At 37.8% G+C, this 259,763-nt stretch overlaps 10 protein-coding genes and 1 non-coding gene across 25 annotated transcripts; 8 read left to right on the top strand and 3 right to left on the bottom strand.

The window, feature by feature from the left end:
- Positions 1-13,509: 13,509 nt before the first annotated feature.
- On the top strand, positions 13,510-17,010 carry LOC122824954 (cytochrome P450 1A1). Its single transcript, XM_044105918.1, has 7 exons — positions 13,510-13,605; positions 13,897-14,767; positions 14,857-14,983; positions 15,075-15,164; positions 15,373-15,496; positions 15,628-15,714; positions 15,874-17,010. Exons 2-7 carry the CDS (start codon positions 13,928-13,930, stop codon positions 16,169-16,171), a joined length of 1,566 nt encoding a protein of 521 aa, XP_043961853.1. The 5' UTR covers positions 13,510-13,605; positions 13,897-13,927; the 3' UTR covers positions 16,172-17,010.
- A 3,015-nt stretch (positions 17,011-20,025) lies between these two features.
- Positions 20,026-20,099, bottom strand: trnam-cau. Its single transcript has one exon. It is a non-coding gene; the product is annotated as a tRNA-Met (tRNA).
- An 18,711-nt stretch (positions 20,100-38,810) lies between these two features.
- Positions 38,811-81,385, top strand: LOC122842115 (tyrosine-protein kinase CSK). 2 transcript variants are annotated; one of them, XM_044135697.1, is made up of 13 exons: positions 38,811-39,064; positions 63,049-63,132; positions 64,269-64,385; positions 66,449-66,561; positions 71,243-71,462; positions 74,451-74,544; positions 75,030-75,095; positions 75,483-75,582; positions 75,739-75,829; positions 76,068-76,141; positions 76,711-76,906; positions 78,085-78,171; positions 80,020-81,385. In XM_044135697.1, the coding sequence occupies exons 2-13, from the start codon at positions 63,118-63,120 to the stop codon at positions 80,200-80,202; spliced, it is 1,356 nt and encodes a 451-aa protein (XP_043991632.1). In that variant the 5' UTR covers positions 38,811-39,064; positions 63,049-63,117; the 3' UTR covers positions 80,203-81,385. The 2 variants fall into 2 exon arrangements, with proteins under 2 accessions (XP_043991632.1, XP_043991641.1); XM_044135706.1 differs by lacking the exon at positions 38,811-39,064 and adding an exon at positions 41,420-41,522.
- Positions 81,386-109,629: 28,244 nt separating this feature from the next.
- cplx3b (complexin 3b) lies at positions 109,630-116,667 on the top strand. Its single transcript, XM_044139857.1, has 3 exons — positions 109,630-110,387; positions 114,127-114,214; positions 114,307-116,667. The coding sequence occupies exons 1-3, from the start codon at positions 110,230-110,232 to the stop codon at positions 114,529-114,531; spliced, it is 471 nt and encodes a 156-aa protein (XP_043995792.1). The 5' UTR covers positions 109,630-110,229; the 3' UTR covers positions 114,532-116,667.
- Positions 116,668-119,495: 2,828 nt separating this feature from the next.
- si:ch1073-459b3.2 (growth arrest-specific protein 1) lies at positions 119,496-122,205 on the top strand. Its single transcript, XM_044096467.1, has one exon. It carries the CDS (start codon positions 119,983-119,985, stop codon positions 120,724-120,726), a length of 744 nt encoding a protein of 247 aa, XP_043952402.1. The 5' UTR covers positions 119,496-119,982; the 3' UTR covers positions 120,727-122,205.
- A 3,397-nt stretch (positions 122,206-125,602) lies between these two features.
- ulk3 (unc-51 like kinase 3) lies at positions 125,603-142,904 on the bottom strand. Of its 2 annotated transcripts, none has more exons than XM_044135565.1 (17): positions 142,804-142,904; positions 142,120-142,225; positions 141,797-141,937; positions 140,996-141,116; positions 140,792-140,887; positions 140,433-140,576; positions 138,314-138,396; positions 137,374-137,529; positions 137,142-137,247; positions 136,978-137,018; positions 135,169-135,271; positions 133,806-133,870; positions 133,180-133,258; positions 131,564-131,604; positions 128,928-128,975; positions 128,721-128,784; positions 125,603-126,607 (listed from the first exon to the last, which is right to left on the bottom strand). In XM_044135565.1, the coding sequence occupies exons 1-17, from the start codon at positions 142,824-142,826 to the stop codon at positions 126,591-126,593; spliced, it is 1,434 nt and encodes a 477-aa protein (XP_043991500.1). In that variant the 5' UTR covers positions 142,827-142,904; the 3' UTR covers positions 125,603-126,590. The 2 variants fall into 2 exon arrangements, with proteins under 2 accessions (XP_043991500.1, XP_043991508.1); XM_044135573.1 differs by having other exon boundaries at positions 125,627-126,607; positions 142,120-142,261; positions 142,804-142,892.
- A 987-nt stretch (positions 142,905-143,891) lies between these two features.
- tars3 (threonyl-tRNA synthetase 3) lies at positions 143,892-158,383 on the top strand. 2 transcript variants are annotated; one of them, XM_044135554.1, is made up of 19 exons: positions 143,892-144,231; positions 145,210-145,296; positions 145,709-145,896; positions 145,974-146,097; positions 147,022-147,146; positions 147,377-147,494; positions 147,646-147,710; positions 147,803-147,881; positions 148,059-148,205; positions 150,415-150,513; positions 152,154-152,320; positions 152,417-152,579; positions 153,997-154,134; positions 154,490-154,567; positions 154,654-154,754; positions 155,760-155,864; positions 156,169-156,241; positions 156,347-156,461; positions 157,553-158,383. In XM_044135554.1, exons 1-19 carry the CDS (start codon positions 143,911-143,913, stop codon positions 157,699-157,701), a joined length of 2,442 nt encoding a protein of 813 aa, XP_043991489.1. In that variant the 5' UTR covers positions 143,892-143,910; the 3' UTR covers positions 157,702-158,383. The 2 variants fall into 2 exon arrangements, with proteins under 2 accessions (XP_043991489.1, XP_043991480.1); XM_044135545.1 differs by having other exon boundaries at positions 143,898-144,231; positions 145,207-145,296.
- Positions 158,384-159,071: 688 nt separating this feature from the next.
- tm2d3 (TM2 domain containing 3) lies at positions 159,072-164,766 on the top strand. The gene is made up of 6 exons (XM_044135532.1): positions 159,072-159,295; positions 159,603-159,704; positions 161,349-161,509; positions 161,597-161,771; positions 163,318-163,393; positions 163,510-164,766. The coding sequence occupies exons 1-6, from the start codon at positions 159,190-159,192 to the stop codon at positions 163,673-163,675; spliced, it is 786 nt and encodes a 261-aa protein (XP_043991467.1). The 5' UTR covers positions 159,072-159,189; the 3' UTR covers positions 163,676-164,766.
- Positions 164,767-170,921: 6,155 nt separating this feature from the next.
- larp6a (La ribonucleoprotein 6, translational regulator a) lies at positions 170,922-177,733 on the bottom strand. Its single transcript, XM_044133708.1, has 3 exons — positions 176,817-177,733; positions 173,493-173,691; positions 170,922-172,847 (listed from the first exon to the last, which is right to left on the bottom strand). The coding sequence occupies exons 1-3, from the start codon at positions 177,575-177,577 to the stop codon at positions 171,750-171,752; spliced, it is 2,058 nt and encodes a 685-aa protein (XP_043989643.1). The 5' UTR covers positions 177,578-177,733; the 3' UTR covers positions 170,922-171,749.
- An 8,341-nt stretch (positions 177,734-186,074) lies between these two features.
- LOC122819547 (leucine-rich repeat-containing protein 49) lies at positions 186,075-218,796 on the top strand. 6 transcript variants are annotated; one of them, XM_044096361.1, is made up of 20 exons: positions 186,084-186,130; positions 186,223-186,347; positions 186,487-186,552; positions 186,905-186,974; positions 187,624-187,803; positions 187,964-188,054; positions 189,036-189,239; positions 190,132-190,198; positions 193,514-193,657; positions 199,225-199,286; positions 201,146-201,293; positions 203,398-203,481; positions 205,640-205,815; positions 207,138-207,233; positions 211,127-211,361; positions 212,193-212,378; positions 213,526-213,635; positions 215,436-215,589; positions 218,015-218,105; positions 218,478-218,787. In XM_044096361.1, exons 1-20 carry the CDS (start codon positions 186,091-186,093, stop codon positions 218,522-218,524), a joined length of 2,376 nt encoding a protein of 791 aa, XP_043952296.1. In that variant the 5' UTR covers positions 186,084-186,090; the 3' UTR covers positions 218,525-218,787. The 6 variants fall into 6 exon arrangements, with proteins under 6 accessions (XP_043952288.1, XP_043952296.1, XP_043952281.1 ...); XM_044096353.1 differs by having other exon boundaries at positions 186,075-186,130; positions 186,219-186,347; positions 218,015-218,787; XM_044096346.1 differs by having other exon boundaries at positions 218,015-218,796.
- Positions 218,797-221,748: 2,952 nt separating this feature from the next.
- adamtsl7 (ADAMTS-like 7) lies at positions 221,749-259,511 on the top strand. 7 transcript variants are annotated; one of them, XM_044096228.1, is made up of 19 exons: positions 221,749-221,958; positions 222,519-222,566; positions 222,715-222,781; positions 226,223-226,417; positions 226,451-226,542; positions 227,923-228,343; positions 229,368-229,470; positions 230,561-230,697; positions 250,437-250,641; positions 253,182-253,357; positions 253,515-253,611; positions 253,933-254,127; positions 254,258-254,387; positions 254,965-255,169; positions 255,421-255,594; positions 257,122-257,295; positions 257,405-257,584; positions 257,921-258,065; positions 258,279-259,511. In XM_044096228.1, the coding sequence occupies exons 2-19, from the start codon at positions 222,538-222,540 to the stop codon at positions 258,419-258,421; spliced, it is 2,868 nt and encodes a 955-aa protein (XP_043952163.1). In that variant the 5' UTR covers positions 221,749-221,958; positions 222,519-222,537; the 3' UTR covers positions 258,422-259,511. The 7 variants fall into 7 exon arrangements, with proteins under 7 accessions (XP_043952163.1, XP_043952153.1, XP_043952144.1 ...); XM_044096218.1 differs by having other exon boundaries at positions 226,223-226,542; positions 253,936-254,127; XM_044096209.1 differs by having other exon boundaries at positions 226,223-226,542.
- The last annotated feature ends 252 nt before the right edge of the window (positions 259,512-259,763 follow it).

Raw genomic sequence — 259,763 nt, 5'->3', positions numbered from 1 at the left:
TTTAGGCCATCACATCATTCACTTTTTAGTGTGATGTGAATCCCACTAATAATTCACTATTGCCTGTCATTTGTTTTATTCTTTTCTGTTGTTGTTACGCGGTTGCACTATACTTTACAAAGGCTGGATTTTCCTAACAATGTTCTTCACAGATTTTAAGTTTAATCAGAAGAAAAAGGAATTTTGACCAAAAGGTTTCCATCTAAACTGTGTAACTCTGGCTTCTTTTAACTCTATTATAACCATTGAAATGGTACATCAGTTACTTTTCACCCTTTAAATTACTACTTTATAGTTAAAAACCTATAGTAATACAGAGTTACTGCTAAATTTTGAAAGATAAAGCTGCTTCGGTCAGTAGCAGCAACTTATAGGACATTTTTAGAAAAAAAAATCATTTTGAAACATAAAATTTGAATGAATTCAATCCTTGCATACAATTTTCACTTAAATAAAATCCTGATTCTGTTTCATCACATTAGATGACACATTTTTCAATCATGAAAATTAAATACATTTCTGTTCTGTTACTTATCCTGTTCTCCATTTCCTGTCAATAAATAAATTTAAAAAGTCTAACAGGAAAAAACCCTCCGTATAACCTCAACAGTTTTTAGGGTGGGAACCTGAGTGTGCAGTTAATATTCTTTTAAGCAGCATTGTTATAGCTGCATTGTAGCAACAATGTCAGCAAGGCTGCCACTGGGCCTCTGACCACCAGCAGGACAGGCAGGTGAGGTGTCTCGGACCAGCTGTGACAGTCCGGGGTTTGAACAGGCAACCCATTAGTTTTGCAAGACAACACTTGAACTCCTGAGCCGCTGTCTCCCTGAAAGCAGCAGGTATTATTTTTACTGTTTTATGACTTTAACAGTGTTGTTAATGTTTTTTTTTTTTACTGCAACGTGTGCGGCTTGATCTTTGTATGGGTTCTTTCCTCCCCGCCAGGTCGTTATTGTAAATAAGAATTTTTTTGTACTAACTCACCTGGTTATGGAAAGGTTAAATAAAATAAAATAAGATAAACAAACAGCTTTTTCGTGTGACATTTCTATTATTTTGAAACAACCTGTTGGGTCCAGGATGAACTGTTCTACAAAGAAATAGCTCAATCTGAGAGGCAGGTGCAGTTTTACGACAATTACATTTTTAATTTGGGGACAACTGCAATGCTGATTCCTCATAAATCACATCTGCGATTGATTGAAATCCTTCCTCGCCTGATGGGCTCAGTAATAGGCTGTTGGCAGATCTATTTGTAACATCATTTGATGTGGCACTGCAGGGCAGACTGGATAAAAGACTTTCTTGTCACTACATGTCGCTTGACAACGCTAACATTTCCTTGGAAAAAACCTGTGTACTTTCTGATCCTCTTTCTAACTTTATATGGAAAAGCTGCAGATTGTGGATGGCAATGTTTCAGCAAGCATACAGACAATTTGGAAAAGAAAATCAGGAAAAATGAGTTTTGCCGTTCTGTTCACAAGATGCACATGTATCAGAAATACGTGAATGACAACAAGCGTTGGCCTGAAGGGATCAAAATTTACTTAAGCCATGTTACACCCATTGGCAACAAACAACTCGACTGTTTCCTGTGTCATTTTCACACACTCAGTTATGTCTGCTGCATGCACGCATCTATAACCCTGCAGATACCAGCAGCAACAAAAACACAATAGCGTTCTTGCATGCAGCCATTGTGATTTATGCACAGGCCAGGTGTGGCAGCTCCTTCGGTAGTTTCTGTCGTGTCTCTTGAGCTGTGCTGTATCACGATCACCATCTGTAATCTGCTGGTGTGAGAGTACACCAAGCCATTGGATTACTGCCCTCATTTATCACACATGCCAAGGCGGCTCACAGCAGCCGGTGATGTTAACACACTCTTTCTACCTGAGTCAACCTGAATTGCGTAACAGAAATGCTTTCTGCTTGTTTCCCACTAATGTTTTATCCTTGGAGCATAAATTGCACATATTACAGTTGCGGGAGTATACAATTTTAAACATTAACATGGACTGAGATGTGTTGAGACTCTATGCTTCTATTTTTATCCACACGCTGAGACACAGGAAAATCAAATGTTGAGAGTTCTTAACAATACACGCAAATAACATATTCCCCCCAGTGCAAAAGAAAGGGGCAGTGGTGGTAGTTTACACCTCTGTCCTGCAGCTAAGTCAGCACTATCAGCAGCTGTGTCATCATTCTGCCTCTGTTCTCCCACTGCGTGTAATAAATCCAGTGTGTCTGAGTACCTGGCATGCACAAATGATTAACTAGTGGCAGAGAGAACTGATTAAGGAGATAAAGCTTGGCACACAAAAGCCTCAGTGGTACGCGTGTACCTGTAGAACCAGAGCTTCCTCACGCAAGGGTTTTTTTCTTCATCTCTTCTTAGCATTCCATTGGATTCTCTCCGCTTTTCATCTGAACACAAGGTGTATAAATCAGTAATGCTTGTGATTTCCCATGCTCCCTCATTTGGTGTGTCTTCAAAATTAAATCACAGAGAGGAAGAGCAACTCTTTGCAGCTGTTCAGAGACACACAATCAAGTTTATGAAAGAAGCCGAAGTCTTTAAAAAGATCTGTGGAGCATTCAAAACAGCCACAACTGGTGCAAAGTAGTATAAACCTTCTTGATCAAGTGTGCAAAACAAGTGTGTGCAAGTGTTATCTCAACAAAGTATTCTGGGCAAAGGATACGACTGCTCACTTTTCTATACTGCTATACAGGCAGAATAATTATGAGATGTGACAACTGACTCCTTCTCGTTAAATGCATCACTTTGCATTTTATTGTGACAATCTAAAAAAGAAAGAGCACAATGTACGACACGTGTAAGCTGTTAGTGCATTTCAAAAGTACTCACTTTGACTTTTTCACATTTTGTCACGGAACAGACTTCAAACCATTTTATTGGATTTTTATGAGAGGGATAAGCAAAAGTAAAAAAAAAAATTGATAAGTGGAAGTAAAAAGATTCAATGTTTTATAAGATAAAAAGTTAAATTACATTCTGAATTTGTTTTTAATCCCCTGCTCACCCTGTTTGTCCATGCTTTGGAAAATCACTTCTCCTTGTGTTTTTATGTTGCATGTCCATTTCAGTGAACAACCATTTCCAATTCTACTCAATCGCAATGTATTCTCTAGACTTTGACTAGTCCATTCTAAGACATGCATATTATTTTATTCTAAACCATTCAATTGTAGCTGGCTGTTGTTTAAGTTTCTTCCTTTATTGGTCTTAATTTTGATCCCATCAACTATGACCATCCTTTCTCTCCCAGCTGAAAAGAAAAACTTTTAGTGTGTTATTATATGATGTATTGAAGAGAACAGAACACTACCTGCATTTATAGATAAATGTATTTGACCCGTATTTACAAATTAAGTGATTTCTCAAGTCATTTGGTTGGGCTGGATTATAAAAATATTATTATTATGTATGTGAGGTACTCCATTATTTTATTAAATTATTTATTTAATTATTTATTTATTTATTGTTTGGTTGTTGTTTTTTTTTTGCTATTTCTCTCTCTCTTTTTTTCCATCCATCCAAAACAAGGAAATATATTTACCACAATGGTGGACAATAACTTTGTTTTATAAGCAAGGTTGACCGTCACCTCTGTCCGTTCTCAACTTCCTTACCCCATTCTATGTCCGAATAAACACAGTCTGCACGCAATGCGCAATCATTAACTCGGAGATCGTCTATTTAAGGAAATGCTCACAACGTGCCGTTTTTGTAATCACAAAAACAAAAAAATGTTGTCGTAAATACGGGGGCCTTACTTTACAATATTAGGAAACACTTAGGTTATTTGTTGCTAAAATATGCTTTTGTTTATTTTCAGTTTTACTTTGGATATTACGTTGCATCTTGTAGAACTGCAGAACGCATTTCAAGCCATTGTTTTATGGAGTCCACAGAAATATAGGCAGCGTGAGCCCGCTCTCATTAACAGCAGAACAGCACTTTCTCTGTCTCGCTCTCATTCTAAGCCCGTTGATAGGCTGACTTGCTTGACATAGTTCATCTTGCATGAAGAGTCGAGTAGGATGATGTACGTGCATGTGTGCATAGGGGATGAAAATGTTAATATACTGTATGTCATGCACGACTATTGTTGCGTGCCATTCCATTTGCTGTTTCCCCACAGGAACTAAGGTGATCTGTAATATTTGTATTCCATAGAGAAGTGGCTGAACAAGAAGGATAATAAAAAAAAAAACATATTGAATAGTTTTGTGAATATGTTAAAATAAAATAAATAAATAAATAGATGAATGTATAGAAGGTCATAATAAGATGAAAGACGCTTGTTAGAAACTAAAATAGTAACAAATTTTCCACCAGTTGTAAGATTCTAAAACTTCCTACTCCAATAGCATTTTTATAAAATTTTACCCAAATTGCAAATCATCCTGGTGTGAATGTCATCATATCCATTACTAAAATAATTGGCACATTGCTGATAAGTAAATGTTTAATTTACTATTTGTGTAAGCAAAAAAAAAAAAAGCCATTGTGTATAAAGGTTGACAAATGTTCCAGTGTTTTTCTATACTTCTGATGTTTTGCATTTTGAAGTAGTCACATGGCACTGAGTTGTACATTGGTGAAGTTATAATTACTATTGCCTTGCAGCAAGAAGCCAAGGCCTTTCTTCATGGATGAATTTCCATTAGCAGAATTTCCTCTTGGAGGAAATTGTTGCTATTGCTCTCTCTTTTTTATCTTTCTCAGTGTGGGTCATGACACTACTTAGACACACTGTCTTGTGATTATCTTTTTTGTCTTCTCTGATCGCTCCTTCCTTTGCCTTCCCTTTAATGTTCAGTTCTGACACCTCCGTGCTCCACTGTAGAGGGAAAGGTGACAGAAAGATAAATGACCAAGATATTTCTGCACGCAACCATTGTTTCTGCTGCAGAGCACGAACGTGCTGGCTTGCAAGGTTAGAGGAGAGTAGCAAGGAAATCATTGGCTCAGTTACTAATCTGGTATTCACACTTCATAGGGGAAGGAAGGAGATCTAGTAAGCACCTCACAAAACACACGCTCACCTCAACACATACACACCAGCATGGAAACACACGAAGACTTTTGCGTTCATGGCATGCGAGTGTTAGTGCTGCATTGGTTGCGTGCGAAGGCAATATCAGTGTGGGCTGTTCAGCTGATTTTTATGACAAAGCGGCAAACTCACTTTGACCTGTTGTCTACTGATTACATCCTTTTGTTTTTACCCGAAATAATAGCTTAACCCCTTCTTCTACTACAAAGCCCTGTTGCTCCAATCACTGACCATTAGACAAAGTCTTATTTCTTCCTAAATATCTCAAGATCACTTAAAAGAAGCAAGAACATTAATATCTTTATGAACCTAACCATATTGCTTTTGATTGTTAGAGCTCTTAACATTACAAATCATAGCCATGAATTCAAACAATATTGATCTGCAAATCTCATACATCCACATTTGATGCACATTGGAACATTGTATACATATTCAGTGAGTAAACTAAGGCATGCTTCATCTTTATGAAATAAGAGATAATTTTGTATCAAATGGCAGTTTCTGAAAACTGATTACAGATTAAGGTCTCAGTAACATATATAAGCTAAGAGCCTTTATGACTTAGCCTAGCATTTCTCAACGGAGGCGGTACCGCAGGGGGCGCTGGCGGAATTTTTTTACAAAAGGAGGGCGCAGGGATACCTTTGGGGGGCGTTTGCTCCAAGGTAAACTTTACACCTTATATGCACAACAATACAAGTTTAGACTTTGAGCAACTTGCTAAAACTGTATTGTGTAACATTAAAACATGCATGGCTGCAAATATATGGATGGCAGCTCTTCTTCTCTTCAGTGTTTGTATCTTCTTGGCACAGCTCCGTTCTCCTGGTATCTTCACCGCATCAGTTCAGTGTTACACCGGCTGATGACGTTGATAAGATTCACTTGTCCGCTTTTCAAATATTTTATGTTTTACTGAGGATTTTTGTACATATGTTTTAACAGTGCATTAGTCGTGTCAAAGCAGAGACTTACAATAAACAGGGTTTTCTTGTCCGTCTGGATGCTGCCTGCTTCCATGGAAGGACAACAGAATGTCGCTCTTATAGACATGATTATTAAAATCACGATACCTTCGATGTGTATCCCTCAGAAAAAATGACTAAGTTAAATAATGAAATCCCTCCATTGATGATTCCACGATAGAGAGCGTTCATTTTAGTTATTGGTGCTGTAAGTCATCCGGTATGAAACGGTAGTACCACAGCACTTCTGAATTTTAATTATCAGAATACCGGAATTTTTCCGTTGTTTTAAAAGGTTTACGTCAGGCCCCATCGATACTCTTCCCGACCTCCCCGTACAGTAGAGGGTTAAAAAAGAAGAAAAGAAAAAACGACGCGCACGTTGCGCAAAACTCTGAAACGAGAACCGAGACGTAGAACGGAGCGACAAACTATGAACACATCATAAAAATGTGGACAGGGACATGTATTCACAGTCTTTAAACATCATAGAAGCAAAGAGACCAGTTACTGGAGTTTTGAATGGGAAATATTGTCATTTTTGTCTGATTCCAGTTGACTTCTTCTGAGTCTTCATCATCAGGCATTTTTCATGATACATCAAATTCTTCTCAGTTGGAGAGAGAGCTAGACTGGAGGCAGGTCAGTTTAGCACCCAAACTTATTCATTTGGAAGTTGTGCCATTTTAAGGGATACAGTATTTGGTTTATTGCCACATTATTGGGATAGGTGCAAATCTTTAAGTTTGACCTGGAAAGGTCAGACCAACATTTCAGCCAGTATTGCTTTCTGTATAAAACTTAGATGGTGTTATTGGTAACGAGCACAATATTTTAGCTAAGCAAAGTTAGATATTATTGGGGCAGCTCTGTTGCGGTCATATTACTTTAATTATTCAATCAGTAATTTGTGCTGACTGTCTGGTCTAATTTGGGATTTTATTTGTGGAGACAGCATTAAAAATTAGACAACATGAAAGGCGGACAGCTCTGTAAGGTGAAATGGAAAGTATTGTAAAAGCCAAGAATTAGAACCCCAAATCAGAACTTTGAGTCACCTGTTATATTAACATCAACTATCAAAGTGGTTGTTGTTGAATGGACCTTTTTTGGGGGAATTTGTTCAGAATGAGTGTTTAAGTTTTTTTATTATTATTACTTTGTTTTTCCATGTTGCTTTGTGGACTAGCGAAAACAACCAACTGAACTTTTAAGCTCCTCACTACTTGGGTGCACCAAGCAGTGATGGAAATGTGCTGTGAGTTTATATTAGGTAATGGCAACATTCATATGAGGTGTCATGACCTGCAGCACAAAATAATCCTATTAGCATTTGCTCAATGGGGCACACGCAAGCTGTGGAGGCTGTTCGGCGTTGTACAATGGGCGCAGGTATTGGTCTCATTTACAGAAGAATAGCCACAATGTTGTATCTCAGTTAAAGTGAGGCTCCGCTTTTGAGAAATATTTTTGATATAATCAGTGATACAGAGAAAGTATGAACCATATTTCAAAACTTTGGTTTCTATATTATAACGTGCAAAACACATCTGTCATGGAAAGTAACACGGGAAGTTAAAATCACCTCAGATTACCTGCTGTCAAGGACAACATCCTGCTCCCATAAACATAAGAATTTCAATCCTGGACTGCGGTTAAAAAAATGGAAAGCAAATTCATGATGATGTGTATGATTATTTTTTGTGGCCATCTCAAACCACTAAAGTTTCAGAACTTTGAGGCTGTAGGATGCACTTACTTTGATGCTTAAACCTTAAAATCAGTCACAAATAAAAGGAAACACCTCTTCACAAGGCTTGTATGCACCAGAATAGATTCAGGCAGGGAGAATGGGATCCATACCTGCACGCAATGTGTGTGCGTGACAACATTTGCATGAGAAGACTAAAAACCTTCTCAGTCATTACACCCACTTTTATGTCCACAAACTCTTTGAGACATACATGACTGGAGGCAAAACCATTTTTTTCTTAATTTTTCTGCACAGTTCCCATAAAATAGACACAGAGAATCCAACATTTAAAATCTCTTGGGATTGGTGTCTGCTCCATTTTACCTGACGCACTAATGTTCACACACAAACACACCTGCGGATCTGCACAGTAGCACAGATAACGTTTTGCTGCTGCCTTTAATCTCTTTAATCTTTTAAAGAATTTATGAACTACTTCAATCCCTCCAGTAGCAACTGATCTTCCACATTCTTCATTACTTATTCCAGTCACCAATTGAAACCTTCCAGTTCCATTCTGGGAAATGCATTTTTACCTTCAATGAAACGGCTCTCATTTATATTATAAATGAAACAGAAGGGTACAATGCAAGTGGATCTTATCTTAATTTATTTTTGTAGTTCAATTCCAATTTGAAGCTTTACATTTCACACAGAGTAAGTTTTCTTGTACCTTTCTATTGATTTGAATGATTACTCAAACAAAAACCCAAATCAGTTTTGTCAGATAAGAATGTAATGTAAAAATCACATAAATTTAATTTTATCACTAAAATGTAAACTAAAATTGATATCCATGTACCGTACAGTCTATCTCCCTCCTCAGTATGTGGTCAGGGCTCATTTTGCATCTATGACTGCATCAGCATAGCATGGTATGGAGGAAACAAGCACCGCTTTAAAAGGGACTTTCAGCTCACGTGCATTGTTGGGTCTGACCTTGGTGTTTCTCGTCTTCCTCTTGACAAAAACCTACAGCATCTCATTAAAGCTTGTCACCAGTGGGACTTGTTAAATGTTCTAATATTGCTAGGAAGATACTGTTTTTCTACCACATTTTTTTCCGTTCAAACTTTCATTGCTATGGTTGGAAACACAACTCTTTGAACAGCTGGCTTCTTCAGCAAATAATCACTATGTCAACTCATAAATCTTTTCATTATCCTTTAAGCAATCATCAAAATGAACAAAAATATTACACTCAATCACAATTATTTTTTTTTGTACTTATTGGGACAATCATAAAGAAGCATGAGCCATTAAGTGTCATCCTTAAAGAAGCTGACTGTTCAGGGTGAAACACCCAGGTAGTGGTTCAGTAGAAAGAAAAAAAAGCTGTAATAAAAAAAATAAAAGATTGCCAGAACGGTATAGAGCTGGATCCAAATGCAGAAAAGAGGCAGAAAACTTGAGCTGTTTACTTAACTAAATAAAGAAAAGAAATCAATACAATGGAAAAACACACAAGGACATAAAACCATGCTAGAGGTAACAGAAAGATCTGACTCAGAACTGACTAACATGAAAGATATTTCAGTTGGGGCCTTAATTGCTGGATATTGAGCAGGTGGTTGATTAGAAACAATGCAGCTGTGAGAGAAGGGATGTAGTTGAAACTGAGCTATTGAATTAGCTGATACACAATACTGAGAAACAAAGAAGGAGAAATCCGAAATGTAAACACACCAGACACACAACCCAAAATAAGAAATTATCAAGATTCAAAGCAAAGGCGACACAAAAACACAGTAGAAATATGGTAAATAGATAACCATCAATCTATCAAAATAATTAAAAATAAATACTTGAAACAATGCACTTTTTGTGTAATGATTTTTTTTTTTATTTTGTAAGTGGAATGATGTAATTCTTCATTTGAAAATGCCATACTCATCCAAACCAATTATTATGCTTTTAAGCATTTCAGTACAAGTGCATCTGAATAAATTAAAATAACTGTGAGAAGTTAACGTATTTCAGTTATTTTATATAGATAATGCACATATTCATTACAGCTACAGCTTATAGCTAATGACAGCCTGACATTCACTTTGAAAGAAAACTATATTACTATAATTTAATAATATATATATATATATATATATATATATATATATATATATATATATATATATATATATATATATATATATATATATATATATATATATATATATATATATAATGTGTGTGTGTAATGTCTTACAGAACCACAGGGAAGATTGCTGACTTGACAGCTGCCCAGCAGACAGTCTATAATACCCTTTATTAGGAGGATAAGCCATAAATGATCAATGATCATTCATTTTTCTAAAAAATCACTAATTATTCTGTGTACTATGTGAAATTCATTTGTACTGAATTAGTGATTTTTTTAAATTTCTTTTTCATTTTTGGTATAAAATTAAAAAGTATGTATATTTTTTATGATTTTATGAGGATGCGCTTGAATGCAAAATATGTTAACATGTCATTTAAACTTTATCAGTCCAATTTGATTGACACTATATTTATTTATTTATTTCAAATGAACCTTTTGTGCATTCTATTTTTGTGATGCAGTAAATGTATTGCTATTTTTTTACAGTTTTCTAAAATGTCGTTTTCATTACCTCTTTTGCTGTTTTCCATAAAGCAATGCACTTTTAACTATATAAGGTATGATTGGCATGGTAAAAGTAAAAATGCCTCTTTCCAAAAATTCATATAATTTTGGAAAGAAGTGATGTTAATTATTTTACATTGTTAAATGATCTGTTTTGAAGGTGGAAATCAAATATGTAATTTTATTTATTTACTTATTTAATCTTGTGCTATTCATATGTAAATAAAATGATGTAATAAAATAAAATTAAGCATATTTTTTTCATTGCATCTTTTTAATTTTAAATAATAATTATTAAGAATTATGATTTTATTAGTTGCACTCCTTACCAGCGGGCTCAACTCTTGGAGCTTGTAAAAGACCGGGAGGGTTGACGAGGTCATCTTGTTCAGAGTTTTCGTGATTCGTTTTGCCCTATAGCGACCTCAGCGTGTTGCATGACTGCAAACAGTGAAGCCTGGGTGGCAGATTGCATGACTCCAAAGCTACAAGATCCTCTCATTTACAGCGCGCGCGCGAATACACGTGCACCTTCGTGCGGGCAATGAGTGGGGGGCGTAAAAAAAAAAGAAAAAAAAAAGATTTGAGCTTTTTTTTCTCTTTGTTCTACGAGTTTAAAACCTTTGTGTCTTTTCCAGGGGCTACAGCCTTCGCGTGACTTAACCAAGCAGATTTAGGATTGTCCAGAAGACGGAGACCCTCCCCTCTGGACGGCAGCTCCGCTTCTCACGCAACCTGCTGCACCAGAGGCGTAGCGCCGGAGCGCACGGAGAAAGAAACCCTGCAGATTCAGCACATGCAGCCCCCCAGGGGATCGGGACAGCGCTGTTCAGCGCGGACCGAAGGGAATTGGCGAACAAATTAAGTTATGACTTTGGGACTTTATTCAAGAGAAAAGTCAAATTTTCCTTGAGAGCTGTGTCCAAGGCCGGTGGATCTTGGTGCACAAACTGTCTATTAAGGGGGAAAAAAAGGTCACAATATTATTATTAAGAATATGAATGGAAGTAAAAGAGATAAACGAGATATAACGCCCTCCGTCGGCAAAAACCTATTTTAGCAGTCTTTTAAAATAACCAAAATAAATATTCCCATCTGATTGCTTGTTTTTATTTGAATAAACATTGTTTTGACAGCATTTCACTATTATGGGTGCTCAGATTTTTAACATTCAATAGCACACGCACAGAATAACTGTCAAAGTCACGAATACAACATTGCTGCATTGTTTGTTTGTATTATATATTTTCTCACTATATATCACCTAAAAGATTACCTATATCAGTAAATAATTTCAGAAAAAATTAAATGAACACTCATATATCCATTACATACAAGGTGAAACATTCTAAATGTTTAGTTGTGAATGTGATTTACAGTTAATGATGACCAGCAAATTATTTACTTAGGAAAAAAAATAACAAAAATAAAAGATTTTAAAGTAGAAATAACAGCCAACGGACATGTACATTATACTTAGTCTGAACTTGGTCTGTGTCTCTCTTCTCTCTTGATTTTTACATGAAAGTATTTCTAGTAGATTTTTTTCTTCCAATAAACTTTCCATCATAATGCTTTGATACAGCATTGTGTGAACATCTTCTAGCAATAATATTTTGTGGTTAATTCTCCCGGTAGTAGGTGTAGGTGGATCTTCAGACAAAAAGTTAGATATCTGGTCCATAACCATATATGGCTTTACATGCTCATTACGTCTACATAAAAACAATATTTAATACTCATCCAAACCATTTATTGTCGTAAGAAACTTTTTTCCCTGAGAAACAAAGTTCTAACTTTTTGCTTGAACTATATGCTTTATAATGACTTTGTTTTAGCTATTTGAGACAAGATTTCTAAATTGTTCAATGTTCTATTTTATGAAGATGCATGAGCTCTGTCAGAACATGTAAACAAAAACAACTGCAGATATCTGCAATCTTTTCCTTCCTTCTTGTCCAGCATTAATCCAACAGATTAGAAAACAACGTGGGCATGGCATGAGCGAAGGGGACAAAAATGTTTAAATTCACAAAAACAAAAGTGTAGCTGAGAACCAGCTTAGTGCTCTTAATAATGTGTTATTGTTGCTGTTTTTTGTTTGTTTATTTATGAATTTTTTTTCCTTTAACATAGTGGATTTTTGTTTCAAAGTTGTAACGGTGCATTAGTTAAGCCACTCATTACGCAGCACTTTATTTAAGTGTATGAACTCGTCTGGCCTTTTGCTCCGGCAGCAGCGCCGCCTGTTCCTCCTCCCTCCCTCTAACTCTGCCCAGCATCCTCCTCGAAGGGGAGGGGAAGGTTTGATCTCTGCGCTCTCACGCAACTGGTCAATCTTTAACTCCTGCGGAGTGCATACAAGTACAAGCACGCAATGGCATCTGTTTTTATCAGCACTGTGTAACCATGCCTGGAAAAGGCTGGCATGGTCAGCAGTCTTGTTCTTACTTCCAAATATGGAAGGTAAGATGGCTGAATCTTTGTTTGGCATCACAATCACAAGCAAATAACCCATCTCAATTGCTTCCAATTAAGTCCGCTTCTTGCGAGAAATCCTTACAGTATCAAGAAGCTCCTTCACCAGGCATGAACTCTTCTGCGGTTATCCTGACAGACCGCACTCGCAGAAGGTCTCTGCATCAGCAAATATCCTACCTGCACAGACCAAGCCGAAGTGCATTCAAGTGTATTAATCGTACCCCATGTCCTGCATTAGAAAACTGTTGCACTGAAAATACATAGCAGATACTGCAAAGTTTGAAACACCTGCAAAACAAGTGCATGATGACAGTGATTTGAACTGTCTTATCTCAGATCACACACTGATTTACAGCCAGTTCTGTGTCTCATACGCAGCTAAACTTGAAGAAAGCAGTGGAGCATTTGCAATACACACGAATTGTGAAATGTAAGAACCACACACAGACACGCCCACCAACTTTTTTATGTTCCAAACTTCATTCATGGCAGAGAATTAGAAAGGAGAGCCGCAGAAATTTGGAGGAGGGGAGATGATGTCACCCACAGCAGCCAATCAGATTGTGCAGTGCTCTATAAATTATAAGTCCACTCTCGGTTTTGAAGACATCAGCAACGTAAAGGACACCTTTGCAAAACATTTTTGTGTTGTTGGATACACATCTCTGGAATTAGAGTTTTCTTTTTGTCATTCAACAGAAGGTAAGGTGACTACCTGCATAAGTAATTTTTAAGATAGGAACAAGACTTAGATGATTCTATGATGCTTGACTTTATTTTAAATTAGTAATACTGACATACTAGATGTCCAAGACATCTACTACCACTGTGCATAGTCTACAGGTGTGTACAGATCACCACTGTGCAGCAGAGTCAAACACATGGCACGGTTCTCACTAACTTGAGATCTTGCTGTGCAATCATTATGTTGCACAATACTGTTTTCTTCTCTCTGTCAACACTGATCTAATACCCCTCCTATTTAATTCACAGGTTGAGCAGAGAACCTAGAAACGTTGTCATCATGGCTTCAATGATACTGCCATTCATCGAAGCACTCTCAGTGTCTGAGGGTTTGATAGCCTTGGTGACAGTGTGTCTCGTATACCTGACCCTTAAGCAGTTCCGCAGAGAGATCCCAAAGGGGCTTCGTCAACTCCCCGGCCCAAACGCATTTCCTATCATAGGAAATTTGCTAGAGCTGGGCAGCAAGCCTTATCTAAGTCTTACTGAAATGAGCAAGCGCTTTGGAGATGTGTTCCAGATTCAAATCGGCATGCGTCCAGTTGTCATTCTGAGTGGTTATGAAACAGTTAAACAGGCTCTCACCAAACAGGGGGATGACTTTGCCGGCAGGCCAGACCTGTACAGCTTCCGCTTCATCAATGATGGAAAGAGTCTGGCCTTCAGCACAGACCAAGCTGGCATTTGGCGGGCTCGCAGAAAGCTGGCTTACAGTGCACTGCGTTCTTTTTCCTCCCTGGATGGAAAGCTCCCAGAATATTCCTGCGTGCTGGAGGAGCACATCTGCAAAGAGTCAGAACATCTGATCAAAGAACTCCAAAATGTCATGAGAGCTGAAGGCAAATTTGACCCTTTCCGCTACATAGTTGTTTCTGTTGCCAATGTCATCTGTGGCATGTGCTTTGGCCGTCGCTATGACCATCATGACCAGGAGCTGCTCAGCTTAGTAAACCTCGCTGAAGATTTTGTCCAGGTGGCAGGCAGTGGAAACCCTGCAGACTTCATCCCTGCTATGCAGTATCTTCCCAACAAATCAATGAAGAAGTTTGTCAACCTCAACAACCGCTTCAACAACTTTGTTCAAAAGATCGTCACTGAACACTACACCACCTTTGACAAGGTACTTTACTGCATAAGTGACAAAATATAAATATTTTTACTTTCAAGACATAGTTTACTTAATTAAATGGCCAAATCATTTATTTCTAGGACAATATACGGGACATCACAGACTCCTTAATAGATCACTGTGAGGACCGGAAGCTGGATGAGAACTCCAACATCCAGATGTCAGATGAGAAAATTGTTGGCATTGTCAATGATCTTTTTGGAGCTGGTAGGTTTTAATACAATCTGAGTGGTTGGATTGTATGAAAACATTATTTTACACAGCATGGTCTTCCTCACTAATGTATTTGTTCCCCTAGGTTTTGACACCATCTCTACTGGTCTGTCGTGGGCAGTGATGTACCTTGTGTCATATCCAGAAGTTGAGGAGAGGCTTTTTCAGGAAATCAGTAAGTTAGAGCTTTTTTCTTAAATCATTCTTTTTTGCCAGTTTTGTCTTGCCAGACAATATTCCTTACAAAAAATAATCAAATTGGTCTATACAATTTTGCTCCTGACTCACGAAATAGAATGTGATTTTTTTGTTGCTAAGAAAATAACTCATGCAGTTTCCATCTTAACCTGGATTAATATTTTACCAACTCTTCTCATTTTTAGAGGAGCAGATTGGTCTGGATCGTACTCCTACTCTCGCTGATAGAAACAACTTGCCTTTACTGGAATCTTTCATCCTGGAGCTCTTCCGTCATTCCTCATACCTACCTTTCACAATCCCACACTGGTAAGATGAGCTTTTTTTCTACTTATTGTTTCGAGAGTTAGCTGTTAGCTGGCAGAGTATATAATGAAGGCAAAAAAAAAAAAAATCATCAATATAGGATTCTCAATGAGCTTGACCTTTGCCTTTTTCAGCTCTACAAAAGATACATCTCTGAATGGCTACTTCATTCCCAAAGACACTTGTGTCTTTATCAATCAGTGGCAGATAAACCATGACCCGTAAGTTTCTTCATAGGTTTTAATATTCAATTTTGAACTCTCAGAGTTTTTACTGCACTAAAACAGTTGTGAAACCTTACGAGACAAAGAAAACCACAATCCAAATAAATCAGGATTCATTAGGATCAAGCCTAAATTTCTTTTGATGTTGCCTTTCAGAGGGCTCTGGAAAGACCCCTCTTCATTCATCCCAGACCGCTTCCTCAATGATGATGGCACAGAGGTCAACAAGCTAGAGGGAGAGAAGGTGCTCATTTTTGGCTTGGGAAGGCGGCGGTGCATTGGCGAGGTTATCGCACGAAATGAAGTCTTCCTCTTCTTAGCAATTATCATCCAGAAGCTGCACTTTTACAAGTTACCTGGAGAGCCTGTGGACATGACCCCAGAATACGGCCTCACAATGAAACACAAACGCTGCTACCTGGGAGTTTCAATGAGAGCTAAGGATGACCAGTGAAGCTATGCATTATTCAGAATGTAAGACTCTGAAGGTGTCACATCTCACAGAATGTGAGAAGGTGTCCCACATTCTGTGATACTATAGACTGTGATACTATAGATTTAGAGTTACATTAAGTGTGAATGAAAGAAGTATTTTCTAAGAATCGAGGGCACTGGATGACCTTTATCTATAGAGCTAATGGCATTGAAGCGGGTAAGGGAAATTGTATGATGCAGACTGTTAGAGATATCTACATTTGGGTTTATCACTTTGTAGTTTGAGGCTCTGCAAAGCAATATTTCTGCCCATTGTCTCTGCTTATAAATGAAGAACAAGAAGATGCATATTGCTGTGTTGTCCTGTAATCTAAAAGAATTCCATGCAGAGGTGATTAAGGATACAATAGTAATTGTTAGTCTTTTGGATGGAGAGTAAATTTTAGGCATTACTATGAAGGGGACTGCAATCTACAGTCCGCTGTTCCAGAAGTCGCTGTAGCAAACAGATATTACAGTATGATATCATTCCATTCAAGTTTGTAAGCTAATTATTTTCATTTCACTATACTGTAAATGCCAACCCTAAAGCTATATTTGTATCCCTAAATGTGATTTTGTGTGTGTGTGTGTGTCTATATTTTTATATGTCATTTTTATAATTCAATCATTCGTTTATGCTTGAGGTGAACTACTTGTCTGTGCCAAAAAATTATTAATTGAGGCAGTTCAAATGATTCTGGAAAAATATCCTAATGCTGTACAATTTTATATGTCTTATATATACCATGTATTGTGTAGAAAAATAAAGGTTGGAATTATTTTATCAAGAGAAATAAAATAAAATGCTGTATATAATGCAGTTGTCTGACTCATTTTAGCAGACGTTCACGGGAACCATTATGATCTAATAACTGATGTACTAAAGATATGATTTCTCATGTGTTTTAAATCCATTCACCTTCCATCGGGAAGCGGGGAGAAAATCACAACAAACCCACGTGGTTGGAACAGGAAGTAGCGTAGACCCTCAACATTGCGTCAACTTCATGAGCCTTTTTTTCAAAGTTTAGCTTCACGCTAGTGACGTATTTGAAGGTATAAATCTTTATATTGGCAACTAATAATACAGAGGCTCATCATTAAAACATGTCAGTTATTTATTTACAACAATCAACGAAAGTAATGGTAGTTAACTTCTATAATTAATAAAGCCGTTAACCTGCGAGCTAGCAGCCTCTTTGCTAATCCTTCCGCGTCCTCATCGTACGTCATCTTGGCTGCCATGTTGTGAGTGGCACCTTGTGTTACAATCCATGCTACAAGCTGTGTAATATATATTCCTTTTAAATGTCTTTTTAGTTGAACCACTTTTAGTGTGCAATTAATTTTATGGTAGAGACAGAAACATTAGGGTGTAAATGAATAAATAAATAAAATATGTCATTTCATTACATAATTTACATTTGATCCATGTATTTAACAATGCCTTGAATAGCATTGTAAGCTTTTGAACAATTATTTTAAAACATTTGATTATTTAAGAAAATAGGCATACCTGTGTGTGTATTTTAAGGCAACTCATCAAACACACTGTTTCTTAATATGCCATAATGACAAAATAAGATATTGGAAAAGGAATTGTCAATCTCCACAATTATTTTTACATTTAAGCAACGCTTAAGCCACTACACTGTTTAGGATGGAAATTGGTTTTGTGTCCAAGAGATGTATGTTTACTGCAAAATGTGCATATTAACCCAGAACAAAAGCAACAAAACCAGTAAGAGATGATTAGTGATTTGCATCAAGTCATTGGAGTGTTCTGTAGAGGAAGGAAGGAGAACTGGTGCACTTCACCAAATTCATGGCAATATTGGGAAAACACTTCTGAAAATATTAAGCAAACATCTTAAGGCATCGTCAAGAAGTTATAGTCCTGATCTCATAAAAGTCTCAGAAGGAGTTGTGACTTCAGGACACTTCTTCACACCAGACTCAGTTGCAGCTGTTCGTTTAGGTGGACAGAACCAAAATAATAGCAAGGTGTTGTGTGAGGGTATGATACCCATAACATTTGACTACAAGTCATATAGTTACAATTAAATATTCCAAAATTATTTTCAAATTTTTTTTTTCCAACAGGCCCTGTAATATTATTTATTAATTATTAATATTACAAGTAGCTATTGGTTAAAGTAATGACAACCTGCTACATACTGCAGATCCTTCTTTGTAGAACATAATTATAATGTCTGACATAAAATAGAAAATGTATTAAATATTTAAAACATTCTGCAAAGTTTCTTTTTCAACCTACAAAGATGATGAAGATACTAAGTGTACAAGCCCCATATTAGCACTAATGTGTGTGGCTTTGTTGTCTTTCTAATGCTGCTTTCTACCAGAAGTTGGATTTTGAAGTTCCAAGTCAGAAATACAACAGTGAGGCCTGAAGGTGGAAATATGTGTGTTAAAGGCAAAGGTTGCAGCTCCAGGTTCATTTTCTAGTATGGCTGCCTTGGAAAAACAGCAAGCTCTCAAAAGCCTGCATTCCATCCCCAAAATGCTATGTTTTTGTGGCATAGAAAAATGACACCATGATAAATTATTCTCACATATTTTCTACCTTTAATCTAGCAAATATCCTTTACAATTCCACAAAAAAACAAGGAAATCTGTTAGGGGAAAATATATAACAACTACAAAAACTTATAAATGACCATAAGTTCAGTATTTTTCTAAATTTGTCAACATCCCACATTTTGACATGGTTACTTGACCACTTTAATTGAGAAAAGCCTTCCAAATCTATGAGACTGTGAGGATGTCTCTTAGTTCCTACAGAGCTTCTGCTGGACATAGTTCTGGACTCAGGGTACGCCATTCCATAGCTGTAGTTTTCATCTGTGGAAGCTATTACTTTATTTTGAGTTGGAAATTGTTCATATTTTCATACAACTTGACAAAAACCTCAGTTCCATCTAAATTCATCTAGATCAATTTAAACATTGCAATCCACCATCAGGCAAAGCATATGCTTATTAAATCAAGGCAAAAGCTATATTTTCTTCTTGTTAAATTACATGGGTGAGTACTGCTACTTAGTGTGCATTGGAATGATGCAGAGAACATGAAACAAACGTGAGTAAATGGAATGTTGGAGTGTCACAATAACACATCATTGTTGTTTTAATTTCTGCAGACGATCTGAAAGTTCTTCACAGTTTTTGATTGTAATAACTGAGATTATTATTATTATTTTTAACATATAGTCAAATGTCATGTGTCCTTCTTCCTTCACTATCAGTGTACAATCTTCCATAAAAAACAATATAGGCACCCTTCTGTCAAAATTTAATTGAGGGATGATTGATTAATTGATTGATTAATTACCTTAATTTATTGCTTGTAATTTCCAGTCACATGAATCCCCCTTCCCCCAATCCGGTCACATGATGTCCCCTACCCCCAGGATGTCTGATGACCTCAGCATGTTTACATGGATTTAAGAAAACTTACATGATCTTGCATGAGCTCATATTCTATTGTTTTTCAAAATCAATGTGCATAGTGGTTAAATATACAGCCTCCTGCTATTATGAAGAGTTGATTTTATTAAGACTTTATATTTCAGTTGGCCAGTGGGGGGATTGAAACCATGACCTTGGCTTTATAAGTACCCTACTCTGACCAGCTGAGCTAACCAGCCACACATAATGATGAGTTTTCATCAATGTTAGAAAAACTTACATGATCTTGACAAAAGCAGTGAAATTCTAAAGTTTTTCAAAATCAACATGAATTATGGTTTAATTTAAAGTCTCCTGCTATTTTGAAGAGTTGACTTTATGAAACACTTTATGTTTCCATTGGCCAATGTGGGGATTGAACCCACGACCTTGGCTTTATGAGTACCACGCTCCAACCAACTGAGCTAACTAGCCACATATAATCTTGTGTCTTCGTCAATATAAGAAAAACGTACATGATCTTACTACAATGACGATTGGAAGAAATACTGTTATGTTTTTCAAAATCAACATGCTTAAAGGTGTATTTTTCAGCAAAATTTTAATTTGAAGTGTTTATTTCATTTTCCACCCTTTTTTATTTTGAAGTATTGATTTTGTTTTTCCACCTTTTTTTATTTTGAAGTGTTTTGAAGGCTATATATTAAACCATTATACACATTGATTTTGAAAAACAATAGAATATGAGCTCTTTCCTCAAATCTTCATTGTGGTAAGATCATGTAAATTTTCTTCAATCCATGGAAACTCAACCTTATGAGTTACTATGTATTTAGGAAAACTCTGTCCAGCTAAGATTAGCTCAGCTGGACAAGGTGTGGTACTAATAACCCTCAGGTAGGTGGTTCAATCCCCGTACTGGTCAATGGAAATCTAAAGTCTTTCAGACAAACAATACTTCAACATCAAAAAGGGTGGAAAACAAAATCAACACTTCAAAATAAAAAAGGTTGAAAATAAAATCAATACTTCAAAATAAAAAAAGGTGGAAAATAAAATCAATACTTGAAAATAAAAAAGGGTGGAAATTAAAATCAACACTTCAAAATAAAAATGGCTGGAAAATGAAATCAACACTTCAAATTAAAATTTTGCTGGAAAATACACCTTTAAGCATGTTGATTTTGAAAAACATAACAGCATTTCTTCAAATCTTCATTGTAGTAAGATCATGTAAGTTTTTTTTATATTGACGAAGACACAAGATTACGTGTGGCTGGTTAGCTCAGTTGGTTGGAGTGTGATACTCATAAAGCCAAGGTCATGAGTTCAATCCCAACATTGGCCAATGGAAACATAAAGTGTTTCATAAAGTCAACTCTTTAAAATAACAGGAGGCTTTGAATTAAATTATAATTCATGTTGATTTTGAAAAACTTTAGAATTTCACTGCTTTTGTGAAGATGTTTTTCTAACATTGATGAAAACTCACCATTATGTGTGGCTGGTTAGCTCAGCTGGTCAGAGTAGGGTACTTATAATGCCAAGTTCATGGGTTCAATCCCACCACTGGCCAACAGAAATATAAAGTTTTCAGGAAATCCATTCTTCATAATAGCAGGAGGCTGTATATTAAACCATTATGCACATTGATTTTGAAAAACAATAGAATATGAGCTCTTTACTCAAATCTTCTTTGTGATAAGATCATGTAAGTTTTCTTAAATCCATGTAAGCATGCTGAGGTTATCAGACATCCTGGGGGGGGGGAGCTCATGTGACCGGAAATTAAAAGCAATTAATTAGGGTCATTAATCACTTTTCAATCATCCCCCGATTAAATTTTGACAGAAGGGTGCCTAGTTTTTTTCCCATTGATTTCACCCCCTAAAAGGCCATGACTTTTAGCATCTTGGAAAATGATTTATACCACATCAGTTGTTTCATTACCTGGGATTTTCTATGGGAGAAAAAGACACACGGTTTTCAAAACTTTTTTTTACAAGTGTAATCTGAAAAGTATTGCATTTGTTTTGTTAGCGCTTTGTTGAAGTTCTCTTTTCACTTTCAAAGGCCTGTTGTGGCAAATCTCTATCTGCTTTGCTTGTCAACAGACACAATTTTTGCCCATTTTTGCAAGATAGCTCAGGTTAATTCATCTTGGTTCAAGATCTCTGTGAAAATCTATTTGGTCAAAACTAACCTTTACACTTTCCAAAAGAGCAATATATTGTCTTCACCTGCAGATTTCAGTTGACTGTGCTAATGATCTTATTAGTATAGCCAATGTTTAATACTAGGGAAGAAAAAAACTTAATAAACTGACAAAATGTCATTTTATTGCTGTAAAGGAAAACCGATATCTTTGTGTAACAAAGTTTACCCTTGTGATATCAGCTTCTGCTTTAGACTAAATAAATGAGCGACAATGTAACAGGAATGCAGTTCAACAGTGGTCCTAGCCAAATCATACTGCCATTGTGTTATTGTTTATATTGAACTTTGCACTGTGATGGGTTCTTACTGGTGATCTGCAATGACACTTCATTTTAGTTATTTGTCATTTTAAGTTGCACCTTCACACCAGTTTCACAAAATGGTCAGCTACCTACTAAGTATACACAATGGTAGATTTTAGTCATAAAATATTAAACTTTTTTCAAAGAGAATTCATACCATCATCTAACATTTCTTTTTACACCACGACTGGATTTGAGTTATCGAAAAGAAAATCTAATGGCTATCCAGAGTGTTCATGTAATTGTAAAAAATAATAAGTAGGCCTATCATTGAACCATCCTGATTAAATCAGCTCAGAACAGTATTTCCTGCAGTCAACATCAACCTGCAAGAAGTTTGCCTGGACGGCTCTATGTTAAAGGTAGTTCACTTTGGCAATCCCCATCACCAAACAATAGATGAGTAATAGCAGCTAAAGCACATTGTGTGATTTTCTGCAGCACTGTTGCAAAATAAATCTTTTGTGTACTATAATTAAAACACAACATGACATAAGCTTTTTTCCTCCTTTTTCATTTAATGACAAAGCCATTTTGTGTTTGGAAGTGTATGTGTGTGTTATCACTGTGGTTCATATTGAGAAATATGAGCTTAGGACCGAACAATGACCTCCCCACCATAAGATTCCCATAGCGTGCTAAAGGCTTGTACCACAGTTCCTCTTTACAATATGTGTGTGACTAAAATCAATAAACATTCCCCCTCCTTCTCAGTGTCTGCTCCTAAAGCCTGGCTTTCATGCCTCCGTGCCCTCCTGTCCTCTCTCTCCCTATCTCCCTGCCCTCACTCACTGTTAGCTTGCACAGGAAATCAACACCCCTCCCCAACAGGAAGCCACGTTGTCCCAGTGTGCTCGGAAGGCCAAACTGATATCAATTGTGGAAGCAATGTTTACCTTTTGAGTTTTTATTTAATCTCTTTCTCTCAGGCCGGTGGCCAGGGAGCTAATGCCCAAATTGCATGGGGCCAAAGTGCTGAGTGGCTTGGGCAGGGCCGGTCCTTTCACACGCAATGCCATACTCCCAAGAAGTCCCCTTCACAAAGAAGGGAAAATAGGGTGGGCTGTTGCTTTTACAACATCAGAGATTCCAGGAATGTTTTCTAAATATCAGCCATTGATCTCTTTGAGGGAATGGAATGGGGCTTTGGAAACTGGCTGCTTTTTTGGATAATCCAAAGGCCCATTGAAGCAGAAGCAAATTTCATCAGACGGTCAAGAACTAGTGCTTTGGTTAAGCAGACTGCAAACTGTGCTTACAAAATGTGCTTACATAACCAGCATACTGGCGTGGTCTATGAAATTAAAGCAAAATCAGGGTTGGAGTTTTGACACCTATTCAGGACTGTTTGAGTTAACACAACTTTACAGATTAATTCTTTCTTTCATTCATTCTTTAAAGTTCACATTTGGATTACAGAAACATTCTTACTCTGTTAAACAAATTGCAAGCATTTAACATTGAGTTTTTATGTCAAATACATATTGGAAAAGCGTTGGAGATCATCTGATTCATGTTTTTTGTTTGCATTTTGGTTGCTGCATGGTGAAGGAATTGTTAGCACTGTTGCAACCACAGGAAGAAAGTCCTGGGTATGAATCCCAATCTGGAGTCTTTCAACATGGCATTTGAGTGTTCTCTCTGTGCATTTACCAGTTCTCTCCTGGTACTCCAGATTTCTACCCATAGTCCAAAACAATACTCGTTAGATTTATGGGTCTCATCAAATTGCTCTTGAGAGTGAATGCGAGTGAATTTATGTTTGTTCTTATTAGGCCTGTGTGTCTCTATTTTGGCCTATCAGTGTTTGGCAACCTGTCCAAAGCATTTTATAAAACATCTCAATATATAAAATATGCTTTTAAATGTTTCAAAATGTTGACATATTGTAAAAAAAAAAATAATTTATGTTAGAACATTCAAATTTTAACATTTGTTGAAATTAACTTGCAAAGCTAATTGGTGTATTGAATGAATCTATTTTTGCCTGCTCAGCCTTAGTAGGTGTGCTGTCACCTCTTTTCAGCATCTATGGGATGCAGAAAAAGGTATTGATCATTGTGCACTGTAAAATATTGTAATTAACAAAAAAAATAATTGCATTTTAGTTTCTAATCCTCTATCAATGATAAATGTCTATTCAATTTTACTCCATGTTATAAATCTATTTTTCCATTATTATATGTCATGGTCAGAATACATATAATTTAATTTTAAAGAATGTGACTAAAAAATCAAATGCTACAAATGTTGCTAAGATCTACTGGGAATATGTGAGATGAATAAAAAATTATGAAGACCATGATTTATCATGTCTTCTTTGTTGTGCCTTGTCAGAGATGGAGTTAAAGCAAGTCTATCATTTTTACTTATTTTATTTTATCTCCTCTGTGCTTGTCCAAATTTGTGGTGGGAAGGTTGTTTGAAGTAAAATCAGTGTCTGCCTACTGTACCTGTTATTCATAGCCTTTTTAACTTGGATCTCTGCCCAGTTCATTCAGATTTTGATCCAAAGCATGACAAAACACTTCCTTGTAAATAAAGACTTAGCTGGTTTGTGGTAAATAGGACGCTAGCTTCTGTCCTGTTCACACAGGTGAATTCACTGACCTACAATGGCTTTACAGAGATGTTGATCAAGTGTCACTTTATTGTTTCTTTTTATTGATCATGTTTAATCACATGCATCAAAACTTTTTATTGTGTTAAAAGTGAAAATAGGTGCATGGCTTTGTTTTTAGTATTTTTTAAGTATTTGTGCAAATGCTTCTTTTATGGTGACATAGCAACTCAGTGCTAAATGATTTGGAATGTTGTTGTGGAAAATAATTTAAAAAAAAATGTAGTTGGTTAGAAGTAAACTCAAAGTTTGCTAACAGGATTGTATTAACAGTGTACAACAACTTAGTTTCCCAGTATCTTGCGTGAGAAAGCCTAAAGTACCTGTCACACTGACAGTAGCGTGCCATGCTGCCTTTCTGTCTCATAGTTAGCGTGAGAGCTGAGATGATTGGAGTTGAAGGCCAGGTTTTTCCAGTTTTTTTCTCTCTTGGTTCATTTTGGGTTTTTGTTTTGTGCTCACATTTATGTAAACTTTATTGAGTGTCAGCTACTGCATGCTCAGTGTGCGAGCTGTAAAATGCTTTCTGTGGTAGCTGTTCACCTTTTTCTGTGAACATATGAATAGTTGGCAGTCACAATCAGTGTAAGATTTCAATCCAGAATACAAAATCTGTTGAATAATGTTGTCTTACAGTAATATTCAGTAAATTAGAGTATGAGTTTAGATGAGGTCTTTTTGTCAGATTAAAAGAGCCTTTTGAAAATAACATTTAAACACATATTAAACATACTTTTTATTAAGTCCACATTTCTATAATACATATGTTTTGTTGTGGTTTGGTGTAATTTTCTAATATTAAGTATCTTGTTTTCAAGACCTGTAAAAAAATCATCATAATTAACAAAAATAAAGGTTCCAGACATTCATCTATGTCTAATTCATCTATATAGTGTGTTTCATATCTTTAGAAAGTTTCTGAAATAAAGTGGCTTTTCAGTAATAGTCTAATTTATTCAATCAGTATATAAATATCGGGTCATTTGTAGAAAAGAGTATTGGTTTTATAATTCAACTTTATAAAATTACTTTTGTTCAGAGCTGATTGTGATGTGATCTGTGATAACAAATTAAATGTACAGAAGTGTTTTTATATTTAAAATGGAAAATAAAATAAAACGAAATGTGATGCTCTCACCCCAAAGCAGGGGTAAAATGTAGTTGAGCTATCTGCCCATGTAGAGCCTCCAGTCAGCTGCATTGAGTTTGTCTTTCTTTCAACCAATAAAAAATGATCTGTGTAAATTTTCTTCAGCCAGTTGACTGGGAAAGTACAGAAACAGGTAGGGAAGGGGCAGTGCTGTGCTCCACACATTGGAAGAAAACTTGTCACATTTGCATTCTGTGTATGACGAAAACTTTTCATACAGTTAACCGGCCCATCCTTAATTAAGACTATTAAAAACTTGTATTATGTTTGTAAAATTTGATGATATAACTTCCATGTGTTTACCAGAAGGTGTGTTGGTCTTTGGACAGACTGCTTATTTTGGATGAACACGATTTTTCCACTGTGTACTCCTGTCTGAAGCCGAAACAACACTGGTCAAGAGGACAATCTGGTTATGTAAGAACACTGTTTTGACAAGCACAGGAGGGAAGGACTCCAGCTATTGTTTAACTCTGAAATCTACACAACATTTTTGGGGGCACCTGATATAAGCTATATAAGCTCTTAATTCTTCAGAAGAAGTGTATGAAGTGTGTATATCATTTGAACATAAGCTAAGAGAAAAAGTTAAATACAGAGGTTGCTTTTGCATGTAAAGCAGAGCAATATTTATTGTTTAATAACTTAGCTTTGTAGAGGATTTGTAGTGTTGTTGACTAGGTTTTCCAACTTGTTCATCTGTTTATCAGCTCCAGAGGAGTCCTCAGCTCAAAGAAATGTCTTCAATAAATATTTGTAAGAGGCTTATTTTGTTCTCCATCCACCTGTATGTTTGGTGCTTCTCATACAGAGAGGCTTAATTGAGTTAAATGCATTGGAGAGCAAGAATGTGATCATAAGAATGAATAGTCATCCTTAATCCTACGACAGCAACGATATTAAAATGTGACATAATATGAGATGGTTCCTTGCAAAGGTATTCTTTTTTCCACATATTATTTCATTAAAACCAAAAATTTCTGAGGTTTGAATTGAGATTTCATATAATAAACCAAAAACGTAGTGCAGAATTAGCTAAAAGGTGTGGTGTGCTATTGTTTTTAGCAATTTTAACTTTGATTCCCCCAAATCAAATTCACTGCAGCCTCCTGGAGACACCTAATTTTCAATATACATTCATTTGTATGTATAGCTGTTCAGTGAAGCTCTGAGCTGACTTTTAAAAAAATTATTTTTAAAGAAATAAGATCATATAAACCAAACAACAAATCAGGGAGAGCTTTCGATAAAGTTATGAAGTCTTTTAGACTTGCAGTGAAGAATGACAAAAAAAACAGTCTATAAATTTGGAAATCTGGAAAAGACAAACCTCAGCATGTTTCATCCATCCATCCATTTTCTGTTCACCCCTGTCCCTCATGGGATCGGGAAGCATGTTTCAAGTAAATCTAATTAAATGTTGACTGTTCCTTTTCAATTTTTATTTTTGATACATAAGAAAAAAAACATAAATTTTCCTTCCACTTTACTATGTTCTACTTTGTGTATCACATAAAATCTCCATGAATATATTAAAGTCTGTGGTTGTAACATGGCAAAATGTGGAGGAAAAAAAAGTTCAAAGGGTTTGACTATCTTTGCATGACACTGAATGCATAATTAGTTTAGTCATTTTACTTTAGCTTTGAAGTTGATAGAGTGTGTTTCTGTTTCCCAGGAGAGTTGCGTCATCTTATGCAATAGACGTGTAGGTGAAAGTGTGAAGTACTATTTTACAATCTGTTGTTCTCATTATTAGATAATGAGAACAAGTAACAACTTTAGCTTTTTATTCTCTGTAGTGCAGTATTTGAAAAGCCTTTTTAAAGCATTCAGAGTGAGAAATGGTTCAAATCTCCAGTACATATCCCTGTTAAAGCATTGCATTCCTGGTTACTGTTTATCATGGACCGACTACTGATCTCCCACGTTCCTTCTTGTGTAAGCTAAAAGAAATGATGACCTGTCCCCTGTTACTCAAATTCATTCCAGGATTCAGATTCTTACATAAGTGGCTAATGTAACATACACATGTGACATAAAGGTTACAGAAACACAAACCCTAGAGTCCTAGATTTATTCCAGATATCCTTAAAGTTATCACTATAACAGAAACTATATGAGCAGGACATCCTAAACTTTGTCTGCACTCACAGCAGCACTGCAGATTTACAAATATTGAAACATCTTCACCTCTTTTCCCTCTGGAAACAAAATTGCAGAAAACAGCTGACTAAATTTTCAAGAAATCAACTGATTGGATTTATTAAAATTTAAGTAGTCTTTTCATTTCAAAGTTGCCAAAATTGCCAAAATGGGCTTTTAGGCCCATCTTGGCAATTTCCACAGAACAAAGATTTGGTTCAGCTCTGCGTTGCTGTCCACAGACGATAACTTCTACAGATAACTGTATCAGCTGACTGATAGCAGCATTCTAGGAAAGAATGCTGAACAGACCAAACACCATCTTAAATATACCTGCCACCTCAGCATTGTGACTGCGTCTGCTCAGGGACATATTAACACTTTGACCTCTTGTTCTGTGTACGTACTTTAGAAAATGTAACAGATACTGACCATACTGTAAATGGTCTTACTCTATACAGATTTAATAACCTTGTTATCACTGAGTTAGCTTGACTAGCAAACTGGCCTGATCTAAACCCCAGAGTATTGTTAAAATGAACATTCAACAAGGCAGGCAAGATAAATGTTGCTATTAGCACAACCTGGGCTTCCATTACACCTCAGTAGAACCACAAACTGGTTGCGTCTGAAAATGAAATATATTAGTTTATATGTCAGGGTGTATATAGACTTGATTAACCCTCTCTGTGTTTTATCTAGGGTTGAAAGGGGATAGGGAATTTTGGTTTCTTTCAAACAACAACCATTAAGTTTTCAGGACTGTCCACCAATTAAATCAACAGCAGCTCCTATGATTGGGATGCTAAACAGAAAACCCTCCAGAAGCCAAAGAAACTATAAATGTTGGGAACATTAACCAATTTTTTGTGGAGGTGTTTGGCAATGTAATACTTCTGTTTTGCACATGTGATAGCACAAAAACTTTAATGATCAACTTTAATGTACACAAGTTTTCAGTTTTGGTTCATTTAATAAACAAAGGAGATAATCAGTGGCTGATTTCTATCCCTGACTGACTCAATGACGCATCACTACTGAAGAAGCACCTGATGAATATTTTGCTGTTTACTCTCACTGCCTTTGAACTGAACCAGTTTGAAAACATGTGCTTAAATCTCAGTGGAACTTAGCATGTAAAGTGGCCCAAGAATTTCCCAGAACTAAAACTGTTTACAAGAAGAAGGAATGACACTTCACACTTAGATTTTTTTTTCTATAAACTTATACGATTAAGGTGCAGCAGCAGTGCTCAGTGGAAACACTTGTCTACCGCTTGACAGATAGCTGCCAAGTGGAGCTTTATTTTCTTTCCATGCAGACAGATCTGCTTCCCAGGGCTGTCATCATAATCCCCATCCTCCGCACTCTGTAATTATAGTGCCGCCGTACAGCCTTACATAAACAGCTCCTCCAAAGGAGGAACAAACTGCAATGCTCTTGACCTGCAATCTTTGCCAGTAAACAGATAAATCAACAATGCGAGAATGTAGAAAAAAAAACAGTGCCCAACTATTGGTTCCGTTGACATAACTCAGTGACACGGGGATTTGGCAAGTCTTTTTCTAACACCATTGTTTATTGTAGAAGTCTGTAAGTTTAGATCTGCTATTATCTAGTTTGACTTAAGTGAAACTGGAGCACAAATAGGCCAGACAGCAGCTTGCATTGTGATCAAGTCAAATGTATCTGGTTTCTGTGATTTTATATAAACAGTCAAAGAAAACAGCTGCTTTATGTTGAGTTGTATTTACTATGTTTTTAAATATTCAACTCTTCGAGTGAAAAAAATTCATGAAGTTTGTAATTGATAGTTGTTTTGTGCACACCATACCAATATTAAGCTTTTGTGCAGCAATAATATTACCGCAGTGATTAAAGGTAATCACATTCATTGAAACGATTTGTTTCCTCACGTTGCACCAATTTACTGACACCCAATCTCTCTCTCCAAGCTCCAAGTCTCACATGTGGCTTTAACCCAGCTGGCGTTGGTGTCTCTCTGTTCCCTCTGCTCTTCATGCTTCAGGAACTGTTTCGAGCTCAGTTTATTTTAGCGTTTCTGCTCACTCACTGTCACCTGGTTGAGATACTTGACTGTTGAGATTTGTTTCTCACAGCATCAAAAGCAGATGCGTGCATGTGTGTGAAAGGGAGGAGATGGCATGTGTTTGTGGGGGCAGTTTTTGTAGCGGCAAAGTGTTTGAAAAGCAGTTAGTGCATCTTAGTGCAACTCCTATTTCCTCTGAACTTGGCAATCAAATCAGCACTTTGCATGACATGAAGTAGCTGACATTCCCGTGTTTATCACTCACACAGGGCTCCGCATGTTCCACATTTCTGAAACACATTGTCAGACTTTGTGCAGGACCAATAAAAATAATAGCAGAGGAGCATAGATAAGCAGCGGCATTAGCTGAGGCCCAACGTCATTGTTTTATATTTTGTGCGTGATTTGTGTGTTATTTTAACCATGTTGAGTTGCATGTCGTGTAACTGCTGGCACCATCAAGGGATGAGGTGTAAATTTGTGTACACCCGTGAGGCTGCCAAATTCCCAGCAATCACCCTAGAGATATGAAGGGAGCCATAATAGAATAAACTGCCTCCCCGCAGTTTTATTTATCAAAGAGACTCTGAGCCAACACCAACTGCTCTCCCGGTTTGACTTTCATTACCCTCCTAATGTGCCACAGGCAATAGATAGATTAGCAATAATACTGGCAAGATTTACTCTCACCTCAGTTTTTATCTGAATTTACATTATGTTAAAGTATTTCAAATTTACACAACAAAGGACAACTCTGATAGTGTATTGTTGTGCTACATTTCTGACAAACAAAAAACTCTAGTGGCTTTGAGCATTAAGTCAAACTAACTCAGGGCCCTCTACTATGTGTTGTTTGGATATCCATGTTTCTATGAACAGCACCAAACAAAGCCTAAAGTTTTTCATGGGATTTAAACTTGAGTTTTTGGTTCTGGTATTAATGTGGTTGAACTCTCAAGCACTTTGGTTTTCAGGTGGCCTAATTAATGATTCTGGTTAGGTGAAGGTGAAATTTTAAAAAGTGAAATCTTTTAATTGACAAACTTTTCATTATACAACTCACTTTAATATCCATATAATCAGTTGACAGATGTCTGAATCTAATGCTTTATGACCTTACCCATTGATGTGCATACACTTTTTCTGTATGCACAAGAAAGATTTGGCCTTTTGGAATGGCCCTTATTGGAATATTGGTGCTTTCAAAAACACAGTTACTAAGTGACAAATGATGGGCAGATAGCTCTACTAATTGGCCAGATAATTTTGAGCAGAAAAACATAAAAGGATGATATTCATTTTCAATAAGGACTTGAAATTACTATTATGACAAGATCTTTTATAAGCATATAAAACAATGTGTGTGAAGTATATTTTTGTTGAAAATATACTAAAATACACGAGGAGATAATCAAGTACGTAACAGAATAACTAAATGTTTGTTTGTTCTAATACCAATAAACAAATATTATATGAAACTTTAGAAGTTTAATCTCAACGAAATAATGTGGCAGAAAAAAAAATTATTGTTAGTTTTCTGTTTTGAATGATAGATATAATATTATACATTTTTATCGCAAACCTTTGTGTAAACTGTGGTTTTTTCACTCAAGGGTCCCACAAAGTAGGAATTTTATTGTGGTCAAAGAAAGATGATCTAAAAATAAAAGGTATTTTTCAAATGTATATATAGTCTGCATGTCCATATTCTCAACTGACAATTAGCGGTGGTTTTTATAGAGTTGTTAAAAATTAAAGAGGTAAATAAATAAGGGCTTCTTTCAACTAATTTTAATGCATGCATTTTGTATTTTAGGACTTGCACTTCAAGCAATACTTGCTGCTGTAAAGCTGATAATGATCTAAACTTGGTTTCACTGTTCCTGATTCAGATTTTTTTCATCAGGTGTCACATTGACACAGCCACAACACATTTTATGTTGCAGGAAATGTTGGTTGCATGGTGCAGGAAATGATCCTTTACTGTACTTTATTTTTCTGTCAATAATGATCTTCTTTTCCTCTACAGGGTTGAGTTGCAATTCCTTTTAGGAAAATTCTCATCATTCCAGATTTATCTACTTACCTTCTATTTGTTGTTCAACTGGTACACTGGATTTGGTGGGTTCTGTCTCTCCTGTTTTGAATCAGTGTTACGGTACTAAGAATTTCTGTCTGGATGTTTTCGTAAGAAAAGCCCAAACAAAGGGATAGTTCATGCAAGTCTGTTCAGTATGTTTTCTAGATGATCACAGCTCTTGAATACAGAAGTTTGTCACTCCACTTGTGTTAGAAACTGACAAATGTTCTTTTCAAAAATTCTTTTTTTTTTTTTACATTTTATCATGTTTCAAACACAAACTTCAGTGTTTTTGTCAGCGTTATCTATAAGAGTGTCAGAAATAGTTTTGAACTGAAGAGGAAGAATTACATTGGCAACCAAGTAACCAGGAACCACAGCTCCAAAACAAAAACCGAGAACTCAAATTGGCTCAGCAGAGCGACCAGGAAGCAAACAGCAGAAGAACCAACAAGCATAAGAAGAACAGGTGAACTGAAATACACGAAGAGATAATCAAGTACGTAACAGAAAACAGCTGAGATCAATAGCAGAGAACAGGAACAACACAAGGACTAAATTAATTAAACTGACCAAAGACAAACCACCTGTTTGTCTTTGGTCCAATCAACTGTCAAATCACCATTTGACAGATGATTTTTCCATCTGTCAAATTATGACAGATGGAATGACACAAAGTAATACATTGTTGTAAAGGTTAAGGAAAATTATACATTTTGTAACTGTACATTTTATTTTTGATTAATGTAGCTCGATATGGGCCAATCCTGGAGGAAATCCTGGAAGACCTGTTAGAGCTTGCAAAAGACGAGAAAGGTGGACAGTGACCTTTAGCATACCACCAAAGATACAACAGAATTGTTTAAGTTAATGCTTATTTATGTTAGAATGGCCAAGTCAAAGTCTAGGCCTAATCTAAAAAAATCTGTTGAAAATTGCTGTTTGCAGATGCTCTCCATCAACTCAGACTGAGCCTGATTTTGCAAAAATGAATGCTAAAAAATTTCAGTCTCATCTCGTGCAAAATTGGTAGAGATTTACCTTAGAAGACCTACAGCTGTCATTAAAGACAGAGAGTTTTTGACTGTTGGCTCATTTGAGTAATAAACACAAATGTACCAGAAGTACTCCTCATGGTTGTCTACCAATTTCTATCAGTCTGTCATTAAAAAAAATCTCAATAAAATATAGTGATACATTTGTGGTTGTAATACTGCAAAAATGTGGAACTGCACTTCAGTGAGTGACTGGAAGCCATGCCTCTCTACGTTTCCTTTAAGTGTAGTCTCTTCAAATCTCTCACCACAGGATCTTTGTATACAGGTGCAGGTGTTCAGATATGTAGGATGTTTCTCATTTTTTGTCACGCCAACCCTGCTGTGTGTTATGACTGACACAACCGCTAATGTGGGGGGTCCAGCCCAGTGCAGCCCAGTCCCAGTGCAAATCACTGGGGATTGGTCAGAAATCATGTGATGGTGCGTGTGAACCCAAGGTCCACTGGGAATGGGCGTCTCACTCTGAGCACCTCATGTTTGCCATGTTTTGTAAAGACTGCCTGTCCTCCTTTTGTTGCCACAGACAGAAGTGACAAGTGGCGAAGGAAAACAGAGAATTTTGCTAGATGGGAACAAGATTTGGTCAGCCAGAAGATTTTTATTGTTTATTTTTTGTTTTGTTTTTCCTTTTTTCACAGTGGGATTGTTAGAGCCTGGTAGTTTTTGTTGAATTCAATTAAAGTATAAACAACACAAAATATTATGAAATGTCAGGTTCTCTTATTTATAGAGACAATATTTGAATCATGTATGAACAAATACTGTTTTCCAACAGCTCCTGTAAGTATCATACACAGTGCTTTTTTCACCAATCAGTATTTTCCATCCATCCATCCATGTTTGTTTGCTTTTTTAATCTGATTATTTATTTAAAGCCTGACCACTGCAGGGGTCAAAGTGTCCTTTTATAGTTATGCAATAAAATGAATCGGGAAATTTTGAAATTTGAGTCTGGAAAGGCATGGACATTTTGAATGGAAACAGTCTTTCATTGTACCATTAACAGTTCTTAATGGAATATGCATCAGTTTTGTTCGTGTTTTTAATTTTCTACATGTATTAGGGATTTAATTCTGACTCTCGATGCGATTTGTGTGATGCAACACTATTTCATAAACATCTTCATAGAGTAAAGCAGTGCAGCTCAGGTTTTTCTTTCCTTCACCTTTTCTAGAGTTTGTCTTAATTAGGATCACAGAACAGAAACTCAGTAGATCACTTAACAAACAAGTCTGTCTCAGACTTTTTATCAATTTGTCACTGTGATATGGTGCTTCTCAAATGTACATCCGGAACTACCAAGAGATCAGATTAAGTTGAACTTAACACTGCTCTGCCAGGATCAAAGGTAAGATCAAAGGGTGTGCCACTATTTCTGTCACTGTCATCAATCACCAATTGCTTCTTCATTCAATTCAACTTAAAATAAGGAAAGATGTAATAATTTGATAACATTCTCCTAATGATTCCTTGAATGTACAAGCAGTAACATGTAGCTATGAAAATATATAAAAATTGTTAGCATTGATGTTTCTGTGTTTCAAAGGAAACTTACCTGGAGTTTTTACTTTTAACTGCATAACAGAAGTAGTGCATTTTTTTAGAGAAATGAATTGTACTTTATTATTAAGTTTTACATCTTATTTCATGCACAGGATGGTAAGCAATTGAACTAGTTAAAAAAATAAACAGCTCTGTTGTTGACATTTGGAGTTTAATTTTGGAGAAGCCTGTTTAATGTTAAACTAGCATTTAGTGATTTTTAAAACTATTTGGCTTGAATAAATTCACTTCAGATTTTATGTTAAATTATTAATAATAAGCATTACAATACATTACATTTCCTGCCAACTAGGACCTTGCTGATGAAACTTTTACAAAAGTTTTTGTTAATCTTCATGTGTTTCTTTTTATTGCTTAATGTTTTCTTAAGTACTTTGTTCAGGTTAAAGCAGTTATGTTTTAACTAAGCATGTCATTATTTTTAAATGAGACACAAAGTAATTTTATTTATCAGTAACAAAAGCCAGCTAAGTATAACTTATGGTCAAAACAAATAGCTGTACTATGAGGGCATTGGGTATTAGAGAACATTAGGGACCAAACTGCATCATGAAAACCGAGGAACCCAGTCAAAATACCAAGAATACAGTTACAGGGAACTTTAAAGCAGGGTTAGATTGTAAAACATCAACATCCTGCTTTGGGGATCCGGTTTTTCAGCCAAAACAGTGAAGGCAGTCGGGATTGATGGGAGGAAGGACTAAGCAGAGCAATTCTGTTAGTGACTGAATAGTTTTCAGATCTTATTTTTTCAAATTTTTGAAAGCCTTGTTAAAATTTTCTTCATTTTAACAGTTTGTGTTGTTCAGTCATGTAAATTCCCATTTAGATGCATCACAGTTTGCAGTTGGTAACATGACAAAACATGAAAGGGTATGGATTGTTTACCTTGGCACGTACCAGGTCAAACAGATTATGTACACAGAATAGAAATAAGGAAATCCGTTATTGGTTGGGGATTTTGACTGTTCCAGTCTTGTATAACTTGTTTGTCTCTTAGCATCTTTTTCACTTTAGCAGTCTGTTCATCTCCTTTTTTGTATGAATTAACTGTGATTAACACAGATGAAGAAAAGTTCATTCTATAGTCCACGATATCAAAGAAAACATGCACAAGCGGTGTGTGTTCCCAAGACTAGGAACCAAAATCACTCAAAATGCATTGAGCATTCAACCAGAAAGTCACAAAATAACCCAAAACAACATCTAAAGCGCCATGTGCCTCTCTTGCACGTGTTGTTAAAGTTTTAACAATTCAAAAAAAGAAGCTGAACAAAAATGGCCACCACAGGAGAATGCCAAAGCCAAAACCACTGGTAAACAAAATAAATCTGGGATGGCAAACACTTTTTCACAGCACTGTATCTTGCAGCACAATGAATCCTACAGATGAAATTATTTTCTAAATAAACCCTAGAGAAGCAAAATAAATTTCAATGTTTAGATTCAGTTTCTATGCAAGTCTTGGTTGCATTAATGAAAAGATCTATGATCAGTAATTAACTCTTTGTACAGTGATTTGTCCTCTGCTGCATACTAGATAATCAAAAGAATGTTGCCATCTAGTGGACAACTCGAGAAATCTTTTAAAACTCCTAAACTTACGTCTCTAAAATATCCCAACTAAATACAACAAATCTATTTTTATGAATATGATGGAAATAGTTTTCTGCAATAATTTGCTTAAATAACTCTGAAGCATCTTTTGATTATTTATTCCATCTTGTATGTGTCTGAGAACCACCTCAACAGCCACTAGAACCCACTGCAGAGGGAGCAGGTCCTGGTCAGCTACTGACTAAGCAAACAGAAATTGGATTTCAGTGCTTAGAATTGATCCTCCATCGTAAGCAGCTTCAGGCGATGGAGTCAAAATGGAGCACATCTTTAGGTTTTTCTTAACTTTCAATTCCACCTGTAAGATATGAATGTCCCCAGTGAAGTTTTTTCAGGAACCACTATCAACTTCCACTCACCCTTCAGATGTAAATATGCCATCTCTATGCAACCAGCACAAAGATCAAGAAGGTTTTAGTTTGATTTACCCACACACCGCACTACAGAATTTCCTGCTAAATGACAAAACAAAACTTGAAATGTATTCACGTTTCTGGAAGAGAGAGTGCAGCACCTCTCATGACTGAACATTTCCCCATTTAACCACATTTTGGTAAATCCACAGTAATCTATTGCGATACTGTATTTAAAATCCTTTTTCCTGGTGTTAGTAGTAGCACAAACAAGTTACATTAGAATATCTGTAAACCTCAGGTTTTTTCCAAGTCTTGTCACAGATTTCCGAATGGATTTAGGTCTCTCCCTTTTCATTTGATTGGTGTGAATTTAGCTGTACCCATCTTCAAATAATCTCTGACACACTTCCCTGTCCATTCTAATGAAAAGCATTTTCACAGGATGATTCTTGCAAACCACCAATAGTGGGGAGGGTATCCAAGTAGCTTGGAGGTTTAGATTACTATCAAAAACTGTTTTCTGTGTAGGTCAAAAAGCCTCATATGTACAGTACTTATTAGGACATCCTGAGGTCTCAGGAAAACATCCTCTCACATTAGATCAAACAGCCTCAGATGTCAGACCACAGACAAAAAGCCATTAGACCTCTTACTAAACGGCATCAGAATAAAAAGTTGACTCACAAATGGCCTTGGATGAAAAGGTGTCAGAATAAAAGCTCTCAGAAAAAAACAGCAATAGATGAAAAGGTCTCAGAAATAAAGGCGTCAGAAAAAACAGAATAAAAGCTCTCGGGAGTCACAGAGAAGCTCCCAACAGGTGGCGCCATTGTCAGGTCGTGGGTTTCAAAATACGTCATCAACGTGCTATTTTGGCACACTGTAAGGCAAATACACGAGCATTTAAAACCACATCTACAGCAGCAACAGAGGTACAAATGGGAGAAGAACACAATTAGCAATAAATTAATGGTTAATTTACCCAGGATCGTGAGATATGAGCAATTTTAAATCCATGCAGGGCATAAAACAACAAAAAAACAAGAACTTTTGGATGGATAATTAAAGAGAAAATAACATTTTAAGTGAATAGGTTAGAAATCTGCCTATTCAAGGCTAATTTCAGTTGCCTTGAATAGGCTGATTCAAGGCAAGTGGTAAAATTGGTCCAATATCAGTTTTTCCCCCCCCCTGGATTCTCCCAGAAGCAATAATAGATATGACACTAATGGGAAAGAAAAAATAAATTTGAGACAGTTTATTCTAACTGCCTCAGATGAGGATGATTTTCTGAGATGTGAGAATGTCCTAAAATGTACATCATAGTACATGACCAAGAGCATCATGGTTTGAGGCATGAATTATGATGGGTTTCTTTAAACAATAGTTTGTATTTCTCATAACTTTTACTTAAAAGCTGAATTTCTGGAAGACATTTAATCAATAACATTTCCTACCTGAGCTGTAGCATCAATGCTTTTCCTTCAGAGAAGTGCTGTCTTGATATGCATCATGAATTTGGGGTTTTGCAATACTTTTTCCATATTTGAAAGCTGGACTAACAAGTGTTTTGTGATATTGTTTTAAAATCTGTCTGGTGTCCTTTGTCTGTGTGTTGCAGTGGATTGTGGATGTTGTTTAAGCGAGTATATATTTCTGAATAGACATCTATTGCCCCCTTTTCAGATTTTAAGTTTATGTTAACATAACAACAACAACAACAACAATACTACTACTAGTAATAATAATAATAATAATAATAATACTACTACTACTACTACTAATAATAATAATAATAATAATAATAATAATAATAATAATAATAATAATAATAATAATAATAATAATAATAATAAACATGCATCATTTTCCTTTCACTTCAAAATAACGCCCTGTTTTGAGCTGGTATGGCATTAAAAAAAAAACGTTTTAAAACCATGTAACAAGTTTGCCATCAGTTGACGCTCACCTGTTGGCCACGCGGTTGCGCTCACACACCATTCACTGTTCCGTTTCTGCTTGCATGCGCATGCGCGTATCGGTGACGGAGATGATCCCATTTCCTTCCAGCAGCAGCAGGCCTGGCAGACACACACAAACAAACACAACACACACATATGCAGTCAGAGGACAGAAAGCCGTCAAAGCAAAGCCACGTTTCGGATTGTCCGACATTAGCCCCGCGAAAACTGGATGCTCCCAAACCGCAGAAGCTTTACTGATGGGCGTTCATCGCTAACCTCCAGCCGCATCTGCTCGACACCTCAGCGGTATCTTTTGGGTGAGTTGGCCACAGCGCAGTGACTGTTTTGTCTCGGTTTGTTGCTGCAGCTGCAGCGTTTTACCAGGGGGAGGTTCAGGGCAGCTCTCCACGGAATGTGGTTTAATCTCAATGGTTTGGTGTTAAGCTTACATTTCCTAAACAGTGTGGAGAGAAATGATCCAAGACCAATCACTCCTGTGCCGAGCTAACCTTAAATCTCGCTCAGTGTTAGCGTTAGCTGCTGCTCAATGGTCAGTAACGTCACGAGATCCATTATCGGACAGTAGTTCAAATGTATGGTAGGTCTGACTAGGTTTTACATTTTCTTTGTGTCTGCTAATACGGTTAGCAATATAATAATAAGCACCCGCACACAACGCAAATAAAATTGTTTTTATGTCTCCTCTATGTGCTTATTTTAATGACCGTTATGTCATTGGCGCTTCAGTAGTTGCACCCCAAACCACTGAGTCACCCCTTTTTTTCGAGCCTCTGCCTCCATATTCGGACAAGTTAAGATTTTCAATTATTTTCCTCTCGGAACACCATTCATAGAGCTATGGGTAAAATGAATTGACATTCTGGAAAAAGGGGGAAGAACTGCTTACTGAGGTTTAGCTAGTGAGAGATTTAAAGTAAACAAATCTGTTCACATTAAACATGTAAATATTGAGATTTACTACTTTGTTTTTAGCCTGATTAACTCATGTCCGACAATATGTTTAGCAGCTTTAACTTAGAGCTAGCATCTGGTTACACCTCAACCTTTTGTGTTTGTGCTACACATATTACGCGTCTTTTCTGAATTGACAACTGCAAGCTTCAGTAGCACATAAATGAAACAATCTTGTGTTTACAGCTTGATCATTTCTGTAAAGCATGGGTGAATAGAATGCATTGCTCCGTCCATTTAAAACGTGGGACACCAAGATACTCACAAACACTTATTTTATTTATGCACTGAAAAGAAGCTGGTGGGTCCCTGCAAATTTTGCATTGTTTAGCTTTTTCAGTTCATCAAGGTAAATGTCTGATATGTACAAGCCATGACAGGACTGACAATAACAATTCATGTATGACTGCATGTGGTGTAATATTACTATACACAGGGTTAGTAATATTCCAGAGAAATTTGGTGAGGACTGTTAGGTTAATCAGGTCCTGATCTTCAGCATTGGGCTGTTCTCAGGGAACATTTCTTCTGATTAGTGTCTTATCTCAGTGTCTGCGCTTCTTATCTAACATGTTGGCGTTTTGTGGTAGGTCAGATTTGACCATATTTCCTGTTAAGATCTTGTTGCCTCTGCAAGTTTGACTAACCAGCAGTTCTGGCATTACAATCTTGAATGTCTGGTTAGATTGGCTTGTTGCTTGTAAGTGACTGACTTGGCTCAGACTTCAATTGAACTCTTGACAGAAAAACAAAACAACCAAAACAAAACTCTTCTGTTGTAAGTATACTTTTTTCATTATTATTAGTAGTAGTATGAACACAAAAAGTTAACCAAAGTCTCACATTGTTTAATTCTTTTTAGTAAAAGCAACAATTACTATAGAAGTAATTGTTGCTTTCACATAGATTATTTGTTTTAATAATGTTGGCAGTAACATTTTACATTTATTCATTTTTTTTTAAATTTATAACTTATTAACTGAAGCAAAAATATAAAATAATTTCTAAATGCCAAATTTAATTTTTTTTATTCTGTTTTTGTTGTACAGTAATAGCTTTAGTGAAGCGCTTCTCAATTCCGTTCCTCAGGTTCCCCTGCTCTGCATGTTTTGGATGTGCCTCTATTCCAGAACAGCTGATTCAAATGATTGCATAACCATGTAGTACTGCAGAAGCCTGTTAATCACCCACAGATTCTATCCAGGTGTGTGGCAGAAGGTAAACACCCTGGGCAGAGGAAGCCTCAGGACCGGAATTGAGAAACACTGCTAGTGCTAGTTTAAGTTTGTTTGTGAGATAATTTACTCGGGTAAAGCCTGCAGTCAGCTGCTATACAGATATCCTTCTTGTATTTTGCCAACTGTTGTTGAAAATTTGTAAATTAAGAGTAATGGGTGGTTCTCTCTGTTAATTTCTCTTGCATATCATCAAACAGACTATGAACTGCTGGAAATAGTAATGGACCAATTCTGGTTTTCTGGCTTACAATTATCTAGTTTTCTTTTGACTTGGTCAGTCAATTCTGTTGGATTGATTCCCATTTTAAGTTATTGTCTTTCCAAGGATTAAATTAAGAGTGCCCAAAGTCGGTCCTCGAGGGCCGGCATCCTGCATGTTTTAGTTCTCTCCCTGTTGGTAGTAAGAACCTTCTCATCATGTTGGTATTCTTCTTACGCCTCTAATGAACCATCATTTGATCCAGGTGCGTTAAACCCGGGAGACAACTAAAATACACAGGATGCCGGCCCTTGACGACCAACTTTGGACACCCCTGGACTAAATTATGCAAAAGAAAAAAAAATGGTATTCTAATTGTAACTTTTAATCCAAACAGAAAACAAAGGACTTGAATGATTACTGTTTATGCAACAAGATGGGTTCTTAAGTTTTTGTCTGACTTTAATTAACCTAAAAAGTGCTTGCAAGTGCATACATATAAGTGTCAAACCCAAATTGTGGAAGTTCTTAGTTTTGATGCTTTTAATAGAACAGAAACATCAACATTTTCAGGTTTTGACCTGCCAATATAGGCATAATTGTCTGATTCCAGTCTCTGGAATTTGAGAATGTGTTGTGAATCTCTTAATAGAAACCATGTGGATCAAATGTTTAGCAGTTTTGAACTGTACCTCCACAAAACCTTGGTAGACCTTGATACCGGTAACAGGCTCATGCCTAAATCGTGAAATGAAATGTCATCAGCTTATTCTGTGCTGGTTAAGTGGGAGCTTATAATGAGAGCTGTGAATATCTTATTAGAGAAATCTGTTACCATGATTGTTTGGAGAGGGTAGGTAGGGGCTTGGCTTGGCATTCATTATTCTCTGATGAATCTGGTGAACCAGACTGTAACATGTTAGCAACCCATATGCCAGATCTGTCAGGGATGAACTGCTAGCCGTGTGCCGGGATGTCTTGCAGTTTATTACCTTTTGTATTTTATTGTGATTCTAGTCAAAAGGCTATAGTTTGAAGAAGCTTTCAGGTTGTCGTACTTGACCCAAGAGGCTGAAGCATTCCAGATGAACCCTGTGAACACCACTTTGTCCTGCTTGTCACACATTTCTTTGCCAGTAGGTAATCCTCACTGAGTCCCCATCAGGTGAGAGTTGTCCAGTTGATGTGCGGCCAGCAGCACAAGACTGCTCTAAAAGCTTCATGTTGGCCGTCTTTTAATTAGCTCTGAATCCATTTTGAGGGAGGGGATAGGGCTTGTCTCTGTGAATAGCAGTGTTGCTGTCTCATGTTGAGCTTTGAGCCAGGCTTATGTGCTCAACAGAGAAGAAATGGCTCCTCTGTCTGCACAGGATCCATCTCATTGCTCATTTGAAAACCATCCAAAGCCCTCTGACCTCCACGTCTCCCCCACTCCCCCCAGACATGTTTCTTCATCTTTCATAATCAGCGATGGCAATAAAAGAGGACAGATTTATTTTATGCACAGTCTAACAGGATACAGGTATTTATGGGCAACATTATATTACAGAACGTATATAGTAGACCCTGCTAGTTCTGTGTCACGCTACATAGGTGCATTCAGCACCAAAGTTTAAATAAAAGGCAGCTCATGAGTCTCTCACCCAGGCGTGCAAAGTTCGGTGTCTGATAAGAAACATGCACATTATGGGTGATGCATTTTTATTATGGACCTTGTAACATGCAAAGTGGGAAAGCATGTCATGGTCCACTTGAGTTGGAAATGGAAACTGACATTAGCTCTGCACCTGTACTGGTTCCTCTTTCAGAAACAGATGCATCATATATTAAAACTGTACTCCCCTGTTTATGAGATTCTAAATATTTTCTTTATCGACAGTCTGTGAATTATGGTCTATTTTATTGGTCTCTAATCTGTTTCCCATGTAACTCTCTTCTCTTCTGTTTGTTTTGCCACATACCAACATGAGTTCAAATCAGGGACTGTGCAATTAAGATTATTTGTATATCAGTTATGGATTTTAGGGTGATGAAAATTTACATGTTAAGCACAAGTATCATTCAAAAATTAGTACTTGCGAGTTAAATTAGTTTTTTTTTTTTAATTCTCCCTATATGTTAACCTAGGGAAAAATATTCTGGCTTCACTTTATTACATGATAAGAAAATTGAAAAGGATTTTTGTTTGAAAAGAAAAATCTACCTGTTATTGCAAGTGTTGCTGAATTTGCAGAATAAATCAAATCGCAGTTATTATTAAGGACTTTTTGCCAGTATTTTTAATATTGCTACTGGCTGCTTGGATGCAATATTTGATAGCCTGTCATATTTAGATTGCGCTGCACGACTTGCACATTTGACCAGTTGGATGAACCTTTGTTATTTCGGATGCCCACAACTGCTATAGAGGATTTGCCTGTAATATTAAAGCTCACAGATATTGATGAAAACATCATGATGATGGAATAGAAACAGAGGAAAGGAGGAAATGTGAGTAAATCAAAACCAATCTCATCACATTTTTTATGTATTGTGCTTGGGCTGCTGCCAGCTTCCTTACAGCCCTGTAAAGATTACACATCTATAAATTTTATTTGTAGTTTTTGATCCCGATTTTTGTTGTTCTGACCAACCAGATAAAGTTTTCTTTCTTTAAAACTTTATCCTACTAAGTACTACAAAACATAAAGACTAGCATCTGCAGTCTGATACAATACACATATCTTGATATTCTGGCTGTCTAATTAGTTTTAGATGTGTATAAGGGGAAAAATGATAATACACAATTTACCTCTCTCCCACAAAACAGTGTGGTTCACTGATTTTACAGAAAATAAAATGATTCTGTGCAATTGTGTTTAACCATTCGCTGAAGTACACAAAGCAGATAAATTCTACTTTAAAAACCTAACTACCTTTTAATAAACAACCTTCCACAAATGGGTGTCTAACAATTGTGCACTTCTATAAAATCTGACGATTTTTACATAAGTAAAAAAATTATAAACCTCTCTGACTGCATGGGATTAACAGTTATTAGGAAACTCATAGGTTACCACACAATGTCTTCTCTTTCATGAACAACAAATCAGAAAATTAGCTTTCAATAGTTTTCTTCCAGACGTTATTGCTCAAAAATTAATCATGACTGCGAGGCAGTCCAGCTGTGCTGAGAAATTTGTTCCCAGGCTCTGAAACATGAGCAGATCAAAAAATAAAAACATTGCAAGCCTTCTTTTCAGAAATGCTTAAAGGCTTAATATTTTTAAGGTTGGCAGTGGCAACTGTCTTTAAAGTAACAAATCTGTTAAACCAGACCGAACCTGGAGCAGGTATAATGAGGTTGCAGGCAGACCTTGCGGTGCACAGCATGTTGCTCTCTCAACTAGATAATCAGGTTAGTTATTCTAGTTTGTTGTTTGCTGGTATGTACATTTTTACTGCCTCCATCATCTTTACATTGTTATTTTTGTTTGACAAGTGCCAAAAATAAAATAACTGGAGTAAAAGCATGGAACATTTTATTAAAAGGTTTGAATTTTTGTTGGACAATTTTGATCAAGGTAAAATTTACCAATTCCAATCACTGTCTAACTGAAAGGTGGATAATTAGTCAAACTTTAATGTAGTCTCAATTTGTGAGATTAAATTTGAAGTTTGTGTCAGCAAAAATATCTGCGAGCTAGCAGACTGTTAATAATTTATACATTAGTTTTCTTGAAATAGATGTCCATATGTTTTGAAGAAACATCAGTTTGATTTGATATATAATGTTTTGAGTCTAAGAAGTAACTTGACTTGTTTATTTGCCATATTGTCTGCCTCAGTAGGACAGCGTTTTACTTTTTGAAGATGTAACCAGTCCTTGCCTCACTAAATGTTATACCTACACATGACGTGTTATAGATTTGTTATAACCGCAACCAGTATTGCTACTTTTTACACAGTGGCTTTATGAAAAAAATTTAAAGTTTGAAAGCCGAGCCGTGCTTTTCCAACCTGGGGACAGAATCTATTTGACCACTACTCCTTCTCAGGAAATTATGCTGCACAGCAGAGTAGTGTGACTAAAATCTTGCGCAGTAAAATACTTGCAAGTACACTCCCTGCTCAGTCTATCTTGTGGCTGCCTGGGGGTCTTTTTGATGGCCAGGACTACGTATCTTACCAGCTCACCCCTGAGTCTCAGTGTTTCACCCTCAAGCAGTAGATGTTTCCCACTGGTAACCTCCTGACAGAGAAAGTGATGTTAAACTTTGTAACAGTTCTAGAAACTGGCATTTTAGACAGCTTTACATCCCATTTCCCTGATCAAATCTTGCTGCTTGACTTCTGCTGACATTCTAGTAAGGGTAAAATTAGAAAGGTTAAGGGAAATGAAAAGGGGAAGAAATCACAGCATTAACATTTCATGACTGTTTTGACTCTCTTCTTTAATTTTTAATCTACAGCTATTTTTGGATTTCGTTCCTGAAGTGCTGTTACAAAAAGAAAAGTGAAAAATGTTAATGCTCCTTCTTTCAACACTGAAGATATTTGGGAGTGAGAATTTGGGAAATCACACATTTTTTTTCTACTGGTCTTAGTAGATTCTAACCACCCATGTAATAAGGAAAAACATATTATTCCTGTGTAGTTATTGTTTTGTAGGCTAATACAGAACTTACGGTCTGGTTAAATAAAGATTAAGTCCTTTTTATAAATGTTTGTGGAGAGGAAAGTAGATGTTTTTGGAGCTTGTAAGCTTGGTATTTTAAGTACTTCCCTAATTTGAACTAATAAATTTCTCTCGGTCAGTGTCTTCTGTAAATTGGATATAGAGTTGTAATATTTCAGAACTCAACCAGAAATCCTTAACATTCATTTAATGACGCTCTTCCATGTTATTCCACTAACCACAATGGCTTCAAACTAAAGATGTATCTAAAACTTTCATATGAACTTTCCATTTATCACAATATTTTAAGGTGTTTAATATGTTAATGATGCAAGTGATTTATAAAAGGTACACCAGTCATAATAGCCAATGCAATGTTATCCCTGAGCAGCACATGAATCATTTATATTTTAAACAATATTGATTTTCTGTATTTTCCTTCTCCTATGAAACCAATAGTAGAAAAATAGTAATTCCAACAATATATACTCTGAGTAATACTCGTTTGTTATTCAGAATATGAAATCATCACCATGTAGACTTTGTTTTCATGATAGTTCTAAATTTTTATGACCGTAACAGAATTTATTTACATTTATAAATTAAAATAGCATTTAGAATTTAAATAAAACTTAGCCTGATTCTCCTATTATCTAACAGAAACGACTGAAGATATCTACTCTGCTTCCTGCTCTGTTTCTTACCGACATTTTAAAAAAGTACTAAAAGACAACATTAATGTTTAACACCTGTGTTTTGTATTTGGCTGCTAGTTGACACTCTAAACGTCAGGGTTAATTATTTTCCATGTGGAGTTATGCTGATAAGAGAGACTGTACTTTGGCCAACTCAAATGTTCTCCTTGTTAAGAGGATTTCCTTATTGTTTTATGCCAGTTGTGACTTGAAGCTAACTTTTGTCTTTATCATACTCAAACTAAGAATGTATTTTACTAGACTATCACATAGGTTTCAATGGCAAAAAAGGGAATAGATAACATTTGTAAATTTGACTAGTCCAAGGACAGTGTAAGTTTACATGGTAGAAATCTGTTTACATCGAAATTTTTTTTTTTTTAATCTTTTATTGAAATTAGTATTAAAATTCTATAAAATCTTTTCCAGCACTTGTGACAAATTTATAATATTAACAATGGACTTTTTAGTTTAAACTATTTGAAGCCTAAACAGAAAATCCCCTCCCAAACAAATGTCATGTCACTGGTTTCCTTCATAAGACTATTGTCATCTTTTTCCTGTGTGTGGATGTTTGCTGTAGTGGGTTTCACTGTATGATTATTCTGTGCATCACACCAATCCTACGTCATGATCACTCATGTGCTTTATACTCATACCAGTCAGGGAAGTATAAGGAGAACAATGCAGTCAGCAGGAAGAAATCGTTTTCTCCATGTAAAAATGTGTTAAAATCAGCTGAGTTATTTTGGTAATCCTAAGGTGGAAATAAATCAGTAGTGATGGCGATGACGAGGAGACTCTGGACTTCCTCTTTATCTCTCTATTGACGTTCTGCAGTTGTTTGAAGTTATATGACAGAAGGCTGAGAACCTTAGTGAATTGAATTTTGTTTATTCTTGGTGGATTATTAAAAAGGTCCTGTGGAATTTCCTTCATTTTTTTCTATTTTCTTAAATTACAAGAAATAGTGTCATTTATTTTTTAAATAAGATTTTGCTGAAGAAGTTAAATTGGTCCTTTTATCTGGAAGCAGGTTTTGCTTGAGATTTAATGAAAATGCTAAACTCATGAATGACTTGCTGTGCTTTGTGATTTCCAAGTAATCGAGTAATCTATCGATTATTCATACGATTAATTGAGTAATCAAAAAAGAAGATAAAATAAAACATTGGTAAATCTAACATAACAGCAGTATTACTTTCGCATATCAACATCAGTCCAATTTTTCATATTTGATCTTCCCTAACAATAACTTTTCTGTAGTTTAGAAAATTAACTCGTAACAATAATGGCTGACTTTCAAAGTTAACCTGAAGAAAAGTTACACAAAAATCTGAAATTATATTCAATTCAATAATAAAAAGGCAGGCTAACAAATGCGCTTATAAAAAATGTCTATACTCCAGCTTTTGGTTTATGTATTCATCTTCAGTCAGTTTAATAGATGAACTCTCACCTTGCCCAGACATTTAAAGGTTTTGTGTTTATGATTGAATTGAACAGGAAAATTTATTTCACATCATCCCAGTCTCGTTTTGTTGAGACTCCTACTCTCTCTTATTGAGACTGGGATGATGCGAAATAAATTTTCCTGTTCGTCCGTAAAGCTACACTTACTGTAATTATCTTATGCGCAGCCACATGGTTGGTTCTCTCCAAATCAATTGATGGAAATCGGTCTAATGTGCTTTTTTTTTTCTTTTTTCTTTTTTGCATTGTTTAAAATTCATTGACAATTGGATGGAAACAGCTATTTTGTTGAATTTGTTTTGAATACATGTTGCCTTACTCTAAGAAGGTTCTAGATTTTAATCCAGGAATCTGGTCTTTCAGGACCAACTTGGCATGGTCTGCTTGAATGAGTTCTTTTCAAGTACTCCAACTTCTACTCCAATAGAGACAAGCCAATCTAGCTAAATGTGTGCATTGCTAAATGTGAACACATGATTGTGTGTTCCATGTGGTGGACTGGTGATTTCAGCTGGTTGTATTCTGTCTCTAACCCAGTGGTCACAAATGCCATCCTCGAGGGCCAGACAGTCCTGCAACTTTCAGATGTGTACCTTGTCCTACACACTTGTACTAATTGATGAAATTGCCTCACTAGCAGGCAGTCAAGCTCTACCGAGCTCTGTTAATGAGGTAATATTGGAGCCAGGTGTGCGGAGCTAGAAACATCTAAAAGTTGCAGCGTATCGGCCCTGGAGGACTGGAGTTTGAGACCTCTGTTCTAACCCAGTGAGTGCTGAATGTCCCCCCTTGTATGATGAAGGCATGTTAAAAGGCATCAAAAGGTGCTTTTTAAACCACCTTTTGATTTTGAAGGGTAAATGAAAGCGACAGCCAATGATGCAGTTTGCTTGGGTATAATTTAGGTACTTAGAATTCACTCTTCCGTGACATGCAACCCGTACACACAGACCATTTGCTATATTTGCTGATGTCATCGAAGGAAGATAAAAGCTCCTACTCTCAAGTTTCTGTAAAGCCTCTTCAGTCTCTTGGGAAAGTAGTACCGTCCCAAACATTTAAAACATGCAGACACTCCCTAGCTATTAATTCATGTTGTCATAGAGGCAGCTTGGATAAAAGTTAGCCTGTGAATGAATTTTTCTGATCTGTGCCAAATGAGAAGCTTGACTTTGCAACGCTTCAGTCAGGGTGTGCATTGTTAGTGCTGTAAGAGGGGCTTTATCTGATCTCACTGTAAAGCAATTTTCCCCAGATCCCTTCTGAATGTTTTAGAAGGGATCTAAAATATCCTTTCTAAAACATTAAGCCATCATTAATTCTGTAAGTTTAAAAAGTAATTTGTCAGAAACGGTAAATTTAAATGATTTCTTTGCTGGTCACTTAAAGGGCTTTGATGCTGTTTTTACATTTGAAGTTGGCTGCTTGGATTCAATTTTGTTCCATTCAGTGGGGTTTGTATTGTGCTATACATATTGGGCTCCAGAATAAACTTTTGCACATTTTTCACAGGTACTTTACTATCAAAACATTACATTGTTGAGTCATACTTTTGTATTTTCTTGTGCAAATTAATTGTAATGCATAAAAAACTGAGATGAAATGTTTTATAACTGTGTACCTACTTTCATCTAAATGTATGCATTAATACTATTAATTTAATTTAACAAATCCTCCACAGCATATCATCAAGCCATGTAAGAGTGTGTTGAAATATGGATTTATCCAAAAGTAGTCTTTTCATTAGTATAGTTCAGCGTTGAACTGTGCACTACCAAGCTGCATACCAAGGTTTTAAAAAGTTAGTTTCCAAAGCTACAGAAATGTGACTGATTCTACATTTTAAAGGCCTTTTTATTGAGTGTTAGAGGGAGTGGACCTTTCTGTTTTTAAATACATGTAATTAGATGATGTTATGCATTTTTGTGTTAAATTCATCCAGAAGTCCCATGTTTCTACACCATAGACAGGAAACTAGAACAGAAGTCAAAGTGTAAACATCTAGGATGATGGGGCAACATGTGGAGGCCTGCAGTGCTAGTAGAGAGGCGCACTGGCAGGGAAGGGGTCATCAACACACTCCAGTTCACTGGATCCCATGAAACTAGCATTTTTTTTTCACATATATAATCTCATACTTGATGTATAATTTTGGTGTCATCTGGGAATTTGTCTGTTTATAGTTTATCAGAATTTGTGTGAATGTTGTCACGTGTAAGACTTTGTTTCAATAACTGAGCTAGAAGTGAACAGGGCTATCATCACACATTGTGTTAGGTTTTCATTGAAGATTTCCCTGAGCTCTTCTCTCTGCAGGCTCTCTGCAGTTGGTGCCTCTGCAAACAGCAGCCCTGCATTAGCAAAATATCTTCTGTGCTACGTGCATATTTCTTTATGTGCATCCAGGGGTTTCTGACTCCTGAAACCTTGTTTCACTTGCGAAAAGAAGCTCAGAATATTACCTAGAGTTTTTGGGGTTTTTTGAGTTTAGTTTTGTTTAGTAATTCCTGGCTTGCTGTTTGGTTGTTGCAGAAGTTGTGAAGTTGATCAAAGCTTTGCTGTCGTGACTTGATGTGATGTGACCACAGTGCTTAGTTTGGAGTCTCACACACACTCACCCCAAGATCTTCAACAAAGCTAAAAATCAAAACATTGGGCTGGTTAATTCTGACAGCTTTCCTCCGAGATAATTAGGCTCCATTTTTAATGTAGACGAGGAAAGGAAAGAGTGACCTAGTTAGTTTTGTCTCTTGGGTTGTTCTATTACGGCTGAATCAGTAACGAGTGATAAGTGGTTATTCTGAAGGTGAGTTTTAATTCAGAATCTGAACACAGTTTGGTTGTGTTTATTAATCACTGAAGTAGCATTTTTATAATTTTACATGTTCTGCTGTTTTTTTTACCGTGCATACTAAGATGGAAGAAATGACAAATGTGTGTATCAGATCCTTTGTTTCAAGCAATTTAATTTTAGTTGTCTTTACACGTTAAAGGCATCATTAATTTGGGAAGTTTAAAAAGTAATTTGTCAGAAACGGTAGTAGAAATGTCTTTACTACTTTATGTGAGTGTATTAATAATATGCATGTAGCGCACAAATGCCTCCAGCATGTGAACACACGCATGTTGTTGATTCTAAGCAGGGAAAAGTGCCTGCGCCCCACAGGGTGCTCCACAGTGTGCGCTAATGCTAGTCTGTGGTTGTGAATGAATAATTTAGCATGTTGGCATTGCTGGGTGGAGCCTGGATTATTCATGGTTGGCACAGGAAGCGACAGACTGCTGTTAATATTAAGGAGCCTCAGATGCAGAGCCTCTCTACACTTCTCACTCGTCTTCCTCCTTGCTGTGTCCTTGCTTCCCTAACCTCTGTCCTCTCCATCTGTGAGCATAATTTTTTCATATCGTTTTCCATCTTGCACGGAGGGTACTCTCCATCTCTCTTGTGCATCTACCTTCTTTTTTCGGCGGCTATAGACATTGAATCTCTTTCTCAATTTGAGATTACTTACTGTGCAGGTAATCTCTATAATCCCTTTCCTGAGCCATAACAGTGATCCAGAACAATTTGCGATTCCAGTTGCTGGCCAGCCTGTAGCTTCTCCCTCCCTTGCCTCATTCTCTGCTCACTGAGTCTGATTTTATTCCATTCTGTCTGTTCTGTTGCCATTGAATGCTTCTTTTATTGAAGAGATTTGAAGCTGCAGTTGCTGCTAATGCGGCTGCCATATTGTACCAGCACCCCACTGTGACTGCCTCTAATGAGATTCTTTGTGTCACCAACATCGTGCTTTGCCTCCTCATCTCCTCCTCTGTTCTGAATGGTGGAGTTGTCATGCTTAGCTATCAAAGGGGAAGGGGAGGCGATGAAAACAGCAGCATCTGTAGCAGGCGGTGTTTTAGCTTTTTTCTCTATTATTCTTCACAAGCCCTAAAATGTTTAAGCAACTTCTGTGTATGCATCCATCTTTAAAGGACTGGTGACATGACTAGACTTAACACCAGTTTCTTTTACATATGTGGCACAGTATGGCAATATTTAAAATCTTCTCTTCATTTCAATAACAATGTCCTACTCTCTAATGCAGCTGCAAGCAGCAAGTCAGACTCTGACCCTCCTTTACTCAGCAGGACAAAATTTTCAAATTACAGCTGTTTTCCCACATAAGGCAACAGCAGATGTGTTCTTTAACAAGCTTAGTTACTAAACAAAGCAGGGGTTTTGCAGAACTTTTTGAATAAAACTTATTAGAGTTTGAACATCTGCAAAATTATGCTATACATCATGATCTAAAATGACTGGCACCTGCTCTGACCCATTTTCAGACCGCACATATGCTAAACAACTGTGAAAACCCCAAAACATCCCCTAAGAGGTTAACCAGATACCAAAACTTCAATAGATCAGGGACAGAAAGAGTAGGCTTTTCAAAACATGCCATGTTTTGTTAGTGAAAGTGCTAATAAAAATTACAATCTGACTGGAAACTAAATTAAATGATCTGTATGTATTCTATTATGTGACATTTAATGAACTGCGACAGAGACAATAAAACACCTGTGCAACCCTGAGCGTAAAGCTGATATAAACAGCGGAAGCGTCTAGAAAGGAAAGCCCAGAATAGCAGCATATCAACACATCCTATGTTTTGTTAAAAAAAGGTGTAGTTTCTAGGTTAAAAATAAGTAGTCTACTTGGAGGAACTTTGAGAAATGCATAGGAATACTGACAAAGCAGGACAGATATCAGAATTTAAACTGTTTTGCATGTCTGAATAAATTTCTTACTCACCATTCGATAATGAAGTTCATAACAATTTTCTCTGTTTATGAGCTTCATTTAAACTAAAGCTGGAATGGTTCCAAAAATGACTTCAATGAGTGTTAAAAAAAATCCTTGAGGCAATTTCTTGCTTTAATTTTTTCTTATATTTACTGTTTAAGTGCTTTATTCCCATTGACCCCCATATAATTGTGTGTTTCACAAGGGACAGTGTTTGAGGTTGCACAACATGCTTTAACATTAACTGTGATGGTGAGGCGGGAGACAGTAAGCAGAAATTTTTGGCAAAAAGACTAAAAGGTTTAGCTAGACAGAGTTTCCTTAGCATAGTGTCAACAAAAAATTAATTTATGAAAGACTTCCAATACAATTTCTTACATATTCTGTATTTCCATTCCTCAGATCTCACGGTCCTACATGTTTTAAGTGTTTCCTTGCTAACACACACTTGGCTGATTAACAAGCCTTTCATATGCTGGCATTTTGAGTAGATGAGCTAATCATTTGAATCAAATATACAGGAGCAGAAATGCTTCCTAAACATCTCTATAAATATGAAATGTAAAACTGAGAATTATATCTCAAGATGGTCTCTATATTTTTTTTCAGTTTCGCTACATCACCTGATAAACAATCTGTGTTTGTCATTTGTTTTTGACTGTGGGGGAGGAGTTTGAGTGATGTGTTCAGGAATTTTAAGTGAAACTGAGCTTCCAACAAATCTGCAGTGGAGTGGTTGCTTTGGAAATGCACACTTAAATCATTACATTGTCATTTTAAATGTTATATGTGGCACAAAGATCCATAAATTGAATGTATTCATGATATTGCTTGAATAAAGTGCAAGCATCACAATGCACATGGTAAAAACATAGTTTAGCTTAAGCTTGTTTAGTCTTTAGTCATCCACTTGTTGCATGCCTTTCTGCAATGCTGCTTCCCTTTGCGTCTCACACTTATTAATAGTTTGTCCAAATCACCCAAACACCTACACACTACTTACTATTGGCTTCTTCTACATTCTGATAGTACAATTAACTTTCTCTGCCGCTGCCCTTAACGTATCTAAGCTTTGTGTCCCTTCAGCATCTCTGCCAGATAGATTTGGACTGTCAACAAAATTAAATTAACTTTCATGAAATGTGTTGAAACCAATAAAAATTTCTTGTGGTGAACTCCTGTCTATTCACAATTCAGTCTTTGTCTATTCAGGGTCTTTTTTATATATATACGTATATAGACCAAAAGATTGGACACACCTTGTAATTGAACTCAATTACAAGGTGTGTCCAAACTTTTGGTCTGTACTGTATATATAATGTACATTAAAATATACAAAAGAAAATACAGCTTTGAAAGCTCTTACCTAGACGCAGTGCTAATTGAAACGCTGTTAGCTGGTCTTTGAAATTATTTATATTAATGGCAGAAGTGACTGCCATTAAAATTTTATAATTTCAGCTTTTTCCATGACAGACTGGCTGATGGCTTAAAAGAACAAACTAGAATCACTGCATGAAAAATGTTTAATCTTCCTGGTACCTATTAAAGTCAACTTTGGTAAAAAATTTTTTGCCAGTTCAACCAGTTGTCTATGGTAGGAAATGACCGGAAGAGAGTCATCTGGCAGATGGCTCTTTTCTGTATCAGAAATAGATGAGTAAAAAAAACAACTAGACGTTTTTGTTATTGTCTGTAGTGAAATCAGTTGTTGTTGATCTTATTTAGATTGGCTGACCAGGTCTCAAGACCTAAATCTGGTGTTTTTCAACTGATCAGGGTTGAAATCCAGTTTTTCTATCTTCAACATGACTACGGTATATAAGCTAAGTTAGATTTTTAGTTTGGATACGCTTTAAAAAAAAAAAAAGAATCATAAAATAGACATTGTTTCAGCAGACAGACCCTTCGGTTCAGTGTCTCCGTAATGTATTCAATGATGAAAACGGGTGCAGCCTGCCTCTGCCTGCATGGATATTGCGTGGATATAAATAGCCAGATCTGGATGAGTGTGTGCTGAGCCTGGAACCGCGGTACACAGAGCTTAAACAATAAGCAACCATCACTACCCTTCCTCCCCCTCTGCTTTCTCTACGCCAGAAGCCTCCCAGAACTCAAAGGGGCCCAGGGGTGAGTAAAATGGGTGGGCGGGTTCTTCTGTCTCCCTCTTCCTTTCTTTCTTCTGCTTCCTGCATCCCAGCTCTTGTAATCTGTCATCAGCAGCGAGCCCAGGCCTGTCACTTGTTTCGTCAGAGAGGCAGGCTGGAGGGTTGCTCCATGTCTGCCCACCTTTTAGCCTGCTTGTGGTGGGAGAGTTTTCACTCCTGCACTGCTTTATCAGTCATTAAAAAAATGGTATTGGACCAGTTTTGATCTGAATGTTTTTATTTTTTTGTAATTTAATATTCTGGAAACAGGTATTTTTCTACGATATTAAAACAAGCATTCAAAATATATCACTTAATACATGCTATTTGCATTACATCTACTGCTAAAAACATCACATTAAAATGCTTTTTTATCTTTATGTATTATTGTCTTGCTACGTTTCAACAAAAGGTTTAAAATATTTGCTTTATTAACTTGAATGGAATAGTATTGTCATTAGTAACTTTTCTTTATTAGTCTATCAACTTTTTTCTTTTTTAGATTAACTGAAAATAATTTTTTCTCAAAGAAGGAGGTATTTTAATATTGTTTGCATGACTAAATGTGATAAAAATTGGAACATTGATTAATTCAGACACATCTTTCCATAAGCAAATATTTACGGGAGAATATAGCTGACTGATATGGAGGTCTCTACTGCTCAACTGTAGCCCTGGATGTCATCTCTTCAGCTGCATGTATTGTATCCTCCTGTGGTTTCAGACAAAATCTTACATAGCATCCAATCCTCCTGTCCATTATCACCTTACAAGAAGACCTTCCACTTCAGCTTTGACAAGATTTAAAACCCTTTACAACCCCGACTCATTTCTCAATGAAAGCAGAGGGTTTATTAGCCATGTTCTTTAAAGTACCGCTCCAGACTGCTGTCAGGGTTTTTTTTACAACAATATAGAGAAAAACTGCTGTCGGTCATTTTGAAGGTTACATAAGTGAGGATAATTTTATAAAGACTGTCTCGACTAAAAGCATTTGATTTAAAACTTGACATTCATGGTCATTTATGTTGACTGGTTGTGGCAGCTCTACACAACAGTGGAAGAAGTAAAAGAGAAAAAAATCCTTATCCTGCAGTACATTGTTTTTCTTCTGTTTGGTAATGTGATGTTAAGAACCTGTCAAATAAATAAATAATGTTTCTATTCATCAATAGGCAACCTAACTCAACCCATGGTTGCATTTCTTTTAGTACTGGGAAAATTCTCACCCAGTTATCTTTTAATTTTACTGTAAGGGGAAAAGTGACGCAGTTCTCCTGCATTTGGACATGCACAGCTGGCTGCTCTTAAGAAGGGGTAAGCTATGCTCTGAAGTAAAATTGCCCAAACTTTCCCACTTGGGGTCTGACATGTCATTAAAAGCTATTTTAACAGCTGGCATGGTATAACAGGAATTTGTATAGTTTTGAAATGGATGTATTAAAACCATAATGTATAGAGAGATATTTTCCTCTGAATCAAAGTAGACTGTGAATTTACTACAGTACTGTTTTGATCAGATGTGTATTTTATAACACATTACAAATTTTCTTTATAGTTTTAGGCACATTAGTTGCATAGTTATTGGTTTTCCTGCATTAAGAAAACATTAACTTGGAGCTTACTCTTCTGGGTATAATGATAATATAATAATATATGAAGGAGATACTTTGTTTCTATGTAAAGAGGGAAAGTAGATAGGCTCATGTTCTCATTGTAAATGGACTGTCACACTGTGCAAAGTAAATGAGAATCATTTAAATTTCCTCATTGATGTTTTTGAAAGGTCTTTTGTGGAATCCCGGATGCATTGACAGGCAGATAATTCCTAAGCTGTCCGGAGCAATTTGGAATAGTCTGCAGCCACAGTTTGTCATCGTTCCGTACCAAGCACAGTGGGTGTACAAGGCTCAGATTTCATGGGAATTGGATGCAATTTATGGTTTAAAGCTAAACATAATCTTTGTTTGGATGACTTGGAAACCTAAGGAAAGCAATCAATATTATTACTGTTTCTTGTCAAGACATGCACTTCCTTTTTTGAGCCATGTTCAGTCACTGTGTGTGGAAAAAAATATTACATATGTCTTTGTTTATTGCTCTAAATCTCGGGTTGTGTTGGACTATATTTGAACTTAGTATAAATGTTTAAAAATATCAAAATAATTTAAATCCAGAAGGCCAAAGCTATCTTTCTGTTGCTGCAGAATTCTACAAGAGACCAAACAAAGAGGTCAGGGGAAAAATCCACTCGAACTAAAAAAAAAAAAAAAAAAAAAAAAAAAGGTGATGGTTGCTGGAAACATTTGATGTGGCAGATGGCAAACAGAGCCACAGTCATCATGGCTGAGTAAGCAATCATCTCTTAATTTATTTCACTCTCATGCCTGCCTGATACTTTTCAGCTTGAATTTGAAAGTATAGCTTTATGCTCATCGTTAACTTTGAATCTTTTGGATTTAATTGTAATAGGAAAATATGTTGTGAGTTTGTAGTATAGTTGCCATGCCTTTTATTTCTCTGCTTTGCTAATGGTGTCAGTTTTTGCTCCTAATTTTCAGTGCTGTGCTGTTATTCTACACGTATGTGCCACACTCTGGCACATCTATTTGTTTATTTTAATGTTTGAATAATTAAATATTCTTTTCTATAAGTTCTATTTAAAAGTATTTTGTTGGTACTTTCAGTTCAACAATTTAGTAGTGTTGTTTTGACTTAAAGGAGAAGCAACTGCATAAAAATGTAGTTTTAGTCCAGCTTTAAACCCCAGACATCAGAGCTATGGGATCACTAAAGCATGTGGATGTAGTGACTCCTGGGATTGGAAACTGCTCAGCTTTGAGAACACTGAGGCTAAGGATGTCCAAAGCTTGACCCTTATTCCCACAGCCTGCTTCCTGGTTGACACAAATCCCTGTGCACTATAATGCAAATCAAAAATAAAAACATGCAAACAATAGGGGTTGCACAATGCAGTCTGGTTATGGCCACATTTTTTCAAGATTTTTAATACAGTTTCTTCAATTTTGTATTTAAAATGCTAAATCTGACAGGTTCATGCAGAAGAAGATTTCTCTATATATCAACTAAAAAATATTTAGTAACCTGAAAATATTGTTGAGTTTTTATTTCTTTTAAATCTTTGGATTTTATTGCTGCAGGCAGCTTTACTGTCTAGTGCTTTACATAGAGGGAAATTTGACGCAGCCACGAGTCATTTGTTGTTGACTGTTCTGAGCTGTCCTCTGCACAAACTCTCAGCCCGGTAAACATTTTATTGTGAGTCTGTACTGAATATTTGCATACCCAACAGATCGTATTTTCATAACTTTTCACACTTTTCTCTTTGTTGCCAATACACTCTACAGTGAAAGCTTCGTGGTCTGCTTGTCTGGGACTTTACTAAAACTTTACGGCACTAAAATTTCAATGGAACCACAAGAGCTATTTTGAATTGCCTGCAGTCTAGGAATAAATTAAGATGTTTTATGTCCTGAATAAATACCATTTGTTTGTTAGGAAAGTGTTTCCTTGAATAGGGCAGCAGTTCAGATCTTGGCAGGAAATGCCAGCATTATGATGACCTTGAATGAAAAGAGTTGATGTGTCTTCCGATCCCAAATTCTTTCTCAAAGTAGATTGGTTTGGTTTTCTTGTGAGGGAAAAGTCTACTAGCGTTCTTTCAGCTAGCAACAAGTAGAGAAGTAGCATGTCATTCCATACTTGATGCAGCTGGACAAAACTCTGCTCACTTTTTTTTAGCATGTCTTTAAAAGGACTTTATATCATAAGATGGTATGATGCGATACTTTTATCACGACTCGTCCTCTCCATATTTGTGATGGTCTGACAAAGTGTAGGTGAGGATTTAAGTTTTGACTCATTTAGTGGAATAAGTCTACTATGTAAGGGATAAGTATACCCTGCATTTGCTTATTTTGACCATTGCTAGACATGACTTGTGTTTCAAAACGGAAACAAAAACTCCACATTTATGCACCTGATTCCATTGCTGTTTAATTCTTACCTGGACAAATTGTCCAAATTAACGTTAGCAAATTTAAAACAGATTTTATCCATGTCTATAATTAAAATTAATAAAATAAATGGAACACAGACACATTTCTATCATTTTTGGTGTCTAAAATAAGTACAGGTTACTACTATTAGATATGTTTACTAATTTACCTTCTTTAGCAGCTGCACAGTTTTCCATAGTTTTAATAAAATCTTGGCTGTATGTTTTTGTCTGAATGTTTACCACATTTCCATTTCCAGCTCCAGGGCTGCATTTCTTACTTCTCCCCAGAAAATTTCTGCCAGAGTTTTAACTTTCTTAAGACGTCTTCCACAACTTTATATTATCATCCAGCAAATTAAAATCCAGAAATCTTGGACAGCTAATATTTTTTTTTTAGAAACTGTGCAAACTTAATGTGCCTCAGAGGCATATTATTTTCAAGGACAGGTCATCTTTAAGTACCTGGTTCTCTTCAGTGATGCGTCAGGCAATCTCCCAAAAATCTGAATTGATTGGTTTTTGTTAAATTAAATGGGTGTTAATTTGCCTAGTACTTTTTTTTTCTTTGCTGAATTGTGGTACTTTTTTGTAATAAGCACTGTTTCAGCATTACTGGCTCAGTATTACTCGGTCATGCTTGTAAATGCATAATTCTTCTGATGGCAAACTGAATCTGAATGGAAATGAAAATAAAGGGATGCAGATAAAGCACTTTAGTTTGGGTGCTTTACCCAAACTAAAGTGAGTAAATCACTCTATTACCCAAACTAAAGTGGGTTCAGTTTACTCACTTTAGTTTACACAATGTATTGTGTAAACTAATACATACATGAATTTTGTAATACACAATTCATGTATTACACAATGAATTGTGTAATACAATTACACAATTCATTTGTAATTGTAATATAATACATTACACCATATTTCAGATGTTTTGTCATTTTTGATCAAATAAATTATTTGACTTAAACATTTAGCAAATATAATTTTTTTTTACTTTGAGAGCTGAATTTTAGTCTAATCTAAATTTTAAGTTTAAAAAAAAAAAAGCATCAACAGCAGATTGCAGAAGCATAATAAACAAAATGTTGCTGAAGATGGGGAATGTTGCATATAGAAGTCTCTCTGTTGCAAATGAATAGGGACTTTTGCTGACCAGTCGTGGAATTCAGTTGGAATGTTGCAATTATTGTTCATGCAATGCTCTTCTTTGTTGAGTGTAATGTGAGTTATTGTTTAATGCTTGCTCATTAAATTCAATTTTACCCAGGGCTATTGATTTCAATCTAGCATAAATAAGACAAGATGACATTTCACAATGACAAGTATTCTGAAACGTCTCCATGAAGCTTTCCCTGTAGACCATCTTCTAGACTGCCTTAAAATTAACATGGTACAGAGAATGACTCAATCCAAGGATTCTCCATCATAAGAATTAGTTGCTGCAGTCTGCAGACAAAAACACTATCTTTTGATTCATGTTTAAACTTTAATTCATCCAGAGAACCACAATAAAGGAACAATTACTTAAATTTTATTTTTTTCTTGCACCTGGCATATTACAGAGCGAGTGTAGAAGCAAAATTATAGGGTAGGCCCCTCAACCCCCTGGTAGAGATTTGCTTGTAAACTTATGAGTGAAAACTTTTAAGTTTTACCAATAAATAAATGTCCAAAACTTCTTCTCTGTCAAGACACGGGGAGAAAATCTGCTGGAGTTGAATTGCAATTGAATATTTAAATGGTACATTGATTATCTTTACAAACAGCTGTTTTTATTAAATTTTTTTCATGTGTTCTCTTAGTAGGTCATGTCAATTTCTTAAGTTTAATAGAAGTTTCCGATTCCTAAAATTGTCAAAAGTAAGAAATAAAATCAAACTACTGGATCAGAACTTTTGATCATATTTTATGTCCAGAAAACCTGAGTGGAAAAGTATCACCAATCTGTATAAATATCTGCAGATGGCTAAAAAGCAAACTTAATTTTTCACTGCAGATTTAAAGTCTGTGAAACAGAACAGAAAAATGTGCTTTCCTTTGTCCTTTATCCCATTTCTGGTTCAGTTGCTGTCTGAGAGTTTGTTCATGCAATGTTTCTTTGCTCTAAAATTCCCAGTGGTGGCATTGTTGGTTCACCACTATCTCTGCAGTCTTTCCAGAAAAAATAAGGTCTTCAAAACCTTTTAAATTTGATTTGTGATACAGATCTTCAGTGCAGAGGATGTAAATTTGTCCTGAAATATCCTATTATTTGTTGTAATAAAACTAGTTTCAAATACAAATGGGCTGTATCTCCTGGATCTTCTTTCCAAGGTTTTATTATTTTCTTGTAGAATTATTGTTCCATATAAAAGTGCATAAAGCGGCATGATTCTTCATTCACCAGCAGAAGATTGAGAAGTCACAAGGCCTTACTGAGAACCACTCAACTCCCTTAAGAAGAAAGATCTCAACAGTTTGATGCTAAAGCTCCTGAATAGCTCACAGGCATTCTTCACTCCTGGATCGAGATAAGAATAACATTTGCTTCTCTCTCCTCTACCAGCAAGTGTGGCTGAGAGTTGGTGTTGCAAAAGGAGAGAAGTGTGTTCCCTTTGGATTCACCGGAGCAGCCTAGCCTCAGACAAATTTGGCTCCGTCAGTTTGCATACACATCTGTTCTGGTCTGCAATTAGGCTCTTTCCTGTTTCAACATAGGATATGGTCATCCTGCGAAGCTTAGCCATTGGTGCACTCTGGTGGTTACACTCCTCTTATGAATCAAAGATTATACACAGCAACGAGAGATTTCAGAATCTCTTTTATATATTTATTTTTTTATTAGCACCTACTTATTTTGGTTTTGATATTTGATCCAGAATTTAGTTTGTAGTTTTGGATGCTCTTCTTTGTCTGCCAACCTGGCCTTGTTTAGATGAGTTGTGATTGGTTTAAATGTAGCCACAAACACTTATCCATGTTGCTGTCCAGATACAACCCAGTTCTCCCTTTATAAAGCTTTGGAAAATGTGCGTCAGCTACTTCCTCCTTGTGTTTCTCCACCCTCCTTGTTTCAACTTCCTGTTTTTGGCACAAGCTGGAAGTAAGATGCTTTGAATGGGAGTCACTGTGATTGCTGTTATCCAGTGACTGCTACAGTTATCTAGAGTGCTGCTTCTGATTTGTTGTTGTTTTGGAAAATACACAATTTTTTTTGTAAATTCAGAAAACTCACTGCTTTGGATTAGCCAAATATTTTATCTTATTTTGCAAGCATTTCAGACTGTCTCTGGGATAGTGCATCTATTCAACTAAGAGCAAAACTCCTGCCCTCAACATTACAATCAAACCATGCTCCATTTACTTTACCTCTGAAGTGGAAAACCATAACACTTGTTATGGTTGCTTACGGTCATTAACTACAGACTACAGATTCACCAAGACATTGTCTCTTGAACCGAATTGCCAGATTTTTAGCTTGATCAAACCTGGCCAATGACCGCACAGGAACTTAAAAGCAGTCAAACTAAAAATAAACAGTTGACATTTTCAAATTGCCTCTTTGCTTGACTGTTCATCTTAATATACTTCAGAATAGGGGGTATGAGCTGAAGCTCAAAGTTGATGGATAAAAGAAGGACCTTGAAATTCAATAAGACAGCAAATAAATGTGACCTATTGTGCACCAAATGGGGTTGCCATTATTTGAGCTTTTTTATATTGAATCTGCAAATCTTCACTTGTTTTGATCTGCAGTTGATACCTTTTAATTTCTAGGTGAATCAGTTATTATTTATTGGTGTGAATTGTTCCTCTGTCTTTCTGAATCTGCATCGCTGCATAATACACATCCACATGAGTTATTGTGTGATAAACTGCACTCCAAACTTGATTCCTCCCTCTGAGTAAATTGTTTTTCACAGTCTCTGAGACACATTTGCACCTGTTGTGTTCTTCTTTTTTCTTTTTTTTTGGTGGAAGGGAGGACAACAATGAGCAGAGGGAAAATAAGTGCAATTTATTTCGGTTTGTACTTGAAAGAAACTGTAGAGTTTATGATGACAAAGGTCCATATTTCTGTATAGTTTAATGTGTGTGATTCCTAATGTTGTTGGCTTTTGTGTATTACAGCTCTGATGTTACTAGCTGAACAGTGACCACTGCCTGCCCAAGGACACCTGCTGCCCAATTCCCCTCACCATGTCTGCGATCCATGTAAGGCTTTCTTTGTCTTGTTTGCTTTCAGTATCCTTGAGCTTCTGACAGGCTAATGTTGAACAAATTTTTGACTGCCATTTGCATGTCTATCATACAAGGCATCTGTACAGCACTATAAGAATTGGTCTTAAAATATGTTTCTCACCCTCTGTTAAGAATGCATTTACTAGACGTCTGCCAAAATTACTTGCAGAAATAATTTTTTTCTTTACAAATGACTGAACTAGGTTTTCTGAATTGATGTTGTAGTGAAATATGTCAACATTTCAGAGATTGAAGTCTTTCATCTTCATTTAATCATCTAGATCAAGCTGAAAAAATAAATAAAAAAAACACCCTGACTGTGATCATCAAGACTCCATCTTTAGCTGACCTAGTTCTATTAATCATTTACTAAGCAGATTGCATATTGGCCAGGTAAACTGCGGGTAGTAAAGAAATTTATTTATATTGCATTGTCGCATGCCAAAAGCTTAACGTAACAGTGCTTCTTCCATTTTCCCAATGTAATCCAACTAAAGCTGAGGAGAGAATATGAGCATATTAGTGCTGCTGGATAATATTTCTGACCAGCAGATGGCATGTTATTGTCAGTGACAAACTTCACCTTTTGGGGGAAGAAAGCCACAGACAACTACTGCTTAGTACTTTATTTTCTCATTCACAATATTACTTAAGAATGGTTTCAACTAGACCTGCCAGAAAAGAACAGGTCAGCAGTTTTAATGAATCATGCTTTAATCATGATGGGTAGTCTGCACTTACGGATTATTCAGAACTATTACATCAGCATTACAGCTTCATATAGTTTATTTAAAGCCTTCTATGCATTTATTCAGTTTGGAATCATTAAGATAAACAATTACTGTCTTATTAGGAATTGAACTTCCATTTGTACTACATTAGACATTATGCTGCTAGCACTTAGCATTCCTCAACCAAATAAGCATGTTGCGCAACATAAATAATCACCCGGCTTTAACACGGTGCGCTAAATAGTGAAACAAAATTTAACAAAGCTCTGAGTCACATAATTTGCCTTGAAGAATTTTAACAGTTCATCAAATCATTTGATGAATTGTGACAGCCCTATTACAATTTAAAGGTGTTTTTTTTGTGTGTCTTCTGTGTAGCAAGTGCCATGGTCATCTGGCACAGAGTGCGTTGCCAAGTATAACTTCAAACCTGGCACTGAACAGGACCTGCCTTTCTGTAAAGGAGATGTACTGACTATCATTGGAGTCACCAGGGTAAGAATTACTGTGCGAGACTCATTTCACAAGTTGAATTCTCAATTTAAATGGAATGACGAGCATTGATGTGTGAATAAGGGTGGTAACCACTTTGTATTTAGGGTGTGAGGCACTTGAATGCAGGAGTAAGGGCTGATCCATTCCAACAGAATAAGCTACTACTTCTAAAATTGCAGAAGACGTTCATGCACACAGTGAATTGCAGTTTGTGGTGATGTCATATGTCCAAAGGAGCAAACAGTGGACATGAGAGCATCAGAACTGGACCAAGCAATAGAAGCTGTTGGCCTGGTTTTATGAATCATGTTTTCTTTTACATCATATAGATGATCAGATGCATGTGGATTGCTTACCTGAAGAGTAGTACCAAGATGAACTAGGGGAAGAAGGGCAGCCAGCTGATGGAGTATATACCGTAATTTCCGGACTATAGAGCAGAGCGCACCTGATTATAAGCCGCACCCCCTACATTTTTTAAAGGAAACACATTTTGTACATACATAAGCCACACCGGTATATAAGCCGCATGTGCCTACATTGAAACATGAGATATTTACAAAGAAAGACGGTACACAGAAAGTGTTTTTAAAGTTTTAATAATATGCCGTAGTTTTTCTTTCTGAACAGCAGCAATATAGCAAAACAGCACTAACAGGGTTGGTTTAAATAAAACGGATAATAATATGTCGTAGCTTTTCTTTCTGAACAGCAGCAATATAGCAAAACAACACTAACAGGGCTGGCTTAAATAACATACGGTTAAAAGTCACGGAGAGCCGTCATCCTCTTCCTCCTGTGCACTGAAGCCATGGAAGTCTTCTTCCTCAGTGTCTGTTTCCTTCTTTATCGGCCAGCTCGATTGCTTTTAATTTGAAAACTGCATCATATGCATTTCTTCTTGCATTCTCCACGATGAGGGTCTGTTCAAGCTAATTTTATTCATGCACAAAGCACGATGTTACATTAGTCTTCCTCTACAGATATATTCCAGCTGTCTCACGCTTACCTTTTCTGCTCCAGCGCCCCTACTGGCCGTTAGAAAAAATTCATAAATAAGCCGCATCGTTGTATAAGCCGCAGGGTTGAAAGCGTGAGACAAAAGTCGCGGCTTATAGTCCGGAAATTACGGTAATTATTTTTGGTGGGACACATTGTGTCCTGTCATCCATGTGAATTTTGGTTTAACTCCTACTTTTTTCCAACAGGATAATGTTGTAAAGTGAACCAGAGATGGTTTCAGGAGCACAACAACAATTTTAGGTGTTGATTCATACTCCAACTTCGTTTTAGTGGATTCAGACAACATTTAATTGTATAAACCAGTTTCATAATCCCTTGAAAGGAGGTCTATCTGAAAAAATGAATACTTCCCTTGAAGGGAGTTATCTTTACTACATGTGATAGGAGCAGAAAGAGGAGATACGATATAATCAATATTTAAAGTTCTTTTTTTAGGGGGTGGGCATTTACATTTAAAACAAAGAAAGCACAACAGACAGAACAAGAACAGAACAGGACAAGAACAAAGAGAGGGAACAAAAGGCTACTATTCTGAAGAGACACTACTTGAATATACATAACCAAAAGGAAATTAGATAGCCAATAGACACTTCCTGCAAAATAAATCAATTTCTTACTACATTTTTTTTAATTAATCCAGCCAAAATTCTTGGATGTTTTTTTAACATAAGATATCTATTTTGACCATAGTGCTGTAGACTTATTCATCTCTAAATGGATTAAGAATGTTAATCTTACCTTCTGATAGATTTCATTAATACATTCTGTCCATTATTCTAGAGTGGGAGTATCAGGTAGGAGCCAAAGTCTGATGACTGCTTTTTCAGGCTGTAATTAAGATCTATCTCAATTACTCGTTATTTTATTGAGGGAGTTTAATATTAATGCAAACTAATAAAAAAGCAACTTGGCAAGATCATATTGTTGCCATGTTTTGTGGATTCTTAGTCTGCAGGTGGTTTAAATGTACTGTTCAGATGAGTGGGCCTTCAGCTTCAAAAGAGATGGAAGTTAACTCTTTTGGTGTTTGGCTCTTTTAGGATCCAAACTGGTACAAAGCAAAAAACACAGTGGGCAGAGAGGGCACCATTCCGGCCAACTACGTCCAGAAACGGGAAGGAGTGAAATCAGGAGGGAAGCTCAGTCTTATGCCGTAAGTACCAGAGTGCTAATGGAGCATGTCATGCGTTGTAAAAGCAGCTGGGCATTCTTATGCAACACTTTTAAAAACACTGCAGGGATGTGACTATGGTTGTGCATCTTGCACATTTGTGCCACATATGTGTCTGCTGCTCAACCGTTTGAATAGGTTGTTTGGCTCCCCGCAGCGAGGGGAAAACACAGTTCTGACATCAATCCATGGAAATTCCGCCTTTATGGTGTCTCATTTCATCTGTGTCACTGTCTCAGAGGCCAGAAGCGTCTGTGTGCTGCTTCAGAGTGACAGAGTGGCTCTTTTTGAGATTGTGGCAAGTCAAAAAGAGGACAACATGATGAAAGCTGAATGTAAATCAAATGACACAAGAAAGCCAAGCCTCTCTTTCCGCAGTAACAGAAAATACCTGAATGTTCTGACTTCAAAGTGAGCTTTTCATTCGTGAAGCGAGAAGAAACAAGTGCTGCAAAAAATGTTGCTTATGTAAGTATAAGTTGAAGTTAGAAGAAGTTATTCTTATACCCAACTTCTAATTGGATAAAATGTTGAAATTTTTCCATTACCTTAGAAAATGTTATTGGTAATTAGGAGTTAGTTGCCATTTTGGTTGATCTTTTGTTCATTTCAAAGAAAAGTATAATCTACACTATGTACATCTGTATTGGTGAAATCAAATCCTCGTTCATTATGGTGCCGGTGCTCGTCAGCATTGCCTCTTTAATTTACAGTGGCTGACTTTCACATCATATTGGCAGGAAGCATTTGAACTGACTTTTGACCCTCATTGTTTCTTCATGAGCTGCTGCTGAAAGCTTTAACCTCTCTCTCCGTTCCACCCCTGGTATCGTCTGTCCACACCGGTGTGAATGCTCATCCAGCATGCTGGAGTGTGTTTGTGTGTAAGGTTTATATATAGATGCATCACCAAAAATATAATTTATTTCAGTAATTCAATTCAAAAAGTGAAATGCAGATTCATGAAACATTTATAATTTAGTAGCATTTATTCTTTTCTGAATTTGAACATTACATTAGACCAGGGGTCTTCAACCAATTGCTCCGAAACCACAAGTGGCTCTTTGGACCTTCCAAAATGGCTCTTAATAATTAGGCTAAAAAAAGTGGAGAACCAACATAAAAGAAATTTAAAAATACATATAGTAGATAGTTTCTTCTTCCATGGAATAAATCCTGCATTGTATTTTCATAACAGAATGGCACAACTATTAGTAATGTATATATTTTTTCTCAATCTTACTTTGGAAACCAGATGTTTTTGTTTTTTTGTATAATTTTTCTTAAGCATCAACATCCTATATAAAAAATTTAATCAAGGCTCGTTTGATAAATGTTTTATGGTCTACTTTGTTTTAAAACCTCAAAACCACAAATTTCCTGTAGTAGATATTTAATGTCTTTTCACAAAAGGTTGTGCAACATTTTGCAGCTCTTCCATTTGTAAAGATTGCAGACCCTGGAATTTAAGCAGTAAAGAAATATTTTTAATTTGGAAATGTCAGTGTCTGAGAAGTACATCTTTGCACCGTAGCATATATGAACTCAATATTTGCATGAATTATGCATAGAGGCAAATTCTTGAATCAGATTTGCTTCACAGTACTGTCGATGCGAGGGTTATTCCTGTTGCTTATGTACCCTTTTCTATCCCACATTTTTTTCCACTCATTAATATGCTTAAATTGTTAAAGGACAGCTTCGGTACTAATACATCCTGCAGAGTCTCAGTGAGCAGTGAACAGTCTATGATTTTGTAGGCTATAATATAGCATAACATCACATTTCTGTTTTATCATTTAAGACTACACAATATTATTGTGTCTTTATTGTTACTTCAGTGTCATTCAGTGTTATGTTCATTTCACTAAGTGCTACTTGGCTTGCAGTAATAATTTTTAAATATAGTTATTAATTATCTTGGTACCATGCATTCAGGTTATCTTGGCCAGAGATGGCTGATAGCTGCTGTTTTGAATGCAGCAGAACGTGTTTTGGGAATTGTGATTTTCTGGTAAAGTCATTAAAGTTTTTTCTGTGTGTGCTTTAACAGCAGAAGAAGCCACTACTTTGATAAAACAATGTTGTTGACATGGAAAGATGTTTTTCCTCAAGTGCTTAACAGAAACTGTCTAGATCAGGTGTGTGCACTCCTGGTCTAGATCTATGTCTTTAATGACTCCAATGCTGAGAAGCATTAATACCATTAAGTTTATTTGCTTATTCATGGTAAATCATATAATCATTCCAATATTTCCCAAGTATTGGGCAAGCCTCTTATTACCTGTAAGCAACAATCATAACAATCAACAGACATAACCACTAGAAACATTGCTTTTTGTAATGAATGTACATTACATGAGTTTAACTTTTTTATACGAGTATCTGACATAGAATTGAATAAAATTCTTAACTGTAAACCTTAGATAACTTTGTGGTGTGATATTGTATTAATTTAAATTCTTTGTATATTTGTATTGTAATGGGGAGGCCAGGTCATATTTTAGTGGTTTTAATTGCTAGGATTTTGATATCACCACATTTTAGTGCTCTCTCTATGCACAAGCCGTCCTCTGATATTACTCTTAGTGACGCAGAGGGACATTTTAAATGTTGTCATGAATCACTAACAGATGTCTCAGAAATGGCCTCTCCCTCTATTCTGGGTTACATAAGGGTTCAGCTGTGGTCTTCTGTCCCCATTCTCACACTCACTTGTTGATACTCAGCAGAAGATGCCATCTTGGAGGCTCTTATTGTTTCTGTTCACTCTGCTGCCCTCTTGTGGGCGAATTCTGCTCCTCATTGTGGCATCATCCTATGATAACAACAAGGACATTAAACACTGGTGTCCTATTTCCTCCTTCCATGTTGGACCAAGCATGTTTAGGACTTCGTCCTGTTTCACCATGATGTCACGTCTGAAAACTGCAGTTGGTTTCCCGGAACAAAGCAGCACTGTGTTTCACACAGCTTGTCGTCCACTCTCAGATTAGTGGGAGTTAAAGAGCTTCTGTCCATCAGAGAAGCTGCAATCGCTGATCTAATCAACTCAACCCGCATTAAGCTGCTTTACCACGAAGATCTCCGACGTCTCATGAGCCCAAGAGCTGAGGAGGAGGAGGGTGCAACGGAGGCAAGCACCAAAGAACAGGATAAATCAATTAGAGTAGTTAATTACCACCCATTGACCAGCAAACGCTGAAAGGAAGAACCTGTTTTCATGGAATAGTTCTTCCATGAGTGGCAGAAGTCAATGAACAATTGTGCAGTGTTCTGTGTTGTCAGAGGCAAGCAAGAGCATTACTGAACTTTATTCTAAAATAAGGCATTTGATCTTAAATAGACATTTATATAAAAAGAAACTAGCACCTTTGTATTTTAGCAGAAGACTCAATTTTTTTCCTCCTCCATTTGGTAAAAGGTCAGGTCACTTCTCAGTTCCCCCTAACCTCACTCAGGAGTGGGTCTCTTGGCTTGTCAGACTCACTGCCCCGTCTAAGCCTTTTTGTATTTTCCTGTTATTGCTGCGCCTGCATGTCAGTTTCCTCTTCTGCCCCCAGACTTTATTTCTGTGTGTGTGTTTCCTGTTGTTTGGAACCAGGTACATTCTCACTGAATCTCTAAGACGAGACAGCCTCCGCCTCTGGTCTGCGTGGAAGCGCTGCTGCTGGCTTCCTTTACTGCTCCTCTCCTGTTTTTCACTTCTTCTTTCAGAAAAGATAGTAAATCACTGTGTGCGGCTGAAACTTCTCGAGTTTAGTAACATTGACATAGTTTCTCTTCTTTCTTTTTTTGTTTTGTTTTCCTCAGTACAGAAACTGTGGCCAAATGCAGTTTATAGAACTTCTTTTTTTTAGCTCTTATTTACTCTGAGGAGGCGTGTTCTTGGCTCAGCAGGCGTTTTACTGACAAAAAGAAGACCCGACTGATCTGGTGGGATAATGGTTTGTGTTGTAATTGCATCCTCCAGCAAGCACTACCTTAAGCTAAACACTGCTCTATTAAGTAGTTGCTGATATTTACCACGAAGAAAAAAAAACCCGGAAAAAATGCTTTGTCTTGTAGCATTTTTATTTCCAACCAAACAAAAAAGTAATGCGCATTTGTATCAGACTCCCATGAGTCAGTGTTGTCAGAGCGCCATGGGAAAGTCTTCTGGGGTATGCCGCTATCAAATTTTTGTATCCAGAGGATATGTTAATTCATTTTTTTGTAGGCTAGTTCAACCTCAGTCAGATTGGATACATCTGAGAATTTAATTTAATTTACGTTTAGGTTTGGACTTTGACGGGGCCATTTTAGCATGTGTGTTTGCCTCGATTGTTGCTCTGGCTTTATGTTTACGTTTGTTCACTTACAAGAAGCTCAATTCAAAGGCCTTTTGCCATTGTCTTTCTTCCAGTTTTTATGCCATTTGATGTCTTCCTTGGTCTTCAAGATGCAGTTTGTTCACCAATGTTCTCTATTGGTCCCAGAACAACTGGTTGTCTTCTCAAAGTACAAACATTTTATTTACTCTTCCGCTGACTTCTATATGACAAAATATGAACAACTTTTAGGAGTTTGACCTACGTTATAAAGTTGAAGTTATTTCAAACTCTTGCATTCCCTTTCTGTTTTCTGAGCTTTACTAACTTTTCTCTTTTCTCCATCGCTTTAGATGGTTTCATGGGAAAATCACTCGAGAGCAGGCAGAGCGTCTCCTCTACCCCCCTGAGACGGGTCTTTTCCTGGTGAGGGAAAGCACCAACTACCCTGGCGATTACACCTTGTGCGTCAGCTGCGACGGCAAGGTGGAGCACTACCGCATCATCTACCACAACGGCAAACTGACCATCGACGAGGAGGAGTACTTTGAGAATCTCATGCAGTTGGTTGAGGTGAGAGTTGAACTCAGATGGGGGTTTTTTTTCTTCTTTTTGTTTGGTTGTTTCTGTTTTAGATTTTGTTATTATGCAGGGAGTCTATTGTATTCCTCAGTTATCATTATTATAAAAAAGTGCTTTTTTAAATAAAAGTGTGAAAAATATATGTAGCTCATGTTGTGTAAGAACAGACCTGTTAGATTTCTTAAAAAAAGACCTATTATGCAAAATTCTCATTTTGCATGTTTTTGTATTTGCGTTTGATTTTCTATTGCTTCTGAAAACAGCCCAAGCACTTAAAAAAACACCCAGCTGTTTTTCTGGCAATAAGTAAATGTTTTTGGTATCTGCAAAATGAGCTATTTCAAAAACCTTCTGTTTAAGTCTCATTTGATGGCGCTATACCGTCACCTATCAAACCCAGCTAAGTGTTTTGTTGTTGATTTGCCATCCAGAAACCACTTGTTGCATTCTTGTTACCTGTGCAGGAGGTTTTACTTCTGCTTTTCAAAGATGTACAGTTGTGTAATTGTGGATTTGTTTGCATCCATTTTCTTGTGCGAGTGTAAATGGGTGTGGCTTATTTGTATTTATTTAAGGTGACAATAGGGTCTAAAACAGCTCATAATTGGCACAGCAGAGCAGACTAAAATCTCATCATCCAACAGTGAATTTGAACAGAAAATGTAATGAACATGTCTTGTATAGCTCATGTACCTGTTCTAGAAGGCTTAATAGGTTCCCGGTGAAATACCAAAGAAATGTACTGTTACTAATAATGTGTTTGAGAAAATATTGTTTTGTTCCCAATCCACAGTACAAACTTTGCCACCATATTAAGGTTTTGGTATTGATTCTTGCTGAAACATGATTGCATAACTCAAAACAAGAATTCACACTCACTATCCACCTTTCCCGTAACATCAAGACTCAAGCATACACTCTGAGCACTGTTTGATCGTCTCCCTTCCTGCCCGCTATCTGCAGCCAGGTTCAGAGGAAGGACAGAGAGGACAGAGGAAGACAGGAGGCGTGGTGGCAGGCAGAGAAAGAGAGGTCTTTCATCCTCTCAGATAAACAGGGGGAGAGAGGCTAGATTGGCGGCTATCACACTTCTAATTGGGCCTCATCTTTTTACCTTGTGGGGCAGTGGAAGTGGATGATAGGAATTTGCCAGCTGGCAGTGAGATCATCCCCATTTCTGGTGCATTCTTATAATCAGCCACCCACAATCTCTGTCTATCCTGTTCACACCCTCCACACTCGATTGTGCCCCCACTTCCTTTCTCCACCTCCCCTCTGTCAGTCTTTCCCTCTTCGAGTTCCCTGGTGGATACCTGGCATATTGCTTTTTGTCCTCCTCTCATTGTTATCCTTCTCACTCTTTCCCCTGCTGGCTCATATTCCCCGCTCTCCTTCATTTTCCTTTCTGTCAGTCTCTCCATATCTTTATCCGGTAGACTGTCTGCATTCCCCTGTAAATAGCCTTAGATAGAATTCTTCACATTCTTTGGTGTTTTTCCGTTTAGCTGTCTCTTCCTGCGCTCTGCTGTTATTGGTCACAGCATGTTTCATATGGCTTCTTCCTTCTATTTATCCCTGAACATACTGTTTGCTGACAGCTTATTGTCAGTTATGGCATCCGCAGTAATGTTATGCATGTGATCAAAGCAAAGATGGCTGCATGTGGTAGCCGCAACATAATTGCATGATGGAGAAGTATTGTCTTTTATGCACCCATTGAGTATTTTTACTTCATAATCACAGTCTTCAGTGTTAATTACACATGGGAAGATCTTGATTTAGCTGAAACAATTATGCAAATCACTTTTTTTTGTCAATTGCAACATGTTACACAAGCAGAATCAGACTATTTGGAGCATTTCAGTTGATAAACACTGTACCAAACACATAAATGACTTAGTTCAACAATAGGAAAATCCAAGGTGTAGCATAATCCTCCATGTACTGCTCTTATTTAATATTTGAGGATCCATTTGCAGGCATGAGAACTAGCTAGATCAGAGTGCATTCTTCCTGCACCTTGCTCTCCCTCTGGTGGTTGTAATGGTGACTTACACCTACGGTAATTGGAGTAACAGCCTTTTTTCAGCTCCCTCAGAACCCAACAAGTTTCAATATTTTTTATTTGTCTGGGTGATACTTTGATCTTATCGACTACTCTAATTTTCTGTTTTTGAATATTTAATTTTTGGAAAATCTGTATTTTTCATCAGTTGATTTTTTTTGGGCTTCCAGAGTTATGTTAACCTGCCCAAGAAGTACCTTCATGTTTGACATGCGTGTTTTACAGCATCTGTTTGTTTCAACTTTGAATTTAGGTCAATTCAGAGAAGGAATTATTGAAATAAAAAGTTTTTAATGATATTTTCTGTCATTGCTAATTATTTAAGGGGGAAAAAAGTGAGAGGACAAAGTAGACTAAAATTGAATTTGATATTAAAACATCAGAGATTTTATTATTAAGCCATTTCAGCCAGCCATAACAAAATATGAACCTCAGTACAACCTGATTTCATGACCCATTGACACGGTTTTGTTGTGTGGAAAATCTCATAATCACTGACCTCTCACACTAAATTTCCCCTCTGCTGCATCGCATCCATCTAGCTGGAGTGCTGACAGAATGCTGTGTATTATTGTAGCCTTGTCTTGTCACTGCTATGCTGCTTAAGCAACCTGTGTCAAACCTATTTATGGTTCAATTTCAGATATGACATCTGGATGTGAAATATACAGTGCTCAGAAGAAGTTGTGCTGTTATTAGTTGCAATAGTTTTCCTATCACAATTTTCGTGTGCGGTTGTTTGCAGATAAAACGCTTTCCTGAATTATATGAGCAAAGTGATGATTCCTTACGCACCATCAAATGTCTTAAGTCTTACTGCCTGCAGTTTGAAGCCTTCATAAAATATAAAACAGGATAGTTTTACATTGTAAATCTAAAAATGACGTCTTAATTGTGCTAAATTGTGTGCGCAGCACTACACCAAAGATGCTGACGGGCTTTGTACCAGACTGATTAAACCCAAGTTGATGGAAGGGACGGTGGCGGCGCAGGACGAGTTCTCCAGGAGTAAGTTTCCCCTACTTTTACTACACCACTCCACTGGGCTTCTGGCACCGAGGCTCACAGGGACATTTGTTTACTTGCCGTCGTATTAACCTTGTAAGCACAAAGTCACATGCAAGCGCATGGAATAAAATACCAACCTCTAAGGTTGTGCCGTCATCTACAGCCTCATAGCTTGAATCACGAGGGTGATTAATCTGTTTTGTGTCTGAATACTCATGGGCTTCACCAGTAGACAAAGTTAATCTGTACCAGTCGGCTCCTCCTCCATGTGTCTTTGCTGAACTTCATGCAGCTCTCTAAATATGGCTGATTATCGCAGCACTTATTCTAAAAGTCGACACAAAAAGAGCTCTCATCAAAGTGAAATGTATTTTATTACATCTCGTGATTAGTTTGATTGTAGGTCTCTGATTATTCCGGGAGAAAAGATGATATCGTTAATGTTGCATTACAGTTATTAAGCCCCTTCTGGCCCCTCTTGGCAGGTGGCTGGGCCTTGAACAGGAAAGAACTAAAGCTGCTTCAGATAATTGGAAAGGGGGAGTTTGGAGGTGAGCAACTGTTTTTTTTTTTTTCTTTTAATATAATTATAATTAAATTTTAAACAAAATCAAAATCATTCTGCAGATGATTGACTTTTTATTATTATTATCCCTGTAATTCCTTAGACCTTGGTTGCTTTTTTACTAATCTAAAACAAAAAAATCAGAAAATCATATTGTATGATTTTTAAGTTATTAATTTGCATATTTAACTCATTAATCTATAACTTGCATCCCTACTTTTAAAGTTTCAAGGAATTCTGGTTTGTTGGAAGCAAAAGTTCAAGAAATGAGAGGTGGATCAGGACAACCGCAATCCTGTATCAGAGCCATGATCGCAATAAACGGGGATAACTTTCCTTCATATTGAAATGAAAACATGTCTTTCATGATTAGATGTGATGGTGGGAGACTACAGAGGGACCAAGGTGGCTGTCAAGTGTATCAAAAATGATGCCACAGCACAAGCTTTCATCGCCGAAGCCTCTGTCATGACGTAAGATCAGACTTTTTATTTTCTTCTGTAATTTGAAGCAATTCTTTATATTTCTGTTTCTTAATGAGGTTTTACTTTAACATGAGCAGCTAAATGGATTTATGCATTTTCTTGCGCACCCACAGCATCATTTTCTCCATCTGTTTGTTCACAAAGGCAACTGAGGCACAACAACCTGGTGCAGCTGCTCGGTGTTATTGTGGAGGAGAGGAGCAGCCTCTACATCGTCACAGAATACATGGCCAAGGTCGGTTAGATCAGTGTGGGCGTGTTATGTAATAAAATCAAAAATATACCCAGTTGTAGAATTAGTTTGGCTTTTCTTAAGTTATTAAATATCAGTCATTTGCAGGTAAAGATTATGATTGATATCGTCATGATTATTCCAGAGACTAAATGCACTGAATGCTGCATATGTTTATTTTTATGAATTATCGTTTGATGTTTTCATAATCCAGCAGTTTACTAACATTAATATCCCACAGGGCAGCCTAGTGGACTACCTGCGCTCCAGGGGACGGACTGTTCTTGGTGGGGACTGCTTGCTAAAGTTCTCACTGTGAGTTTTCATCTTGGTTAGATTTAATTCTGGAAATATTTGTTTAGCTGTCAGGAGTTCTGCAGAATTTTATGGGAACTGCGTCAGCCGTTTGGCTGGAAGCACTCCAGAAGCGTTTGTTTACAGACAGACAGATTATTCAGATGGTTTTCTCTGAGAAATGGCTGCTGCCCTGGCAAATATAGGCTTTGACTTAATCCTTTTTTAATTAAACAGTTGTTAAGACAGTGCTGTCTTCTAACACCTGTGAAAAAAGAAATGAAATGAGCAAAAATTTTCCAATCTGAAGGTATTTGTGTATTAATCCACCGTGAGGTGTTCAGTGGCTTATTTTCAGTGAGACACATGGAACACTTGGCTTCTCTTATTAGAAATAGATTTTATTTGCATGAAATCAAACAAGAAAAGGAAGAAAATATCTACCAGACAAATATGTTGGATCTGAAAACAATAGTCTGTCTATACATTTGACTTTTCCTCTTATCAAGAGCAGATCACACATTTGCTCTAATCTTTCATGTAATAAAGTTACAGTTATGATATTGTTGTCCTTTTCTTTCTACCCACAGTGATGTGTGCGAAGCCATGGAGTACCTGGAGGCCAACAACTTTGTCCACAGAGACCTTGCAGCTCGGAACGTGCTCGTGTCTGATGACAACATTGCCAAGGTCAGCGACTTTGGTCTCACCAAGGAGGCCTCCTCCATACAGGACACTGCCAAGCTGCCCGTCAAGTGGACCGCCCCAGAAGCACTAAGAGAGAAGGTGAGCAGCTGATCTGCACTGGCAGGCTGTGGCTTTCTTTAATTTAAACTTATCAAAACATTTCACTGGGTTTATTAGTGCAGTTACGAAATATTCTCAAAGCATTTTCAGAACGGTAATACGAGGCAGATTGCACCATGGTAACCATAGAAACTAGACAATTTTATATTCCTGACTTGTTTTAGGTATTTTGTCTCCAGGTGATTCAGGTCATCTACATTGCTTAAAATAATGCAAATGGCTCTAAACTCAAGTGTTCCACTGATGTAACTGGATCAGTTCAGTTAAATTCAATTTATTTCCATTATTTCAGTTCACAACAAATGTATGTAGAAAGGTAAAATTATATAATTAAAGAAATCCCAATTCTTCGCAATCATTTTTGGCAAATTCAGGAACATACATTCAAATTAGATCCTAGTTCTAATACAGTGCATTTAAGTTTCAGTTTCTAATACCAATTGGTAAAACTTTGTCTAATCATGGCCTTATAGTGACCCCTCCAGAACGACTACTTGCTTAAACGGCACTATCTATTTTCCAATAAATAATTTCTAAGATAAGTTATTAATGACATTAAAATTTTACCAAAAATTATGGCAACAGAATGCAAAAACATGTCACCTCTTTATATAATACAGCATATAAGATAATTTTTCCTGAGATTCTTTCAGAAGGAAGCTTGATTAGATTCCTGGGTGTTAAAGGCAGCTCTTGGTTATTGAAACTTTCTGACTTACTACATTGATAATAATCTGTTATTACGTTTGTTTTGAGCTGTTATTTTATTCAAGTGCTATAACATATCTTTGCAACCCATACATATAATGATATTATAGATTATTTGCAGAGTTTCTGTAATATTCTCAAATGTTTATCTCTAGTCTTGCAGGCACCATGTGGAAATAATTTATTTTGCTTTGAAAAGTGGGCATATAATCACCTTAGATGCTCAAATCTCAACTTTACAAACAAACTTCCCAAATATGAGCTTGCACTAAACTTAGGATCCTCATATCCAGATCTTGTGCATTCTGCTTTAATGAACGCACCTCCTCAGGCAGCAACTGTATCACCCTTCAAATCGCTGCTAATTATGTCAGCAGTGTTTATGTGTCACTTTCTGAATGGCTTCATGTAAAAACATGTTAATGGGTTCGCTTGTCTTTACCCAACAGAGGTTTTCCACCAAGTCGGACGTCTGGAGTTATGGAATCCTTCTTTGGGAGATTTACTCCTTCGGCCGCGTGCCTTACCCTAGAATTGTAAGTATCCTGGCTGGTCATCTCTGGTTGTCAAATTTGAGATAAACCAGCAGATGGCAGGCTTTAGCGCTGGGACCAGTGTTGAGTCTGGTTTTATTTTTGTGCAATAGGAGAATCATTTTAGCTGGAAAAACAAATAGCAGGTTCTTACACAGGGCTCACATTGTGTTCCATTTTTAGAAAAATGTTAAATGTTTGAGTTTACATTTTCTAAAAGATAATAAACCTCAATTTCGCAACCTTTTAAAATTATAAAGGTCAACTCTCATAAATATTATATCAAGATTGGAAGAATTAAGGAAATGAAGTTTGCTAAAATGCTGCATGAAATCAGTCAATATTTGAGAAATTGTATTTACATTTATTTTAATTTCTTTAAAAAAAATCCCCTCAAAACAGCCATTTATCACAATGAATCAGAAGCCAACTTCCTTTTCATCTTGTGGAACATATAAGTATAGGTGCATCTCTGTGAATTTGAATATCATCAGACTTAATTTATTTCAGTAATTCAGTTAAAACATTTAAACTCAATTTGTTTCTTTATTTTCTTTTTGATTATACCTCAAAGAGGATGAAAACCAAAATCATAATATTACATCAAACTGATAAAAATTAATATTTAATGCAGAAATGTCAGTGTTGGTTCCAGTCTGTGTTTTATGCTCCTTTTTCAAAAATTGCTGCAGCAACGCAGAAGGCATAATGGGATTATGTGCGTTAAAGTGGCTCAGGGTGCATTAATAGTGGCCTTCAGCCTGTGTACATTAGCTTTTGTGTCCCTTAATTTCCTTTTGACAACTTTCTTTGGATTCTCTGTAGAGTTTTCATCAGACAAGTACATAGGTGACTCAAGTGATAAAGCCAAGTCATTCTTACTTTAAGCAGTTTGTAGACGTCTGTCTGGAATCTGAAATCCCTGTCTCCATAAAGCTTGTCAGCAGGAGGAAGCATGACGTGCTCTATTATTTCCTGTTAGCAAGCTGCTTCTGCTTTGCACTTACAAAAACGCAATGCACTAAAACCAGCAGATGGCCTGGTTCTCAAATCATCACTAACACACACCAATCTGTCTGTGTGTGTTGACTCTTTAAACAACCACAATGACTTGTGAATCTCCTCCAACTCCTAAATGAATTTTATTTTGCAATTTTCTAAAGATTGCCGTTATCTCTGTCTAAAATACTTTTTTCTTCCACTGAACCTTCTATTTGTATGCATGGATTTACACACAGGTACATCAGTTTTATGTTACATTTTAATGTTCAGAGAAACTGGATTTTAGGTTCAAGTTGTTAATGAACAGAAATAAACAATCAATGCAATGAATCTATGTGGGTTTTCTGATGATACTTTTGATTTAATAACATGTACATGTAATAAAACTTGTTTACACTTTCAATCTTAAAAGGAATCTATTATGAAAAATTCACATTTTGCACATTTTTGTAATTTCATTTGGTTCCTTACTGCTTCTAAAAACAGTAACAGTTTGAAAAAAAAAATCCAGCTTTTTTTGGCAGTATGTTAATGTTTTTTGGTGTCCGGAAAGCAAGCCTATTTATGAGTCACTCTGCGCCCTTGCCAAGCAACCCCAGCAAAGCTCCAGCACATTTGTTGTCCTGGTTTTACTGCTATATGTGCTGTACAATGGCTGCTGGACAAGACAAGTGTTTTGTTATCTTACCATTCAGAAACCACTTGCTGCCTCTATGTTGGTTGTGCAGGAGACTCTACTTCTGCTTTTCAAAGCATGCGATTTAAAACTGTAATCTTGGCTACAAATGGAAGAATAGTTGATTGAGGCTCTAAAGTTGCTCTGTGTGTTTGTGCGTGTGTGTTTCTCAGCCACTAAAAGACGTGGTGCCCCGGGTGGAGAAGGGGTACAAGATGGACGCCCCGGACGGCTGCACACCTGTGGTCTATGACCTGATGAAGCAGTGCTGGACCCTGGACCCCGCCATGCGGCCCTCCTTCCGCATGCTGAGGGAGAAACTGCAGCATATCAGAGCCAAGGAGCTGTACCTGTAAAAAGCAGCTGTGGAGACAGAGATTGAGGGGGGATGAGGAGCAGCCCTGAACAAGACGGATCATGGGAGGAGGAGAAGAAGAGGGACCACAGCACCTTCCTCCTGCTTGCCAAACCAAGGGACTGCTAAACCGTGTTCCCTCCCCCGACCTCAGGCTCCACCCTGCTTCCTCACTAGGACTGTTTTCCTGTTTGTGTTGTATAGCTTTGCCGAACAGCTTCCTCACACCTCTTCTTCGTCCTCCTTCACCTGCCGCTGTTCGCTTGCGCTCTGTAATCTGGTCCAAGCTGCTCTTCCTCATCCACTTGCATCATGCCTTTTTTTTTCATCTTTTTTTTCACCTCCTCTTCCTCCTGAAACGTGGCATTAACTGGAGGAGGGGCTGGCCTTTTCCTCTACGTTTGTCAGGTGCTCTCTTCTTCTCCTCCAACCTTTTTTATTTTATTTTATTTTTTAAATCATTCCCGTATCCATGTATCACCACGTGGCTCTGCATGCCAGCTCTTTCATTCCATCCTTCTAACCCCCGACCCTCTGCTGTGTTGTCAGGTGGAGGGGGGGCTTCGCTCTGTGCCAAAGTGCCTCCAGTCTACAGAGCTCCACAACCCTCCACTGCTTAATTGGACTGTTGAGGTGTCATTTTCTTATTTTTTTTTTAATTTCTTTCTCTTCAGGGAGGTCAGTAAATGTTTTTTTTGTTTTTTTTATTACAGTCTCCCGACAACTTTGCCATTTCTATCTTTTGTTTTGTTCAGTTTTTTTCTCCCCTAAGAAGAGCACATGAACAGGAAGAGGTGGTGTTCAGCGCGGGGCGGCGTCATCTTAATCCTGCTGCCAAGGCAGCCCCGAGTGGCGGCGTGGGGTGATTACAGGAAAAGACTGGGGCAGGAGAGGCACTTCACACACATGGTCGATTCATCATACGTGGGCTTGTTTTTATATCAAAAATATATTTAAAGGTTTAAAAGAAAAGAACAAGGAGAAAACTGACCGGGACGGGAAAGAGAAGGAGGACTCTGAGAAGCCAGGAAGTGATTTGGTGCTCTGGATGCTTGGTGTCCCTGAACTCTGGGGTCGGGGTGGTGCATGCTGTGTGTGAGAGGCCTTGGCTTCAGCTGTCAGTGCTTTCAATGTTCATTGTTTTATTATGCTATCATGACTATGAATAAATCATTCCATCTGAACAGTGTGGAAATGCATCATTATCGTGGTGTCCGCGCGTCTGCAAAAACGTCTTTCAACGTCTTAAATTTGTTTTAAAAAATGTACATTGACACCCTATAGTGTAACTAGCCCCCCTGTGAAAGCATTGCCCTGATAAATGTAGAAAATTACAGCAAACTGTGCGGAGCCAAGAGAGGCGGTAGGGTGGTGTTTGAGTGAGATGATTGACATTTGAGACCAAGATGATGATTTTCCACTGTCTCAGTTCTAGTTCCAACCTATAACGATGTTGCAAGCATTCTGTGCAAAAAAGTATGGAATTACTTTGATATAAGACACAGGGCTATCTTTTGTACATTTCCATCATGATACAGGTATTAAATTGAGTTCATAATGAGCTTAAAAGCTATAAATTTATAAATGATCTCTAAGATAACCACCTGATGCAAGTTCATCAAGTGTGACCTGCATTTGTTTTCAGCCTCCAAGAGAAGACACTTTGTAGAATCACATTTTGTTATTACAGCTGTAAATCTTTTGAAGTACGTCTCTGCAAGCTTTGCACTAGAGAGTCTGCAGAACAGCTCAAGCTCTGTCAGATTAGTTGGTGTCTGTGAACAATTTTCAAGCTTTGGCACAGATACTGAATTGAATTTTGGTCTGGACTATAAGTCATGCTTACACATTAAGCTTTGATGTTAACTCTTATTTTAGCTCTGGCTCTGTTTATGCTTGAAGGTTTCCATAGCTCCAGTTTCACATTCTTTACAGGCTCTATCAACTTTTTGTCCAGGTATTTTCCAGTGTTTAGCTCAATCTTCTAATAAACGCTGACCAGCTGAATAGAAAAACATTCCCTCACCATGATGGTGGCACAACTATCCCCATGGTGGCGTTATGCTCAAGATGAGCTCTGTAAGATTATTTGTCACATATCATTTTTCATTTAAATCAGAACATTAATTTTGTTTTTTAATCTAAACTAAAGGGAATGAACTACTTGTTTATGTTACCTGTGTCCCAAAAAGAGGAAATGTTGCAGTATTTTCTATCAACTGTATATACTTGATAGGATGCTTTTTTTTTATTTTAGCTTTAGATAAAAAAAAAAAACAAAAAAAAAAACATGGAGTTACATGCTGTTGTTGAGGAACAGCATTTAAATTGAGTTATATGTGTAATGTTCTTTAAACTGTTAAGAGAGTTAAAAATAAGTTATTGAAATTATTTATTTTTCAGGATTCAATTGGGTTTTAAATTTTAATTGCCTTAGTCTTAAAAAGACTCAAATTTAATTTAGTGAAATGTGCTGAAATTGTATTGTGAAACAGCAAAGTGAAAGTTCACTCAACAAATTAGTGCACATATATTAAAGTAATACACATGTGTCTCAAACACAATGTGGATAAAATGTGTAAAAGTAGAGTAACATAAAGTGGATAATGTAGCAGTTTGGTGATCTTTGTTCAGGACCATCTCAGTTTCCCTCACTATCCTGTATGATAACTCTAGATCTGCAGAAGTGTGAAAATCTTTCAGTTTGCTTGAAAAAGTTTCTCAATCAGGTGAGGTCTTCAGAGATCTGGACTTCTAGTCTCAGCTTGGATCAAAAGTAACCGTGGAGTTTTACCCCAGCATCTATTAACAACGTGAATGTAGTTTGCAGGAGTGCAGTAAATGGGCGAGGAGTGTTGTCAACACAGCCTTAAATGTGTGAAGAAGTGTCATTTGACTAAGTTGTCGTGGTTCACACAATGCTGCCTTCACTTCTCTCTGGAGATCATCATCTTAGGAAGGAGTCTACAGTCCATTAGTTTCTCTGCACTTTTTGCTTCCACTTTAAAGCTCTTCCGATCTCCGTTCCTCCTCCTTTGCTACGATAATGTTGTGTGGGTCCTAATTTTGCATAAATCCAATGAATTTTAACAGCAGTGACAGGGCGGCAACAATAGGCCCGTTACATAACAAATGCGCTTTATGCTCTTGGCTAAGGCTGCACTGCTGTCAGGACCTATCACGGTAGCTCTGATTTGTTATGCTGCCACAGCTGCATGAGATGGGCTTGTTGCAGAGGTCCACCAACACATCCACCTCAAGAGCTCAGAGACATTCACCTTCTGAGCTTGGTGAATGCCTAATGAGTTGCATGTTTGCATGCAGCTTATTAGGTGGCCTTGGGGCCATTTTTAGCCTACCAAAGGTCAACAACAAAATAGTCCCAAAGAGCAACTCTATTGGGCTTAATTTTACTCATTTCTTTTAAGGAATTATTAGTTATAATCTGTGAATCCCACCTGACACATCAGTCTGACATGAGTTGAGTTTTCTCCCACATCTAGATGCTTAAGTCTTTCCTTCACGCTTAACTAATCGTGACAGGCACTCAGCTTTTGGTTCTTAGGAGGCGCATGCAGGAGGATTGAAGTGTTAATCAGCTTTTTGATAAGTTATTATGCGGATCTGTGTGACCGTCGGCTGTCAGACTGAGCCCAATAGAAACTAATTAGCTCCTGAATTAATCTGATTACAACAACACCAGTCCGAGGAAGACGCCAGACGAGGCCTGTGCGTGCCAGTGTTACGTTCGCACCCGCCCGCCAGCCTCTCGCACACTCTCGCACATCAAACTGCAGCTGACAAATCTACATGTGTGACAGAATGAGGGTGAGCTGGACAGGTGGGCTCAGGCTGCAGGTCTACATTAGCTTCTCTGTCACATGAAGCAGGATTCCTTGAAGCTGCCAGCATGTTTTGTGTGGATTTCTAGTCATTACGAGTAGTTTAATACCAAGTTTTGGGGTTTTTTTTTTTTCATTGTGGTCACTACACCCCCCTCTCTATGCATTAAGCTTATCTCTAAACTTGGCCTTTTTTTTGTCTTTAAAAATATGTTTCTCCGGAACTGGATGTACCTTTAAAAGTGTTCTCAGGGCTTGAACTCTTCCATTTTATTTTGCATTGCAGCCACAAATCTTTGTGGATTTAATGACAGATCAACACAAAGTAGTGCATATAGTTTATTTCACAGAAATTTGGAAGTTAACCAGAGATGATGGATAGAGTTGTACATCATACTTTAAAGTAGAGCAAGGGTTGAGAGCAAACAAGACAACAACCCCAAATGCAGAGGCAAGTCCAGCCCAACATCATCTGAAAACTTGTAGAGTTACTTGAAATAGCTTTTTAGAGATGCATTTCACCTGGTTTTACTTTGCTTCTTTTGTAAAAAAAAATAAATAAATTATTGTGCTATTTTGTGTTGACCTACAGTATAATGTAAAAATCCCAATAAAATATTTAGAAGCTAGCACGATGTGGGAAAGACTTTTGTACTTCACACAAACTGTCTCCATGTCATTAAATCGTCAAAATAAAAGAAGACAATTCCCAAAATGTTGACCTCTCCCAGCAGAGACACTTGTCTGTGATGCTGCAGATTGCAGAGGAGGAAGTCTGGAATTACCCTCTCCAAGGGTTGTATTTAAACAGCTGTAGCACTGTCACTGAGAGTGGGAGTTTTTAATTTTCAGCCTGTTTCCGTGTCGCGAAGCAAGCGTTCAGATGACAGAAATAATATTGACATTATCAGGCCAACAGGCTGTCTCTAACGTCCTCCGGTTCTTTTTTAGAAATTGATGCATGGCTTCACATGCCTTTCTCTGTCCGGGCTCGCCACTTTGCTGATCAGTCTAAAAATAACACACTTCCTGCTGCGGATTGTGGACAGGAAAGCATTTGGTTTCTTCAAAAGACGAAGATCCCTTTTTGAGCGGTGGGGTTGTTTCTAGGAGCCTGGTGGCATGTAGAGTATGTCACTTATTCCACTGTGTGTTCCTGCAACATCATGAAGCCATATTTCTTTGGAGTATCAGGCTTCCAGTTATTACTATCTATTCATCAATCATCCTATACAGCATGAAGAGGGTCGGGTGGGGTAGGAGGTGATTGTCGCTTATCTTCACTGATTACCATGTCGCAGCTAACTGTGCCTGTCAAAATATCCACACTCCTTGAACATTTGTACGTGAGCTTCTGAAGGCACTTGATTGCAGTTAAACGGGGGCTGATTACAAAAGCACATCACAATCTTATGTCTTCCCATAAAATCTAGATTAAACACGTTGTTTATTGGTGACAAATTGTTGAAAAGTTAACAGGGTGTCAATATTTTTATGAGTTGTCTACATTGTAAACCTCTGCTCAGTTTGCTCTTCCTATACGATGATTCATGCACAGTAATCCAGGTTGACAGCATGATGTCCGACCTGTGAGAGGGTCATCTGGCCACTGTCCATCAGCTGGAGGACAGCTCAATGTGGCACCATGGAAATGAACAGTGTTGTATAAGCTCAAAAGTAAAAGACTACCTGCTTTTTCAAGGTAAGTCAAAGGCTTACAATGCATCTTAGGATCATTATCTCCAGATATTTTTAGTGTTTTTATTTTAATTCACAAAGCAGTTTTGCATTTTTTCTTAATAAAAATCTTAAATGTTAAGGGGTTGTCTAGTAGACTACTAAAAAAACTACAGCATGATGCTGCCACCACCACCATGTTTCACAGTGGTAATGTGCAGGGTTAGTTTTTCCAACACACAGAGTTCTAAATGTAGAACTAGATGCATGTATAAAATTCAGTTTTGACATAAATTATCAAATGATTAGACTTCATTTGCATTTTGCATGAACAAAATTGAAATTATTCACATTTGTATACAGTGAAAAGACATTTAGATGAAAGCTATGAAAGTGAATCCTTAGCCTTTAACACTTACACAAAACATTTAACTCAGATGTTCATTTGAGTGTCTCATGTGAATAACACTAAGACTTTAGTCAGTACACCAACAGGTGAATGCAGTATTATAAAAATTATTTAAACTGATGCCATCCTAAAAGTTGAATCATTCAGTGTAACACATCCACTTCAATGCTTCGTTGCCTTCATTTCCCTCCCTGTCAAATGAAGCAGGAGACCATACTGTAGAACCACACTTTATGAATACATATGATGTAAAAGGCATTGAATACAGCTGATTGTGCTACAGTCCAAAGTGTTACATATTTATTAACTAATCATAAGCTGTTGGAGTACAAAACTGAAAGTTTGTAGTTGGCATGTCAGTTGTTAACCCAACAATGATTTCTTAGCTGCATTGCCACGTCTACACCATGCTGTCTGTGCATTAGCAGCATTTTTGGTTGAATATTGTTCCTCGTTATTCTTGGTGTCCCGCTGCTTATCAAAGCTCAGGCTGTGACTCACATATTGTTTATGGGCTCAGTGCAGAACACAGATAAGACACAGGAACTGGGTCCAACAGCCAATCCAGCAGGTGAGAGCACCACAGTGATGTAATGGTGGCTTAAATTAAGACGGTGTGAGTCGCCTCTCACTCAAAACCCTCATTGATTTTCTCAGTATGAGCACTGGTCACGTCTCACAGACGGAGATGGGCTGGAGACTGAGGATAACAAACCAGTTTCTGTATCCCATGATGTAAGCAGCCCGCTTGCTGCACCCTGACTTTAAATAACCCAATAGTTGGCCCGCAGTGCTGGCTGACATGTTCATTTGACTTTGTGAAATATCAAGGTTCCCTCAGTCGCAGCAAACATGCTTTCTGCACTGCTTGTCAGCATGAATCTGCATTTTCTGCCTGACATTTCACCTCCCCCTATCCCAGGCTCCCGGCCTACTGGTAGCCAACCGAGGGGAGGGCGGTGCCAACACATATTCTGATAAGGAGATGGTGAAGGGCCCTGAGGCCCCAGAGAGGAACCTCAACTGCACAACAGCTCCAGTACCTTTCTAGCTGCAACATCCTGAACAGCCATGCCAAATCTAAAAAAAATAACAACATATTGTGCTTAAATGTTTCTACATTTTGTCACTTTTCATCCACAAACTTCAATGTACTTTACTGGACTTTAATGTGATAGATCCAAATAAACAAATACATAATTCTAAAGTGGAATGAAGATCAAATTTTTAAAAAATGTTTTAAATCTTACAAGTGTGGCACTTGTATTCAGCCCCATTTATAATACCCTAAATCAAATGCAGGGCTACCAAATGCTTTCAGAAGCCACCTAATGAGTAAACAGATTACACAACGGTGTAATTTAATCCCAGAATAAATATTGCTGTTCTGTGAAGGCCTCAAAGGTTGTTTTTTTTTTTTTTGTTTGTTTTTTTGTTAATAACACAACACAGAACACCAATGAACACACAGGGTCAAGAATAAAGACGTGAGAAAAATTAGAGCAGGGTTAGGTTGTAAACAATGTCTCTAGCTTTGAGCATCTCACAGAGTTCTGTTCCTTTTTTCTCATCTGAAAATGGAGTCAGGCACAAATGCAAATCTAACAAGACTCACCTAAGATAAAAGGCTAAGAAAGGAGAGCATTAATATCATGGTAACGTTGGAGGATCCACAGAGATCTTATTTGAATAAGATAACTAATACTTGGGTATTCTCCAATCAGACAGAAGCAATTGTTGAAAGAAAGCCTGAAGGAGAACAGTTGAGCACTGATTGGATGGGGTCAAATCTGCAATACATAACACATCACTGTAAAATGTGTAATGGCAGCATCATGCTTTGCCGATGATTTTCCTCACCACATTTAGATGTATTGAGCTACTGTCATGCGAGTTGCTATTTTTGTTAAACAATTCAACAAAGTTTTTTTTATTCAGCACAAAAATTTTGACATTTATGTAAATTTTCCAATGGATACTGCAGGCCTTTTCAAGACTTTCAGCAAACAAAATGCTGTGTCAAGTTTGTCATGCTCTCCCACTGTTAATGGTGCACACAAAGACGTAATCTGCTCAGGCAGCTTGCCGCCCTGCCCACTGTTCCTCCATTAAAACTGATAGCAAACTCCCACTTCTGACTGACAACAAATGTCGGGCTGTAACTGTGACTCACGCTCCAAGGATTCATCAAAGCTCGCATCATCTGCCAGGCACCAGGCTGTCAGGAGGGGAAAGAGTCCTTCAAGCTCAACCAACAATCTTTGCACTCCAACGTCTCCAAACGGCAGGGAGACGTCCAAGAAAGCTGTTTGAACTTCAAAGCTCGCAGATCCTGCAAGCTGACGTCTGTGAATTAGAGTCAGCTGGGTCATGTTTACAAACGCAACTGAAACGCCAGAGTGCCAACAATGTCCGTATGTAGCCATTCTATTGCTGGGCTTGATTGTATCAAGGTTAGTCACTGTTGATGATGCGGTCATTTTCAAATGATGAAATAAACAATTAGTAATATTTTTGCTGCAGGTAACAATGAGACCGGATGACATCAGCACGTTATGCAGAGGACATCACACAATTTTAGTAAAACCCTCCTCAGTATTTAAAATCAGACCATTTTGGAAAGTGTTTACACATCGGAAGCCATCTGGTTGAAAAGAAAAAAAATATTTTTTTTGTTACTTATTTATAGTGATTTGTACTATGTTGCACTTGACAGCACAAGCCAGACGGGCTTTCATGTATATAAAAACATTCTCTGATCTTATGCATTTCTTGCCATTTTTTTGCATGTTTAATGTAGATTCCTTGCTTACTATGTCATGCAAAAGTGTTCACACAGCTATTATTTTTTACATTTTGTCACATTAAAAATACAATATTTTATTGCAATTTTAGGAGTCAAACCAGCACAACGTATTGCATCATAGTCAGGTGGAAGGAAAATGAGACATTGTTTTATTTCAGGACTTAGATTCATCAGTGGCTCTAAATTTAGATGTTTCCCTTTCTCTGGTTAGGTGTTGTACTAAAGGAGGCAAACAAAAATTAATGCCTCACTTTTTAGATTTCTACAAGGTAAAAGTCCATCACCAGCGCTCCACGGCCACTGAACAGGGGATCTATTAAACTGGAAGAGTCAAACATTTTCCTGAGAGTAGTTTGTGTTGAAATTACTGCATCAATATCTGCATCGCCACTTGAACCACAGAACTCAAATCTGCTTGGTATTTTCTTGTTATTGGCAGTCGTAGGGAGCACGGGTGCTCGCTAACAGCTTGCTTTGCAGTGGCTACATGATTATACGTGTCTGCTTACATGTGAGTTGCCACGACGCATCAACTTAATTAATGTGAATGTGCTCAGAGCAGCCTGGAGTCATTCCTGCCCACGGTAGCGAGGCTGTTACATCACTCTCACGCAGAGTAGGAAAATAGGGATACACAGAGGCTACACATGGATGTGCTGTTCTCGTGTGTTATGGTTAACAGTCCCAGGTCTGCTTTGTTGATCTTGGAGAACCCTTTGTGAATGAAGCAGGAATGGCCGCTTGGCTGAGGTTGTGTGTAAGTGTGCTTTGGAGCTGCAGCTGCTCACGCCACACACTCTGACTTCTGGCTGCATTCATTAGCTCCTGTGTTTCAGCAAGGATCTGGCACACGGCACTGAGCAGCCTTTCAGCCCTCATCTGTGTCTCTCCTTCCCCTGTGCCCCTGGCCACGCTGCAGGCGTAACGTTGAGATAGTGGGCGTGTGCGCGTGTGTGTGCGTGTGGTCACCCCCACTGGGTGGCTGAGGGATGGTGGACATGGGCTCCTCCTTGAAAGTGAGGCATAGAAAAAGCAAGGCAATCTAGCTGCCAAAGGTAGCACGACACAATTTCATCACCCGCTTTTGAGTCCAGTCCAGAACATTTTCATGCACACTCATGAAGGAATGAGTAGATGTGTTTAACTTCGTGTGTTACTCGCTCTGACCTGTGTGAGGTGTATTCACATGCATTTAGGGCAAAACCTTTAAGTGTATGACTTTTCTTGTCTCTTAGGCATTTGTGAACCTTAACATTAGTTGCAGTTGGCTGCAGATCCTCATGTGTCACAACAGTTTATACTCTGTCCTCTGAGGACGCTCTCTGAGCTGCCTAAACAAAGTCTAGGAGATTTGTGAGGCAGGAAACCCTAAATGACATAACATTGGTTTTCTTTTCTGAGACTGAAAACTTTGATTCATTTTCTCCTTTTCAGTTTATCACCATATCTTTACAGCTCACACACACTGTATACATTTCACAGTCTTTGTAACTAATTCCAGTGTCATAATGTTTATCAATTTAAAAGTCAGAACTAACATATTCAGCACCTTCACTCTTAACACAAGGACACCTCAGGGATGTATACTCAGTCCCCTGCTCTTCAAGTGTCAAGATGCAGCAGCAGTCATCCACTATACCAGACACAACCATAGTGATAGCTGTCTCTCACAGACAAGGCTATCAGCTGCTACTATTGTTTTTCTGTCATCTTGCACAAGTCTGTCCACTCTCCGCTGATATTAAAAAGGCATTTTTGACCCTTCAGTTGCCGCACTAACGACCAAACCTTGTTCAAAGTCACTAAATTCCCATTTCATCAAAATTCCAATGGTAATTTTGATGAGCAGCAAGTTGTCTTCACCACATATAAAATCCAGTGCAATCAATTTACTTCAGAAGTCACCCAAAAAAAATTAATAGTCTGCCATCAGTCTATAATACAATCTTAAATGTCAGAGAATTTTAGAGAAAATTAGTAAAAGGAAACAGCATCATGAAGGCTAAGGAACACAGCAGTGGTAGAAGGGTTGTGTTATAAATAATAATAAAAACTTTAAACTCCTGACAAAGTACTGTTAAATCCATTATCCTAAAATGGAAAGAGTATGGCACAAAGGCAAACCTACTAAGTCATGGCAGTCAACCTAAACTAAGCAAAAATAGTTGCTATGGTAACTCCAGAGGAGCTGCAGGTGGTAGAACCCTTTGAAAGATGGGCTATTTGGTGTGCACTCAACAAATATGGCCTTTCTGGAAGAGTAGTGTTATGACCACTGTCTTAAGTGGCTGTGTTTTTGAGTGTGCTGATGCCTCTTCATGATTGGTGGACCCAGGTGGCAGATTGGTTACTTAGATGGAAATGAGGTGTAAGATGAATCGGCTGAGAACTGCTATCGTTCATCGTCTGTTATGGAGCGTCTCTGTAGAAGCCTTTAAAATACATGTTTTGTGTGGGAGTTTTTATCTTAGTTACTGAGGTAAGTTCTTGTCACATTGGTATATTTATTTTGAATGGATAAATTTGGTTAATATTTCAAACAGTTTTTCATGTTATTTTGGCATAAAGTCCATCCTCTTTTCACTGGATGACACCAAAAATGCTGTCAAATTTACAAACGTGGCGTTTAGATCAAAGCAGATTTCAGTTTTCATCAGCTGCCTGCTTTTTTTCAGACATAAAACCTGAAATCCAATCCAAGAAAAAACTATGCTGTCAAATTCTCTATGAAAATCATCCACTGGCAATCAGAGGTGCATTACAGCATTGCGCTTGTTCTTCAGCGTTTCTTCACTGTGCTGGGATTTGTCTCCAAAGACTCGCCTCCTGTCTAAGTCCAAGCAGAATTACTCATCAGCCCCCACACTCAGGCGTGGGTGGTCATGTTGTGAGTGACTCACGTGGCTTCTAGGAGTTTACATTTAAACTCTTCCTCAAAGAGATGAGAGCGTCCGAAATAGCGATGCAGACTTGTAAAGAAAGCATCTCTCGAGTGACCGTTACTGTTTCAAACTTCATATTCATTCACTCTTTACAAGGCAGAGTGTTCACACTCAGAGCAATAAAGCTGCACATTTAGCTTTCTCGTGAGAATTTAAATATTTTTTTTGTCAAAGGATAGATTAGCAGCATGCAAGTTAAAATATAATTTTATTATGAGTCTAGAATCCTGGATGAGAGCTAGAATCTTTTAATTCCTACCAGTTTTGTTTCTTATCTCCTTCTTTGTAGGAGGGTGATAGACTTTAAGATAATCACTGCTGACAACACACACAAGCACTGACAACACATACAAGCACTATCTTAGCATATGAATAGACAAGGTAATTAACTTGTGGAATACTGCGGCAGGTTTCTTTCTCAATATATCCATATTGTTGTATTTTACTTTGGAAAAAGGATCAGTCTGAATTCTGAAATAGTTGGAAAAAAAAGAAGGAAAGGCTGAGTAGGTAATAAAAAAAAAGACAGGGAAATTTCATCATCTCAGACTACATGTGACCTGACAGGCTGTGAAAGGATCGCTGTCAATCACATTTCTTTCAGCTGTTTTGAACGCCGAGGCCTCAAAGCAGCATGGCCTGGAATATCCCTGGTTCATCAGAACCATCTGGAGATGCCTCTGTCCCAAATGTCTTCTACTGTACAATTACAGGAGATCTTTTAAACCTGGCTGTGTTTTTGGAGAGTCACACGGGAGTTTCTTATTTGCTATTTTTCTGTCAGTTCTTTGCAGAACCACCTGCCTTTTTTTATATGTCTATTTTAAATTTAAAGATATAGAAAATTAAGCTTTACATAGATTACAGATGGAGGACATTAGTAAGTTTTCAAATCTTGCCACTGGACCATTGTAACATATAAATCAATACTTTGATCTGGATACTTCTATTGTAGCTCTGACTAGACTTCTGAATCAGTTAGTTGCACTGGATTTATTTAGGGGTGTCACACTAAAATGGGATAGGTATATAACACAAATACCTCAGTACACTTGAAAAAACACAAAACTAACTGACAAGTACATTTTCAACAAGATAAGTAAGTTTGTTTTAAGTCAATGATTCTTTAATATAAGTAAAAAAAAATACTTCAGCTTGATCCTATGCTTTTGTTGTGTAAATGATTGAGGTATTACAAATACTTTTTTAAGATGCTAATAGTAGTTTTGCTCCCTCTGATGCATCAGCCAGGTGTGAAGCCTTTGACAGTGGCAGGCCAAATGTTTAACAGGGGACAGGATACTCTCTCCTGGCGGGGGGCGGAAATCTATGCAGTCATCTGAGTCACATGGCACAGAGTCTGGGATCTCTTCTGCAAGATTCATGACGCCCAGCAATGCTAACATATTCAGGCAGCCTGTCACATAAATCCACCATCCAGCATCCGAAGCTTTGATGGCTCCGCCGTTCGGCCTCAGCTCCTCAGACGTCATCGGCTTACTTTGGGAGCCAGCCTCACCTTCACCTTCGAGCTGTGACACGTGCTAAAACGCTCTGATTGCGCTGGAGTTAATTGAATTTCCTTGAGCACAGGTCTGACATGGAGGAAGAGGGTGGAGAGGAGGAGATGTTGGCGCTCCGGCAGGGAAGAAGATGATGAGTTTGCCTTTGGGGTGAGGGCTTTATTCAGCAGAGCATATGAGCCGTTTTTCAGTTGGTTTCATCAGAGCTGGCCTCATGCAGACACATTTTTACCAATACACAGCGTCTTATGTAACTTCTACTTTTGCTGTGCTAAGTCAGGAGTAACCTGGCTCAAACTGGTAGAGATTAAGAATGGTATGTTTAGCAGAAACTAACATTTTCTAGGCTCATTTGATCAGAAAAAAAATTGTAGCTGTTGCAGGTTTGATGGTTTGGAGCATTTTAGTAACTTTATTTGCATCTTTCTTGCCTTTCGCTCTGTTTGTTTCAGTTTGGAGTACATCATCATTACCATAAAGGTACACTTATGTAGGATTGAACTATATTGTACAAGATTAACAACTCTTAGTATAGATACAGAAATCAATCAAATTTTTATGATTAGGATTAATATTTTTATTTATTCCACCAAACAACTTTAATGAGGAAGCAAGGAAATTCCTGTATATTTCACAGATGACAACTAATTTTGTATCAGTCATTCAAATGTTATTACAGTTCAGTTAAAGAATGTGAGAAATCTAGACTGGGTGTAGTAATTAATGTAATCTGACATTGTGCTTATTTCAATCATGTCATGTCCACTTGTCTACTTGTCCACCATGTCTACTTGCTTGTGATTTATTATATAAAAGAACCTCAAAAACTCAAAGATAAACCAGGATATTAAGCTAATACTATACACTTGCTACTCAAAGCTGAGAAAAAATTAATTTTGCATGTCTTGGTTCTCCTTACTCTGGATTTGAAGTTAATCAACTGACCAGAGATAAAGTTGGGAAATACTTCAGCCATATCACTTTAAATACATTCTAGCATTGTTTTCTACTTCAATCTTTAGACGAGAGAAAGAACAAAAATCAATTCCAACCAATCTCCTCCAAAGAGCTATTTTTAAAGTAATTTCATAAATATTAATTATGGACCAGTTAAAAGATTTCTGAATTTCCAAATAAAAAGAATTTTGAAAGACTTAATCATAAAATGACAGCTTACATTGGGCAGAACACTTAATTATCACAAAATGTTTTGAAAACTCAGGGACACCCTAGAATGAGTAGTACGAAATCTTTCAGGGTCTCTAAAGTTTTGACAGCATTGCTTGAATAAACACTAACTTGTTTTTCAGTTGCAGGCTGGATTTTATGGTAAAGAGCCAAAATGTGACAACAAATAAACTGGTAAGATAAAGGACATGCTTCTTTGATTTTTAGCTCATGTTATTCAGTTTTTTTCTGTAATTGCTCAAACCCAGCCGTAGGTGAAGTTTGCAGTCACTTGCATAAACCTGAGCTGTAGTCTTGCCACTTGTAATGACATTTGTTCTGATTTACGTCCTGAGCACCAAATAAGAGCATGAGTCATGAGAATGAAAGGAAACAGCTGTGTGCGTCACAAGGTGTGCAGAACACAGACGACAGAAAAAGATGCTGTTTATCAAACTGCAGTCTTGGCTGATTTTATGAGCAGTGAAAAGTAAACAGACCCTTTGCAGCAAGACACCACAAACCCCTGAGCTACCCCCCACTTTAGCAAAAGAGCCACACGGCTGTATTACAGTTGAACGTCCAAATTTGGGAAAAATGCATATCAACAATCAAAATTAAATTCCCAGGTTTTTTCAGTTTTACCTCCTTTCAGCCATAACCTCTTTGCTTATTCAAATCTAACATCAGTCAAATCATTAAAACTTTCAAATTTGATTTGCGGACACTTGGTAATATCCAGCGTAGGAGATAATTAAACAAATTATCACAAAATAATTGCTGCAAGTACACAGGGTCCTTTGAGAACAACTCTTGAGGGAAAGAAGAAGCAGATGAGGTTTACTGTGACTCTGAGCCAAAATATGAGCGTAACCTTCCAGCATAGTTTGCTCACAGTGGCAACTGTACAAGACATAAGGTTAACTGTTGATTTCTGCAATACAACTGTAAAACATACAAAAACACCTTGTTATCCTTAATATTTTTTTTTTGTTAATGCAATCAGACTGTGGAAGGTTTTGACACTCCACCCTCATATGGGATTCAAACTATTAAATTATAGTAAATTATTTAATACAATAAACACAGAAAACATGTGGAGGAAGGTGCTTTGGTCTGAAGAAAAGAAAATGTATGAAATGCTATGTGTGGCAGAAAACAAACCCACATTGAACAGCAAGGGCTGAATGTAGGTCAGATTTGATGGGAAGATGGACGGAGCTAAGTACAGGACAATGATGGAAGAAAATCTGTTAGAGGTTGCAGAAACGCTGAGACTGGGGCAGAGGTTTACCAAAACCTACAGCCAGAACTATAATGAAATGGTTTAAAACAGAGCATATTCATGTGTTAGAATAAATCAGGTAAAGTCTGCCTCTGGAATGCAAAACCAGCTGTAAACACAGAGAAAGGTGAATAACCAAAGTACTGAGTGACTCCAAGAAGCTGAGTGTAAATGCTTTGATGTGTAATGTATAACACTTAGGTTGTTTTCACCCCTGGTAGTCCAGTAGAACATGTTTAATTGGGGACTAAAACTGCAACATTTGTTACATTTTCACACTGACCTGTGTCAAATAATCCAAACCTTTTGAACAACCTGTTCATCCTCCTCGCCTGTGGAGGCGCTACATCAAGAACCACTTTAAGAAACGACACAAAAACGTCAGAAGAAGACACAAAATATAAACAAAAACGGAGTAGCATTAGATGTTAGTGTTTTTTTTATTTCTCTTTTGTCTTTGGTTATAGACAGTGATCTATTTCTCCCTTTTGCGTTAAACTCTCACATTTGTTCTTGTATTTATCTCTGGTCTGACTGGCAGTGAACCAGACTTTGTAGGCAAACGTCCTACAGTTCGATTAAAGTTGACTAAAAAGGGCAGGTGTATATGCACACTTAAACTCTTTAGTTGGATGATTTCCTGATCAGATCCTGTTAGAGTCTCCTTCAGCTTGTTTGTCAGTTTGGTGTTTTGGTTCATTTAGGGAGCAACGGCAGCAGATGGATTTGCTAGGTCTCTAATCTGTATCCATGATCTGCTGTTTTTGTGAACACTCATCCAAAAACCTGAGCAGACAGAAGAACACAGGAAGTGACAGGATGAGGACGATTAGCCCCGCCCACAACATGCCCGGACTGAACACTCACTGACTCACACTCCTCGCTCTTCACATTGGGAGCAACACGGCTTCTGAAAACCGCCGTGCGGGTTTGTGTGCACATTTGGTGTTTACAGACATGAGGCCTCGGAGGATGGCAAGGACTCGGAGGCAGCGACGTGTGAGAGCCGAGAATGGATGAGGTCATCGGGGACGGCGAGCTGGCCCGTGCAGCGGCTCCCAGAGAAGTCAACTGTGTGTTTATGAGAGAGGTACAGCGAGGGAGAGTTAGAGGATGCCCTTAGTCGCAGCATATGTGAGGGTGCTGACATTTTGCTGACATGAGAGGAGAAAAAAAAGTTCACCGTCAAAATTCGGCTCTGGAAAGACACTAAAATGTTCCCTTGTGTAAGTGAAAACAAATATCAGACATCTATTTATAGAGGACTACATCATGAGCTGCACACACAAGTCTTCACAGTTCCTTTTCCCCCATTCCAATCTGTCCCAGCCTCACAAGGCCTCATTGCTCAGATTGGTTGTGTTCGCCATGTTAGCGTCCGCTTTCCCGTGCTTCATCCGAACGAACACATCCAGAAGCTGAGGCAAACACACATGCTCAGTGACGATGTATAAGCTGCAGCTGGGTCAGTGTGGCAGACAGAAAAAGCTGGAGCGCCTGCGGGCTGCTCATCTTCACCAGAAGGATCTCAATAACACAGAAAAACGTCCACAAATTCTCTTCCACTCTCCCACACACTATGTCCATTTCTTCTTGTTCCACATTTGGAGCTCTTGATTGTGAGCCAGATGGCAGCCTCTCTGAGTTCAGACTGTGGGAGTTGGTGCTCATAGTGTAAACAGTATTTATTTTAAATATAAGAATGAGTTCAGTTCTGTGGTGACTCAAGTGCGTGTGACTCGTCGTAGTTTCAGTGCAATCTCTGCAGAGAGGAGGGTGTTGCAGACATGGGGTCATAACTTCTGTCAGGACTTTTCACTGCGCTGGTGGGGGATCAACGCTTTTACGTAATCAGGGACAAAGGGATGCATGTTGCCAGCATGGCAGTGCACAAGAGAAGGGAGATGGAGAAAGGAGATGAAAGTTTCCTCTCAGGCACAACACACCCCACCCTTTTAGCTACCATTTCTGGAGTCTCTGGATGCCAGAAGATGTTTTTCAGACACCGTCATTTGTGTCTGTGAGTTGTTTTTGGTGAGTCGGTCAGCTATTGTAAGGTTTCAGGCTGAGCTCTGGGTCACAACTAGATCAGAAGATGCACAGAATGACAGTATACATTCCAAGAAACGTTCAGTATGCAGTGTTCATTGAGAACTGCATACTACTGCCGATATGCAGAACACACTAATAAATAAAATCCCATCAAAATTAGCCCCAGTAATTAGTTCCCAGCGTAAATGCAAACAGATGGAAAGAAAATAAATCCTCTGTCAGCACAGAGCCTTAGGAAGGTGTGGTGGAGCTGCTGCTTCTTCAGTCTTTCTGTGAACAGCTGGTGTGCTTGTTCCTTTCACTCGCCATGCACCGTCACTATAGAAAGACATGGAAGGGAGAAGTAAAATGACACTTTGCAAGATCCATGGGCTGTTCAATGGGCCTATTTCTGACAGCATCCAGCTGCCGGTTGTGAGCACAGCTGCAGCTGCTCAGCACATCTCTAATGAGTGGAGCAATCACGGTGCCTTGTGAAGGTATTCACCACCAACCCCCTCTCCCTACACTGGTACTTTTTTCCCTTTTTTCTTGCCTTACAGCTGGGGGGGAAAAATACTTGCATAGTTTTTCTAGGATTCTATGAACACAGCATGTTTTATATATCGCTCTGTTAATTGAAATGGCTAAATTATGTCAAAAAGCAAAGGTAGAGAAGTTTGAATAGGGGCTGGGATCATATTCTGGATAGAAGAAGGCTGCAGTGCTGCTCCGTCTTGCACAGGCATTGTGCATCTGTGTGAAACTGTCCATCTTTTAGCCAGAGAGACACTAGCTGCATTTTCATTGCATAATTGCACAAATTGTAATTATAAAAATAAATGTGCTTCAGGGAAACACACCAATTTAAAAAAAAAAACCTTAAAAGGTTTTTATGCAAGATTTTTAGTTTTTCGGCTTCATTGGAATTAGTGTGTTTTGCAAAACCGCAATAGAAACGCATCAGATCAGTTATGTGATCAACAACTGGATGTTACTGCTGGTGGAAAAGACAACGAAGACGACAGGAAGTGGTGGAAGGATGATGGTGCAACATCCTCCTTGTTCACATGTGATTTTAATTGCGTTTCTTTTTTAAATGGAAACACCACAGTTGTGAAATTGTGATTTTTCAACATTAGCAGAATATCAACAAACTTTTGCCCACATTTGTTTAGGAAATACAACTACTGTTTAAGGGGCAGGTCTGACTTTGCAACAACTTTGAGAATGAGAAGGACATGCAAAGTCCACTTTGCTCATATGTGGCATACAATAGCTTAATTAATTTGCCACACAAAGTCTGTTAAACAAAGCATTAAGTATTTGTTTAACAGAAAGTGTTAAATCTTTTTTTTAGCTAACTGGCGTCACCAAACCTTACCTGTTTGTAAAAGAGCTTATAAGAGGGCACACATCCTAACAATGTTTTGGTTGGTTTTCCAGAGCTGCTCATGCTGAGGTCAGGAACAGAACTGGTGAACCAGTTTCTGTATGTGACTCTGGTAGGAAGGCTCGTGCACGCAGAGGCAAAGCAGACGGTGAACTCACTTTAACCACAGTCATCCCCAACGGCAGCTTGCCACACAATACTGCATCTGAACAGCTCATGCTTTATGATTTAGAACGAACACAAACATTTGCGGGCCTAGAGTGAGGTCTGTTCATTGTATTGTGTACATCAAATTAGAGTTTATAAAGTGATTTTATATTATAACATCATTTCAGTGATGCACTCTTCTTTATTTTTCCACTGCAGTTTTTTTCACTGAAGGAAGGGTTGTTTGAAGCATATCAGGGGTGGTGTGTTTGAGAGGTTGCATTTTTTAAATCTGACAGTGTGACATCTTCCACAGACCCCTTTAGGCACCTAAAAATGCTCTGGGAGAAAAGTTTATAAATATATATAGATGTAAACTTTAATTCTGTGAAAGAAAATGTTTTAACAACAACAAAAACATTTAAATACAATATTAAAGAAAATAAAATTTTGCAAATTTCTTATTATTGCCTCATGCAGTGCGGCAGCAGAGCCATGTAGACTGAGCTAAAACCCTGTTGATGAAGGATGTTAAAGGTATTTGGTGACTGATATGTTAGAACTCTGGGCAGAGTGGAAACAGTAAGAGGAAAAGAAGCTTGTAAGTTGATTGAAGAGCCAGGAACAAATGCTTGATGGTTTTCTGGTTGAAAAAACATTAAACCCATCTGTCTCTGAAATTGCAAGAATGCTTAAATGTGACCAGAGGGATCCGTGTGCTGCTGTTTCATAAAAATGGATTAGCTCTGGGGACATTACATTGTTTAGGATATGATGGTATTTTCTGCCCTTCGTGTAGATGGTAAGTACTTCCAAGATGTCTGTGTGTGTGTGGGTGGCAGTGGATGTAGTTTGCTTAGCAAGTAACGATGCTCGCTATATATAGTAAATATAGTAGTGCATTTGATGGCTGAGGAAAGATAAGATTCCAAATGAGTGGCTCTGAATGCTTGCTTTCTCAAAATCCTGTTTTATACTGAAGGCACTAACTTAAATTATCTGGAATTTTCACCGAAGAACATGAATATCAAGGTAGAGTGTATTTCAGAAGTTTACATACTGATAACCCTTGAACTACTTCACCTTTGACCAGGTTGTAATCATGAATGAACCATACAACCTTAAGCATACAGGAAAGTCGTGTAACATTGAGATGAAGAGTAGAAAATATTTGTCGTTGTCAGTATCTTAGTAATGTAGCATCAGCTGGTAAACTTCTTTCATTATCGTGTTTTTTTTGGTCGGTGACTCAGTGTTGCTTTTGTACATAAATTTGGCCAGATGTGGAATAATAAAGAATAAATTGATCCAGCATAACATTTAAAACCAGCCAGATGTTGGGCTCTTTCCTGAGCTCTTCTAGTTTTTTTCTTTACTTTGCAGAGGTTTTGATGCATTTCAGTGAGCATTTTCTGATTTTTCACATTATTGCAACAGGTCCATTCAAACTAAAGTGGGATAGAAACAGGATTTCTATTTTTTTATAACTGGAATAAATGTATTTATTTTCAAACTCAGGACATCAAATCTATTTATTTTTCTGTTCAAGAACTGTGTGGACTCAGACATTATACCTGTTAAATTTCAAGCAGAGAACGAGGGTCCGTGAATAAACCAGAATTAACTCCTGTGCTCCTGAATTGGGGAAAGAAATTCCTACACAGCTGTAGAGGAAACTCAAATCTGAGTGTTAAAGAAAGTTTGTAAGAAACTCTGAACACACCGACATGAGCTCATGTGCTGTACAAGATCAAGTCACAAATTTCAAGAGACAATTCATTATTTTTAGTAATAAAAACATCCTCACTGCCCACTGACCTTCGCCCCACCCTTCACTTTAACTCTCATTACCACCCTCCTCCTGTCTTTGCCCTTTGCCCTTTGCTTCTCAGCCTGCATTATCTCATCTTCTCATCTGTTCACCCTCACACTGCTGATTGTTTGGATCTATTCATGAAAGACATTTTTCTGGTTTTCTCATTCCACTTAAGCTCAGTCAGCACTAACCTATTGTGCTCTGATGTTCCTCTCAGGCAAGAGGTCTAAATCAGGCAAAGAGAGAGAGACGAAGCAGTGAGATGTAGCGGGGGGGGGTGGCAGGGATTTTGAAGGAGGGAAAGAAGGAGCGGCATGAACGAGGCTCAAAAGGAAGTGTTGGAGGAGGGGAGAAACGAATGAAGAGAAAGAGCGCTGAGGGAGAGATGGAAAATGAGGAAAAGATGCCTCATCAGTGAGCCATGTTAATTTGTCTTTGATATGTTATACTTTATCTCATTCTCCCTCCTCCAAGAACTTTCAAAATAAAAATATGTTTGCTTACTTAAACATTTTCTATAGCCAAGCACACAACAGTCTCAGTGACTCTCGCTCCAACTGTACAGCGTCTACATTTCCTAAAGTTTAAGCCCAGTGTATAGCTGCTTATACTAATACAAGTTCATGCTTTTGCAGGAGCAGAACATGCCAGTGATAATTTTATCCTGGGCATACATGGTGATACAAGTTGCATTTGATGTAGGCCTATTCCCTCTAAGTGGCTTTCACAGGTTGGCAGCGGTTTAGCAGAAAATAGAGCAGTCTTAATGCACAGTAGGTGGATTAAACTGTGCTGCTCAAGCTCTGAAATGTTATAGGCTCCGGAGGGAGACACAGATACGTGTGTGTGGATGTGTGTGTGTGCGCGCGTGTGTGTGTGTTTCTGGGAGATTAAAATGTGTACGGTTGAGTTATTCCAATTTCCAGGTTTAAACTAATGACAATGGGTGGTATAACATTCTTTAAAAAAATATTGCAAATAATATATATATATATATATATATATATAGTTTAATTGAAGGTGTTTCTAAGCAAAACTGGGTTTATAGAGAGCCTGGATTTTCCTTCTGAGGTTTTACCTCTTCACCATGTGACTTTTTGTTATCTGTAAACTTTCAGATAAAACTACATAATTTGATAATGTTGACCAAAGTATTTTTTTTTTTTTCTCATCTGGAGCTTTAGAGTCGGATTCAGTGGACTGAGTACAATGTACTTGATTAGCTCCATTTGGGATAGAGAGAGGGAAGTTTCTATGTCAATATTAAACATTTATTTTCCACTCAAGTGCATTTTTCTGTGGGAGTTCCTCAGGGTTCAGTATTTATACCTATTCTTTTATCTGCTCATTTTGGAGTGTATCCTGAAGAAACAATGACATGTCCATTCTATGCAGATTACTGCCTGATTTATTCTCCTCTAATGATGATTTTAATGATTTTTATGGCTCTACATTTTCTGAGCAGAACGGCAGAATGAAATAATCTTAAAATTTCAGCTTTGGCTTGTAATTGCCTAATGTTTTTTTTCTATAGTATCTCTTTGACCTCTATACCTCTTGTTTCTTTGCATAACCTTAGATCAGTTAATTTTCTGCCTTTAGCTAGTGAGATGAAATAGAGCTCTTTCATTTATGGCTCCGAAACTTTGGAACAAATTGCCTTCAAATATTAAACAACCATTTTTACTGCTGTGTTAAAATTTAATTTGAAAATTGTATTTTCCTTGTGGCCTTTGCAACATCGTGATTTGTTTTTATTAGTTTTTGTATAATTTTCTATTCTTATTTTATCTTTCATCAACATTATATATTTTTACATCTGGTTTTATTATTTGTCATGTGTTGGTTTTATGCTTTTTGCAGGTTTTATTATTGATTTAGCATATGGTCATTTATATGTGATGTCTGTATAAGTTGGACTTGGACATAGAAATGATTAGAAACCTCATGTTTTACGGCAACAAATACAGTCAGGAATTGGCAATCCCTGTTTTGAAAATCACATCTGTGAATTTGCCACTGTGTGAATCTCCTTGGGTACATTCATGTTCAGGAGCACAGATGATGGATGAGGTGAAGGTGTTGGGTGAAATCGGGGTCAGTGGTCCATGTAGGCATTTAATTAAACCAGTGTCATGTTGGAAAGGGAAATGTCTTTTCTGTAACTCCTTCTACAAAGCTCCTGGGTGTTGATTTAACACAAGTGTGGGATAAATTAATCACCTATCAGTTAAACCTGCTCACCCTAAAGAGGAAAAATATTATCTATGATCTCTGTTCAAAGACAAACCAATAAAAAAGAATGATGTTTCCAGCCTCAAATGCTCTAAGGTTTGGTGACCAGCCAGCAGCGTTTTAAAATCTTAGATCACCAACGCATCTTGTTGGAGTGATGATCTTCGGACTGACCAACAAAATGTCTGTTCCAAGAATGTAATGGTGACCGTGGATAAAAGAATCGTTGACTGTTTTGATGTCTTTCATTCTTGGTCTGAGAGTTGCTTTTGGGATCAATAATTATTTATTTTCTTCTTGACACAAGTAGAGTTTTGTATAGGAAAACCATGAAGCTGCGGCCAGTTTCTCTACAGAGAAAGTCAAACAGGATTCTTCTGTTTAATGTTATTTGTCAGTATCATACAAGCTGCAGTTTCTTTGCATTTTTCAGCTCTGAACATAACACATTTCTGTGAAAAACACAGCATTCAGAACAATCCTTAACACATTCTGTGGTGCTTTTTGTCCTTCTCATTTCCTCGTCTGAGTTTGGATTTCAAGGCAGCTGCAAAGCATTTCAAGCACTTTTTTTTTCCTTCGCACTCAATTTCACAACCTATTTCAGTTTTATAATGTCTGAACATTTGTGTTTCATCTTTCTCACTTTTGATGCGCGTACTTTTGTGCTGTGAATTCTGTCGCAGAATGTGTCTCTTGGCAGCTTGTTTTCGCACTTTCATGCTCGCCAAAATGAAATGTAATAATGATCCCAGGCTGGCTTCCTCCTTGTATTTGCCACTTTCTCCATTACATGTACATTTTCTAAGCTTTTTGCAGGCTACAGATTATTAAAATGCTTTTTTGTATCGGAATAAACCATGACTCTGCAACTGACCCCGAAATACAACCAAATAAATTTTGCTTGCTTTTGATTTCATTCAGAAAGGCAGGAAGTGACTTTATTTATTAAAATCAAAACAAGAAAATTTAAATTGCAGCACATTTTCAGCAGCTATTTTCATTTTCTAATGTTTTCTGGTGTCAGATCTGCAGGGATAGTCTGTCTTCTCAGGTTTGGGAGAGAACTTTGTTTTCAGAGAAGCATCTCTTTCCAAATCTGTGTCCCAGTTAGCCTGGATAATCCACAGATTTTGCTGTCAAGTTTCTATCTGAACTACTTTCTCTGAAAGCAGTTGGCAGAGAGTTCTGTGGATTATCCAGTGAGGCTGAGGTACGGTTTCTGGAAAGAGATGTCTCATTGCGATTTTCCTTTTTTTAATGTGATAATTTTATTTTGTCAGCACCGCAAATGATATTCCATCTGCTCGCACTGCACTTAAAAAAAAGGCAGATTTTTTTTTTTTCTCTGCTTCCTTTTTTGCTCTTACAGCCTGGGCAAATATGAATATGAATGTTCTTCATTTCCTAAACACTAAATGGCAAAAAAAAGTTTAAATAGTCCCTCCATGATCTAAATCAGGGCTATTATATTCATCTCCTGCAGATGCCCTTGATGTGAACTGTGGGGACAGTTGCCATGTTGCCATGTGGTGCGGTTTAACACCTCCTGGACAGCCTGCAGGGCATCAGACCCCGTCTGCAGGGCCAACCCGCTTTGCTCCGTATGGTGCCATGCTGCTGTGACCCCACCTGTCTGTTCCAGCTTTGGTCAACCCTCTGATGCAGGTTCAGATAAAATAGAATATTTTCTAAAAGTAGTGCAGCATTGCTTCATGGAGTAAGTAGTTCTGTCTGAGAGTGTTCAGATCAGCTCTCAATCCTAACGTGATTAGTGTGATATTTTGTCATCTCACCAGGCGGGCGCCACACACAGCTTGTCCCACAGACTGGCATCCCAGAGTTTCCTAATAGCGTCATCTCCTCCTGTGTAAATTTAAGAAGTCCCTGAATGTGCACATTGTTTGCTGCAGAGCACGCTTGTTTGACGAGTCTAATCCCTTGTCTACGGAAACAAAGGTGTAACACTCGGCTGCTGTGGATCAGCGGCTGTGAGTGATGGGGTACATAAACCCATCTCTCTCTCTCTCACTCTCTCTCTCTTTTCCTTGATTCCCACACAGCTTCCTAATCCCAGAAGATCAAGAGCATCCAGGCTGGAAGTGTGACTGGGCGGAAGCCAGCGTGACGCTTTCAGTGATGTTGACTCATGTTGTGATCGCTCCAGGCTCACAACCATGGCATGTCACGGATGTCTAACCTTTTGTTGTTGCAGCCTCGAATTTGTATTCAGATTCGTATTCAGATGCCAAAGACTTGCTACGTCATTTGAGCATTGCACATTATTACTTTTTCTGCTATTCCGTGGTAAACATTGGCTATTAGAGCACAAAAAAATGTCCACAGATGCTAAATCCAAATGAGATGTTTTCTGGCCCTGTGTGCACAAATGCATGTGCATTACGGTTGATATATTTACCAAGGCTTAGCATGGCTGTATTCATCATATATGCTCACATTTGGAGACCTGAGCCGTTCATTTTCACCGTACAGAGAGACCGAGGTCAAAGCTGAGTAGGCTGTAACATGAACTGAGCGCAGCCAGGGAGCATAAACATGAGCCTATTTTTAAATCAGGCAGCATGAGTAATGTTTTTTTTTTCTCCCCTGCATTTCACTCTGAAGGTTTCATGTCAATGTCATGCCCTCTTACTGAACAAATACAGCTGATTGGTTCCTAGTAACTCCGCTCTGAGTGAAACACTGCTAAATAACCTGTGATGGGAATTCATCTAACACCGATTTTTCGGCAGTAGCTGCCTCATTTACATTTTGGTAAGATACAGTTTGACAGATGAGCGACCACAACATTTGAAAGATCTTTGCTGATATTCAGTGATCCTGCTGAAACATTTGTCCATGAAAATAACTGTGAACGTTAAACATACGTACACTTCAGAAACGTGACGCTGATGAACTGAGATTTTTATTTATATCAATTAGTATTTAGTCATGCATGATAAATTCGATGATTACTCCAGAACAGTGTAATCAAACATAATTTACATGATTGAAAATCCACTTCGGTTTGCTGCTCATCCTGACAAAATGTTCTCCTCTACAACCACACTGCCTTGCAGAAGTATATACTCACATCCCCTGAACCTGCATTTTAGTACATTACAACAATAAACCTTAATGTATTATATTGTTATTTAATGGGATGGACAAACACAAAGTGGTGTATAATAACAATGGAGTAAAAGGTATGTATTATTTTCCAAATGATTTACAAACAAAAATCTGAAAAGTGTGGCACCCATTTGTATGTATCTCCATTTACTTTGATACACCCAAACTAAATCCAGTGTAGCCATCTGAAGTCACCTAGTTTGTTAGTAGTCCAAGTTTAATTTTATCTCGGTTTAAATGCAACCATTGACTGAAGTTGCTAACTGTGACAGGAAGTAGAAAGCAGGGTAGATTAGGAAACAGCATAAGATTTAAATAACTCGTGGAACATTGTTCAATCCATCAAGCCAGGCAATTGAACTTTGACCTATTCAAAAACACTATAGAGTAAGCCTTTGATTGAGTCATCAGGAAAAACAAAGTGGTCAGTCGGAGTGGTGCAAATTCATTATGTAGCTGTTGAACATGAACCCAATGTTTAAGACTGCAATTCAAAAATTACCCCTGCTCCACCAAAGCATATGCATCTAACCTCTATCTGATTTTAACTGGACCAAAAAAAGGTGATCCAACCAATTTGAGAGTTTGATGCATTTATTAAATGAGGAAAAATGCTTTTGTTAACCTGCTGATTACCAATCAGAGGCGATCAAGGAAAATACTCCCCATTTAGATGCATGGATTGGTGCAATACAATGCAAACTGTGAACCTATAATGTTCCTATGTAGAGAGTGCTACTGTTCACTACAGAGACTAGAGAGAATCAGAAGACAAAGGTTAAATCAGTTGAATTTGTGTGCTAGTGTTCTTTCCTAAAGCAAGCTAACACATCTCAAACACACAGAAATTAAACATTTTGACCTTCAGCTATAGCCAGGATTTGACAAACACAATGATCTTCTAATAGGCTGTTAGTGAATACACAACCTTGTAGTTTTACCATGTAACATCTTGAGTATATACAGCTAACAGAGATGTGACATTGCTTCTAAAAATAATCAAATATCTGCCCTAGTTTTACCAACAAAACACTTGCTCTCCATATTTGTACCTGTGAAAGTGAGTTTCTGAGGCACTTCACACCATCAAGCCATGTTTTGTGTGTACCGTGTTGGATTAGAGCTTCCTGCTGTGTACCTGCTAAAATACTTGTAGACCATGAAAAGTGATGGAGACCTCCTCCTGCAGCAGATCCCACAGGACTGAATATCAAAAGCGAAATTATATAACGTGATGTTAAAACATGCTGGTTAGGCAAATTCCTTCCTTTTATTCAATTTCACAGAGATTAGGTTTGATCTTACTCGTTGTGTTGTGTTTTAGACCATTCACCGGCTTCAGCTTTGAAGTTGGGATGGGGTAGGGAGAGGTTTTAGAGCAAGGCAGGTGTGGGCTAAGAGGGTCTCACTAAGCCTGTGACAAAAAGACACTGAGACGTTGCTCCGTCTCCCCACATGATCCACAGGGACTGGAAAAGTAGGCCAGGCTCGGTGTCAGGCTGCTGTGAGGATCAGGACTCTCAAGTTGTTGACTTGTGATCAAAGTTGTTTTTCACACTTTGGTTGTTGGAAACTCTTGCAGAAATGGAGATTTAAAATATAAATATCTCTCACATAAGGACAGATGCAAATACAAAAATGTAGGTCACATTTTTATTAAAAATGTTTTTTCCAGCTGAACACTATTTCATAATACTGTTTTAACAAGCTGTTCTCTCTGCCTACACCACCAAACAGAAATATGACCACAAAGCACCAGGAAAAATGGTCTGATAAGACACTGATCGTCTGAACCCATTAGACAAAACAGAACCTTAAGTGGCTCCTGCCACTGGAGACCACATTCGTTGGCTAAACACTGGACTCCATCTGCTCATGCACTGCACACATCACTTCACTTACTTCGCATCATGGAGTCATTGGTGTGCACTGTGCAAACCAATGCATCCTTCTTGAGTGATAACATTTATATACATATATATATATATATATATATATATATATATATATATATATATATATATATATATATATATATATATATATATATATATATATATATATATATATATATATATATATTTAAATCCTTTCTACATTTTGTCACATTACAGCCATAAATTTCGATAAATAAGATGGCCAAACACAAAGTTGTGGATATATGTGAATTGTTGTGAAAATGATTATGCTTTCCTTTTTTTTTTTTTTTAATAAAAAACTAAAAGCTGTCATGCATTGGTAGTCGCCCACGTTACCTTATTACCCCTAAATACAAAAAGTCATCCAACTAATAAACAGACTGTTCTGTGAAGGTCTCGAAGAAGAATTAGTTCTTAAAACAATTTCCTGACCTTTGAATGTTTTATACAGCAGTCCTTTCCAGAAACTGAAAACACGGTGACAAAACTGAAAGCCTCCAAAACTTACAGACTGGGAAATAAAAGTAACCATAAAAAGCAGCATAATGTCCCAAAAATCTCAAGGAGTTGGGAAGATCTTAAGTTAAATTTGTTAGTTCTAAACTCAAGAAATTTGTCAAACATAGAAGAGTGGCAAAAACGGCTTAAATTTTTTTTTACATCACATTTTTCTGAGCAAACTATCTCTAAAGTGAAACATGGTGCTGGCTGCATTTTGCTGCATTTCTTTAGCATACACAGAGCAGCTGGTCAGAATAGATGGAAAGATGGATGAGGCAATCCAACAAAGCCAAATGTTCGACCAAAGTTAAAATGGAATGATTTCAATATAAAATTATTCATTTTAGAATGGCCTATTTCTAAATATAATTAAAAGTTTCAGCAAAGCCTAAACATTGATCTTTGTAGATACATCAAATCTGACTGACCTGGCTTAAACCATTTTGGAAATAAAGAATTGAACATTTCTAGATGTGCAAAGCTGGTCTGGCAAAAAAGTGATTATTTCACACGGGAGAAACAAATGCCCGCCACACTTTCCAGAGAGAGTTTAATTACTAAACAAACTGGAAAAACGGACCTTTTTCTTTCCACTTCACTATCATGTGCTACTTTCATGCAATCGGGACGCTCTCATCTGTTGACAAACTGTGCGGCGGCTGGATGTCCCTGAGAAAGACGGAGGCACCGAAGCGACCCGGAGAAACTGACGCTCGTCACGTGTTGTTTTCTTCCCCGAGTCCATCGCCGCACATCCTCAGACGGCGAATCACGGCATCCTGAGCCGTGTGAGCGCGCTCCGAGTCCGGCGGTGCCTGGGATTGGGTGGAGGGAGGGAGTGGTGGCGGAGGAAGGAGTCACGGGATTGGTAGAGTTCAGCGCCAAACTTGTTGACTCATAACTGAGCTGCTCCTCTCCGTCCATCTCGACGCGGAGCTGTCCGGGGCCAGTGGTGCTGAAACTGTCAAGCTATCCGACGCCGCCTCCAGGGCTGATAGAGCATACCTCTGATTCCAGGTTCAAGCATTTACCAAAGTTACGCTCATTTTTTTTTCTTTTGTATCCCCTTTTTGTATCCCCTCAAGACGTCTGATTTGAACGCCAATTTGGAAGAAATCTCTCCACAACCCCGCCGCTCTCTCCAGGAGCGCACCGAGTCTGTAACGTCAGCCGCTCAAACCGAGGACTCTCCGGACCGCAGCCATGGCTTTCATGGTGAAACACGTGGTGGGAGGGCAGCTGAAGAACCTGACAGGCGGCCTCACGGAGGAGAAATCCGAGGGAGAGAAAACAGAAGCCGCCGCGCAGGGAATGACTCAAGAGGAATTTGAACAATATCAGCAACAGTTAGAGGAGGAAAAGTAAGCGCTGACTGAAATATGTTGTGTGGAATAACAATGAACAGGGAGTTAATTTATTGTTATTTTTCTTAACGAAATATGTTAAAATTATGGCTTATGTGATTCTATGGGTAAAAAGCGAGGAGCGCTCTGTGCGCGGCGCGCTTTTTTACGCATCAGTGCAATAATAGGAGCGCTCCTCAAACAGCTGCTCCTCTCGCCCGGAGGAGCTCTCCATCTCTATGCTCGGGCAAAATAGGAAAAAAAACTCACGCTTCCATTTATTTATTTATTTATTTATTTTTTTATTCATTTATTTATTTATTTATTTATTTATTTATTTCGCAGAATACCTTTACTGTGCCTGAGGCGAAAGATGTTCCTGATTGTTGTGCGATAGGACGCATGAAAAATCAGATGGAACCAAATTTGCATAACTCACGTTAATTAATTCAGAGGCGACTTTCGTCATTTCAGTGTGAGTCTTTGCTCTAATACGTTTTAGTATGTGTAAACTAAAGCCACTGCTGAAGTCATGAGATGTAAAAATGTAGGAATAAAATATAACAAGCAGGTCGTCAAAGTTGCCCCAGCCTTTAACTCCACAAAGCCCTGTTAGGTGATCAGTGTTTGTTCATGTTGCTGCATATTAGGACAGAGAAAATGTTCCCTTTTCCTCTGCTGATTCTGGCTTCCTATCACCATCAGCTAACACCTCCCTTCTAACACTTTCATCAAAACGGTCTTTGGGGACCATGTGCAGACATTTTAAGAGTGAGTGGGAGGTGAAGCCATTAACACAGAGCCCACTGAGCTCCACAGGAGAGATGCCTGACACTCTTCCATCGTGACGTGACCTTCGTTAGGAAAGAATTATTAGTCAGAAGGTGCTAAGCATGAACATAGATCAAGAGAGGCTCCTCCTGCTTAGATTAAAACAGAGTGAGACTTTTGAGGTGAAGTGTGGGCTACTCACACTGCTATGATGACACATTCAGGCATTTCATCACCCTGAGCCGCCAGGACACAACAGTGACACCCTGGGTCAACTGATGCCCTTGAGAGACAGAAGACACAGAAGCTGAACATTGGTGTGCGCTGCATGGCCTTTCTATGTTTGGCATGTAATTCTAAAGGGATCTCTGGATCACACGGAGAAATGAATGCTCCATCTCAACGAGTAGAGGATCTTTCCTCTGATACAATGAGTGCGAGCATGTCCCTTCTAGTGTTTCTTTGAATTTTGATGTTGCTGCTTATTTTTTCCAAGTGTTCATATTTCAGCCCTATCGATGAATTATTTTTGTCCTAAGGACGCACTCGGTTTTCTGATCTTGCACAAAATGTTCTCATTTCATTGTTCTCTCTAGATGTTTGACCTCTGGGTGTTCAAGCAAGTTTGATTCAGATTGTGTTGCCCGACTGGCTCGCAATGTCTGTGGCTCACAGCAGATTTACCAATTAACATTCTAGCAGTTGGAAGTGGAGAAAACACTTCCTGCCTGCCCCCTGCTGGGGGCAGCACAAACTGAGGAGACGAAGGCAGGATCCTATCTATGAGGCAGAAGGTTGGAGGACACTCCAACTGTCAAGGTTAAGAAGGAGGAGGACAGAGGGCTTGTTAAGAGCTTCCAAGCATTGAAAAAGAAATATGTATATTGGAGAGGCTTTTTATTTCCTACTTCTTTCTCATTTCCGGAAGTTGTCATTTTCCTTGCCTTACTCATGTGGTATTTAGTGGCTAAAATATCTCACTGCTAAATGAGAAATAAATAAATTTATCATATGGAATTAAATTTTCCCAAACACATAATTCAACATATACTGAACTTCTAAACTATTTTAGGTATACCTGATTACAAGTGTACACTTTGTTATCCACAAGTATAATATTTTAGATTATGTAAAAATCCAACACAATTTTTCCTTTTTCGGCTGGGAAGAGCTGAAACTGAACAAATACACTGTTACACATAAAATTACATCTTATAACATTTTTGTTCACCTATTTTAAAATGTTGCAAATTAGATATAACCATTGAAAATACAAGTGTAAAGGTTTTTTTATTCTACATTTACTACTCCTTTGTTTCCAAATGTGTGCCTCAAAACTCTGATTCTGGACATTTGGACCATTTTACTGTGAAGATAGAGAAGCAAACATATCACCAGAAAGAGGTCATTTTAACACATTTTAACAACATTTTATGCTCTTTTAAATCATTTCAAATTGCTGCAAAACTAGTTAGTCTACAGCTTGAATCGTGTGAGTTTGGTATTGTTGTGCACAAAAAGAGGTAGTCTTGTCAGCAGAAAATATTAACAAATGTCTAAAAACAATTAGTAATTTGTCATCTTTTAGACATATATTTATTCATTTCAACATGTGAAAAGCAATAAAATTGCATCAGTTTTCGTCTAGCCTGTATGAATGAATCTATAGACATCGGATGCTCAGTGAAGGTTGAATTCAGGCTTTTCAACCAGCAGCTATCATACCACACACACACACACACACACACACATCACAACAATGACTGAAATATATTAAGTTTAATATACATTGATGTCTACCATGTACTTTGCTACTTACAAATCATAAAATAATAAAATATCCAATGATCACCTCAGTGAATGAGAGGAGGTTGAAAACACAAAATTATTTCCTAAAGTGGTTGACGATGACATGTGGTTAGTCTGATTTTGTAACAAGATGTGTTACAAATGTGTGTGTAGTACAAGATGTGTGTAGTACATAGAAATGAGTTACAAGATGGAGGATCTGGTGGAGCACATGTTGCATGTTTGGCCATGTGCTCTCGATCTATTGGTGTTTCATCACACTGGTAGAGGATTTCGGAGGAGTGGGATTTGCAAATATCTCCAGAATTTTATTTCTGGATCATGAGAAAAATCATTCATACGAATGATGTTCCAAGATAACAATGGAGGATTAGTTGATATGAAAGGTCGTAACTTATCACAGACTGTCCAGACCAAGTTTAGCTTTAGGTTAACTTTTGGTGCATTAGCAAGTAGCTGGAGCTGAAAAGGAAAGATATTATATCCTTCCTTCAGTGTGGCAGATGAGGAAAGGGGTGAAGACATCTCCATTTTGTTAGTCCACAACAATGACACGGCTGTTCCACATTACCCTCCATGACCCAGCCTGGTAAAAACAAGCCCCTTCTCCTATATGCTTTGCTTGGTACAGAGCTGAACCTCTTGGCTATTGAGAAACGATAGCTTGCTGGAGGTCTGGACTCTGTTGAAATTTTGCATTTTACCCAGTCACTAACGTTTGGCAGTGACGTACGGACTGAATGGCTTTGTTCTCTTCCACCACTACCATTGCTGAAACTACAGACAGACTACAATTCCAAAACACAGCAAGAAATCAAAGTTATCGTTTACAACTTCTATTTCTGTTCGCTGGCTGGCCTGGCTGAAATTCTACCAGAGAAATCCAGCTCTATAGGAGAAATCCCATCGCGCAGGAAGGCAATGATCAGGCTACCCATGACTCAAACCAAGTTGGAAACTTGAAACTCATTTTTTCCATGGTCAGATTAATTGACAGAGGCTTAATATGAAGAAGATATTGCGACTGACATGTTATGTCCTTATTTTCGAGAAGTCTAATAATTATTAGGAGGCGACCTTTCTTTGCCGTGTTTGGTTCAAAGTAGAGCTTTTCTCAAGCTTTTACTCACTACAGAACATTCCAACTGAAGGCTGTAATTTTCTTCCTATCTTGCAGACAAGAACGAGAAGCTAATTTTGCCCAGAAGAAAGCAGAGAGGGCAACAGTCAGAACCCATTTTCGGGAAAAGTACAGACTACCAAAGGTAATTTAGAGAATCCATGTACTTCAGCTTCTCAGACAAACACGTGAGACTAACATTGGCATGTTTCCTCTTCCTGTGTTTCTCCACCTCAGAATGAGCTCGACGAGACACAGATCCAGCAGGCAGGGGACGATGTGGTGCTGCCCACAGAGCTGGCCAAGATGATCGCTGAGGACAACCAGGAGGAGGCGCACAAGCAGTCCATGCTGGGCCAGCTGTCCAACATCCAGAACGTGGACATCGACCAGCTGAAGGACAAAGCCCAGGCCACTCTGGAAGACCTCAAGAAGCAGACGGAAAACTGCAATCTCATGTGAAGTGGGCCTGACCTGTTCCAGAAAACAGAGTTTCACTTGTGCAGATATTTATCAGAGGCAGAGCTTCTCCAGGTGTAGACATTTTCTCATTGCTCTGGTTGAATGTCAGTTAGCAGAGTTGCATAATTATAGTTTTGTGGGGATCAAAATCAGACTGGAGCCTGTGAGATCTTTGGCTTACCTTCTAACCAGTTAAAACCATTTTGAGTCTTAATTATCCTGAATGTTGTTCATGTTTTTACAAAATAGAAAAAGTAAGAAAATGAGCCAATTTGCACTCTGATAAAACTGAAACCAGTGAGATCATTTCTGCAGGTTTGAGCAAGTGCTCCTCTTGGTAAATTTGTACAGTGCACCAGATCCTTCATTCCCTGTATCCCCGTTCCCCTTCGCTCTCTGTACCTGGCCAGTGACAAAACCATGCAGTTCTGCAGCAGAGGTCGAAGCAGTGTGGATGTGTGTGTTTTTTCCTCAGCAGAGGAATTTTATTGGCTAAGGCGTGCATCTCCAATAACGTCAGGACCGCTGGAGTCAGCTGCTTGGTTGGAACAAGAACACACATGCACAAGCTTAACACTCAGGGCCGGCCTAAGTTAGAACTGGACTCTAAACAAAATTTGATTTAGAAGACCTTCACCCACCCACCAGAGTTTCTACAACCACATTTAGTTTGCACACCAGCTCATGTTAATTATACCAACAAAATCTGACAATTTAATGGGCAACAACTGTTTAGGACAACTAAGAGGTTAATCTTCCATGACATTTGTTTTTGCTGTTGTTTCTGCAGCATATCTTGTGAGCCTTGTTGGTCAAGGCGGAAGCTCCAAGATAAATGCATCGCTTTCTGAGCGGTTAATTTATTAAATCATTTTTCTCTTTATTTTTAGTTTTACTAAAACCTACAAATAATTACTCACTTGTTTAGGTGTGAAGACTTGCAGTGATGAATGCTTTATATGAACATGTAACTGTGTGCAAAGTTAATCCGGCTTTCATACAATACCATTTCTAGCCACTATATATATACACATATATAAATTGTGTGTGGATCTGTTTATATGCTGCTTTCTGATGGCTGCTCAGATTGGTAGAAAGGAAATGCTTTCAGCCGTATGCCAAAGCCTTTGTTGATAACACTCTGACCAACGCAGAGGAAATGGCACAGATATATCAGATTGTTTGCCTCTGGTGTGTGTATAAATCCAGCTGAGTCTACATGCAGATATTTATGTTCTATGTAGAGTTCTGTGCTGTTTGGCTCCAGCAGGTTGAGTCTCACTATTTCCAACAACGCGCTGAGTCTTGTAGTGTCGTCATCCGTCCCATGATCCTCGCCTCGTCCTCCATCTCATCTGCCATCTCAGTATTCGCGTTTCGTGCTGGTGGATGTTGTGTTGTTAAGAAGTGTGATGTGCTAAACGGCGTCTTTGTGAAAGGAAAAATAGCGAATCCGTTCCTGTAGCTGGGAGTGCTTGTAACATAACAGAGCACACAGTCAGTCAGTGTGGGCTTAAAGTGGCGTCCTGCCTGTGATGTAAGGAGGGGATTCAGTGATGCATTAATGTAAAATACATTTTATTTTATGTGTCCAAATTTTTGACTTTTGTTCCAACTTCTGTATGGCAGGATTTTTGTGTTTTATGTAAAAGAAGCTTACTGTTGTGTGATTTCCCAAAATTAAACGGAAATTTTATTTTATTACGTGCCACGCTGCTATTGAATGAAGGTTGAGGCAATGCGTTTTGAGTGCAGTGCTTAATTTCTTGTGATAGAGGATATGACATTCGTAACATATAAATAACATAGGAGAAAAGTTGCAATAACTTATTTTTAAACAAAGCTACTAGAATCTGCCATTATCGATCAGAACATGGTATCAGTAGTTGGAAGCCAAGCCATAAATTACAAGCTATTTGTTTTATATAGGTGTGAAACTTGAAATTAATAACTCAATAATCCTAATACACAAGTGTAAATTCTGTGCTGTTATCCTGTGAATCTAATTTTTAATGAAAAGGCTGCAATGGCAGTCTCTTCTTGATCTTTGGCTGTTTCACTGTATGTCTGTAACTGTGAGAGTTCTTGTGTGATGTTCCTTTTTGAGTTTTAACTGCAATAAACACATTTTTATGATGCTGTGGTTCATTTCACTTTTGTCGTAACATTTATGGTAAAACTGCAGCAGCTTGAACACCAGAGGGAGACAAAAATACACAGAGGAATGCACAGTGACAGCAGGCAAGGGGGAGAATTTTATTCCCATTTAGCATTGGATGAGAAGAATTCACAACATGGTACATGTCTCCTGTGAAATAGAATTTAATATAGGTGGAATGTTAAATTCGTTTTAGTTTATGTAGCAAATTACTTTATAAAGAAATTAAGGAGTGTACAGCAAATCCAACAACATTTATTCACTTCAAATGCAAAACATCCAAATTTGATCCAAATAAAACGCAGTTCTAGACACTTGAAGTATAAAATTATTAGCAAGTTGTTGTTAAATGAAGAAAATTAACCAAAGTTTTATTCTCCATGTTTTTTATTTAAAAAAACAGAGAGAGCTACGAAGTTTTTATATATCAAATTCATGAGTCCCTGGTCATCGTGTCTTTCTACAGAAAGATAAATATTTACTGTTTACCCATCGGAGTCAAAAGTACTAGGACATAACTCTTCATTACTTGGTTTCTTTGTTCTTCAGTTACCGTTTGCTAAAGTTTTCACATCCACTTCACTTTTTCACTTTTTGCCACATTGCAACCACAAACTCCAATGTATTCTGTTGGGATTGTGTGTGATATTCATCTACAAAACTGATGCTGTTTGTTCATTAATGATTAACAATCTACTGAGGGATTTAACAGAACAGTGGTACTTAGATTAAATTAGACTTAATTATACTCTGTTTACTGATTACTTCTGAAGTGCATGTTTAAACGTGCAAATTATTTATACATGTGTTTGTTTGTCTAAAAGAAGTTATTGTAGCCTTGGGTAAATTTCATCTTGGGCATTCCAACTGTTCTGGGCAGCTCCTGCAAAAACTGGCACAAGCTACATGAGGGGGTAGACGTGGACCAACTTTACCCTCTCAAAAAAAGAAGTTAGTTACCATTTCAATAGCAGGAAAGCCTGAGCTATTGCTGGTTTTCAAGTGTGGTGTGAAAGGGAATAGCTGTAAAATATATTGATGCTGAACCCCTCCCTATTGATAGGCTGCAGTGCGTGAACAATCTTCAGCCTGGAAAGACACTGGGCCACTGCATGGCCAATCTGACACAATTAGGGTGAAACGGGCCAGAAAATAGCATTCTCCCCTATTCTCCTCTCTCAATCGGGGCTTAAAACTGAGCAGAATGACAGAGAGGGAGGGGCAGGGTGACAATTAGCGAGGAGCTGCAAGAGAAAGCACCCATTCCTGCTCTGGTGAAAGCTGGAGCAGAAAAGTTGCAGATGTGACCTTTCTGTAATGGAATGCATTTTGCAAGCTCCCCTTCTGGCTGCTGTGTTTTGCGAGAGGAAGCCAAGGGGGGAAGACCACACAAATCCGTGTTTTTGTGCAAGCAAAATTCTAACCAGTTTTCATCCAGCCTGTCTCTTCCTACAGTGCCTGGTAAAAATCTGCAGAGCCCTTGAACCTTTTCACAATTTGTAACATGCCAACCCAGAGTTGGGTTCACAAATGCATCTCAGCCTTTCCTGGATTAATTATTTGAAGAACCACAACTGCTGCTACAACAAATATAGCAGCAGTTACCGCTGCTATATTTACAGCTGTGGTGTCTGAACTGGATTCATGTCTGGACTTTGACTGGGCCATTCTAACAAAGGAGTGTACTTTGAGTGAAACCATTACAAGATTCAAGATTACGTCACTGATCCCCACAGGGAAATTATTTTGTCCAAATAACACAAAATAATAAAAAAATGTCAATAGAGTTAAGTAGAAGATAATCAAAGATAACTCTTACATGTTTGCAGTAAGGTGAACCAATGCCTCAGATGATTTTTTTTTTTTTTGGTTTTGTGTTTTTACCCTGGTGCCCTGTATTTAGCTCCATCTATCTTCCCATCCACTATGATGAGCTTTCATGTACCAGATGGAAAAAAAACATCCCTACAGCATGATGCTGCCACCACCAAGTGACCATGTACAGTGTTAATTTCGTTAATTTCCCTTACTTTCTTCATGTGCTCTCTATTCCCTTTGGCATGGCTACATACTACAAATAGTTTTTTTTTTTTATTTATTTATTTATTTATTTATTTATTTATTTATTTATTTATTTATTATATTCTCCAGAATAACCACTGGCTTCTTTGCTTCATGTCTGACCTGTCAGTCTGGGTGGACCACCATCATTTAGTAGGTTTTTTGCCGTTGATTCATATCCTTTTCTGAATTAAAAAGTGGTCCTTGAGATGTTCAAAGTTTAGAATCTCCACCTGCTCTCCGCTTGTAGTTCACAAATGTTCTCTAATAAACCACCTTCACAGAACAGCCGTGGTGATACAGTGGTTAGAAGTTGATTTAGTTCACTAATTAGGATACTTTTTAAGGCAGCTCGTTGCACTGGTTTTTTTTTTTTTTTTTTTTTTTGAATGAGGTGTAAAATGAAAGGTAAACACAAACGCCACAAACCTGACAGACTTTTTCTCTTCTTTTTTGGCGATAAATAAATAAAATTTTCTTCCTACTCCACAACTTAGCACTACTTTGTGTTGGTCTATCACATAAAATCCAAGAAAACCACACTGAAGTGTGGGTTTGAGTTTGATATGTCAGACATGTATGATTGTATGATTACTTTAGCAGTGCGCTGCAGTTTTTCGGATGTGTGGCGCTAGAAGTGGGTTTCCAATCTGCGACCAATCATTGACCAGGATGGTAAATGAAAGAAGAGAAAAGGAGGGGAGCCAGGGGGGCTGGTGGGGGGAGACTTTTTCCTTTCTTTTTTTCGACAGAGGGAGGGGTGTTGTGGAGAAATGCTCGTCGGACCGTGAAACGTTACAGCCAGAAGCAGGACAAAGACGCGCGTAGCGGGGCAGCATGATAGAACTATGTCTTCAACAACAACTCTGGGAAGCGGGGATGGATGCTAAAAGTTATATTTCTGGGTGAAACGAACCGAGGAGTTGTGAGAAACATTAGTGCTAAGAGCGGAACTTTGGATAGCTCTTAGACTGCAGACCCGAGGCTCCTGGTTTGGAAAGCGCATATTTCCAGAGATGACTGTTTCTGCGCTCTTTCTCTACTTCGCAGCCGCTCCTGGTTGCTTCTGCTATTACGAAGCCCAACAACAGGAAGCAAGACCAACACGGGTGCAGGCTTGTGGAACATTTGTACATATACCTCGATGGTAACAAAACCTCTGTCGGACCTTCGCTTGCTTGACTTGTTCCGATCCTGATGTGCACGTCACACGCCTCAAACTTCAGCCAAGCATGAGATGTCAGTGCAGCTCGCTGGCGCTTCTACTGTGGCTGCTGGTGGCTTTGGACGCCCAGCTAGTCTGCTGGCGGGCGATCCTTCAGTGCCACAACGAGCTCGAGTGTGAGCTCGCCTACAACCAATACTTGGCGGCATGCGAGGGGATCATCCGCGGGACGAGGAGCCATTGCCCGAGCCACTGCATCCAGGCGCTGATCCGGCTCAACAACACCCGCAGCGGGCCGGATCTGGAGACCTGTGACTGCGCGAAGGACCCGAACTGCCTCGGCGCGAAGCAGGCCATAGAGCCGTGCCTGCCCCGCAGACACCCCAGTGATGCAGGGGGCATCGGCTGCATGGAGGCCCGCCAGCGGTGTGAGGAGGACAGCAGCTGCCACGCCTCCCTCACGGCCTACCTGTCGTACTGCGGGCAGCTGTTCAACGGCAGGCGGTGCTCCTCCAGGTGCAACGCCACCATCCAGCAGATGCTGTTCATCCCCAACGGCATGCTGCTGAACCGCTGCGTTTGTGACGGCGTGGAGAGACCTTTCTGCGAGGTGGTCAAGGAGAACATGAGCAAGCTTTGTTCCATTGGGGACCACAGCGTTGCTTCTGACCAACCTGAAGTGGAGGAGATCTATCCCGATGAGGAGGATTATCGAAAAGTTGACAGAGAGGAGGCTTACACTGACAGCTCCTCTGCGTGCCAGAGGTTACCCAGCTTCATGATGTTTGTCTTTCTATGGATATTATTCTGAGGAGATGGATTGCCGACTGGAATGTTTGGATTTATCAATCAATGGGAGACCTTTTTCTTTGAGAGCGCAAACCCCAGGATAAAGGATATGACTGGGCCTCTCTGACATAGAGCGCAGAAGTGTTGTCAAAAATACCTTAACTATTTTCTTTTACGTGATAGGAAATGACCTGAAGCAGACTTTGCTGGGAACATTTTGAGTGCCTTTAAACAGCTCTTGTTTATTTGGTTAGCTTTCATTGTTTCTTAAAGTGTGGCTTTGTTAAGAGTTTAGGCAAACAGTGGAGCCATCCAGCCTCTGTTTGCTCTCCTCTCCATTGCAGAGGCCTTAGCATTGTTGCAGTAACCACACTTCAAATATTTGTGGGAACCCGGACAGGCGAGGGTGTGGGTCTGACTACTTAAATTAACTGAAGTGCTTCTCTAGCACTACTGCTTGTCCCCCTCCCCCATCCGAGATAGTTTTATTGAACTCTTCCTGACTTTTCCCCACCCCTCTCTTCCTCCTTCCTGCAGCCTGGATCCCCTAAAAGCTTGTAAAAGCTCCCTGACGTTATTATTGCTTTCACACTGCTAACAACACTTTGAGAAAATCAGCTGCCAAAATGGGTGAACATAAAATGTCTGCATTTTGTTCTCAGCATTTGCTGAAGTCATCAAAAAGCAGAATTTTCTTTTAACCCAATTTGTAGTTTAAAGCACAAGGAAATGTCTTCTTTTAGTGGAAAACATGACATTTAAACACAAGGGGAGTAAAATCATTATCTAAAATGCACACTTCACAATTATATTAAAAAGTTATGCAAATATAAAATTTTTAAAAATAAGCAATTGAGACATCCAGGCACTGTGGAGAGTTAAATGTGTGTTTCTGTGTCTTATTTAAGGATATCTTAATAGATTTTTTTGTCACCAGTTTCTTTTGTAAATTTCTGTAAACAGGCAAAGCCCAAATTAGCACAAGAGATTACTTGCACAAATTCACAGTGAGGTTTATTGCTTTCAAAGACGTGCCTTGAATGCTTTTACAGTGCTAGTTTTAGGCTGAGTGAATTAGCCACGCACCACATTTAAACCGAGGTGCTAATGTGACCCATTTAAATGTCTGCACCAATAGAAAATGTGATTCAAACCAGCCGGGTTTTTTTTCACTCTTATCCCATCTCTTCTTCGTCTGCCTTTTTTAAGCTGTATAGTCTTGGAGGGAAAGTTGCAGTGGTGCTGCCATCTTTGCCACTTGAAATTAAATCTTGAACTGTATTGTATGTTAAGTTATGAAACATAACTTAACATACAACATGAATATGAAGCAAAAAAAGGTTTCACCTATATCCAGTTAGGATAAACATACAAATGTAGATCAGATTCAGTGTGAAGAAACCAGACAGTTTTGCATCGTTTCTAGAAAAGTAGCAATAATATGAATTCAGAGAAAGCTTTTCCACATGGAGGTTTTATAATAAAATATGTATGACCTAAACAAGTGTCATGTTGTGTTTTGACAAAGAAATGAATCGATATATGGAGTTTTAAGAACAATATGTTTGGATTATTATTTGTTTGTCATGTATTTTGTCAAATTCCAAGGAGAATTTTTAATCTGTATGTGTGCATAGCCTGTAGTGATACCACGAACATTTGGAGCTGACTGGAACAAAAGGTAGTTCTACAAAGTTTTGACTCAGTGGGGATGAACACAACTGCACCCAACTCTTAATTTTTTCATGTATTATTTCCCTTTTCACTTCACTTGCTTAGTTTTGCAAGTCATAACTTTCTTAGTTATGACTTGCAAAACTAAGCAAGTCATAATTTATACTCTTTTGCCAGGGGTTTATCAGTATATCCTCATGCTCTGATTGACACCATGAAATACAGCAAATGACCACCAAAAATAATTTATTGTTGGTCAAACTGTCTGTCCTGTTTCAGCGTTGGACTGTCTCACTAAGCCCTGCATGTGGCTGTTTTCCCTGCTGATTCTTAAAGGATTAGGTCAGTGTAATTGAAACCTAGTGAGGAATTTTAAGTGTCTAGTCATTGCTCAGTCCACTTTTACTAGAAACAAATGGCAATTCAGGAGTCTACGTTAAGGCTTCAGTTAAAATGATACCATCAGCCCTGTAAGAAAATCTGCTAAAAGCTTTACTTGGCATTTCAGACGTCAACAATATGACCCACTTTAAAAGAGAGTTGCCATTTGGGGCTTCTTCCCAGCCTTCTAAGATATCTACAAGTCATTGACAAACTATAAAAATACCATTAGGTGTTGCTGCTTTGTGTGAGCAACACATCTGTTCTATACTTTCTGTCAGAGCGGAACAAATGTGAACAGGCAATAGCAGGTGGGAAACAATAGTGGCTAAACCCATCATTTGTTTGAAGACTGGCATATTGCCTTGTTAAAGTGTTAACACTATTTGTACTTTTTCACAGTCATGCCATCTTAAAATCAAAATCTACAATATATATGTTATTTTGATATTATGTGACAATCAAGCACTAAGTAGTGGATAATTGTGAAGTGGGAGGGAAATGTCATGAAGCTTAAAGATTTCTGACATGTCTGAAAAGTGTGGCATGCTGTCTCACCGGCTTGTTGAAAATGGCAAAATATGACTTCTTAAGGCTTTCTTTCAAAAACAGCTGCATGTATAATAACCATAAATTACACACAGATAGATATAGACTCTACCAGTACTGAATGCACAGGAACTCCGCACTTTTCAGATTTTTATTTGTAAAACAAAAAGGGAAAATGAATGCCAAAAATCCCTCCATCACAATTGCATGTTACTTTGTGTTCGTCTATTGCATAAAATCTTGATCAAACACATTTAAGTTTGAAGTTGTTCGACTAAATGTATATAAGTTGATGCTGTGAGAAGACTTTTGCATTCCACTCCATGTGAGCAAACAGGTGGTAGAGTTTTGTGTCTCCAAGCACTGAACAGATTGTCTTAATTTTGTTTTAACTGAGGGATGGCTCTGTGACAGTTAGAGTGATTTAAAGTGACTCATAGCTACAGAGCAGCATTATTAGATCCAGTTTACAGAGGCTGTCTTCAGTTCAGTCTGTCTTAATCACTGCCATGCATCCCAAGGTTCTCCAAAACAACCAGCCCACCCCCTCAAATCCCTTCTGGCCTCCCTCCAGCCAGTTCTGGGAGCAAAATCAAAACAAACATGGCCAGAGAAGCCTTGGGGACTTGAGTGTTTTTGGTGGGGTTGAGGGTTACAGAGGCAGCAGTGTGCTGGAGCCCATTTTCTAAATTATCTTTATTCAACATTCCTTTAAAACAACCCTCAACCCAACCACCCCAGCTCCGTAGACCCACACTCTTCTGTTCAATGCTCCAGAGTGAGAGCCACCCCAGGGATTTCAAGGCTCTTGTCTTGCAGAAGAACAGAATGTGTATGGAGCACAGTGAATGACCAGCCTGCTCTGTGTGGGGATCATGAGGTCCAGGTTAACCAGTCCAAACTGCAAAGACCTGTCTTTGCGCAGGACACTGATATCAGGTCCACTCAGAGAGAGGGGATTCTTGTGTGCTTGGTGCTGAAACAAAATGGAGGCCAATCAGAGCCACAGAGGTACAGGTTGTGGTTGAGGGGAAAACTGGGTTATGTTTTTTCATCTCGAGATGCTGCTCCCTGAGCTGTATCACTGGAAGAGCAATCACAAAACTTTTTTATTCTTTTTTTTTGTGGGGCAACATAAATTGGCAGCACTCCCAGAATTAAGCAACAAAGAAATCACGAGGGTCACAAAGGAAGCCAAAGTTTTCCTGGCAGCAACTTGCTCATGTCCTGATTAAAGCGAAGAAACCGAGCCAAACGGTGATGGCACCCACAGCCAATTAGAGCTACGAGCCGCATGGTTCTCCGTCCTGGATGTTTCAAATCGGAGCTGCGTGGCTCTCTCTTTTACAGCAAAAGCTTTTACAGCTGGCGCAACAGGTGGAACGTGTCTTGAGTTCTCTGGTTTTCGAGCCAGTAATTTCAAATCTGAGTTCTACACAGAAAAATTCTTCCAGAAATGACAAAGATTATTTAACAACATACAGATGGACAGAATTTAAACATTAATGAAACAAAACGGGAGAAGCTTTCAAAGAAAAAATTTCAAAATGTTTTGCGTTGATTCCTGTCAAGATATGTCAACATTGTTTGGCTTATTAAGGAACACATGAGGAGCAGCGAATACACGAGGGTTGTTGACAGTGCCAAGATCTTCTTCCTGGCTCTAATTAGTTGTTTCTGACAGCGCAGTGTATTTCTGCAGTTGACAGCATACCCATAGGAAGAAAAACTCATTTTTTTCATAGATATGTCTCATATTGTAATGTTACAACATACTAACAGTTCTGACAAATACGTAGAAAGCATTTCTTATAAAAGTTACATACTTAAAAGTTTAAAATATTATTCCTTTTTAAAACTTTAATATGTAAGAGCATAGTAGGATTAGTTCATCTTGGCGCTGATTCTAGTCATGAGAAATATACTTAAATCTGCTTGCGATTTGTTTTACATTAAAGTTATTGCAACATAAAAAAGCACAAATTCCTTCTTCAGTTTGATATACAAAAATATCAAACTGATTAGTCTATGAAGTTAAATATAATTTATTGTGGAAGTTTTTAGATTCAGCCTATGTCCATTCAAAACTGTCATATTTTAGTAATTTCTCATAACATCTTTGTTTTTCCAGGATACTCTGCTTACACCATGGAGTCCATGCTTAGCTCTATCATATGATCCCAGCAGTTTTGCTCTCAAAGATCGACCAAAATGCAGACATTTAAAAATGTTACTGTTAATATGTGATATCGACAACTGGGCAGAAAAGAAAAAAGTCAACTTTGAAGATCAGATTTTTTGTATAATATTCATCTTTATTATTATTTTGTCTTCCAATAAATACACAATAAAAACAAGTTTGGTATTAAAAAAAAAAAGTAAACCATACAGCAGTGTGGAAATTGCAGCTGTCTAAAAATCTTCCCTTTAGGAATATTTTTTTCAACTGGATCCAAGGTACAAAAGAACTCAGTATATCTGTTCAGCTTGTTAATCTTTAACAGAAGCCTTGGAGGATTTGTGAGGAGGTCAGATACAGATCCCCACCCAAACCTAAACACAACGCCAGTGCAAGTGCTTCAGGAACCACACCTCTGATGAGGATTCAGTCAGTGATGAGAGCATGATGAGCCTGTGCTTGACCCACAGTAAAGGAAATGGAGAACTTGCACAAATCTGACTAGTTAACAGTACGTTTCTAAACACCAGTGATTAAACATTACGGTTCATATTTGATTGTGTTTGCATTTTGTGCAACTCCTAAGCATGCTGAAAGGACCTGTCGATGCCGTGTGATAACTAATGCAGCAGTCTCAGTTTAACTCATTTAGCATAACAGTGTTGGTATTGTCAGACAAGCTGTCCAGAATTTCCATATCAATGGCGTGTCTGGAGGAGGGGATTGAGGCTCAGCTCGCTAACAACACACAGTAAAAGGAAGGAAACTTTCACATTCACCAATGTGCAAATCCAAAATTCAAGAGCTACTTTCAGGACTTTAGCACCCTCTGGTCTCCCTTATTAAAAATGAAACAACAACATTTAAACCGAGTCCTTTACCTGCCAATTCATTTGGTTTAGGGACCTTTAAAGCAGCAGCCAAAACACTGTCCACCTTTGGTTGGCAACTGTCGCATCCCACCCAGACAGTGAGCTCAGTTGGTTAGGATGTGGTGTACTTTGGCCCCTGCAAAGGCCTGGTGTGGTGAGGTTGCCATGTCCATCCTGAACACTGACAGACGACCTACAGGACATTCCTGGGTTTCACAGCTGCTGCTCTGCTCACTGCAAGCTGCACGCTGAGAAGGAACAGGAGACTCATGTTATTCATCAATGCCACACGCACCAAATAAAAAGGTTTCCCATCATATTTTAGGTAATTCATAAGGACAGGGTGGCAATCACATTTGTCATCATGTATTATGTGATGATGATATCATTGAAAAGTTAATTGATTTCAGTAATCCAATACAAAAAGTCATTAATTATACAAATTTGCTATGCACAGTAATGCTTTCTGAGCATTTATCTCATTTAATTTTGAGGATTATGGTTTACATTTAATGAAACCCCATAATTCAGTTTATTAGTCAGAATACTTCATTTGACCAATAATACATTATTTTTGTAAAGTGGGACGGTGGACAAATACCAGCAGATGACACGACTCCTCAGATCAGACCAGTGTGGAAACGTCACACTGGACTTCAAGCAACTCTTCACTCTTTCTCCAAAGTGAGAACTTAAATTTCAAATGAAATGCAAACTTTGGACTAGTGACCTACAGTCAGGTCTTTTTTCACTGTACCCATCCAGGTCCAGGAGTGATATTACACAAGCAGTGAGAGTTACAGCTTGTGTATCAGGTGTGGCGACTCTTGAAGGAACAGTCTAAAGCTTGGGAGATTTCCACTAACGGCTTTTGTCAGCCTGTGGCTTGTGCACCATTCTATGGCAAAATATTTTCCATCCACTCAACTTTCTAATAATATAACTTTCATTCATTACTCTATAAAGAAGTAGCTTCCATGCTGTGGCTTAACATCCTTGTGGAGAGTGTTAGTGACTGTCAGACACCCTCCACATCAGTCTGCTCCTTGATTGTGAAGGCCATGACATTTCTGTATTTTATAAATTATTATTAAATAATTAATTCTTACAAATCTTTAACTCTACGTCATAATAATAAAAATGAACAGAAATTTGGTCTTGTAATGTATGATAAGTGTATGAATAAAAATAAAGTAACTTATTTTTGATTGTTTGGAAGAAGTTATTTCCCTGCTATGAAAAACATCAATATGAATCCTCTTTATTATATAATTATTCATCCAGAATGTCTTGCTCCATAAATCAACAATTATGGCTGTTTCCAAAGGATGAATGTCTGCTGCTACTTATTTACTCATAAGGTTTGGAAACACTTGTGTAAGAGGAACGTTGTGTTTTCGCCCCTTCTGTTCCTTACTTCCCATGCGCCCTCAGTTAACAAGTCTTTGAGGGTCTTTTGGGCTTTAGAAGAGGCTATATTTGTAATAAAACAAGAACACTGCCTGCTGCTCTGCTGTCTCAGAGTTACAGTGTGATGATTCTCAGCATTTTGCTGCATTTTCTGGTGTAGTCCCAGGCCACCAGACAGGCATGGGCGTTGGTGCGACCCAATCTGGAGCAGCTGCTGTTGGATCCAGGCCAGCCGGTAAGCCCGACTGTAGTTTGGTTTCATTAAAACAACAGCGGCAGGGTAAGAAGCCACATTCTTCATAAAGCTAGAGCAGCCTGCTGACTTCTTAGTGCCCTGCCCCCTTTCCTTATTTTTTTTAAATTCATAATTCCTGAGGAATTTATTCCTGAGAACAGGATATTGTCTGGGCTTTAGGTGTCCACTAGCAATCTTGGAGTTAAGCCCGGAAAATACTCTGAATTAGGGCTTTGTCTATATATGTAACCACTGTGGAGATCCAGGTATATTAAAAGCCAAGTAATGGTACGCTGTGGTCCAGCTGCATATGAAAATATGTAACATCCAGTCGCTGAGTATTTAATAGAAATAAGAAACTGTTATTTCTCCAAGGGTTTGTGTTTTAAGGGTCAGTCTTTTTTTGCATCATGTTTCATTTTCACAAGTCGGGCTTTACAAGAGCACCAAGCTGCACAGAGCTGTCCAAAAGCAAAATCAAAGAGCCTGAACGTCCTACAGGGTGGCAAGCAACACAGCAAGATGGTGGCTCATATTTAACCAGTGGAAAAAAACGTTAATGAAAGGATATTTTATTGCAGTTTGTGGCACCGAATGCTTGCCACATTCCTCTAACAGCCCCGCTATGTTTTTACTTATCAGCGTAGCTGAAAATACTGGAGTACAACGCTGCTGGTTTAATGAAATGGTTTACTCAGCGTAACAGGGAAACTCACAGCTTCTGACAGATTCTGCAAGAGATTCCCGATCCAGAGACACATCCCTCTCAGTCTCTTCCATCTGAAAATGGAGACAAACAACAATCTACTGAAGTTAAGATCATCAACAGCATTCTATGAACCATTTTATTACCATTTAAAAAGAAGTCAAAATAAGTAATTATCCTTAGAAAATTGCTTGATAGGAAAGCCAGTATATTTTACCTTGATATGCTTCTTGAGGTATTCAGCTCGGGTCATGAGGCTTTTTATCTGACAGGAGACATAAAAGTTTCCATAAATAACATATTGCGCCCTGAAAACAAGGGTGTGTTCACTACAGTTGTTAACTTTTATAGAGAGCACAATTTTTGCTGATGTTATTTTAGTGATGGCTCCAGAGGCAGATGTAGAGAATTCATCTGATGTAATCAAATATCAAGGCAACATGTGACTCAGAGAAAGTGTAGATGGCCCAGGTTTGATTCCCATTCCTGGGTCATTTACTACATGGCCTCCCCTTCTTTGAAACTACTAATGAGTAAAGGCCACGTGTGGCAAAATAAACAAACAAACAATAAAAAAACACTTACAATAAACCCCCCAACTTACTAAAATATCCAAGCTATATCTAAATATTTGCACATATATTGTCAGAACAAAATCCCCAATGAGTTTAACATACAATGTTTTGCAAAACAATATTTTTTCAAACATTTATTACATTACATTATTGGTATGTGTGACAAAGCAATACATAGTAGTGCATTATTGTGAAATAGAAGGAAAATTATACAATGGACTATATTTGCTATATTTATTAGTCAGACTACTAAGAGGGAGTGAACATAGGTGAACACCACACATTTAAGATGATTTGTTTTCCTTCCACTTTCAAAAAAATCCCAGAGTTTGAGCAGTATCAATAATTTTGCATAAAGTAACTGACTACAATCTAACATTCTAACTCTTGCTAAGGTTTTCCACATTTTTCTTTGATATTTTTTTATAGGTCATGTTTTAAACATTTGCAACTGGTAACAGTTGTTAGCAGGTTGCTATAAATCCTCTGGTGATTCAGAAGGTTTTTGACTCTGTAACACCTGCGTGTGTCGTCAAACCTTCTTGGGTTGAGCTGCAGCAACATTTAAAGATTGAACTAACAAACTGCAGACACCTAAGAGCTCTGCAACGTTCCTTCAAGAGTCATTAGATGCAATAATCATTTTAACCGCCGCTACTCAAGATCCGGTTCCGATTCTGATATTATCCCACCACAGAACTTTAATCAAGATCCCTCTAATCAGCAAGAACAACAAATGTGGGAGACATACATGGGTAAGTGGAACATGACACTGAAAGACATAAGGACAATAATAACTATGAGGAGCCAGAATAAGAAACTCTAAAAGAAGGATTTTCTAAAATAGTTATGAACACAAACCTAGGCAGCGTGTGTCGGCTGTTTCGGGTTCTAACAAACACACATGCTTTTAATTTACCCCTCTCTTCCCGAACACCGCCTCCCGATGCTGCATTAGATTATTACAACCGCATCTGAATTTACTTAAGGCAAGCACCCATAAAACTTCAAACAGGGAGGTCCATGAGGCCCACTCAGGGCCCTGCCCTCCCTCTGGGGGTTGGTTGGTGAAATATGATGTTTTGTTGGTTCAGCTGCTAGATAAACAATGGACCAAAAGAAAACACTTACAGAGAATCAACAGCAAACCTACACAGGTAATAAAAGACTCATTTGAGGGTTTTGAGGGATTGTTTCTGTTCTAATCTAGTCTTTCTAGATTATCAAAATGCACAATCATGCAAGAATTTTCTGATATTTTCATTCGATTCTAAGAATTAAAAATTTTTCTTCATTATATATAAATTTATACAAAAATTAATTTTCTCACCAAAGAGCTCTTTTGGTGCAAAGAGCTGTTTAGCTGCTATTGCAGCTAAACAGTTTTGGAAACTCAAATTTAGCACGCTCTAGATCTGCTATAAAAGCCTGAGATGTCATATTTTTGAGTAAAATTTGGCTTGCTGATTACATGTCTGATAAAGGTCATTCATGCCTAATTACTAATTTTGGCTGGGCAGTCAAATCGAGGATGACAGTTGGTGGTTCTCTCTGCCACATGAGAATTATAGATGGTGCTGTGGTGTTGGTGACTTTAACTGCTGCAGAAATATCTCAGAGTTCAGCCATTATTTTCATAGCTTGGTTTGTCTTGGTCGTGAAATCTTATAACAAAGTAAAAACAGACAGTTTCTCATATTTTCAGTATCTGAACTTTTAGAGGACACAACCAGCTGTAGCTCGTAAAGCTGCGTTGACAAGATAAATCTGATATGACAGCTGTGTCTCCTTAACTGTCTTCAATAAACTTCAGTAGGCACATATCTATGCGTTAGATGAAAGGGAAGGACCTAACAATGAACCGTCCCTATACTTTTTCCATGTGACATAATAGTTGAATCTGTTCAATTTAAGAAACTGTCAACAACAGTGGCTCATTTTCACCGACAGACTTTACTGGCTCCATGAAATTCATTTGTGATGGCGTGTTCACTAGGGGTGAACCGATTGCAGTTTTCTGTCTGATCAGCAATCGCTAAAAAGCCTGATGCGATTTTGGATGATACCAATGTTTTTCTTTGAACAATCGTTAAATATAGCGACAAAGTCGATAAGTTGGCAACAGTGGGGTGACTATTGTTAAGCACGCACATGAAAAAGTGACCTGGTGGGTGAGTCTGTCAGTCAGCCCTCTCTCACAGCAGAGCAAATGGATGATCTGTAGATAGGTACAAATCTTGTTGGTGCTAAAAGTAGAACCATTGCTTCACCCACTCACCTCATTGTGGAGCAGCTCTCTCCTGCGACCCTGGGGCTCAGCTGGATTGAGTAGAGAGTGGGATAAAAAAGAAAAAGAGCAGAGAAATAATGAAACTAAAATAGGTGGGGAGTCTAGTATCTAATCACTTTTGTTCAAGAAGAGGCGACCTACTAGATTAGATTTCACTAGTGTTTTGACTGGAGGCTGAAGAAGTGGAAATTTTTCTAATCTAGGCCATTGTTTTCATAGTCGGTTGTGCTGGAGGGTAGAGTGGCAGAAAGAGGAGAAAAGGGAGGAGGGCTCTGTGGCAGGGAGGTGCCCTGGGGAGCTGAACAGCAAAGAGCTTTTGGGTGAACAAAGAACCAATGTTTTCTCCCAACAATCACTGTGGTGGAATCTGCTGCACAACAACACACTCTGACAGTGGAGAAACGGGAATTACTTCTCCATAGACAACCTGGAGACCTTTCTTAGCACATCTAATTTGATGTTGCTTACATAAAGAGTTTCTTCAGTTTCATCCCCACAACACATTTAAGTAATAAAGTTGTGGTAACAGGGATAATAGTTTTTGTTTGTCTCCAGGCTTCAGTAACACACACATTTGAAATATGGTGTCTGAAGTGGAAGCAGATGACAGAGCTTTCATACCACACACAGGGCACTGGCAGCCGGTCTCATCCCAGCTCAAAGCCACATCTGGATGACTCTGTCCCACCTCTTCCATTAGGCTGATCTCCCAGATGAGCTCATCAACCAGGCCTAATGGACGCCAAGCCACAGAGTGAGTTGCTGGAGTGTCTCCTGTTACTCCCATGTCTGTTACTTAAAACACTCCAAATCTTCATTACTCCTTCTTAGTGATCTAATCTCACATTTGAAGTTTCGCCTCTTTCTGTCTACATATGATTTCTGTAGTATCATATTGTTTAGCAAATTTGTAAGCTCATCTCTAACAAAGCAGTCCTTCCCTGCTCTAAAGCAGGACAATAAATCAATACGATGGAAAATTCAATATTCAATGTAGAATATATTCATTGAACTCCACTCCAGAATTGCACAGCATTCTGGGGGATATAGGAAGAGGACAGGCTTTAGTCAATCAACCTCTCACACTAAGCTAAGATGAGCGACATCAACTCACTCACTCATTCTTTGGTTACCTAGCAACAACATGTCGAGTAACTTGAACAGGAGCAGTTACAATTTCGCCCCATGCGTCATAACTATTTAAAAATAAAATGATGTGGACTGAAAACTATGGATAAAGCAGGAAATATTATGCCACTTGTTCGCCAATATGTAACAGTATAATATTCAATATTGTGATACGTTTGTCAACCCTTCCCCGATCACTAGGCTCAATCTCAGAATGCAGATGAATAATACGTTTTGGGAATGTAAAATAGTGTACATTTCTTCCTAAAATGTTCCTGAACTTAACTTTGATATCAAGTAAGTTTAGGAACTTACCTGAACTTACTTACCTGATAAAGTCTGTACTTTCTTTAAGTTAAGTTTAAGTTCAATTTTTCAATTTTAATGCAATATTAATATTGTATTAATATTGATCTTAATGCAATATCAATATTTCCTTAAATTCAGAACATTATGCAATAAATGCATTTGGTTACCTGCTAATGCCAACAGTAGCTCTCCTAAGCATTGCTGGTACATATCCAAAGCTTCAAGATCATCTGATTCATTCTCCTCCTATGAAAGCAGATTTAGATGATCAGAACTGTTGACACTGACCAAATCAAATCACAATAAACAATAAAGAAGTCCCATAAAAATCACATTACTTATTTATTCATTCTTGGTTTTCTAAAGGTTCAGTTTGTAAGCACAAGATGTTGGAAAAGTATTCACACACTATTACATATGGAAATGCATATGGGATAGAGTGAAATCATAAGGATCATATTTAAACCTTCCTACTAAAGAAACTCTCAAAAGTGTGGTGTGCATTTATATTTAGGGTCCTTCATAATTTTTTCTGTGGATTCTTTTATTTTATGTCTTCAGCAGTAAATTAAACATGCAGTATTTTATTAAAACAAAGTGGAACAGAACACATTTTTGTAGGAGTTATTGTCTGAAAAGGAACCTCGGACAGCTGTCTTAACAGTGGGTGTATTGTTTCCTAACTTTCTGGGAAAAAGTTTTTATTGGTGTAGAAAATGTTTTTAGTCTATTCCCAGAGACACCAACAAGAACATTCTTCAAAAGCCTTTCATATCACATCTCAGTGTCTAACCTTAGCAATGGCAGTAGAGGCCATCTCCAAGGCAGCTAGGAGACGTGGTTGGTCTTTAGACATTTCTATAAAAAAATAAAATACATTTCTAAATTCAGTAATAGTGCCTGTGAAGAAAAAAAAGTAGCTTACAGCTCACAGTCATTTAACTCATAAAAAGGACTGCTGAAAACACCAAGGATTCATGATTTGGATACATTTTGAACATTAAAAAAGGCAGAAAAACAGTGCATAAAGTTAAAGTCAGTAGATTATATACAGTACTAAATGTCATCAAGATAATTTTGGTGGTTTCAATAATGTATTTGAACTGTTCTCAGGTCTAATAACTGTTTCAAGGGTGGAATAAACAGAAAGGCACAACCTCAGTGGAAAAATAAACAAAAAAACTGGGTTCCAAAATTTGAATGTAGTGCAGATTTTCTCCACACTTCTGCATACAAATAAATTGCCCCATACCAAGTTCTTGAGATACCATTAAATCAATCAAGTTTATCTGTATAGTACATGTCAGTAATAAGGACGTTCAAAGTGCTTTACAACATAAAAACATAATAATAAGAAGTCATAGAAACAACATACAACCAATTATTGAAAAGGCAGTGAAATATTATATATTACAAATATTACATTTTGAGTAGTGCCATCATCAAGATCATCAATGAACGTTGAATATATTGGTCAATGTTCCATTTATTATGGTTCTAAAGCAACTTTAAACCACATTTTCTTTGCAGTTAATAAGATCCTGGCACAATTCTGGGTCCAGTCCTCTTGCCATGTATTTTAGAGCAAAAGCACTGCGGTTGTGGCCTTCTAGACACTAAACGTTAGCATACTTTGTCCATTGCAAAACCACATTTGTTGAGTGACTGGAATCATTGACTTGCTGGAATACTGTGCCTAAATTTCAAGCATCTGACCCAAACTATCACAACCAATAAAAGGATATTGGTTAGGATGTTAAAGAAAAACCCAGGAACCTCCATGGTTCAAGATGCTGGAAATATTAGTTTAATTATGCTAGTTTTAATTATGCTTAACTTTAACGCATGTTGAACTATTAGACTGATCCTGATTGTTTTGAGTAGGCCTCACTTCAGGATAGTTTTAGACTCATGGTTTAATAAATATATAACTTAATCATTAGAACATTTTCTTTAGATATAATGATCCCGATTTGATTAAAATTAGTCTAATCAGTAGTTTTTTTATATTAGAACACATTCTTAAGGGTTTAGAAGTTATGTATTCATCTGAAAATGTTTTAGTTCATTATAACCAAAGGAGGTGAAAACTAATCAGAAAATATCGAGTGTTTTAAGAACTAATTGGAAACAAAGGCAAGGGGTATGCTCTTTACCTCGGAGGACATCTCTGGATGTCTTAGCCTCCTCGAAGCTCCGCTTGTTGTCCGAAGCAAGAAGGGCTTTCAGTTCCTCAGCTCTCGACACATACTGCCTGACCTGTGGGTTGAACTCTTACAATGACTTCTTTAACCAACAAACATTTTTCCACTTACACTGCATGCCACTAAAAAGGGCAGATAGAGAAAGTATATTGTTGTTATTTGTAGTGTTCAGCAACATATCACAATTGGCTTTACCATACCCTTTTCTTTGACACAGGTGGACAAATCTCTGAAATATAAATGTTTTAAAACCTCAATAGCTGTTGTGCTCAAAAAAGGAATTTGTTTGAATGCCATCATATGTCAACATCACTCTGATGTCATTTTACCCATTCAGAAAAAGAACATAAAAGGTTTACAATAATCCTTGCTTAATTGTAACTTTAAATAGTGAGTGATGTGTAAAAACCCATGCTTGAAAAAGAGTGGAGAAAAGCCTAGTAACTGCATACTATTTTGTAAAGAGTAATATACTCTGGATATTTGTTCTCTGTCTCAGGCTAAAGAATGTGCTTTAGAAAAAGTAATAGAATCCAAGTTATTATTAGCTGTCAAATGTGATAAATCTCTTGGGCTACCCCAAGACTGCCTCTGATTGGTTGTCATGACGACTCCTCCCCTGGAATAACACACTGGCAAGAGAAAAGCTCCGTCTGGGTTCTGCAAAGTGTTTTGTTTGAACACATTTACTTTACTACATTTATCTTGTTTTGCTGCAGAAAAATATTTTTTGCCTTTCTTCCATAAATTAGAGATTTGCTGTTCATTCATTGGTAAATTAAAACCATGGTGCTTAATTCTTTCTCTAGCCATGTTTTCGTTGCTGAAACCTGAGCAATCAAAGTGACTCCAAAACTTGAGATTCATCTAACTTTGTATTTCTTTCCCCCACATTACCATTACGTATTTGAACTTAAAACTAGTCTACGAGTTTATTTCTCTAGGATATTGAGAGATCAATAAAGTATTGATAAATTTAGACTATAATCAGTTTAAGACGTTATAATGAAAGTTTGTCACAACACTACTTCCTTTTGGCACTGTTTTTTAAAGTAATATTAGAATTACTGTCTTCTGTTCTGCTTTTTTGTTTGTGCATTTGGTTTTCCCAATTAAATCATTAGTAAATATATTTTAGCTTGAGCACAATTACTTTTAAATCAGTGGTGCCCAAAGTGGGTATTGGAGGGCCGGCCTCCGGCATATTTTAGTTCTCCCTGGTTTAATGCACCTGGATCCAATGATGGCTCGTTAGAAGCCCTAAGAAGAACATTGACATGCTGAAAAGGTTGTTACTACCACCAGGGAGAGAACTAAAACATGCAGAATGCCGCCTGCGAGGACCCACTTTGGACACCCTGTTTTAAATTATTGTCAACAACAAGGGTGCCCAAAGTTGGTTCTAGAGGGTCGGCATCCTGCACGTTTTAGTTCTTTCCCTGGTGGTACAATCAACCTTTTCAGCATGTCAGTGTTCTTCTTAGGCTTTCTAATGGGCCATCATTCGATTCCAGATGCGTTAAACCAGGGAGAGAACTAAAACATGCAGGATGCCGGCCCTCGAAGACCAACTTTGGGCACCCCTTGTCTACAAGCTCACAATGATTCTTCTGATAACTTTAGTTAAATTGTTATCTTTGATCCTACATAAATCTTCTCCTTGTTAATCCTTTAGATTAACTCTGAGGTTATGTGGCTGACATAAAAATAATTGGCATAACTTATTCATGCTACATATATGAAAAGGTCCTTTACCCATACCTTCTGCCTGAGGGCATCTTTACGCTGTCGGTCTGTCTCATCTAGGGAAGAAGTGGAAATATTTCAGAATGAGCATTCCTTCTCATTTTATTGCGTTTGTGCAAAGAACATGCTGTGTAGACGATAAGCTACAGACAGGATATGAAAGTATATCTTGCCCTTACAGTAAATGGCGGGGACGAAGTGCTCGAGGGCACTGCAGTACAAAGACAGTGCTTCGGAGCGCTCCCCCTCCTGGTCCTTCTGCACGGCCTGCAGCACCAGCTCTTTCTTAAAATACCAATGAGAAAGAAACATCTGTTAATGTGAACTATTAAAACCATGCAAAATAACAATCGGCCTGTAGTGTTTGTGGTGCTAGTTTGTCCACAAGCTCATCTCTTCTCCTTCTCTTACTGCTTTCACTATGCTGTCTGGGCTTGGCATGTGCTCCATATCCAAAAAAGGGTGAGTGAAGAACTCCTCAAAGGTGATCCGGGCATCTGGATTTCGCTCGAGCAGCCTCAACAGAAGGTCTCTGCAGTCCTTGGAGACTCGGGCCCCAGGAGGGAGCTAATGCACAAAACACAACCTTATTATGTTGCGCGCCGTTCACAGGATGATCCAAGAAAACAAAGGACAGTGTTTTGTTAGCACAGAACCTTGTGTTCCACATCTCTACGTTCTGACAAAAGATGACCTTTAGAGTCAAGGTGTATCCCTGGATAACGCACAATGCTCTAATGTGATTCCACAAGTCAAAGCCTAATGCTTACTTGGGAATTCACTTGGCATGAAAGCACTTCTTCATCAAAAGTAAACACAGGCTGAACTTCCTGATGCCCAATTCAAACAGGGCTTATTTTGTATGTACCAGAAATCATAAACATAAATAACTTTTTGTTTAAAAAATATTTTGGACATCACAAATCTGAAAACATATATGATAAACATTCAGACACATTGTCTTCTAACAGAAGCAACTAGTAGTTTTGAACATCATATCTCTATGCAATTCTCTTCATTAACAAACCTGTTGTAGATGTTATCCCAAACAGGCTTTCTAAATGTAAGTGATGGAACCAGTCCTCCACAAATATAAAAACTCTGCCATCTAGTGGTATAAAGGCAGATTGACAAGAAAGAAGCTTCAAACATGACTACACTGATGCCTGTAGGGAATTTTAATTTCTCTCATTTCTAATCAGTCTGATTATGTATATCGGATTAAGAAATTAAAGGCAATTTAAAAACAATTTTACTTGTACTATTCCAGACAATGTTAAAATCCAGCACCGTTTGGAGGAACAAAACGGTGCTGCTTTGTTTACAATTAGTTTAAATTGTAAATGTTTACCTCGACTGGATGATTGCTTCGTATTTTCTCCTCCAGTTCAGCATATGACTTTGATGCAAATGGAGCTCGTCCAAACAGAGCCTCTGTGTGTATAGAAATAAATGAGAGAAATTTACAGATAGGGATAGATTCTTCATCAAATCAAACTAAATTAATGACATCAAGCTGATATTATCTGTCAGCAACTTTAAGTGTAAAATAAATAGTACTATTATAGAGTTTGAGCCTAATGCAATGCTCCTCTCATGTGTATTTTAAGCTATTTTCAGAATGAGCTGTTTTAGGATCTCCTGTCACTTTAAATCAAAATTTTCCAGACACCAAAAAGCATTAACTTATATAAACTTATTTCCAGTTTTGAGCGCATGGGCTGTTTTTACAAGCAGTAGAGAACAAAATGGAAGTACAAAAATGTGCAATATGTGAATTTTGAATAATAGTCCACTTTAAGGTCTTTGTCCTACTGGGAAGTAACCTCTGCCTCGGTCCCAACTCTTCTGCACCTCTGGTAGGTTTTCTATCACAATTTTCCGGCATAATATTAACTCCATCCATCCTCCCGTCAACTCTGACCAGTTAATGGTTTTTTTATGTTGGTTTAATAAATGAAATCTTAATAACAAACACTGAAATTTGCAGCTAGAATGTAACAAAATGTGAGAAGACTTTTGCGAGGCAATGCAAATGAGGCTTAAGACCTTTATACAGTACAGAACAACATTTTAAACCTCAATTCAAATCAATACAAACTGTATGAGTCTCCATGAAGAACAAGCAGTGCAATATTAATCAAACAGCTTGCAGCTTTTATTTTAGTGCCTCTGACTTTTTCCCCTTAAGATATGCTGCTGATTTGAGTGTGGGTGTTTGTGTACACAATTGTGTTTTTGCACATGACTGAGTGAAGTACTCCCTCTTCCACCAGAAAATATATTATATTGTTTAAAAGAAAGCGCTCCCATAAAGAGAACATTTGCTTAGTTTTATAAAAGATCTGTAAATTGTTGTAAAAGCTGGCTTTAGTTGATCCTCCTAATATTTCCTAAGGTCATTTATCGCATTAATAGGTCTATCACAATAACAAATTTTGATGGACAATAATTTGTCCCAGAAGTTATTGCGATTGTTGTTTTGAGACCATTTTCAAGTGATATACAAGTAATGGAATAATATAACAAAAATGCCTTCTGAAAGATCAATACACTTTAATGTCTGATGAACATTTAACACTGGAAATAGAAGGCATTTTAATTATACAAAATCAAAAAACAAATGTATGAAACAACAAAGAAAATGGGCAGTGAAGTCTTGTAAGCAAAATTGGTCTTCAAATTAGGAAAAAGTTGAGACCAAAGAACTTATCTGCGTATTATCCCTTTAAGGTCATCTACTGTATCACATCTTTTACATATACCTGTTTTCAGAGTGCAAATTGGTCACACTTCATTTCCTCTCTATTCTAACCAATTTCTACAGCATGTTGTATGTGTAACATTTGAAAACAGGAATATTCCCAAGCGGCGCTGACTGGCTGCTAATTGTTAATCATCCTGTGGTGCTCATTCAACTCATTGCTTCTCCAACTGGAAAATCACTGAATGCAGTAATGCAGAGGAATTAACTAAGTTCAACAGATTGACATGAAAGTGCTATTTTTTAGATACTGCATAAAAGAAATTAAATTGAGTAGTGAGTTGTGTTTGAGCTACCTGAAAAATTCTAATTTTCAAACACAATCTGGTGTCAAGAGCTCCAATCAACGGAAATAGTCCAGTTTGTGACTGCAACATTATGATTTTATTACTGTAATATTAATCCTATAAAGGGCCCTTCAACAGCCTGCCATTACATGATTAATGGTCCAATTCTGTTCTGACCTATTGAGCGCGCTCTTTCAAGCCGGCAGGTCCACTCCTGTGATTAATCTTTTCTTGTGAAAAGGCAGCCTTGTCAGGTTGTTATTAATAGCCATTAGAGGGGGCTCACACTTTATAGCTCAAGACCTGAGCAGTGTATATAAATTTATGTTAGTGACTGAAGATACTGTAAATGGATAAACTGAAGTTGTGCGTTTTTCATCTTGGAGGATTTCAAAAGAGATTTTTTAAAAAGCACTCACCATAAAGAATGACGCCAACTGACCACAGATCCACTCTAGAGTCATACTGGCGTCGGCACACCATCTCAGGAGCCATGTAGAGAGGAGAGCCTCTCAGCACACTCTTCTCATCCCACGGTGACATGTACTGGGCAAACCCAAAATCTAGACAGCAAGTCAAAATACTAAGCAATATGTTCTTTGTAAACGTTATTCCTTTTAATCCCAACAAAACATGTCGAGATTTGTCGTTTTAACCTGCATAAAGGTAAAAATGATCAAAGAATCTACATGCTTTTGCAAGGGATAGCTTCTATTAATTGTTTGTGTAGTAAATTCATAAGGGTTTGTGTTCAGTTTTTGGGTGGGAATGAGCTCACCTGCCAGTTTGAGGACCGAGCCGCTCAGTAGAATATTCTGGGGCTTCAAATCCAAGTGTGAGATATTCCGTTCATGAAGAAACTGAAGAGCGCAGGCTGTTTGTGCACAAATATGTAAACGTCACATAAAAAGACATGATCAGAAATGTTACCGGCTCTAAAAAGAAAAGTATACATGATTTGTTTAAACTTGTTATACCTTACCTATCTGCTGCAGGAAGCGCCGAGCCACACTCTCAGGTAAAATCCTGCGACTGCGAATAAACCGGGAGAGATCTCCCCCTGAACACCATTCCAGGATTAAATAAATATTCTCCACATCCCACTGAAAGAAATAAGAGACAAAAAATATTCAAGATTAGCTACAAGGTCTAAAATCTTCTGATTGCCACTTTCAGCCCTCACAACACAACGTGAGTGAGCATAAATAGTTTCTCATTTGGAAACACTCTTCTACCCCTGGATAATGAAAAAATTGATAGATAAATCCACAACCCAAAGGTGAAGAAAGGGGCCACAACATGACCTATGCATGGCTAGGATAGGTAGCGTCAATAGGGAATATACAACCAGACCATTCAGGTAATTGCAGGTGCAACTTGTGAGAGCAAACTTTGTCAGGTAATAAAATGTTTTGTTTTTACAGAATCTTTAACATTTTATGTGTTCTCCGATGTCCAAAGATGATGTTAATAATTAATCACACTATCCAAAAGTTCCTTCTGACTGTTTACCCATCTGCTATGTATAGAGTTTCAGACATAGATATGAACACAACTATCATAAGGTAAAGGTCTGACTACATCTGAACAGAAAAACCTGTGAATAAGTGATATATGGCATTCAAAAGGAATGTTAGACATTCAAACCTCACCATTTTGCTCTACAACACAAAGCTGCTTGATGAGTAACATTGTACACACTATTGTGTAAAAGTACAAAGCATACTTTCACATGCTAAAATTGGATGTGTGATTACAAAGCAATTATTCTACAAGCACATACCTGGAAGTCTTTGAGTTGGACTATATGAGGATGACGCACAGTCTTCAAGATTTCAATCTCTGTGAGAAGGTTTTCTGTTGAGGCCTTGTTGAGAGTTTTCTTCCCTACAACTTTCACTGCCACCACTTCTCGACTGTTCCCCTGTTAGATCACAATGCAGAGCTTAGATATCCCTCTTTGAAACTCGTAAAGACCATCAAGTCAAATCAAAACAGAAAACTTGTGAATCTGAAAAAAGTAATATTAATAAGAAACATTTAACTTACATACAACTTACTTACTAACATACAGAAAGGCTTCCATTTCCTCTTTCCTAAACTCACCTTTCTGTAGGCTTTGTAGACAGTAGCATATGTGCCACTGCCCAGGCGCTCTGTCAAGATGAAGTCTGCTAGTTTTGGAGGCGCAAAACTGGAGGTAGAGGCCATGCTGACAGAGCAACATCAGAGGTTCCCACAGTCACTTCTATGATGCAAAGTCAACATGTTGCTGTTAACTATTATACACACTGATCTTCAACCTTTAGTTGGAGGGTGAGATCAACAGCTTATCCACATCTCTCTGCTTTATACTGGTTAAATTGTCATACTCCCTGGGTTTATAGCTCATTTACGTCATAGAAGGCTTATCAATAAGCAGCACTGATTCATCTCTGTACACAGCGATGTATAATATACTAAGTTACTTTAACTGCTAATAGCTGTTGCTTCATGTAGCTCGAAAGTATGATACATGTATACGATTTAAAGACGAGTGTTAAAGTCTTTGAAACAAGAAAACAGCAGATGGGCTACTTATAAAACTAAATCTATTTCAGAGGTTGCTCTTGCTGTTGCTGTGCTGGCTACCCAAACTACAGCTAGCTAAGATATACTACTGACTGCATTGGAAATACTCAACACCAGTGTTTAACGTCTCCTTTTACCTTTAAATGCAAATGAAATACTCATAACGTTTCGTGGTTAATAAAAAAAAAAGTAACACGTATTGAAACAGTTTCCACAAACCTGTAGACAAATCCACCGCACATGAATGAAATGTTTACATTGCCCCTGACAGGCAGCCGAAGAGGAAGTCCGTCTCAAACTTTGTTACTGCCCCCCAGTGGAAGGTTCTGCTATTGCAGCTTAATGTCAGCATTTTTGTAAGATTTGTAGAGTAATATGATCTAACCCGTGGCTTATAGCCTCACTCAAGGTTTTCTCCTGTGTTTTTATTGGAAAATAACAAAACTGTCCCCTTGTTAAAAATAACAAAACTGTCTATCTATCTATCTATCTATCTATCTATCTATCTATCTATCTATCTATCTATCTATCTATCTATCTATCTATCTATCTATCTATCTATCTATCTATCTATCTATCTATCTATCTATCTATCTATCTATCTATCTATCTATCTATCTATCTATCTATCTGTCTGTCTGTCTGTCTGTCTATCTATCTATCTATCTATCTATCTATCTATCTATCTATCTATCTATCTATCTATCTATCTATCTATCTATCTATCTATCTATCTATCTATCTATCTATCTATTCCTATGAATTTAGATGAGAATATTTACTGATAAACTATGTGATCACATTTTTTACACAGATTGTTCAATGTAATAAAAAGGCAGTCACCAGAGATTCATTAGCCTGTTCTCTAAATGCTGTACCATTCAACTCATTGCTCTCTAGTATTCAAGGTTTAAACATTTCTGCAAAGCGCAACAAAATTCAATTCAATTATATATAAACCAAATCAATGATACAATGTCCCCACACCTAAAAGGGGCCAATTTGTAGGTATCTAACATTTTGGCTTATTTTTGCCTTGGAGCGCTCTCAGATGTTAGATGCTTTTTATTCATTTATGTAAGGATCGTGAATACTCTAAAACTACTGCAGTCGGTATTTTCTTTGAATTTGTAATATTTTGGCAAAAAATATTAATTTTTCAATTTAATTTTCACAGACTTTCTGAATAAATATTAACTATTTTTTGCTTTGTAGACAGTAGCATATGTGCCGCTGCCCAGGCACGTTATTTTAATTTTTCAAGCAAGTCTTTTATTTTTCCCGGATCCTTGCCGGATGTAAGACGTCATCAGTGGTCATTTAAAGATGTCGCACTGCTTGGTTGCACGTTTAAGCGCCCAGGAGGAGCAGATTCGGCTTCTCACCACTGAAATCTCCTCTCTCCGGGACGGACTCAACGGCGGGGCTGACCGCGCCGGGGTTGCTTCTGTAAGTCCGGAGCTCGAAAACCTGCGGGCGGAGAATGAGAAGCTCAGATACCGGTTGCTGCACCTCCGGAGGGGTCTGCAGGCTGAGCTGGAGATGGAGGAGGCGCTGGGAAGGAAACAACCAGAAGCACAGTGTGGCAAAACCCCGGAGAGGAATACCGTAAAACCACAACAAACAGACAGCCGAGCTGATAACAGGGTAATAATAATTACTGAAATGTTATAGTTGGATTAATTATTTGGAACATAGAATAAAAGATGGATCAGTTGCAGTTGCAAATGGATCAGGCCCGAGCGGGCCTGAATAGGTCACACAACCCCACGTCCACAGACAGCTGTCCCACTCAGTTACTGTGTTTGTGTAGAATGATTGCACTGTAGCGCCTAATGCTGTTGGTTCAGGCTTGTCCATCATGAACACCTACATTGTGAGTGAAACTGTTCCGGGTGAATTAAACCATACAATAATAGAGTCACGTGTTTAAAAAAAAAACAAAAATAATAATAAAATTTTTTTAAAAAGACGTGTGGTTTCTAAGCAGGGACTTTGGCTTTTTTCCCAATTCAAAAAGATGCATGTTGTGTTAATTGTTTTGTCCTAATTGCTCTGAGGTAATTGTCACGTCTCGCCAATGACCATTGGAGATAGCAAATGCCAGAGGCATTCAAAATGCCTTTCTTCAAAATTCGTAGATTTTATTTTTATTTATTTTTTATTTTTTTATTTTTATTTTTTTACAAAATTGATTTCTAACACAAACTAATGGATGAAGTTGAAAAAGTAATTTCTCTCACTTTCAAACCTGAGAAAGTATATCCACACCTTCACTTTTTTCAGACATGGCTATTGCTGCAGTGTTTACTTTAGATATTCTCCAATCTTATTGTCTCCTTTAAGTAAGGCTTAAATGAGACAACAATACTTAAATAAGTATTTAAGTTTAAATACTTAGGAAGATACTTAAGTATTTACCCACTTAAGTATTTACAAATGTAAAGGAGACTTACTTTAAATTCTTAAAGTATTACTTTAAGTGTTTAAATACTTAAAGTGTTTAAACACTTAAAGTCTCCTTTAAGTGTTTAAACAGACCTTGGTCAACTTATATTTTGTTTTAGTTATAAATAATTTTTGCTTAATTGGTTTCAAAACCAATTTTGTTCTCCTCATTAGCAGGTGCCAATCCCAGACAACAAACCCCGTGAGAAAAACAAGAAGGAGAAGAAGCAGGATAAAGGACGAGTGGATGGAGGAACGAAGGAGGTAAATCTTACTGGATCATAGTTATTTTCTAACAGCAAGTTATTTTATGTGAAATATACTTGCTAACTTATTAATTTTGCTTACTTGCGAGTGAATATTATTTGGTATTAGACATATTATCTCTTTGGCATCAATGCCTGTTGAGTTTAGAAAAAGACAAATGTGAGAATGCCATTAATAAATCATGTCCACAGTCGAGGTGGGAGACGATAACGGTACATGGTCTGTCCAATGGACAGGACCATTTACTGTAAAATCTAGGATCAACTTCTTCCCTCCAATGGAATGAAGTTGAACCATAAAGATATTAGTTTTATCTTACCAACTTGTATATATGTAATTAATTTCAGGCAGTTTTTTGACACTGATTGCAATTTTTTCTTTTTCTCGTTTGCATTTATTCCTTGTGAAGCTGAATCCATGTCCTCCGTATGTTACCGAGCGCCTCAGCCTCTACGAGGAGCTAAAGAAGGAGAGTGATGCCCTGCTGGCGAGGAAGGCTGCAGAAAGTAAACCCATTATTGTTGAGTTGACAGATGGGCAAAAGGTACCAGGGAAGTCTTGGGTTACAACACCGTATCAGATAGCCTCTGATATCAGGTAATCTTTTCTTTTATTGACAGTGACATAAATATGGATGTGTCTTTTCTGAGGGTGTTCTGTATTTGGTCTTTCAGCCAAGGCCTGGCCGACAGTGCCGTGATCTCTCGTGTTAACGGAGAGCTCTGGGATCTGGACAGACCTCTTGAGCAGGATTGCTCTCTTGAGATCTTGCGCTTTGATAATGAAGATGCTCAAGCTGTGAGTGCAAAAAAAAAAACTTGCGGTGAATCAGTTAAATCTACCTTCAGTCCTTCTTTTTTTAACTTTCTGCTTTACAATAGTATGACAACACCCAAACCATTCTTTCAAATTTCATAAGAACAGATAACAGGAGAGATTCAATTGAAATTAAACAGATTTTCAATTATGCAATACATTTCTTGGTTGTTCTGATGTAAACCAACCAAGAAGATTTATGTAAGAGTTCATCGTTTCTTTTCAGAAAATTTAGGCCAATCCAAATTTGATTTTGTAAATAGTTTCCTGCATTTCAGGACTGTTCAGTCAGTAGTTTAAGACAAATAAAAGCTTTCATTTGTCAGCTGGTCATATGTTTAGCCCTTAAATTATTTAAGATTGCTTTCGCATATTAAGCTACATCTAACAGATTTGAACATTGGTTTTTATTTAGGGGGAAAAAAAGAGAAATGGGACATGATGGGATAGAAAGACCTTAATCACAAGATGTTTACTAAAGAGATTTAAAAAAATTTTAAATCAATTCTATTGGAAAGGACAATTCAACAAAAAAAAGTATAAAGTTTTATGAAAAGAAGCACTTTATCATCAAAGCTGCTTTATATGAAAGCAGCTTTGATTCCTGATGTGCAGGAATTACTAAGTTTATAGAATTTATTTGAATGACACATTGAGAGAAGGTCTTATGAAGAGATGAAACCAAACAAGCAAATTAAGAGGTTTAATAATAATAAAACTGTTTCTGTATGAAACAAATTTGAGTGTTGCTGTAAAAGAGAGGTTTACATACTGTTCCTTCTCAGACTGATAATGATTTTTAAAAAAAATTTTTTTTAGATATTTACTTTAAATATTTTTTTAACTTTATATATCTTTTTATATCCTTTATAACTGGCTCTCCATGTATCTTAATTTTACCTTTAGGTGTACTGGCACTCCAGCGCTCACATCCTGGGGGAAGCCATGGAGCGTTTCTATGGAGGCTGTTTGTGTTACGGCCCCCCGATAGAGAATGGTTTCTACTACGACATGTTCCTAGAGGGACAGAAGTAAGTACTCTTTAACTGTCTGCATTTTGCCAAGTTCACATTGAACTTGTAGAAAAATATGATATTTAACGTATATTTTTAAACTTGCCAATTCAACAACATTTGTAGCCCTATTATACGACCAGAGTCCAAATACAAGATCACTCTGCTGATGGATATAAACTGAAATGTCGGAACAATACTGAACTTGAACTCTGGGTAAATGACCTGGATGTGTTTGGTGTTTCCAGGTCAGTGTCCAGCACAGAGTTTGGAGACTTGGAGGCTTTGTGCAAGAGTGTGGTGAAAGAGAAACAGCCTTTTGAGAGACTTGAAATCAGTAAAGAGACACTGCTAAAAATGTTTAAAGTAAGTATTTAGTTAGGGTGGATGTTTCCTCCCGGCTTAGTTCAGGGGAAAAAGATTATCTAGGCTACATGTATCAATTTAGGCACAAAAGCTTTGAATGCTTTTTTTTTAAAGCTTGGTGTTTTTCATCAAAAGCCTTTTCTCTCTCCAGTACAACAAATTCAAGTGTCGCATTCTGAATGAGAAAGTTACCACCCCGACTACAACAGTCTACAGGCAAGTCCTTATTTCCAAATTAGAAAACAATTAGTCATTTTAAATCCATGTATTTATGCAGTCATTTACGACGACTGGTGAATATTTTCCAGATGTGGGCCCTTGATTGACTTATGCAGAGGCCCTCATGTCAGACACACAGGGAAGATCAAGGCAATGAAGATATACAAGGTGAGTGGAAATAGCAGAGTTGGTATAGAGTCGTTGTTGTTGGGTTTTTTAAAAGATACAGAACTTGTTCACATGTTGTCATATTGTAGCCACATGTTTGGATTTTAGTGATATATTTTGAGGTGGAAGTACATTTCAGATCTTTTTTTTGTTTTTTTACTTTGTGTCTGTCATCAGAACTCCTCCACCTACTGGGAGGGCCGTTCGGACATGGAGACTCTGCAGAGAATCTACGGGATTTCTTTCCCAGACTCAAAGATGCTGAAGGAGTGGGAACGGTTTCAAGAGGAGGCCAAGACTAGAGACCACAGAAAGATTGGCAAAGTGAGTCAGTCCATGCATACCTGTTTTAGCCCTCTCAGCAGGTAGCGACATAAAATTAGAGATGATTCTCGCTCTGCAATTATACTACCAACATAATTGCTGAAGCATCTTCTACACATAGCAGTCTTTGTCGGTGGGTTTTTTTTTGTAGATGTGTCAAAGAACTTTAAACCACATCTCACAGAAAAACATTTATTTAAGCTTTTTTCCTTTACCTCCACTAGTTTACCATTAGTGAGACAATACAGTTCCCTTCATATCCAAATCTGCTTCCTGTCATAAACCAGCTGGGGGCGCTGTGCTGCTTCATCCAGATATTTAGGACATCTGTGAATCGTCCTGTCACCCCATCTGGTTACTCTGCATGAAGGATGCAGACGGCAGCTCCTCAGTCAGCACGTTATCATAACGGTTCGTATTAAACGTGAGTTTCAACATAATGTAAAAAGGTTCCATGTTGGGTTAAAGATTTTGCTCAGTGGCACGTTTCTCAGCTTTCATTTAGGGCAATGCATCACAACTCAAAGAGCCTCCAGCTACCTTCTGTTTTATAAAAACGTAGCAGGTTAGAGTAACTTAGATTTATGACAGTTAAGTTACTCTATCATTATACTTTATCTATTATAACTGAAATGTTCCTCTAAAGGAAGGTCTTTTTCGGTCATATCCATTGAATGATCTCTAACAGAAGAAGCAGGGAGATTTGTGTTTACTTTGGATTTCTCAGAAATATTTATATTTTGACTAAAGATGATAAAAGATTAATTTACTTTGTGTTTTTTTTCTTTTCTTGATTTAAAATAAATTAGTCTACAATAGCTACTGTAGAAGAAAATGTTTGTCAAGGGAACTGAACATTAAAACATTATTAAACTGAGTATAATCTAAGCTTTATGAAGAATTGATGTGATTCTTGAAAGTCCTTTGATAGAAACTTTACAAGTTTGCTTTTATTATGTCAATCTGAGAGGGAAGGAGGAAAAAGGCAGGAGGAATTGACAAATTCACCTTTTGATTTGTCACCTTTCAACATCAAAACCACCAAAGAAATTCCTACTGTTGGTCTGATGAGCTCTTTATTGTCATGGAACCGACCCACATTTCTTTTCATGCAGTTCTGGGACCTCCTGCTGAAGGGAGAGTTGCCTTTCCAACTCCAACAGTAATTTTCTGGCCCAAACAATGAGAAATCATGGTGGTTCCTTATTTTGGATTCAAAATTGGCCTTATTATAAAATAAAGTGACTAAGTGATGCTGGACATGAGTGCAGGAAGTTGAAACATAGTGAAGAATAAGATTTGAGCAGAGCATTGTCTTTGACTTATGAGTTTCTTGATTTTTTTTTTTCTGTCAGAACCCAGATTGTCTCTAAATATAATGAATTAGACCACTATCAGCTTTCCAAAACTTTCTTTGGACTGGAGAGACAAAAAATGTAAATAAGCTCTGATTGTAGTCATAGTGACCTGAATAGTTATCGCCAAAACGAGTGATATTTTTTACATTAACAATTTCAAACGCATCATCATTCCAATGAATAAAAGAGCTGTCACATTCACAATTTAACACATTAATCAATGTTTAAAGTTATGATAAATTATGAATTGGCTTTCAGAAAAAAGTATGAGCCTTAGACATGTATTGACAGGCATTCAAATGTTCAGAAATATATTTTTTACTTAACAAAACTGTTGAAAATATAAATAGATTAATATTTTATTGAGATTTTGGAACATCGCCTGCATGAAATAGTTATTTTGGCTGAACCTGAGAGTCCAGAACGACTTGGTTAGGGACTAATACTTGTGCTCAACATTCATGTACTTGTGCCCAACATTCATGTACAAGTGGACTATTAGAAGCCTAGCTGAGTTTTTTTTATTTTTTTTATATTAATCTTTAAGAACCTGATATACCGTACGTGCCAAAATACAATCTGACACTCTGTTGAAATACCTGGAAGTGGTGCAAGATGTCACCATCTGGGAGCCTAATTGATCAAATCAGAGGGCCTTGTGATTGTTATCGCTGTGCTCAATTTGTTCCTGCTCGCTTCAATAAGAATGGTTGACCCTGCTCTCCAGCTGGGAGATCACCTTGATGTGTGATGATTGGATTGCTCCCTGCTGCGTATGAAAGAGTTTCTCATTGGCTTAGACCTGCAGATGAGAAGTTATTAAAAAGTAATTTCCTCTGTCTCCCTCACAGGATCAGGAGCTGTTCTTCTTCCACGATCTCAGCCCCGGCAGCTGCTTCTTCATGCCACGCGGTGCCTACATCTACAACACGCTCACAGAGTTCATCAGGGTACGACTGGTTCAATCAGCAACTCCGGTTGTTTCTTTCAAAACAATCATTGCCTTTTAAAGCTCTCGGAGTCCCCTGTGAAGTTGCTCTGTTCACATCCTCAGACTCTCATTTAGTTTACATGAAAGTTTTTCCTTAAAAAATTTCTCTCTGCTTCTGCTGTAGGCAGCAATTATCATTTTAAAACTGAAGCTCTGCAGGGGGGGCTGTAACACAGAAACACACTTCGTCTGAGTTCAGGAGATTCAGGCTATACTTAACATTTCCAGTGGGCTTGAGGTGATTGCCACTTCACTACAATACAGACCACTTTGCTAGCAGCAACTGAATATTTGTGGTCAGTTTTATAAGTTTAAATTTGCAGCTGGAAATGGGAAAGTCTTCACACCAACTTGATTGCTGCAGGTTGTTTCAACTGTGATGAAAGCTTTGCAAAGTGTTTTATTTATTTATTTATTTTCATCTATTCAGTGAGTGGCAAGCTGGAATTAATGCTGCGTCTTGCAGAGTATTCATACATTTTTGTTTAACATGTTGCCATATTAGACCAAAAGGCTTTAATGTATTTAATTGAAAACAAACACAAAGTAGTGAATAATTATGAGGTGGGAGGAAAAGAATATATGATTTTCAATTTTTTTTATCAGAAATGAAAGTCTAAAGTACAAAGTGCTTTTTTGAGATTGCAATCATATTAAGGCAGCTGGTTGTGCAAGATTTTATTTAGGGGTATTTGAGTGAATTTGGTTGAAGAAAATCCAAACTTTTCATGTTTTTATTTTTAAAAAAGCCTTATTTTTATTTCACAAGTATCCACTATTTTGTTGGTTTATTAGCCTTATTTATAGCAAACCCATCCCTGAGACTTGTGTTGTGTAGAGTGTGAAAAATGTGGATAGGTCTAAGGAGTGTGAATATTTTTTCAAGGCTCTTTAAATATGTTCCAGTGAGTTGCAGAAACACGAAGGTATCCTCAGTTTGCAGCCGAACATCTAACTTTGTAATTGAAACTTTGGTCTCCAGAGCAACGTTGGTGGACTTTATTGACTCTGCAGGGATCTCTGACGTCTTTGCAAAGTTGAGTTGACATCTCCAAGGTTTTCACAGCAGGCTGCACACACCCCCGGGCCCGGCCATGCACATAGGCTCCACAGAATTGGTGCAAGATCATTATCACATCACCCGAGCCAGTTCTCACTCTGAAACTATGCATTCCGCATTCCCTTAAATACACGTTTTCAGAACATGTAGACAGAACTCTTTTGGAAATGAAGCTCATACACATGACTGATGGCAGCCGTTTGTCGAATAATGTGCTCTTTTTCTGCTAAAAATAATTATTCAGAAAAAGCTGACTCGGTGTGCGTTCTCTCACTACCTCCTTTATGTTTTTCACAGTTTCACATGTTCACAGAAATCTTTTCCACCGGCCTTCAACTGTTGGCAGCAAAACGGATCTACAGGCTGTTACAGGTTTCTCTTCGGGGCAAAAATATGGATAAACAAAACGGATGAGACACTGTTTTTGTTGCAGTGGCCGGGGGTTTCAAGCCAAAAGTTGTGGCTTATTTCCTCTCAGGGAAGTACCTGTGCAGTCCATCTGGAACGTTTAGCCTTATGTGGTTTTCTTGTTTATCCAGGACGAATACTGGAGAAGAGGCTTTCAGGAAGTCGCCTCCCCCAACATCTACAACAGCAAGCTGTGGGAGACATCTGGCCACTGGCAGCACTACAGTGAAAACATGTTTTCATTCCCTGTGGAAGATGACATCTTTGCACTGAAGCCAATGAACTGCCCCGGCCACTGGTAAATTTAGAACGTCTCCCGGCGGTTTGCACATGAAAACCTTTCACAGGTTTGTTGCACAGTTTGATTTGCTTCTTTCTGGTTTGGCTGCCACAGCTTGATGTTCAGCCACAGGCCTCGCTCGTGGCGAGAGCTTCCCTTGAGGCTGGCAGATTTCGGGGTCCTGCACAGGAACGAGCTGTCAGGAACGCTGACTGGTCTGACCCGAGTGCGGCGCTTCCAGCAGGATGATGCTCACATTTTCTGCGTGATGGATCAGGTTAGATCTGCAATCCAACCTTCAACTTTATTGTGTGCGACAGAATAAATTAGTGAAATGGTATCATCAAAAAGTTAGCAAAATATCTATCCTCTAAACTACAAATAGTTTAGAGCAGGGGTCTCAAACTCCAGTCCTCGAGGGCCGCAGTCCTGCAACTTTTAGATGTGCCTCTGCTGCACCCCACCTGAATAGAATAATTAAGGCTCTGGAGAACTGATCTACACAAGGTGGAGGTAATTAAGCCATTTCATTCCAGTGTTTTGTACCTGTGGCACATCTAAAAACTGCAGGACTGCGGCCCTCGAGGACTGCAGTTTGAGACCCCTGGTTTAGAGGATAGTAATATCCCCATCATATCCCCCTATTATGCCATGAAGGGGGATATTAGTCCCCCTTTGTAACTATTATATTTTATCATTGAGAAATGCAGGTTGAACCTTTAGTTCTGACATATATCCTAAATAAACTGGGTATTAGTTTTAATATTAGATTTTTGAACATCCATCCATCCATCCATCCATCTTCTTCCGCTTATCCGGGGTTGGGTCGTGGGGGTAGCAGCTTCAGAAGGGAGGCCCAGACTTCCCTCTCCCCATCCACTTGAACATCTCCTACAAATATTTTAATGCCAAAATACTCACATAATCAATCATAATCATCAATCATAATCTATATCATTATTAATCTTTGTTTAGTTAGAATCAGATATTTATGTAAACAAAATATTTTCCAATGCCAACAGGTATTAGAATGTTGTTCATCTTAAGCAAAAAGAAGAAAAAGCAAAAACAGGAAATGCAGTGTAATTTATACTTTGTGAAACATTATTGCACTAAATTTAAAGACATGAGTATATTTACACTCTGGCTTGTCATCAGTATAGTAACTATTTTTGAAAATGGATATACTTATAAAAAGTTTGCAGTTGTCAAGCAGCTATATAACAAGTAACATATATTTTGTTAGTAGGGTCACATTCAATAAATTAGAATACACATTCCAATGAGGCTTGTTTGTGAGATTAAAGTACCTTTGGAAAAGGAGAACCTTAAGCAGGTTTTAAACTTACATTTTACTTATCCATATTTGTATAATAGTTGCTTTTTATTAGTCAAATTGTTTTATTAGCTGTAAGCAGAAAGTAATTATAATAAATAAATGGTTACATGTTTTGCTTATTTTGATCATGGTTTCTGAAGAACTGCTCAATTTATCAAGTTATTTAAACCAGTTTTTAAAATATGTTCTTGAGGATCAGAGCAAACTGGCAGGGACAGCTGTATGAAATGCAAACTTATTAATGGAAAATTGAGTGGAAGGAAAAGGTTTGGTAGGGTTTTAGTTTTTTGATGTTGGTCAGATAAATTCACTGTACCATGAGCGTCTCATTTTATTTATTTTTTTTTTAATACAGATTGAATCAGAAATGAAGGGTTGTCTGGACTTCCTCCGCTGTGTTTACGATGTGTTCGGATTCTCCTTCCAGCTTTATTTATCAACCCGTCCAGAAAAGTATCTGGGTGACATAGCTGTGTGGAACCAGGCTGAGAAGGTAAACTGTGGTGTGCATCGTGATTACACATTGAAATAAATGAAAGAGGGAACTGATCTAATTTTTGTCGTCTTCGCTGTGATAAATTTAGATAAATAATTTCTCCTTCTGAGATTTGGTTCACTGTCACCTATGTGATCATCTAATAGTATCACATCTGTGAGTCATGTCAAATTCCTTGAATTTCTGTAGGCGGTGTTTTCAGCAAGTCATTACTCATATGTTTTATTTGGATTACAAATGTACAGTTTTGTTATATAATTTGATATTAAGCAGGACAGACTGAACGTCCAGTCGTGTTCCTGCTTGTTGCATTTACTAATAGTCTCTGCAACACATGTTTCATGTTTGACAGCAACTTGAAAACAGCCTGAATGAGTTTGGGGAGCCATGGAAACTCAACCCTGGAGACGGAGCTTTTTATGGACCCAAGGCCAGGCAGTATTTGCTCATAACCTCCTGGCAAACGCAGGATCGGCTCGATTCTGAGGGTCTGCTATTCTTTTTCTACCGTTGCAGATTGACATTAAGATCAAAGACGCGATTGGACGCTACCACCAGTGTGCCACCATTCAGCTGGACTTCCAGCTGCCTATTCGCTTCAATCTGACCTTTGTGGGGTGAGTCAGCTAATCAGAATGCTGCTGAGTCTGGGTGCTGTTTTGCACCAAAGCCAAGCAAACAAGACATGTGTGCAAATTAGAGTTTTTCATCATGAAGGAATTTGAATAAATATTTAAAGAGAGGAAAAAGATGCAGATACTCTGCAGCAGCAGCTCTTTGAACTCTTAAGTATTTATAGCTTTTGGATTGATTTATTCATTCTAACTTTGTGTAATGCTAATAAGCTTCTTTAAGTTAGGGTAAAATTGAAGCTTAAAACGGTTTAGCAATCTAACTCTTCTTAAAACTTAACCAGCTTCTCAGGACTTTAAAGAAATTATTCAAAATGTGAAATAATTGAACTTTAATCAATAGGGGTAAGGCTTGGTAGAAATGGAAAAAGACCAAGATAAATAATAATAAATAATAAAATATTCTTCTCAATAGAGAGTAAATCTAAACAAACTATCCTAGTAGATAAAATAAAAATTTTTATGACCTTAAATATTTTTTAAATTCATGATTCCAAACAAATAATCATGCTGAAAAACTAAAACAAGTCCAATCAGATTTTAATAAAATTGTAGTTATAGTTTATTGTGTATTATTTCTAAGGGTTTTCTTTTCTAATTAACATAATAAGTAACATAATATCAGAACTCGCATTGACAGATATGTAAACATTTTTGAAACTAACACTTCAGCCATAAAATTATTCATGTTTTGAAGATTGTTCAACTCTCTCAGGTTCTTGTGGGAAAGTGTAAGAGATTCTTGTTTTAAAGTCAGATCTCTGAATGTAGAAAGTCAAATTGTTGTGTTTGTATTATCCATCTCTGTCGCTGTAATGAAAATAAATAAAATCTGAACTGTCACAATCCAAGAAAAAAAACATCAGATTAATCATAAAACTTACAGAAGAGTTTATAAAGCTGAATGTGCACATCACAGTCAAAATCTTATCCAGACTTTTTTCTTTTCCTGTTTCCACCTCACTTTCTGTTGTTTTCCTGTGATAACAGAAAGGATGGGGATGACAAAGCGCGGCCAGTCATCATCCATCGTGCCATCTTGGGCTCAGTGGAAAGGATGATTGCCATTCTCACAGAGAACTATGCAGGAAAATGGTGAGCTGAATCCCTGTTGCTCAAGCCCTTAAATCACAATCCATAATGTCAAATGCATACGTGTGATGAATTAGATGTTTTCCTCTTATTGTGGGTGTTTTTATGTTCCAGTCTAATTGTACGCTTGCTTTTAATTACATGCCTTTGTGTTGGACAGCAGCACAATTCTCTCACTCTCATCATTCCCACTACAGTGATTTCAGCCTTTTAACTTTTGGTTTTTGAAGAGGTTGGGTTGACTGGCGTGCTTGTTAGCTTAACACTACATGAGGATCTTCACAACCCATCTGTGTCTCTTCAACAGGCCTCTGTGGCTCTCTCCACGACAGGTGATGTTGGTGCCCATCAACCCCTCCTGTGAGGATTACGCCAACAAGGTGCGTGTTCTATTTCCCAAAATAGACACCGCTGTGTCACTGAAAGGTGTCATATGTTTGTACAGCATGCTGCTGATTACATTAAGTGGTATTTTTCTCTGTCAGGTGTGCAAGCAGTTCACAGAAGCCGGTTTCATGGCAGACGCTGATCTGGACTCTGGCTGCCTCTTGAACAAGAAAATCCGAAACGCTCAGTTGGCTCAATATAATTTCATCCTGGGTGAGGAATTGTGATGCCAAATTTAATTTATTAGTGAAGGTGTAACAAATCTAATTAGTTTTATATTTCAGTTTCATATTTATAGAGCAGCAGTTCTCTAACTTGATTTGTTGGGAAGGTTGTTGCTTCCATCTTGGAGAACTAACAATATTTTTTATAGATTTAGATTTTAAGTGAGTACAGTATGGGCAGCCAAATAATTTATGGTAACTTCAGGTGAACTTAAATTGGTTTATGCTACATTTTAATGTAAGCAGAAGATGAAATCTCACTTTTAACATCTGACAACCCCATCCTTCTAATGTGATCACTTTTTCAAAAGATACGTAGAAAAATTAAAACTATACAATCTGTAGTAAAACGGATACAATTTGTATTAGGGGTGAAACAATTAATCGGATAAATTGTGATGAATAGAGAATTGAAATTACTGTCAACTAATTTGCTAATTGATTAATTGTTAACTGGAGTAGATAGATTCAGAACAAATTAATCAGAACAGTAATTAAGCCAAAATTGTATAAATAGTTATACATTTTACATTTAAAATTTAAAAGTAATTTTTCTCCTATTAAGCACTTTTTGCTACAAATTCGTTGAGTGGGTAATTCAACAGGTTAGCCCTACGCTTTACTGATGTGAAGGGGAAAAAAAGGGTTTTTCACATGTTGATGTTAGAAGTTATTTGTATCTGCAGCTGCATTGAATTGTTTATTTGCATCTTTTAATGTATTTCTAGTTTTGCGTAAAAAAGGCTCAAATAAAAAAATCTACAGAATGTTCCAATTTTTTTTTTATCTGACTAATCATCAGAATAATTGATAGATTAATCAACAACTAAAATAATCGCTAGTTGCTTGCAGCTCTAGTTTTTTTTTTTTCCCATTGCACAGCTGTTTAGAAAAGAACCATGAGTTGTTGAGTGAGTCAAAAGAAACGTCCCTAATTACAGTCACAGTTCAAGCCGAATGGTCGCTCAAGCTGGCCAACCACCCACAGTTGTTGAAGCCACCAATACAAAGCCGGGACTGTGTTAGGGTAGCTGTACTCGTGGTGTCATGTCAAGCTGTTGTCGTCTCGTGTCTTGGCAGTTGTCGGGGAGAAAGAGAAGATGACTAACAGCGTAAATGTGCGCACGAGAGACAACAAGGTCCACGGAGAACTGCCGGTGTCTGAGGTGATGGCTCGCTTGACCCTGCTTAAACAATCCCGCTGTCGAAATGCAGAAGAAGAATTTTGATGTAGATGGGCAAAGCAAAGCAAATTTTGTCCTTCAGTTACCTGATGCACAGCAGTTGAGTTAGAGGAACTGTGAATAGGCAGATGATGGCATGTGTGTAGATGGATTTTGTAAAGTCATAAATGTGAAGTGGACACAAATGGATCGTAATCTTGTGCAAGTGCATTTTAATGAATGGGGCTGTAGAAAAAAAAAGTAAATTTCCATGTGATTGTCAGTGAGCTCTGGAGGGGAAAATCTGGTTTTTGGGTCTGAATATCAAATAATTTCCTAGCGGTCTAAATCAGTTAGAAGGAAACTGAACTGATAACTGAGAGTGTAAGATCGCTATGATCATTAAAATGATGTGAAAGTGACACCTATTCTCACAAAGATCCTCCCTCATGGGGAGGGGGGGATCTGAAATAAAAGGAAAAAAATCTGCAAAATGTGTTGTCTCTTCACTTTTCATTCACAATTTACTGTCTCTTATTCAGTCTTCCAGGCATTTTCTATTTGGCAGTAATTGTTAATATTATTCTGTGTGATGTGAAAGACCATAATTACATTACATGTTAATTTGTAAGGTCAGGAACATACCAGTGTCAGATTGTAAAATATATTTCTATTTTAGTTGTTACACATGATTGTGCTACTGTCTAAATAAAAGGAGCCCAATGGTGAGATTTACCATTTAATTGCATTTAACTCTTTCTATTGTTTTAAAAAAAGTAATTGTATTTTGTTTTCTGTTTTTAATAATGTAAAGATTTGAACATTTCGTTTTGCTCTACAATTGACCCCGACATCTGATTGGTTAACCTATTCACACAAATCACTCTTTTCTGTGCCAGCTTCTTGTCCCACCCACTGAGTTTAATGTTTAAGGCCGACAAAATTAACTAAAAATTAAAGCCTGACCTAAAATACTTACATAATCATAATCATACTTAAACTGTGATAATGAAATTGCAACGAAATATTTTTGTTTTTAATTAATTTAATTACATTTAATGTCTGTATGTAAATAATTATCTATGTTAATATCTATTTACTGAGTTATTCACGCATTCATACACTATCATTGAAAAAGATTCCTTCAGAGTCGAGAACTTAAAAGGAACCCCCCCTAAAACATGCTGCGTTCAAGTAACATCAAGGGAAGTGTTCCCTCATTGTTTAGTTCCTACTCAGTAGATCCCGAATTTTATTTTTTTCTCTCATATTTATTATCTTTTTTATTTCCATTAACCAAGAAATTACACTAAGCAGTGTAGTTATACGTTTACGTGGAAAAAATAAAAAGAATCGCTTGTTTCCATCTTAGTGATTTGTTCACTGATTAGTTCTATTACTTGGTATTATTTATATAAACGAAACATTAACGGTAGTGATCGGATACTACCGTTAGTGTTGTATCCGATCTGTAATCGGATACAACATGCCGTCTATCTTTAGTGATTCCTACACTCCGTGAATGCAACTGCTACTTCTTGTTCCGCAGCAACAATGGCTACTAGCTGTCACGTATGGAGACCAGACCGAGGACGGAGCTGCAAACACTATGGAATATTTGCCATCTTGTTTATGGATTTGGTTTTACAGTGCGTAAATGGTATGTTTACAAATATAGCTATATTTGTTCAACAAGGCTTTAGCTTTTAGTTTTGTACCCAAAGCTACAAACTAGCATAGCAAGCTAGCCCCTGCTCCTAGCTGCTTCTGAATGAAAACAATTCTGACAAATTTTCTGATTGAACCTTTATTTCACTGTAATTAGAACTAAACAGTGGCTGTAACTACTGATTTAGAAGAAGTTACTATACACTGTTGTCGTCTCGGTAAAGTAATAAACTACTATTTTATGTTTTCCGTATAAGCATTTTTTTTATTTTTTTTTACTAAATATGATCGATTTTTAGGATACCTGAGTTCTCCTCATATTGACCAGGAACCTCCTTACACAAGAGACGCCCAGCATGGAACTATCATCACCAGCCCGGTCATCCCAGCTGTTGCCTCTGGTAAATTCAAATGATATTAAATCTTAAATATTAAAATTTCCATTTAAATCTTTATTTTTTTAGCACACAATCACATTGGTACAAATATTTTAGACAGGTGTTAATGTCTTGTATCTCTGAATTGATAGACAGCTCTTTGCAGGGTTCCTTTCCAGTCTTAAAGTCTAGAAATGTATACATTTTCCAAATATGGATACCTCTGTTTGAAAAGATAAATAAAGCACGGGAAAGTGGTAAACTATTCAGCCTTTTTTCTTGTTAACGTGTAGATACATTTATATGTATCTAAAAGATAAAAATTAACATTTTATACAGCAAAATGTTAATTTTTAAACCATAGATAAATGAACACTCATTCAAAAATACAAAAAGAAGTCTCTTAAATCAGGCTTTTTCAAATATGTCACGTTTAGACACCACACAGCATTGAGGTTCATATTTTTTTATTAATTTCACAAACGTAAGGGTGTAAAATATTATAGAATCTATGGTAAATAGACATCGTTTGAATAGTTGTAGCATTTTATACTGCAATCAGTCATACACCCTTTCGGACATTGATGTTGGTAAGCTACATTGTAGCCATAGCTTCCCTCTGACCACTACAGGCAGGCCAGACAGGTGAAGGTTTACACTGGAAACCTGCTAGTTATAGGATGAACCCCTCCCTCCTGAATCACAGCTGTCTTAACATGTTTAGTGTAAAATACTCTAGTCCAAATTTAAATGGGCTAATTTAGGGAAAAGTCACATGTAAAATACTGGTGAACTTCACACATACACACACACACACACACAAAAGAAATGGAATCACTCTTTAACAACCGCTGATTCAAAGACCAGCGTACAGATAATGAAAACCAATCAATTACAAGTAAATGTAAAAAAAAAAATCATTCTAGAAACAAAGAAAATGTTGTAAAGCTGTCTTTATTGGGTATGTTATATTTTTAAGAGTTGTGTGTTCAAAGGTCAAAACCTTCGCATAGCTGTCTTACAAATTACTATAAAATTTGATAATGCTTGGAATTCTTATCTTATATTTCATGCAATTTGTCAAATGCTGTTTGCCAAATATCAAACCCAGCTGCAGCAACCATTTAAAAGATTATTTTTTCAAGGCGTTGGCAATGCCAGGTGACAAAATCACAAATTGGGTGATGAGCACAAGAATGACAGCCATGCAGTTATCAAAAGTAACATACCTACATATGAATATCAATAAATTAGATCAGAATTAAAAAGTTTGTTACAGTAATTCACTAGATTTTTAGATTTTTGATTTTCCTAAAGCTTACCTACGGTACATTTTCTTGTGCAGACTTTTTAATAGAGAATTGTTTACAGTTTAATATATTCATAACCGCAGAACCACATTGTATCATTGTTTTTTTTCCAGTCAACCTTTTTTTTACCCCTCCAGATGGTCTTTTGTGGGCTGTAGTGTCCCTTATGTGACACTACACATAAGGACTCAAGGCCTCTAAGGATGGGTCACGCTATCCCCTACGCCACCACGGCACGCCCACAGTCAACCTTTTTTGACAGTTTTTAACAGTTTACTTGGCCCAGGCAATCATTTTTTGGTCAACTCTATTAAAGTGTTTTATTTTCAATCCAAATTCAATGTCAGATGTTGTGCAGTTTCCCCAACAGATGAAGACAGCTACACTTCTAAATGTCCAAGTGGAGGTTTGTGTGATCGCCTGCCAGCCAGTTGCATTCAGTGCAATTACCAACACAACTGCACTTACGGGAAAACAGCATTTTTCACATGTAAACCCAAGAAAGGCGTTCACTGCGTTGTGAGTAGCAGCTTCTGCACGAGTCTGATTTACACTAAAGTCTGGTTAGAGTTACTCTGAAGGAATGTTTTTTTGTTATATTTCCAGGGAAAGTCAGGAGAGCAGCAGAGTAACTTCACTCACTCCTTCACCTGTCAGTTCTGCTGGCAGCTGGATCCATCTCAGTACCGCTGCTCAAACTCCACCAACTGCATGACGGTGTCTTGTCCCCGCAAGCGCTACAACGCCACCTGTGACGTCTTGGACCATGTCCATTGTTTAGGTACGACAACAGATGTTTATAGCATGACTATGCTTGCAGTTTTCTGTGAATTGTGTATTCGTCATCCACTTTGAAGGACAATTTCTTTTTCCGTAAAAAGGTATGGGCAGTTTAAGCTTTTGCTTTATTCCCTTTTAATGTAGCTCTGAGTCATGCAGAACTTTGCATTGTCTACTTCCGTTACATAAACACAGTAATGAACGGTGTGGGATGACTTTTTTTCCTGTCTCCAAATGCTGGCTTAAATTGATATAAATTAATTAGTTTTGCATGTAGGTAGATGGCAGTGTGTAGAAGATTTACACAAAACCACTTGATGTATTTTGCTTTTAAATCCTTTTGCAAACAAAGCGAATGTGGGCTTCCTTAAATGACAGAATACAGGAGCTGATGCTGTATTCAATTTGTAAAGAATGTTCTTTTTTTTCTCTCTGACTGAAAAGGAGCTACAGTTGGCAAACAAAGATTTGAAACAGTTGTCAGAAAAACTGGTATGCAAATTTAGATGTGAAATTCATTGTTCATGGCAGCTTTGTTATTGCTCTGTCGTGACATAATATACCTAAAAAAAACAGACTGATTTCCCTGTGATGCTTTTTATTGGATGCCAAATGCGTTTTTTTTCTGGGTAGGAAAAGGAGCAATAATCTGTGCCTGGAGATTCTGTGATGAGAATCACAATCACAATTTTCTTTTATTTTTCACTTCAATTTAGCACAAATTTTGTCTTATTTTACCTTCAACTGAGTGGTTTGTAATTTAGAGGTCTTTTACCAAGCTCATGCATCAGCAGTTTTTATTTTTAGCTCTTTATATTTTTTGCCCGATTAAAACTGAATATTTCCAACAAAGAGAGAAATTCAGCTTCTTCTGCTTTCTACCAGTGCTATCTAGAAATAACCACTCAGAGAAAGGAGACGGGTCTTAGTGCTGTCAATTAACTTTTTGTGTGGCGCTGCTCATGCTCCTCTTTTTCTCCTCCCCTTTCTCTTTGCTACTCTGCACCTTGTTAGCATGACCACCCATGACCATTAGCATATTTAGCAGCAAGTACATTATGTGGATCGACAGCGCTAAGACACTCCTCCTTGATCTGATTGGTTGTTTTTGGTCAGGAAGACTTGGGAGAGGTGCATTTCTTAAGACAGCAATATTACTTCAGGCAGGAAGTGAAGGAGACTGATCTTCTCACAGATTATTTGTCTCATGACAAACTGTCACAACATGACAGTTTTAACAAATATGTAAAAAACATATTTTTTATAAGTTACATACTGCAGTTTTAATACCTTTGCACTACTTTGAGTCGGCCTGCCAAATAAAATTACATTTGTGGTTGTATTGTGGCAAAGGATGGAAGCTGAAAGAGTCTGAACACATTGGGTGTTTTTTGTCTGTACAGAAAGTGACTTTCAGCTTTTAGTCTGGCAAACCTAACGGAGTACAAAACATCTTTTATATTTTTAATTATTTAAATGATAAAAATCTGTCTTGAAAGTTAATGGTTAATATTAAAGTGACTATTGAATGTCATTTTCTTCTTTAGGCAAAAGGCGATTTCAGAAGCGTTTGTTCTGTAACTGGACCGGCGGATACAAATGGTCAACAGCACTTGCACTCAGGTAACCCCGTTTAGCCAGTTTTCATCATTTTTTTTCTCTTCAGTCAGTTTGAGTCAGGATGTGTGCTCTCAAGTTATCATCCTGTGAATCTGCGCCTCTGCTCTTTCTTGCTGCAGCATCATTCTCGGCGGTTTTGGGGCAGACAGGTTTTATCTGGGCCAGTGGAGAGAAGGTCTGGGCAAACTATTCAGCTTTGGAGGCCTGGGCATTTGGACGCTGATAGATGTTCTTCTGATTGGGGTCGGCTATGTGGGACCTGCCGACGGCTCCCTCTACATCTGAAGCAGCGCTCCCCTAGGGAAAGTTGCTGTCTGCAACCCCTTCCGCCTCACACTACTTTGCTCGCAAAAGATTGAAGATCTGAGATGCCGTGTTCTTAGCACGTTTGCCTGTCCAGCACATCAACTCGTCCTCATCCCATCTGCTAAGGAGCAGGAAGTGTTTTCCCCGTCAAGCCAGCGATGATTCTGCCAACATGCTCAGTTCCAATCGCTCTGCGTCCGAGTCCTGTTGAGATCGGGCAGATGGGGCTGCGCAGGAGGACGAAGAGCCGCCGTTTATGTGCATCCAGTTTGTTTGACTTAACCGGCAGTTACACTCCAGCATGCTCATCTTTGGCTTCCTGTGGAGCGCTTCTTTCACAGACATCCTGTCACCTTACACCACTCTTTGCTCCCACTTTATTGCAAGGTAGATGCATCAATGTGGGTCAAATGGTTGCCATGGCTGCAGTGCTTTATATGGTTACGTCACTCACAGAAGACTGGTTGAAGGTAATATTTATGCTCTTAAGGTGTTAATATGCTGGGACAGAGTAATGTAATATGATATTTTGTTGCTGAAAACAGCCAGTCTCCTAAAAAAATTATTTGAAGTTGTTTTGCATTGATTTCTTTTTTTCCGCTCTGAAATAAGACAACTGTAAGGATATTGACCTGGGGGTTACATAAATATTAATTATTATAGATTTTAACTGTCATACAGTCTTTTGAAATTTAGTTTCACATAGAAAAAGAGAAAAGCTGTGCAGCATCCTTCACTTGCTTCAGATGTATAATCACATTTTTTGAACGCAGCCATATTACAGCAGCATATGTTGGTTCGTGATAAATAACCAAAACACTTCAGAGATGTGTTGAAGTTGCAAACTGCAGCCATTTTGTGGTTTTCCTGTAGAGATATTTGAGATTTTCTCTCCATCTTACTGGCAATCTTTGACAAACACTATTAACTGTAAAAAAAAAATTGTTTTTGTTTCTGTTTGCGACCAACAGCATTATGTTCTTGTATGTTTCATTGAATGTTTTTCTCTTCTGTGACTGTAAATGATGTTTTTTTTGTAAGTTATGTAAATAAAATCCTATTATACTCTACATTGGCAGTGTTTCGTCATATTTTTACAATTTTGTGTTGGCTATTCTGTTCAGGTGAATAATAAGTCAGTAGATTTTGAGGAAAAACAAAAGGGAAAGCTTGCTGAAGAGTACACACTGAAAGTAATTTAATTCAAAACATGTGAAAGTCACAGATTCATTACATGGTGGTATTTTAATTGCCATAATCTGCACCAACTGAAAACCAAAACCTGTTTTTCAGAAAAACAATATGGTGTAATATTTTAAGAAAAAAGTACACTCTTTTGAAAGACTACTGAGTTGACTGTTTTCCAGCAGACTGTTGTTGAAGTCCTAAAGGTAGGAAAGTCTCAAGACATTGGTAAAGAAGCTGATTGTTATAGAGAACTTTGTATTATGCCCAAGCACATTGATGGATAATTTAGTTGGAGAAAAAAAACGGTGTAAAAATGGTGCAAAAGTTATTCAAGAGGTCCAAAAAGAGGTTTTTAAGATCAAACAGCACAGAATGTTAATATCAAACCAACACTTGGTCAGGCTGCGTAAATTGTTACATTATGCAGCCTGACATGTAGCTAGTCCGGTGACTCATATCCCATAGATTAGCTCCACGGTTTAGGTCAGGCAAGTTTTCTGGACAATAAATTGCAGTGAAAACAAGGTCATTGAATCAGGTGTTGGTACTTTGGGCTGTGTGGGCAGGTGTTAAGTCCCACCAGAAAAGGAAATAATCTCCATGGTGATTGCCAGCAGAGGTATGAATGAAGTGAGATCAAAATTTTGTATTAGTCTGGTCTGATCTTCCGCCAAACTCTGGGAGTTTGATTTCTAAATAAAATGCTAAACTTGTCTGACTCCAACCACAGTCCACGCTAAGAATCCCCACCAAGCTCTGAAAAGGCGTTCCCTTTGGTTAACCCTGATTCTTTTTCAGTTTCACTTTTTTCCTTTCACTCAAACTTCCACTAATATGTTTAGATACAGGAAGCCTATTGAGCAATAACATTTTGTGGCTTAACCTCTCTGTGGAGGGAGTTGACTGTCTCCTGAACAGCTAAGTCAGCTCTCTTCTCTGCTATGGTGTAGGATATATCGTCACATTTATGTATAAAAATTGCCTTTGTCATTGGACATTATTTACTCCTGAGCAGAAGTGTAAATGGTCTCCAAGTTTAAGCAGCACTCCAGTCTGTACTAGGAAATCAGAGTTTATTCATGAGGTGAGGTAATTTTTCATAAATTGTTGCCCTGTTTCTTTCACTTTTCAAGCAAGTGTTGGTACTGGAGCCCTTTGATTCACTCATGCGTAACAGAAGGAGGGGATGAGGAGTGCAACATGATGACAGAGCAGCATTTCCTTCTTGATTTCTTCCTGTTCTAACAGCCCAATCAATGCACTAAATTGATTAGGCCACAGACCTGAATTACTACAGACCTCAGGGAATATGTACGTCAGTGTAGCTGGTTTTGCAGAGAATCAGTTCTGTTGGGTTTTTACTTTTGCTGTGGATTTACGTCACAGATCTTATTTCTTTTCTGGTAACTTCTTGTATTTGTGTAAACTTTTTCAGTTGGTTGCTCTGCTTTGAGGCTGGAAAGTGCCTCCTCCCTAATTCTAGTTCCTCAACTCTGACACCGCCCCCCACACAGCCTCTCCTGCTCCCACCCCCAGTCTGATGCAAGTACATTGCAAATTATCTGGGGTGAGGCGATTACTCCTCTGCAAATAGGCATGAATCTTTTTTTATTTTTTGGTTCTGTTTGCTTCTTAAATCTCAACAAAAATGTGTCTGCTCTGATTACTACTGAATTGCTCTGATTATTTCGTTAAAAGAATATGCACAAAACCAAGTTAATATGCTATAATAGTTGTGAGAAACAGTCATAATGTGATGACATAAACCTGAACACTGAAAAGAAAAAGATATTATTTTTCTTTTGATGTGATCTAATCACCTCATCTTACCAATTATGTCTGAATATAAAATCCAGTCCAGACTAAGTAGGTCATACAGCACAAATACTATTTTTCTGTTTAAACTCAATGATCAGATCTTGTTGCCCAATTAGAAATAATAATAATAATTTCAGTATCATCTCTCTTTGATGACATTTACAGTTGCACCTTTTATGAAAAGGTAATTAAATCAAATTTCCTCCCCGGAACCATTATTTGAATCTCCTGCACTCTTCCCACAGTTATTTTCTCTATTAGTCTTGGGTAGCTGTAAAAAAAAAAGAAGGAAGGGAAAAAAAACACTCTCACGACTTCCCAATTTTGAATTGCTAATAACGCCCAGAGAACAAAAGTTTATTCATCTTTCTCTTACGCAATCCCACTTAGTCTCACCATGCCTGTGAGTTTTGGAGCAGGGACCTTGACCCTCAGCATCCAACTCAAGCTCACGGATTGCAACTTTTCTTCCTCCTGCTGGAGCTAATAAACCTAACACACAGGAGTGGATAAACACTAAGCTGCCACCATGTGAATTTAAAAATCAGAGCTGTGCACTTCCTTTCTCCCACTTTTGGGGTGGTTGCTAAGGAGAATTTGATACCACCTAAGGACATGGAACAAATTACAGTGTGCAGAGAAGCAATACTAAAAGTACACACCACCCTTTTATTTTTGCACTTGGTTTGCAACACAAGGCTGAACAGAGAAATAATTAAATTCACACTAATCAGAGAGGACTAATTGGTACAAAATTGAAAACAATGACCTGCAATTTTACCAATATGAAACAATTGCCTACTCAGCTTTTTCCATGCTTTTGTTACATCCAAATCCCTTTGAGCAGCTGTATTTTAATAAAGGCATGATAAATGAATCATATTGACACACTTATATGCAAATGTGACCAGCTACATTGTCTATGAAAAAGAGGAACATTCTGGGTTAAAATAAACAAACCTTAGGAGCTATTCAGAGCATTCTGAGCAACCAGAGATTACACTAAATGCCTCTCTCCATTCTGACCTGAAAGAGAAAAGTTCAACACAAATACAGCTAGATATAGACAAATACAAAAGAAAAAACCTGCTGTAGTCCTCAAAAAACCCAACAGCAACCCAATTCAGACTCATCTTCACAACAACAATAGCTCAATCCAATACAAATCTCAATTCAACTGAAAAGCTGGGCTAGGGCCTGAAAACTGCAGCTCACTAAATAGGAAAGCCAGGTCACATATGTAGACTGAGAGCTGGGCCGGATTTTAGCAGGGGCTTACCGGGGCTGCAGCCCGGGGCCCCGGCATTTCGGGGGCCCCGAAGGATGTTTTATGTTTTTGTGAATGGATAGTGTCAGAATTGAATCAATGACTACCATGATTTTGACAGCACCGATGAAAAATGTTCCAATTTGTTCTGGCAAACGTCCATCTTGAATGCTTGCTTGTTATTGGTCCACTTTTGACGCATCTTACGCATTGGGGAGGAGGAGCGTCAAGGGAATATTATTTTGCAATGGCGGACAACCGAAAATATGACAGCGGAGCGCAGAAAAGAAAGAAGAGAGAAGAAAAAGAGCATCGCGCCAAAGAGGCGACAAACAAAATGCCTAAATTGACAGGCTTTTTAAAACCTGTTAGCGGAGATGGAGCAGAAACATCATTATCCCCGCTCCTCAAACCCTTAGCTATGCTAACACCGGCACTAAGATCCCGCCAGAACCTTTAACCGTGACTGAGTCGGTGGCTGGACTGGCGTCTGTGGAGTCAGAGTTGGTGGAAGCGGGATCTTCTTCCGCAGATGGAAAAACGACTGTGGATCCGTACAGTACCGATCCGGCGCATTAGGGGGAAATTGACGAGTCCGCAAGCTTGGCTGAACGAGGACAGCTGAGCTGTCAAAATATGAATGTTGGCTTTCAAGCATCAGAACGGGTGTACAAGCATCAAAAGCGTCACTTCTCCAAATCTCACTTTAAACGCAAGATGTTAAATGGTGAGGACATCGAAAGACCGTGGCTGCTCTACTCTCCATCCACCGGAGCTGCATTTTGTTTTGCATGCCGCATTTTCAGAAATGCTAATACTCAGTCAAACTTTGAAACTGGTTTCAGTGACTGGAAGCACGCAACTGAACGCAAATGCCTAAACTTTAAAAAAATCTTTCAGAGGGCAGCACTTTGGACTTATCTGGGTCAGGATATTTTCTGAAAGCTACAGTATGCCTGATCTCTTTTTTTCCAGAAGATATTGTTTATATCCATGTTCTGTCTGACTGGCAGAGAAGCACTTTTTTGACATTTATTTCCTCCACTATTACCAAGAACTTTAAAACCAATGAAAAAGTTTGAGTTTTGACATATTCCACTTGTACTTATATGGACTTGTAAATGCTGGGGATATTTGTATAAATATTGTTTTACTCACTTTGCTTTGTAAAAGTATATTTGAGCATTGCACTTTCTTGCACTCAATCTGTTTTATAGTTTGTGTTGAAGTCCAGGCAACAATAACTATTCAGTGATTTTTATTTTGTGATGCAAGCATCATATTCTAGTTTCAACCCCAACATGTGGTTTAGTCTTTCTAGAAAAGAGTTCAGAGTTGTTTGTAGTTTGTGACAACTGGCTTATTAAAGTTGTCAAAACTTACTGTTTGGTCATTTTCTGCTCATCCTCTAAAACAAAACAAACACATACAATATATATATATATATATATATATATATATTTTTTTTTTTTTTTTTTTTTTTTTTTTACTCTAGCCCAGGGGCCCCCATCCTTACTCCAGCCCAGGGGCCCCCATCCTCCTAAATCCGGCCCTGACTGAGAGGTAAATATAACAAAATGAAATAGATAAAAATGAGACCAATATAAATTAATTCAAAACATGTTCCACTTCTAACATTACTTTTAGGGAAAATTAGAAAAGCAAAATCATTTGGGGGAATAAAATGAAAAACATTTATGGTTTGTCGGAGCATATTTTCATTTTATTACAGCACTCACATGGCACATCTAACTTAGCAAAATTCACTTGCACTTCTGAAAGACTCCACACTTTAAAAACATGTTCTGTTCAAAGAGCCGTCTTCAGCTGAGGCTACAGATTTTGATTCTGGTTGAAGTCTAGACTCTGGCAGTCCTGAGTACAAAAATAAAGAACTACTGCTTAGCTCATTGTCATGTGCTGATATTAGCGTTTTAAACTGTTCATAATACCTTCTACACAGGCTCTTCTTCAGGTTGGAAAAAAAGAAACCCTCAATGATGCTTCAATATGGGCATCTTCTGAGTTATTATGCAGCTCTTTCATATCAAAAAGTGCTTTTAAAAACACCTGTTTTAGACTGTGACATACCTATTGGGAGACTTCAAATTTGGTTTTGCAAAATTGAGTCAGACTTTCATATTTTCATATGCAGCTCTTTAAATTGCTCTTGGCAGCCACTACCTAGTTTCCACATTTTCAATTTTGGAAGGACGTCCCTGTTGCACCATATTCTCTTCTTTTATTGCCTCCAACTATATATTTAATATCCATGTTATTTTGTTAGCTTCTTCTTACAAATACATTTTTACATAGACTTGTTTGAATGCTTTCTGGAGACAAAGGCTGTATTGAGACCACTTACCCAAAGGAAAACCTATTAAAACAGCTTCACTTTGTCAAGAGCTAAACAGAGGCTCTTTAAAATAACAGGCATGTAGCAACTCTTTGTTTAGCAAGTTTCAATAGTGGTTCATTCTGAACACTGCCACAACCACATTTATAAGCATGCACCATTATTAATTTTGTGCATTTATACACAATATTAATAATAAGGGGGTGCATTTTTCCCCCCTTGAAAGATTTGCTCATCAATGTTTTAGTTCAAATAAGTCTCAAATGAGGAAAAGGGTCTAAAATAATTAGTTTAAAAAAGTAAAACCCACCAAAACTTGAAATTTTAATGGTGGTGTGTAGACTTTGGTACCTGCATGTACCAGAGCGGTACTTCAGGTTACTTAACTAGCACTCATGTTGTACATTATTTTTCACAATTCATTTCAACTCCCACATGGCAGTTTTCACAAGCATTACCAAGATACCAGAAAAATACATCACCTTTTGTTGCTTTAGCATCACATTTATCTCACCAATGAGAATATATTGGAAAAGATTAAGCAGTTGCATAATGGTAGTTTAAAAACAAAACAAAACAAAAAAACAAGGCAAACAGCAGTTTCAGTGATTTATTTGTACAATAGGAATTTTAGTGTACAAATACCCCAACTCTGATGTGAAGGCAGAAGAAAAGAATCCAAAAACATAAGAGCATCTGTCCTTCCTGACCTGAATCTCCCTCAAAAACCCACTATGGGTTTAGACTAGAAAAATAAATAAAGCAGCTGCCTGCTAAGCACATGCAGGGCAAGAGGAGAACCCTACAAAGTGCCAAAGCATACCAACCATAATGAAATACAAATAATTAAAACTGAACTAAACCAAATGTGACATTTACAGTTTATGGCAGTGGAGCTGGTATGGCCTCAATTTAAACAGCATGTGAAAACAAAATGTATGCTTGACAAATACAGAAAAGGCATATGGTGATATCCAAGTCCATGTGCCTATATGCCACTTAAACATCTAAATGTCATCCAAAGACAATGTTGCAAACATTTACACTGGACAAGTCAGTTTACAGTGGGGGAGAAGGAGAAGCAAAAGAAAAAAAAAAGAAGGTGAAATTCATTTCTCCAGCTGACCTCAAGTAGAACAAGTTTAGAGAAAAATGGAGGCAACATGGTCCCTTTCAGTGGCATCTGCAGCTTTCTCTCAAAGCCATAATTAGTTTACATTCACTTTAATTTCCATTGGTAAACCCCTAATGTTACCATGGTAACAAAAAATGTCGTATAAAAATATAACAAAGACTGAAAACCGATGCACTCAACAAAAATATATCTACACAGTCTCAAATGTAGGAGGGGGCTGAGCAACAAGGCCAGGAACCTCACATTTTGTTTCTGGGGGATGTGAAATGTGTCACAACATACCACGTTATCAAGTCTGTGTGGCAGCAGTCTTTCCCCTCTCGGCAACAGTGACGCCATGAAAACCACGGGTTCCATCCGGACCCCTTGGTAACCTCATTACTCCTGGCGGCAGCCCATCGGCATTCTGGATTTTTCTACCCAGCATCGGGCTGCCAACTGGACTGCTCTCCTGAGATGCCACCTGCTTGCGCCGCTGAACCCATGGGCTCCCTGAAGGGGTCAGGCTACTGTCTGAAGAGTAGTCTGCCCACCGGCGCCCAGCCTCGGGGCTCAGCCTGCCATCGCCAACCAGGGGAGACTTGTGGGAGTGGGGGACTTTCCGCTGGGGGCAAGGGCTGGCTCGGGGGCTAGACCAGGGGCTGTTGCGTGGTGATATACCAGGACTTAGATGATTGTTCTGGAAGCTGATGCCAGCAGTGGTGGGGCTTAGTTTATTGCAGGATTGGGACTTCCTAGCTAGTCTGGGTGATGTGGGGGTGCTTTCTGTTTCTGATGAGCTGCATGCAGAATCATCCCCGTGGTACTGAAGCTCTCTGACTCTGCTGTTGAGAGAACGACTTTTGCGCATTCCCCCCTCCTCGCGAGGTCGCTCTTTGAGTACTTTCTTCTTTGGTGGCTTGGTTCCTATCAGGACCACTTTTAACCCCAGCGAACCTGTTCCTCCATCTTCACCCCCAACAGCCTCATTGGCTGTAACAGCAGCCTCCACCTCCTCGAACTCCACAATAGCACACTCCTCATTGCCCAGCTGCACGTACCGCCCGCTCAGCCTCTTGAGATCCGCAGGCAGGTCCTTCCCTGGCTTTAGGACTCTGACTGAGGCGATGGCACCATAAGTCCCAAATGCTTTGAGCAGCAGTTTCATCAGCTGTTCCTGCTGGGTTGCTCCTCCTTCATTGCTTCCATTATCCTTTGTGAGAGCAGCCAGTTCAGGCCACTTCTGCAGATCGCTTAGCAGTAGCATGCGGCTGGGCAACGACTCACTGGCAAAGACTGGCACCGCAGATTTGCGGCGCACCTTACGACCCTCATCATTCAGCTCAAGGATCTTAGAGTGTTTTAGTGCATAGGCGGTTGTTCTCCAGTCACGAGTCAAGTGTTTCACCTGGAATGACAAAGTTTATTTCATCAAGACCAAGTCTGAAAGAGCCCACTGAGTTTTAAAACTGATCTAATCACATAAACCAAGATTTAGTGTGAAACCAAAATTTTCCAGAAGTACCAGAACCATGTAGTTAACAGCTCAGACTTGTTCATTTTTATAGCTTAGACACTGTTGACCTTTAATTCCCGTTCAGTCCAAATTAGCCATGTTTAGCCTGGTTAAATATTCTGGTATAAACAGATGGAAACAATTACAAGCCAACAAATATGCATGAGCCTAAAGTAGCACCTGCTGTTGTGAATCAATGTGAGAACATCATTACCAAAAACAGCAACAGCTAGTCATGCCGACACTAGAAACATCCAGTCCCACAGTAAGCCTCTATGTCACAGGAAAATACAATCAAATACTTTTTGTTAAATATTGCAAATATAAATTGTGGTTGGATGTTTTATACTACCCATTAGAAGCTTGAGCACAAAAAGAACATTAGGATAAAATGTGTCCAAATAGCTTGCAGTTAGGTATTTAGCATGTTGAAGGTACACAGTAATTTGGCTCATTATAGCCTTATTAATTTACCTTAGTTCACCTATTCAAATGATTTTCTGCTGTGTTTTCACATAGACATGCAGTCATGGTTACCTTTTTGAACGAGGTGAGCAACTTGACGCTAACAAACCCAAGTTTATTGCGTCTGACATGCTTGAGCAGGAAGGCGTCGTGCTCCAGGTTCTCATCAGACAGGTAAAACTCAATCTGAGTGACCAGCTTTTGGATGAGCTCCGTATCTGGAGGCTGCCAGCTCTCCTCCTCCAACTCCCCTCCACTGGTGCCGGCACCACTGTGTGTGGGAAGAGAACATGGATCACAGTCAGGAGAGACTTGCTGAGTGCTGTGAAATCTAAGCATTTCATGTTTTAGACTAAGCACCAACATTATAACTGTTGCACATTTTTTCTTACTTTCTTTAAGCCTATAAGCCACAGGCTTAAATGGCTGGCAGAGATGCAGCCTCATCCTGATATTTCTCTACAAATCACCAATGACTCCCTGCTTCCCCCTCCTACTTTCAGATTTTTCTTTACAGCCATCAACAAGCTGGGTCTCAGCGCCAGATCTTGTGTCCAACCAAGCCTTGAAACTGCCAAGGGCTCTCCATCTTGAAGGGCGCAGAGTCAAAGACTCTACCTCCCACAAAGAATATGGTGGCTCACCACATCAGCCTCTCAATTAAAAAAAAGCCACAAACATCCTTTGTTTTGTTACCCATTAAAACCGCTGTTTAATTGCTAACTTTAAAGAAACTGGGTGCCAACCCTAAACTAAAATCATCTAAGTCTGCCTTTTTAGTGTGTTTAACAGTTTTAGTCTCAATATTCTTTAATTCCTTATTGATACAGTCTCATGATATTCTCACAAGGAGATTTGAATAAGTGGGGTTTTTTTGGCTTTTCATATGAATCATACCCATTAAATTGTTCAGTAAGAAAATTACTGGACAATCTTGAGCATCCTCTTTATGAGGCCATCATACAGAGTCTTGTGTCAGAGGCTTCGTCAAGACCACTGTATTATTGACCAATACAAGAGGTCCTTCCTACCCACAACCTACATCAATTCTGAATAAAATTACATGAATTACAACACTTAATTTCCCTTTTGCATCAATTGAGTATTTTAAAATTTAATTTTAATTGTGCTTCCAGGGTTCCATCCTTCATATGGTTTGTTATCCATTTTCTTCCGCTGTCACATTTAAGAAAAAGTTGGACACAATTCATTTGTGTGGCGTCAACACCTGGCTCTACAGAATCTACAGAATCTTTTTTCGCTCTCCCATTTTCTCAACAACTGGAATCATAAGCACAAAGCCCTGTCAACTTTCTTAAGAGCAACAAGTCAGAAGTTCTAGAAGAAACTGGATCAATTTTTCTGGAAAGTTCTGACAATTCTTTATTCTAATAAGTGTGTTAGGTGCCAGTTTTGATAGGACCTTTAATTTTTTTTTTTTTTTTAAAAGATCAATAAAATCACTCAGTGTTTGTGCTTTGATTTATGCGATAGTCTTCAGATATGCTAATTAACCCCTTCTTGTCAATATTCTTTTGCATCTACGGTCACATTTGATTAACTATTGTAATTCAATTCTCTGAATGCCCTTGCACCTAGATATCTCAGGTCTTATGGAAACCACTCCACAAATGTTGAGAATCTGAATTTATCTTGCTGCCCTACCTGCTGGCCTCAATTCTCCTGTAAATAACCAGAACCAGTTCATAACACTTGATGTATGTGGTGTTTTGTAAGGCTTCACTTTTATCCAATACCTATATGCTCACCCTAGTTCAAATCATATTGTTTTGCAACATTTCTTATCTCACATGTAGTGATGACTTCCTGTCAAGTCACAAATCCCAAGAGTTAAGAGTGTGTCTACAATATAAAAGTCAGTGGATAGGCAATAGTTTCCTCAATCTTAATGCAAACACACAAGTTATTGTTTTGGTCACAAAAACAAAAGATTATAAAAACAAATCATCAAAGTTAAATTGACAATGCCTCCCAGAAACCTATGTGTAGTTCAGGTGCATGCGACTGAACATATTGTTCCTTTTTGGATAAGAACTATGCAAACCCCTCAGGTCTTCACAGACCTAGAAGGAGAACATGACAAGGCGAGGTGTTCAGTCTCTATGCTCATCAGCTTTGAAACAAGCTTCCTGAAAACCAGGGATGTGCAGAAACTCTCTGCTCCTTTAAATAAAAAACATTTATGCCAGCTTTTCCACAAAGGCCACACTCCTTTCACCATGCCTAATTTGTTTGAGAACAAAACGTTCCGATTACTTTTTTATGAAAAATTATTCCTTCAATGTCGTCTTAATTTTCACTATGTTCCTTCTTCCTGCAAGACGACTATAATTGGTCCTACACAGTTCAACTAGACTTGTCAATATCATCATTAGTGTCATCAAGCAGCTGAGTCTCTCATGGTACCAAACCCACCAACACCTGGCTCAGGCTGTGAAGCAGAGCAGTCAGGTAGTTTTGCAGACTGGAGTGAGGGGCTGAATGAAATTTGTGTATGACTCATCACCTCCTCCCTCCCTCACACACACACACACACACACCCTCAGTCAGCTTGCCAGCAGGCTGACCACGCAGCGAATAGGGGCCCCACATCCACAAGACTTCGGACGCATACGCCCTCGAACATTTAGAAGTCACGTACAAGATTTAGAATTACGCTCTTGATTCTGATTAAACTGAAATAAAGACTCTGAAGGAATGTTGTAGTAATCAACATATCTATACGATATAGGGTCCGAGTTCTAGACTGACCTTACGATAAGGAGCAACTTGCGAATAATAATATAAAAAAAACACACAAAAAAACAAACAAAAACAAACAAACATCTGGACTAAAGCGCGACCCATTTTCACCTTTGGCCTATACACCACTGACTGACTCACTGTTCGCGCGCGCAGGATGGGGACCTTATAGACCAGAGGATAAAAATAGCAAGCCATGACGCAGGGGAATTAGATTAAAGGAAGGTTGCTGTCCTCAGCCAGACTCAGGTGTTTGTTTAACAGCCTTGAAAACACTTTCTACCCGGCGAAAGCAATATCCATCAAGTGAGGCTGAGGATACACACTCACTCTGCCGGATTCTACCTATTGTCTCAGCGTTATGCTGTTTGGCGTGTTTTGCTATCACACCTGTCGGAATGTCGGTTTCTTTTGTCCTGCATCTTTTTATACTCTTTACAAGCTATAAAGGAGTGCTAAATTATGTGTGGTCACTCCACCGGCTGGTCAGCTCTCAATGAATATGTGAAAAGCTTAAATTTCACCTCCAACTCGAATGGGTAGAGTTTTTGGGGAACTTTACAAGTTTAGATGAATTTCTATACAATCACACGAGTAAACCGAGCAGCCAATAAAGTCGGGAAAAAGTCCTACCTTGATTTGTCGTGTCTCCCCAGCTCGTCCTCGCTGCAGCTGCCTCGGAGGCACTCAATATTACCGGGGCGCTCTTCCTCCGGCTCCTCGTCCTCCGCTGCCTGAATCGCCACGGTGATAGTCACCGTCCCCATCTCTTGAGAGTGCTGGTCCACGGTGATTACCTCATCGACGCTCGGGTCCGCGGGCGCATCCGAGGCTAGCTCCGCCGGGTTCACTCCGGGGACCCCCACGATCCCGCTCATGGTGCTCCACTTGGTCCGGGCGGCTCCGCCGTGACCCTCCCAGTCCTGGATGGTAGTAGGAGCAGCGACAGCGCTCGCTCCCTGGAAGCTTCTAATCTGTCTCGGCTCAAAGGGGCTGGCAGGACACGGAATGCGCAAAGCTGTTCGACGCTTCTTCGGACACCAGCGTTGGCGGAGAAAGACCCAGGGGGGTCCAAAGATGCGCTCCACGGCTCGCCAGATAGCCCCGACCCAAATCCGAGCCTTTGGAGGGCCCTGAAGAGCAGCGGGGCTTGTAGCGGCCAGCGAGACGCAGCCTGGACCAAGTGAGACCGAGGGGCTGCAGCCTCCTTCTGCTGCTGCCCCTACTTCCTCATATGTAAGAGGCTTTCTGCTTTTGAAACGAGCTCTCGGATTGGGCCGCTGCAGCGCGTCTTCGCAGTCATTCCCAACCCACAAGCAAGAGCTGACACAAAGCCAAGAGGGAGGCAGGAGAAAGAAGAGGCATCGCATGAAGGCGTTCACTAAAGCGTGCATATTTCTGCTTGTCGTGTTTCACTTACACACACTGAATTTTTTTTTTTAGACATTCGGAGTGTTGTCTGTATCTGTGAAAACACGCGTGCCCCATTTGCCCATCTCTAAGTAGGGGAGAAGGTACACGTGTTTGTGTCTAATTGGGAAAAGGCTGTGCCAAGGCCGACCCCTTGGCTAACACCGTTAATTGAATAATTGGCTTTTAGCCTCAGTCAGCGCGTGTAGAGAAGGTTGCGCGACTGCATAAGAGCGTCAAGGAGCCAAGTTAAAGGGAAAAAGTAAGAATTATTAACTAGAGGTGCCATTAAGACCAGATTGCTCCACCCCCGAAAGATTTGCATATCCCCTCTCTGACCGGAGGGTCTGACATGCCGAATACATTTTCAGACTATTGACAGCAATTGTATTCAAGAAAGCACAGACACATTTTTGACGAGTTGCAACTCAGTCCTGCAGCCGTCCAGGATGACATATTTAGGTCAATGTTAGTTGTGTCCTATTCCTGCTATTGGCAGGTAGTTGTTAAGCTATCCACTTGATAATAGGATACTCCTAAGAAACTGAATCATCACTTCTCGCTGTTTGCTATGTAAACCAACATGACTTAATACACCTCTGAGTGTTGTGTAAACCTAGAAGTCAGCATTTTATATGATTGTTAAGGAAGAAAACATGATCATACAAAATTGACTCTTTTAAATCCACTTTAAATAATTTTTATCATAATTAGACTATTTTTTGGTGAGACAATAACCTATTATATATATATATATATATATATATATATATATATATATATATATATATATATATATATATATATATATATATATATATATATATATATATATATATATATATATATATATATATATATATATATATATATATATATATATATATATATATATATATATATATATATATATAAAAACTTTTATTGTAACATTCTGTAGTTCTTAGTTTAGAAACTTATTGGGCTTCACATTCCAGAAGCAGTTAAGTACACCCATTGTTATTCAATGTTACATTTTTGCACTTTTATTAATTTAATTAGAGTTTTTAATCAAATTTATCTGTGAAGTGAAAACTGGTGAAGAAAACATGTCCAAAATGAGCAAGTCACAGTAAGTGTCACTTGCATACAAAGCAAGAATGGACAATAAAGGGGAGGTCAGCACTGGCTCAGCTAAACTTTCCTAAGGGCAGTCTTCTTTCTGAAATATATCCATCAAAAATAGCTAATTATAACTATCTTTAAAAAAATTATTTAAAAAATGTATGACTGCATCACTTTAATAATGATTAGTCTTGCTTGTTCTAAGCATTTTCTCTAAGCAAGATAACATGTACTTATTTACTGTTTGTTGTTGTTGTTGTTTTGCTTAGGCCATACATTAAAATACATTAAACACAGTGCTTTTTGTTCTTGTGGTAATTTGCTGTCATTTTCGAGAAATAATTAATCTATTCAAGTTTTAGTTCTTGATCAATAAATTCTCGCATATTAATGCCTGATTTAAATTTTTTATCTACAGAGAGCAATGTTATAACATGTAAAAAAAACCCAACAAAAATAACATTTTAATGAGAAAGAGGATAGTATATTTTCTTCTTGAGGAAAAAGTTATGACACCCTACTATACTACCCAGAAGGTAGAGTTAGCCCCTTTTGATTGAAATAACTTTAGTGAAACTTTTCTTCTAGCCATCCATCAGTTTCTAACACAATTCTCAGGGAAGTCTGCCTCTTCCCTTATTTTCAGCTGTAAGACGTTAGACTAACTAATTTGTTTCAATTTGATCTGTTTGAGGGGTTTCTTGCATCTTGCATGTACAGCCAGTTTGAAGCCACCCCACTGCACCTCAATAAGATCAAAATCAGGGCTTTAACTCCTCCCAGGAATTTCCATTTCTTAATCCTCGGCCAGTCCTGAGTGAATTTGCTGTACTGTCTCAAAATTTCCACAAGCATCCTCTAATACAGATTTAATGGTGGATTTTAATTTTTTTTTTTTACAGTGAGTTGGCAAGATCTTTTTGCAGCAAAGCATCCTTAAACCATGTCTGGTTTCTGTCAAACATGTCCTCTGTTCTGGTGTCCAAATAACACAATATAGACCTAGCTTTTCAAAAACCATAACTCCATGTGTCCTAGTATGTGTCTACATTTTGTTTAGGACACCTTGCATTAAACTTGTGCATTCTCTTTCTCGTTCTATAGGGATGCATTTTTTCAACACCCTGATCCGTGATTACATTTTTGAAGTCTTCTCTTAGCATGTTTTGGCCTTCTTTCATGTAGACCTGCTTGGATTGCCAAAGCAGGACATATAGGCAGTTGTTTTGAATGTCCTTTACTTGCACACATTGTCTCTGAAAAATTAAATGTCTGATTTTAAATTATTTGGAGGCCTCTTTTAATTCCCCACTAGAATCATAAGCTGCTGTCTTCCATTTGAACACGGTTGAACATGTTTTAACATGTTAGAACACGTGTTCAAATATGTTAAGAAAAGCACACCATTGATACAAGGTGTCCTATTTGGTTCACATTTCTGTACTTTATAAAGAGGATTTCTATGTTCATAAACTTTAATGTTTTTTTCTTAAGAACAATTTAAAATTTCTATAAAAATACACTGATGTGCACTAAACTATACAAAGATAAAATAATTTATATAGACTGGTTGAATTTCTGTGAATTTTATGCTGAAATGACATTTAATAATGCATGGTTATACAATACATTGGGAAACAGGACCATTACAGCACATAATGTGCCAATAGAAATTATTGTAATATTAATATTATTAACTGAGATATATTTGCATTACATCCACTGTCCCTTTTTTCTGAATGTAAACAGTTTAACATCTCCTTTGTGGAAAGTTTCCAGCTATATTGGTGTCTCCTGTGCATAATTACACATTTCTTTCTACATTGATCTGGGACAGGGAACATAAACATGAACCCCTCCTGAGACCCTGTAAGATGAAGAAAGTATTGAACATTGATCAATGTATGGATTTATGGCTGCAGACGAGTAGGCGTTTGCACTAATAGTTAGCACATTTTGAATCTGTCTGGTGGTTTTCCATGTTCCCCCATGACTCCAACTTCCATCTGTACATTGCAGTAAAAAGTATTTGCTCTCTGATAAATGTAGCTTTTTTTGTTCCAGTTAAATGTTTCAAACAAATTGTACTATGACACAAAAATAATACACATTATAACTGCATTTAATTAATTGAAAAAAGCATCCAAAGAAACCTGGCTCATAAAAGTAATTGCCCTGTAAACCTATTAACTGTTTTGGCCACTTTTGAGGGGAAACAACTGCTGTCAAGTGTTTGTGTTAAAGGGAAATTTGATCACAGTGTCAGAATCTCACTCCCATCAGTCTTTTTTTGGATTTGCATAGAAATTTGGAAGGCTTATTTTTACACTCATAAGGTCATGCCACACGTCTCAATCAGATTTAAATCTGTACAAAAAGGGAAAACAGGAGAAGTCTTCAGGAAGGCAAATACCTTTTACAGCACTGTGTTTTAGAATTGCCTATAAGAATGAGATATGGATGTCTTTGCTACCCTGGACTGTAACCCTGTGACCCTTATCTCTGTTAAGTAGAAGACACTAAATAGTACAGATTCGATTATTTACCTTTGCACTTTTCCTACATTTATTTTACCTTCTTCTTTCATTTATTTATTTTTATTCTTTATTCTATTGTGCTACTTGAGAGATCAAAATTCCTGTTGTGTATTACACACATGACCAATAACTCTGATGCTGAACTTTATTTCAACAGCTTGACATTGTTTCTCTCCATTATGGCTACACAACCCCCACACCGGTGTTGTTGGCTGTTGCCAGCTCTGCATGAAGTAGCTTTGCTCCTCCCCACTGCCAAACTGGGCTCGCAGCTGGTGGGCAGCCTGAGTCATTTTCTGCGCCACATGCCATACACTGCTCCAGCCTGTGTACAATGCAACATGGTGGGAAAGAAAGTGAGAGGGATTTGGGTGTAATAAAGTAACTTCCAGAAAATTTCCCACAGGCTTTTTTAGGTGGTTGCTGCCTACTTATTTCCTCAAACCAAGTGACAGCCTGCCAGCTTGATTGAAGACTTTCACGTCATTTTTTGGCATGCCTTATTTTGTTTTAATCAGTTAAATCAATGCAAATGAATAAGCTAATCTAAAATACACAACACTTCATAAACTAATCAGTCTGAGTCAAAAATAATTCAGTCTCATAATTTATCCCTCATGATAACTGGAAAAAAGAGGCTGAAAGTGGACAACCCCTCCCATCCCAGACCTCATAGTTTATTTGATTTATATGCATGCATTTCTTACAGTAGACAATGAATAGGATTTATTGTCTGCTGGCAATTATCCTAAATTGCCAGAAAGTACAAAACATTCTTCCAGTAGATATACATTTCTTGCATGGTTAGTTCAGTAGATTTCCCCACTGTTGCATAGGAAATGTCAAGAACAACAAAAGTACAACATGAAAAAATGACCAGCACTCCACAAAAAACAAACACAACATAACGTGTGGTGCAACCAGATTTTGAAAGGCTGATCAGACCTATCTTCTGACCCAACTGGGCAAGTTTTCTTGAGCTCCTTCTCCATTGTCAAATCTCTTTCTAGCCAATTAATGTTTGGTTCAGTTCTAGTCAAGTTGGGTGTGTCTCCATTGTCAGTATATTCCGTACGTGGGAGTGGATATGGGCAGGAACATGGGCAGGACGTGAGCACTCAGAGCTGTGGTTGTTTCTGATGTCATGTCTCTGAAATACATGTCTCAGCATATTTGTTGACTGTGAGTGGTCCTGTCCAGTTGACACTGCCACAATTGATAAAAAGCTTTGGACCTCAAGGTTCAACCATGGAATTATCTTTATGCAGGTCACCATCTTACAAAATACTATAGCACAGATTCCATGGGGCATCCAAATGTATTCTGCTGCCAATCAAATCTCTTGCATGCAATACCCTGTGAGGTCCAGCTTGTATAGAACCCTTGAGGTGGTTCCAAAAAAATTAGGAGGACCCGCATATGTCTGCAGCTGACTGAGGAAGAACCAGTTAAAGACACGCCTGTGGAGAAGGAGTTTTGGTGGGTTCTAGGATTCTTTTTGTCACCAGCCTCAGGACCTCACTAAGGCTGGTGACAGCCTCAGTCTGTACACCCCTTCCTATAGATCAATGTCATGCAAGACAGCCAATTAACAAAGACACCTCATTTAGATGTACTTTTATATTTATCTAATGTTGATAAGCTATCATATGGCAAAATGGCATAAAATGACTAGAACCATTATTTTAGAAGGATGAGAATATTTTTTAAACTGTTTATTCTGGCTAGGTCATTTTGAAGGGGCTTGGAGAAAACCAGTTTCAATGGGTAAAAGGTAAAATCTAAGATATTTTGAGCTGTATACTGTAAAGAATAGTTGTGAAACTTTGAAAGGGAACAAAGGCAGTGCCGTTACGACGATACTGAACCTTTTACACCACTTCCTCTTGTTGGAATCCCATGACTAACTTTTGTTCTGATTCTAACTGATTCTAAGTGGTGTAGTGAAAAAACACTACATTGTTTACTAAAGACCTACAAAAGTGATGTAATTAAAAAAAAAAAAACTAACATAAATCTGTTAAATTGAGTAAATGGTTGCAATGTAGTTTATAAAAATGGGATAAAACGTTATCTTATAATAATATTGTTTAAAATTACAGAATATTTTTTTCAAGTCTTCATACATCCATTATTATAATGCACATGCATAATGACATTCTAGTGTTTTAATCAACCCTTTTTCAACTCGCACATATACCACACATATCAACGTTTTTCATTTGAAAATGGTGTTGGTTTTTTTAAATCCTTGACATAAACACATTGAGAGTGCCTGGTATACTGCAGTGTAATGCTGTGTTGATGTTTGCGTTGCGTTGAAAGTACTGCAGTGCAATCCCACAGACACTAACAGAGGTCCACATGCTACGATGACTCAGTAAAACCAGAGAAGCCTGTCGGATAAGCAGCAAATCAAGCTTAGTGTGAGACATTAATTTGGGAGGGACATCAGAGTGAGTCCCATTTTAATAACCTTATCTGTCAGCCTGCCTGTTTACTCCCTGCTCTTCCTTCACACCTGCAACCAATTCCAATGAGCCATCTGTTTCTCATACAGTGATTAGGACTCCCAATATTTAAGCTCCCCTGTTTTATTTATTCTACTGTTGCCTACTCTGCGCTTGTTTCTTGTACAAATCTCCTTTTTTTCCAAACTGCTCTTTATTATTATTAAACATTCACTACCACAAAGACGATCATGGGTCCTTTACAAACCTCAACATGACAATTTCTTCACTTTATGCACAAAAGAGTCATAAAAGCTTATAAGAATGAACCCAAGTTGTCAAGTGAGTTATATTCCTATTAGCTTTTGATATAAGCCTTTTTAAGAACATAAACCTTTTCAAGACACAAAGTGGTTCTGGAGAGGCATGATATCAAAGTTTTTTAGCTTGATATACATTTTTTAAAATTAACAAATCCCATAGAAAGAAATGCAGAAGTGAAATCAGAATAAAATAAAAAAAGAAGCCCTATAAAAAGGGAAAATCATTAGACGGCAGAATAAAGGATCTTTCTCATCTTCTGATAGCATTGGGCTTAAAAGAAACCTCCCAGGTATGTGAACACAAAAAGTGAAAGGCTAGAGCTTTTTACAATCATCTAATGAAAATTGTCACCTTAAACTCTGGTTTAGAGAAAATTTAAACTCACCTTATCATATTTATTTTACAGAAATTAAATGTAAACATATAAATTAATAATTGATTGCTGTGTTTTTAGTAACCACTCTTCTTATTTACATTGATAATACTGTGATATCAATTACTACGTCAGCTTGTTAATTTATGACATTCAGTTATTATTAATAATACCTTCACAACTGACAAGAATGACAAGAATAAATCCAGAATACCCACTAACCCCTTTACTTTTAGCATTTTGAATAGTATTGTATCAAATTAATTCCTAAAGGCATGCCTTAAGCATAACTGCTTGTCTAAATCAAACAAGTCTTGGCATCTGACCTTGAAATTCCTCACATTGAAATGTTTCACATTAAGAACTTTGGCTTTTTTCCATAAAACTGAGGCAATGGGAACTCAGTGGATTTATGCAGCATGAGTACTAACACTAACACAATAACTTTCAGCAGTGTCCAAAAAAAGTTTGTGATTATGCTTTACCTACTGAGCTTATGAAAATATCTATAAATAACAACCTTGTTTTTTCTTACATACAAATGTCTTCAATCAGTCACAGCAGCATCCATGCTGTGCGACTGCCAACAAATCAGAGCTGGGGGTGTTAAAACAGCCCATTTATATTTACATTTTAAATATTGATCAAAACAAGTCCCGGTGTGCATATTTTTATGATAAACAGTACAGCATTTTGTCTAAAAATGTTATGGATGCACAAGGACCCTTTCAATAAGCTGATTTCTGGAAAAATGTCTTTTATTGAGCACTTGTTTTAAAAGCTTCTTAAATTTATGCAGTAGATGGATAAAATTGACATTTTAGCTTAACGTGTGCTGTCAGTCATACAGTTGATTATCTCCTCCCTTCACATGTGTCAGCCTGGGCTTCATGAATAGATTGTGACAGGCAGTGTGTGGGATGTCCTTTTGATGAATCTGCACTTGTCTGTTCTCAGCAACTGCTTATTACTGCCTGGTCAAAAGAGGCTGAAAACAAATGGCACAATTCATTTGATCCCATTTGTTGTTCTGAGGTGCGATGGCTGACTGTCATGAACCTGGGCTAGACAGCGACATTAAGGGCAAAATGATTACATCTAAAATTTGTTTGATATAATTAACTTTTGGTGCCACATACTACAGCTGACTTTAAGCCCTAATATATTTAACTGTATTAATGTACAGAAAAACAAATTAGTGTTTCAGCAGCTTTCAGTTTTTATGCTCCAACACTCTGAGATAAGCTTCCTGCTCACTGTAAGACTGCTTCTACTTTGGGTTTATTGAAAACAAGGTTGAAAACTTTTTTATTTGTAGGTGCTTACCCTTAAAATTCTTAATTCTATTCACTTAATATTATATTTAAAATTTGGTAAATTTTATATATATATATATATATATATATATATATATATATATATATATATATATATATATATATATATATATATATATATATATATATATATATATATATATAATGGCTGAAAGGTGCTATATAAATAAAGTTGCCTTACCCAAAGTTGCTCAGTGTCAAAATAAGTCTTATCTATTAGGTATCTTAATTTTTTCTATTGTGGGTGGGTATATTACATTTGAATTCCCATTTTTGAGCTAAAAAAAAGTGGCCCTACCGTTTTTGGGACGTACCTTTGTTTCCACAAGGAGGCCTTTAAAGTTACACCGGAAGTCAAACGCAGCTGTCGCTATGGTAACAGCTTCTAAGAAACAGGACTTTTTCGCTTCAGGTATTTATTTTAGCAAATGAACAGGCTTTTCCGTTTCTAAAATAATAATAATAATAATAATTATAATAATTTTTTTTCTCGGTCAAAGTTAGACTTAGAAGTTAACTTCAAGACAAGTAGGCTAATGGAGTCAGACCTGACTTACGGGAAAACTAAACGAGGTGGTAGAAAACAGCACAACAACATCAGCGACAAATGTCTCCTACTTACTCCTATGGTAAATACTATGAATTGTAACACTTTGCCCGTTGCGATAATAGTAAGAGCTAAATAAGCTAAAGATATGTTCTGTGGAAAAGATAGAGATAGCAAATGTGCGCGTTTTGTTTAATTCAACCTAAACTAGTCCTCTGTAGATCAACAGCTGCAAGTTGCACCTGATGACAGCCAAAACACTGGTTGCGGGAAACCTGCAAACGATGGTAAGTAATGACATGACAGGGACAAATATGATGGATTAGTGGGCTAAAACAGTAATAAATTAATCACGTGTTGCGGCCTTTGAATGATACAAAATTAATTAATGGCAGATTTAACAAGACAGTATCGAGTTTGAGATATGTTTGTGTTATTGGGTTTTCAGTTTTATTTCTCTGTTAAACACAAAACACACTTTCTAATACTTTGAAAAGGTAAAATGATTAGTCACTGCTTGAATCCATTGCACAAACAGGCATCTATATTATTTGTTATTTTCTTGGAAGTACTTTTTATTTCAGTATATGTTTTTAAGTGCTTAGTTTCTGGTGACAACTTATGTTTACTGTTTTTCAGTCGGATTCTCAAGATTTCAATAAACAACCAAACATCAGTACCACACAAACAGCTGGTGATTCTAACCCAGGTAAGTTTTGTACATTTCCCTCCAAAATCCAAAAATGCAAAAAGATTCTTTCTGAGGTTTAGTTCAGGTAAATTTGCTGGCCAAAAATCACAGTGTTTATTATCAAGAGCAGGTAGACAGTTAATCAGTTTAAGCAGGTCCGAAGTTCTGCTGACATCACCATAAAGCTTTTCAGCAGAAGGAAGCATTTAACTTCTCATAAATTTCTTAGTAGACTGGCCTGTTGCATATTCACCATTTTCCTCCTAAGCCTTCTGTTAATATGTTTGGATACATCACTCTATGAACAGTCATCTTCTTCAGCAATTAGCTTTTGTGGCTTACCTTTGTGCGTGAATTACTGACTGCTGGACAGCTGTTAAGGGAACAACCTTTGATTGTGTAGATCATAGAATGACATTTTCGTATTTTAAATAAGATTTGGTGTATTTGCTTGCTGTTATAAATGCTTGAAATACATTGTTCTGTGTATGTAATACACACATTTTACTTTATGAATTCAATAACTAAAATAATTTAATACAATTTGTTGCCATCCTAATGTATTGACATGGAAACTTCTCTGTATATAATTTGACATGATGTTGCACATGATAAGATAAGCCCTTTCATGTTCTGTTGTCTTTATTTTGCTTTGTGTTGTCTGAAGAATGTGAGTTACATTCCAACAATAAAACCAGTGACTACTCTGCCCAGCATTTAGTACGGCTCTCTGGTGCAGCTCCAGTCTCTCATTGTCCAAATGAAGCTAGAGGCAGATTAAGCAGAATGCCTCACAGTGCAGAGATCACTTTCCATCACATGTGCCTAAAGCCTCTCAAGCCAGTAGGTAAATGCAACAATTTGTTTTCTCTAAAACTCATTCAGATAATTATACATTTTCCAGCATGTTTGTATACTGTACTAATAAAGTCTACTGCATATTTTATATAGCTGGATAAAATGCTACTAAAATACAGAGTTTGATTTTTTAATGTGTATATTTCTAGGTTCTCAAGGGTTTAATTACAGAGCTTCTTTGGGTTTCACCTGCACCCAGATAACTTCTGCTGCCAGTTTTCAACGTATAGACTTGGACAGGTACTCTTCAAAATATCCAACTACATTAACATTGAGTTATTCTCATTCCAATGTGTTTTATTTAGCTGAAAATCATTCTATATTATAGAAGTGATTGATTTTAAATCCCTCTGCAGCTCTAATTACCTTCGCCGCCAAATTGTTCTCAAATTGTTGTCTCGTCCATTATTGCTGAGTTTAATCAGGTCGGGTCACCTCCCATGTAATTTGCAGAAATTACAGGCGCATCTCTATAAATTACCATATCATTGGAAATTTATTGCAATTCAAGTACTGAAAGTAATGTCACTTTTTCATTCAGTGTTTACTTCTGCAAACATGCATCATTATGGCTGACAATGAAAACTTTAAAAATCAGTTTCTCTGAAAATAAAGTTTCATCTGAAAAGAGAACTTAGTACCTCTGTTAGCCACCGTTTCCTCTGAAAGGTTAATAACTTTTTTATTTGTAGGTGCTTATTCTTAAAATTCTTAATTCTATTCACTTAATATTATATTTAAAATTTTGTAATATTGGCTGTTACACCTTTTCCTTCTGTTCAACTTTAACATGGTTGACTGTGTTGTCCAGTCAGAGAAACCTTTATTTATATTTCTATATTTGGACTTCATAAAGCCATAAGCACCAAAATGAACAAACATGACCATCTTAGATATTTCAGTTTACATGTGAAAAATGTATATAATTTACAAGATTCACTTTTTAAATTGAATTACTCACATTTTTTGATAAAAGCTTATGGCGAACATAGGCTGGGCTGCCACCAGGGAGCAGCATAGTCTCTGAATTACCATGCCCTGTGTCCAACAAATAAATATGATCTCAACAGATTCTTTCAACAACAATGTGTTGTGAAGTATCTGAACATTAGAATCTGTAAGGGAAGGAAAATGAAGTGTGTTTATTTTTTTTTAATGACTGAATGAAAAAGCTGTTGTGGATGCTAAATCTGGCTAAATATATTTCTTTCATTTATACAGGCGTTGCCTGGAGGAATTCCCTCAAGTGGGTTTTATTGAAGAACTCCAACTTCTCAACCTGCAGCACAATCTAATTACCAGGATCCAGCATTTGTCGCATCTGCAGCAGCTTACCGTTTTGAACTTACATGATAATCACATCTCTGATATGAATGGTATTGAAAATCTCAGCGCTCTCCGGGTTCTGATGCTGGGGAAGAACAGGTTGGTCATCACAACAGGAGCCAATAAATGGAATCTCAGACTGTTTAAAATGTATACGTTATCAAAATAATTGTGTTACACTGTTTAATTTGCCCAAGTTATCTATAATCTAACAAATCGTTCTGCAGTTTAAAGTAAAATGCAGAATCTCTTAGTATTTACTAGGTAGGTCAAATAGAAAATGGAACTGTTTTATGTTACTGAAAGTTTTAATTTTGCATTGCATTTCAAGAGCATTAATCCCCCAAAAAGATGTTCACATTTTTTTATCACTAGAACAAAAAAACCTTCATTTTTTTCATGGGATTCACCGTAATGAACCAACTAAAACTAGTACAGTACTGAGAGGTTAAAAAAATGATAAAAAATGTTTTACAAATAAAAATCTGAAATGTAAGGCACACATATATATTTATCCCCTTCAGTCCCACTTATGTGTAATTTAATTTTAGTGTAAATACAATTGTTCTGTGAAGGCCTTTGAGATTTGCTAGACAACATTAGTGAATAAACAGCATCATTAATGTAACTGAAAACACCAGACGGGTTAGGGATATAGTATGGAGAAGTTTGAAATAAGGCTGGCTTATAAAACAATATTTTACTCTTTATAGTTCTCACAGAACACTAATTAATCCATCATCAAAAAATGAAGAGTATAACACACCTACATTAGTGGTTCTAAAAGTTTAACCAAGTACAATTTAAGACATGTACTTGCCACACCTTGGATTTATCACAACAGAAATTAGAGCTATCATTTTTCTTTTACGTCACAATTTTGGACTGTTACACAACCTGCACTGAAATCTACAACTATAATGTGACAAAATGGGAACAGAATTGATGACAATGAAATTGTATACACCTAATGTTTGAATTTCCCTTTCAGAATTCATAAAATTTGCTGCTTGGAACGCTTATACAAACTGAATATTCTGGATTTGCATAACAATCAGGTACTGTTTCTTAACTGTCCTTTAGTCTACAGCTTATTTATATTTAGCAGTGTTATTTATTTATCAATTCTGGACAGTGAGAAAGAGCTGCAAAGTTCAGATAGATCTTGACCTTGCTCCAGATAATAAATTGACCAAGTGGGGCAGAGTTTTTGTAAATGCTATTTTGATTCTTTATACAAGCAGTAGGTGAGGATGATTATTCTCAAAGCTTTCTGATGGTTTAAAAACATGTAATATTGTGTATTTTCAGAGCAAGCATTGCAACCAAGTTGATTGCTGATGAAAAAGCAGGATTCTAAAATCTTAATCGTTTTTCTCTGTTTGGTTTCTTTTTCTTTTTGAAGCTTTATATAGCTAGTCTTCTTTTATGGAGATTTAAACTATTAGTTTTTCCACCAGCATTACAAATCAAAGCATTGACGATATAAAATTCACAGGGTCTTTTCTCAGGTCCACTCCTACGATTATTTCCCTAGTGATCCCAGCTTAATTTATCCAACAGGCATAACTGTTTTTATGTTGTCAGCCCTGGGATCAGCTTGGAGTGTTCACAGATTATACTGTTCCTTCTGTAAAGATTCTGCTTTTGAGGGCTGTTTCTTTGGCCTTCAGAGCCGAACCTTGCCTGAAGAAGTCAAACATTGTCAGATGAGAATGTAAAAGCTCCTGGAAATAAAAAAATAGAACAGAGAGGGTTTCCTTGGTTAAATTAGCGTTGTGCCAGCATTCCCGCCCACACTTCCCCTTAGAGAGCTTCTCCAGAGCTTTGGTTAGACTTTCTCTTTTTCTGGTGTTGGCTGCTCTTTACATGAACAGGCATCTCAATTACTGTTCAGTGACTGCTACAGTGTTATGTTATTTTTTTCTCACAGTAAATGGTTTGTTGCGTCTTGCCCCCTGAACTTTTCTGCTCTAACCATTTTATGTATTAATTTAGCCATTTGTGATAATGATACAGTGGAATAAGTGTCTTTTTAATTGATTGAATTAAACATTTTAGTCTTCGTGACACATATTTTGGGGTGTTTAAAGGAAGTTAATTTCAAAATTGCGCTGATCAGAATTTTATTTGCCAACACTAATTCCTGTCTTTCTTTGAAATCTGACTGGTCAATTATAATGCTGTTTTGTTTTGAACAAGGATCACAACACTTAAAATAGAAAAATAGGTGCTACAGGTTCTTATACTGAAGCAGTATTCCACATCCATCAAAAAAGGAAGAAATGATTAGAATACCAAGTGAATGAATCAAAGTTTGTGAAGTTTTATTTTATTTTATTAATGAACACAAAAAGTTTACGTTGTGTTGGTTGATGTGTTTATAGAATTAAAGTGGTGGGATTTAGATTTTTTAATGCATTAATGGATAGAATAACAGCCAGTCACAAATCAAAGCAGATCAAGGGAAAATTGGCTTCCACAGTCCAAAAACATTACTGTCAGGTTAATTGATCTCTCTAAATGGCCCTTAGATGTCGGGGTGTTTGTGTGTGTGTGTGTGTGTGTGCATAGTTGACCTCTTCCCTGGTGACCAGTGCAGATGGACTCCAGCACAACAACATCCCTGGAAATTTGTCCAAGTAAAAATGATGGATGAATGTATGATTCTCACAGCCTGTTTGTGCTTTGAGCCAGTCACTTCAAAGTCACTCTTTTACTCTCAAATTGTTCCAGACTAAAACTTTTTCAGTTTTTTCCTCATCAGAGACCTGACAACTTTAGCCCAACTTGTATTGTTCTTAAATGATTATACCTGTTTACAAAGGGACACTGATAGCCCTCTTTCTGTACCTGCATGGTTGCCGTTATTACAATATTTCTCTTTTCTCACTTCACACTCAATCAGGAAGGTTGACTTTGCTTCAAACACAAATCTTTTTGCCTATTTGATTTTAGTAGGAGGATGTGGTTTCACGTCCAGCTGGCTTTGGCTTTCTAAAAGCTATACTCTCCTTGGGACTGTGTATCCATCTTGCAGCTGTTCTGCTGAACCAGGTCTTTGGGTTGTTATGTTACCTGATGTGACACATGAAAATAGTAACTAATAAGCTTTCTGGAGTTGATTTATTTTAATAAATGTAACTTTTTATACTTTGTATTGTATTTCTTTTATTATTTAAAAATGTAACCTGTCCAACCTTTCAAACTTTTCTAAACAGTTTCTATCAGTATCTCCAGACTTTATTGCCAAAGCAAAATCTGATCAAAAATGAGTGGTAATCGGGGCGTGCTCCGGTGGCGTAGAGGTTAGTGTGCCCCACATTTGGAGGCCTTCAGTCCTTGATGCGGCCGTCGCGGGCTCGATTCCCGGACCCGACGACATTTGCCGCATGTCTTCCCCCCTCTCCTTCCCCCTTTCCTGTCAGCCTACTATGAAAAAAGGGACACTAGAGCCCACAAAAAGGACCCCCTGGTGGGAGAAAAAAAAAAGAATGGTAATCTATAAAATTGATAAAAATCAGAGGATGATAATAAGGTTAAATAGGATTTTGTTCTAGACTCTCAAATATTCATTTCTATTAGATGATGATGCTGATGCTGAGTTTAACTTACTTTGACAGTAAGTTAAACTTACTTTAATTTACTGTTAAAGAAAGATTTTCAATACATGAAAAATCTTACTTTAACAGTGATCTGTACAATTGTCATATCTACTTTAAACTTTTAAATTTTCCAATCTACAGCCAGCAGAAACATTTTGCAGAAGCTGCTTTCCATCCTTTCAGTTAATATTTTTTATACAGAAAGTCATAACCAGATTCTAATAATATTTATTAATGTTAGCGCATGTACATGTAACTGGAATAATCTCAAGGATTAGAAAGTGAACTCTTGATGGCCCTTTAAAAGTTCCTCTCAGTGTGAGAGAAATTTAGAGAGCAAGCACAACATCTCACAACCTCTTAACAGCCTCGAGGGATTCATGTGAAGTCCTTGAAATAACAGAAAGGTTCCTAAATATCCCCTCCTACTAATAATAAGGTGAGGAAGGAAGTAAAAGGTTTCACCACTGAATGGCCTCCAGCTACATGTTTATTTTTATAATTTATAGGTTCAACAAGAAGTCATGGGTTGGTGAATTGCTACTTGCTTGAAATATAATAATCACTGTGTTTGGTTGTGACGCCGGTCATTGCTCCGATGTAGGTAATATGAGATTTCAAGAAAGCCATAGGAAGAGTGATTGTTCAGTTTTTGTGGAATAATTTCCTAACAGATGTTATTTACTGTAATATCTGAAGATCATTAAAATGGATTAGTGCTGAATGTGGTTAAAATGTGTTAATTTTATGTGATTTACTTTGATACAAATCAGGAAGATAGAGAATATGTCCCACCTGAGTGAACTCCAAGTTCTGAACCTGTCTGGTAATCGCATCTCAAGTATGGAGAATTTGCAGGGCCTCAGCTCATTGACTGAACTCAACCTGCAGTACAATTGCATCTCTGTGGTGGTAAGAAGCCTCTTTACCAACATGTGGTCTGTCTTATTTTCCCTACATATTAAATGAAAGTAAAGTAAAAAGTCTTAACTGGAGTACCTTGAAAAACATTTCACAACTCTTTAACTTTTTTATAAGTCCTGTTACCACCTCAAACTTTAACGTAATTTTATTGGGATTTGGTACTATAAAACTGAGTAGTGCATAATAGCACACATAAAGAAGAATTACACAGAAATTTCCAAAGGTGTATTATGTGTGTATACTCACTTCCCTAATTAATACTTTGAAGACTCACCTCTTATTGCAGTTACAGCTGCAAATATTTTGTATGTATCTCAGCTTTGCTCATCTTGAAGTTGCAAACTTGGTTCATTAATTTTTCTAGCTCGAGCTAAGTTAATTTGATCAGTTAATTTGATCTTTTAAAAACAATTTTCAATTGGATTCAGGTTTGGACTTTGACTGGAAAATGCTAGCATCTGAATATACTGTGGTCTGATCCATTCCATTGTAGATTTTTCTGTATGTTTAGGCTTCTTGTTCTGTTGTAAGCTAAACCCTTGGCCTAGTCTTCAGTTCATTGCAATCTCTTGCAGGCTTTCTTCCAGGACTGCCTCGTATTTAACCTCATCTATCTTCCTATCATCTCTGACCAGGTTACCTCTCCCACCTGAAGAAAATCATTTATACTAAATGGTGCTGCAACCTCCATGTTTTATTGAGGAGGTGGTGTGTACAGGCTGATATGTAGTGTTAGTTCAAAAGCGCTGGATATTATTTTGTAACACTATTTTCCCCATAACATTATCTGTGATCGGTCTGCTGTGTTTCTTGGTCTTGATGATGCTATTTGTTCATTAATATTAAGATTGCACTGGATTGAATTTAGGGATATCAGAGGAAAGGAGGCTGTATACATATGCTGGTCACACTTTCAGATTTTCAATTTGTAAAACATTTTTTAAAACTTTTTACTTCCACCTCACAATTACTATTTTACTACTATTTTACACATAAACTCCCAATTTTTGGTTTTAATAATGCAAAATATGGGAAGCTTTAAGGGATATGAATATCTTTGCAAAACACCCCAATGCTTTCTTTTCCACTCTTCAATGGCCTGAATAAAAAAGGTGAAAGAAAATAATTAATCAGACGCAGCACAGTGTGCTTTCATGGCTGCAATTTACCGTTTCCCGCTGCTTTATTTTTATCCAGTACAGCATGGAGATGCCTCAGCTCACAGCTGAAGTAAATTCCTAAATGGAACCATGCGTGTATGTGTCTGTGTATGTTTATTTTGTTCACTTCTACTTGGAATAATACACACATTATTTTTTCTACAAAAAACTCCCCCAAAAAACCCCACACGCTTATTTTGACACGTGGTGAAGGGGCAAATAATAATTTTTTTCAGTTTCTATAGATGATTTCTGTTCTCATTTTCATAAGATTTAATGGGCCATGCGTGTTAAAAATACAGCGAAACCAGAAGTGAATTCAATTGAGTCCTTGTCTGAGAGTCTGAGGTGAAATCTGTCCTGTTTTTGTTGCCTAGGGAGACCTTGGAGGTCATTATCCATAACCTCCCACTGACTTTCCGGTGCTGTGAAAGAGAATCTGGATGTTCGAAATGCGGAAAATCACTTCTCTTTGGTTACTATAGTTTTAATCTGATAAACAGAGCCATGCGTGCCAAAACAAGCCCCTTCATTTGTATGCAAATCCCTTAAGTCTTGGTCTGCTTCCTTGAGCTAGGGGAAAAAATCCCAACTTTGTGTATTGAGTGAAAACTATTCTTGTCACTCATCATGTCCTTTGCCTTCAAGCTGAGAAACCGTAATTACTAGATTTAATGTTATTTGAAAAAGAAGAGATAGAATTTGCTACCCATCAGCAGTTTCTTTCGTCTCTATCATTAGTCTTTTTTCTGCCAAGCATTTTTATCACAGTACAGTAAAACGCCATCCTCCAGGTGCAGAGGCATTTCCTTTACACGAAAGGGAAGGCAAGTGAAAAGTGAAATCAGCAAACAAAGAAAAAAGTTGGGATTATATATGAAAAGTTCTGGTTTTGATTATAACTTAAATTAATTTGTCTTCTGTTGAACTGCATTTAGCTGGTTTAATCTTCATAAATTGCTCAGTCTCTTAACTCCTCAAAAATAAATCTGAAAGATAAATCTTACCTTTTCTCTGAATTAATTATTTGGGAATGATTTATAATGTGTTTAGATGCATTGCAAGAATTTATATTTAAAATAAAAGATGTAAAATGTAACATGAGATCATTTGCAATAGAATGAGGAAACAAGTTTTCCTTCTCACTATTGATTATGTAAAACAAAATGACAAATTTATTTTGGTAGGTGAACCTCTTCTGGGAAAGTTCCCCACTGTTCCATGTTTTCTCCATTTGGCTCTCGCTGTGGTTTGCTGGAGTCTCAAAGCCTTATGAATGGGTTTATAGTCTTTTCCAGATTAGTAGATGACAATAACTTCCCTTCTCCTCTGTTCTCAAAGCCTCTGCTTTTTCTGTTATTATTGTTATTTACTGTTAAGCTGTGGTTTAACAAGGTGGTAATTAATGCTTTATATAGGGCCAGGTTGACTTGAATTAATTTGATTTAATTTTATGTATCTACTAAGATTATTTTTTTCTGTTAGTAAAAGCTGCTTGATACTTTTAATAATAGTTTCTCCACACCACTCTAATTAGATACCAAAGTGAACCATCCATTTGTTAAAAAAAACAGTTTGTGTAATTTTACAAATGTTAAAAAGGAAAAAATGCTTTTTATATAACAAGAAACAGAAAGAGAGCAGTCTACACAAGCAACAGTGAGACGAGGCAAAAAGGTGTCTTCCAGAAGCAGACTATCTTTTTGGATTAGCACAAGGGCTTTCTCATCTTCTTAGCTACTTGATTTAAGCAGCCTAAAAATGGTTAATGCGAGAGATTCTGCAGCACACTTTTAAAGTGTTGTTATAGATTAACTAGCTTAACATGTCTGTGTGAGGATAGCTCTGAATTTTTCCCATAGAAATTAGCATAAAAAGTTTGCTTGAATACAGTCACATCTGCATCTACAAACATGATCATTTAACAGGAACAATAGTCCTATTACAATCCAAATAGTACAAATATGATCCAAGAGCATGCAACATTGTACAGAGTATACCAAAGGATTTTGATTGACATATGACCTCAAGCAGGTTTCGTGCAAAGAATTAATCTACAGTTATGGTGCACCTTAGAAAAGATGTAATTGCATGTCTGCTCTATTGAAAGACCTGCCACAAAATTCAACAACTTAGAAAAAATTCCCACTAGGGCCCACGCGTAGTGGTGTTTATTTGAGTGTCTTTCATTCCCCTTTTTGTGGTGTGTCATTTTGCATACTTTGGTGAGAGCTTATTCTATTATTTTTGGAGTAGCACTGGAGTTCAAAGTAAGTGTGAAAATTGGAGACACGCAGGCTGTCAGAGAGCAGAGGGTGAGGCAAGGATTTAAAAAAGGTGAAGGCACGGGCACACAGATAAATACACCCCTGCAGGCACAAAAGGAGGCACAAGCATGCAGCTGTGCACAGGCTCTCAGCAAATCCTGTCAGCTGATTGGTTCCAATCGATCAGGTTGGCTGAAAAAGAGAGCACATTGGTGGGCGATTGTTGTAGCTCATCAGCCCAGTGATGACATCATTCTGTCTGGGGTAGAGCTGCTATTTTTAGCTAAAGACAGTATGCAGCTGCTGCTTCTTCACCAGCATCCACACAGAGGTTGACACAGGCAGGGATTTGGGGAGTGTCAGTGCTGGATAACACTGGAAGGCATGACTTGGGTCTTTTTCAAAGAAAGGTATTAGAGGCTCCCTGGGAAATACAGTAAAAAGAATGACTTAAAATAAACTCAAATTTCTCATGATCCAAAAGGCACTACATATTGAGAAATCCCAGGTTCTTAATCAAACATGGTAGTATCAAACAACAATTTGCTGTAAAAGGTACAATTAACTTGTATGCTTTTCCATTTAAGGTAAAGCTTTGATGTTGCTTGCTTGATGGTCCTCTAACTGATAGTGGCTGGTACTATTAACTGTTTTTGTAAGGCCTGTATCCTGTTACATATTGTCTAAAACTGACACAGAACCTCAAAAAAGGCTGACTTGCTGACAGTTGAACTGGGTTGTGGTGTGGAAATGATCTGGGGAAGTTTTGCTGCTTGATAGTGCTAAACCTTTTGTTGTCCTAGATTTAGCAAGGTGTCAAGGATTCCTCAGGTATTTCAATTTATAAGACTGTCACACAGTTGCTGCAAATTGGTTAACTGAAGATTGATCACGTGACTGTCCCGTCCACCACATCCCAGAGGCAGACAATTAACTTAATTAAGGCTTTTGGCTACTCCAATAGCCTTAATTGTGAAGGTAATTGGAGTAACCCATTTTTCATATGCAAGAAGCCAGTTTGAGATGATTTAAGCTTTGTGACGTTGTGGATTATGCTACTGAGTGGTCATAATAGTTGAAATACTTTCACACATTACACAAAGACTGCCAAATTTGAACCAGTGTATGTGAGTGATATTCAGACATTTGAATGGCTTATAAGCCAGATGGTTCACACCATCAAAATTATATTATTGAATTTATAAGGCCTATAGTGAGAATGAAAGATACTTTGTGTATGGATGTAGACTGTGGATAACTCTAAGAAATGTGTATCTGCTGCATTGGTGTATTGCTGTCAATGAAGGAGCTAGCATAATCTAAGCTAGGCTACAGTCTAATTTATACAGAAGCTGGGCAGGAAATCTAAACCACGATGTGAGGCGTTGGCTGCAGGATGGGTGGATGCTGACACAGCTCATTCAGGCTGCAGCTGGGAGTGCCCTCCCTGCTCCCATCATGTGCATCACTGGTCATCCACACACACATACACATCGTAAGATGCTCTCCATGAAGTCCTACCTTTCTGACATCTGATTAGGTGCTGTTTTTATGACATTGTCCTTTGTTCCACTGTGTCCAGGTCAGCATGCCAGCTGGCCAGCTGCTGTTCTTCACCCCACCCCCTCACTGTATTTGTGTGTATTGATTTTGAATGTGAGCTGACGAGTCAGTAAAAGCAGTCTTAGGCCTTTTTTTTCTTATTGAATTTACCTTTGCTGTCCTTGTTTTACAGTGCGATGTAGTTCTGTGGCCGTTAGCTGTTTAGACTCCTGGATGTGTAAACGTCCCAGTTAGCATTTCAAGTTAGCCTCCTGCAGCAGGAAATCTCTGCATTAGCGCAACACACACTCCCCTCCCACTGTTCTCTTCATGCTGTCTCTCTCATTCTCTCTCTCTTTCTGTTGCCCCTCCCCTCCATGTGCAGACAAGGCAGCATGCTCTATGTGTGTGTGTGCATGCGCAGAGTGGCTGAGGATGCTGAATGCTAGAGCAAAGAGCTGCAAGGTGACTGAGGGAATGGAGAGGCAAACAGAGCTGTGACGATGCAGTGCCCTTGTCCTGAACATCCTCTTCTCTTCACTTCCATCCATCCCTCTGTCTTTCCTCTCCATTTTTCTCTTTCTAGACTGAGGTGGATCGCCTGGCCGGCTTGCAGCGTCTCTTTCTCAGCTGCAACAACATCCACAGGTAAGAGCTGGTATTGCTTAACTCCCTCATTCCCACAGAGCAGAGACAGGGATGGTGGCTGGACTGTGCCACGTCCCTTCCCCTGGGATTTGGCAGCTTCTGTCAAAAGAGGCAGAACGCACACAGCCTCACACAGGTATTGAGAATAATACAGACGTAATCTACTTACATGTATCCCTTTTTTATGTATTTGAAATGCTATGTGTGAAATAGTTGTGATGAATGCTTAAAGTTATTCAGGCAACCAAAGACACAATCTGAGAAAAAGTAATAAAGGTGTTACTGAGATTTTGAGGTTAAGTTATAGGCATTGTTTTGGTTTAATCATATCCCAAATTACACTTTTGTCACCCCTGGAAATATATTATTATTTTCTTCCTTCCACATTGATCTTAAAAAAGGAGGTATCTCAGAGTTACTTTGTCAGAGCAACACATCATCTTCTCTGAATGTGGGATTCATGGTGGGACAGCCTGCTTATCCATGTTAACCTTGTACTGTTAGATCTGACCTGACATCTCTTGCCTGCACTGTTGTTCAAGTGTCAGCATGATTCAACATTGGGTCACACCACACATAGTCAGGAACACATAAATACTATCAGATACTGAGTTAAAATAAAAAAAAAAGCTCTAATTGACTCTACAGTGTCATCTTAGTTAAATTACAATGTATATATAAGAAATGTGTAATTAGTGCATGCATAGTTATATATTTATTTATTTATTTGTATTTTATTTTATTTAAGCCAATCTTGCTGAATGTAAATTTAAAGCAAGAGTTTTAAAGCCTGGGATAAACATTTGAAAATATATAATACTGTAATAGGAACAATTGTGCTCTGTTGCTAGGTAAATAATCAGAGCACAGTCATTTGTTTGGTATAATGTTTGATATACAGATATACTGTTTGTATTTTATTATAGCTTACAGCTAAAGACAACTAACAATTCGGGTTCTCAGAAAATTTGATTGTTACATAATAATTAATGATTACAATTTTTTTAAATGGAAACTGACTGGACAGTTGCCCAGTGGACAGTCAATTACAAATGAAAAGTTTAGCAGATTTAGCAACAAATCCAGTTTGTTTGAGGTCTAGTGTGAGAGTTGGAGATTTATGAAGCCATGTCATCTGCTGCTGTTGTTTCGGTGTGTTTATCTAGTCAGTTCAGCCATCTACCTGGAATTCATTTTTAACACTTCATGCTTCCCTCAGCTGAAAAGTTTTATGGATTTTGTTTTCAGGTGCAGGAATATTGAAAGAAAGGAAGATGAGAAACACCAGACTCAACAGTGCAGATAAACTGATGACAGTTATTAAATCAACCTGTGCTTTCTTAACACCTCAGCAGAGTTGCAGGTTGATTGCGTCAATGCTACGACAACTGATGCAGTAATTAAATGTACAAAGATCCCTGACCAAGAATTGAGTGCTTATACTGTACAGTGCATGGACATACTTTTCATAGGCTGACATTTATATATTTAAAGAAGTTCTTTATTTACTGGTTTTATGTCACCCATTTCACTAGAATAAATTTATTCAGTATAATAGAATCATATTCTTATTTATAAAATTCTGTTTATTTCAATATATACCACAGAAAGGTGTAAAAATAGGCAAACACCAAAAAGGATAAAAGTGCTAATATAATCAATATTATTATGATTTTGCTTCTTCATGTCTGCAAATGACCCTTTATGATACAAAGATGGTAAAGGGTGTCCTTCTTTGACTTCAGTATTAATTACAGGCTGCCTAAAAGCTCCATTATTTAAGCATAAGCTATGGCTCAGTGGTTTGTGTTGTGACACATTGTTCTTAAGAGCTCGCCATGTTCTTCCTTTCTATCTAGTTTTGATCAGCTAGCCTGCCTTGGAGAGTCACAGTCCATTTCTGAGCTCACCCTGGATGGGAATCCTGTAGCCCTGGAGACATGGTACAAGCAGGCCGTCCTGCGCTGTGTGCTTCACCTGAGACAGCTGGACATGAAGCGCATCACAGTAAGACTCACTCTTTTTTCATTGTCTTATTCAGGCATTAATGGGCTAATGGCACAAAGAAGTAGTAGTTCGAGAAGCACTTTTGAAACTTTACTTTCTTAGAGATCTTGACTGCTGACTAAGTAATTTTTTCCTAAAGACTATTACAACTGAAAGAGAGAAAATGTGCTGTCGGAGCATCATTGTATATGCTGAAAATCTTTGTTTTAATGTATTTAGCAGATAAAAACTAGTTTGTCTTTTACTAAGATAAATTATGTCAGAATATCTTTAAAAAGGGGTCGTAATATTTGCCTTTTTTAAATAAAGATACTAATACCCAGCCAACCATATTAAGTACATTTAAATGCAAATACACCAGCTCTAGTATGTATTGATGCATGTATACATGTATATATACAATAAATAGATTGATACATAAACACAAATCCTGTTTACTTTACTTTGAAAAGTATTTTGAGTATTTTCATAATAAGCACCATTGTATTTCTACCACATGTCATGAATATGTTACAGTGGAGAATTAGTTTGCATTCAGAAGTGAGCACCCAGGACTGAGCTTGTACCTGAAAGGAATCTGACAGTACTACAGACCTTGCCCTCAAAACATAAAAAGGAAATTTCAACCCTTTTCTCAGTTTTTCATTTTTGAAGTCTAATGATACCAGGTTTTTCAAGATTTATGATCTGTGTGATATGTAAAATATCTTCAGCAAGCTACTGCCTACAGCTTAAAGTTCTAGAAATCAGTCTGTTTTTTTCTTTCTTCCAGCAATTAAGTCTCTCTGTTTACAGTGATCTAAATGATATTTCACCTGATCTGCTTTGGACAAATATTTCTCCACTGCATTGCGCTGTCACTAATCTGTCAAGACCCCAGGCTAACTGCTGAAATATTAAATCTTATTAATGAAACAGAAAAAATTCACATTTTAGGAGAAAATGAAGAGGAGGTCTAAACAGCCCATATACTGCGTGTGCTTCATTTATTGAGGGGAAAATATATTCGACTTAGTTAAATTTAATTCTATAGATTAGCAAAATACTTGATCCAAATGTATCTGTTTTTTTCACTTGCAGATACTGTCCAATGAAATGCAATACAGCACCTTAAAATATGTTCGTAGCCTTACATTCACAAACTGACTCAGTACATCATAAACTTTAATGCATTCTATTAGAATTTTTACATAATAGATTATCTCAAAGTTGCTCATATTTGTAAAAAAATAAAATAAAATCCAAATAAATTGTGTGTTGATGTACCATCTTGAAAGATTTTTGCCCTTCCGGCTTTGTAAATTTGCTAACGCTCTGTCAGATTGGATGGAGAGCCACTGTCAACAAAAAAGCTTTGTCACATTTTCTAAAATAATTTGGACCAGTTCTAACCAAACAAAATGTAAAAATATTCAAGGATAAAAAATACTTTTAGAAGGCAAAAAGTATTTTTGCATCAGTTGTTTTCACTTGCAAAAACTGTCCAATTAAATGTCACATGGCAGTTCACATTTGAAGATGCTTTCTAATGTTTTTGTTATAAATGCAATTATTCACAAAATCTCTAGGCATTTAATTGCTTTAAACTTCAGCACTAAAGTAATTAACACAGAACACTTTTATGTATTGGAGATGAGAATTAGAACCTTTTGTTCTTCATTTTGTGCGACAGTATTCACAAGATCCAATCAAAACTTCCTCCAGCTGCTGAAATTATTTTTTCATTTCACTGGATCTAACTCTGTTGATCACTCAGAAGCTGCGCCTCTGCTAGCTTTTCACTGAAAGCTGAATATCCCCTCGCTCTTAGCCAGCAGGCTCAGATTGTTTTGGGAGCATTGCATTCTGGGAGTTCTGCCTTTCCACAACAGCTGGGCTCAGTTTATCTGAGACTGGAAATCAGACAGATAATCCTGTGATGCAGTTGGCTGGTGTTAGGATTCCTCACCCTGCTTCCATACTGGTTGATTTCTGGTGCTGAGAAGAGTCTTTTAGACCCAGACTGTCTCTTTTGTGATCCCCCTTCATCCCCTCCTAGCTCTGTTGAATAATTCACAACTCATGAATGGAGCGACACCATGATTGCACCAGCTTTCCTTTTCAGGACGAGGATCGGCGCATGGCAGGTGTATTGACTCGAAAAGAGGAAGAAAAGAAAAAGGAGAGTCACAAGCAGACAATTCATAAGGTACTAATCCTATTTGCTTTGTTCTGGTGTTAAAAGCTGCATGAATTGAGTGTGTTGATGTGCAATGTCAAGTACATCTAATGTTTTGTATGTTAGATTGCAGATAATTGCTTAGTTGTTTTTGGTACATAGATGAGTATTTGTTGAAAAAAGTTCAATTTAGCTTTAATTATACAGAGGCTTCCTAAGGTCTAATTCTTTTATTTAAGCAGACAGCTACTACCATTTTTTATTGATATCTCTTACTCATTTTTATATACTTTCTCTAACGCTGTCACTAAAGATATAATGATTGTCTAATTCTGATCCATTTGATTTCATTTTAGTTTGTCTTAAAATCTATGCAGTTAGGTAATGAAAGAGGGGTGTATTACAGTTATTACTGGGGCGTTTATATGCAAGTTTTTTTTTGTTTAAATAATGTAACATGCTTTTTTGTAAAACAAAATCTCAGAACTTATTTGAAAGCTGTATTTCAGGAACATAGGAAGAATCTGTGAAAACATATTCGCCCCAGCCCCAGAGATTTCTTAAGAGTTTTTCTGTTTTATGTCATCAGATTACATGAGCAAAATGAGTTTTTAAATTAGGATTTCATTTATTAAGGAAAACAGTCTATCCAAACCAAACTGACCCTGTGAGAAAAACAATTGCTCCTCTTGTTGTTGTGTTGGTCTTACACCAGATGTAGCAGGGATGCATACTTATATTTTTGGCCCATGGGTCTTCAGCATCATTAAAATATTTCTAACTGATGTGAGATGGGCTCGTGTTTGTCTTTGGTTAGCACCACTTTTTACAGAGTCTCCACCACCATTTTTTTGACTCAACAGAGTCATTTTGCTGTTGTTGAACACTAAGCTTAGCTAAAACAAGAAAAGCCTGCATTGCTTTAAATGTTGTACTTTGTTCTTTTATGACTTGCTGGATGATTTGTTAATGCTTTCTTAAAGTAATTCTGATAGACCATTTCTTTTAAGGAAGGTTCAGAGCAACTTAATGTATTCTCCATTTCCAGATAATTCCTACCACTGTGACTCACTGAAGTCCCAAAGCCTTAGAAATTACTTTGTAAACCGTTCCAGACTGATGGATATTGATGACTTTGTTTATCATCTGTTTGTGAATTCCTTAATCAGAGGAATTTGCTTTTCGAGATCAGTTACCTTATTTCATGTTGTCAGACAGGGAAATATTTAAGTAATGTCTTGATTCTTCATGTCAGATTGTAATAGATGAGGGAGGGACCGTAGATTGACCGGTAAATCGAGAGCTTCACCTTTTGGCTCAGCTCTCTCTTCACCATAACGGAGCGGTACAACGCTAGCTTGATGGCTGAGGCTGCGCCAATCCGCCTGTCGATCTCCCACTCCCGTCTTCCCTCATTCGTGAACAAGATCCTGAGATACTTGAACTCCTCCACTTGGGGCAGGACAGCCCCCCCGACCCGGAGAAGGCACTCTACCCTTTTCCTGCTCAAGACCATGGCCTCGGATTTGGAGGCACTGATCACCATCCCAGCCGCTTCACACTCGGCTGCGAATCATGACCAGATGAAGCCAATAGGACCACATCATCCGCAAAAAGCAGAGATGCAAACCTAAGGCCTTAAGATCATTTAAGCTCATTATGGTATTTACTCAATTTAAATATGCCTGATATTAAAATTTCGTGATCTGAATCATTTAGAATGTGATGAAAAACCAAAAACAGAAGAAACATGTGAGGGGGCAAATACTTTCTTGTCAACAGCATTTTGTTTCTGTGATTTTGAATATTCAGTCTTGTGCATGAACCTTTTGACAAATAACTTGTGCTTTCCTAATAGAGAGTGTAATTCATTACATTGTGCAATGAATGTGGAAGCCATGGATTCTTAAACACTCTTACTAGGAATTTGTTCTGATTAGGATTTGCAGTGAGTTTCAGGAATAACTGTAATAGAACAAGGAAGGAATAATGTGGCAAGTTATGCACTTCATTCTGCAGAATGAGCTGAAAGCAGACAACTGACCAAACGGAACCACAAATACTAAAATCTTTTTTTTCCTTTTTTTGGTCTCCTGATAACTGAATTGCACTCTAAATTTATACTCTTTGTGCAATGTACTAGAGTAGTTACACCTTTTGTGTTTGTGTATTCGATGTATTCATCAAGGAGAAGCGCCGTCTAGCAATCCGCAATGCGGCCCAGCAGTGGGAAGGTGTCAAAGCCTGCTTGGAGCTGCCTCCAACAAACGGCTCTAAGGAGGACGCTAGTCCAGAGAACAGTCCTGCTCACAGCCCTGCACAGACCAATGGCCTTGCACAGGAGACATCTCCAGAGGAACCAAGGTGCATATTGCATAATGTTTCTTATAAAATACCAGACTCTTTTTTTACTTTTGGAATCACTATTTGGCCAAACCTGCAGTACCCGGCAATGTATCCGTTGCCCCCTGCAATTTTCTACAATTTGTCACATTTCTGTCAAAATGTATTTTTTTGAAATTATGTTAAGAAGCAAATTGAGCTGCAGGTTTTTGTTGTTTGTCTCCAATAGCTTTCCATGCCTACAGGCTGATATTTCACCCTTTCCTTTTTGTATAGTTCCAACTCAGTTAGATTAAATAGGGAATAAATGTGAACACAATTCTATTATTTCTTATGACAGATTCTTGATTGAATTTGGGTCTGAACTTTGACTGTGACATTCTAACTCCTGACTATGCTTTGATCTAACCATTCCTTAGTAGTTCTAGTTGTTTGCTGGAAAGTTAACCTCTGCTTTAATTCCAAGTCTGTGTGTGGCTCCTACATGTTTTCCTCTGCTATTGCCTTGTATTTAACTTCATCCATCTTTCTGTCAACTCTGGCCATCTTGCACATCCTAGGAAATAAAAGCATCCCACAGCATGATTATGTTAAGACCATGTTCGACCTTGAGAATAGTCTGTTCAGTGTGATGTGGTTTATCAGTTTTTTGCCCACACACGTCATTCATAGATTAAGCTGTTGAATTTTGTACTGACTTTTCCCACATACTTGTTTTGACCCCTAATATGGCAAGTGGGACTTCTATTGCTTGTTTTTGAACAATAACATTTTTTTCACCAAATTTCAATAGTTCCAAATCTGTCTTTATGTAGAATTACCCTGGACCTCTTGGTACCTTCTATAGTTAACACTCACGTTGTGGACAGGCATGTTCTGATAGGTTTCTGTTTGAAAACAAATGCACACCACACTTCTCAGTTTTATTTGTTAAAAACATTTTTGGGTTGTAATATGACAAAATGTGACAAGTTTTTTAGTATACTATAACAGTGGTTCCATTACTAAACCCAAAGTAGACATAAATACCTGTATGTTCAAATTTGTGTGACTTTATCATACATGGCATAGGCATGAACGTTTCTAGGTCTAGTTTGTCGTAAGTGTCATGACAAGGGCAAATTTTCAGGATTGTTTTTCAGACGTTTGTGGTCTCTTTAGGATGATTTCAAACAACTACTTTCATCCCAGGTCCTTGTTTCTATAGCCAAAGTCTCAAAATATAAATTCATCACAACCAGTGAGACAAGCCAATAAATGAAGAGCAGGAGTGACACTAATTTGGTCAGGTTTGTACACATTGTGTTTTGATGTTGCTGAAGGTTTTTGCATGTTTCCAACAGACGGATAAGTCCAGGTTCAGGACCAGAACGACCATCAGGCGGAACAGAAAACAGACTCCGCACCAACAGCCGTCCTAACAGCCCTCGAGATCCAAAGTAAGGAAAAACTGCTCTCATGTTTAATGCACCAATAATGTTGTTCACAGATCCAATCCCTTCAGCTCCTGAAATAGGTTTTCCAATAGGTTGCTTGACTTCTGGAATTCATGTCCCTGTAAAATCTTCAGCAGCTAAAATACCATTTAACAGTTGAAGTCAATATCTGCAACAGCTGTTGTTCCCAAAGCACCTTAAAAATATTTTCGAGTAACACAGTGGCCCTGTTATTTACATGCCCAGGACCTAAAGAACTTCCTTAGTCATGCACCTTGAGAGATAGTAAACAAGTATCTGTGGGAGATGTTAAAAACGGGTTTTCCCCTGCTAGACTTCATAACATGATGTTGAAAACTGTTTTATGAAGTCAAATGTCTGGTAGCTTCTCATGCACACACTGTGATCCAGCTCTGGATGAGTTATGGGGAGGAGGGCTGAGATGAAAGCGAGGGCCATCTGAAGGAATATTATTACATGTTTCAGACAATCCCTTTCTTCCTGGCATTATGATGTAAAAAATAGCCCCAAAGTAAAAAACCTTCAATGCTGTTGTTTTAAAAGCACAATGTAGTTTCATTGAGGGAAAAGGTACAACCAATATAATTCAGACCAGTATAGACTCAATAAACCTTTTTTAGCTTTTTGTCATGTTACAATGTTATTCTCTCATGAAACACATACCTGAGGTGTTGCTTTAATTCTTTCACACATGTTTGAGCAATCCTTGAATCCTGAATCCAGTCTTTCATGGTTTCTTAAATGCTTGCTTTCACAAAATGTCACCTACTCCAGCTTATTTCTCCAGCCGAGTTTCCGCATCACAGAGCACCTCTCCCCATGTGCCTTCCCTATGCAGATCCTCCAGAATAGTGACAGCAACAATTAGCAAACACCTGGTGGAACAGTGACTTTGCTGAGCTTATTAGACAAACTACTTCTCAGTGCAACCGTTCTAAGTCAGGTTGTTAATGGCTTAATTGAGCTTGTTGTTGCCATAGATTTTTTTCACATAATTTTCCGTGCCTTTTTCTCCGCCTTCATGATTTATCTGTAGCGTTGTGACACAATGGAGTTCAGAGCTGAATGCCAAATGTTGGAAAGAGCAAGAGCTTCTTAAGGACACAGAGGGCAACTTCAAGGTGTCAAATTGCAAAATCAACTTTCTTTTAAGCTATGTTTGATATATTCCACCTTAACAACTAAATACAGTTAGTTGTTAAGGAAGCTTACATGTTCTTTATTAACATTAATCATCTGCACAACAAATTCTTGCTTAATCATACTTAGTTCATTTAAGGGTACTTTCAATATAACATAATTTCTTCTTAAACTTGCATTTTGTCTACCTATTTATAGTTTTATAACTTTAGCATTACATGTAAGTCTGTATGGGCAGACTGACAGACTTTAAGATGAAGATACTACTTATATTTGCATAAAATTAGACTAAACTCTTCAAAATAGTTCTCTAAACTTCAGTTTTGTTTTTATGAATAGGCATCCTGCTCTCTGCTTTACCTTCTACCAAGTCTTCATTTTCTTGCCATAATGGAAATTTACTTTGAAATCTGCAGCAGTGTGTATAAACTGATCACTGCTCTCACATTCAGAAGGAACAGAATGTTCTCTCTCTTTAAGCAGAATTTTCTCAGTTTGTTTAAACAGATCATAAGATTAGTTAGATTAAAAAGGAATTTTCTTTCATGAAGAAAGAAAACACATGATCTCGTCTCTGCTTGACATTAGCTACCATGACTTGGCGACAAATCAGAATGACACTGAAGTCAATGCTGACGCCACTTTGAGCATGTTAATTTTGTTATCAAATTGTGATTTATAGGAGCAGTATTTGCCAGACCATAGCTGATGCAGGGTCATCTCTTTTTCATTTGCCAAATGTTTAAGGCAGAAGACAGGTGGAATGTGTCTAGCACATCAATTGAGATAGAAAGATGAGGAAAAAGGTTTACTCAGATTCATTAATGAGAGGTCAACGACTCTACTAGTTTTCACTTTTAATAAAACGATAGAATGCTATTTTGTAACAAAATTAACTCAGACAGTGTGACTGCCTTACATTATTCAGGCAGTTGTAAATGCATGCATTGGATGTTTCTTCGGGAAGATTAAGCTTCTTTAGAGATGACAGATGTCACTTTTAATAGTGCTGTGGGATTTTGTGAGATAGAACTAACTGAAGTAGATTCAGGGTTTGTTGCTGCCATAGATTTTTTCACATAATTTTCCGTGCCTTGTTCTCCGCCTTCATGATTTATCTGTAGCGTTGTGACACAATGGAGTTCAGAGCCACCTGGCAGACTTTCAGCCCTGATCATGGAGAGACATCATCTGACATAGTGCAGAGGATTGATGGTGCACACAAGTTTTTCTCATTTTTTGTGTGCTTTCTCCATATGTCATGCTTCATCTCTGCTTTATTAAGACCTGACTCTAATTCACATTCCAGTGTTGTTTTTAGCTGCAGTAGAGATGTGAAATATCTTCTAATACTGCATTAATGTTAACTAAATCAATGTCACTGTGTTCACCATTGTGCTGGTAATTCTGTATTAGGAGAGAAGTCCAGTGTGCACATTGTTTATATTGCAGAAAACTGCAGTATGTAATTGTTGGCTAATATATTCCAAGTGTCACAATGTCACAATTTGCATACTAATGCAATATTCAACCTCATGGATGGAGCACAACTGCAACAGATGCCCACATATAACAGCTGCCAAACTGTGGAGAGTGCTGGAAAAACACATGAGAAAGAAATGAATGAGAAAAATGTGCATTACCACACCTGCTATATATTTATCATAACATTTAACAATAATCATAATACCTTTGCATGATCTTTCAATATCTTTCATCCTTAGCGTATCGTCCTTAGCGTTGGCTTTATTGCAAGCTCTGCAGTGTGACATTCACAGAGCCGCTGGGCATGCTAAACAGAATGCTTTTGATTCATTCATTAGTTGAGCCAATGTACATAAGAATAAGTATTACTGAAGATTACTTAATTACATTGCTCAGGTAATCCTTTGACCCATTCTTTCTCACAAACGTTTTCTAAACTTAAAGGGTTTAGGTCTCCTCTATGCACATTGTTCTTCTCTTCTTTACATCGATTTAACTACCATAGATTCAATCCAATGATTATGTGTTTGACATCATTGTCTAGCTGAAAGACTTTGACAGAGGTGTGATGTTTCAATAGAGAAAGCTACTGAGTCTGATTTTATTTTACAGAAATAAAATCAGACTATCTATCTCCATAGGCCCAGTCTTGTAGTTCCTCAAAAAGTGTCTTTGTTTTTTTTTTTGTTTTTTTTACCCAAGTATAGTACTGTGTGTTGTCAACTGACCCTGACTACCTTTGTGAAGTCAAGAAATTAGATTCCTAAAACTTGACTTGGTCAAAATATTATTGGATTAAGCTTCTGTAATCTAAGGATTAGTCTATCCACTCTGGCTCTCAGCCACAGAGTCATTATGTTCAATATGAAAACGGGTAATTAGTTTGTTGGCGACCTGAACTGAAATTGTTCAGTGATACTCTATGATGCCCAGCAATCTGCTCTGAGTATATGTAGACCTAAAAAGGTGAGTACATAGACTGCTGATTATCACCTGGGTACACATCTCCTTTAGCCTTGCCCAGATTCTCTGCTCTCAAGACTTTCTTCTCATTAAATGAGCACTTCAGTTGTTGTGCAGGTAAGCAGAGAGCAGCTATTAACCAAAACATGCAGGAAACTGTCAGCCGCCTCCTTTATAATTCTTCAACCAGCTGTATCCACCTTTGCCTCCTCAAAGATTAGCCTTTATACTTCCCAAGGCAACACACTTCTGTTTCAAATAGAATGTTTTCATGTTTTTCTTTCCAGACTTGTGGAGACAGGGAGTGGCAACGTTCAGAGCTTGTCCTTGTCTGACAGTCATCTGGCGGAGCTTGATGGAGACACTCTGCGTTTATTTGGACTTGGAGCCCTGGAGGCCCTGGAGAGAGGCTGGGGGGTTCAGACTGCTGGTGCTGTCAACATCATCACCTTCCGCTTCATTAATTTTGATGCCATCGTTCCCACACTTCCTAGGATAAGAGTCAAGTTCCCAAATCTGTCGGTGAGGTCACCAGTTACATGGAAAACTGTTTAAAATAAAAAATAAAAAAAATCTAAACTAAAATAGGAAAATATACATTGAGTAGAAATGAATCTTCAAATTGGCTGTTGTTGGTGATCAGCCTGTTAATTGTGGAAAAATGTTTTTCCTCCTATTTCTTAAAAAAAGCTCCCACTCTTAATTCATCAATCTGTGGCTTTATTTTCTTAATTGAGTAAAAATCATATAAGAAAACACATTTTCTTTGTGAAAATTATACAAGAGTAGCAAATTCACACCGGGAAACAGGGTTAGAACAATCCTAAGAATAATTCAAAGAAAAGTTGAAAAGTAAGCAGAGGTATTTTCTTTGATGAACAATTCAGGATGACCTTGTTCTTTCTGTTAGGTTCAAAACTGCAATTTGTTTTTGTTATATGTTACAGTTGTAAAATATTAGCCAGGATAAACTTGATAAAACATCTCTTATTAGTCCATGTATCCTCGCTTGCATTTGTGATAAATTGGGAAGGGAGACACAAGCGCGTCCAAATGAGGCTCTCTGTGTGTTGGTGCAAATGTAAAATTTAGAAACTTGTGTTTTTGGTACCTGCATTGGTTTAGTTAGCTACACAATCACTCTTTGTCTTTTTGTTGGTAGGTATTTGGTATTTTTGTACAAAAACGTTACATTTAATCACTCTGCATTTGTTGATAGCATTGTAATACTTTAAATTGCCAAACACTGAAATAGAGTTGTAGTCTAAACCAAATTTTTATCCTTTATTTTCTTTGGCGTTTTAACAAATAATTTTAAAGAAATTAATGTAGAACTTGTTTTTTCTTTCCTAGCACTTGATATTTCTGGAAACCAACATCAGCCATCTCCCCCAGCTCGCTGCTCTGGCTCAGGTGAGGCGTCTGGACCAACTGACCATTCATCCAGAAGGAAACCCAGTGGTCAGTCTGGCTTTGTGGCGCTCATTCATCATCTATCGTCTCTACCACTTCAACCTTCAAAAAATCAATGGCCAGGAGGTGAGGGCTGGCTTATGTTTCAGTACAGACCAGTATGTACAGTGCATGCATACTGCATTTGTAGTACAGTATCCATAATGTAGTACAATTAGTACAAGTATGCATGTTGAACTCTTACAACCACAGACTTCAATACTGAGACTTTTTGTGAGACACCAACAGAAATTAGTGCATTATTGTTTAGTGGAAGGAAAGTATAACTTGAAAGTCTAGGTTTATATTTTACAAATAGAACTCAGAAAACTCTGATATGGATATTTATTCAGTTCCCTTTACTCTGATACCCCAACATATCTTATACCTAACAAATAAACTGGGTCTATCAGGGTATAATTTAATCTCTATATAAATCTAGCTGTTCTATGAAGATCTCAGAGGTTTGTTAGATAACATTAGTCACAGCCTTCACTTCTGTCAGTCTGCCCCAGGGCAGGCAATACAACTTACCACCATCATCAGGTAATGTACGGTAGTGTAAAGTGCTTTAGAGTCCTCTGGACTCGATAATGTGCTATACAAGTGCAGGCTATTTACATTTGAAGGAAGGTGGCCTGGTCCGAAGAGGCCTAGGTTAAATGTTTTGTCTAGGATGATGTAGAAACATACCCCAAAAGACTTCCTGCTTTTACTGCATTGAAAGGTGGTTCTCTCAGTCTGACTAAAACAGGTTGGTTAATATCAGTTTAGAAATCGAGCACAAATGCATCAAGAACAGCATTCCAATGGCAAAAGTACAATGTAAATGTTGTTTCCTTCCAAAATATGTTGGAAACTATATATGACAGATGAGAAGGTTTTGTGAAACAAATAGTAACTTATAGACAGCATTTATAATAGTGTTATAAATAGTTTTCTCATTTAACTTTGCTGTATGAACCATATAAAGTGAACACATAATTATACCTAACTATATTTTTATTCTTGGCAGACTGAATGTCAGCATCTTTCTTAGCTGTTATTTATATTTTGCAGGAGTACATTAACATTGACTAAGCTAAACTCTGAAGTGTAATGTATCTTTAGTTTGCTCTCCTATACCAGTGTTATTATACTTCATAAGCCATGAAAGACAGACTTAAAGTTTTTAGGTTCTAAGTCAGTAGAAACATGCTAAATAGCAATCAGTGAACATTTTTGTTAATTTTAGGTGACCATGAATGATGTAATTGCTGCAGAGCGTGTATTTGGGACACTGGGTCACATAGCAGCCACCGAAACCCCACGTTGCCGGCTCCTATTGCTGCTAGAAGAGTCCAGGTGAGAATTGTCAGATGTTCAGTAGACTGTTTCAGGCTGTAAGCAGTATTTGTTTAGATGAATCAAGAATGTTTGGATTCTTCAATGAGTTTCATCTGTTGAATATGTAGGCTTCTGTACATGTGCATTCATGCCTGGGTGTAGCATTGTGCGAGTATACATTTCTGCGACTGTGTGTGTAGCTATGAGACAGAGGCTGGCACAGAGGAGCCAGAGGAATTAGACTTTGTGTTTCTGGGTAAGGGTGGGTATTTGGCACCTGGACACAAGCATTCCTTCCAGCCAAATAAGTCTTTAGGTCTGTCACTCTGGGTCAACAAAAACATCTTCACGAATGCAGAATCTGCTCTACTTGTCACGCACAAGATGACTCAAATTGCTCTTAAAAAGCTTGGTTGAGGCAAACATAGACTTGTTTAAAGGAAAAATAAGTGCAGTTAAACATTTTTTACTTTTGACCTGTTATTTTAGTTAGTAAGTTATATTATTTTAATTAAAATAATAATCTGGAATTGTAAAATTTCAGGAAAGTTGTGTGGTAATAATTGGCATTTACATTAAATATTTAAAACAAAAAGCCTCCCTTATATCTCCATTGTTCTTTTATTTAGCACTATAGCATAATGTCACCTTCACAGTTGATATAATGAAGGTTTTCCTGAATACTTGGTCATTCTCAGAGAAGGAGATTCAACCTGACTTTCACTTTCAAACTTTTTGGCCCCCACCACTTCTCTTCATCTCTCAACCTAATTTGTGCACATTTGGATTCACATGGATTATACACATCAGCCTGTGGCCTATCATTTTCATATCACTGTTGAAGTCTTAATCTGGCTGCAGAGCTGTCATTTGCATTCAGTTGTTACAGTTTCGAATCTTTATTGCAGAGAACAGTGTTGTGTTTGGTGGCCTTCTCCTAATAAGTGCTGTGGCTAGCAAAGGTATTCATTCCCCTTAACCTTAACCACAGCCATTAAATTTAACATATTTAATTGGGATTTTATGTCATCAAAAAGTACTGCATTATTGCAAAGGCTATCTAGTTTTCTTAAATTTGCATTAGTAATTAATACATGTTACGATTAGGATACCATCTCGAGATTAACTTTTTGCAGGGCAAAGCTGCTCTGGCACATATTCTTACCAGCTGCTTCATCTGAAAAAGGAAATAAAATAAAACTTAAATTTTCAAGAAAATAAATTGAAGCTTATTGTAAGCTTTTGTTGCTTTATTGTAATGTAGCAGAAGCGAGGCACTTAAAGCATTTATTGTGTTTGCATATGAAGCACATCATTTAAAAAATGTTTGTTGTTTAAAGCAATTTGCATTGCTGTGATTTGAGCCTGCTGGTTTCTATAAAACTGATTTCTACACACTGATGGGTCGACACAGATACACTTCCACGTGCTTTCACACACACTGTCATTTAAAGTGGAATGTTAGCCTCCAGCCTGCTCTGTAAAATTTAAGCATTCTGGCACTGCTGAACATGTTGGTACAAAGCTTTATCACACAGGATTTTATACTTAAGGAAACATTTGATGTAGTTTATTTCCTACAAACCATGATATTTGTGTTTTTGTTTAAATGTATGTATTTGATTCTCAAACAAAATTGTTTATACTTGATGGTATTTTCAACTATTATTTTTCTTATTTCTTAAAAATCCTTTTTACAGAGTTAAAGGAGAAAGTTGCTGTCTATCAGTTTTGTTCTCTTGTTGCCACTGTTTCTCTGTGTCTGGGTGTTTCTTTACTCTGACTCACTTGTTCTGCTTTTCTGCCTCCACTTTGAAGGAAAAGGCAGCTGCAGTTCTTGTTGGAGGGGCGTGGTCGGCGAGCGGGGCTGAGTCCAGAGGAGCTTCGGGATAATGGGAAGCTCCTGGGTGAAGGCCTGAGCAGAGCACTCTTTAACTATCCAAGCAGAGACTGTAATGCAGAGAGCCCTGAGGTTTGTCCTGCTTTTATTAACAAATGTGTTACAGAAGCTCAGTGGTGTGAAAAACAGATCTAGACATTTGTCTGCTAAACCAAGCCCTCTTCACTTGAGATGTGCTACGTAAATGCCAGACACTGACTGCCAGACAGGAATCTCCTTCTAAAAGCTACCAATTTGGAAGATGTCACACTGATCTCAGAGATATCTCACACAGAAGTGTTGAAGCACTTCTTTTTTGCTACTAAACTTTCTAGTGTAGCTCCCATCCCATTGCTTATGTCTTGCCAAATATGTTGACATACAGTACAGACCAAAAGTTTGGAGACAGGTTGTGTCCAAACTTTTGGTCTGTACTGTATTTAAAAATATAACTGAAGAGGACTAATTCTGAAGAAACACTACACGTTTTGTTGAAACATTCAGTCATAGGATGTGTCACTTTGTAAAGTCATTGTTAATTAGGATGAAAGGTGTAAAATCTGGACAGAGTTTTTTTTCACATACATAAGTATTCTGCTACATTGTGACTTGTTTTAAGCAAAAACATATGAATCCCAAAGTGGTCAAACAATTATTAAAAGCTGATTTTTACCACCATTAGAAGCATTTAAATTACTTGGCATGCTAAAGAGAGTGAATTTTTGTCAGGGTATGCAGAATATCTGCATATGTAGAATGAGCTTAAGTAGCATTAAATATCAGCTCATAAATCTGGCATTATTGAGAAAACCTTCTTTATCTTAGACAGATATCACATTACATATCCTATAACAGTCTATCCTCCAAAGAGCCACAGGAAACTCTCATTAATCCAACACTTTCTCTGTAAGCCAAAGGATTTTCTAACTGAAGACTTTCTAAAACCTGAAAAATTTGTTCAGGTTTTAAATGACTTAGAACTTGGTTTATCTTTATGCTAGCAGCTTGCACATGCCTGCCTGTTTTCAAAACAACCCTAGCATTAATTTACAACCTGTTAAGCTCAAATTTCAAAGACTTTACGCTGCATGTGTTTGTTTCTCGTTTATTATCCTGATGGCAAAATGTGGGTAGAATCTGATTTGAAATCTGAAGACGTACTTTTGGGGCTTTTTCAGTGATCTACCTCTACAAGAATTGCCACAGGCTGCATATCAGATAACATGGCATGCAGTATCAATAACAACATCAAATCCAAAACATTTAAAGACTGTCTTAGGGTTCTCTGCACATTCTTTAACTCACTGGGGGATCAAGTGGAGTAACGTATGAGTTCACCCTGAACTCCTCTTGCTATTCTTTATTCTATTCAGGTCAGCTCCGGGTCAGCTACACATATATCTTCTGAAGCTTTTGAAACTGCTTAAACTTGAAACCACAATAAGCGTATTAGGTTTCCTTTATTTTAGCTTTTCCCAATTATATTTTGTGTGTATAAAAACTTTAAAGGATTTGGGAACTGCCTCAGGCATTTAGTGGGATGACTTAGATGATCGAGCGATGAGCAAAGACAAGAGTGACTACATCTTTTACATCAGTTTGTGGTGAACTAAGAATTGTGCAAATTTGTGGCACAGTTTTAACTTGAGGTCATGCAGAAAACATGCAATATCACAATGAATCAAAAATACAATTAGTAACTTGTTACTACCTCAAGAAAATATTTCTATTGCCCTTTTTATCAATGGCAATCACAAAATAAATTATTTATATATAGTATCAGGTTGGTTTTGTGTTTAATTACTTCATATTTTATGTGCAACAATCCATTATTAAATTTATAATGTCATGATACCTGATTGGTTAACCTGCACAGCAACCTTACTCCAATCATTTTGTACATAGCACCTGTAGCTCCACTTATTGCCTTTGGTGGAAAAGCTGACAGAATGCCAATTTACAACAGGGCTATAAAATAATTAAATGAATTATTTCCACATTTAGTCGTGCGTTAAGATATGTTATAGTTAGGTATTTTTTTTCTTTATTGTATGTATTTAAACTGTCAGATATATAAAAATGTATTTAGAAATGCCAAATAAATCCATTGATTTTCAGTACTTTATTTCTCTCAATATAAAGGGCAATAGAGATACTTCCTTTAGATGACAGCAGGTTCTCAATTGCACATTTTGATTCATTGTGATATTGTTTTCTTTGTGATCCTAGCACTGTTTTGAAGCTGGCTTTAATCTCATTGTAGAGATGTACAGTAACAAACATTAAAAACCATTCTATTCTATTCTATTCTATTCTACTAAAACGGTAACACTAATTGGCACATTTCTTAGTTTCCCACAGAGGGATTTAAAAAATGTAATCACTCTTGCTTTTGCTCATCACCTAATCATTTAAGTAATTTCAGTTACGATCTTCCTTTGGTATCTGCAAAGTGCCTCCAGCAGTGTAATTAATCTACACGATGTTTCACTCTGTGAATATGCTTATTTCGTCCCAGGAGGGCACCGTGGAGTCATCGGAGCGTGCCGCCGTGATAGAACAATACCTCCAGGAGTTGGTCAAAAGGGCATCAGACACCAATCTGAAGGGTGAGGCTTTACACAAGCTCTGGCCTTCCATGTTTGCAGAGATGGTGAGAGACTGCGTGTTGGAGATGAGGGACAGAGGGGCCTTCCGCCAAGCCAGTCTTGCAAAGCTCACTGAGACCAAGTGAAAAGGACCAAAGGTTCACCCTAAGATCACATACACATTACCAAATGTGGACAATGCTACCTGCTGTTTTTTTTTTTTTTGTTTTGTTTTTTTTCCCACGTCAAACTCCCAATTCTTGGCGCTTCATCTCCTTCTGATTTGATCAGTTGTTAGCTGGAGGCCCTTTTGAGATGGAGGATTTAAAGATGTCTGTAAAATTGTCTGCACATCTTGACTGAATGTAGATTTTCACTGATTCCATTCCTCAGAGTGTGGAGCTGTATCATGCCTATGGAAGCTTAAAAGGACTCACTGACTTGTGGTGCACTGACTTCCCTAAAAAAAATCTTCTGCACTTTAAAAGCTTTCTGAATGAAATCCTGCACCGTCCTCGACTGAAAATTTCCAGAGTCTCTTTTTCTGGAGAATACAAGGATTTTTCTGTCTTCTAATCAGCATCATGCATTATTATCTCACTTCGTCCTGCCTGACATGAAAGAAAGGGCACAGACAAACACATGGTCTTTTTTGTTTACTACTGACTTTCTGTATTGTACTTAGTATTAAAAGATTATGCATTAACACAAAGATTGTGTTCATAGCTTTATTGGTTCTATTTTCTGAGAACTTTGATGTATAATTGAATTGGGTTTTTTTTATTTTTGGGGTATTCAGACAAGCTTTTAGTACCTGAACTACCATAAAACTTAAACAAGTGCCTTGCTTCAGAGTGACAGTGGGGGTTCTGTCATCTCTTCTTTGGTTTAGTTGATGCACTGGGTCCCTGCATAGGCTGTCTGTTCTTCTGCAGGTTTTCTATGTCTGGAAGTTCCCCACTTTTTATCATGATGAATCAAACCACAAATGTTAAAGTTTGACGCTTCTCTAGAAACATTTACTGGATTAAGCAGATGAAGCCTTAATAACCTATAAAACAGAAAGAAACAAAAAACTTTACAGAAGCATTGCACCCAGCATGCATACATAAGTATGAGTAAGTAAAAATATACAATCTAAACAAAAACATTTACCACTTTAAAACTCAAAAGAGTGACCAGTCCTCTCTTAACCAGTTGGGTAAAATCGTTTTGGTGGTGAGTCTCACAGGGAGCAGGTGCTTTTGGGGGGATTGTTGTCTAAAGAAATTGTTCAACCAACCATACGCAGACTGAGTGGTAACAAGAGAAATCAGACAAATTAAGATCATCAACTATAATAAAACTTGTATTTTTATTTTTCATTCATGAGAAACTAGCAAGTGCTAAGTTCTTAAAAATTCAACAATTGTTTTGACCAGATCTAAAGTCAAGCTGAGACATTTTGAAGGGACCAGTGCAGGTATAAAGTCATATCTGAGGTGAAGCGTCTCTGTTTAGTGTTAAGCATTAACACTGGAATTTCCCTGCAGGTAGAGGCTTCACCTGCTTCTCTTATATTCTTGCTAACCTTTGCTTAAGCCCTCCCTAATAACCTCTTCAACCCCAGACAAGTCAAGGGAGAATGCAACACCAACCCAGAAAAATAACTGACGTGGAATCAACTCTCAAACAGCTTCACACTAACAACTTGACAGGTTCTGCTCTCTGGGGTACTTGCTCTGTTGGAGATCAGTCCCTTGGTTACAGATATCTTACCGAAATCAGTCAATTAATTTGTTATGTAATCCATAAAATGTATGAGTTTTAAAATTTTGAAATCAAATATTAAAAGAATTCAACTTTTCAATTCCTATTTATCAATATGACCTGTTTTCAAAAAAATGGATTTGATCATGAGAAATGTTTCTTTCCATGCGAAAGGCTCTAACCTACTAGTTCAACTCAATACGGAGACAAGCATCTTGTTATAGTCAAAGTCTGAAGATCTTACATAAAAATCTTCCATTCTGCTTTGACAGGAGTCCAGTCTGTGTGAGCATGTGCTGTCAGAAAAGCTTCTGTTAGTTTCGTTTGAACAACTGTGATAGCATCACTGCTTTGTGCTGAGACACTGTGACAGTTTAGAGGACTTCAGCTGCCAACACCGCGAGCGGTTTCAAAAGCCTGACACAACTCCAAGACTAGTGACAGTGTGCAGACCGAGTGTGTGAAGAATGTCTCAGTGCACATAGAAGCTTAAAAAATTAGAGACTTATTACTAATCTGCTATATTTAGTTTGCTGAAAGAATGAATTGCTTTGTTACCAAACAAAGAAATTGTGTTGGGTGAAAGAAATATAAAGAATTAAAAGAAAATAATATCTCAACTGTTTTTAATTTGTAGCATAGCCATGTTTTTTTTTTTTTAAACAAGTTTTTGAAGCATTAATTGGGACAGGTTTTCCATTAAATTACAAACTGCTGCTAATTTTAAGCAAAACCTTTCTTTAAACAACGTTTTTTTAAAAATTTAATTTTGTAAAGTATTTTGGCAGTAATACACATCAATTAATTTTTTTTTATTATTTTTCCAGTAATATTTAGGCATGGTTGCAATAGCATTTCAATAAAATGAGATGATGATAATAAAACAACTAATGATGCTCATCACTCTAAACTCACCATCCCACCAGGAAACGTGGTGATGGATGCATTATGCTGGTAGTTGTGTTCTACTTCATGTTGATATACCAAATAAAAGTCCAATAAAATACATTCAAGTTTGCAGTTTTGAACAGAGGAAATGTGGGAAAGTCTTAGGGGCCATGATACAGGAAGTGATTTTCAAAACAAAATACTTACTGATTTAAAGACATACAGCGTCACGCTGCCTTTAAATGATGAAAATAAAAAGATAAAAAGAAATCAACCTAAAGAAGGAAAAGAGAGACTGAAAATGTAAAGAAAGGGATATTTTTATTGAGCAGAGTAACTGTTGGGAAGATGGATGAAAGTAAAAGCAGGGCAAATGCATGTGCAGAACAGAAAGAGACATACCCCAAAACACACTGCAAATTATTTACTCCGGGGGCTGAAAACAATTGTCCACCACACTTTTCAGATTTGTATTTGTTAAGCAGTTAAAAACCACGCATACTTTTTCTTATAGGTCACAATTATGCACAACTGTGAGTTTGTCCAATTATAATGCATTAAGGCTTTGATTATAATGTGTATAGATGTGAAAAAAAGTTTAAGGAGTATGAAGGTTTTTGCAAGGCAATGGTATCAATTAAGTATTGTTGGACAGCGAACAGCATAATTCCGCTTAATGCAATCTGTCAGATATTGGCTCAAACATGTGTTAATGAGTAATTGATTGTGTGGGCTGCTTTTGTTTTAACCCTGCAAAAGGAGTGCCAGAGTGTTGATGTGGCTGAGCAGATGAAAACCCTAAGCTGCTCTGCTTCTCCTTCACGCTCAGACAAATCCAAGCGCGCACTCTGGGAAAAAAAGCAGGAGGAGGCTCCCACCTCCGTATTTTTTACATGACAGCTCAAAGAACAAAGTGGAATAGGCTGGCTGAGGCAGGGGGCGCAGCAGAGGGTGTTTTCCTTCTGCCGTGTCAGTTTTCAGTTCTCTGTCACAGTCCTTGTGTTTGCGCGTAAAAGCAGAACCGTTGGAGTCTCAATGAAGAGCTACACACGGGGCTTATGGTCTGATTGATCCAGAATTCCCAACATGGCTTCAGTGAGTCACATGGATCTGCACCAGGTATTGAGAGGGAAGTACTCAATTTCTTCACAGAGTCAAGTTTCCATTGTGAGGATGCCTGCGCTTGGAGAGGATACATCAGTATAAAAAGCAAAAACGCTTTATCAGTAGGCTGCAGGTAAGTGTGAGAAGAACGAAGGAATTAGATTTTGTCTTAATTTTGTGGGGTTTATTGATATAATCACAGTTATCTGCAGCTTTCTAAATGTTTGCAGATAATAAGTCGCTGTTGCTCTGGGATCAGTACATGCTGAATTGTTATCAGGACGTGTTTGAAAGCCTTTTTGCTTCAGTGAACCTAAATAGGACAACGTGCAAATCATGACTGAGTTAAATAGTGTGGGGTTGAAAGGTGAAAGGCTTTCTCTAGCTGGATTTTAGATCTGCTGTCTGCTAGTGTGTGTGTGTGTGGGGGGAGGGGGGTCACCAGAGGAGCTCGCTCATTAGGAGCCAAAAAGGTCAGAGGTCAACTCACATGGTCAAGTGGGTGGAAGACTTTAACGGTTTCTGCCAGAGTCACTATCTGTGGGTGTTCAAGCTGAATGATTCTTGTTGAGAATATAAAAGAAAAGTCAAGAAGTGGACACTTGGTGAGACTAAATACATTTTAGAGGCTTTTATTTTCCATCTCAGAAAAGTGAATAAGATGGCGCTATTGTTTTCTTTTTGCACTCATAGTGCTGTGGAACGAGTCGTCATGCTAGAAGTCAGGATTTGGTCCATCAGGTAATTTACCAGTTTGCTTTGAGTTTTCTTTTGGGCCTTTTTATTTTTTGATCACAACACTACATAAATGGAATTACAGTTTAAAATCTGGTACCTTTGTGCAAAACTGTAATTTTGAACAATAATCATTTCTTCCTGTTGCTTGCAGACTATCTGTTCAGCTGCTACTTTGGTCACAACTCCTGGACAGTCAACAAACAGCAGATCACAGGAAGGTGAGCATATTACAGATCAATAAAATAGAGTAGCCTTTGACCAGAAATTTAAGTCATTAATTAAGTTAAAAAGTTTTCAGACTTTGTTAGACTTGAAGTTCATTGAATATTGCCCAGTTGGTGAAATTGGTGAATCTTTCCTTAGCTTGACGGTTTGAATACCATATTTTCCGAACTATAAGTCACTCCTGAGTATAAGTCACATAAGTCATAAGTCAAAAACATATGTACATGTTGCGTAGGACTGTAAGTTCCAGGACTAATCAAGCGACAAAAAACGTGTAACTTATTTTCTGGAAAATACGGTATTTCATAACATCAATAGAAAAGGATTTTTTAAATACAGAAATGTGATGGTCATTTCTCATCGCCTCCACATTCATTTGGAAGACTGTTGACCTGACAGGGGTCCAGCAGAGAGTCACTGACACTCTCCACAATGGGGCTAAGCCAGAGAAGGTCAATGCTATGGAAGCTGGTTGATCACAGTGTACTGTAATACTTCATGTTTTACACTGTAAAACTGTAACATCAAGCAAAATATCTTTTGCTTGATGTTCCAAAGTTCTGCCTTTAGAAGAAAATCACTGTCATGTGTATTTATTTATCTGGACACCGACCTCCCAGAGTTAAAGTCTTCTAGTTAGAGTTCAATGACGATTTTGGGAGACATGTTGTCTGGTAGTATCAATGTTCCATATTTTCTTAAATCTAAAGTCGGTATATAGTCGTCTATCAAGAAACTGTACTGTATTTTATTATTCTCTCTGCTGACAAGCTTTATGGAGATGCTGATTTCATTTTCCAGAATGACGTGATGCCTGCCTCACTGCCAATAGCACCAATACCTGGTTTAATAATTATAGTATCACTGTGCTTGTTTGGCCCACAAACCTGTGTGATCTAAACCTCTCAGAGAATTTATAGGGTATTGTCAAAAAAGAAGATTAGAGGCAAGGCAGGTGGTCCAGACCAGCTAGTAGAGCAACCTGGATCTTCTTAACATGTATCACATGCTAGCTGTATCCATGCCACATGCAAATGAAGCCCCAATTAAGTTCTGAGCTCACATACCACACAGTGACATAGCCTTCGGTAGGTAAACATTACTGCAGATCAAAACAAAACAACAAATAAACAATTGTAATGTGGTCCGAATTGTTTTTTTCGTTTTTCGTTCATTAAACCAAAACACGAAATCGATAACAGTTCGAAAAAATGAACTGCCTGAATAAACTCGGACCACCGGAGACTACTCCAAAAGTAGGAAACAAACTATGGACTACTTGCAGCGTGACGTTGCGCGCGCACGGTCCCGCCCCCATCTCCCAGCTGTAGGACGAAAATGCTTACTGGCTGACGATGACTACGACTGGTTTAGCAAAGTTATTATCAATATAACGAGCTAAATCTTAAATGAAAGCCTGATATATAAAAGAAAAAAGGATGCAGTGCTTTGCAACTAATTGTCAACACTACGACAACTAGATAACAAGGTCAGGAAAACGTTTTAATTAAGACAAAAATAATAAGGGAGGGGGAAGTAGTTCAGTTATTCTTGCTTGACATTGACAACCGTAACATGTAGAAGTGATGTGGAATTCGGTGTGTTTCGGGTCACTTAAAACAAAATATGGCGATCTACACACACCAACTCTGACAGATCATCACTAGAGTCTGAACAAATGTTTAAATTAGCTAATCAACCACTGATGTGTTAGATTAGCGTATAGCAGCAGTAGCTAATCTACTGCGGTCACTTATTAATAATCGCAAAATAATCATCAGGCCTAAAAACATGACACTGTAACGGACTGAATATTCAGTTTTTTTGTGTGTGTGGGAAAACTTTGAGTGTTTTTTGGCGTTGAATCCCGATGTGGCGTTATTGTCAGTTGCCATGGCAACGAGTCTGCGTGTAGTTAGCCGACACAGAGTGGGAAAAAAGTGGTTTTGAGTTGTTCTTCAACATCTTTTCTCCGTTATTTTTTCCCTTTGTTCTGGCACATATGACCAAATTAAGAATACCCATATCTCCAAGTTTCATTTAGTTAACGGAATTGTTCTACCATGTAGAAGAATATTTTTTCCTCCAGCGTTGTGCGCAGGCGCGAAATTTCCGGATGTAAAATTAACATGTAAGGGGTCAATCATAGAGTAGGGCATTCTGGGTAAAAACAAACGAACAAGTCTAGTGCTATCTGGAGAAATGGATTGTGGACTTTTACAAAGGACAAAAGAGAAATTTTACAACTGCTAAAATCTGCCGCCACTTCACTTTTGTTCACATTTTGTGAAGAAGGAAGTTGAAATCAATGTATTTTCAGATTTGTTTGTGTAATTGTGTGTAATTCCTTCAGTAATTCTTGGTGCAGCGCCACCACAGGCACTGCAGAAAATGGGTTGCTCAAAAGTGTTTGGATCGATTGGCAAGTGAACCAAGCCAGCTGAATATGTGACAAATGTTGCAGTTTCGGTCTCTATTCAAACTGAGTCTGTCAGACAATTATTAAAACACCTTTACTTTATGTAGCCAGTAAGATTACATCTTGAGAGAAGCTCATTTTGCTCGTAATGTGTGAACTTCTGAGAAGTAGTGAGTGCACCCAAGAGACGGAGAAGGCAGGCGTCAGCTGTCATACAGCCACCTCTTGAACCCTGCAGGAACAGAAACCCCATGGAAGAAGCTCATGTGTGAAGCTCTGTGACACATCTACAGTCCCTTCAGTTAAAAGTTGGAAGGCAGTTTGTGCTAAGTTGACTTCACGTGCTTCCACTTGGAGTCCAGCTGCGTGACCCGATACTGACCCAGAGATGACAGTGGCATTGAGTTGAAGGAGCCAGGAGCGGGGAGTTCTGAGGTCTTGCTGAATAGCTACCCAGGCTGATTGACATCCGAGGAGCTTTCTGCCAACTCCCCCTGCCGCTCCTGTATTCTCTTTTCATCCTATAAAACTCGGTGGTCGCTAAGTTTTTGCCCAGAGAGGGTGATGTGAATAGAGACAAAGTGCTCCTCAAAAAGTAGGATTTCCATACATAATGCCGGTTTGGCACTCTGTTCCTCAAACAGTGAGCTCACTGATCGCTGCTAAAACGTCCCTGGCGCAGTTGCACAGAAACGTAGAGTCAACAGGGAGTAATTCAGGTAGCCAATCAGGGATAGGCTACTAATAGATGCTGGCTAACCAGCCAGATGAGGGTTTTATTACACTGAACAGAGGTCTGCTTCATGTGCAAGGGCAGAGAGGTGGCGGATCAGGATATTCATGGTGAGGAGATGAGGTCACTGACTTGAGCGTTTTTCCAAACCAAGATCCGCAGAGATTAAAGTCTTGTTGATGATTGCTTCCCATGAGTACTTGGCTTTCACATCTAAACCTGCTGTCCCACTTTTTTGCACTTAGCTGCTTATCTAATATAAGCTCTTTTGTGTCCGTACAGGTGCCTCAGAGGACAGAGTCACAACAGGAGTTCAGGGCAGAGTACGGGGAAATTCAGGGAGCCTGGGGTACCTGGGGCGCCTGGTCAACCTGCTCCCGGACATGTGGGAAAGGGGTACAAGAACAGGCGAGGCCCTGTCTTCCTGTGTACACTCAATACCCCGCCAGAGGAGCTGCCGTTCAGCCCCAGCAGCCAGGCCATGTCATTTCAGCTTTGAAACCTGCTGCTGCTCCACGCCACAGTGGTGTCAGAGCCTTCAACAGCAGCAGCAGCGGGGGAGAGCTGAGGAGGGAGAAGCAGAGCAGGCCAGCCGAACGCAAGTAAGAAAACTGTGTGATCACAATCACATAAAATTGAAACCATTTTACGTCTTTCCTGCTGCCACACTGTTCTCTTAAATGAATGAGTGATTAACAGGCTTCTGTAGAACAGGATGGCATTTTAAGGATACAATGCTCTTACTTCACCTAGCTCTGCAGGAAGCCTGTCCTGAGACACTGTATACAGGACATAGTATGCAATCATCATAATGCCCTTTGAACATTCACACAATTTGTCTTAATGTATATTGGGATTCTAAGCATAATTATCTTTGTGTTAATTATGCCTTCACATAAGAAAGGCATAATTGTAAAGGTGAAACTTTTTTTTTTTTTTTTTTTTTTACAAAGAAAAATAAACACAGCCATCAGATGTCTCCTAAAAAGTAAACAGACTTATTCGGTGCAATTTTATCTTTATGCAAATGTTCTTTGAAGGCAGACATTGAGAACATTATGGAAAAGTTTAAATAAGTGTTTGGTTATCCATCCATTGCCCTCGCCTACTTGTCCTTGTAGGGTTACCGTGAGATTGGTGCCAATCTCATTGGGTGAGGATTGGGGTACACCCTGGACAGGTCACTAGTCCATCACAGGGCAACACAGAGACGCACATTACAGACAACCATACCTAAGGGCAAATTAGAGTGATAATTTCATGGAGCACAGTTCATTTAATCATCTAAAAATGGAAGATGCCAAAATTAAAATTAAGACCTGGCCATTCACCTGGGATAGCAAGTAGAGCATTAATCAGAGAAGTTGATAAACACTACAAATGACTTATGGTTGCCCTGGAGGAGCTGCAAAGATCTCAACTCAGATAGATTAATTTGCCCACCGGAGAAGTTTTTGTGTATTACAGATCTGTCCTAAATTTCTAAGCATATGAAATATCAACTACTAAAAGAGTTTTTGCTTTAACTTCTATGTTGCATCGACTGAAGACAAGCTGTCTCAAATGTCAGGAACATTTAGTACACTTGGCTTTATCAAGCTCATGTATTTGTTGGGATGTGTGCTGCATGCTGAGCAGCCTGGTGTAAAAGTGACTCTTTGGAGCTGTCGCTGTGGGTCATCTGACTGCCTTCCAGTGGAAAGCCAGTCTTTTGTAGTTACAGTCAAAAGTTTAGCCTGTGTTTGGCAGCTTGGTGGCCTCCTTCCTGTCAGGCTTGCCTTTAAGCAAATAATGCTGACAGCTGAAGGAGTTGTTTTTAGTTGGACTCCATGTGAAAAAGAGAAAAAGCACATTGACATTTTTCTAGAGACATATTGGTGGTTTTTTAAAAGCAATTAATAATTCTACACTAAATCTTATTTTTTAGATAAAATGTGTTAATTTTGGAATAAATGCATTATAATCTACATTTATTTTTCCAGGAAGGTCACCCACATTGTCCCAGGGAAGTATGGCTATGGACGAACACCTCATGTGGCTCCACTGTTAGTGGCTTCAGGCAGAGGCTCAGCTTCCCCTCGCCTCCACAGACAAAAACGCTCTCCTGCTGCTAACTCCCTCCAGGCCTTTCCTAGAGGGTACACCGACCTCAGATCACACAAACTGGATGCCTCCAACAACCTCCATCGCTTTACCAGGCCATATGTGCATCCCAGAACTCAACATCCCAGGAATAACCAACTCTGGACTTCCCTTTACCAGCCTGCATCCTCTAACCAGGCTGAGGTCCAGACTGGGAGTCACACCTCCAGCCACCAGCTGCACAAGGAGAGACCTTACAACCCACTGCCTTCATCCTTCTGTACAGGGGAGCATGCTCACTACAGGATCTGCAACAGTAATGTATGCATGTCTGGACTCCCACAATAGTAGGGTTAGGATTTAGTTGAACAAAGTCATGTTTTTGAACTGTGTGAAGAAGCCAGACTATCCAGAAAAAACATGTATACATGGTTAGAACATGCAAACTTTAAACAGAAAGTCATATGACCCACAAACGTCTTCTCTGTAAGTCAACAGTGCTAAAATCTGTGCCACCAGGCCACCTTGTGTTCTCAAATATGCCTATAAATCAAGAAAAAAATAAGTTATCCATCTGACCTAGCACCAATGCTGTTCTATTCACAACCAAGGCTTAGCTTCAGCTTGTTAAATTGAAGTAGATATTAGAGATATTAGAACTAGCGTTGACTAAAAATACAATATGGAGACCTGTGTTCTGTTGAAATCCACTACACACATTGTTCCAGTTAGTTTTTTTTAAGTTATTTTATTTTCTAAGTTTATCTTTGATAATATTTACTTTACTCTATTCATAAGAAATGTAAAATCAAAATAAGATTTTATTTTAAAGCCATTGATGCTTACCTTATTAGATTTACTTAAATCTGAATGAATTATGCAATTATTTCTATTGATTGTTCTAAAAAGAAAAAAACAAAATCATAAAGGGAAGAACAGAACACCTGGAATCAAAGAAAGGTTTTATGGTGCAGGAAAGACAAACAAGCCAAACGTTTTGAGAATGTCAGGAATTAAAATAGAGTAAAATAGAAACCTGTGAAAAAAGATGATCTATTAAATCTATGAAAGCCAATTTTCAGTCAGCCACACCACTTCTGTGCATTTAAATTAGTGGGCAATATCTAGGTTTATATTTTCCTCCTGTTAAATCAGAGGAAAAGCTGAATAGAAATTTGTTCAGACTTCAGTGAGATCTAATTTCATGAACATGACCGTGAACTCCAACTATTTGTCAGAACATGACAGTAAGAGCCAGCAGTTGTTACTGATGATTTTACATGTGATTTTACACCCTTACATGGGAAAGTTAATGCTTGTTTGCACGTTCTCTTGATCATTTCAGGATTGTCCTCCATCCAGCAAAGACATCAGAGCAGTTCAGTGTTCCTCCTACAACAACCAGCCTTTCATGGGCAGACTCTATAAATGGGAACCTTTTAATGAAGGTAGGCTTCATTATTATAATTATTTCTGCCCAGTATACAGTTTGTGGTAAATGGTAAATTGCCACTTGTAGAGGACCTGATGATTTGCAAGAACTTCTAAGGGCTTTAAACTACATTTAGTCATTCATACTCACATTCATACTGATGGTGTTATGCTACATTTTAGCCACACCTACCCTAGAGCAAACTGCCAATGAATTGGCGATCACCACCAGCAGGCAAGGCTTGAATGAATTGGTGAATGGCTGACTCTAGTGTGAAGTTCTTTGGGGTCCTCTGGAATTAATAAAGGACTATACAAGTGCAGGCCATTTACCATTTCTGTGATCTATGTTTTCAGTTAAGGTGGATGGCTTTTCTGTTCTCAGATGACAGATAGGACGGATCTGATTTGTTCAAACCTTGTGGCATTTTTAATTCCCCAATGCTGCTTAAAACTTCTCCACAGTTTTATTTTTGACCTTTCTGTGGAGTCACTTGGTCCTAATGGTGCTGTTTGTTCACTACTGTTTTCTAATTTTTTACTGAAATCAAATCGCATACAAGTTTATTAATTATTTATATAATTATGTAATTATATAAATAATTATATAATTATTTATTAATTATGTTACTTCTAAAGGTGTTGAGTAAAATTTCATTTAGAAGATCTGAGTAAAGGAGTATACAAATACATGCCACACTTTTCAGACCTTTATTTGAAATAAACTTGAAACCATATATCCACTTGCCATCTTCCTCTATGCAATTACTCCTACTAATTATGGTGGTTATCACACAAAATCCCAATAAATCCCTTTCTGGTTTTAACCTGACAAAATGTAAAACAAGTTTATCTGTGGACATACTGTAAAATATTCTTTTAGTTTTATACTTTTGTGTATTATGTTTCCCTGTTAGAAACCATTTGATTTTTTTTTATCAAACTCACGTTAACAGACTAAATGAATTACCTTGTTTTCATCAATGATACCTCAAGTCTGTCATTGTCTTTTATACTCTGACACTGTTTTCTTTTGCTAATTCATTGTGTGAAGCCATCATGATCTCAAAATATCTATATGTCTCACTCTTTTTGATCTTCTCTCAGTTCCTGGGGGGCAGCATTGTGAGCTAAACTGCCGGGCCACTGGGTTCAGATTCTACGTGAGACAGTCAGACAGGGTGATCGATGGCACGCCGTGTGGACAAAATGAGACAAATCTGTGTGTGGCAGGACGATGCGCGGTAAGCAATCTTCAGTTGCGACCAGATAAGCTGTTCCCTTGAAGCACAGAAATGTTTGGTTTCTCGTGGATGATGGTTGCAGTGCATGTACCTAAAAGTAGCCATCATTATCCTGCCTGGTATTTTCAACCGGACTCTTTTATGCTGTTGGTGCTTCTTCTTTCTTGTAATAAATCCTTTTCTTTGGACTTTGTTTTATTTTTTTTTAAACAGAAGAATGCATTTCATAAACAATAAAAATAGATACTTTGGAGTGTAATAATGGCTGTGAACAGGAGAGGGCAGCACAGCGTAAAGTAGGCTCGCTCTTAGTGTTGTTGCCAGTGATGGTCAGTGGCATTTCTAACTGGCTTTTTATGTTTTGTGAACTTTCCTGTTCTTCTAATCGGGTTTTTAAAGTCAGAAATGTGCAAAAGAAGCAACAAAGTGCCGTGTGATCACAGCGCTGACCTTGCTCTGGACTCTGTGTTTCTCATGCATTGTAATCCATCATTAATCACTGCGGCATTAAGATTATATCAGGCTAGTGAGGCTTTAATCTCTGGGTTTGGATTTAATCACTTTTCCACCACTATATAACACGTTCTGCTGCTGCTTCTTCACAGGGACTGAGTTAAGTTTTTGTGAGTAATTGGGACAAAACAGAAAATTATTAGTTTGAGTCAAGATGTTGGACATTTTTTTGGTACAAGTCCAAAGCTCATAGCTCATTATCAAAAAATCATGATCCTAACCTTTTCTTGCAAAAATTAGTTTTGCAACAAATTTTTTTTTTTGTTTTCTTTTTGTGTTTTATAATGTAATTTTAGTGTTCTGGGTAAAAACCAAAAGGTTCCATGCATGCCTGAGTTTATTAATGCTATTTGTGATATTTCAAAAAGTACACAGGTTTTTGGTCTTAAATTTTTTAAACAATCTACAAATACAATCTGAGAAAGCTTTATGTTCTAAGAATGAACAATAATTCCAACTTTTGTGAGAAAAGGGCAGTGTGTCTATCTTTTTGAAGCATGTAGTTGTATTTAGCGTGCATTTAACCAGGAATTACATCAATAAACCACATATACGCAGCTAAAATATACAGTTAGGAAATCAGCATTTCACAAGTGCTATTAGATGAAACATTCTTGACTTGTTTTGGCCATTTTGCAAGGAAATCAGTTTTGAGGCAGACATTTGGCACACACCCCAAAACAACATCTTTTAATGAATGTAAGTCTACAACTCAGGTGGGCTAGTATAGCCTTGTAACTTAAATATACCAATGGCTCAGTGTAGAATTAGATGAGTACTTAGAACATTCAGTTTAGAATGACTTAAATCCAATTAAAATCTTTGCAAAGCTGAGCTGAAGCTATTTTGCCAAGATCTGGACTCAGCTGGAATTACAGCGATAGGTGGTCATACAAAATATTGACATAAAAGCGTTGAATACTGCTTTTTATTTGTAAAACATTTAAAAGACTGTTTCCTTCCTCTTCAGTTATGGACTCCTTTAAGTCGGTTTGCTACATAAAAGCTCAGTAAGACACATTGAAGTTTGAGGCTGTGATGTGACAAAACAGGATTAAGTTGAAGGGGCATTAGTACTTTTACTGTATGTCTGTATATTGGAAAAGCTCACACTGAGGCACTGACACCATTCTGAATGACTGTGCGTCTCTGACGAATAGTGAAAGAAAGGTCTCTTTATTGTAGCTCTCTCACCCATTTTTGACTTCCCCTTTAAAGCCAAGTGAGTGAATATGAGACTTGTGTTTGTGTTTTTAAAGGGCAATCACTGACCACACACACTTCACTGCTGGTGATGTTTGGCCCACCTGAAATTAAAAATCGGTCTTCCCTGGACTATTGCATACTCAGTCATGGATTTCCAGCTCAGTACAGTTTGGGAAGGAATGATGAAATAACAGAAAATCTCATATGATGGCAGAACTTATCATCAATCTTTCTATTCATAGTGCTGCCTTTAAGTATTAATGGTCTCTTATTATCTCTATATCACAATGATAGATGTAACAATTTTCAGAATTGATTTAGTTGTATTTTTATTTGCCAGTGAAGATGGATAAGTACACATCTATTCTCTTGGTATGCTGAGATCTCGGTGATAGTTTTCCTCTCTGACTGGCATGTTTCCAAGGATCCAGAGAGCAGCTCAGCCCAAACTAATCAAACAACCAGAACCTTGCTTCACTTCTCTTCTTTGACAGCTGCATCTGTTTTGTGCATTCTCTTCTGAGGTGGGCAGGTATACTTATTAAAAGAGGGATGAGTGCTTTGATTAACAGCCTGACTGGCACACACTGTTGGAGATAGCTTAATATATGCCATGACAAACCCCAGCTGCTGGCTCACAAGTCTGTTCATCATTACACACTGCAGATGGTCATGTGTTTATGTCAGTGGACACGAAGAGACAAATCCAGTCAGGTTACTTTGCAAACAAATTATCTTTCCAACTAATCTGATTGAGGTGCTTGCTGCACTTTGCTTTGGGTTTCATACAGTCACATGAAGATTAGAGACAAAAAAGGTTTCAATCTCCTCATTTTGAAAACTACTGTTTCTATCAAGACACATGCTTCACATTTTCTTATTTAGTGTTCGTTATGTTTAATGGTTAAATTGTTACAAAAAAACTGATTGATTTTGTGTCATACTCATACAATAAAGATTGGAACTTGTCCAAACTGGCATCAACAGGTTATACCCACATTCTTATACCTGTGACAGGTGGCCAGTCCATCACAGTGCATGAACAAATGACATCTGTAGCTGTCATTTAACTATTCTCTTTAATTTGCTCTAAATGTGGTTTCCAACAGAGTTAAAGATTTGTAATCACATAATTAGTTTAGTAAACTTTCAATTTTAGTACATCACCACAATGTCCCCAACACCATATCTTTATCCCCCCTCCCCCTTGAACAAAACATGACTTCTTAATATAAATTTGTTTAAATTACGTTCAATTACTCTTTTCTTGTTTTCTATTTAATCCTCAACAAATTAATTTGAAATCACCTGTAAGCAGTTTTTGATGGTGGTAAAAGCAAACATCATGTAAATTACTTGAAAGTATCTTGAATCCCAGTATTAAAGTTTCTGGATACTTTTTTTTCAATATTATTCACACTTTTTAAAGAAGCAGCAATTCTATAAGTGCTGTTATATTTTCCAGAAGTTCTACCACAGCTATTAGATATGATTTCTGCACACATATCTATGGTTATCAAATAATTTATGTTTTTTTCAGAAATATAATTTTTTTATATAATGTCTCAATTACCAAGTGCCAAACATCGTTTAGATTGCTACAGGCTTACTGTCAGCAGCTGCGAGTCACACTACAAAGAATTTAGTGTTCAGTAACAGTGCCATTAAACTGCCTTGTAAAAGTAATTGCTTCAGTATTGGCAACAGATTGCAGCTTGGAAAGACACAGAAACTCACTTAAGTCCACTGGATTAGATTTTCTGTAAAATTCCAATGTTACACTTTGTTTCAATATGACTTGCTGAATAAAATTATGCATTAGGCTCTCCTTTTCACTGATGAGGTGTTTGAATCTTTGCTTTGTGCAGAAGCGATCATTCTCTGGATACACTTTGATAGGTCAGCTTCGACTTTAGAGCTGAGACCACTTGCATCATGACGTTAGAGATATTGAAACCTTTGATGATGCTTCTGTTGCAAATTATAGTTGAAGAACAATTGGGACCAGTTGATGTTAAGATGTGTTGGAGATAACAGATTAATCTCTCCTTTTGGCTTCAACCTCTTTAGCTAATATTGGCCCTTTATGTATTCTCTTGGACTCAGTGTGACCTGTCCTTCTCCAGCAGGCTCAGATATTCCATCTCTGTAGGTCAGACACTTGTTTTCCTCCCACACACCTCTGCTGGTCTCTTTTCCAGCTCATAAAGTCCTTCTTTGGGGGATAGAAGAGTGTTTAACCTTGTGAGCCGGGCCTCCTTCTGGCTGAGAAAGAGTAATGCATCTACAATTGATGAGATCTCCATGGATGTTCCTGAAGTTGGCTTCACATTGTTGCTGCACTGAATTCCCTTAAATATACTGTATTTTACAATAACTTTTTAAAAACATTTAGCATTTTGTCACACTATGTTCTGTAGTTAACTGGGCTGTAGAAATCTAAAAATAGTGGATCAAAAAGCCAGTCATCCTCCCACCTGATGGATGTGGTTAAATAGTCAAACTAACAACTAACCAACACCTTATCATGCTGTGTGTCGCATCATTCATGCAATATAAGTTAAACTTTGTATATAATTCAAAATAATTCAATTGTATTCTATTTTAATTCCATTTAAACATTCAGTGTAGATTGTGATATTATGATTTTTACTTCCTTTGGTATTTATCAAAATGTAAAAAACAACTTCTATTTCACATTCCTAAACTCATACTCGAACCAAGATTTGCTGACCATAATTTATTAATGATGCCAAGGACAGCACTGGGGCTTTGGAAATTCCTACTGGAACCAAATTATATGTCTGGGTTTTTTGTGAGTCTCAAAACATAAACTAAACTGAAAAATTATTCAATTAACAGAGATTTTCTAAAAACAGAACTGGACATTCTTGAAATCTGCATTATTTTTGAAAACACAAAAAGGAAGCATTTTAAATGTCTTTCTGGCTCCTGGTTGGTCTTTGTTCTAGTGAAACAAACCTGGTCACATTTTGTGGTTGAAACTGTCTGACTTTTATTCTAACAACACAAACTAAACAGTTTAAGTTAGAGAAATGACCTCGAAGTTTTTTGAGTGTGTGACACCATGTGTGACATTATAATTACAGAAACAGCAAATGTCTATGGACTTCCATTTCCTGAGCATTTTTTGGCAGGTCAGCTAAATCCAGCCCAAATCACTTGGGCTATCAGCACAAACTCACATCCTCTTCTTCAGACACAGGAAGTTAAACCTAAAAGGAATAAAACAGGAAACAAAATCAAAATTTGTGATGACAATACGCTCACATCTCTGAATTTTAAACCGAAATGACACATTTTCCCCAAGTTTTTATCCATTTATTTATTTTTTTATTTCATGCACTCAAAATAAATTAATGAAATAACTAACAAAAATATGAACAAAAAGGATCTGAAAGAAGTGTAAACTTATATCTTCCCTATTTAAGTAAAGAGAATATTTGCTATTCAACTCAGAAGACTATTACAGCCATGTTTGAAATACCCAGGAAACACATGCACAAAAAATACACATGCACAAAAAATACACAACAAAACATAACCTAATTCAATGCCATATCGCTTCTTCATAATGTTTTTCATTTTTTTTAAAAACAGAAAGAGATTTAAATTGTTTTATCTAACTGTCGAAATAGCTTGATGCACCTTTAATTGAGATTCATCTTTCCATTGTCGTACTTCTAAATCTATAATTTTTCAGTTTCTGTTGAATTATTTCGCTGTTATCCTACACATATATAATGTCACTTCTCAATATTTGTGTTGTGCACTGTGGTATTTTGGTTCCTCATCTTTTTGTTTCTGTTTATTACCTCAGTAACTCGTACTTAAGATCATTTTCATTTAAGGTGACTCCTGACCAAGACACTAGTTAGCTGTAACCTCCACAGTGACTTATAAGAACATTCTTTACAGATGTGGTTGTACATTTAGTACAGTGCTGACAGTGGTTCTTTTCAGGCAGATGATTTTTGTCACTAACTAGCTTGTTGAGTCGCTGTTAATAGGCCGTGGAGATTATTTTTTTTCACCTCATCAGTTTGTTTGGAATGTTTGATGTGGACTCCATTCCAAAAATTTGGATAAATTTTAATCAACAATTTGATGTGTAATGACGACAAAATGTAATGTTGTTGACTGTGTTCTGTGACTTTGTATTTTTTTTTTTCTATGATGTAAAGCATTTTGAAATGTCTTGTTGCTGAAAAGTGCTATACAAATGTGGAGCATGTTGAAGCACATTGAAAATTTGCTGCAGACAATCTGAAAAGCACTGGAAGAATATAGTCTGGTCAATTAGGACTGAAGTTGAACTCTTTAAAAGTCATTGCACACACAATGTTTGGAGGAGAATTGACACTGGGTAAAGCAGTGTACCAACAGTGACATTTGGAGGTTAGAACATCATAATTTGGGATGCTGCATATTTAGCATAAGGTAAGAGTAGGCCTCGTATAATCAAAGAAAGGATTAACTGGAAAATGTCCTGGGACAGTCTTAATAAGAAGCTGACACTAAACAGGGCTGGATTTTCGGCGAGAAAATTATTCCAACCATGCAGCCAAGTACTCCTTAATCACTCCTTAAGATGCATTCAGCATAAGGTTTAGTTAGGTTGCTATCAACATCTTTCTTCTATTTGCATAGTGACAAGTGTTAAGTAATCAAAAGCAGAACACTTTTAACATTAATAGCCTTAGCTAATTTGCAATGCATGTTACCAGGTGAGCATTTAACAACGCAAAACTATTAAAACGATAAAACAACATAGCAAGGTAAAATGTCATGCACCTGCTTTAAAAAGGTGTGCCAAGGGATAGTTAAAATAAAATTTTGAAATAAAAATGTGAACATGTTTAATACTGGTCCTGAACTAAATGTCTGCCAAATGTGGTTCTCAGGGCAGGAAATTAGACTCAGATTTCTTTCTTTCATTTCTGTCTAAGGCACCTTAGTTCTTTAGTTTGTTTTTATTAGTTAGTTTAGCTGGGACAATGTGCAAAAATATTCATATTAAAATAAGAAGTTTTGCACCAGATTAACTTAATCATGTTTCCATTTGTAGTCCCTTAGGAGGTGGGTTAATACAACAGTCTAAAATCATACAAAATACATTTAATGTCCACACATGTCTTGTTTGCAATGATTGTACAAAGTCATACAAAAATTACCACAATTAGACAGAATCAAATGCCTTAATTACTGTTTTAATTTTCAGTGCTGACACTGCTTGCTTGCTAATGATGCTTTCCTGGCATTAAAGGAAACGTCCTTCAGGTCAGCAGAAAGTTTAAGTCTTTGTGGGAGTTTGTTCCATTCTATAATCCCTTTAAATGAGAAAGCTGTCTCTGCAAATGCTGAGCTATGTTTTGGGTTTTCTGCAGTCGTTACACCTCATGGACTTGGAGCTCCTGGTTGTCTGCTCAGAGCAGAGCTGGACAAGGTTTTCCAGTGGTGAAGGAGCAGTATTAGTCACAATTTTAAGGATTAAATAACACTTTATAACACACAACTAAATGCATTAAAGTGTAACAGTTTTTATTTTCCTAAAATTTGACAGTGATGGTATCTCTCTCTCTCTCTTTATCAAGCACTTTGTTGACTTGGCTATAAAAGCTTTACTGTTTTTTAATTTGCTTGATATCACCATGAAATACTCTGAGTAATGTGAGAAAGTACCATTGCTTTCAAATATATTTTTGCAGTGTCATGAATCATGTGGATAAAAACAGAAGTATTAGAAACTTTTACATATGATTTTTGAATGTAAATGTTGGATCCTAAACAAGTTCTGTTTATTACAATTCCTCTGTTTCTTTTGACTCTGAATGGAGGTTCAAACTTTGCTTTTCTAGTCTTTGTAAAATATTGCCACTATCTACGTTTGGGACTTTCAGATTCAAGCCAGAGATAAGTAGACACAGAAGCGTTTCTTAGACACACCTTGTCCTTCCTATCAGTGTTCTTCTCCTGACCTGCTTTATTCATTAGCCATCCTCTTCTATCCTCCCTTCTTCAGTCAAAACACTTTGCTTGAGGGAAACAATCATGGGACCTACATGTCTGGTCTTGCATGACTAATATGTATCCCAGATGCACAAAAATGATGTCTTCCCTTTCTGCGTCCTGTCTTCAGGATTTTGTCAAGTTGACTAAATGTAAAGGATTTAAAAGCAATGACTGGGGAAACTTGGTTGGCTCTCTGTTAGAGACTTAAACACATGCTTCAAGAAGGTTGTAGCACTGTTTTATTGCCTTTCAGTTTGAAAGATTAATTCCAGTTGAGTTATGGGATTCAAGTTGAGTTCTTCCATTTACAGCAAGTCACAGTTGCCAAAAATTGGTTGCAGTCATCGTAGCTTTCCTCATGAGCATCAGACTGAAACATCCCTCAGTAACTGAAAGAGTGTGAGTCAACTGGACCTCAGCAGAGCTCAGTAATGTTGAGAACACCTGCAGCATTCTAGCATGTGTCGGCTGGAGACCGGGAGGATCAGGCGTCCTGAGCCAAGGTTGCTTCTGGGCTGGCCCACCTATAGACAGACACATGGACCCCAGGGTGTGCTGAAGCGTCGGTCTGGCCCCGCCCGACATACACTCACTGGTCTATGATTAGATTTCTGATTTTTCAAAAGACTAGGACAATGCCAGTATAGTGACTGTGATGGATTGGTTGCTGAAAACTGACCTTCCCCTTTTATATGACTCCAGCTGAAAATACAGTTGTCATTCTGCATCCTGCAGATACCCCATATCGGATTTCATGCGTGTGTGTGAGTGTGTCTGTGTCTCATGCTGGTTCTGTTCCAGCAAGTAGTCAAGCCAGTTGAATAAAATCAAAAAATATTTTTGCAATAAAACGCTCTGCTTGATTTGCACAGTAGTCACACAGAGTATTACCCAATTTTTGGGATAGGTGATTCACTAAGAAATTAACTGACATAAATGTTATTTATTATTGCCAAGTACATATTTGGGTGTAGGTTTAGTTATTTAGTGACAGTAAAAACAGTCATCAATTTAAAGTCCATAGCAAATAATTTGTACAAAGCTTAACAAATTCTTACTCAAATATTCCCTAATACAGTTTTTGGGGAATTTATCCTTGTCCAACTATTAAAAACATGTGAGTAAGTTTTAGTGAATAATTTTAAAATGATGATTTTATATAGCAGTTTCTTACCAAAAATCAAGATTAAAAAGTAGATTTGTGTTTGTTGTCTTCAGGAATCAGATCTCATTTTACTGCAGTAGTTGTCATTTTGGTTCAACCCTACTCATATTTCTAGTGAAGTGCTTAATTTTGCAATTTAATGTTGGTGCCTCTGGTTATAGAAAGGCTAACTGCAAACACTACAGACTTAGCAGTGGAAATGTGATAAGAGTGCTCACTGACTGACTGGTTTTTACTTAGTTACCATTATATTTCTTCAGTGGTTGTAAACATATCTTGCTGAGCTTCTGCCACTCACAGATGTAGCTTTCTGGTGCATGAACTTTTCAGACTGTAGCAGACTGTTGTGGTCTCCATGTGCCTCTTAAAACCAGAAAACCTTTTCAATTAACTCACTGTGTCTTTCCAGGTCAATTCTCAAAAAAGTCATTTTCTGCAGAAACGGTTATGACATCTCTAAGGTTCCCATGGTACATATACATACTTCTAATAATAAACCTAATGACTTCAGCCTTCTTGTTATCTGCTAAAGGTTTTTCTCTCTCTTTTTCTCTCTCTTCTCTTAAATGGTTTCTTACATTTGTGTTCTTTCACTGACATCACTTTTAAAATATCTCACTGCCATAAAAATAAATAGGCAAAGTAGGTAACGATTAGTCTTTGTCATCCACAAACAACCTCTACACTGAACAGTGTTGTTGCTGTTGCAATCTGGCAGTTTATATTTACTGTTATAGCTGAAAGTCACCTTTGATCTCTGGATCAAGGACCAATTTAAGTTTACATTGCTCTGACTTTTAAGAATTAATGTTGTGGAACCAAATTTGGTTGCAGTTGGTAAGCTATGTTATTTTAATGTTTGTTTTTTTTAACTACCTGTATTATGCAGCATAATAATTAATGTTTTACTTACGTGTTGACAGAAATATGTTTTACTTACGTGTTGACAGAAATATGTTTTACTTACGTGTTGACAGAAATATGTTTTACCTTTTTAGCATGTTTCCATTTTAACACAATTTTTTATTGTGTTTTGCTTTCATAGAATGAGAATCAACCTTAAAGATAATTTTATATTCGTTTGAATACTCTGAACATAGCATGGCCACGAGCCAGTCGCACATATTTTAATTGCTGAGGTTATGCTTCTAAAATTTCCACCCTCCGTTTCATCCCACATGGAAAAATTCCACATAGCTTCTTTTCTGACTTCCAATTTAATGTCAGTAGTGACTGTAACATGTATTTTCCTCCCTTCCAATTGATTTTCAACTTCTTACTCTTTCTGCTCTAAAGAAAATACCCCTCTTTATCCACCAGCTGCACCTCCCCCTGCTCATTTTACGGCAGTAGCTTGCAGAGATCACTTCTGGAGTGAGAAGTTTGTTTTTTTGGCTTTGTCAGAGCCACAGAGGCGAGGAAGAAACAGACGGAAGCAGGCATTAGACTTGTGAGCATTTTTGTGGCCACATGAGAGGATGCTGTCAGAAGTGGCTCTGCTGCTGCTTGTCTGCCTCCACGTGTGTGTGCAGGGGAAGCCGCGGTCACAGGTAGGATCACCTCTGATGGGTCCAGGAGGAACCTGAGGGAGAATGGGGATTCCCATTGTCGCTGAGTGTCTGATTGTAACAGTTGAAGCATTGCTCAGGGTGATGTTGTTTTGGAGGCTCTGGAAGTTTCAGTCTCGTATGCATCGCATCAAGATGACTCCTCTCTTATTGCCAGGCTCTTGGTGTTATAAACATCCTGGACAGTGTCTGTTATTACAACCCTGTGATACTGTGGTCCAGCTATTGAGTGGAAGCATTTACAGTATTGCTGTTTTGATTCTGGCTCTTCCTTGCTCTCTGAGCTGTTTATTTTTCCACAGAACATTCACTGGCTGCTTGTGGGATTGTATTTCTCTCCAACTGGAAGAGCCAGTGAATCCTGGAGCTTAACAAATGTACTCGGAATACCTTCTCAGATGAGCTGTGTTTGCTGAAGAATAAATGCATTGTGGGACACCTGAGGCTGTTATGTGAACCTATCAAGCACCAAGGTCATGATAAGGATGCCCAACCTCATTCGACAATGGCACCACTTGTTAACAGCCACTGGATCTGTTTTTATGTAAAAATCTGTTTGGTGACAAATATGTCACTTAATATTGAGGCTTTATTGGATATGCTGCTGCATCTTGGTAATAAAACACACAGCAATGAGCTAAACATTGATTAAAATGAACTATTTTTGGATCTCCAACAAAATTTGAAGATCACTTTTATATAATACAGCCAATATCAAGCTATGTTTAGAAATCAAACCTTCAGCAAATGGAGACTGTTCTGTTATTATGTTACTAAAACTGACCATCCATGTGAGAGTGCTGCTGTCAGAAGAAACTCAATCCATTTCATTGGCTGAAGATTCACTTCACTGCATGCTGTTTCTGAGTATTTTACTATCAGTGGAGTCTTCAAATGAAGACACACTGGCATTTACTCAGGACAGTCTGTGGTGTGGATGACATCTTGTTTTACTGTTGGGATGAAAAGGTTTTACCTCTCCTGTAGACTTCTCTTACCAAAAGGTAAATGGCCCACAGTGTCTACTCAAGAAGTCGTGCAGGACACCAGGGGGAAAATAACTTGTTTGTCTTTAAACGACACACAAAGTACTTGTGACTTTGCTGGAATCATGGCTGCAATTGTTTCGTCTTCAGTTCATGTCTTATGAGTTCTCCATTATGAACCCCAGCCTGTTTGTATTTCATGAAAGCTGGCCATTTGGTTTAACATTCCTTAGTTTTGATTTTGAACAAAGCTCTTTTGTGGAGGACCGAAGGTTGGATGATTGCTACACAAAACACCAAACCTGGGTTTGTGCTGTGGTTGTAGACCATTGTCAGTCTGCAAGTTAGTGTTTCCATTATACCAGAGCCAGGACTAAAATCTGAGGGAAAGGAGCAAATTGGATAAATGTGTGACTTATCTGAGAAACTGTAGATGCAAAACAAGTCTAAACAGTATGTCTTATTGTATTTTTGGGCTGATTTAATAAAAATAAAAAAAATCATATATAATGTCTTCTGTGAAATGATATGCAGTTTTGGCACATTTCTCCTCTAGTGCTTTGAATCAATTTGTGTTACACTCAGACTGGAATTAGATAATGAGAGTTAAAAAAATACTTTTTGCATATATTTTTATACAAAGAATTATGAATGTCTGAATATAATCTGTAATCTCTGAAAGCATAAGCTCTTCATTTAGTGGTCTACTTACTGTCTACTGTCCAGTGAAGCATTTTTGCCCCTTAAGGATTTCTTCCAGTTAATGATAGGAAATTTAATATCAGGCCAAAAAAAAAAAGATGTTGTCTTAATATAAGGATTGTATTTATTTAGATAAAGCTACTTAAAAGTAAATGGACTCTATTGTTTAATAATTTACTTGAATAAAGTTTTAGAAAAAGAGCATGTCTTTGTTGCCAACCATGGAAAATTAAGCCTTCATTTATATAGAACCTGTCTGTCAGAGTGAAAAAGCAAGAGAATTTTAAGATCAGATGAGAAACAAAGTCATTGTTATAAGTTAGTGTGACTAGTACCAGACTAACTTTTGGGAAAATATTCTTTGCACTGACTTCATAAAAGTGGAACCTTTTTGGAAAGTGTGCCTCCTCTTATTTAGGGGGACAGTGATGTGAAGCTCACCAGAAAATCAGACTTTGAATTGCTTTAGAATCACAAAAGTCATGGTCTGGGCTGACCTTGTCAACCTTGTCAAAGCTTGGACTTGAGGCTGATTGAGATACTCTGTGTGATGTTGAAAATGATCTTCATTCTTGAAAACCAAATGGTGCTGTATTAAAATAATTCTGAAAAGAGAAGCGGACCAAAATTACTCAACAAAATTTGAAAACTGCATTTTGCATTAACTCTGGTATCTGTTTGATGTAAAAAAAAGAAAAAAAAAAAGAAAGTTTGGCATTGAATTCCAAACAATTAGGTGCAACAAGAAAAGCACAGTCCAACATGTTTCACATTAAGACTGGTAGCATTGTTTATTGGTCAGGGTGAAATGCTCACCCTGAATCATAAAGTGCTGACTTGAAGGAAAGACGACTACCCTTGCTCATTAAAACCAGTTAAATTTGTGCAGCATCTCAGCATGTGGGAGGCAGATGGTAGTGGCAAAGTGAACTGACTTTTATTTCTTCTTTCTCAAAATCTAAGCTTATAATCTTATCTCTCAGATAAAAGCCAAATTGGGAAAAAATATTTTAAAAAGTCTTTTTGCCTATGTGTTTGTCAGATATCAGTAATGTCAATTCCAGTTGAATGTCAAATCCTGAAGTCAACTCCTTTGTAATTCCTTGTCACTGGGATTATATTGTCTTTGTATCCTCTTTTTGGAAGCCACCATAAATCAATATCACATTTCCAGATGAGCTTAAAGTTAAAGCTGACCTATAACAGCTTTATTAGCTTCTTACTAAATACTTTTGCCAGCCTCTAAAGGGCTTTTGAAATTTCCATTATGAATGATAGTCCTCTTCAAAATAAGCTTAGAAACAGGACTCGAGTTTCTGCACATAGTCTGTTTCAGAATACCTTTCTACACCTTCCAAATTGTTCATACCAATCACATATTTATTTTAAAACCTTATTTAAACCTTATAAGAGAAATAAAACATAAATCTACCAGGTAATGAAATTCAAAACAGGAACACATTTTGTGGAGGAGTTACCAGTCCCCGTCTCACAGTTTAATTAGTCCTTTTATTATCTGTTAATAAGATGAATGTCCACCTGCCAAAATGCAGGTTATGAATTTATAGTGGGAATCCAGTGTGGATTTATGTGGATCAAGACTTGGGAGGTTGAATCACCACATTGTTTTCAGTCTGGGAAGCCATCGTTTTCTGCATATCCTCCTTCAATTTCATTGTGTTTTTCATAGAATTAAGTTTAGCAGCATGTAGCCATAAGAGTTATTTGTGTAAAAAGACTCAAGCAGGCAGCTTCTCATTTTTAACTCAAACTGCTAATACAAAGTGGTGGAATGCAAGCTGAGTCCAGAGAAATATCCAGTATTATTATGTCTTCTCAACACTTGGCTTGAAACACATCAAGCAGAAATGTCATAAAACAGCATTTCTGTCAAACCTACAAGTATGAAGAAGTAGACTATTATTAGTGCTTTGGATTGGCAGCTAGTCTATCTTCTGGCATTCTTTTGTATGTAAGCCACTGACCAAAATCATATATGTGCTTTGAAGATTAAACATAATATGTTTAGAAACGAGAAAGAGGAGTCAGAGAAATGTACGATAGCTTGTATTAGACATAACTGTAGTTTCTATTGTTGTGTATGGGCCAGGATAGCTGTCCACATCTGGATGCTGGTGTTGCAGCTGCTGCTGCAAGTCTGAATTTCAGGCCAGGACTGGAAGTGTCTGTCAGCCGCAGATTATTCTGTTTCAGATCCAAAAAGACATTTAGGTGTAAACCAGTGTGTCTTGCCTTCATTTTCTAAATGGTTTTAATTTAGCTTTGTATGTGAAGATAAGACACTTTTAATTATGCAGGAATAACAGTTGTACATTCATGTAAATGCATGAGTTCCAGTAAAAGTCTAAAAGACTTTTAAACTTTTAAAAGTCTAAAAGTCTCTGGGAACAATGCTCCTGTGTTGTTGCCAGAGCGTTGTTGCTCTGGCTGTTATTTTAGAATTCTCCTAGGCTGAAGTTTTTTGCTGCTAATATCTGCCTTTCAAGACAGTTGGTATTGTCATTTTTTACTTTTGTACCACTGCACTTTTAAATCTGACCATCTATTATTGTGTCTGCCAAAATAAACTAGTACATGGCCTGCAGTCTGGTACAACTTACAAATTGTTTGGAAGTTAAAAGCTAAACCATTCAAAAAATACAAACATACAGATACACAATGCATTAGCATTAGCTGCCAGGCAACTAGAAGGCTTGCAAAAAATACTTGCTACCATATGGTGGTTAGAATGTTCCTGCTATACTTCTAGTGCTTTCTGAAGCAATGTGCTTCCTCAGCTGTTTATTGCATTTACTATGTCTAATATTAAAATTTGTTTTCTAAGCTGAAATAATTAAGACAATAAAAACTAAAACAGAAAAAATTTGTAAAGGGGGAAATGCAGTTTTAGAGCTTTATTACAATAAAGCTCTGGGTTTGAGACGCCTTTGACAAGATCTATTGTAAAGTCAAAGCTGCAGTGGAAGTGCTATCAGAGCTGAACTTTGGACCGGATAAACCTATATATAAAAGAAAACAAAACTCAAAGTCCTTCACAGCGACCATGTCCAATTTAAAAAGACTTGTTTTGTTTCCGGGAAAGAGATGAAATCTTTACTGACTCCTGTGTTTGAATCCCTGTCTAACAAAGACCTTGGATTGCAACAAGTTTAGAAATCATCTGCTTGAATGGAAAACCTGCCAGGATTTACTTTGGGTGATGTTTTCTGGGTTCACATCTTGACTTGGAGACAACTCCACTATCCTGACGCACATAACCACATCCAGATGAAGGCTGGGTTTAGTGACGCTATAAAAACCACATTTTACTTCCACTAAACACAGAAAAATTTTTATTAGCCCATGACAAAGCCACCCATAGAGAGAGAATGAAAAAAAAATCAGTTGTTTTCCCTCACTGAAGAAGCAAATCCAAGACTCGAAAGCTAACTCGGTAGTTATTAAAAATAATATTCAGGCATATAGGAGCTGGCAACATTTTACCTGAACTACAGTTGCATGTGCTCATGGGTTCTTTTGGCACCAGCTATGCCTCGCTTCCCTGGGTTCACACTTACGGCTGAATTTGTCATTCCGGAGGGAAGGTCTGGCAATTTGAAAGATTATTCAGGGACAAATTGCCTTTCATATCCTTCTTGCATGTATGCTCCTGTCAAACAAATGAGGAGTATCTTTCTGGGTTGTTAAAGTAGAGTCTCGTGGCTCTAGTTATTTCAGAGAAACAAATGTGCTGGGCCTCCTTATGCTTGGTTGAGGGGAATTAACAGTGATCCTCCAGATTTTAGGTAGAAATCCTAGTTTTGTGTCTCCATTCCTGATCTTCCTTGTCATGCTACAACAGGGGTGTCAAACTCCAGTCCTCAAGACTGTCTTGCAGTTTTTAGATGTGCCACAGGTGCAAAACACTGGAATGTTTGCTTCTTGTGTAGATAAGTTCTCCAGAGCCTTGATAATGACCTAATTATTGTATTCAGGTGTGGTGCAGCAGAGGAACATCTAAAAGTTGCAGGGGAGTGGAGGGCCTAGACACTTGTGTGCTACAAGCACAAACTTAAGTTTATTTCATTCCAATTTCATTTGATAAGACCAATAAAGTACAGTAGTTGGGTTGATATTCTAACACCTCCAAACGTGCTCTTTTGAATTGTTATCTGATGTCTGTGGAAGCCACACATTGAACTCATTTTCATCTTCATGTATACGACCATGGTCATGTTGACAGAAGAAGATGAATAACAACATTCAGTAGGGAGCAAAAAGCCCAAAGTGTCAAGCAAACACCTATTACTCCATTAAAACCACCACCTGCTGATACAAGGCTGGTTGGATCCATACCGTTATGTTGTTTCCTCTAAACTCTGACCCAACCATTTGAAGGTTGGAGTGGAAATCAAGAGTCATCAGACAAGGGAATATAATTCCTACCTGTTGTCCAATTTTACCAAATTGTAGCCTTGGTTTCCTGTTGGTAACTGTTATGGATATATGATTCTGTGTCTTCTATCGCTTATCTGCTTGCATGCATAAACACACATACACATGTTAAGCTAAGGAAAGGACTTCACAGGGGAGCACCCTTTTTAGGGTTTAGCTTAGCAAGAGACCTAAAAAAGGAGTTTAATATTATAGTTCTGGGCCACTCTGTGCTTGTCCCTTAAGGACTCATGACAGTCGTCCAGCGCTGAAACTGTGAACTATTTTTCTGTTTTGTCTACACATTGTTGCTACTTGACTTTAACAAATTGGACTGATGATTTTAACTCTGTTTTCTTGGTTATTCGGGACGATCCCCTCCTCCCCCAAAAAAAGAGTCCACATGGAGCGTTACAATTACCATTAGGTACACACACATTCTGCTTTTCAAACCGTTCTGCTTGAACAAGAAAGATGTTTGTGTGAAGAAATAAAAACTGATCTGCAATTTCTGAAATTCCCACACAGGCTCAATTTGTTCCACAACCATGCCACTTTGAAATTCACCACCGCCGTGATTCATCGTGGGGATGCTGTGTACTTGGTGATGTGCAATTTTCTTTCTCTGTCACACAGAGAATTTACAAACAAGCCAAAAGGTTTAGTTTATCTCCTTTCTCACCAGATCATTGTTCATGTTTGTGGTCCTCCCAACATGTTCTAAGGCAGGGGTGTCCAAACTTTCTGAGACCAAGATCTACCTTTCCTCTCATGACACGAAGACATAAAAATTGTAAATTAAACTCTATTGACTTATTTTTTATGTGAATATACATCCGTTCTGGGAATGACCCCTGAACTGGGATCTTTATTTATGAAGTTTGAACATTCCCCCTGCAGACTCCAATGGCCCTGCAAGGATAAGCGGATATACAGAGGATAGATAAAAGGAATGTGTTGAAAAAAGTTGCCTTTCAATACAGACTCTAACAGATTTTTATGTGTTTTACTGTAGCTGAAAGCAGCACATCAAACTGTTAAAGTTGTGCTCTTAAATGACTCTTTGGAATCAAGAAGGATGGTTTTAAATGTTTATGTTTCAAATGAAAAGAGTAAATATCATATCACATTTTCCAACCATAACTGCTGCACATGATTGGTCGTTCATTTAAGCTGTGGTAGGACTAATGTTTCTTTGTGGCTGATTACATGTAGCTGTAAATGAGGACAACAGTGATGATGTTGTGTAATTATACTCTTCGACATCATGGGGCCTAGAGCTGGATTTGTATTTGTAAAGGAAAATAAAAACTGTACAGCATGAATCATCATTTCCAACCACAACTACCACACGATTGCTCGTGGCTTTATGCTGAGATAGTTTCATGCTGTAGAGATTTTCTTTAGAATGCATTAAAATGCTTAGTAGATATTTCTAACTAGAATTTTTTATATATTTTTTTTGAGTTGCTTCTTGTTTCTGTGTAGCTGCTCACTGTGCTTAGATGTATAATATCATATTTTTAAAAAATACAGTATATTGCTGTGATTTACTTGGTTGATTAATAAGAATTTCAAGAAGCCTCCACTTATGACTTTCTAGTTTTGCTTGGATATCATCAGTATGTTGTGATGCAGATGCCAAATTGTTTTAACTTCAGGCCCCTGGATTGAATGAGTTACTACATTTATTTTCCACAATGCAAAATCAAAATGATGGTAAGAGTGCCATCAACATGTCAACTGATCGGTATGGAGTTATGTTAGAAAAAAAGTGTTACTTTGTCCTTCTGTCATAAACATAAACGTGTGAATTTTACCAAACTCTGCAAAGTCTTTAACTGGAACTGTCTGCTTTAGTCAGAATAGACAGAGATTTCACTTTGACATGGCAGGCATTCTGGTCTGCCATAAAATTTATTTGCATGTAGAAAAACACATTCACACCATATTAAACACCAGAGAGACTGCACATGAATGTGGTATTTTTGCTATAGCAATAAAATACTAATTTATTTTAGGACCTTTTACTCGTCTTTACCAGACATGCAATTAAATGTGGCTGGTCAGTAATGTAAAAGGACCTTGCTGTGTTTTAACTCAAGCTTCATTCATTGGGCAAACTAAAGAGCTGTTTCATTTGTAAAAAAGAGGTCATAAAACGTGGCCGTCGCTCACTGTGTCAAACTGTTATGTTTAATGATGTGATCCTGTCTTTATTCAACTCCAAGTTGTGCCACAATATATTGACCACAGAAGTGTTCAGCCTGTTCAACACTTCTCTTTATTTCCATTATTTCCTGTGTGAAAGTGGGCACTTGATGTTTGCTTTGGCTGAAAATAGAGAGTAATGCTAAGAGAGGGAGAGAGCCAGCTTCTCCTTTTCAGCTTCCCTCTCTTGGCTCAGATCATCTTTTCCTGCTTCCATCTCTCCTTCACTCTATCTTTCACCACCTGTTTATGGTCTTATTGCTGTATGCATGTTCTGCCACAAGTCTGCTGCAGATTTATTGCAGCTTAAGAAAGGCAAAATCTGCTGAGATGGCCAAAAATTGAGTGAGTTTATGATACATGTCCTGTAAATTTGTTTGTCTCATTTGTCTGTTGAGTTGGGTTTTCCACCTCGCGGCCATGTGACATGCGCAGAATCCAGTCTGTGTTGGAAGAGCTGTTGTTTAAAATGTATTTATTTATTTTTCTTGCTAATGTGGGAATACAGCTTCAGTCCAAAAGGAGAAGTCTGGTTGTTTTATTGTACAGATGGTAGATCTACATAAAATTCAGATTATAACACTCTGTTTGTTTGAGTGAATGGTAGCTTACTGAAACCATTTGGGATCCTTGACCACCTGTTTACACAGTTTACTGGTTTCCCTCCTGATTATGGAGTGCTGATGTTAACTGTTCTGTTTTTACTACACCCAGCTTTCCTGTAATTTGCTACAATTGATGTGGCACATAAAACTCACGCCCTAAAGTGGAGGAAAATAAGGCACTGGCTCGTTCGCACATCCTGTAAATCCTAAATTATTTTAAGGAACATAGCATGGTTTTGTGTTTCACCTCAATGAACTTTCTCCTGTAATAACTACTTCTTAACCCTTCCTTGTCCTCCCCCTCTCTGCTCCATAGAGCCTTGGGTGCGATGAGTATCTTGGATCTGGGAAGGTGGTTGACACATGCGGCGTGTGCGGAGGAGACAACTCCACCTGCAGACTGGTATCAGGAGTGTTCAAACACAGCTTGTCCAAGATTGGCTACCACAAGATCGTGGAGATCCCAGAGGGAGCCACAAAGATCAATGTGACGGAGATGGTGAAGAGCAGAAACTACCTGGGTGGGCAACACCTTGATGACAATACAGAAGATTCTCAACTTTGTGGAATTGCATTAGTGTCTGTGGTTTTGCTGTGTATGTTTACTTTAGTCTGTACATCTGAATGCTGAGGAGCTAGACTTGTTGGATTTTAGCTGGTTTTTCATTAATATTTAGTCCAGTCATTGTATTTTAACACCATATCGTCCAGAAGTGGACATGTGGTGGACATAAGAAGGAGTACAATTGCTAGAATATTAAAAATTTTAGATAGTGCATCATCAGTGGATGAATATTAGAGGAAATATCAAGTGAAGAATGAACCTTAGAGACACGTTCTGCTTAAATTGATCTACTGTTGGGCAAGCTTTCAGTTTATAGTTGTGGACATGGCACTGGTTCAACCCTTGAGGTTAAGAGTTTGTGGGCTGTACAGACTCTTAACCTCTTTACCTGTTGCAACTATTGGCATTGCTGCCAATAGCAATGCCAATAGTTCCCAGGAACCAACAGGTTCCTGAGTTTGAATCTCAGCCTAGGGTCTCTCTTCATGGAGTATGTTCACCTGGGTTCTCTCAGATTCTCTGTCTTTCTTCAACTGTTTGAAACATGCATGTCAGGTTGATGGATTCTCTGGATTGCTTGCAAGAATGAAGGCATGCTTTTTTCCTCTATGTGTCGCTGTGTTTCCCTCTGATGGGCAGGTGGCCTGTCCACGCACAGCTGGCGAAAGTGACGCTGTAAGAGATGAACAATTATAGACAATGGATGTCTGTCTATAATGGCCGTCACTGAAACTTCTTGAATAGGGAAGTTTTAGTATCTGCTTGTTTTATTAAGAGCACAGCATTTTACGTCCTTATAGGCACATTTTTACGACATTATAATGGTCCTTGAATATTTGAAGTCTGGTTTACCAACTGAAGATTAAAATCCAATCATTAATTTAACAAGAATGAGTAGCTATATTTAGTATTTTGACAAATGCTGTAAGTTGGAAACGTGGCATAGTTGGAGTTCTCATTCATTCTAAATGCATGCTTTGTTTCCCTCCGAATAGAGCATTTAATTTTCCACCCTGCTTTATAGTTTTTGGCTGTCGTCTACCTCAGTACTTACATTTACTTTACTCCTGGTCATATGTAGAAAAAAACATTAAATCTATCTCCTGCACACACTGTTATGACAGCAATGAAAATAAACCTCATGAGGAGTGATGACACAGACTATTAATCATAAATGTAACATTTTTTTTAAATTTAGACGACATGATAAGTTTCAGAAAGTTATGGAAAGGCCTGTAGGAAATTTTCACAGAATGAAAAACTTGAGACAAAATGCCACAAGTTCGCAATATTTCCACAAACGTTAGCTTAACAAACAAAACTTCATAGCATAATTCAACACAGTCAGCAACAAGTATTCCTGCTACTGCTAAAATTAGAAAGTATGTGGATACTTACAGTTGCATAGCATTATCCATGAGATTTGTTACTTTAATTTTGATACAATTTGATTGTGTTGTTCTGCTCTCTAAATAGCAACACCATCAAAATAAGCTAATATCAGCTGCTTAGTTAGTCGGACTCTCTGCTGTGGTAGTAAGGCTGCAATCTTAACTTCTCACCTGTAGTTTCAAACAGTGTTACTGTAATAACACCACTTAAACACTGTTGTGTTTTTCATGTATTCTGAAATCAAAGAGTGAGGGCTATTACTGCTTGATATGTACTTCCAAGCAGACAAAAATGTCTCTCTTGTAAGAAAGGTATAATTTGTGGAAACGTTTCTTCAGACAAGTGACTCGTAGCTGAAAAAAGACGGAGGTCACTCCAGCATTTTGTTTGACATCTCATTTAAAATAAATCTGAAATCATTTGCAATGTCCACAATATGTCCTATTTTCTCTCCTCTCTCTCTTTGTTTCTCTTGATCAGACTCTGTTTTACACTGCAGATATCCAACAGTGCTTTTAGTTGTCCAAACACTCTTTTACAAGCCAGTCTAATGTTACACTCCTAATGCTTTTCTAATTGCCTCTTGCATTTAATCCACAAAATCAGCAGAAAACATCCAGGGAGAGTTTGTTATAGGATTTGCATGAAAGATTTTGTGAGCATCAGGAGACTGAAACATTAGTCAAGAATATTGGTGTTGAAAAAACCAAATATTTCCTCAAGCATTTAGCGGTGATTCAGTTTTGAGGGTGTATAAGCTGAATACTCCATAGTGTCTCCATTCTGTAAAAAGAGCAGTTCAAATGCTTTGATAAAAACCTCAAAATGAATGTAACATTAATGTCCATAATTGTACGTAAACTTCTGTACAGAATTATATTAATGTCTGTGTATGAGAGCCATTTTTAGATGTCTGTGTGGATATTTCAGACATTCATCTGAAACATGCATAGTTTCAGCTGGATGTCTTTTGTTTTCATAGCAAGATTTTGCTATAAGTAATACTTATATAGAAGATTTGTGTGTAATATTTATTGAGAAGATTGATTTGAGCTCAGAGTTGTTGTTGGTGATTATATGGTCTTTAATTTCTGTCCCTTACAGCTCTGCGAAGCCGTTCAGGGAGAGCCATTATAAATGGAAACTGGGCTATTGACCGACCGGGGAAATATGAGGGTGGAGGTACCATGTTCACCTACCGCAGACCCAATGAGATCAGCAGTAGAGCTGGGGAATCCTTTCTTGCTGAGGGCCCCACCAATGAAATTCTGGATGTTTATGTAAGCAGAAAAATTTGAATTAATTTTTTTTTAAAAAGTTCTCTTCAGTTTAATGGCATGAGTTTGACTTGAGACCGTAAAAAAGTTGAAAAGCGTGACAAAATATCGTGAAGATTTTTTAGGCTTGTCCTCAAAGTCTCCATCACTTTTCTTTAAGATGATCTTTCAACAACCAAACCCTGGGGTTCACTACGAGTACATTCTCCCCTCTGAGAAAACCGTCAAGCCTCAGCAACCAACACAAACAGCAGAAGGTGAATTACAGCTAACTCTGTAGAGAGAGAAAGAGAGAGACAGAGAAAGAGATACTTCCAGCAGATAACTGAAAGGCTTAATATAGCACAGCCTAGTTTGATTTTAAATTATTGCTGATAATTAATGACACAAAGATTGCACAAATAGTTATTAATGCTCTTTTCCCTTAATCTACTTATATTAAAGTTCTTAAAAGAAAATGGAATATGTTTTAAGATCAAAAGGTTTGACAAAAAATTGAGATCAGAAATTGGAAATGACAGTTGATGGTGGTGATGGCTGGTGCAGTCTGGTATATTTTCTGTTTTGTGCCTCCAAAGAAGCTGCGGGAGGACAGGATGAGTATACCCAGCAGATCCACACGCAGCAGGAGAACGTCAACTCTGCAGGTGGGGGAAGATATCATCCACATCTTCCTGATAACCAGGTACCTGCTGTGGTTCCTCCAAGACGTGACAGGGAGTACAACTGGAAACTGACTGGTACCACAGAATGCAGCGCATCCTGTGGAAAAGGTTAGACAGCTCAGCTTGGGCATATGGTTTACTGTGTTGAATTTCAAGCAAATGTTAAAGTTTTTGCTTCCATCGTGACTATATCATTGGCCAAATTAGATGTTGTAGCCAATGCAGACATTTTTCTCAGGTTTCAGAAATTCAGTATTCAGCTGCGTCCACCGGCTGAATCACATGGAGGTGTCGGATGCTTTTTGTGAAAGCAGCAGCCGCCCAGGTCCACAGGAGGAGGCCTGCAACCTGCAGCCCTGCCCAGCATTGTAAGGGAAATCACTTCTGTTCTCATTGGCTAATTTCTGGTAATTACTTCACTGTAATAACATCGTATTTAAAACGCAGCTAAAAGGTAAACTCTAGGTAATGATGAAAATAATATCCTTGAGTCATTATAATCAATGTCACTATTGTGGTTGAATATTAATTAATTTAGAGACTTTTGTACCACATGGTTTCAGCTTTAACTATTGAAGTGATGGAAGTTGGTATACATGTTTTGCTTTTGGGAAACTTTTAGTCCTGTTTTATTTTAGAATTTTACTTTGATGCAGTGATTGAGCATTGTTTACTGATGGATGGTGGTGCCACTTAACAGTAAACTGTACTCTGTGTCTCCCCAAAATTATTTACTATTATAATAATTTGGGGAGTTTTACAGAACCGAGTCCACTCTTTGGTTTGATATTTTAGAACTTGTGTATCTTGTACTTTCCCGTACAGTCATCCTGAACATTCAGTTTTGTTTTGCATAATCTGAATATCATAACTTTTACTAGCGAGACACATCTCTAGAAAAATATTTTATGCATTATTACTAACATTAAGCTTTCATTGGATTAGTTGGGATATAGGAGAGTGGTCGGAGTGCAGCAAGACCTGTGGACTGGGCATGCAGCACCGGCAGGTTCTGTGCCGCCAAGTCTATGCCAACCGCACCCTCAACGTCCATATGAGCCGCTGTCGACACCTCGAGCGACCCGAAACGGCCAGTACCTGCCAGCTCAAAATCTGCAGTGAGTGGCAGATCCGCTCTGAGTGGACATCTGTGAGTGAAAACAGTCCGGTGGAATGACTCTGACATGAATTATTCATCTGGTGACTAAACTTTGAAAAATTATTCGTGCAAAGAAGATCATTTTTCATAAGTTTACTTTAATAATTACATTTAATAAATTTGCTCAGTGTTTTTACATTGCCATCTTGTCTTATTTATTCATAGGTATAGCGAATGAAACTCATTACAACGATGAAGAGGCAACCGTCCCTGTTGTAACCAAGCATTCTGTATCTCCATAGTGTTCGGTGCCATGCGGGGTGGGTCAGAGGTCAAGAGAGGTGCACTGTGTCAGCAACGTGGGTGACTTCGTTCCTGATGAGGAGTGCAACATGAACCTGCGACCCACCAACGTAGAGAACTGCGACATGGGAGCCTGTGCCAAGAGCTGGTTCTACACTGAGTGGGGAAACAGGGTAGGAGAAGAAATAATTAGATGCGATAGAGTTTTTTGCACTTTTATGAACTTACTGTATACAGCATCCAGGCTTACCAGGTATTACAAAATGTTTACTTTTTGTTTTTTTAAACTTTGATGTTTTAATTTTGCTCGCCATACTCACAAACCTTTTCATGTTTGAAATGACGAAATACATCAAAAAAAGCATGAAAGAAAAAAAAAAATCTTTACGAGGCAGCTGGAAGTTTGTATCTTCAGTTTGAGTTTATGAAAAAGAAATTAGTCATTTATCCAGAGAGGAGCAGGAATTTGGGGCAATGCTTTCCAAAATCAGAAGCTTTCTGACCTTATAAACATGCACCCTGTGGAGAGATTTAAAGGTTCATTTATTGCAGTGGTTTGAGTAATGAAGTAAAGTTCTGTGGTCAGTGGTGGACATTAGAGATAATCCTGTTACCACTGCTTCCTGCAATGCATTGCACATTAATGAGATCTTACAGTAAAACTTTCCACCAGTTATTTTTTGTTGTTGACAGTGCCTTGTTAATAAAAAAAAGCATTAGACAGCTATGCAGATATTCCCCCAATCTCTCTTTTTCTATAACATCAAGCCACGTTTTATGCTTGCTGCTTAACTGCACAACAATAATGTAACAGTCAAGACATTGCTCAATTCACACTGTCTGTATCACCACTCTGGAGGTAGATCTGAAATTTCATTTTGTGCATGCTGCTTGCCCATGTGGTGGAGTGAAAGAACATAACATACTCATCCTCCTTCATTTGGCTCCTGCATAAAGGAAGGAAAAATATAGGAGAAACATTTAGAGAAAGTGGCTATAGTTTTACCTAATAAAACAATGTGTTACACCAGCAGATGGTTTATCCTGATAGAGGATCATAAAAAGAAAAAGTAATGGTAATAGAATGCATTTTACTCAACTAAGCTACTTTATGAACTTTATGTTCACACCACAATTGGTCGATCAATCAATCAAGTTTATTTGTATAGTGCATCTCAGCAACAAGGCAGTTCAAAATGCTCAACATTATAAAAACACAGAAATACAAAGTCGTAGAACACACAGTCAACAATTGAAGCATTACATTTTGTCAAGTGCCATCATTGCACATCCGAATATTAATTAATGTTTCATTTCTCATGTTTCAAACAATGTTTGAAACATGTTTCTCATGTTTCAACTCTCAGCAGGAAGGTTTTTCTTCAGTTTTAAAGGCACTCAGCAGTATCTCCTTTAGCCATGTTATAAACTGTGTTACTTCTCAACTTTGAGTAATAGGAAACACAACTTTGAATGCCTTATTGGCAGAATAAGAAGCACTTGCAACACAGTTTGTTTCTTTGACTATTATTAGACGCCTGCTATGGTTAAAAATATTCACAGATTTCATATAATTGTATTACTTATATATAAGCATTTATATATAAATCTTTCTTCTAAAGTAAGAAGAAAAAATATGTTTTTGATGACAAACCTGCTGATTACTACCCCACATTAATTACAATTCGTATCCCCCGAAGTGCTCCGCTGAATGCGGGATGGGTGTCCGAACCCGCAGCATTCTTTGCCTGACCAACCACATCAGCAGCCTCCCTCTGGAGGGGTGTGGTAGCGAGCGGCCTGCAGACTCCCAGGTCTGCAACAACGGTCCCTGTGACAATCGAATCGAGTGGTTCACAGGTCCTTGGAGCCAGGTAAAAAGAAAGACTGTAGCAGAAAGATTTTGGTGTGTTGTGTGTTTTTCTTGTGTCTGTTTTCCATTTCTTTGTTTAAAATATTGGACGCTTGGGTTTTTTAAACCAGTGCTCTGCAGAATGTGGCACCGGCAGTCAGCAGAGGTCAGTGGTGTGCCTGATAAAGTCTGATGAAGGATTTACCATCATGCCACCCTATGAATGCTCATCCTTGGACCGACCACTTAGTCAGCAGAGCTGCAACATTAAGACCTGTGGGGCGAAGTGGTACCACACTGACTGGAGTGCAGTGAGTAAAATTGCAACAACAAAAAAATATATACATATATACATATATATATTTTTTTTTCCAGATTTTAATTTATTGTAAAGGGTTTTTTTTTTTTTTTTTTTTTTTTTTTTACTTATTCCTGTTGCTGCTGTACACTAGGATTTTCACCTGTGAAATACAATTAATTAAAGGATTCTTGAATTTTCTGACCCACACTTTGGACTCCACTGCTGTAAAGTGTTCCAGTGTAATGAATATTTTATGCATACAGAATTTGTGTCAGCTGCATAAACTGCGCATAAATATTTTGTCGAAGCAGTTCTTACTCGATCCACTGATTTATGCCATTCTCAGTGTTCAAAAACATGTGAAGGAGGTTTCCGCGTTCGGGAGGTGCGCTGTCTGTCAGACGACATGCTGTCCTCTGAGGCCTGTGATGAGCAACTGAGACCAGCGGACAGGGAGGACTGCAGCCCTGAGCCCTGCATACCTCAGATAGGTCAGCCAACTTTTACTACATTGTCTGGAATACCACTGACAGGGGATCAGTATCTCCTGATGATTTCAGCATCCTCCTGAACATATGTTCACTGTAGTATCTGCAATGGTGAACTTGAAGATGAAATTAATTTTCATTAGTTTTGAAAAAAAGATCTCAATGTGGAAGTTGTCCTGATAACTACTGATTTTTTTTTTTTTTCGTTTGCTTCAGACGTGAACTGCAAAGACAAGTACTACAACTGCAACGTGGTGGTCCAGGCTCGCCTCTGTGTTTACGATTATTACAAAACAGCATGCTGTGCATCTTGTTCACGCATTGCACACAAACAGAAAGTACATCGAGGTCACAGCTAGCACCGACTTCCTGAGGATCCTAATTCACACCCACTAAAGGCTCTCTGACCTTGAGCCTACCTGGACAGACGGACGGACAGGACCTTTTCCAGAAAGGACCCTCGTCAATGTTAAGAGGGATGAAAACTTGAGAAGGACCATTTGTGTGGGATCTTTTACAGGTTGCTGTTGGGGAACAAAAAAGGCTATAAATCATGTGTGACATGAATCTAGGTACTGGAAATAAAGAATGTTATCCAGATCAACGAGGAACAGTTGAAACAGAGGAATCAGACAAACTTGTTGGGTTCTTGTTCCTCAGTTTGAGATGAACCATCTGGCTCTTGTGCATCACTTTGTCCAGAGGAGACTGCCAGTAAACCCTCTGTGGAGGATATATTCTAACAAAGTGGAAACTGTCCAGCATATAATAAGCGGTTTCACATCCAGCCTCACTAACATCAGCTCATTAAACTGAGCTCAGCACAAAAACATTCCTTTCATAAACAAATTCTGTGCATTAAACCCTCCATGGGGCTAACAACGTGTCTGTTCCTACCCTGCCCTGAGATGTAAAAGCAACTTTTGTAATATAATTATCTGTATATATGTTTGTGTATAACAACGTTTGATACATTTTTTGTTTTTTTAATGTTTCTCTGACGCTCCCACATAACCTAAAAGGAGGGGGTAGTCCTCTTTATTTATGTATGTGACTCTCCAGGGTGAATGCTGCTTTATCGGCCACTGGTGGCTTCTTTTCAGCTGTTCTGTCTCTAAGCCAATCACGGCATCTGAACTGGATGTGGGCGTCCCACAGCCTGCTGGATGGCAGAACCAGATGCTCCAAACACTGGTGATTTTTGACAAGTTGAAAATATGATTTTATTTTTTTTTTTGTCTTCCCTGTGGGTCATGATCACTCCACAACTGAACAATCCTTGACAATGTACACACAACTTTTAAAGTATTATTAATGCTTTATTGATATAGCTGCATTGTACAGATGGCTTGAGTTGATATGTCTGTGGTTCATAAATTCCTGTTTATAATTTAGCCCTTTTTACCGTAACAATGTTGTTTATAAACTTTCTCATGTAGTACCTCATAAGTGTTGAGCATTGTTATTACTAATCCCCTCTCAATTTACCACTGGCTACTGATTAGAGGTATTTCAATAGTTGAGTTTCTAATTAAGACGTTACACACAATTTCAGACCTTCATTTCTGTTAATGAGACCCCAAAAAATGTTTGTCTGCATTTTGGATCTTCTTCAGCTTAACAATACTCCACTGATTCTGTATTGGGTTTTGGTCAGGCTGGTTTGCTGGCCAGTATAGGACAGAAATACTGTTATTAAAC

This window comes from Gambusia affinis, linkage group LG02, assembly GCF_019740435.1.
Source record: "Gambusia affinis linkage group LG02, SWU_Gaff_1.0, whole genome shotgun sequence".
Lineage (NCBI taxonomy): Eukaryota > Metazoa > Chordata > Actinopteri > Cyprinodontiformes > Poeciliidae > Gambusia > Gambusia affinis.
Note: the sequence above shows the minus strand (reverse complement) of the source record. Positions and strands in the feature narration are given on the sequence as shown.

What these genes read in the sequence shown, in the direction of transcription:
- LOC122824954 (XM_044105918.1), top strand. Translation starts at nt 13,928, where the DNA reads ATGGCTTCAATGATACTGCCATTCATCGAAGCACTCTCAGTGTCTGAG. An exon ending in ACTACACCACCTTTGACAAG is followed by an intron (nt 14,768 to 14,856) that starts GTACTTTACTGC and finishes ATTTATTTCTAG; the next exon opens with GACAATATACGGGACATCAC. An exon ending in GAGGCTTTTTCAGGAAATCA is followed by an intron (nt 15,165 to 15,372) that starts GTAAGTTAGAGC and finishes TCTCATTTTTAG; the next exon opens with AGGAGCAGATTGGTCTGGAT.
- LOC122842115 (XM_044135697.1), top strand. An exon ending in CTATCATTGGAGTCACCAGG is followed by an intron (nt 64,386 to 66,448) that starts GTAAGAATTACT and finishes TGGCTCTTTTAG; the next exon opens with GATCCAAACTGGTACAAAGC. An exon ending in TGGAAAGGGGGAGTTTGGAG is followed by an intron (nt 75,096 to 75,482) that starts GTGAGCAACTGT and finishes TTTCATGATTAG; the next exon opens with ATGTGATGGTGGGAGACTAC.
- cplx3b (XM_044139857.1), top strand. Translation starts at nt 110,230, where the DNA reads ATGGCTTTCATGGTGAAACACGTGGTGGGAGGGCAGCTGAAGAACCTG. An exon ending in CAACAGTTAGAGGAGGAAAA is followed by an intron (nt 110,388 to 114,126) that starts GTAAGCGCTGAC and finishes CCTATCTTGCAG; the next exon opens with ACAAGAACGAGAAGCTAATT. An exon ending in AAAAGTACAGACTACCAAAG is followed by an intron (nt 114,215 to 114,306) that starts GTAATTTAGAGA and finishes TCTCCACCTCAG; the next exon opens with AATGAGCTCGACGAGACACA.
- si:ch1073-459b3.2 (XM_044096467.1), top strand. Translation starts at nt 119,983, where the DNA reads ATGAGATGTCAGTGCAGCTCGCTGGCGCTTCTACTGTGGCTGCTGGTG.
- ulk3 (XM_044135565.1), bottom strand. Translation starts at nt 142,826, where the DNA reads ATGTGCGGTGGATTTGTCTACAG. An exon ending in GAAGCAATCATCCAGTCGAG is followed by an intron (nt 137,530 to 138,313) that starts GTAAACATTTAC and finishes TTTGTGCATTAG; the next exon opens with CTCCCTCCTGGGGCCCGAGT. An exon ending in ATCCAGAGATGTCCTCCGAG is followed by an intron (nt 133,871 to 135,168) that starts GTAAAGAGCATA and finishes ATTTTTTTATAG; the next exon opens with AAATGTCTAAAGACCAACCA.
- tars3 (XM_044135545.1), top strand. Translation starts at nt 143,911, where the DNA reads ATGTCGCACTGCTTGGTTGCACGTTTAAGCGCCCAGGAGGAGCAGATT. An exon ending in ATGTTCCTAGAGGGACAGAA is followed by an intron (nt 147,147 to 147,376) that starts GTAAGTACTCTT and finishes TGGTGTTTCCAG; the next exon opens with GTCAGTGTCCAGCACAGAGT. An exon ending in CACTGCTAAAAATGTTTAAA is followed by an intron (nt 147,495 to 147,645) that starts GTAAGTATTTAG and finishes TTCTCTCTCCAG; the next exon opens with TACAACAAATTCAAGTGTCG.
- tm2d3 (XM_044135532.1), top strand. Translation starts at nt 159,190, where the DNA reads ATGGCTACTAGCTGTCACGTATGGAGACCAGACCGAGGACGGAGCTGC. An exon ending in GGTTTTACAGTGCGTAAATG is followed by an intron (nt 159,296 to 159,602) that starts GTATGTTTACAA and finishes ATCGATTTTTAG; the next exon opens with GATACCTGAGTTCTCCTCAT. An exon ending in CATCCCAGCTGTTGCCTCTG is followed by an intron (nt 159,705 to 161,348) that starts GTAAATTCAAAT and finishes GATGTTGTGCAG; the next exon opens with TTTCCCCAACAGATGAAGAC.
- larp6a (XM_044133708.1), bottom strand. Translation starts at nt 177,577, where the DNA reads ATGCACGCTTTAGTGAACGCCTTCATGCGATGCCTCTTCTTTCTCCTG. An exon ending in GGGAGACACGACAAATCAAG is followed by an intron (nt 173,692 to 176,816) that starts GTAGGACTTTTT and finishes TCCCACACACAG; the next exon opens with TGGTGCCGGCACCAGTGGAG. An exon ending in TGCTCACCTCGTTCAAAAAG is followed by an intron (nt 172,848 to 173,492) that starts GTAACCATGACT and finishes TTGTCATTCCAG; the next exon opens with GTGAAACACTTGACTCGTGA.
- LOC122819547 (XM_044096346.1), top strand. Translation starts at nt 186,091, where the DNA reads ATGGTAACAGCTTCTAAGAAACAGGACTTTTTCGCTTCAG. An exon ending in CGGGAAACCTGCAAACGATG is followed by an intron (nt 186,553 to 186,904) that starts GTAAGTAATGAC and finishes ACTGTTTTTCAG; the next exon opens with TCGGATTCTCAAGATTTCAA. An exon ending in AAAGCCTCTCAAGCCAGTAG is followed by an intron (nt 187,804 to 187,963) that starts GTAAATGCAACA and finishes GTATATTTCTAG; the next exon opens with GTTCTCAAGGGTTTAATTAC.
- adamtsl7 (XM_044096209.1), top strand. Translation starts at nt 222,538, where the DNA reads ATGCTAGAAGTCAGGATTTGGTCCATCAG. An exon ending in CAGCGCATCCTGTGGAAAAG is followed by an intron (nt 254,128 to 254,257) that starts GTTAGACAGCTC and finishes CATTTTTCTCAG; the next exon opens with GTTTCAGAAATTCAGTATTC. An exon ending in ACCACACTGACTGGAGTGCA is followed by an intron (nt 257,585 to 257,920) that starts GTGAGTAAAATT and finishes TGCCATTCTCAG; the next exon opens with TGTTCAAAAACATGTGAAGG.